At 40.5% G+C, this 288,358-nt stretch overlaps 1 protein-coding gene and 1 long non-coding RNA gene across 18 annotated transcripts; both read right to left on the bottom strand.

Moving 5' to 3' along the window:
• Positions 1 to 22,847: 22,847 nt before the first annotated feature.
• NPVF (neuropeptide VF precursor) lies at positions 22,848 to 157,392 on the bottom strand. 2 transcript variants are annotated; one of them, XM_021538222.3, is made up of 4 exons: positions 156,979 to 157,392; positions 26,356 to 26,453; positions 24,194 to 24,566; positions 22,848 to 23,327 (listed from the first exon to the last, which is right to left on the bottom strand). In XM_021538222.3, the coding sequence occupies exons 2-4, from the start codon at positions 26,422 to 26,424 to the stop codon at positions 23,320 to 23,322; spliced, it is 450 nt and encodes a 149-aa protein (XP_021393897.1). In that variant the 5' UTR covers positions 26,425 to 26,453; positions 156,979 to 157,392; the 3' UTR covers positions 22,848 to 23,319. The 2 variants fall into 2 exon arrangements, with proteins under 2 accessions (XP_021393897.1, XP_021393896.1); XM_021538221.4 differs by lacking the exon at positions 156,979 to 157,392 and having other exon boundaries at positions 26,356 to 26,708.
• Positions 157,393 to 234,052: 76,660 nt separating this feature from the next.
• Positions 234,053 to 277,587, bottom strand: LOC146768178 (uncharacterized). Of its 16 annotated transcripts, none has more exons than XR_014951698.1 (6): positions 269,191 to 274,963; positions 266,882 to 267,023; positions 264,970 to 264,998; positions 250,280 to 250,470; positions 235,299 to 240,941; positions 234,053 to 234,631 (listed from the first exon to the last, which is right to left on the bottom strand). It is a non-coding gene; the product is annotated as an uncharacterized LOC146768178 (long non-coding RNA). The 16 variants fall into 16 exon arrangements; XR_014951696.1 differs by having other exon boundaries at positions 264,970 to 265,001; XR_014951700.1 differs by having other exon boundaries at positions 235,299 to 235,389; positions 237,765 to 240,941; positions 250,280 to 267,023; positions 269,191 to 277,587.
• Between the last annotated feature and the right edge of the window lie 10,771 nt (positions 277,588 to 288,358).

A 288,358-nucleotide genomic window follows, 5' to 3' on the forward strand; every position in this document is an offset into this window, starting at 1 on the left:
AGCACCACTGCATACAGCAAGTTGCTGAGAGCAAACACCTTCCCCCAGTTGCTGTGTAAAGCAAAGTCACGGTCTTGTACAGGAGCCAGATTAATTTAGTTCTTGGAGCTGTGTGTCAGGACATAACGAGTTCCTACCAAGCTGGACTTTTCTGAGGCTTCTCTCTCATAAATCTGTTTTATAAGAGGGAAGTTGTGCTTTATAGTTGCTCTCAAACACTTTAATTCACAGTAGGTAAGGAGGCCATGAACAACACAGCCAAGAAAACCCAATTAGCCCATAGGCAAGTCAGCAAGATCAGTATTTGTTAGGAGAGTGTGTGTGTTAAGTAAACACTGCTAATCCTCTAAACCTAATCATTGCTTGCTTTGTTCAATAGAGAGATTTTTGTGCCTCGTAGTGTTGCTGCTGCTTATTGCCAAGGAACCTGCACTATGCTATTATAACTGTGAGAGGAGCAACTTGCCCTTTTATTTCATTAAGGAAAGATACAGGTGAAATGTACCTAGGCAAAGTGTCTGGTGGTTTGGGAAGCCTATATTAGGGAAGAAATGCAATAGTTTAGCTGAAGTGACCCACTCTCATTTGCACCTCCTACACTTTATTCTGAATCAGTGCAGTCGGTATACATTAGGGACAAATCAATATGTAAGCAGTGCAGGCAGTGTTCTTACTGATACCACTCATTATATGAGGAATGTTTTGTGTTGCCAGGTGCCAAAGACTGAAAAGACATCAGGAACATGTGATGTGTGGAATGTCTTTTTAAAACAGAGTGAAGGAAAAAAAAATCTATCTCCTTAGACTTTTGTGAAATAAGCTCTATATTAGCTAACAATGGTATGTACTAATAGTATAAAAAATAAACTTTAAAAAATTCCTTTTATCAGTAATGCAAAACAAAAAACGTACCCTGTTTATAATTGCAGAGAAATTACTTCTTCATACCATGCTAATTCATTATTTATATTTTACCTTGGAGACTTATTTATTTCAAGGCAAGCAAAATAAAATACTAACTTTAGAGGGCAAGAATTTAATCATTAGCCTAGCTAAGAGTCTCTTGGCAATTTTACCAAGTCAGAAAAATATCTAAGGTTGAAAAAGCAATGATTTGCTTAATGGTTCTTTTTGGTATAATAAAAAATAAAACAAATGCCTGAATGTCAAACCACGACACTGAAGTATTACTGGGCTAGAGCTCCAAAATTACGTGTATTTCATAAGAAAGGCTTATCTACCGGGCCTTGCTTCAAAGGGTCTTTATTGTAAATGGGTATGAGATGTTTTCAGATGAGAGCCCTTTTTTAAGCTTTATTATTTGTACAATGTCACACAATGTTTCTTGTTTCTTCAAAAGCTGTATACTAAAACCTGCATATTACTAAAAGCTCTTGTTTTCCTCAGTGAGAAGAGGGATGTCCCAGATTCATGTCCAAGCAGGACATAATGGTAACTTCAGAGTTTGAGGACATAGAAGTATTGGGATGTTATAGGCCCTGCAGGGATTACATCATTTCAGGCTTTGCAGTTCTGTGGGAGCTCTCTTCTCCCATGGCTGGGGTTTGTTCTGTAGCCTGGTTAATGACATAGCTGTGACATGGGAGCTGCACCAAAGCTCTCTCCAAGTAATCTGTGACTCAAGGTGCAACTGGGCTCCTCCATCATTGAACTGATCTCTATAAGGATTGGTATTGCAGAGTTATAAAGAGGAAATAAGTCCCTTCACAAAAAAGAGTTTAAATACAGTAATGTGCTTATTTCTTTCCATACTAACATGGGTGTTTTAAAGATAAGCTTCAACTGTCAGGTCAATTTTATTCACACATTCTGATACGAGATACAGAAATCATGCACTTCATTATGAAATCTGTGCTGTGATGCTATGGGACTCACTGCAATCAATATGAGGTGTGATATCTCACAAATTGCTGTGCCAGCATAACTCATGCCTCAGCTGAGCTGAACAAAAGATACTTTTAATGTGTGATGCTTCAAAGATAACAAGACTTAAAGTGTTGAATTCTGGCAACTATTTGTATATTGTTGCATTTTTAACAAACTGGGGCTCTGATTCAAAGTTCACATTTGTCTTAATAATGGGAATCCTTTATAGAAATACCACACTTGCAGACCAGCATCTTTGAATGTTTATTCCATAGATAATTCTAGTTGATTTTCTGTTTATTTCTACTGTTAGAACTGGTGTGTATCTACCAGTGCTGTAGATATGTAGAATACTTCTTAGTGTTTCTATTCAATTCACATTCTGTTACAGATTTATTATTGTAACAGAATGAGAATTGAAAATGAATACTAAGTAGTATTTTCAATTTCTGTTTTGTTGTGTTACAGTGTGACTTACTACATTTTTCACTGCAATAATTGGACATATTGCTGATACACATACACATAAATAAGGACAGTCAATCTGCATTGAGCTCTGGCATGGCAGAACTACTTAACTACCATTGTATATCACTTTTCTTTTTAACATCTAAACTTAAGACAGCAATAAAATAAGGATGAACATGCATTTTCGTGACTGCCATGATTTAGAGAAGGTTTCTGAGCTCAGGTTGTAACAGCAAGCAAAGTTTTGCATTTTTGAGGGTAGATGGCTGTTAAGAACATTTGTTATATTTTTAAAACTCATACTGTTTAATCAAGCCTGAAGCCACCCAGAATGGAAGGCAGAAGAGAAAGAAGAAATTTAGAGCTTTCTCTGGAAAGGAAGTATGATATTAGCAGTTTTTAAAATTTGGCAATGTTTTGGAGTTCTATTAGACTTTTGCTGGAGTCTGTCATTTTCACACAAGAAACAGTTGCTTGGTATTATATCATCTGCCCCTTTATGATCCAACCATACAGCATATGGAGGTTGTCTACTGAAAAGAAGTCAAGGCTCATGGTGGAGGGATTTATGCTCCCAGTTTGGAAAGGCTCAGGACAAATCCAGGGAGTTGTGCAGATGAGCACCATCCCATTTCCCTAGCAAAGAGTGCACTATGGGCACTCTTCAAGCACTTTCTGATAAAATAGGCAGAAATTAAGTTTCATATGAGAGAGTATCCTTATGGACACTGGCTTCTGTGCAGTAGTTCTGCAGCTTCCCTCATGATGGCAGAGCATTTAGTGGAGAGATGCACTTGTTCAGTAATAGTAGTAAGAGGCACATTGGAACCTGTGTGACCTTCATGAGGGTCTCCTACTTAGTACTACTTTTCTACCCTCTGACACATGCTAGGGGCCTCTAAAGATCTGTTTCTTCTCTCAAGTCTGGTTTTGGCCTGAAAGTGATGCAGTGTGGGGAGCCTCATGACCTTCACCTTATTTTCTAGATCAGGCCAGAGAACATTTTGCTTCTCTTTCCTGTTACTTTCCCGTGTATTCTGTAAATTATTAAGAGAATCAGATGTATCACTCTTGCCAGTTTTAACAGAAAGGAAATTACAACTGGAGAATAAATAGTTTCAAATGTGTAAATTTACTTTCTCTGCAGCCTTTTATTCTTGCAAAAGGAGGCAATCACTTATCTTGCCTAACCTTAAATCCTGCTTGGTCAGGAATCTGCAGGTCTGGGAATCACCATGGGTCAAGGAGCTGGGAGACAGCCAGAGGAATGTAAATACTTTGTGGCATGATAAACACCAAAACCATATTAAAACCCACAAGGCAAAAAACCACCAAAAAAACCCAAACAACAACAACAACAAAAAAAAAACTTAACAAAACTATTTTCATTCATTTTATGCTGTCACTTAACCTACTGGAAACCTTATTGGTGTGGTTCGTCCGTGGAAGGACAGCTGCCAGTGCTCTAGCCTGGTGTGTGTGTGTACAACTAAAGCTCTTGGCAGTGGCTGAAAGGTGTTTTTGAACACCTTTCCCAGTTTTTGTGGTCTTGTTTGATGCGAACCTGAGGGCCCTTTACACCTACAGAAGTGAGGAGGCCACTACTTTTCTCCAGTACATTTGACTGGGAGGGCATATGTATGTGACCCAGTGCACTCAGCAAAGCACATCTGCAGCAGTCAGTGATTGATTCCAGTGTGCAAAACTACCCAAGGATACACAGTGCTCATCCTTAAGGCATTGTTGGTCCATGAAAGTGGAAAGAGTTATTGCAAATACCTTGTAATTCATTTCCCACAAAAGACATTAATGGCTCAAAGGAGCCCTCACAGGCTATAAGGTAAATAAACTTAGTGTTAATAGCTCCCAGGTAGGTCTGCTTAGCACCACTCAGAGTGTATTTTTCAGGAAAGGTTCCATGTGGCTGTCACCATTTAATAGTTTCTGATGGCAGGGAGAATATTTGCTCTGAAAGACCTTGGACTACGAACGTGGAAGACTTTGTTTAAAAGGATATATTCTTCAATTTAAAGGTCTTTTAAAGACCAAGAAAATAGAATATTATAGGGAAAGAAAATGCTTAACTAGGAAAAATTAAACTTTTTTTAGAGAGAGACCCAGCATATTTCAGGTTAACATGTGAGTGCATAATAATGCATAAAGCATTTTAATGATTTGTAAATCAAACATTCAGAGTCCAAGGTTATGTACATTTCAGTGTGTACGGGGGACAGAATTTGACCTATTCCTGTAAAATCTCCTTCCTCCTTATATAGTTGATACAAGGGCACAGAGTCACAGCAGTCCCTGGTTGCTTCTTGTTAAAGAAGAAAATTCCTAGGCAGGGGCTGTGATCTCTTCCTCAGCCTGTGTACCTGGATGAGCCATTCTGGTGAGCAACTCTCATGAGGAATGCACCTCACAGCCCTGTAAAGTTAACTGTGAAATCATCACAGAATTATTCTCAGGTTTCTAATATACTTATCAATGATTATATAAGAGGTTGTTTATTTTCTCTTTTGAAGAATTTACATCTATACTTCAAACTACCTTAATCTAAAATCCCGGTGGTTTGATCAAATGTTTTGCTGGTGCCATCAAGTGGCAAAATGTTGGATTGCAAAACTCCCACAGCACCCATATTGACTCAAATACCGCTTGAACAGCACCAATGAGGAAAAGAATCCCTGACAAGCCTCCTCCAATAATACATATATATAAATATGCATGAGAAAAAATTGATGGCATGATCACTACAGTTACTTCAGTTTGATCTGGATTCTAGCAAGTAGAAAGGCTAATATTTTTTTGTATTACTAGCTGATAAATATAGGCAACCTATAAAGCAAACTCAGAGATCCTTGTTGAAGAGCTGCTTGAACTGAAGTGGCACAATACTGTACTCTGAATTTCTGTGATTGCTCTCCTTTGTTACTAGCTAATCCCTTTTTACAGAACATGGCCCTTTGATTTCATATCATAGCTGCACTTTGTATCATCAAAGTAGAATGAATATTCAGTTTGCTGTTGTATTCTCTAACTTCAAATCTGGTTAACTGAAAATTTAAACTTAAAGCTCATCATTCATACACACATCACTTTTTTTGGTCAGCTGAATGACATCAATAGGAAGGCCTCTCTGTAAAGGAAACACATAAATTTATAAAGCTTATGCTCTATTTCCTTATAAAAATCCAAATAAATTGGTATGGTTTTGTCTTGAATTCTCAGGGGACTACTAATATCAAAATTCATAGATGCTGCCAGTGTGGAAATTATCCTGTGTTTCAAAATCTACATCATGCAGGGCTGGATTTTGAGAAGTGCTGAGCACCCATGCCTGACTTTAAAGTTCCTGATAATACTGAGCATTTCCCCCTGTGAAAGCCTGGCTCTTACAGTTCCTTTCCACACACACCTAACACTCAACAGGAGCTGTGGGAATGCCTCAAATAGGTACAGGCTCCAACTTTTTACCCTAAAATGAGTTATTTCTACACTCTGGGGATCACTTTCAGCTCCTTCTGCCAAGGGGCTCCCAGAATCCAGCCAAACTGCTTGGTGCTTTTCACTGACAAGAATCTGAAAACAGCTCCACACCAAAAAAAAAAAACAACAACAGAGAGCACATGGTAGTGTGAAAATGATGGAAATGCAGGTGGCAACATCAGCCACAGTCAGTAAGATTTTCCTGGCATTAGAAGAAGCATTACATTTTAATTAATTCTCACTGTGGCTACTTCCTGGAGTTTTATTTACAAATTCTATTATAAACATAAGTATATTTAAGCTTCTTATACTTTCCCCACTGAAATTTGTGCCAGTACTATCAGAGGCACAAACACTAAAATACTTCATTTGAATCTTGCCCACTTCAGCTTTTTACTCTAATTATTTGCACTAGACTAAGCTTTTAATTAATATCTAACCTGGTACATTTGGAGATCAGTGAAACTGATGCTATTTGGGTTACTGTGGCTCTGTTGCTTGCCAGTTTTCTGTGTTTTACAGAAAATTGGTATGGAGGAAAGGCTACTGTCCTTTGCCCCAGAGTAGCACCTTCAGGATTGTGGGTACCTGCGTATGCTTTGAACAACTCTCCTGAAGTTACATTTTACTGTGGGAGTTGTCCAGAACAAACAGCAAATGGATGTCATTAACATGGGTTTATGAAGTAGCTTGCTAACCTCTTTTCTCTTTCTGACTACTACATTGGTGTTCTGAGATGGGACATGTAGTTGCTGTGGCTCATCTACTTTCTCATGAGGTACTGTGCCTGAGTTGGCTAAAATCTCTCCTGGCTTGCAATGTAAGTATAGGAATGTAGAGACATAAGAGTACATGCAACTTAGGCAATTTCCACCTTGTGGAATAGGAAATGTTTGTTTCTGGACCTCTTCTTTTCTCCAGAATGGGATTCACTTGGATTGGTTAGGGGCTCTACACTAGTGTTCCTGCACAACAAATAATCCAAGGGATGGTGTATTCAGAAAAGAAAACACAAGAGCAATGAAAATACTTGTTTCAAGCTCATCAGTCATTCTTTCACCTGTCCTATCACTGTGGCATCACAGCATCTTGCCGTAGTTCTGGGATGGAAGTCCCATCAGCATCATTTAACAAATGCAAGTGCCAGACTCTCTCCTGGGATCAGGTAACCCTGGTTATATAAACAGATTGGGTGATGAGAGACTGGAGAGCAGCCCTGGGGAAAGAGATCTGGTGTTTGGGCTGATGGGAAGCTGAAGATGAGTCAACAGTGTGCCCTGGCAGCCGAAAGGGCCATCTGTACCCTGGGGTGCATCCAGCAGAGTGCAGTGACCCAAGTGAGGGAAGTGACTGGGATGGGACTGTCCTGCTCTGCACTGCTGCAGCCTCACCTCGAGCACTCTGTGCTGGTTTGGGTGCCTTAGTGCAAGAAGCACAAACTGTTAGAGTGTGTCCAGAGGAGGGGACCAAGATGATGCAAGGTCTCAAGGGCAAGATGTACAAGGAGCAGCTGAAGTCACTTGGTTTGTTCAGCTGGGAGAAGAGAAAGCTGAGGGGTGACCTTTACACCTTCCTCAAGGGAGGCAGAAATGCTGATCTCCTCTCTCTGTCAAAAATGATAGGATGTGAGAGAATGGCATGAAGGTCCATCAGGGAAAGTTCAGGATAGATATTTGGAAAAGGTTCTCCACTGTGTGGTTGACCAGTCAGTGGAACATACACCCTAGGGTAGTGATCATGACAGCAAGTTTGTCAGATTTCAAGGAGCATCTAGACAGTGCTCTTGGTCATGGTTTAGTGTTAATAGTCAGGAAGTTGGACTTGGTGTCCATATGGTCCCTTCCCAATTGAGATATTAATTTAATGTAAAGATTAGTTCATGATAACAAAGAGGAGAACAAGGACAGGAAGGTGTACATCCATTAACAAATGTATATGGAGATCCTTTTCCCTTGCTCACTTGTCTTCTGGCAGTACATGTAGAGCAAATCCTCTGTGCTTCTGTTCTGCTCCTCAGGGAAGCTTGCAGCAGTGAAGGAATTTCCTGAACTCTATATCTGAAAGGAAAAAAAAACCCAAAACCCAAGATGTCTTTTGATAGCAGCCCCAGTGATGGTTACCTGAAGTCTTTTAAACAATGACAAGTTGACTCTATTTTCATGACTGTGACTTACTCAGCTTATTCTGGCTAATGCTATTAGGATGAGCTGTCACTAGGAGAAGTTAGTGCAACAGCAATTGGCAATTGTTTAATGAAGGTTGGGTCAAGTCGAGGATGTTTTGATCAGTGAGAGGAAGAAAGAAGGTGATAGATGTGTGCAGCATGTGCATCTTGCAGTATTATTGAGTATCAGCTGCCAGCACATACATACCTGCACTCTCAGTAGCATATGGACAGCAAATATATGCAGTAGCACAGATGGAAGCTTTAGCATTTAATTCCCACTGATTTCAGAATTTGTTATTTATGCCTTTGAAAACTTCCCCTCTCCATCTCTAGAGAGGGATGAGGAATGTTATAGCTGCAGTTCATACTGAAGGAATGCTGTGTTGGGCACTCACATAGATGTGCTAGAGGCTGAGGATACTCTACATTTCCATTCATTGGTGTCATTTGAAATCAAGCAGTTTGATGTGTATGATGAACCAAAATAAGAATCTGATGTGCCATAGAGTATCAGAAAACTTTTCTGTTTCTCAGTTTCTGAAGGAGCTCAAGCATTCACTTACAAGTTCTATCTAAAATTTTGCCCCCAGTCTGAAAGTAGTCAGGCACATGCCAAGTCTCCTGTGTGGCTGTGATGTTTGTTTTCATTAAGCCAGCTCTCACTGGAATAATTAATAAACCATTCCTGTTGGCTCCTATCTATAGGCTACCAAGCTGCAGAATAACCACTTTACCTTAGACATAAAAGAGAAGCATTACATACGAAGGTCTGACCATCTAGTCAGTTCAAACAGGACTGTGTTAAACTTAAAATATTTACAAGTCTCCTTCTTCCAAAGAAACATTTATAGCTGATGTTGATCTAGTGACATTTGAGATCTCAATGACACATTAAAAAATGCCTCAGCCCAGAAATTATCAAAAAAGGGCTAAGGTGAACATATTTTTAAAGTGTCTATCATGAACAATGCTTAAGAGTCTCAGCACTATAGACAGTGATTTCATAGACACTATTAGGATTTCTAACTTCCACAATAGTAGATTTATTCTGAATTTTAACAGACAACTTCCAGCTTTCTGGCTCTTTTCTTCTGAGAAATAAACCTACACTACCAAAACTAAAAAACATCAGTTTGCGAGTGCCTTCTTTATTACTAAAAAGTCACATTTTTCCCTTCAGGTTTGTTTTGTATGCCATGTGGATCTCAAAACAGAGTGTAAGAATACAGTGTCTTAAATTATGAGCTTGTGAAGGCCTACAGTAACTGTTTTGATCAGTGCATGGAAGCCAACACATCTGAGGGTATGTGCTGCCAACAACTTCCAGCAGGTTTTGGAGGGAGAGCTCTTACTCATATTGGCATGTTAATCCAGGACTCCACTTTTGATATGAATCTCCCAGTGGTCTCTGTTTTGCAGTACCTTGCTCTTGGAGTACATGAACTGGGTTCCTTATGGATGTAATTATCTGAAAGCTGGGTTCCAGAAACATACCAGGAGGATACCACAGCCACAAATGGACCCTTAATTCAAAATAAAGAGCATCTGAAATGTACTTTTTGTGTACCTCAGATCCTCAGCACCCACTGTTTCACTCTACACATCTTCTCCTGTAGTCCACCATACATGCCAAGAGACATAGTCACTGAGCAACACGCATATTTGGAATTAATTGAATTTTTTTAGAGTGGGATTGTCTGAATTTATTTTTATTAGCTGTTTCCCAATAAACCTATAAATAACTATACACATAATCTTATGATATTAACACTGAATCTAGCTATCTGATGATAGGGTAAAATACATAAGATACCTTCTTTGTATATATGTACAACCTAGCATTATTCAAATATATGTACATGCTTCTGGTTATTCAGGGGCACAGTCTACCTATGCAAATGTTGATAACAAATGCTCCAGTCCAAGAAAATAATGTAATAAAATTAATGGCTGAATTATTTTTAAAAGCTGAGAACAACTGCCCTATTTATTTATTTATTTGCGTTTATGTGATTAGGAAAAATGTAACATTTTAAAAATGTATCATATTGTCAAATGTGCAGCCCTCTTCAGGTGCACTGGTGAGTTCCTGTGCTGTGTTTACAGAGGACAGAAAAATTTAGCTTAAAACCTGTGTTACACAGATTTTCATGGTATTTACACCTGTGTCAACACAGATTTTCATGGTCACAGAGAAAAGGATGTTACAATCTTGCTATGTGTATTTAATGTTTGTGTTTCAGAATTGGGTCTAACATAGTTGTCATCTGAAAGGTGCCTTGCTGTTGCATTGCTTAATTTTTCCTTTTTCTGGGTATCCTGTGTAGCTAACATGATTCTTTCCTGGATATTCATTAAAATTTAAATCAGGCCTATAATTCAGTAAACTTCAAAGCCTATTAATAGTTAAAAGAGTGCAGATGGAAATTCATCAAATTCCTGCAATGCAAGGAATAGCACAAAAACTTGCCTCAGGGCAGATATGTAAGTGGGAGGCATCAAGACACAGTTTGACAGGCGTGATAATTCAATAATATCAAAGTATTCTGACTGAAATTCAGATGTTGGATAGGAAACATTACTAATAATGAAAGAATTTATCAATTGTGGTAAACCAGAAGGCTGCCAGAAAGATGGAAACTAGGACCTGATTTTGCTAACAACAGAGATAAAATCTCATATGAAAGAACATTGGAGGACTTGAGGCTCACGCTGGAATCCATTATGTATGAAAAAATACAGATTTAGATTAAAAAAAAAAGTTGTGAGTGCCAAGCAGCATGGAAGTTCAGCTTTCCATACCTTTAAAAATTGCAGGAGTTCTGCCATATCCTGCCCCCCAGCTATTAGTATAATTGAGCCTGTAAAATTCAGTGAAAACACATTGATTCCTGAAACTTCCTGAGTACATACTGATGATTACAAAAGCTAAATGCAAGCTTCCTTTAATTTTAAATTTTAATTTAAAAGTTTATTTCAGTAATTCTAGGTCAAACTGTAATCTAGGGAAAAAAGGGTTTAAAACAGGAGTAGATACCATGATAAATGTTGGTGATTACTTGCGAAATATGCCCATCTTTTCCAAATTAGAAATAAATGCAATAGTTGTGTTAATTTTATTCTTTATGAAAATTATTTCAGGAGATTTTGAACACTAAAGTCACAGTATAATTTATTTTAGCAGTCCTCTTTTCAGCTGTAATGAGCATATTTCCTGGGGGACTGACAGACTATTGCACAAAGTAGAAGATTCTCTGTTTCATTAAAGCAAAAAGAAAAAAAATTGTGTCTTGCCAGAAAAACATAACCACGAGAAAATGCTTTCACTAACAGTAAATTGATATAAAATACTTCTAATAGAATAATTTTCATTTACAAGTTCTGTTCTTACCTGTCTTTTGAGACAGTTAGACAAGCAAGGAATTTGAAATGGAGTTAGTACTACATACAAATTGAATTTTCTTGATAGGACTTCAGGTCCTTCATTTTCTTGGCAGTGTTGGGGCAGGCAGGTTATCATGTATAATATTTGAACTTTTAGGGGAAGATTCAGGATAAAATACCAAATACCAGAGAATTTATTACTATGTCTGGATACTAAGGAAAAAACATATGAGTTCTGCCTAATTCTGGCAAGTGTCTATAGGAAACAGTGGTTGCTTTTACTACTTCTACTGGTTATTTATACCAGGTTACAAAATAAAACAAACAAACAAAATGAAAAGAAGCAGATTAAAGAGATGTGATAATATTGCTTTGTGTTACTGATGAACAGAAGCTGGAAATAAGCTTTCAAGTAAGAGCAGAAAGTTTGAATTTGCATAGGAAAGGACTAATGCACAGAAAGTCTCACTTGGTGAATTTAGTTTCACTGTAAACTTCCAGTTCCACTCTGAAAAGGACATTAAGCCCATGACACTTTTAATAGAAAATATTTTTTTCTTTAATTGCCAAAGTTTTTGTCTCTACATTTGGGCTTAGGGGAAATGCTTCAGTCCTCCTTTCACTTGAAAAAAATTGTACTTCAGTGTTGGTTGATCAGCTGTTTGTGAGGAGAGGAGCTGTACTAGGTCAGTATAAACCCCTGTGCTCTCCAGAACTTCATGCAGGCATTTATACCTAAACAAGTTGCCCCTGCATTGTTCTACTCTCTTGTGCAAGACAAAAGCACCAGGACTTTTACTTTCTATCAGATGAAGCTTTGACTCACAGTGGCAGGGTCTTCTCAAAAAGCCACCATCAGCTTCTTAGATGAAGTAGACAAAGAGGCACCACAGCTTCCTTTCCCATCCACCAAGAGCCAGCAGAGCACTCTCTTTTATCTGTGCCTGCTTCTTCTGGGACAGTCCTGGGGAAGCTCTCAGGAACCTGCTTGCTCCACGACAAGCACATATTCAAGTGAAAAAACCTAGACTTATTCTATCATGCTGGCAGTTTATAGAATATTGGGTAGGTCTGCTATGGTATCTATATGAACACTATGGGAATCTTACACTGATAACTCAGATTCAAGTACAACTGGCTTGCAATGAGAAAAATGTTCTGAGTTGTTGATCCATAATCTGCAAGTAGGCATGAAACAGAAATCAGATTTTCTTTCTAGCAGTACTGCTGTGGTTCTGCTAGAACTTGCAATGCAATGCTCTTCTGAGTTCACATCATTCTGACCCCAGTAGAATTTCCTTTCTATCCAGTTTTATTAGCCTGTCTCAGAAATTTATTTCTGGCTGCCAGAATTACCCTTGGACTAGTAGAGCTTCTGCCCCTGCCTGTTGCACATATAGGGAGGTCCCATATTTCATGGATTCTCTTTGCAACTCCATGACAGCAGCTGCCCACTGAGGCAGGGATCTATGCCATCAATTTTACTTCATCAGCCTCCTAGCATTAATCTATCATCCATAGCACCAGATCATGATTGACTGCACTCAGCTTCATTATACATATAGACTTAAACCCATCTGCAGTCTTACCCAGCACACCAGCACCAGGACCACTGATTCATAATAATCCACCTTCCCTCATCAGATGGTTCAGAACATATATGTCCTATGCCCCTGTGGCTGCACTAGTTCAAAACCACCATTCAAATCCTAAAACTTGCCTTCAGCTCCAGAAAATTAATTTTTTGCACAGCATTTCCAGGTGGCTGGCTTGGGGACCTCACGCTTGTAGCAGGACCCAGACCAAGGGTCAAGACATCCCTAAGAACAGTGCTCTCTGAACACAGTCCAATGCATGCAGAGGAGCCCACACTGTCTGTCCAGCTCTGTTCCCTGGAAAACTGGCCCAATTCCTCGGCAGAAGAATCCAAGGGGATTTTAGCTCAGTGACCAAAGTCACAAGTCCTTATTGATCCAGGGGAAATCACCCACAAAGGAAACCCGTAGTTTCCAGGATGATATCTCTCCAAAACAGGAGCCACCATCATACACATTTCAGCACCAGAGCTTTCAGAAATCCATGATCAAGAGAATGAATTATCTCACTGGGAGGCTTTGCTGAGGAAAAATTCCCAGTGAGAGGAAGTAGGAAGGTATAGGAAAATTATACATGATTATTTTGAGAAATTATATCTTAGTAAAAATTGATTTCTAAATGTAACAAATATTGTGCTTATAGAACCCTAAAGAAATATTATTCCAACACAGGAAATAGTATTTGGAGATCAGCCCCTCTCTTCCCAACCATGATTGTCTGTCTCTTTGGAAGAAAAGTGTTAATAGGAAACTGTGTAGGGCTGACCTCTGAAATAAGCTTGCCTTCTTGTTCAGTGCACTCACTGTGCTTTGGTCTGTGTTCTGGTACTATTTGACATCACAACAAGAGGGTGTTGGGGAGCAGCACATAGGATGAGGCAGCTGGAGATGTCAGCAGGTGTTTAGCTGTTGAATGGGGTGGAAGGGTATTTGAGCACACCTGGGATCTGGGATCCAAGACACACATAGGTCATGTGCAGTTTTACCTCTCCTGGATAAAGCAATAAATACAGCCACAAACCAAGACAGTTTGTTACAGAAAATTTGATTGAGAAGAATTGAGTGAAGTCATGTGGTTGCTGGTTCAATTCTTGACAAATTGGCTTAGCCTAGTGGAATTCAAGTAATGCAGGCAGCACAGCAGCAAGACTTCCATGAAGTGCCAATTTTTATACCTGTTCTTGGAGATACCAATAGTCTTTGCTAAGATCTTGTTGGGATGTTCACACCATCCTTCAAAACAGTTGGAGGTGGCCACCACTGATGTAGTTTGGATTCTGTTTGAGTTGGCTTGTGGGATGTTTTTGCCTTCCTGTGTTTGACAGACATGGTGATAGATTTTGATCTGTTTTACTTTCTTCTGCTGATCTTTTCTTTTTTCTCAATATGCTTTTTGTTTGGCTTGAATTGGCATCAAAATAAATGGATGCATTTGAAAATAGTGGGTTTTCTGTTGGTTTTTTTCCACCAGTGACAGCAAAACTAGCTGGAGGTCCTACTTTTCTTGGAAAAGCAGTGTGAAAAAAGCTGGGAGCATGTCTTTTGGCAGGTGATAATTCAAAAATACATTTTCTAATAACTTATTAAATGCACTATTGTGTTATTAATAACCAGTTGAGCCAGGAATTTGTTTATTACGATTTTGAACCACTGATTTGGTTTTAATCTGGATGACTTGGCCATCATATTAAAGTGAACTCAGCATTAATGCTTGTGCCATGTGCAAGTGATACAGCTGTATCAGTGATTTCTAGAGTTCACAAGTTTAACATATTCTAAAAAAAAATTATTTCAGTATGTCTTTTTCATGCTCCACCTCACTCTAAAGCTGAATGTTTGGAAAGGCTCAGCAGAATATTTTCCTTCATTTCATTAATTACTCAACTGTTGAAAAATGTCTGTTATTTCCTTCCAAAAATATACGTGGAAGAATTAGAGTTGTGGTTTTAGGATACAATGGGAATGAGCTACCTCAGCTGTTACTATAGAGGGTGTGCTGACTGGAAGAAAAAGTCTTAGGACATCAGTTCTACACTCTGAATCTTCACAAAAAAAGGTCATCCCCCACAAGTAAATACCTTAGTTGTGTGTTTTGCTGCCACCTGTATCTATACATTACTGAATTTCTTTGGAAAAAACTTTGGGAGGATGAAGGTCCTTGATACATCTCTGTATAGCTCCCTTACCAGGCTACAGTGGATGTCCTGTGCTGATACAGCAACGGTGTCAGGGAAAGATGGATATCAAAAAATCACAGAATGCTTGAGGTGGGAGGGGACTTCTCATAGTCACCTGGTGCAACCCCTGCCCTGGCAAGGCCACCTAAAGCAGGCTGCCTATGGCCATGTTTCCAAGGAGGTATCACACCTCCCTGGGCTCAGTCACCCTCACAGGCTAAGTGCTTCCTTATGTTCAGATGGACCATCCCGTGTTTCAGTTGGTGCCCATCACCTCTGGTCTTCTCACTGGGCACAGATGAAAAGCACCTGGATCCATCTTCTTTTGCAACCTCCCTTCAGGGTGTTTGTACACATTGCTGAGATCTTCCCTGAGCCTTTTCTTCTCCAGGCTGCACAGTTCTTGCTCAGCCTTCCATCATATGAGAAATGTTCTAGACCCTTCATTAGCTTAGTGGCCTTTCACAGGATTTGCTCCAGTAGCTCCATCTCCTTTGTTCTGAGAAGTTCTGAACTGGACACAGTACTCCAGATGTGTTCCCATCAATGCTGAGAAGAGAGGAATGACCACTTGGTGGTATTAAGAAGTATGATCATTCAAGAATTCTTCCTAGGCTACTCAGGAAACCTAAGAAAAGGTGACTTCAACCCAGTCCTAAAAATGACAACTTACAAGCCTGACAACTTTATTACTCCAGCTATCTTCCTAAGTATATTAAAAATGTCCTGCAGTGAGTTCTCCTTGTAGTGCTTCTGTTTCTACCTCCCTATGTTTTTTCATGAGAGCTTGCCCACTGCTTTCCTCTCTTACTCCACTGCCCTGCTGATTGCTTGCACCTATAATCCAACACTCAAGGTCTGTCTAAGGTTGTTCCCATGCTCATGCAGTTAAGTGGAGAGTGGGATAAAGAAAACTATCCCACTTCCTGGGGCAAAGAGAGGAAAGAGCTTTACAACAAGGAATTGAAAGCATAATCCACTTTCTTAAGCAAAATATTCTGCTCCCAGGGACTAAAAATCACTTGATGGCTCTCACAGACAGGTAAAACACTAATTTGTGTTTGGCTGTGGTACATATATGATCTCAGGGCAGGGATCTCACAACCTTCCACTTGACTAATACAGAAAAGGTGAAGACTTGCTGACGTAAGCCAATAGCCCCTCTATGCTGAAACTCAATATGCTTCAGATGGTCAACTGAGAGGCAGTGAAAACCAAAAATTTAAACATAATTTCTAAGTGATGAAAGCTATATTACCTACATAGTAGTGGATCAAGAAAAGGTGAGGCCAGTTCAGCTAAATAGATAGAAAAGTAATTTATCAAATTATTTTTGTTTTCCCCCATAATTTTGGTGGGGAAAAAAAATAGAGGGATGTGAGCATTTCTGTGAATAAGATAGACATGATTCTCTGGATCTGTCACTGATTTTGATAGCCACAATACTGTGAGGGCTAGAGATGTATTTGGATCAAAAGAGAGCCAAAGCAAGCTGTTTATTGAAGTGAGAAACTATACATATTCTTATCCTTAAGCTGTTATTAAAAGGCAAAAGTTAAAAATCATTGATAGGCAGATTAATACACACTGCAACAAATCCTCTCTTCAGGCTTTATGTCAAATGCCACTGTAATTTCTTTTTTTAAAAAAATTATTTGTTCTAGGAATGGTTATTAAAAGTCATAAAGTTGAGATGACCAGACTTGTTAAGGTTTAAAGTTCATGAGACAGATTTTGTAAAGCTAATGCTGTAATTTCCATTTTCCTAACTCCTCCGGGAGTTTGCCGTGCTGATTTCCCGGGGTCTATAAGGGAATACACGATTCTCCCCAAAACCGGGCTTTACCAGGAATGTTATTTCTGCCCTCCTGTGGCCACGGACCATTTTGCAGTTTTACATCGATGAGAATTCCAGACTTCATCCGCATTTAGGTAATTGCAAATTGCTTTTACTTTAGAGAACATACATAAGTTTTGTATATCCGAGTCAATTTTCCTGTATAAAATGTATTTCTATATATATTTCATTTGAATATAATACTTGATTATTTAGATTATCAAATGAATTGCAAAAATTTATTGTAGTTTATGTCATAACCCAGAATATGAAGCCGTGACTTGCATGTTACAAGAAACAGTTAAACAGCATTTATTTTCTAGTGACTGAAATTATTTTAGTTTTAGGGCCTGTGCCTCACTTTTGGTCTGTTCACATGAAAAATGTTGTATAGTTGCATGCATCAGCTTCTTCACAACTTCAGTGAATCTTTAACTTATTTATAAATTAAATTGCACTCAGTTTTCACATCATGTCAGTCAATCAATCAATCAGTCAATCAATCCACTGATTACACCGGAGTTACTTTAAATTTATCCCTGACTGTTGGCAGGATCAGATCACAAGACCAATTTGTATTTTAGAAATATCCTATACAGTGTCAAGGTGACCATGTGTCCCATATATGAATAATGCTGTCCACTACAGGCTTATAGAGGGTTTAATTGTTTCAGTTAAGGCTGCTGCTTATCATATTTTCTGATAGTCAAATATCCAGAGACAGAATAGGTACACCTGCATGCACAGTGATTTCTCTTGTGCTTATTAGCTGGTGAGGGTCTGGACAAGAAATTTTGTAGCATGCATGTAAGAGCATATAATGCAATAGTGATTTAAGGGAAAAGTATTGTAAAAAACAAGAATAGATTATTCACTGTCAAATAAAACTAACAAATGAGAATATTTTTCTGCTACATGTTGGAAAATGGGAAAAAAACCCTGAATTTATACATTACCTGCAAACTTTTTCCTATGTGCTCCTTTTCAGTCAGCCCAAGTTACTGTATCCTCATCTTGGTGGTTTCTGGGTTAACTAAGAAAATCACTATTGCATGTGTTGTCCCAGTGCCAAACTGTGCACCATCTGCACTTAGCAGCAGAGGGAAATAAGACCCAGAAAGAATTTATCACTAGTTACACATTTGAGATGGGTATGGGTTCTGAAATCTTCCAGCCCCCCCCCCCTTCCCCCAACCCTGGGTTCATAAAATCATATGCAGTATAAATATCTGCAGAACATATTTGGTAGGAAATGTCTTGAAATACAGAACTTCCAGAAACATGCAGTGGTGGCTGAGCAGACACATGAAGAACCTTCTGAAAACTGTCTGCTCTTTTCCCCAGCCCTGCTCTTACAACAGACGGACCCACCAAGAGCCATTCAGAATCACCTGGGTTCACACTTCTTTCAAGAGTCCATAGGCCATATGGATCCCAGTATAACTACACGATAGGCTGCTCTGCACTACCTCCACTGGTATTGAATTGCTTCACAGGAATCTAAATTAAACTTCTGACTTTTCTTTCATAGCTGCCAAAAGAAGTCAGCTGCTGAATTGGGCTGTACATTTTAGTTTGAAATGTGTCTTGAGGGACAGGCAAACCTGCACCTCTCAGAATTGATGACGGTCTCTAAAGGCAAGCAGGTACTTAGTCAAAATGGTAACTACACTCAAAGACAAGCTCAGCACCAAACATGTACTTTTATATTTTTCTTGATCCGCTCTCTTCAACAGCAGAGTTCAAAGAAAGTTTGCCTCCATTCTTTTACAAATAAATTTCTCCATATTTGCCATAGAATAAAATCCAAACACTTTTATTGCCTCAAGATGTGGATGTATTTTAAGTACCTGCAGAGTAAAGCAGCTAAGAGAAGCGGATGATTTTTAGAAGTTCCCCTCTGTTCTCCTTCACTAATTCAGCCAAACAGGAAATGCTCCAGGCTTTGGAGCAGAGATGTCCCTGCATCCTGCAGGCCCAGGTGAGGCAGGCTGTCCCCCTACACCCCATGGAGGACCCCATGCCAGAGCGAGTGGATGCCACAAAGAGAGGCTGTGACCCACGTGGGAAGCCTGCACGAGAGTGGCTTTGCTGGCACTTGTGACCCTGAAGGGCACCCACACTGGACAGTCTGTTCCTGAAGGACAGCGCCGCATGGGAGGGACTCACTGTGGCAGTTTGTGAAGATGTGCAGCCTGTCAAAGGACTCATATGGAGAAGCCCATGGAGGAGTGTCTCCAGGAAGAGGGACTCCGCATAGGAGCAGAGGAATAGTGTGAGGAGTCCTCCCCCTGAGGGGGAAGGAATGGCAGGAACTTGGTTAACTGACCCCAATCCCCATTTCTTGCACTGCAGGGTTGGAGGAGGTGGAGGTAGAAAATTTGGGAGTGATCTTCCTTGTCTTCATCCATGAGACTTTTGTTATGTTTTTTTCTTAACTGTCCAGCTGAAGATGGAAGTGATATGGTGATTTTGGTAGGCTCCTTTTGTCCACCCTGCATCAGCCCACCACAAGCATCTCCACAAACTGTAAATCTGTTTTCAACTGATAACTTTAATATAAAGCTCCTCAGAGATTTATGATGCACTTTGAACCTCAGTGATACAAACTAATTTAAGGTTTTCTTTCATGTGAGGTGGGGTGGCTTTAGGAACTAAGGGTCAAAACCCAAGCAAAGTTTTGGTTTACAGCATTCCTAATAGTTGCTTCTGGTTTTGAACCACTTTTCATCTATTATTTTTTACCTGTATATTCACGAATGTGGTATTTGCAAAGACAATTACATGGCTCTGTGTGCCCTACAGCACTCACATTGCTGCACGTCTGTGCAATTGTGCTACAGTATGCAGGTTTAGCTCCAGTTTCCATTATTTAAACATTTCTTTCGGTGTGGCTGAGGTACCAAATAGATATGAGGAGAAAAGAGATCATGTGGTCCAACATTCTGTTGAAAGCATGGCCATAAATAATTATCTGCTGAGGTATTGCTGTGCAAGACAAAGCAGTATTTGGGTGCTTCTGAAAATCTGGGATGTAGCAACATGAATTTTCCTGTGCAAGGTTTTTCTATGTCTGTCTTAATCACGTGACTCCTTTTTTAAGACTTGCAAACAATGGAAGTACCCTTCTGTTTTTCATTTCACTTTATGCACTATCAGCATGTTGGAGGATGGTAATAAAAGGATGGAAGGAACTTGAACAGCATTTAATAAGTTTTGGGTTTAGAAATCTGTCATAACTATATACTTTTTTTCAGTATTTCAAGAACAATTGTAGCCTACAGAGGTATCTGAGCTTTCTGAAAACCAATCTAGAATATTTATTCGACAGTTAGCTCTAGGGATCTAAGTGGATAATTTTTATGATAACTGTAAGAGAAACCCATTTTTGTTGGTTTTCACTAAAATTTTAATTGGATACAGTTCTGAGTAAAGCCATAGGACTGACCTTCTGTCTAATCACTGCCTAGGATACATTATGAACAGATATGAAGAGCTGAAAATTGTATTTTTGCCCTATCCATTTTTCATGAGATAAGATATACATAAAGATACTGTAAGCTTTTCTTTTCTCTCCCAGTGGCACAAAATTTTTCATCCAAACTCTGTGCTACAAAAGATCTGAGTAGCACTAGATGAGGCCCTTCTACATTATGTCATCAGGAGAGCAGCATGAGTGCAAATCAGTATCTGTGCCAGACGTACTTTTGTGGGTGGCAGTAAAGAAAGCATTTCCAATTCATGCTAACAGGTCCTCTTTAACTTGGGGAAATTTTTTAAATGTCTTCCTTAAAATTTGGAAATTTCTAGTGGTCTGTTGTTGCTAAGGATAACCCAGGGTTCATATTTTAAAGCAAATGCAAAAGGCAGTTGCAAAAGCAATTAAAAGGAATCTAAGACTGACAGGTTTCAAACACAATTCCCAAGTCTGGCTCCTTCTGAGGGTAAATCAAAAGTGTCACTTTACACTCCAGTAAATCTATCTAAATGATATATTGAAATCAACCCCATGATGAGCCTTTGGACTTATAAATTAATCAGTACATTGTCAGCTGTCTTCTCTATAAGCTTAAGTCAGGACCTAAAATAAGCCTGGTGTTTTTTTGCATGGAGACTTTAATAATAGGCATAAATATTGCTTGTATGGCAGGAAAGGCTGGGAGCTCCTGAACCCTACAAGAATTCATGCCAGGAAGTCTCAATAGTCTGTCAATTGATTTACTTGTGTCCTTTCTTTGCTTTTTCCCAATTCATGAATAATCTCTGTATGTGGATAATAAATAATCCAGTGAGTGATAGCTAGAGCAATGTATGCTGCCTGTTGTGCCCCTTCTCCTCCTGTTGCACTATCCAGTGATTGTTTTCTTGGCTCATGTGCTCTCAAGCCAAACAGAAATTTTGCACAGCATAGCATAATTCCTACTTTATGTACTTTTCAGCTAGCAGTTCCTCTGCTAAGGGAAAATAAATCAATAGCCACCTCCTGTATCCATGCCATGAAGCCTGCCATCAGAGGACAACTTAATTGTACCTGCTGCTGGGCCAGTGTTTGGGCTTCTGCTTTCCTCCCACAGCAGCTATCATTAATGCCAATAGATGTGTACCCTTTCCCTGTTACTAGGTGATATGTGCCTTAAAAAGGCAGCTTCTATTGCTGCTCAGGGATTCTTGTTTCCTTTTGGTTCATATGATGTGCAATGAAGTTTGCAGGACCAGAAACACAGCTCAAAGTTCAGGGCACTTCCTTCTGTTATCTATTTGACTGTAAATCACTTAAAGGTCCTGGTTTTCCTGACTGAGGAATAAATGACACCTGTTCTGGTGGCAGGCAATTGCAAGACTTCTACTTCATAGCCTGGATCTTTGACTTTCCCCACACACAGTTTATTGACCAGTGTCCTTCAGCATGGACTTGGCTGTTGTACCCAAGTATTGTACTGCAAAACAGGTTTTTCAACAGCACTTGTCAGGTAAAGTGTTTTCTGAGGCTCGGGGGAAAACCCAAAGATTGGTTTAGGACTCTTATATTCAGAAAGTGTAACCCCACTGGTTTTTATCTGTTTAGAATTTCCTTCCCCTTTGTTATTTCAGGTATAAATGAGTAGAGAGAATAGATATTCTCAGGACTATAATCTAATTCCTTTGGATTGAATTAGATTCACCAGGCACAACTTGAAAAGTGTTGTATTTCCTGTAGCCTCATTAACTTTGTGGAAGAATGGCAACTTCAGCCTCTGTCCCATCTTTGAATTGATCTTATCAATTTGATAGAGTTTTTTTCCAGGTTCTTGTAAAGATATGTGGAATGTAAGGACATCTGTTATTGGTTTTCAGCATAAAGACAAGAGACAGGAGAAGTAGTAAACTCTCAGATACCCAAATCTTGAGGGAGGGGAGGCAACAGGACAGTAGCAAAGAGCAGAACTCCCAGACCACTTCTTGATGGAACTGGAACAGAACGACTCAATGCCTTGAGGAGGTTCAGCCAGACACTGAATGGACCTGTGCATGGGCACTGTGTGGGTGTGTATGGTCTGAGAGCAGCCCTCGAGCCAGGCCAGCTGGACAGCAGAGTGAGTGCTCTGATTGCCAGCAACTGAGGAGTCAAAGGGACCTGGAGGTCGGAGGGCTTGGAACTGGAGAGAGACTGATTGTCTGGTTCCAAGCTATTGAACAGACTGAGCATCAAAGGGCTGCTGATGAAGGCACCCATTTGTGTGTGTGATTCTAAATGTCAATTTAAAGCTGGACTAGCTGTGAGCAGAAGGTGTAGGAGCCAGCTGCCAGAGAGACAAGCTGCCTTTGAGATTTATATCTAAGATGACCCATAAAAACAGGAAAAGTGTTTTCTCAACACTTGATTTTATTTAGCTGCTCATGACATAAAGGTTATCAGCAGTTTTGATCCCGCTTCTCATTATTATTCACATCATAGGCTTCTTTTTATTTGAATCATGCATCTTTATTAATTTTATGCTTCTTTTAATTCTGCTTAAAATGCTGTAAATTATACAGCCATTGTTCTGAAATTTGGTTTTACAGCCAAAAAGACATAAGTAGCACAGAAATAAATAGAATTTATACTACACTGCCACTGAAGTAAACTACTACAACAATCACTACAAGTATCATTGCCTTATTTGTCAAGGGTTTGTACAGAAAAAATACATTATGCATACATGAAGGCAGGTTTGCATTTCAATTCACATGTTTCCTTTTCATGACCTTTAGTCTTGAAAACACATTGCAGCTTTTCCAAGTCTTTCAAATTCTGTCTTCATAATTTCATTCCAGTATTAGTGTAACTGTTAGAATTCATATTCCTAAAAATACCAGACAAATAAAACAAAAGCTGTTATAATTAGGTGAGACAGTGAGAAAGGAATGAAAGGAATCAAATTAAATGAGAGAGAACCTTGGCTTCTAATATATCTGTTATCTTTTCTGGCCTGAACTTCTACTTTATGCATGTGTCAGAGTCAGGAGTAGCCAACTGAAACGTGGTTAAAAGACAAATGGGCAGTTTCAGTAAGGCAGCAGCTATGATAAGAAGGACTGTTGTTGAAGGGCTGGTTTAAATTATTCTTAGTAATAGCAGGAAATAGTTTTTATCCTGAAAAAAATTCTGAGATGTCATAAAATTTTTTTGTGATAAGATGGAATGAAAAATCAAAATCTCAAATATTTTCTCAGTAAGAAAATATGAAAAAAATAGGATTGGATGAGAAAAAATACTTTCCAGAATGCTGCTGTTCAGCTTATAATTTTGCCTTTTTTTGAACTCTAATATGCATAAATTTAGAAAATGGAGGAGTAATTTTTAGGTAAGTTTGTAATTTTATAGTGCTGAAATTGGATATTTTAATGATTCTGAACCTTCTTCACCAAAGCTATGGCTTTTCAAAGTGAAACCTGATCTAAAAAAGCATTAAATCTAATCCTGTCATATGAACATTTCAGATTTGGCTATTTGGCACCTTCTCATTAAAAAAAGTTTTATAAAAAGATTCTCTACTACTTTTGATGAGGCTTTTTGATTTGATGAACTGCAGTCTTTCTTTTGGCAAATTGAACTCACATTGAAATGCTTAAGAATATTCCTAGAGGAATTCTAGCTGTATTTAATCATTGCTAACCTATGATTTAACATGCATTTTCATATGTGGCTTGAACACTTTTGTAGCATTACCTGGTTCAAATTCCTCAACGTCCTGAGGCAGATTGACAGCCAGTGACTTTCCAAACCTCTGTGGCAAATTTAGAAGTGATTGACTGGAACCTTTGACGAGTGGAGATCTCTCAAGCCTGTGTGATACCTTTGGAGCATGATTACGTATGTTCTCTCCAAAAGCTCTTCCAAATCTCAGGGGCAAATTAGAAAATGGTTTAATGCTTCTTTCCTCTGGATAATTTCTTCCAAATCTAAGAGGTAAATTAGCAACTGAGTTTGGCATCTTGCTTGCTGCAAAAGGATTCATTTTAATGATATCTTTTGATCTCCAGTCTTCCATTTCTTCAAAATTGAGACTTCTCTGCTTTTCTTCCAAAATATTATCTTTAATCTAATGAAAAATAATTTTAAAAAGGATATGATCATTTTATAGGGAATTACTCCAGCTACCAATGACACAAAGTATTCTATTTCATACCTCCTTAGAAAGATGCTGGGTAATGCTCTTATTTTTTTGAATATGTAATATTTTTTAGATCTATTTGCTAAACTCCACTGTAAAGTGAGCTCCTTCATATGGATTATTTCATATGCTGACATTGTCCTGCTTACCTTTTCAGGGCTCTGACCACAAGGGCATATTTCCATATCAGTATCAGTGAATGGTTCAGCTCAAATAGTGTCAGCTGGAAATATTTCTGGGCACAGGTGTCAGTACCTGTGCAGTCAGCTAAGATGGGACAGCAGCTGCTGTCAGGTCCACATTTGCTAGTATCACCACCTGAAGTTCTCTGGAGTGGAAGATGCTGAACATATTTTGTGACTTCACACAGACCCAGACTCTTACTCATCTGCTCTGGATGAACAGGAGGATGGACCAAGATACCTGAAGGTATAGCTCTATTCTTCCTCAGCATTGGGTGGGTGCTTTGGACCCAATATCCATCCAGGCTATCAGGCAGGGAAGTGAATGGAAAGCTTTTGGGTCAAGTTCACATCATACCTGTTATGGCCTTGCAGCATAGAAGTTGCCCTGAGTTTTAAATGTCTTTGGTCCTCCACTAGCCCACAAGATGCATTTGGAGCTCCTGGGCTCCTAATCTTTGTGCAACCAGCACAAAACACACTTTTCTCTGCTGTCATACAGTGAAGAACTCAACCTAGTATATTATCTGTCTCATGAGGTAAAGGGCAGCTGTTGCCTGAAAAATAGCTTCATCAGTATGACCCTTCTTATAGAGCAGTGTTCTTCCCTGGGCATATTGAAAGCAACTTACTTTTGTGACAAAACTAAGTTTCCAGAACTTAACAGCAAATATGTATAAATATGGATTTAAATTTCAGTTGAAGACACAAATGCTACTAATCATAATTTCACTTCCTTATCCCTATTTGTCTTCCCTATGAGCTTCTCGAGTTACTTACAGAAAACCAGAATGAGCCATTCTAGTTCATATATCATGATTTAAACTTTAAATAAACTATCCCTCTGATTGCACCTGCACACTGCTTCTGGAAGTATATAAAAGATAGTGAGCTAAAGTCCAGAGGATCTGATTAGCATAATTCAAATTGTATTTTGTTTTGAAGGATAGTACCGATGATGGTAAGTCAAAAAGAGAGGATGGCTCCCATTTCCGAGGGAGTATTTGCAGGGAAGACATGAAAAATAATAGAGATGAAGTGTGCAAATTTCATTTGGCACCTATTGAGACATAATAAATGTGCAACCCTGCAAAGAAATTTTTATAGGCAATTTCCAGAGTAAAATTTTAAGACCATTAAGTATATTAGATTTAAAATGTTCTCTGTTTATCATTATCCTTTGAGTATTACAAGCATGCCTTTATTAATTTTGGATTAATAATCTATCAGTTATATTATGTGCATAAAACACCTGACAGGAATGTTAATTGAGGACTCACTGTGTAAGTAAGAAACATTTCAGAAAAAGTCACAACCTAATCACAAAACTGTACTGCAAGAAAATTGAAACATGAGTTGATTTACACAGTAGGTGTGTTTGAGCTAAGGAATTTCTTGAAAATTCTTTTGACAAGCTTTTTTCATACTGCTAGTGCTGCAATGCTGAATGCTGTGGAATGAGTTTGGGACATCCAGTGTGCTCAGGATCTGACCCACAGTTCCCCCAGACAATGTCACAGTAATACATGTCTTACCTCATAATATTTATCATCATTGTCTTCTCTGCTCTGCAGCCTGGACTTCACTGGTTCATTTAGGCACATGCTGTTTGATGTGAGAAAGACCACTGGAGCTAAAGCAAACAGAATAAAGTTCTTGGTTGAAATGACTTTCATTTTTCTCAAGTCAATGTTACTTAGAGAGCTCAGAATCTATACAGAAAAGAAAACTGCCATCTTTTTATATAATCAGAAAACAAAACAATTTTTTTTTCACCATGACATCATTCTCTAAAGCTCCAATTCCCAATATTAATTAAGGAAGTAATTTGAATACATTAGAAGAATGTTGGGAATTTCTTTTGTGAAGCTTCTTAGATAACATAACTCCTTGTTAGGGACACACTGACTTTACAAATATTTTCTTCTGGTGAAGTATGTGTTAATTAGCTAATTTTGAGAGCCACAACAGCAGGGATATACAATAGCCACAATGCTCCACCACTAGTAGACAAAATCACCTTGTTTCTTTCTGTTGTATCAGTGTCCTCAGAGGACTATAAAAAGAAGCTTTCCCCATGTAAGCATTCTTCTTCTAAAACAACCCTTTTGGACCACAGAATGCTTGTTTATACTTATGTACACCTAGGAACATTTGTCCCATTAAAATCAAGTGCTGTGCATTGGAGTTGTTGATTGGATCCTTAGAGATGCTATGCATCAATGTAATCTATTGATGTACATAATGTCTGTGCTCTAAATTTGACATATTCATTTGCATTTATAATGGGTTAGGTATGTTCTTTTAAAACCCTGCCCGTAACGTAAATTTTTAGAAATTCCAAAGGCTATGTTACATTTATATTTTTCAGGCCAAATTTCCAACAGAGGTTTTTAAAAAGACATCTGCCACTTAGCTGAACACAGTGAAAGCACTGGACTGCCATGCATGTTCTGTCCCAGAAAGAGATTCAGGATGCAGACTAAACCTACCCTTTAAGCACACACTGAATTAGTTGCTATATGGGCTGGTGAGTCAGACTAATATGAGAAAAAAAGCATATTGTGCTGTTCTTCCATTTGTTATTCCTAAATTCTTGAACTGATTTAAATTAGTACTTAAAATCAGCCCCATATGGAGGAAATTTGATTGCTTGCATTAAGTGCTCACACTGAAAATTGGACTCCAGGCATGTTATTTTGCAATTTAACACCAGAGTTGTAAAAGGTCCATTCCATCATGGCACTAGCAATATTATCCCAAGAGAACATGTTTTATGCTGTGGGCAGCATGGATAGTATGGACTGTTCATCTGTTGTCAGGATGTTACTGTCTTTGCTGCATAGTGAAGCTGAAGGATTTGCAACTAACCTCATTTTTCAATTAAGTTGGCTGTTTTGATGGGTGGATGCCTGCAGTCATTTCTACCTTAGATTCCCTGAAACTGAGTCCTGAAAGCCATAAGCAGCCTTCAGAAGGAAATTCCATTAACAGAGCTGGAAGTGAAAAGGGCCAGTTTCTCTTAGATGAACTTCCCCAGGTGGAGAAGGTGTCAAAGATTCTGCTCATTTTTTATGTGACAGAGACCATCAAATTGCTAAAAGATATGAGAATGGGTATCAGTAAGATAATTAGGAGTTGCTGTGGGGAAATAGTGTATTTTAATAATTTACTGGCTTTGTATGTCCCTTTGCTGTTGTACAGTTGTATTTACATTTACATTTTTGAACACTGTTTTTTTTTGTGGTGTGCAATCCTTCTGGCTCTGGCTGACAGCAGAAAAGGTTGGGTTCAAAGACCATAGAATCATAGATGGTTTTGAGTTGGAAGGGACCTTAAAGATCCTCTAGTTCCAACCCCCCATGCCATAGTTTGGGGTGCTTTCCCCTAGATCAGGTTGCTTTGAGCCCCATCCAAGCTGGCCATCCACTTCCAGGGATGGGACATCCACAATTTTTCTTGGCAATCTGTTCCAGTGTCTCACCACCCTCACAGTGAAGAATTTCTTCCCCATATCTAATCCAAATCCACATTTTTAAGTTTAAAGCTATTCCCCCTTGTCCTTTCACTACAGGCCCTTGTAAAATGTCTCTCTCCAGCTTTCTTGTAGGCTTCCTTTAGGTACCAAAGTACTGAAATGTGGTTAAGGTCTCCCTGGAGCCTTCCCTTCTCCAGGCTGAACAACCCCAACTCTCTCAGCCTGTCTTCATAGGAAAGGCTCTCCAGGTCTCTGATCACCCTCATTGCTCTCCTCTGCACCCACTCCAACAGGCTCATGTCCTTATTATGTTAGGGGGTCCAGAGCTGGATGCTGTACTTCAGGTGGAATCTCATGAGAGTGGAGTAGAGGGGCAGAGTCACCTCCCTCACCTTCTGGCCCCACTTCTTTTGATGCAGCCCAGGTTATGGTTGGCTTTCTGGGCTGCAAAATCACTTTTCTGGCTCATGTGATGGGAGCAAGCACAGTTCTGTATAGTCTCAAGGGCCAGTGGTTCCCCTTGCATTCTCTGAGTCTGTTCTACAAAGTGCTTTAGCGTGGGATGTGGTAGGTAGGGTGGTAAAAGATACTGTACCAGCAGTGATTGATGAGGAGGGCTTGTACGAGCACACATAAACCATGTACGCTGGAAGTAAGGGTGCATGATGATGCATTTGTCCTGAGTGCCTTGGTATGAGCCCTCTTCTCAGAATAGGTGATTTGTCTTCTGTTTTTAAATAATATTCCTGGCAGGGAAATGGGATTCTGGGGATACCAAAATTTTGGTATTTGCAAATCTGAGCCAAATTCTTTGGAAAGCAGAGGGAATAAAATGTCGATGGAGAAGACCTCTAGAAGGATCCCATGTCATCTTAGTGCTCTGGCAGGTCAGGGGCAGCAATTGTCTCTTTTCACTAGGGACTGAATTTTCTCTTTTCACCAGGGATTCCTGACTCTCTGGAGCCTCATGTCAGGGGGCTTCAGTCTATGGGAGTAGACAGATTTTCCAAGTTCCTTTACTTTATGGTAACAATAAAGACATACAATAATAATAAAGAATGCAATTCATATTTTAATATCTATCTAATGTGGTCATTTACCACTGGGCCTTCCTTTTATCTAGCCGCTGCTTTATGAACCTCTCTTGATCAATGATCTTGTAATTAACTCTGTGAAAATATTTGTCTTCTAAATTAAATAGTATTTGCAAGAGCCAAAGATTCTCTCTTACAGTGTTAGGCATAAATAAAAATTGTGCTTTCCCTGGACAGAAAAAGAAAATGTATTGCTGTTGTCCATGCCAAATCAGACTTTTTTGACATTCAGCTTACCTCCTATGTATGTTGATTTTTTAATCAACATAAAGTGAAGGTGTTTTGTAGGCCAGGCAGTCAGGGAGCTGTGTATTCTTTTACTTTCTAATGTTAATTTATCTTTGATATCTATAGCAGGAACTTCTTGGAAATTTCAAGAAATTACAGTGATGGTTCATTACCTTCCTGAGGAAGGATTTGTCAGACTCTACTGCTCAAGTACCAGAATTGATAACATAAATGCTCTTCATCTATGTGATCATGACTTCAGCAGCAGCATTAGCTGGCCCAGCTGACTGCAGCAGAGGCAGCTGAGGCATCCTGTCATGATCAATTAAAATTATTTATTTTCAGAGGGAAGACACATTTGTTGGTGACACATTGTGTCATAGAAGTGGGCTGTTTATTCTTTAATTGCTTCTGCTTGATCCACAAAGGGATCAAGGCACATGGAGGGGAAACAGCTCTGGGTACTGTTGAAAATAATTTTTGATTTCTTACCCTCTGGTCCTATGCTTGTTTTTTCTTGACATCTTACCTCATTTGTCAGCCAACTACTCAAAGGACTATAACATAACTGGACTTCTGTTTTTAAAATTCTCCAGTTCAGTAGGAATGAGCTGTGCCATCTACATGTGAAAGAAGCCTCACAGGCAGTGATGATTTAAGAGTTTTCCCATGGGTGCATAATAGAGTCCAGGGCAAGGCAGTGTTTGCTTCTGGTTTTCCCTTCAATGTAGGTAGGCACATTCTGGCACATAGGTAGGAGCATTTTGGCATAGTGATATAAGAGTAAGGTGGATCTGATTTGTGACAAGTTTATGAATATCTACTTTAAAAATTTGACATTAATATATAATTAGTGGTGATGGCAAAAGTAGCTCAACTTCATAAGCAACTCCATGCACAGTTATTTGATTCCAGTGAAAGAACAAGTTTTAATATTGGTCTTTTTTCATATGAGACTATACTGATAAATTCTTATCCATTATTAACAACATATTGTGTGAAAATTGTATGTTATATGACTCATGACACCAATAAGCATCTGTGCATTTCCATAATGATAAAACATTCATAATATATTCATTTTGCCATTATGTATTATATGACCTATCTGATGGCTCATTTTGAAGTAAGAAGATTTAAAAATTTGTAACTCTTTTCATTGGCAAGCAATTCTATTAATTTTTCACCCGTTCCTATGGCATGCAGGGGGTTGTGTTTGCTTTGCTGTGTTGTGCTTCAGTTCTGGTGCACAATGCAAGGAGTATTTGACTGGAATATATATGACCCAAGCAGATATACCTCCACTTCACTCAGTATCCTGACTCTGTATGTAGATGTAGGCCTGGTGTCCCTCTCATACTGATAATAAATATTTCAGTGATCGGGGGAACCCGTGAAGCTTGCTTTCCCATAACTTATTGATTGAATATTAAATGACAGTGGGTAATCTCTGAGGTCCAGTAAGGATTAACCTCAGAATGTCTCTGTGAGCAGTGTCTCTATCATCTCTTTCTATGCCTGTTATTTCAGAGAGATTTTTTCCTTGCCAAATTTAACTGAACTTATTTCTAGACTTGAAAGTTATCAAGGGTGACTGACAGCCACACACTTATGCACAGAGAAGCAGACTTGCCACATTTCATTAGAAAACCAATACCAAATCAGGAATGGTTCTGCTGAAATACCACAGGTATAAAGCCTCAACATCTGTAAATATACTGTGGACACAGCAATAATTTTGCTCTTTATTAATGAGGCATTAGCTTACCTTTTGGGGTTTTGCAGAATAGGAGAACCTACTCTACTGTTAAAGAATAAGAGAACTTACTCCACTGTGAAAGCCCCATTCTTTGTGTACTGTAGCTTGTTATGGATGAATAACATCTGTGCAACACCCCTCTCTGATTTGCAGAATCAGACCTTTAGTTTTAAACCACATTTTCCCCTACATGTATCTCTGAGCTTTCCTCTTAGCTGGGTGCTAGGAAACAAAGGACAAATGCATACAAATATCAAGGTACAAGTAATCTCATTTTTAGGTTAACTCCTATGAATTAATTGCCACTATTATAAGATATTTCCCCCCTTGATTCCCTGAATATAGACCATAGATGTGTAATTTTACATATTATTTTTTTTTCCTTGAGCTTTTGGAGCATCAGGGTAGCATGAGAGACAATGAGAGGCTTGAGCTGTTATGGTAACAAGCTGAAAATTACTTTGTCTTCTTGGTAAATAAGGTGTAAACAATAATTCCGGATTAGACAGGTTCTTCAATTATACATTTGTGTTAGTAATAAAATAAACATGTTTTCACTAACATTTGAGATATAAATATGATCCTTTTTACTAACTACTCTGCAGAGTGTAAAACCAGACTTACTAGTCTACTATAGCTTGTAGCACTCTTGCCCATTCTTGTCTATTAAAAATTTAACCCTTTTACCATACATTATTAAAAACGCTTTGGTTGGCTGCAAATCAAGAAAGACTTCATAAAGTCTTACAAGAATAAGAAATCTGATTAAATACAGAGTCCACAGGCGGCAATGGAAAGTGCATGAGAAAAAATACATTAAATTATGCCTTAAAAACTCCTTTAGGACTTTAAAAAATCATTAGTAGATTTTATTCAAGTTAACAATTAACCAAGGGACTCTTAATAGATTAATTATTCCATGTTTTTCCTTCACTTTTTCAATTTGAAACTTGTGCTAGTTGTAGATACAAATACCTTCATTCCTTGTTCTCCCCTTTTTCAGAATGTCTTTTTTTCTTATAAATATTATGTTTTTTTAATAGTTCCCCTGTGCCTTGTATATAAACATAGAAGTTTGAAGATTAAATTATATATTAGCTGAATTGGGGGTTGCGGGGACTGATTTTCACTTTAGGAAAAAACATAAGCAATTTATGAGAGGAAAAAAATTAAGGGAGAACACCTATGTTTTGTGGAGTAAGAAAAAGACCACAAGCACTTAATTGACAAAGCTGGAGAAGCAGGTCCAGCTTATTTGAGCAAGCCTCCTGCCAGGGCCACCTCCCAGGAATAGTGTCTGGGGCTTCTCAGCTGGTTGAAATAAGGCTCGGGAAGGGAGGTACCAACTTGATGGAAAAGAGACAGGATTAACAGTGCAGACTGTGGCCCAATTATTGCCAATTTTGTGCAGCTTCCTTTGACAATTGTACTGGATAATTCTGGACAGTTTGGCTGCTTTAGCACTGAAATTCTCTTAATTATTTTTTTTAATTGTGTTTCTCTCTTCATCTGAAATACAGAGAACAGATTCTTGTGAAGATCTGATCCTTATGGTGTGGCCTATGGGATCAGAAAGTTTCTAATAGGAAGAGTGGGAATGGTCAATACTGGAACTTGGCTGTTCTACATCTCATCTGTGATATCTCAGGCCAGGTAAATGAGGAAAGCCCATAAAGAAATTAAACAAAAAAAAAAAAAGCACTGGGAAGACAAGTCTAGAACCTGAATACAGGATGGGACATATGGGACATGCCATTTTCAAATAAAAGTATCTAGAGGAAAACACCAGGGTTACTCAGGTTTAATTGCTAGTTTTTGGGGCCCATGTGTACTGAAACAGTGTTCAATCTCACTCTGTTTTGAAGGAGATCACTTTAAAACACAGAGGTCCCTAATTTATTATAATGTGATGAGCTGGAAGGGACCCATCAGGATCACTGAGTCCAACTCCTGACCTGTGGAGGACACACTAAGAGTCACACTATGTGCCTGAGAGCATGGTATAAACCTTCATGAGTGAAAAACACTTACTGGTCCTTCTAGGAGTTATCAGTGGTGTCCAGCATTTCTGGGATGGGCTGGAATTGTCACTCTTCAATTTTGACATTCACCTTGGGCATCGAGAACTTTTGATAGACTACTGTTCCTCAAAATTCTTATCAAATGCCAAGTCAGTTCATTTGCTACTCAGTTCCCTGAACCTTGCACTGACTTTCTTAAAAGACAAAACCAAGGAGTTTCAGTCCCAAAAGCAAAGGAGTTCTGCTGGTCTATGGAGCTGCTTGCTCCATTGTAAGGGAAGTGCCAGGAGCAATGTGAGCTGTGGGTGGTGCCAGGGCAGCAAAAAAATCAGAGGCAGAAACACAGGAGGAGAAGAGCAAATCTGAACAGTCTGTGCAGGATGTTGATCCAAAGCTTAATTCCTTCCTCTTGAGTATAAGAACTAAGTAAATTTTGAGTTATAGTGCTATAATTCCATTGCTGACTGTATAAGGCCACTTGAGCTCTGCTCTTATAGTTTATGATTTTGCCACAATTCCCCAGTGGAATTACAACTCTAATTTTTTACAGTAGTGAGCTGCTTATTTTCCTGTTTATGACAGTACATCACTGGAGAAGTTGGTAACAGTCACCTAGTCCTATCATATAGTCCCTTATACTCTTGCATTTGTTTTTGAAGAAAAAATTAAAATTGCTACTTAGAAGCAGGCTGGCAGGCTGGGCACAGAGGAAGGAGGCTTCTTTTCTGCTTCTCTATCTCTTTATAGATTGTTTCATTTAACAACTATTTGTCTAGATGCAGGAGAGCATAATGACTATGCATTTCACATCTCTGTGTGACAAACAGCTGTAAGACGCCTATTTTCACATACTTTCCTTTCTCTTTCTTGCCCTCCTGCTGTATAATAATTTTGCAATTAAAGCTCATCCCACCAGCCTTTTGCACAGGATGCCACCATAATGGAAAGCTGAGGGGAGGTCAGTGTGGATCACCACAGGTGGATGCCAAGATTGAGGAAGAAACAGTTCTTGGGCTTGATCCCACCCTAGCACCATGCCATGGATTTTGGTCCAGAACAGATGGACGTAACTGTTAATTTGATTAGCTGTGAGTGTGGAAGGGAGGTAGTCACAGCAAAAGGGGGTGGGCACAGTAGGCAGGTAATTGAAGTGTCATATGCTTGTCTGCTGCAGCATCACAGCCGTATTCTGCTCCACAGGTAATGGTGCCAATTACTTAGTGCACATAAATGAATAGAAGCATTTAACAATCAGCACAGTTGGCCAATCTACCCATTGTACCCTGAGTACTGGGAGAGGAGGCATCACAACTTGGCAACAGTTCTGGGGAGCTGCTTAAGAGAGTTAAGTGTTTGGATAGAGAGGTAGGGGATACCCAGAAGCTTTTGGTTTTGATGGAAGTACTGACCTTGGCATTTAGAAAAATTAAATGTCTCTATTAACATCTTTCAGTACAATTTCCAGTGATTCTCTGGTAGGTCAAAAAGCATGTCCGTGGCCTAACGGAACCAACGTGCAGACTAATGGGTGTATAATAGACATGTCTGCAGAACTGCAATTTCAGATGAATACAAATTATTGAAAAGGTGTTTCATTACAACTACTGAATTACCACTTATTCTAATCTAGAAAATTACCACTGTAGTGTCATAGGACCAGTTACATGTGGAGACTCCTTTGTTCCTTTTTGTTGTAAACAACAAAGTGCTGGATGTGACACATGATAATCATTCTTTTTCTTGAGTCTGGGATGTGAAGAAGCATGCTAAAAGATCTATTTTGATATCTGCTTTGCCAATATTCCTAAGATTGGACATTTACTTTAAGAAAAAGCTCACACATCCAACTCCTTGACAGTGAATCTACTGATTGAGAAAATAAACTGGTATTTTCAAGGCATATTTCAATTAAACTATATATAAAAAAGCTAAGATACCTAGACATTAAGAAGTGGGTTGTAGCTGGTGCCCTCCAAGCACTGATCAATGCAATACATGCTGCAATTTCAGGTGAGGTACTTTTAGTAAGATTTTAATAGAGGTTAGTCCATGGTAGCTCCTAAAACAGCTCAGAATTTTCTAGATTTTGTTTCTTTGTAGATGTTAATTATCAGTATAATATTAAAATTTGTCTCTTTCACAGTTTGGCCACCTTCCTCCATTGGGTACACATTGCAGTGTGCAAATAGAGGGAAAGAGAAAAGCCACGCCGAAGGATTTATTCAGTAGTATTTCCATTTAACCACATGGGGGCGTGAGATATTTATTTAAGAGAGCTTTTTAGGCATATGACAGAAATAAGAGGAAAGGAAGTCTTCCTGGTAAACTGGAATCAAAATTGTCATTTGCTTTTTCAGGTCTTCGTTTGCAATCAAAATAGTTAGCAAACTGTTATTGCAAATGACATTAACCTAAAATATAGTAGCAAACAAAAATATATCATGGACAGGAAAAAATATCAAGACAGATTTTTAAATATCCCATTAGTCAAGCTGGCCTCTGAATATATTTTTATGATGCTATTCAGGGGCCTCTGTGAGCAAAATCTGAAATCTTCCATGTAACACTGCATATCTGACTTAAATAGCCTCAATATATGTATTAAATGAGAAGGAAGCTGCTCTGAAATATACAACCTACATCTGGAGTAAATTAATTTCATTAATTGCCTAGATTACATTATTTTTTGTCATTCACTTGCAAGATTAGTACTATGCTCTATACATTGTGGCCCAGATCCAGCAAAGCTATGAAATCATAGCTAATGATGTAAGTGCTTGAATAGTTCTCCTTGAACACATGCCTTAAGCTGAGTATGCATTGAAGTGCTTTCCAACACAGAAAAAGTAGCACCATCAAACATTTAATTAGTTTTAAAATGGAATTCAAAATGCAATGTAATTCTTTGCACTTTACATTGAAAAAAAATGCATGCTTTGAGACTCTCTTGGGACAGACATGACTAAACCTATTTATCCACTTTGGTTTCTGAAGGCAATGAATGCTTATTGTTTTCTGCTGCTTTTCTCCCCTAAATGTATAAATTTATTTTGCTCAGTCAACTGGTTTGTTTACAGCAGAATATTTATATGACTATTTTCAAGACTTTTTAAATGGATTTTTTTATTTATAAGATAATTCACACATTTTATTGGTATTTAAAAGGCTGGAATATTTTTGCTTCTGCTCTTGTAGTTTTAAATCAAAGCAAAAATGAGCAGCAGTAACACTGTATAAGTGCTCACTGTACCTGAAAGCTTGTTTCTTTTCAAAATAAGTAGAAAAATCAGGATTTTGTTCTGCACATTTCTGATCCAGATATTTAATTCTCACATAGGTCAAAGGAGCCATAAATCTAGGTCTTGTATTTTTGAGCCATTTTGTGCTTTCCATTCTGCAGTATTCAGCATGTGCCTTTGACATATTGATGTCTGCCTAAACAAGATTTCTGCACACAGGTGAATTCCAAGTCTGAGAGGGAATGTTGTCCTCCTGTTCCTCTCAGAGAGAAGAAATTGAGAAAATAACCCCGAATTCAATCCATACGTCAGGAAAACTTGGAGTACTTATTTTCCTTAGCTTTGTATAAACCCATCTTTGTGGTAAATATATTTCTACAGAAAGTCGAAATATTGTACAGAGTCAGAAGACAGAGGCAAAACTATTTCTGACAAAAATGTAGGTTGTACAGCACAGCAGAATTTATTCTATCAGACTACAGCTGTTGGGTACCTTTTCCTAAGCTATAAAACCTTCTTATGTCAATATCTGGGCTTGAATCCATTCAGTTTGCTCCAGCAGTTTAATCTTGACATCTTGCATTTTTAAGTGCTCTATAGAAGCTTGCCTAAAAATCCTCCCCAAAAACTGCTGAAATAACTTGAGCCTGCTGATCCACTTGTATATCAAAGTAGCTCACACAGGAGTCTCTTGGCTGTGTTCTCAGAGTTCAAACACAAGCATATGAGAGGAATTGTGACAAGCAGAAGATGAGTCCACATTGCACCCCTACCCTGGCAAAATGTGACACTAACTTACACTAACTGTGCACTTTCTGTCCCCAAACCAGTCCGTAGTAGGTTTGACTGCATTTCTTTTATGCTCACTAAAATGTCTGTTCCTTTCTAGCAATGAAGCACTTGTGTGTGTTCATCTCTAAAGCTATCAGCTCATCTCCACGCTCTCTAAAATGAATGAGGCAATGAACACGGTGTCAGATGCTGTTTTCCAGTAAGCTTTTCTGCTCCACTAATGCATCAAATATATTTGAATTTACTATTCACATAATTTTTTATGGAACACTATTAAGCCAATTGGTTGATAACCACTGTAACCTTTTTAGTAAGTTACAGCACAGTGAGGTCACTATTCCTGGATGTGGTTTGCTGTATCATGCACTATGTGCTGATGCCATGACATCCTTGCATGAAGCAGGAGAGGACAGTTAGTCGGTTTTGTTTGTGTTTTTTTTTTTTTTAAAGATTACTTGTTTTTAAATCGAGGAATGATTAGAAAGAATGATTTAATACTGCTTTTCCTCAAAAGCAAGATAATCTTGGGAAAGGATCAAACAGTCCTTCTAAGCTGGTTACCACCTTCCTGACATCATGTTGTTTTTAAATGAAACATCTGACACATTTTCCAGCTGGGATGTTATTTTGTTCTTCTTGACAAAGCAATTCAAAATTCACTGAAAAACAAGCTGAATGGAAGAGGGATTTCTTTTTTTTTTTCCCATAGACATCTGTGGCTTTCTTTCAAAGGCGACGTGATCTTTCATCTGGACAAGAAAGGCTTTGATCCAAACTCTAAGATCCCCATATTTCCTAGTTAATTGGTGTTAGTGAGGTAGGTTTGACAGTCCTTAACGCAGTCTGTGGAATTCTTTACTGTGGTAAGACCTGTCTATTGTGGCTCAGTCAGCTCAAAGACATCAGCTTTCTCTTGTTTGACTTCTGCCCCACTGGGGATGGTTACAGGTTTTATGTGCTTTCATTATTTTCTCTTGTAAAACCACTGAATGCCAACAAAGCAAAACACTTGTGAAACTGAACAAAAACAATGTCTTACAGGCATTCCTGTAACCTTTGGTTTTCACACAAACACACAGAGAGGAGGAGAGGACGATCACATTAAAAATTGAGCTCTTCATTTTTTAATAACTTGCTTGCTTTTGGGGGTGATCGTGTCTGTAATATATTTGTTATTTGATTGTCCTGTAATATATTTATTAACTGAAATACTAGAAGCAAGCATCATAGCTCCTACCAGGTGCATTTGAATTGAGAACTGTGCATAATAAAGTTATATTCTCTAAAGAAAAATTCTCATTTTAAAATCCACATTTTAGTGTGATTCATTTAAACAAAATCTGTGCCCTTCCTTTGTGTTAAGACACAACAGAATAAAGAAAATCTTATCTTCTCTACTGTGCAGCATTTGGCATTGAGGGTAATAACTTGGCAAAGAGGTCTTACTGTATGGAGCTTTTTCACAAGCTCCTGTTTTAATGTGGACTGTACACAGTGAATTGACACAGCCTCACAGCCACACTGTTATTGGAATTAGAGAGGAGACAGGAAACAAAAGCATAAAATTAATTTCCTTTTCTGGTTCAGGGGCACTACAAAAACCCCCTGTCATTTCTGCCTCAGGGTGCACTGCAACTCCATGTTCCTATACCTAGACTTGAAGAAATATTACAACTAAAAAGGAAAGGAACGCTAATAATTACAATAACAGAGCATTAATATTATACCTAAAGAGCACTTAGATTCCTGGGTAGATAGTCCAGCCTTCTACAGATGAAAAACTTGATGCTTTGTAATCCATCCTTTTTACAATGGAGCATTTCCTCTCAGACAGTCTAACAAATACAATTATCCAATTAAACTTCATATTTAAAAAAATATGTACCCAAAATTGTGTCATTTTTTTCCCTACCACAACTATTAATCTCATAAATTTTATTATGTTTTTGCTTAGATTCTACTCACTTCTTTACCTTTGCAACTATAACAAAGCTACAAGAAAATGTATTTTCACCAGAAAATGAAACTTCTTCACTTGTCTGTGAGATGGTGGGAGTGAACATCCCCACATGAAAAATCATTGGTGAAAAGAATTCTTAAGTAGGTGACTCAATCAAATACTATCAGAACATGCAGCTCTCATATTCCTCTGGGCAGTGACAATTTGCCAGCTATTCTCTAAGGTACAGAAGCAATGCAATAGAGAACAATTCCCATTCAAGTGTCATGCTGAGCTGTTGCAGCATTATTTTGGGTGCTGGCACACAAACCAAAAGCTGTTGACCATAGCAATACTGAAAAGTCTCTGACTCCAAATTACTTCAACATTCCAGAACTACATTTTGGAAAAAGTGGAGGATCTTTGTGGAATGTTATTTTCTGTTAAGCTAGAGGGTAAGCTTATTCAGGTCCTGATACCTGATCATGAGACCATAGTATGAATTTCAATATTAAAAATATTAAAGATGAAAGTAGAGATTCCTCATCCACCAGTCATAAAGAGCACAAAGCAAAAATCATTATTAGCTGATATGTTTGAGAAACTATGTGACAGCTATGACCTTGCAGCTGTTATTGATCTTGGCAGTTAGAGGTTTAGTATTGATTAGAAACTGATATACCACTGACATGCACATATCCATTTCTTTCTGAATATATGTCTCATCTTTTTTCTTCAGGTTCATCTCTAGAGCAAAGATCTCAGAGTTCAATGAACTACTTAATAGTAGCTTCTGCATCCTACAGTTATTTTTTTTAGTGCAGACTATTTCTAAAAGTTGATAGGAAGGCAGTGCCTTTGGACTACAGTGAACATGGATACCTGCAGAGGATAAGGCTTGATCTTAAGTAGGAAGCTCAGGTTTGCAGGAAAAAAAGGAAGGACAATTAAATAAGGCTGTAAAAATTGATTTTTACATTGACGGAAAAAATCCAGCTCACCATTGTAAATGGGAAGAGAAGGCAGCATATAAATGGAGACGCAGACTTATGATTGGTTTTTCTGATCAGGGCCAAGACAGAAAACTGTTAAAAGATCTAGTGCTGTGCTTGGTGAAAAAGAGATATTTCAGGATAAAAACTCTTTTCATGAGTAGTGCTGACATGCTCACACTGTAACTATCTTTGACAAATGCATCAGTGGACAATGAGATTGTTCAGATGTGGGTGACTTGCAAGTTTTGAGAAGAAGGGGAGAGACAAATAGATCCAGTGGGTGGCTCCTTACGTGAGAATGTCCCTTAGTCCATGCTGGGATCCACAACCAAGTGTGTGCTGTACCTCCAAGGGCTTGCTCTGCCATTGCCTGATCTGCTGTCCACACCTGCAGCTTCTGCCTCCTGTGGGATGGAGCACCTGGTCTCTGTATGTGAGACCTGCAGCCTTCAAACAGCCATGCCCATGCTGCTCCAAGGGCTTCCTGATTTTTTGAAACAGCCACAGGCTGCCGTTTTTAGAAGGCTGCAAATGAAGGACATGAGAATCATTACTCCAATCTTGCAGCTGTGAGAGGCTGCTCTAGAGTCTGAAGAAGAAAACATACATAACCAAGAGCATTCAGCAGCCACTGTAGGGGCTGTTGCTCATTTTGGACTGGGGATTTTTGTTTGTTTGATTGTGTTTAAGGGGTGCAATACTTTCTTTTTAGCACAGTAGTGTGCAATTTTTCCATTGGATGACTTCTTTAGGAAAGTGTAACAAATATAGCAATTATTCTCTCGTGTCCTTATACAAGTGCCTGGCTGTTTCCATATCACTCCTGAAATCTGAAACCAATGAGAGATTTGGGCCAGTTGTTAAGTTACATACATAAAATCTCCTGCATGAGCTTAGGGTTTTTCACATGTTTAAGCACCTAGGGTTGATTCAAAGCGACTGATGGAATAACCAGGCTTTATGCATTAGACATGAAAGGCATTTGAATAAATTCCAGTTCGGCATTTATGTCTGGCATTTTCAAGATTTACTCTTATCTCACTTCCTTTCAAGAAAATTGGGATTGTGCTTTACCCAGCTTTTCAAGCATTTCCAGATAAATACCTTCAGAGAAAAGAAATCTGGCTGAAGAATGTACTTGCTTCCTTTACTTATTCACAATTTCAGCAACAAACCCAGACAGCTTTTTGTTTTTAACCTCTTCAGGGCTGAATGCGTCAGAAAGTTTGGTCACAGCCCAAGGAGTTTCATTTATTTCTTGTTAACATTTTGGATTGGCATAGATGTAATCTCATTAGGGTATCCTTGGAGAATGACACGCGGAGGGAAGTAGCTTCTATTGTTTACTTGTAGTATATGTTGGGATAATCTGTGAAGCCCTAGTGGAGTTGTAACTCTGAACATGCTGATCAGAAGCATTAAGTAAATTAACATAAAGCTCTATTAATGGCTTAAGGGAATCTGACTAAACAAACAAGGCCACACTGAGCAATAAATGTGAGTCTCAGACTGCATGACTTTCCTCATAACTGCTCTAATTAATTGCTACAAAAGATTAATTTTATAATACAGCATGCATATCAAAGGGAATAGCTTTGTGATTTAAGTGCTACGTGTCTCCCTGGGAGATTCAGGTTCAGTTCTTCATGCAGCTGTTGTAAGCCTTCCAAAATATAATAGCTAAAATTAATTTCTTGGATTTTACTGCTTGAGTTTCTATGGAAAGAAGACCTCAGACCTTCTTCGGCTGGTCAGTGGCAGGTTGCTAATCATTTTAGTGGAAGCAGAAGCAGGTACACAAATATTAAAATCAAAGTGTGTTTGCACTTTTTCATAAATTTAAAACAATGTTATCACACACAAAATATGTTCCAGTAGTGGTTCAGTTTTACATGGTGACATGAGCTCTGTACACCTCCTTTACAAGTTGGATGCATAATTAGCTGAAACTGATTGCATTGGTTTCTGAATCACGATGTGGCAGGATTGTGATTTAGTGTGTTTGGAAATGCAGCAGAGCTAGGCTATAAAATTTCTTGTGAAATATGTCAGAGGAGATGATTGTAATAGACTGCCTTTGCATGACCTCTTCTTTGGTCAGGAGTTAAATTCTGCCTTGTCCAGAAAAAAGTGAGGTAGAGTGCCTTGGAAGAGTTTGAACCTGGTATGTGCTCTCTTTTTGGACTGGAGCAAAGGACATCCATGACACTTTTTAATATGCTGCTTTACTGCTGTATCTTAACCTGTATATAGAAGTCCATACTGGAAATTTCAGGTTAGAAGACAGAGCAGTTGTCTAAGAGCTCAGGCACACAGGACAGGACTCATACCATATAAAAATATATCCTTGCAATCTAGTTATCTTTCTGAGGGGGTTGCCTTCATGATCCAGAGAGAAAAATATATTTCAAGTGCAATTCCTGACTTCAAGACTTGCATTTTAGAAGGTGGATGGCACCCAGACTGTCTAACTAACTCTAATTTTGGTTCTGCAAATCCCAGCTGCAACCAATCTGTTGCCTAAAACAGCTGCCAGTGTTGTCTTTCAGTGCCACAACTGAGCCTGTGGTATCTATATGAATGGTTTAAGTGACAGCAAATGTAAGACAACATGGCTTTGATTAGCCCCAGTGAAGAGGGCGAAGCCAAGTCACAGAATTTTATATTTGCATGGCCATGCACACAGGAAGTGTGCTGATAGCTCAGCTGATGTGTGATACCCCAACCGTCCATCTGAGCCCAAAGGGTCATCAGCCAGGCTTGTTAATCACCTCAGCGAAGAACTGTCAAGCAGAACAATGGCCCTCTACTTATAGATCTTGGCTGAAGCTGTTATTTGATGTTTGGCCTGATCTTTCCTCTCCAAAAACTTGTGAATGGAATCCAATAATTATTCTTGGTTTATTTTGACAAGTGTTTCCATTGCTTCCCCCTCACTTAATATTTACCTACATGAGCCAAATTGGACGCTTATGTTTTAAAGAAAATGAATGGTGAAATAAGACTGGGCATTCAGAATAGGCAGGCAAACTAGGTGACCTTATTTTCAAAAATGCCAATTGCCCAGAAAAGACTTCCAGCCCTAGAGACCATTAAAAAAAAAAATCTTAGCTTTGTAACTGTTATTACAATTATTATTTATGGTATGTATTGCAGCAGTACTCTGGCAGCGCACAAAGACCCATTGTGTGAGGCACTGTACGACCACAGAGACGAAAGTTGCACAGATTAAAATTCCAGCGGCCTGTTCCGTGGTGGAAACAAACTCAGAATTTGCACACCTCGCTCAGCCACCCCCTCCTTGGAAAATGTCTCTCAGCAATTCAAATGCTCTATTTTTTTAAATGAATCGGTCAGCCAGTAGGCCTTGCAGGGTGGAAGAGGAGCCAGGAAGTTTTTTCCTGTGCAGCCCATCATTTCAGAGACCCCTCTTGACACTGGTTTAGGGCCCTCTCTGCTGCTCTCCATCCCTGGGCGAGTCACAGTCGCTCAGTATGAGCCCAGGCAGTTTTCTCCATGCAGCACTAATGGCTTTGGCGAAAAGTGACAGGTCCCCTTATTTGTGGCAGTTTCTGTGCCTTTCACGCCCGATCAAAAATGTTTACAAAGGTGCAGTCAGGGAATGAAGGAGAGGGGAGCAGAAGAAAAGAAATCCAATTTTGTTTGGAAACACTTTCAGAGCTTAATTAGTAAAGAGGGGGGTGGGAAGGGGGGCTGAACAGGTGGTGTATTATTCTGCCAGGGATCTTCAAAAGCGAGGGAGTGCACATTGTTAGTTTTCTGCAGAATGAAAAATGAGAAGGCCGACAGTACCTGGATACCTAAGAGCAGGTGAGCTGCTGAAGTAAGGTCAGAGTTATGCGCACACACGCACACTCAAAAAATCTGCATAGAAAAAAAAATTCCTTTTTACCCACAAGGGGACAGATCCCAGCTCTGCATCGGAGATTTACATGGATTCATATTCATTACATTAGCAGTAGCCACATTTAGCAGCGATTCCCAAAGGAGCAGGAAAATGATGGCCTCGAAGAAAGCTGCCACATTTCAAACTCTCCAGCTGTGCCTTGCCACCATTGCTGCATTCCACTGCCAAATGCAGTAATTTATGAATTTGTCTTTTTTATCTGAAAAAAATGTTAATTTACAGAATGAAGAGAAGAATAGGAAAGCACTAACATGCCTGGAAAAGAAATGTCTGTATTTTCCTTTAACTGCTTTATAACTATTTCTCTGATGCTGTAAATGTTATTTTTGTTCATAAGGTCATTATTATTTTGCATTAGATGCTTGAAAGAAAGCAGGGGTGCCAGCAGATAGAGCATTCCAGCTTACAAAAGAGTCATTCTAAAGATGTGGTAGCCCAGCAAGACTACCACAGAGTTTGAAGACATAGAGAATGAATTATGAACAGTAATTATTTTTTGCTTTATTTATTTAAGTACTGAGCATGGGTCATAAAGGAATAATAGATATTGCAGTTGTTTCAGAAAAGCTGTTTTATGTTGTATTGGATGGAACTATGTACATCTGTTCTGGTAGAGCAGACTAGGACTTATACTTTTTTATTATTAAATTATTAGTAGAGTAAAGCAAAGTCATTGTAATATGTCTGACACCAAAAGGAAAAAAAAGATTAATTAAATATCTGCTCCCCCCCATAGCATTGTTGCTGAAAGCATCAAGCAGAGCTGTCTACAGGACCACTGAAAGAGTTTGCAGGCTGAAAAATATGTGCATAATAGTCTTGGTTGTGGGTTAATTCTGTTTTACAGTGTTTCAGTTTTCAGTCTAAGGGAATTAAATTGCGCTGTATAAATTTTTGGATTTTGTGGAGTATCTTGAGGCAGGAGGTCCAAAGTATGGCTTTCTGTAAAAGTTTCTGTACCCTGTGAGGCACCTTGGTAGAGGTGGAGCTGGGTAGAGTCCAAGAACAGCTCAGCTAAGGCTTTCTTATATTGCAGTTTAGTAAGTTCAGCACTGTCACTGAGACCCAGGATAGAACCTTTCTAATTCAAAGAGTTTTGCTACTGTGGTGTTGAAAGGAATGAAGATCCTGTTCAAGTGAAGAGTAGTTCACATCCAGGGATATCTGCCAGCAGATCAGCAGGTAGAGCTGTATTAAAACCTTTATGTGCTCCTTTGTGAAACCAGGCATTTATAATGTTGACTAATTATGGTGTCTTCCCCCTGGTGCTCAATTATTCCTAGTTTTATGGGCTACTTAATGAAGCAAAATTCTCCATTAGTTTTTAAAATGTCTTTATCATCTAATGCTAGGGGCTGTCTTCTCAAAATTATGTCTGCCTGGACCAAAGTGTCTTGCTCTGTTGACAAAATGGAGGCAAGGCACTGACTGAAGGAAATAATCAGCTTAAGACTCCAGGAAGGAAAGGAACTTTTTTTTTTTTACCTGGCTGCTGAATAATAAACTGCATGGGGTGAAAAAATACCTCTTAATGGTGACTCAGCCCATCTTGCTCTGCACCAAGGTAATGCAAGATTAACAGCCCAAGAGAAGACACGACCCCTCCAGTGGTCCCTATCCTGACACCCTGCAGGTGAGAAGAGCCAGCATGCTGTTCCTGCCTGTGGCACTGCATCCAGGTGGCAGCTAGGAGCAAGGTCCTCAAGTGCCCTTGGGAGCAGGCAGGCAGGGTTTTGCTGTGAGCCAGGAGGAAGGCTGGCACTGTGGCCCATCTCACGGGGCTTAGTCAACCTGAATTCTCTAAATATCTCTAGGTATCTCCTAGGTTCCCTGGCCAGTGAAGAAAGGAACAAAACAGAAGTGGTTTTGTCTCCTACCTCAAAAGGTCATTCTAATACATCATTGATACTTTTCATTGAACATAGTTCCCTTTATTTCACTTTTTGCTATTCCTTTCCCTTGCTCCCATACTGAAAATAACAATCTCCTGGGCTTTCAAGTTTGTTTGCTGCTAGTGTTTAGGAGCTGTGAATCAAAGTCCTTGTTCACTTATAAGCCTTTCATAATGCTCCTGATTTTGGTCATGGTATGTAGGATTTACACCCGTGTAAACTAAATCAGTACATGACCCATGACAGGGGCTCCTTAGCAGTCTTTTTTTTTTTAGGCTGTGTAAATTAATTTTTCTTGAGTTTCCTCTCAGGATAGCATAAATTATGAGACAAAAACCTATAATTCACTGCTAGGCGAGCAGCAGTTACTCCCCCTCGACTACTTTCCTGCCAAAATTGTGGGAGAAGGCTGGTGATCTCAGCTCATATTTGCCTGGTGTGAACAAGAACAAGACAGAAAAATGCTTGCTCAGGTGTCATGAAGACATGCACCTATTGTTGCCATTGTCTTGCTTCCAATGTGGGAAATGCACTGGAGAATAGAGGCAACTGTCTGTGCCCTTTTTCTTGGTTCCTCCTAATATGCAAAGGAGAGGCTATTATTGTCATATAGAAATTGTGTGCTGATGAATGCACAAAATACTATACTGGATATTCCTGGTTGCTGAAATTGCATCATCAAGCTTTTTTTTCTTTCCTCTTCTTCAGTTCAAGAGCTCACTGTGTAAATATTAACTATAGCTATCAAGAGGCAGAGGAGAATTTCAAGATAATATTTCTTCTTGCACTGTTCTAAAGGTTATGCCTGACACTTGGCCCATGTAAAAACTGCAGCCTGATGGAAGCCCTAAGAAATGGAAGGCTCATCCTTCTGCTCTGAGGTCTGAGGGCTCCATCTGCAGCTATCAAGGCTGGCTGTGACTGCCTCTGACTGCTCACCAGCCTGCATCAGCCACCCCCCAGAAGGGCTGGAGTGGCTCAGGTGTCAAAGAGCAGAGCTTGAGAGACAAGAAGCTCTGCAAATCCCCCATTTCACAGAAGCAATGTCTCAGCATACGCTGCTGAATCAGGTGGTAAAGATGAAGCAGATGACTGTGTTGGCTTGTCAGTACAACACTGCCTGTTGTACTGAGGTCAGACCAACCCAGCTTGCTGGAGATGCTCCTGGCTTCTAGCACAAACCCAGCAATTCCTTGCATTATGCAGATGGGCATTACAGCAGCTTGGATTTTTCAGCTGTTTTGGTGACTGCTCAGCTTCATTTGTACTTGCTAATGTATCATCATGCTTCTGAAATAAGCTTAACCTTCTTCATTGACTTCCCAATGTAAAAGTATAAAGCCCACTCATATTTAGAAACAACTGAAGTTTTTCATCTTGAGATTCATCCCTTACTCTCTGCTGAACTGTGAGAGTGAGTTACTACCTTGTAAGTGACTCACAGGTATTTATTATTCTGTGTATAAAGGTCAGGTTTTTATGTTCTGAGTGATATATGGACATGGCTCAAGATCAGGCAGTCTTGAATGATAGGTCTTAAATTACGATCCTGTGGGAGAGGAAAGAAATAAGAAATCACAACTTCTGTTAAATAAGCCTGAAAAAACACTTGCACATATTCCACCACACTTGCTGGTGGTGGAAACCTGCCAATTTCAGAGGATGGTTTGCTAAACCATAGTATGTGGGTCATGGAGCCCAGCTCAGAGAACTGAGAGGAAATTTTTAAAGGCCAGATTCATGTCTATTTATGCTTGCTTTCTGCTACTCTCTCAAAGTAGAAATATTCAGTATTAATAGATAGCAGAGCTTATAGCAGACTGCAAAAACATAATCCCCAAATATCCTTCTGAGTGTGTCTTGACACTCTCACATCTGCCAGGGACCTCTAGGTGACCTTGCTTGACCAATGCAGCAGAATTATCCTCAGGCATCTTGCTTCCTTATACATGTGAATAGTCTTTAGGCATTCTTCTGTCGAGTGGCTCAAAAACTAAGATCCCTTTGTGGGTCCTCCTGCAAATGCACATACCCTGTGATACAACTTTCAAGAATTCAGATCTTGGGCTGCAGTTCACAAGGACATGTAGGTCACAGAAGGGCAGCATTGCCACTTCTCTGCTTTCTGCCTTCCTGCAGGGAGGAAGAATGGTGGTTACAGGAGGTGCACTAGAAGTTGCAAACTGGTTCAAAGATGCCTTCTTATCTCTCTTCTGAGCTCTTCTAAGACAGGGTTTCTTGTAGTGGAAGATTTAGCCACAAGTTTTGTAATTTTAAAATGTTTTACGCAGGCAGCATACTCACCCTCAAATGACTCTAGAAATATAAGTAAAAAAATGTATGTGGTTTTATATCTGGTACAGCTGAAATTTTGCTATTCTATTAACCTGCTTTTAATGTTGCTGACAAGAGTTCAAACCTTGCTCATGAAGTGGCAGTTCTGGCTGTCAGCACCAACAGACCCTGACTTTATTTAGAAATGTAACATCTAGGAGATATTCCTTACATATAGCTGTTGTGGGTTTGGCTATCTGAAAGAAAATATAGAATTAGAGGAGAATGTAATCCATGAACTCTTTTAACCTGCAGCTCTCTGTATCTTCATGTCTTTTACTACCTGAGAACAGGAGTTTTATGTGGTTATTTGCACTAAGGCTGTGATAAACGAAGTGCAGAAATGTATAATGAAATTAAGATTGGTCAAAATCTTATTGAATTTGGAAGCTAGGACTTAAATGGGAAACTGAGTGACAATGATTTTAGTGACTTCAAACTCTTTATGTAGATTTCTGCTACTGCACTTTTCCTGTCCTGTCAGTAGCAATGGGGTTATTTTCCGTTCATACAGCCATGAGGGAGAATAGAATTTCATGCAACTCTGTCTACTTTTGGGAAAGTATGCTCCTTAGAAAAATAATAATAATATTAGATGTGGGATCAGAGTTTGACTGAAATAGTCCAGGACCTGTTATTCTTATTAATATAAAAAAAAATCCTACTTACTCTGTCATGAATATGGAAATATGACTTCCTTTCAAACTGGGTAAGGAAATTACAGTAATGAGTTTGGTTATTTAGACAGGGAAATGTTAGCTGCTTGTAGCAAATGGGAGCTTCCTGCCCCTTTCATTTTGGATGCGTTTTACAGATGTGGCCCTTGTTGTTTTTAGTCTCAAGTATAATTATTTAGATTTGATTTATAGTTGTGATACTTCTGAGATGGTAAAGAAATCAGAAGTGAAAATTCTTAAAAAGTAATTTCTTATTAGTTCTTAAGCAAAAAAAAAAAAAATTCTGTGAAAAACCTGATAATTAGGTGCACCATAGGAATGATTTTTTTCAGTTTTGACTAAGTTATCTTTCTATATCTATAACTGCTGTATACATGAGTTCCAAATCAAAGTTTTCTTCTAAATCATAATTTCTTATATTTCATCACTATCTTGCTGACTTAGGTTATATTCTTCATTTCAATTAAGTGAATAATTTATTTTGTTGTGGACCCAGTTTACAAAAAATACTACTATTTCTCCCAAATCAGTCTGAGAATTCAAAATAAGAAAGTGTTTAAAATAGCTCCCAAGTCTCAATATCACACTATATTTGATGAAAACAAAACAGTGAGCACTCCTGTGTCCCGACATTTTGATTTTGCCTTTAAATCAGATTGAATTTGATTTTTTTTTTCGTGTTTCCATTGCATGGTGTCTTGCAAATCTTACTCAGCATTTCATGAGGGCTGTAGTGTAGAATTCTATGAGTGAGAGCAGACCTGTCATTATATACTGGGAGCATCTGAATCCTTTGATGCCCATCAATAGGTGGAGGAGTTACCCAGGAAAGATAGTTTCCAAAAGTATCCAGCCTTCACAAAGAAGAAAGAACATGGAAAATTCAAATAAGAACTCTGATCTAGAAACATAGAATGGTCTGGGCTGGAAGAGACCTCAAAGATCATCTCATTCCAGCCTCCCTGCTATACACTAGACCAGGTTGTTCAGGGCTCCATCCAAATTGTCCTCGAACACTTCCAGGCATGGGGTATTCACAGTTTCTCTGGGCAACCTGTGTCACTGCCTCACCACCCTCACATTAAGGATTTTTTTCCAAATACTTAATCTAAAGTATTTTTAATATTAATCTAAATTCAGCTTGAATCCATTCCTCCTTGTCTTGTCACTATGTGCTCTTGTAAATAGTGTCTGTCCATTTTTCTTGTAGGTACCCTTCAGATACTGGAAGGGCAAAATTAGGGCACCCTGAAGACTTCCCTTTTAAATTGTTCCAAAATATTTTCTTTTGATTTGAAAACCCAAACCCAACATCATTCCATGCAAACTGCCTTTGCCAAACTATGCACTTTGCTTGCATTTTTTTCCTATGAAAATGTTGCTGAAATATTAAAATAAATTTAGACATAATTGTTATGTTTCTTCCCCCAGATTCCTCATGAACAGCCTAATTCACTTCTAATAACAATGTTATGGCTCTGATCTGAAGATTCTGGTTAAAAAAAAAACCATAATGGTTTATCTACACTGGCAGCTGTATTTAATGCACAAAACTTAGGGAGCACATGCACTCTGCCTGGATTTGTTGGAGGTAGCTGAGATTTCTGTTCTGTGAGTGCTGTCATGCAGCAGGGCCATGTGCAGCAGGGCTTTGCCATGGCCAGCCTGGCTGGTGGCTCCATGGTCTTGGGCCAGCTTTGCACTTTATCCAACCTGAGCAGATCTCACACCACAGAAGGTCTTCACAGGCACAGGGCACCGAGGGCTGGGAAATGTCCTTCTGCCTCCCCTTCCAGCCCTAGCCCCGTTGCAGAACCTAACTCGTTGTTTATTCACTGGCATCAAAAATGTCTCTGCAGTGTGACATGCATAATGGAGACAGCCTTGAAAGTAAATAGCTTTCTGCACTTGCTAGTATACCTAGGCAACATCATTAGCTCATGTTAATAGAATTTATTCATTGTAATCTATTATGTAAAACAAAGAAATGTTTGCTTCAAATGGATATAAAGGGGTTTGGAATGATTATAATCATATTCTCTCGTCAATACTATTTACAGAAACAGATAATTAGTTAAAAATCCCAAGATCTTGCTTTAAAAATTAATTGCAGTTTTTTTTCTATGTTACCAAGCTTATAGAAGCATATTTTAGTTCCATGCATCTCAGGTTTTAAGGACTGTTGCATTAACTTGAAAGTGAAATCTCAAACCTCAGCTGTGCTTTCATTTTATTAGAGTGATATAGTGATAATCTCACAAGGATCCTAATAAGTACATGAGGAAAAAAGAATCAGCTAAATGGGAGATGTGAAAATGTTCTAGCCCAGTGCTATTACATAGGTCTTATACTTTTTTTCTGCCTGTTCCATAATAGGATATTTGCAAATTCTTCTCTCAGCAGGTTTTGAACATGAACTTGCATTATTGTTCTTACAAAATAATAAACAGCTCTGGGCTATAAAATCTCTCAAATTGTTTTCCACAGAAGGGATTTGCATGCTGACTCATTCCTACTATATTTATCACCTATCGCCAAACCACTGCAACTGCAGGATTTCTAATAAAGCTATGGAAATTACATGCATTGCAATGAGACCTGAATACATTTACATTTGTAGTATTTTACCATTTCAAAATTTATGGCAGATTACCTTGTTTGTGCATGTCTGGACTTTAATGGTTATTTTTTATAGCAGAAAATAGTAGTTTATGGTGGTATTCCCAGCAGAAGGTTTTTATGAATCTACCATATGGAGTATTACATAAAACTAAACTTGTATCAGCAGTGATTTTATGTAGAGTAAGACAGTGAACATTATCAAGAATTAGTGATTACAGAAGATGTCTGAAAACTGGAAATGGGGGGCTGTTTGGTTTTTGTTGTTTAGGTTTTTTGGGGTTTTTGTTTGTTTGTTTGTTTGGTTTGGTTTTTTGTTTTGTTGTTGTTTTTTTTTTTTTTTTAATATATTTTAACTTCTAGTTACAGCAGTCCAAATCTCTGCTTCTTCATGCAGAGGAAATCTTAATTGTCTGCAGCAAATCCTGGGCAACTCAAAGCAAACAATATCTACTGTTGTTGACCATCTCTCCCTGCTGCCTCCCCTTAAGGTGCCCTTCATGGAGTTTGGCACAAGTGGGATGTGGTGTTTATGCAGAGGTCGACTGTGGAAATCTGTAAAGTCTTCCCATTTTCCAATCACCCCTGTCCATTCATATATTTCAACCACAGCTACTTTCTTCAGCGGTGATGGTAGGAAACAGGGTTTTTTTCCCCTATTCCTTGCTACTAAAGGAGGAAAAACTTCAGCAAAAGCTGCATTCAAGAAAAATATCAGAATTCCATAGGAGAACATAGAGATTAGCAAGACTATTCTCATGGAAATATGTGTTTGCATAAGTATTGACATCAGGAGATGGTACACAGCTTTGTCAAAGAGGGCCTCATGGATTTGGAAGCCATTTGGCCAGGAAAAAGAAATGTACCATGAAAAGTAGGCAACCAGTCACACCGAGAGAGCAGCAGATGGTGCATGCGTGAAGCAATTGTCACTGCCAAGAGCCTGGCATGTTCTGCAGGCTGGAATGTATCTGCCTCATTAATGGATCAAGCACTTGGGCAGGGAATGGCTATAGAAATCCATATATGGTTGGAAGTACAAGCTGTGAGGTTTGTATCTGAGATGTAAAGAAAGAGAATGGGAAGGAGAGACAGCTGTAGGTATCCAGTCATGCTTCTTTTACTGGTCCCAGTCCTGGCAGAAGCTCCTGGGCAGCACAAAGCAGGTTTTGATTCCAAGGCACTGTGCATTATGGATGGTGACCCAGGTATCCACTGCTTTGCTACACTTTTCCAATCCCTGTATGGCAACTTCCTCACTATGTCAAATTTGTTTAGGAATGAGAGCATAAGGCCATCTCTGCTCATTGTGGGGAATTGACACATAAAGGCAACTGTGCATTTTCTAGCAGTAAAAAAGAACTAAACCTGAAAGATGGTCCAGCCCTTAGGACTTGATAACCATATCTGTAGAATTGCACCAAAACCATATGGGTCTGCCATATATCTTTAGGGTAATCTGTGTGATCTGTGCAAAATTTTCTATTCTTCATTGTTTTCCTGTAGAAATCGTTTTTGCTTGAGATGATCTTAAATTCAGAGAGGCTGATACATATCTATCAACATATCCTGGGCAGCTGTCAGGGCTACATCTGAAACATTTCAAGGTCACACAGGGCAATTTTATAATCTTGTCTGACTTTTTAAAAAGCCTGGTGCCTTTGTGGCTCAGAAATCTTGCTGTTTATGCCCATGGAAAGGATGTTGCATGAAAGAATTCACTCAGCCCTTTGCTCTGGGAGAAATCCTCTACTGGGTTATGGGCTCAGGAGAGTGTGCTACTATCCCTGCTCCCATCTGCTAAGAAGCTGCCTCTTGGCCTCTACTGATTTGAATCATACCCTCTCTGCTTTTTCATTAGCTGATGTATCATAGTCTTACAGCTGTCTTCTCTCGATCTAAATTGCACACTAATACTGTACATTATTGATTAAATGAGTCTACAAATGTCTTTTTAATACTGTATGGGTTGATCAGTCTTCTCAGCTAATGTGCAGCACCTCCAGTGGGCTTTAAAACCTGGTGAAGCAGCTTTTAACCAGATCTTACTGAGAAAGAAAAAACTGCCTGGGACGCTGTGCTCACACACAGGCTGAAGTATGTGTTTTGGCAGTGGGGAATTAGTAATGATCTCACTTACTATGCTAAAAAGCTCCCTGTTTTCACAGAGTCTTATTTTGATAATCACAACTGCTGATCTTACTCTTTGCAACTAAAACAATTCACAGGAGATTGTTCTTTTATACACCACTGGCACGGCTGCACTGTAACAGTTGAGCTAGTTTAGCAACTAATTGGGCTTTTTGTGTGACATTTTTGGAGGAAAGGTTTCAAAGGTTTTCTAGACTTTTAAAAATTTTATATACACAGGACTGTAATAACTACATTGCCCATGTTTGACATTTGATAGTAAAAATAGTAGTATTCTGTCTGTTACATAAGCAGCATTCAGGAACTATTCTAGTTTCTACCTCCATTAGTTAATTATTGTAATTTTCCTTTTGCTTTCATTTCTTGAATTTAAATTCCTCTTTAGGACCCTTCACAATCCAATCTATAGGCAAGTATTGCCCCTTTCATTACACAGTAGGAGAAGCATGTTTGTGTTTTTGGGTAGGTGGCATGTATATCTGGTTTTATAGTATTATAGAAAATTAGGCTGAAAGAGCCTGGAGATACCAGTCTATTTTAAACAGGGAGACAAAAATGAGGTTTTTCTATGCACATATTTGCTGAAATACTAACTTTATCTCAGGTCTGTGTGCTTAAGGCATTGCACAAATAACAACAGAGCTCTTGTCAAATGGAGGAGGCATTGTGGGGGTATTTGAGCTTTCTGTGTACACTTCTCATGAGGGGCTTTGCCATATAGGTGTAGTCAAAATCAAGCCAAAATATTTACCCTCCTTTGTCATTATTCAGATGGACATCTGCATTTCTACCAAAAAAACCCCAAACCTCTATGCAAATTGGTCAGTATGGGTACATTTAATCTGTATGAAGTTTTGAAAGAGAGATAAGTGGTTTCAATTCTTAAATGGTAGCTGTGCTGGGAAGTGGCAGCTGCTCAGTGACTGGTGGCTGAGCCTCTTGGTGTCCTTCTTTGGGACGCTGGACACAGCTTTGTGGTGTTTAGAAAAACAATGGAGAAATAAACAGTGAGAAGAAGAATGCTCAAGAACAGAGCAGCAGATCCAGATTAAATGCAAAGGTAGCACCTAGACTGAAGAGATTGAGGAATGCATAGCAGCAGGAATAGTACCGAGAAGGTGGTTGGTTCATGCCCCTACTCCTGGGTGAGGGGCATCTCCAGAATCCATGGAAGTCTTAAGTGAAATTTTACTTACACCTCAGTAAAGTAGCTTCTCCCAGGGAATCAAACATTTAGGTCCTTGTCAGATCCTTTGAGCCATACATTAACAATGAAAGAGTGATATTGCCACTATCATCCTGATGATTCAGCAAGGAGCAAAACATGATGGCCTTTCTAACAAGGCTGTTATTCAGATATATCACTCAGTGTGCCCACTCCAACTGCTTAGTGGTTCAGAGTGTTAATGCTCTGCATATTGTGCTTAATAGAATTTTAAATTATTTTGATTAAAGTGTCAAGGGATGAGGATTTAAGATTGATCAAAACTACTTGCTTGTGCTGTGGCAGTTGTTAACCAGCCACTTTCAGAACATTATTGCACAGGCTTAAGTGATGTAACATTCAGACATGAGAAATATGAGGAAGTACTTCTAAGTTCATCCTGGGGAACAGGAGGGCAAGGAGTATATATATTTCAGAAACACTGACTGACTTGGGGTCTCAGTCCTTCATTAATGGAAGTTGATAGGACCATTACCACTGCCTTCAATTTAATGTAATTCAACCATGGATTCATGATAGCAAAAATCCAGTATGGAAAGACTTCACTTCTTTGAGCAGACATTGTAAGCTTTAAAATAGTTTCAATAATGAAGAAAATAAATAATGGAAGCTTGTCTTGCTCTGAGGTCAGGTTTCTGGAAGTAGAGTCAACCAGAACAAAGTTCTTGCTTTGAAGCTCACCTATTTGGGGGCAGAGGTCTTAAGTGATGGTTGGTTAACTATGACGATAAAGAATGTACTTCAGCATGTGTCTAACCACTAGTATGCAAATAAATCCACTGAAGCTAATGTAAGGAGAACATCTTGCAATTCTTAAATGTGTACATGTGCCTTGGACATCCTCTGAGTGGAACGTTAGAGTACATGGTTCCTAAATCATTGTCTCAGCTCATGTGTTTGTTAATATTTTGACCTGAATCAGAGTGCTGTGGCCTAGCTATGCCATAAAACCACCATCTATTCCCATCCTCTTCAAGGTGATGCAGTGTTCTTCTCTGCTTATAAAATAAAAAATAACACCCTATCCAGCTCTTGCTTAGTATTTAGCTAAAAATAATTGCTTAAAATCTCAGTAGACTTTGCATCCACATCTGCCAATGACCATATGGTGCTTTAAGGCAGACTATCCTGAGCCAGAGGGGTTGGTAGGCTCTAGCTGCCCCTGTTCCTTTAATAATGCAAAGCAGCCATAAACTCACCTTAAGTGGCTGCTTAAGCCAGGTTTACAGGCACTAAGTGACTGCTGCTGAAGCCAGCTCTTGCACTACATGTAGGTTGTTTAGACAAACACTTTATTGAAATGACAAGCTTGATGTGAAATAGTGTTTTCTTCTCCCTGGTGAAAGCTAAAGAATAATAATACATGAAGCTGCTACTGATTAGAATTATTCTGATAGAAGCAAATGATTGCTGTGCTGTTCAGCAATTAAGTGTGAACTGTAATAACAGTTAAATACCATTTAGCTAAAATGGTTTAGTGGTGGAGTCAGCAGTGCTAGGGTAAGATGGGACTTGATCTTAAAGGTTTCTTCATAATTCTATGATTCTACAATTCTGTGAAAATTGGATTAATTTAGCTTAAAGATAAACAGACTATTTGTTGTTTGCAAAATCTCAGAGTAAATGTAAAATAAGAGAGATAGCCGATGCTATGAAAATAGTTTAATAGTTTAAGCTAAAAAAAAATACAAGATCCAGAAGCTGAAAATAAAAATGTATGGTAAAAGTCCATCTTGACAGCTCTTGATTTGTGTGAGTGGGCACATCTGTGCTCTGTTGCACAACACAGAGAGAGCAGGAAAAGAGCATTCAAAGTACAGTTGTGTTTTCCTATAGTCCCTTTTATAGTAGTTGCTCAAAGCATTCTTTCAGAGAAACAACAGATGCAAATATTTTGTATCAATCCACAAAAAAATACCTACCTATTGTTGCATAATACAAAATCTCTGCTTATGTACCCCGCCCCCCCCAAGCCATTAAACAGAGTCTGGTGGGCTGAAGGCACCTGATGTATGAGTTTCATCCTGTTTCCAGTGGGGATGTCCAGAACTGCAGCCATTTAACAGACAAATGAATATACAGAGCCATTAAAACATATTAAATACTCCTGCATGCATTTAACTGCAAGTATATGACTAATCTTTTTGACTCCAGAGGCAGCAAGGCATACATCTTAAGCAGGTGCTTAAGAATTTTGTTGAATGGAGCTAACAGAACATTAGTTCCTATGCTGGAGTGTTTGCTGGTGTAATTGCCAAGGATTATGCTACAGGGAGCAGCAGAGAAGGGCTGCAGTCACAAGGTCCCTCCCTGTGCACTCTCACTGCATTCACCACCTAGCAGTGTGTCCTCCAAAGACTGTTTGGACCACATACACCTGTAGGATGTAGGACACATACACACCTGTAGGACAGACCCTAGAGACAATATATGATGATTCCTGTCACTTTCCAAAATTGACCTTACACTGGCAATAAGAAAAGCCTGATGAAATGGAAATCAGGGAGAAAAAAAAAATAATTCAGATTTGGGGGACTCTGGAGGTAGAAGCAACACTGAAGTTATTATGCTGTACTTCACAGTAAGGAGCAACTTCTTCCCCTGTACAAAAGTCAGGGTGCAGTGAGCACCAGGTCAGGGCTGTGCTGGCACTGCCAGGTCAATACACACCTCATGGCTGCTTCTATTGAATGGACTCAAACACTTTGCACAACAGGGCAGATCTGCAAGAATTGGGTTGAGTCAATGAAGGCATTCATGGTCCTTGCATTCTGGCCTAACCAGGGAGCTAATGATGCAAAGGCCGAGCAAAGTTAGTTTTCTGGAGAAAAGTTACACCATAATTGACAGAGTAACCTTTACATAATGAGAAAAAGGATTTTTCATAGAGACAAAAAGCAAGGACTTGGATTACACTGGGAAACTTTCCATTCCTTTTACCTCTGTCTCCATTTAAATGAAATAGGGAGACCCATTTGCAGCCAACCAAATTAGCTGAAAGCTGCTCACATAAAGACAGAGATTTCATTGAAATCAAATCCATATTTTATCTCACAGGAACAGTTGTTCAGACTTAATTTCCAGGTTAATAGGCTACTATTGCCATTTTCAAATAAAGCAATTAAAAGTAATATTCTTATATTACTGATAAGAAGGATCACACAGCATTGGATTGTCAGCTTACTCTGCTCAGTGTTCTTCATCAAAAAGTATCTAGTACAAATTACTCTAGGCCAAAGTGGAACAATACTGCCTAGAGGAAAAAAAATACCTCTCTGAAGTCAGAGTTTTTAAATTAAAATTTGAAGCAATGAACTCTATTCCTTAACTTGTAAGATGTGTAGAAAGTATTTTCTGTCTAAATTCTCTTTTATGAGTTTTTCTGAACTGAAAAGCAGAGGCAAAACAAGATGATAATTTTATATCAGACATGTTTTCCTGTAAATGTTGAATGCTTTCCATAGAGCATGTGTAATATGTTAAAAAAAAAAAATCTCTCCCACAAAAGTATTTTGTGGAAACTCCCAGAACATTCCCAGTTCTTTTCTGCAAGAAGATCTATACCATATAGGCAAAAATCTGATCAAGGAGAATAAATATAATTTCTTATGGGGAATTATCATATATGTGAATGAGAAAACATGACCTTTCCCTTCCCTAAAATGTCATGAGTGTAACATATGTCTTGGTCCAATTAGAAGCTGTCTTTTTTAGATTATCGTCATGGCAGCCTGCACTTGTGAAAGCAATTTTGATGGATCTGGGGCAAATTTAGAATCAAAGGAGAGAGCTAACCTTAGAATTTAACAGGAGACATTCATTTTTCACAGAGGACATTTTTTGTCTATTTGAAGAAGACAAAGTGCTAAGCAAAACCCCCATATTCATGCTGCTTTGGTGGATAAATGCCTGGGTATTTTGTAACAGCAAAACAACCATATTCAGCTACTTTGAGGGTTTTACTGGACTAGAGCAGTGCAAAGTTTCTAACTTGGCATTGTTTCTGTCTGATAAAGCCTCCATGTTTGCTATTTTTCTAGGATGACTGGTATAGCATAAGAGCTTATAGTTGTCACTGTCCTGGAAAAGTTTTGCTGAACAGGGTGAGTTGATTTTGACTGCAGTTGGTCATCAGTCACAGGCCACGCAGGGAATCCTGACCTGGGAATGTGCCTCATGGTGATGAGAACCTGATGTTCTGTATCTTCATGGATCTATAGCACGGATTTGGAGTACAGCAAGAGGGAGTCAGTTCCTGACATTCCTCTTCACAGGCCTCCAGACAGTCTTTGGATTTATGGGACATATTGCTTCAACATCCCCCATGTCAGTAAACCTTTTCATCCCTGAGAAAACACCTGTGGTTTATGTTTAATCCTTAAGACCTGTGAAAGTTTTGACACGTGCCTAAATAATTCTTCACTTTGAAAGTATAAAAAATGACCTTGCAATGCATCCTTCCAGTCACTGGCATGTATTCACCAAGTGGGGCAACATAAATAAGAAAGTGGCAAAGGTCTTTGTTGATTTCAGTCATTCTAGGATATGAAATTCTTGATAAAATGAATCCTCTGGGATCTGATTCAGATGTGAAATACACCTGTCTTTGGAGAATTCTTTTGAGTCCAGCCCACACCAAACAAAATTAATTGGAAAGCCAGACTAAGCACTGCTGATTTAAAGCACATGCTGTGTTGCTCGGTGGTTTGGGGGAGAGACATAAGAGAGAGAACTCCCTAGTCCCATGGTTGCTGTGTTTGAAGGCACAGGATACTTTGGGTTTGTGCTGTCCACAAGTAGTGACATTCCTTCATCCCCAAAGGCCAGCTCAAAACCTGTGCTCTCCTCAGCTCCCACATCAAACTTTCTTTCACAGTGTAAATTGTAGGTTTGCCTCCAGACAGGGTTTTGCCAGAGGGACAGGATTGTGCTGAGAAGGATGTGAGCTGTCTTCTGCTCCACACAGAGCTTCAAGAGCATGTGAGAAACACAAAGTAATACTTCTCACGGTCAGCAAGTGACACTTTGCCTTTCAGATTGAAGCTTTTAATTAAAATGGGAACTTCTGGACTGAATATTGGCAGCCACAGAACTGCTGAAATGTGACATCATTTATGACTCCAGCAGTAAGGAGTTCACTGTCCATGATCATAAAGCAGATTCCAGTCTTGATTTGATATCGATTTAACAGTCAGCATAAGTTTGCCCTTCAATATTAAACAAAATATGTCATATCAAAGCATTAACAATATTCTTCCTTGGGGTTTTTCCATGGATTTTACCTCCAATTCTTCCAAACAGAGATGTCTGGCAGAGAGCAAGCTTCAGACTTCTGTTCTGTAACACCACTTTTCTGGAGCAGTGGTTCTTCTATCCTGCACTGCCCCTTTACAGTGTCGTTCCCTCACCACTCTCTTTCTCCCTAACACAGACTAAGGCTATTTCTTCTACAAACCTTCTGTAATTGCCAAAGACTGGTAAATCCAGTCTTAATTTCCTTCTGCAGACCCTCTGCAGCGCTGTGCTCAACCCTTCCTTCCCAGCCATCCTTGTTCTAATGGCTTCAGTCTATTCTTGCAAGTCTCATTTATTTTCTTGCTTCTTTTTGACATGAGTGATACAATATGTGACCTCTGTCATGTGTCCTGATTTGTCTGTCTCCTGCCCCCATGTTTCTGATATTCATTAAGGCTAGATTCACTTTTCCAGCTCTGCTTTGCCCCTTAGTGAGGTATACTCAGAGACTCACATCAATGTCTTCTTAAATTGAGTTTTCTTACTGCCATATCTGAATTTAATCTCCAGTATACTCCTTCTTTGCTTTAGCTGTAATTATTCTACCATCTTTTGTCCCTTTGTTAAAAAAAGTCACCAAAATAATGTAGCAGTTTTTGAGTTCTGCGATATGAGGAGGAACCTGGTCTATTTGGAAAAACAGTCAATCCCACAAGAACTCCAGAATTACACTTTAGACAACTGTCCTGACATCAAGTGACACCAGTTATGACAGCATACTGCCATTGTAAGCGAAAATATCCTGATAGCAATATATAAGTTTTTTTTTCAACACTGCCTCCAAGCCAAAATCCTTACTTAGCAAGAGAGGCAACAGTGATCTGACACAGAGCTTGGGTAGCCCCTTCCTGTACTGTTCTCTGAGAGACTGGTTTGGGGGAGCTGAGGAGGAAAAGGTCATTTCTTTTAACTGTAAGGAGGTGGCAGTTGGAAAAATTTGTATTCATACTATATTGTGCAGCTGTTGGGATGGGAAGACTCATGGGGTATGTGATACACTTTGAATATTTTTTATTTTAGTTTTTCATTAAATATCAGGATCAGGGCTGCTGAAACTACAAGATATTATGGTAGGTCTATAATATAAATGGAACTAAACAGATGCATTAGCAACCTGCTTGTTGCTTAAACATATCTTGCTCTTGCATAAGTCTGTCCTTGCTACCATTTCCTTTATTTACCACAGTGAACTGGGATTAATTTGATCTGACATTTTAAATCAGGTCTTGGTCAGTAATGCTGGCTTTCTGAACACAAAAAGTAGTTTTCTCTGTATCAGCATGCAGAAGCTTATGGATGATAGATGTGTAAACTCCATTTTGGTCCTCTGCTTATTCTCCTTAAGAAGTCATAGGTGGAAGCAGCTGTTTTGTGATATTTTCCTGCCACTTATATAACAGATCTTAGAAGAGAAGCTGAGATTAAATAAAATTTGTGAAAATTTGATTGACTTTTACTGCTCATGGAAGAAATCATGGAAGTGGAAAAGACACGATATGATCAGAGACAGACAGGCACTACTAATTTGTAAAATTATTTCCACTAAAATTATTAACTCTGCTGCTCTTAAGACTACAGAAAAAAAATCTTTGGTGATTGTAGTATGGGGGTTTCAACCCTAGAAGTCAGTCTGTTTGCTGCCTGTGGCTTATGACCTTTGCCTCCTCACTTAAGACCTTTGCCTCCTCCACTTTGGTGGCATTTCCTCATGCACTTGTTCATGTCACTGTCACTCATGTCCAGTACACAGTCACTGCTGTAGAGCCTGGATGACAAGAAAAGCAAATTTCACTCACACATTTCCACACAGACAAAATTTAAATCCAATTAGATGAACCAGGCTTCTCATTTTAGAACCTGATGCTCTGAAGTGATACCTAACCCACACTCACTGCAAGAAAATCAGACATCATTTGATTGTTCCATATCAACTGTGTATTCCCCAGCTGGTGAATAAGTTTAATTTTACCCTCTGATTACCCAGAAGTAATCTGCCCAAAAGCACTGATATTTCCATTGCCTTGGACTGATGACAGCCCATGATTTACATGCAGCAATGTGTTTCTGAGGAGTCTCAGAACCATCTGAATATAAAGGTTTAATGATTGGATTATATATTCTCTCTCCATGATAGAAAATAAGACAACTGACTTGGCTTTCAGGCAGATTACATAAGCCCAAGTTAAGTGGTAGAATAAAAATGACTGATATTCCTTCTTGACTTAAATACAGCACTAAGTAGTATGCCCTTGAATTCTGCATAAAGCAATTTCCTCTTCTGTGGTAACAGCTAGGGGGCATTCCAAATGCAAATAGAGTCAGCTTTGCATTTTTAATATTTCTTATATACATAATTCACTGCCTCAGTTTAGAAACGTTATTGCTACCTCTTCTGTGCATTTCAATTATTTTGCACCTCTGAACTTTCATATTAACTTTAATGTCAGCTCTTAAAGCGTATTTTGTACAGGCAAGCTTGTGCTCATGTCTCTTGAAATTCACAGATTGCACAAATGCTCATCCAGGCACAAATACACTGTACAGGTTAATCTGTGTCATTTCACTGGAGTGTGTGTGGCTTCACTAACTGCACACTTGGTTGTACGAAAGCCCTGAAAATCAGTAGGTAGAAATGGGATCAAAGCAAGAGCACTCAGTATTAGAATATCACATTTGTGTGCAGTCCACTCTGCATGCATAACCCACAGGCATAATGAGGATTCCAGCTGATCAATAGGAAACAATGCTTTTCTAAAACTAGCTCTTAAAATAATAGAAATTATGGATGGAAGAATATGACCACAATGGAAGGAAATCCATTCCCTTGCTAATGTGAAATTAATTAATGCATTCCATAAAGCCAGAGACTATGAGATTCTGAGCAAGATTTACTTAATTGCATTTTTCAGAAGAGAGAGGCAGTTGTGGCCATCTCCTCTGACCATGAATGTTCCTGAGAACTTTTTTCACTCAGAGGAACAGAGGTGAAAATTTATAGCATCTTGTTTGATTCTTCAAACTTTTTCAGTTACTGGCTGACATTGTCAACCACTTGCAACCACAGATTTCAGGGAGGTGATTGGTTGATGGATTTGTTCATGTCTGCTGATACTATCTTTGGGGGCACAGATCTTTCTCTTACTCACTCCATGCAGGAAATGGTGCCAGAAACATCCTCTCTATTGGTCACACTCTTGCAGCCCAACAGAGCAGGAAGGTGTGTATCCAGCTGTGCTCCTTCTTTAGAAGAAATACCTTTCCTGCGTGACAGTCTGAGATGGAGAGTGAATGGGGTCACCTCATCTCCACCCCATCCCTACCAGACCAATGTGGTTGCACAGCAGAATACATGGCAACAAGTACCAAGTGTTTCCCTGGAAACCTCTCTTAAGGGAGGCAAAACTGAAGCTGGGCTGAATCAATTACAGTGTTTTGAGTGCTGACACATGTACAGTCAGCCTGACTGGTACTTGGATTATAAACTGTGCTTTCTATGTAAAAGAGACTATAAACAAAAGATATGGCCAAATATCTCTTTTGTTTTGACTCTACTGACTGTTTCTCAAAATAGCTGAAAATCAAGCCTGCTGCCTCCTGCATTGCAATAGAAAGAGATTCCCTGCCTCTAATTTCCCATCAATTTACATCAAGGTAAGCCAAATGGTATGGTGGAAAATCCACCCCCAGTGTGCACAGATTTTTGTACTTTACAAGGCTGCTGTAGCACTGCAAAGCTAATGCAGGGGCTGTGCCAGGGTTGACAGTCACAGGATGCTGGCAAAAGGCTGAAAGTGTTTCCTAGATGCTGATGAGCACCATGTTCCAAAGTGATGACTGCTCTTACTGAAAAGGAGATTGCATCTCCTGGGCTGAATGTGCCCTGGCAGTCATCAGCTTAGACCCCACTCCTGGATTTTTTCCATTAAATAGGTTGTGGGATCCATTTGATTTCTCTCCTCTCATCTGAAATAGTAACTGATAAAGTTATAGTGGGAAACAAAATGAGTTCAGGGTTTATGTTAATGTTACTGTGGCACTGTGAGTGAGGAAAAAGTGACTTGCAGACTGGACAGCCATGAGGAGTCACTAAGATGATGAAATCAATGCTCTGCAAAGCTGGTCTGGTTGAGACCAGAAGTTGGGACATAAATGAAAATGCACTGTGTGTCCTCAGTGCACATGGCTCCCAGCAGTGCTCACTGCAGCTAATGGGGAACTGCAGCTGGAGAGTGCAAGCAGCTCAGGGTGCTGTGGGGGCCCCACCTGAGAAGCAGCCAAGGTTGTCCATGTTCCCATCCTTCCGCAGTGAATTACTGCCCTTGAAGTGGGCTGTTGTCACTGGCCCTGAAACACTCTGGGTCCATCTCCAGGGAAGTGAAACATGTTCATTTTGATCACTCCAAGGACCCCTGCCATCTGAGTGTGCCTGCAGCTATCCGCCCTGTTTGATGCAATAGGCAGGGCTGCTAACTTTGTAATTGCAGCAGCTGCTTCTAACAAATACCTGACTTGAGCCTAATGTTTTGGTTTGCTGGACAAACCAAATGAAGAATTCAATTTGGATTGAATCAGCGGTTACTGTTATTACTTTAAATGGCAAAATAAATATCCTACTTCAACCTCTGCCCTAATATAATAGATTAATTTAATACAAAATGGCCAACCTTAGATGCAAAAATAATAACTTAACAAAATTGAAGTAGCTTGTTTTGTGGCCCTTGTAAGAGGAAGACTTGGGCTCTATTCATGCTGACTACCCGGTTGTCTAGTGGTTAGAACACGTCTAAAATGGGGAATTTGGATCCAGATCTGCTTCTCTCCCTGAAGGCATTCACAGTTCTGTGCTCAAAGAAAGCTTCACTGCCTGCAGTGCTAAGGCATGGAGATAAAAGTCTGTCTGGAACTGGGCATAAAGGGGTTTGTGATGGGTGTCTTTAGTTGATGCTGTCTCTTTGAATAAATTGTTGAAAACAGGATCCTTGTCTTTCACCTTAAGATGAATATGTTACCTGTAAACCCAGGGAGTTTTTTGCTTATATATTTGGAGGGGCATCTTTCAATATATGCACTGTATAAGAACAAAATTTCTCAGCCAAAGATTCATATAAAGATTCATTATGGACAAATTGCTCATCTTCCTTTTTGGAATTGGTTAAAATACTTGTCATTGCAAGAGTTTTGAGGATAAATACTCAATGCAAACTTTGGAGTGAGTACCAGTGCATTTTTATTATTTAGTGAGTTCTTTTGTAAAGTGGTTTGTAACACAGCATGTGTCTTTTTGTCCTAGTGGCCACTGCATTGAGCTGTAGAAAAGACTGTATTTGGGCAGCTGTTAAGACCCCTCTTCCAATATTTCCTCATTTTCCTTTGTTCTAGGAAAAGTTGGAATTCTTAAAAATGTGACCTCCTCAGGCACCATCTCTCCTCTTATTTATTTCTTGATTCAGCTGTCATTCATTACATTAAAGGTTATTTTTTTAATGAAGCACTGTGGGTAGGAAGAAATAACTTTTACCTTCTGTTCTAACTGATGAATGATGTGTTAACTAATCAGAAAGCTTTTCTATAGGCACCATTAAAGCAACAGATGTATGTGGCTCAGGAGAGATTTGTTGAACAGCTTCAACCTTTAAGTGCAGAGGATAAATGGGTGGTGACATCATTAAACCTTGACAAATAGAAATTATATCATTCTCTTTTTTTCATTACTGATGGTTGATTTATTTCCATGGTTTTCATTTTGATGAAATCCATTCATTGTCTTTATTGTTAAAACCTTTGAAAATTGCAATATGCAACTAAATTGGTTATAATAATTTGCACGTGATCTTTGGCATGTTATCTTTTGAGGTTTTTTTCTGAAAGTTATTTCTAATGGAAAAATAGTGTGATATGGAGTATGATAAGAGATAAAAGAAACATTTGAAATTGATTCTTTGGTTCATTATTAAGCTAGCCACAAAAAGAGCACATAGGGACTCAGAGGACATTTGATGTGGTTATAAAGCACCTACATTGGCTGCTGGAAGATTTTATTTTTGCAGTGAACTCAAAGCCTTAGAAGATAGGCAGTTGTTCTGCACAGCAGTTCTGTACCATAATAAACAAGCAAATGTTCCCCTCTCACTCCTCTCTCCCTAGTATATTTTGAGCTCTTACCTTCTTTGATTGCATTTCTCATACAGTCACTGAGGTGGATCAGAATTTCCCTGAAAATTTTGGTTTTTACTGAAGATTGCATTTTTTCCACTTTTACTGCAGCTTACAAATCAGAAACTAAAAATAAAGTGTGCATCTGTTTGGATAATCTATTTCTCCAGAACAGATTAAAATGACAGAATAAATCTTGGATGTACTTGGAAGAGCTTTGAATGAATTACAACAAGAGATTTAAACAAGGTGAGTTTTGCTTGGCTAGGACCTCAATGAGGGAATTAAGCTGATGCCATGTCAAGGCAAAGTTTGCAAGATAAAATGGGGTCCTTAGCATCTACTACAGAAGTATAAACAGCAGGTTAAAACTGACATTTCTGCCAGAAGACCTTTATGTAAACTGGGGGAAAAAGAGATCAAGGTTAGTTTGAAAAGAAAGTCAGGAAGGCAAAATCCATACAGAAGATCTCATGGGTGTGAACAGGGTTTCCCTGTCCAGGGCCACAGCTTCAAAAGCACGTGGAATAAGTGCCTATTCTTGTACCCTGGAGTAGGGGTAGGCAGCAGAAGGATAAGATGTGCTGGCTAGTTCTCTGCTTCTTCAGATTCCAGGCAGGAGTTCTTAGGCTGAAACTTTCCTGTATGAGAAAACTTAAAAAAAAAAAAAAATTTAAAAAATAAATAAAAAGGAGACCCTGAACATGTTGGCTGATCCTCAGAACAGCTGATGAGCTAATCCCAAGCGTGCAATCTGCAATCCATTTTGAAGGGATTCCTGGTCCAGAGCATGGAAAGAGCTCGTGGCTGCCCCTGCTAATGGTGCTACAGGCATCACTGCTGTTCTGGCAGGAGTGGTAGCAGATTAGAAGTGCAGCACTCCTGTTCTGGGGTTGCTTTATGAAATTTAATGTAAACAAGTGTCTATTTATGGGTTTAGGAGTTAAATCTTAGTGTTCTGCTTGCTGTCAGCCAGCTGCCTTTAAAATGGTAAATTATCCTAAGTGTGAGAAAGGAATGAAGATGCAATTTAATGTAAATATAGAAAGTTTAAGTTCTGTCACTAAACTACAACTAAATACATTTTGGAAAAAGATGTGCTTCGCTTCACAGGAAGGAATGCATTTACTTCAGTAACAGCAATGAAAAAATAGTGGCGTTTTTACAAGAGAACTGGGAACAGATGATCTTTCAAGTCCCTTCTGGCCTTAAATCTGTGAATCTAGGAAATGATGCCTCATTTCACACCCTAAGTCATTAAAAACACACTTTAATTATTGAAGTAATCACATTTCTTGGCATTGTGGCTACTACCTGCTAAGATGATATACCAGATGATCAGTGTTTTACTGAAATTAATGAAAAGAACAGTTTTCTTTACCGGAAGTCTTCTTTTTTATTATTTCCACAAGCTCACTGGAACTCTAAAATATAGAAAACCACTCAGTGTTATATATTATTAAATTATAAACTTAGCAAAGTAGGTCTTTGTGTGACTCCCCTTCCCTGTAAGAACAAGGAATATATTACATTCACAAACAGGGAGAGATAACTCATAAAAATATGAGAATAACTCATGCACAAAGAATGTTGGGGTTTGGAAGAGGGGCAAGAGAGGTGTTAAGCATTAACTAGTACTTTTAAATAATCTTTGACACATTTCAAAACTCTTCTCAATTGTTTTTTCAGTACTGGAATCATTCCCATCATACAACTTTCTAATTGGAGTTCACATCCTTACCCTCCACCCAATGGGGAGACCCTGGGGCACAGCTGAATTTCAGACAAGGTTGTTTACTAACCTTAAGGCACTCTACTGGGTCAGACTGCTCTTTTCTATTACATTATTTTATGGTTTGCTGGGGAAGACAGAATGATGCCCTAAAAACCTCAGTAACATCTTAGAAAGTTACTGCTCAATCCCTATGTGCTATAAATGTGTCTTTGCAACAGAAAACATAGGCAGACACTGTCTTCAGGTTTGTCTCTTTCAGTACCAATCCAAGGGAGAGGGACCAATTTAACTTGAATTTCTTGATGGTGCTGTAAAACATGTCCAATTAAACACATCCAGTGAGCCTTCCTGTGAGCTCAAGTGTTTGTACTGCAAACTAGCATTTACCTTCCTATGCATGGGGCTGTACTGGCACAAAACTCCATTTCACATGGGCATTTCTGGGTAAATAATAAGCTCAACTAGAGAGGATGAATAAAGGAAGAAAGTAATTTTTCATACTGAATGAGTACAAGGTAGGACTGAAGTAAATGAAACAATTTGCTTGAGAAAGCAGTAAAAACTTCTGGTTTTGATGAGCTGTCTTTCCAAAGAACTGGATATACTTTAACAGTATCATTTCTGATTTATCTGCTGTTGCCAGATAAATTTTCTTCTGGGGGAAGAGCAGAATTCTCTTTATTTAATGTACCATGTCTGGAATGTGGACTAGATTCAGCTACATGTCGCTTATAATTATTTATGTAACTTATTAATCACTGAGCTGTCACTCAGCTGTTTATAAAACACAAAAGAACACTTGGAGCCTGAAAAATTACATTTTTCCTCCCCTGCACCTCCCCAAAGGCCTCTTTGCACTTCTGAGGAGATCTCCATTTAAATAAAAATCTCTTGCCCAGTCTAAGAAGGGACACTCTAATTATAATTTAAAGAACACACTTGTACTTTATTCTTGGGAACTGAAAGATTTGCTTTAAGGTGTTGTAAAACTTCCTTTTCAACTTTTCCAACCAATGTCTTTGGGTCTTTGTTTAGTTTATTTTCTCAAATAGGTCATGGAAAGGGTTCCCTTCTTGCTTGCTCAACCTATTTTCTCTATACTCAGTACTTGGAAAATGGCAGCATCTCTCAGATTGCTGCCTCTGTGTCATGACTGCTTGAAACTAGTAAATGAATAGAAAAGTTAAGGTGCTCAAACACAGACATGCTCACACCTACTCACTCTCTTGTTTCACACATCTCATTTCACTCTGTGAAGAGTTAGTCTGTGTGGCTTTGTGCAGCTCCCTTCTGAGCTCCTGTGCAGGATAACTCACAGCTTGTCTTTCAGGGGAAGGTTCCGTGCCAGTTCAGAGACCAGCATCTGAGCTTGTAAATGATGCACACAGGAGCAATGATTCCATTCAGCTGAATTACATTTAAAATTTGATTATGAATGGCATCTTTGAGGCAGGCTATTCATCATTCCATGTCCTGTGTGGGTCTCAATGTCTTGAAGCTTCATAAAGGCAATTCATTAAACAGCTTTCGCCAGACCAAGAGGTGACTCAGCGGGCTGGTGAAAAACAGTGGCTGACACCCCACTGCTGGCCATGGCGTCCCTGCATTATTGTTTAGGGCTGCAGTATATTGACAGGGTGCTTGTCCTTTTGGTGCCTCAGTTCAGCCAGTGGTGTAATGGCCATACCAGAATTTACCTGCCTTTTCACCCATTTGCTGGGCTGACTAGCAACATGTTTTCAATTTTTGCATGAAAGGCTCCACATTAATCCATGCCACAATTTGCTTTGTTTGCTTTCACCACTAAAATTACTTGTTTCCCCCAAAGATCTGCCATCTGTCACTATTCACCTTTTACATTTTTACGCTCCACAGTTGAGCAAACACCAACGCCTGAATAACTCTATTTCCCATTATCAGTCCTTCGAAGTGCCCTGAGGTCAAAGCAGTTGTGACGTCTTGCCCCTGGCTGGAGTCCTTGAGACCTCAGGGCTCACCCTATAGCCTTGCCCTCTCTGCAGCCACTAAAAGTATCCTGTGTCTTTTTCTTCACAGGGGTTTCCCAGTCTTTAAAAAAAAAATAAATAAAATAAAATAGTCCTCTCTGCCCCATACTGCCATAATCAGATGTAACACAGAATTGTAGGAGGGAGAGGCAGAGAGATGAGGCATTGTCTGGGTGGATGTGGGCAGCTGATGAGGACTGCTCTCTGCTCTCTATATGGATAATGATATCGTGATATCATTGGGTATCTTTGTCTGCACTTGACAAAGGAAAGGGGCAGACCCTGGGTGACAGCTGGGAAGTGCAGCTGTGAGCCACAAGCCAGTGTCTGAGTAGCCAGTTGCAAAAGATTTTTGTGTTTTCATAATCCTTGTGAGTAATATCCTGTCAAAGTCTTCATCAAAAGTTATTAGTCCCTCCATAAACTGGTACTTCAATATGTAAACTTGCCTTGTAATTAATTTTATGAGCTATGCCCCTGGCACCATAGAGCTCTTATTTCATTTTAGGAGCATAATTGATTAGGCTTCCTGTTGCTGTGATGTAGACCAAGGATGTTGCCACCAAATGAGGAGTAATTTGTGACAGCTCATTTATGAGGAGATATCTACTGTTTGCCAGCACTGAGCATACACACAAGGCAAAGCAAAATATTTTGTATTGCTACTGCTGTGCACCACTTGAAGTTAAAACAGCAAAAGAAAAACAAAGAGACTATAATTATACAGCCAAATTAGTATGGCTAATTATTATATATTAATACAGCATCTTTTATTCTTCACTGTAACGGTTTTTGTTCTCTGCTGTATGCCTTTGAAGATATGTGTCTCAGTAGAGCATCAGATAATATTCCTGTCTGGGCAACTAGATTTTGCATTGCTAAAATTTCCTTTTGTTTCCATTGTATCAGATACTTTTCTCTGCTTCCAACAACTGTTACAGCAAAATAAAGTCTCTCATTCTGATACAACTTTGAACAATTGCAGAGTCCATCTTGATGCCAATGGTTTACATTTCCCTTTCTTTTCTCTCCCTGTTTAATATTTGAGTGAATGTTATCTGAGAGAAATATGTTGGACACTCAGGCTGTATTAGCTTAATTTATGGCTAGCATGAAGGTAACAATATTTCCCGCAGGTAAGGTCAAAAGGGCTTTGTTTTCTATTAATTAAAAATAGGCTCATATGAGACAATGCATGTAAGTAATAAAGACATAATGCTTATTTGTGTGGCCATAAAGGAGTAGGTTACTCATGACCACCAATCATAGCTGCAGTCTCTCCATGACCCTGAAAACTGACCAAAAAAAGGAAAATGTATAATTTTATCCTTTCCACACCTTGCTTATATGAGCTAGAGAAGTGAGCTGAATGTCTGAGAAGCAAGTCCTGTGTGGTTGCAGCCCCTTAAAGCCTGTAAGCACAAGGCTGAAACTAAAAGTGTCTGGTGCTTGCTGCATCTCCCAGGGAAACCATGTATGGCTAAATTCAACCAGAGCTGTCTAAAATAAAAAACCCCACAAAATCTCAGAAACTGGATGTTTAAAAAATGAAACTACGAGAATTTCAGAGGGAGAGTCAGAAGAAATGAGAAATGCTACCCTCCAAAACTGAAACAGAATGATAAATTACTTTTGCCTTTCTGAAGCCAAGCTAGAAAACCTCTGCTCACCTCTATTATCTACTTCTGGTCTCTGAAGATGCATTACCATATTAATTCATTGCATTATACAATTTGAGCAACTAAATGAGTTTACCTCATGCCCTCTTAATAGAATTTTCTTCTAATGCTAAATTTAAGTGATACATTTTAGGGGATACTTGAATTAGAATGCATCACAGAAATTTATTTAGACTCTGTTTTGTTTACAAATTATGACTTAACCCTTCTTGATAAACCAAGTGTAGAAAACCCCCAGCCTCTGGACAAAATATCTCTCAGCATTGGAAATCCTACCATCTCCTAAGTAATGTGAGGTTTTACTGGGCCTCAGGAGAGGTAGAAGGACTGTTTGTGTGAGAAGACAATCAGCACATCACAAAGAAAATGACATGCATGGTGAATTGGGACGTGTACATATGCAGCCCATCAGAATGGGTGGAGAGGTGCTGTGATGTACGTGTGGTCAATTGGCTGCATCATGAGGTGGCTCGCCAGCCTTCAGTGCAAAACATCAGGATATGTTTTCCAAGTATTGGGAGTGTGGAAAAGAGGATCAGAAATGGGTCAACTCAGTTTTGACAACATGGTTCCTATCAGGACAGGAATTTTATGTCCTGTGGCTGTGGTACCAACAGGGATCCTCCATCCAGGCACAGGCTACATTTTTTTCTATATGTATGTGCATTTCTATGTACGCGTAAATGCACACAAAAATGTGTACAAGCAACTTAGAAGTGGAAATGTGATCTGTGGCCTCATTTTTTTTCTTTGCTCCTTTCCATTACTCAAGAGACTGAGGAACTCATGTAATGGAATTGCCCCAGGATTTATGAACTGACAAGCCTACCAACTGCAAACATGTCCTTACATCACACACACAAAGGTTTCAAGGAGTAGGAAGCCTCATTGGAAGCTCTTCATACAGCTGGTCCCCAGTTCTGTTTGTTCTCATTCCTGGGTTTCCTGTTGGTCGGTACCTTCAGCTGCTCCGGAACATTTCTGTGCATATTGAAAAATTCTTATATATTCCAGTTTTAGCAGAGGGAAATGTTTTTCAAAATGACTATTGTGCAGCTCCCTTCTATTCACCGGGGCCTCATTCAGCAAAGCCTTGAGTAGCTGAAGTATATACACTTCTATATTTTCCTGAAACACAGGGAATGGATATAATTCCATGGAATAAGTTCCCATTTCAATCATCCATGGGAGGAACACAGACAGTACTGTGCAATTTAGATATCTAAATTCCAAACAGAAATATTTTGCAAATAACCTCAAAATCACTCATTCAGTGTAATGGTTATGAAGAAATTCTGACTATTAGAAATAAAAACCAGTTTCACTTTGTGGGTACAAGAGAACTACGGGTTTATATTTAGTAGAACTACGCTCAAGAGTGAAGTTAAGCACCCACATAAAGATTTTAGGCCTAACAAATACATCTGGAGTTATGCTTTTGTCCATGAACAATGGAAACTCCAATATTATAGACAGAATTGTCGCCTTATTTCAAAAACCCAGTAATAGATGATACTAATGAAATTGTTCTGCTTTAGGTTCTTAAAATATAACAGCAAGATCAACCTAGCATCTTTGGTTGGCTTTCACAGTTGTTTACCTCTCTTGGAGCTTTGGTCTCCTTAATTTTAAAAATCAAGGATTAGCTATTTGCAATGACTGATAGAAATAACATTAACTTACTGCCGGCTGGAAATCAATACCTATTTGACCTTCTGATATGTATTAACCACCTTTACACTTTAAAGAGAATTTCATCCCACCTTTGTGATATTGATATAAATTAGTAAATAGAAAATGTCTTCATTTGATATTTTCCACTTTAAGTACAAGATGAACAGAGTCTTACGTTCAGTGATTTTAATTTAATGGGTTTATCCCTGTGCTAGATATGGTTTTCATTTAAACTGACCTTGCTTTATTTGAATTATTGCTCAGATTTGCACAAGTACAAATGACCTAATCTTCCAAAATATGTTTTCTGATCGACATAAGCAAACAGTCTGAAGAAGCAATTATGTAAAAGAAATACTTTTAGGCAAAAATGGGTCTATAAATAAACAAGTACTTCCTAATCACAAGCTAAATTTGTGTCATTTTTCCATTTTTAATAAAAAAAATGTTAAACTCAATGAATTCTAATGTTCCTGGAAGTGAGAGACCAAGATTTTTTTGCAAAAGTGAATACTGTGAAATTAAAAGCTGCACCACCTTTTTGCTAAAGTTCAGCCAGCATAGCTGCATTTGACCAGTACCACCTTTGACTTTCCAGGTCAAATCAGCAAGAAATCATATGGAAAAAAATTCCATTTTTATATTTCCAATTTGTAGGAGGAAATGGGATGTTTTTACAAGTCAGGCTTATTTTTTTCCCCCTAAGTGAAAGGCAGTGCAAAAATACACCACCCTACATAAACTTCGTGTCTTTTCTATGTTTTTCCATTGCCAGTGCCCTGGGATATCTCATTACTTATCTGAATTTATGCACCCTAAATAAAGAAAGCATATTGGGAAATATTTATTGAAAAAAGTTTCTGAAGGGGAACTTTCATCTACTCTTGGTATTTGGGGAAAAAAGTGATTGTTAACAGTTGGAAAAGTATTATTAGGACATGTACTATAATTGTGTCAGTGGGCATGAGAAGAAAAGCGATAGCTGAAGCTTAGTACTGGAGGGACCAGTGTAGACAAATGATTTTCTCACAGTGAATAAATCAAGAGTACTCAACTAAAGATGATGGATAGTTACACAGTTATACATTGGTATGAGCAGAGTCTCAAGTCTAGGAAAAATAAGGTGGTTGAAAAGACATGAGGAGAAATGATACTGCTAAAGAAAGAGAGGAAGAGCAGCACAATAGATATGAAAGCTGGTTAGAGATATCTATCTCTGGGAAGAAGACAAGGAGAGGAATTAATGGAGAATGTATGATGTCAGAGAGATTTCCTCATTTCCTTTGTCTCAGGAGGTAGTATGGATTATAAGGATACATCTTCCCATATTTGTAGCTGTTTTGAGTCCTAGAAACAAGAATGTCTTTTCACATGCACCTTAATGTTCTTCCAATGTCTGCAGGTTGCCATAACTCTTACGATAAAAGACCCCAGGAGGATTATTTTCGTCTTAATTTTGCAGCAGTTGCTATAGGGGAATTATGAAAGGAAGTATCCAGTCCTACCTAAGTCATATATTGTGCAAATCAAAGGCCCGTCTCTATGGCACTTAGGGAGCCAGCATGGGGCCACCTCAGTGGGCATCTGTCCCCGAGCAGGCAGGGTGGTCAGACTCTGGTCTGTGGCGCCAGAGTTCCCCAGGACTCTGGAGGAAGGAGTCCCCCAGGAAGGAGGAGGCATGCTTGTCCCATCTCCAGCTGACTGCCTACACACTGTGGGCAGAAGACAAGCTTTGTTGATGTAAATACACCATTTATGTTGCTCGTGGCAGTGTCTTGCTAACTTTAATGCATAATATGAGAAGAATAAATGCAGTGTCCCTGGATAAACAAGTGCTTTTTAGATTTACAAATAAGAAGTTATCCCTCTCTGGTAGGGAAGAGGCAGAAACATGGCACAGTAGGGACAGCATGTTTAGCAAATTTTTAAGCTTCATATCCAAGATACATACTGATTTCTTCTAAAATATGTGTGCTTGTACCCTACAGAGAAAAACACAAAATTAGCAAAGTGAAAAGAGAAACTACAGGAAGTTTTAGGTTAGATACTTACTTGTTTCCTCAGACTTCTGAGTTTCTCAAATACCTCTCCTTTGCATAGTTTGGACCATGGAAGTTGTTTCCATGGTGACAAATGGATGTTGTGTTTATTTACTGGGCAGCAGGGAATGACAATGTCAGCAAAAGACATTTCTATTCCTTATTTTTTTTTTTCCAAGGGAGATGTGTTTTAGCTAATGAAACTAGCAGCAGCAGTAGCAACAGTTTTTCAGATATCCTTCTCAGCCCCAGTGTGAATCTGTGTGTGTGCATGAGACAAAAGTAGGCAGCAGTTACTGTGGCTGTGTCACTCTCTGATCAACCTTTTGAAGCCTTTTGCTCTGTTTGGTATGCACATAGTTTCTTCTGAACAGCACTGCCTGAGAAATATCAAGGAGGCTTTACTCAGGGGGAAGAAACAAAATATTTCTTGCATTAGTTGCCTGGCCTTTTCTTCACTCCTCCCACACACACTCCTGTTCTTGTTGAGAGCTCTAGTACATTGTCTATAAAAAATAATCTGCTAATTAAACCTCAGCCTTGTAGTTGATAGTGCTCTGGTAAAAAGAAGTTAATAAATAAATAATCTTAATATTTGCAGCAGGCTATGTAAATTAGGAAAGATATTTTCAGAAGAGCTCTTCTGAGATAAGAGACCAGGGTCTGAAAAATAAACAGTTTTTGCAAGTTGACTAGTTCAGAGATTTTATACCCATTTAAATATTTTTCAGCCTGAAACCCTCTGTATCCCCTCAGGATTTCCTATCAACTCTGCTGGGGGATGTGTAGCTCAGTGGGAAAGTGGAAGATGGTAGGTTCATTAATTGTATCTTCTTGTATCTGTCTCTGTAGAAAAATACAGTAGTGTGCCTCTTTCCTCTCCTAGCCCTGGAAGGAGACAGTGCTGGTACCTGGCTTCACCTTGACAATCCTCTTCCTTTGGTGGGCAGTGAAGCACAGATTCTGTTTCCCACTGGGATTCAGGAAGGGTGTAAAATTGGTGCTAGGAATGTAAGGCTTTTGTATTTGGTCCTTTCCTCCCTCCTACCTTGTGTGCTTGAATCAGAGCTGGCTGGTGTCTGTCAAACAGCAAGACAAGCAGTTCCATGCAATATTAATAAGTTGGAGGTAGAAGCTGATGATAATAGTGCCAGACTGGAAAAAAATTTCAACAGTTGACTTAAACTTTTAAGAGCAGTGGTTAGGTAAATTCCCACTGTTTTGTTTTTCTCACACATAACATTTCCTCAGTTTTCTATCACTGGATGACTACAGAAACATGAGGATCAAGAAGAGTTTCACAAAAGCTAAATGACTGTATGGCTGGAGGAAAAAAGCTCAGTAAAAAACAGTTATACCTACCCCTCCAAAAAAAAACCCCAACCTAAACAATCAAACAAACTCTATTCACTCAGGAGCCATGGTGTGCTGGTTTTGGATGGGATACAGTTAATTTTACTCACAGTAGCTTGTATGGCACTGTGATTTGCATTTATAGTTTTTAAAAAAAGTGTTAACAACACAGGAACGTTTTACAGTATCACACAATCACAGAATAAGGTGAGTTGGAAGGGACCCACAAGGATCATCAAATCCAACTCCTGACCCCACACAGCACCATCCCCAAGAGTCACACCACGTGCCTGAGTGTTGTTCAAACATTTCTTGAAGTTTGTCAGGCTTAGTGATGTGACCACTTCTGTGTGGGAGTCCATTCCAGTGCCCAACCACCTAATCACCCTCTCTGGGTGAAGAAGTCACCACAGAGAAGAGATCAACATCTGTCCCTCTCTTCCCCTCAGGAGGAAGTTGTAACTGCGGTGAGGTCTCCCCTCAGTCTCATCTTGTCCAGGCTGAACAGACCAAGTGACTTTAGCTGCTCCTCATATGGCTTCCCCTCAAGGCCCTTCACCAACTTCAGAGCTGTCCTTTGGATGCTCTCTAATAGTTTTCTTATATTGTGGTGTCACAAACTGGACACAGTATTCAAGATGAGACCAACCCAGTGCAGAGCAGAGCGGGACAAGCCCCACCCTTGCCTGGCTGCTGTTCCTCAAGCTCCCCAGGACACACTTGGCCCTCCTGACTGCCACGGCGCTGCTGAGTCATGTACAGCTTGCCATCAGCCAGGACCCTCAGGTCCCTTTCCACAGCACTGCTCTCCATCTTCCCCTTTCCAGCATCCAGGGTTGCCCCATCCCAGGTGCAGGATCCGGTGCTTCCCTTGTTGCACTCCATGCTGTTGGTGATTGCACAGGCCTCTCATTTGTTGGGGTGGCTCTTCCTTGGAGGGAGTGAACAGCTCCTCGCCGTTTTGAATCCTCTGTGAACTTGCTGAGTGTCCCTTTTGGTCCTGTGTCCAAGTAATTTAGCTGCTGCTGAGCAATGCCTGCACAGCATCAAGGCCCTTGATGCTTCTCACAGCACCCCACCAGAGAGTGAGTGGGGGGCACAAGGAGCTGGAAGGGGACACAGCTGGGACAACAGACCCCAACTGGCCAAAGGGATATTCCACACCATGTGATGTTGTTCTTGGCAAAAAAGCAGAGAGAAAGGGAGCTAGCAAAGACACACTAAAATGGTACCTATGCGTTTCACAGAAGTGGAATCCAGTCTCTAGTTGAAAGATACATAGTCTGCACTAGGTGAAACTGAATCAGTATTTTTCTATGGCTTTTTATGGTCTGGCATCTATATATGTGTGTGCATATATACATATATAAACACAATTGCACAGAGAGGCAGAAATTGGTCTTTCTATAGCTGATTACAAAATCAGTTCTTCTGAACTTGAAGGTGGTTTGTTCTTGTGACTTCTTTTTTTATTTCCTCCCCCTACCCCCTAATAATCTGTGTTATGGACCTCTCTTCACATTTTTTCATCCATCCATCCATCCATCCATCCATCCATCCATCCATCCATCCATCCATCCATCTTCCTGCTGGATCTTGAATCCTGGACTTTCTGTTTCCTCTCAAATTTGAGGGAACCTAACTCAGAAAATGTTAAATATAAACAAAGTTTGTTCATAGGCCATAGCAGGCACCCAAGAGAATACATTCTCTCCTTTAAGATGCAGCAGCACTGGTTATGCCCTGTTCCCAGTCATCAGTTAATTTAATTATGGATACTTGATCCTTACCTCTTGAAAATAAATTATTTGCACTTCTTTTCCTCTTTTTGACTGTTAGGTCAGGCCCACCTAAAGTTGGCACATTTCTACAGTCCCAGGAATGTAAAACAAAACTCTCACTAATGCATGAGACTAAAATATGTGAGGTTCTATTCACATCAGCTCCTCTAAAACCATGTTTGTGTACTTTAGCAAGTAAGTCCTCTGACTAATGTCAGACAGATCCCTGGGATGGCTATTACATTCCTTCTGTCAGGGATCAGAAGAGTCTGTGTTGTTGCCTTTGGCCTTGAGACAAAGAACTTTGTGGCGTGGTGTCAAGGAAAGGAGGAGACAATAACAAGGAGAACGAAGAAATTACTCGGCCAAACCAGAAAATGTGAAGTTGGAGCTAAGCCAAGGCCAGCCTTGAGACACAGTATGAACTGTGAAAATCCCTGGGGCACCTAGCCTGTTTTTTGTTGTGGGTGAGCAGGTGTGCAGCAGTGCTGGACCAGGGAAGCTTGCACCCTCCTCTGGATCAGGGCAGGGTGCCAGACATCAGTCCCAAACCAAACTAGAAACCAAAATGGGAAAAGAACAACATGCAGAATTTATGGAGTTTTTGGATTGAACTTGAATGATTTTGACAAGTGCCAGGGCCCTTGGTGCATTTGAAGTAAAGGGTAGGAATTTGATTTTGAGAAGTGGGGAACTTCTCTGCTCTTGAAAAAGTCTCTGAGGAGACTGTGCTTGGTGCATGACCTGGCAAGGGGAAGCTCTGGTGCAACCCTGCTGTCTGTGAAAGGTGATTCAGATGATATCTAAAGATTCTACACAGGCTCTTTAGTATACAGGCTCTCTGCCTGGGTTCCTGCAGGCAAATCTTAAGTCTTCCATGTGACTCTGATATTTCCCTTTCGTTGTTTATTCCCAGATTCACATTTGTCCAAACTGAACCTTAGGGAGAGAAAACCTATAGCAGTGCTTTGTCTAGCACAAACTGCAAAATAATCCAAGTGGAGGTTACCATTCAATCTGGAAAATAAAAAGTCTTTCCCAAAACAGGTGGTTCTGTCATAATTTAAAAGAAAAAAAAGCTTTTTCTTAACCTAAGTTACTAGATGAGGTAAAGTTCTTGTCAAGATGATGACTGAAGTTGGTAGGTGACAGCAACCGGTAGGATTGGGCAAAATCCTAATCTGTCATAGCTTTTAGTTCAATCTGCCATTTTGGACAGGAAACTACAAATGTCTGATTCCATTTAAAGATGATTTTTATTCTGTGCAGACATCTAAAAGATGACCATCTGTCCCTTTTCTCACATCCTCACTCCCTGACCCTCAAATTCTTACACCGCTTGTTTTTCACTGGGAAAAAATAGGAATTTCAAGGTTCAAGACCCAAATGCAGCTGCAGTTTCTATGCTGACAGGATTTATAGTTTCCACTGGGTTGATGAGAATGATCCTTTAAATACTGTCTTTGTGAACAGAAAAATCTATGTGATTTTATTTGCTTTCCTTTTATCAGAAAGGCTAGTGCTGAGAGACCTGGAGGATTTCATGGTTTGCTTGCCTAACAGATTTTTAGTACGGGTGCACTTTTGGTAGGTGTAGGCTGCAAGTCAATGTGATTTGCTTGATGCACAACTATCACTCATTATTGGAAAGGGTGTTGATATGTCAGTAGTCCTGTGACCCTTTTGAAACCATTCACAGGAGCTACTGGCATACACAGACAACAGGAAGGGTTGAAATGAACAGCATTTGAGTTACACATGATTTTGGCATTTAAAACAGAAAGTGTGATGGTAAATCATGTAAAGATAATGTGTTTACCTGAGTAAGATTCTTAAAGGAATGTGAAACACCAAGAGATGTGCCAGGTGACTTTAAAATCATAAGCTTTTTCCAAATGCATTTCCAAGAACAGTGTCCAGTCCCCAGTGAGGAGCATGCTGCTGCACCAATCATTTAAAATTCTGCTAAATCATTCTGCGACTCTCTAACCAGCACTAATAGCTCTTAGGCTGACTGGCAATCTCACTCCAATAGGAAGTCTTGCACAGGCTTCCAGACCATTTATGTGTGTGGTAGAGAGAGGGAGAGCACTGCAGATTTAATTTAGTGCCCTTGGTGCCTTTTAGTAAAAATATATATATATTAATCACTTATGACTTCTGGTTTGGGGGTGAGAGTTCATCTGGAGTACAGGAAAATCAAATGAAACTCATAAAGATGAAAGTTGTCTTGATTTCATGTGCTGATTTTAAACAGCAAATTGTTTCTTACTCATCCTTGCATGATAATTGGTAAATGTACTGAAATGGGTTATTTGAGTTTCAATGGACTCTCTGGGCAATCACACCATAACTGGAATTCAGAATGAGCCCTGTAGGTACAATTGCTAATGGCATTGCTCAGATAATTTCTGTCTGGGAGAAACACATATTTTGAAGCTGGCATCTTGCAACAAGGAGGCAGGGCCATATTTAGCTGTGTCTGGTATGGGGTCCCCAAGCAGACAAAAGGCTGTAGCACAGCCCTGAATATGTGAGCCATTGACTCAGCTGCAGGGAGCAAGAAATGGGAGTAAACTGTGTGAGATGAATGAGACTCAGTAGGTCTGTAGGCAACATTACTTTGCAGATGAGAGTCACTTCATCAGACATTAGGCTGTGAATATTGCACTTTAATTTGGTTGAGTAGTGTCTCTCTGTTGCCCTCAGAGGGCAATTTATCCTATCTGATGCTAAGGGCTTGCATTTCCAGAATATGAGTCATCCCCTTCTCTGTGGATAATTCACCTTCTGCAGGTGTCTTTGAGAATGGATGGAGCTTGGGTTAGACTTGCACACTGAACTCCTTAGGTGATCACAGCTAGGATCAGAGGTGTCATGCCAGGGGCAGAGTTTGATCTAGAAATCTCCAGGGCAGAATGGTTTGGTTGTAAGGAACTAAATCTGGAGTAGGGATGAAGCTACAGAAGGGTTCTATGCTGGTGCAGATGAGAGCATACTGTGCCTGTAGTCTGCAGATTACAGCTGTGGGCACTTTAGTGATCCTTTTTATCTCACATCTACATAAAGCAAGGAGAGATTTTGTTAAATGAGTGAAAATAGTGCAGGGAAGCTCAGGGTCTAATAGGGATTGGGAGTGCCCTGTGCTCAGAGTGGTATACAGGTACCTGCAGTCTGTGGGAAGAGCTGCTGGGGTGTCACTGCTGGCAGAGGGGCATCTGCCCTTTTGTCCTTCAAACCTAGCCACACAGTACTGAGCAGTTCTGCTGAAAATAAGGGAAAAAACAATCACCCAGCCACAGCTGGTGCCTGTCTCCTCCTCTGCCACATAGCTGCTGTTGCCATGGCAGCAGTCATTGCCGTTGGAGGATGCTCAGGGGGGCCTCCTCCTCCTCACCTGCTGTTCTCACTGCCCTAGGAGCATCAGGCTGCTCCCATGGATGAATCAGTGACAGATTCCTTCACTGCCTCCCCTGTAGAGTGCTTGTCCTCCCCTCTCCTGAGAGTGTCTGCAGCAGCACGGCCATTTTACTGATCATTGGCAGCATCACACAACTGAGACAATTACCTGCTCTTACTGCACCAGGAGCAGAGGTACTTCCCAGCCTCTTGGTCCAGTCCTGTGTGTGTCATTGCCAAACCTGTTCTTGTTCTTAGCATGTTTAAGAGCATGTCAGGGTCATGACATTTCTTTGAGCCTTTGAGATGCACAGAGCAAGTTTTCTATTCCTCTCAGAGTGAAAATGTGAAAACCCACCTGCCATTGCCCGTTTTTGTGCCTTCATCAGGCAATGGGAGTCAGTAAGGGTTGTACACTTAATTCTGCCAGCTCTCCCTCAAGACTGCCTTGTTTCCTGTTTAAATTGCTAAGCTGTACCTGATAACTCTCAAACACCAACAGGCATATAAAGGAAAAGTTTTGAGAGGTGTTGTTTGCAGATTTTGAAGTACATGGATAGATGGATCTTGTGAACCAGCCAACAAAGTATGTTCAGGTTATTTCTGCAATTCCAAATTTTCTCACTTATTTTCACTTCTTTTCTAACTAGCTGAAGGTCTGGATCAGATCTAAGTAAAAATTTAAAGCAGGGTTATGGTTGCAGTTACCTAGGACTTCAAGGGGTTGTTGTGGCAGGCAGACATTCTGATTTTGTCTTGCTTATCCTAAGGGTGGTTCTCATACATAGAGGATCAAGAAAAGGATGACTTAAAGTCCAGATGGCAGCAACCAAAGATTTCTCCAAAAAGGAGAAATCATCATAGTTCTTGTCTTCATATTCAATTGTATTTGTTCTCTCCTTGACCCTATTGAAAATTTAAGCTGTGTTTGAAAGAGAATTATTACAGGGTTGACATTATAAACTTTAACTAAGTTTAAAATAAAAATACTTTGAAAAATATTTTCCTGTTTGAATCTAAACTAAAGCTAGACTGTCCATTCTCTGGGAAATTCAGACTGAAAAAACCCTCAAAAAACATATTAAATTCCCTCAGCAGGGATTTCCTTAAAGGAAGCAATTATAAAGCTATCAAAAACATCTCACTTCAAGGCTTTCAGAAGGCAGCATCACTGGGGGAGTTCAAGCTCTGATATCCACAAGGTACCTCTTCCTCTGCTTCCCTCTGTGGGACCCAGATCTGCACTCCATGAATCCTGGTTGATGACCTGCAGCCAGAAGGGTTTTTGAGCTCATGGTCCCCATCTGGGAAACTGATTTTTTTTTCAACCTGCAGGATTTTGATGACTGCTAAGTTTAGCAGAGAGAGGAGGGGAGGGGGTGAGCTGACAGGTAAGCAGACGGTGCTCCACTGGAGCCCCTGCAGGGTGAGTGAAAATCACCATTCCTTTTCCTGACCAAGCAAATTTCAATGGCAAATGGGTTTTGTCAGAATTTTTCCACCCAGTTCTTCCCTGTGGCTTTTAATGCCAGTTCTCCATGCCCTTACCCTTCTCTGCAGGCCTGGCAACTTAACCAGCCAGAGTCCATGGACAGCAAGGTCTCCTGTCTGGTGGACACACTGCATTGCAGAAGAGCAGGAAGTTGAAACCAACTGAGAGCTTTTTAATGGGAAATGGAAGCCTGGGATTTCAGGATATTTATCCTACAGCACTCAAGGTTCACTGCACCAGCATTTCCAGATAAAATAATTTGGGGTATTGGACAGAGGTATTGCTCATGGGTTCCATTTTTGCAAAAGACAAAAACTTATCAGTCCAGAAGTAATTGTTGAGTGGGTTTTTTTTTTTTTTGTGTGTGTGTGTGTTTTTTTGTTGTTGTTGTTTTGGTTTTTTTTTGGTTTTTTTTTTAATTCATCATTTTCTTAAGGCAAGGAAGGTATTTTTCATTACTATTTTCATGAAGCTGGGAAGTAAACTGTCAAAAAGAAAAACTAAACTTTTTGTACTAAAATTGGCTTAAAGGATCATGTGAAGCTTTTACAAAACAGAGAGTGAATCCTTAAAGGAAACCCCTGTGTTTGCCACAGCCAAGGTTGTATGTCAATAATATTGTCTCACATTGAGGCTTAATAGGATTTATGTGTTATCTGTACCAGGATTTCTGCTGTCAGCTTCAAACTGAAATGAACTCTGTTGGTGCAAGCCATACCTAGCATAAACACTCTTTTTTTTTTGTGTTGGGCACTCCAGTTATTGCTGCTGCATCAATTTATCAAAAGGCATACTGCAAGCAAGCCGTCATTGATTTAATAGGAAACCCAGAAATATGCAGAGATGGCTTAAGACAGATATGTTTATTGCTGCTGCTGACAGTGTCATATTTAAAGGGGAAGAGAGATCGCATAATTAAATGTCTGTGATCTCTCAGTGTTGTGCCTCAGTTCTCATGGAAGGGTTTGAATCCTTCTGTTTTCCAGAAAATCTGGCAGTTCCAGTCTATGTTGTTCTGTCTGTCATTATGCATGTCATGTTGTTCTGGGGTTTTACTCCAGAAATTAACAGGATGAAGGTGTTCTAAATGGTGCTGGTATATCCCATGCCTCTGTCACACAGGAGCAATTTGTTGATTCTTGAAGGAATTACTCTGAATATTTTTAATGTACTCCATGTTCTGTGCAGGAACAGAGTTGGAAAACTAATAAGTCCTAAAGCACATGTTCTCTCCTATCAACACGACACCAATATTATTGTGGTGCACTTGAGAAAAATCAACAAATTAAAAATATGCTGATCCTGGGAACTGCTAATGTATATGGCACATTAGATATAAATTAAAATCATTAATCGTACAAATTAGCCATTTTATGCATAATATTAAAATGAGCATGATACTACCCAAGATTAAGAATAGCCCAATTCAAGTGATGTTTATCATTTTGAAGTAGAAGAGCTGGTGATATTATAATTATTATTAGAATGCTTCCTGCATTACTTCTGTTCTGGAGGAGAAAAAGGAGGGGAAGCAGTCCAGCATTTTAAAGATAGCTGAGGAGTTTCCTGATTATTTATTAGCCATTTTGAACAGCAAATTTAGGTCTGCTGGGGAAAAAGACTGGAATAGGTCTGATCAGCTGGGAATCGATAAAGGCAAATACTTTTCAGATCATCACTTCAAAGAAAAGAAACTTGGAAAGTCACAGCCAAAGCAGGAGTGCCCATGGAAAAGTGTGGAAGCAGAGAATATCACAGAAAACTTACCCAAGGATGAAAGAAAGAAGCATATGAAGAATTTATGTTTATTCTCTTCGTTATTGCTCTTTCAAGCAGTTACATTTAAAAATAATAATTGAAAAAACACAGCTCATAAAAATTAGCCCTCCTGCTTGTGAACAAAGTGATTTGCTTTGTTTGCCAAAATTTATTGTTATTATTAAATAGTTACTAATAATCTGCTAAGGAAAATAAGAAGCTACTTGATGGGAATAAAATATATTTTCAGACCTGGAAATTGTTAGACAGCATTTAGTCACCAAGATCACGTCAACCTTGGCAGATCATGCTGGAGCACTGAATACTGAGGTGTTTGAGACCAAAGCCTGGGCTGCAGTAATAGCATTATTTTTCATAGTAAGCAAGCCTTTTGAACAAATCCAGTCAGATATCTTGGAAGGAGCAATGGCAATAGAGTGGGAGATCAGGAGGGAAGGGAAAAATGGGAGTTAGTACAAATGTTTGGTTTCTCACCTGTAATGTCTCACTCTGATGATGCTGAACGACACTGGACATTGCAAAAGTTCTGTTCCATGCCCCTGGACTGTGATTTAGATTTTAGACATTACCATTAATTATTGAAACTCAGAAGGCTGCAAAAACATCTTGATTCATTGGCAAACTGACAAACATATGGTGTGTTTTGCAAACCTCTAGGTTTTTGTTCAGAGGAGGAGAACATTAATTGCAGGCAAATTCTACTGGGATTTCTGAAACCAGCCGTCGTTAACATTGTTAGACATCATATCTAGGAAGCTCAGTGCATTTTAAAATCTAAGTTAAAATTCAGAGCTTTTGCAAAACTTCTGAGAAGGAAAGTGCTGCAGTGTAATAAACTCAAAGAAGTACATTATCGTATCTGATGCTCTTTGGTATTTGATGTTGGTGTACCAGCAGCTTTGCTTGTTGATTGATACTCTGGATGGTAGGTTAATATTTGTCTTGGTAGGTTAATATTTGCCTTGTTAATATATCTTGGAAACTGGCATCAGCTGTAGCATCAATTGTGCTGCCTGTGGCCTTCTAGCATTTCTGGTTTGGCTATTTGTTTACCAGTTTGATATCTGAAATCCTATGAACATCAGAACTTCAGACCTAGATTCACTGAACTCAGAGTTTAATCAGCATTGGCAACAGATCTCAGATGAAGGAGATTGTGTTGTGATTATTGGCACAGCCCTGAAAACCTCACCAGGGAATGCCACAACAACATATCATGTAGAAAATTAATTGCTACTTTTTTCTAGGCTGTTTTTGTGACAGTTGTTCTTTGGCTGAAAAAGAAGAGTTCTGTGCAGCCACCTCTCTGGCTGAGCAAGGGTACATATATATGGCATTACAGATAGACATGGAGGGACAAGACCATATCAGCTGTTTTGACCAAGGGCTGTAGGATCACCCTACCACGTAACCCAACGGGTTTGCTCCACTTGCATGTAAGTTGGTAGACCACCTACCACAGGCTGCGACTTGCAGGACAGTAATTCTGTCGCAGCATGGCTTCAAAGTATGGAGTGATGGGAGTTGGGATGCCCCTGACTTCCAGTTAGGTCCAGCTGAGCAGCCCATGGGCTTGTCCTGTAGTCCCAGCTTGCACAGCAGAGACCAGCTCTGTGTAGGACCTCTCCGGGACATAACACAGAGAAATCCTAGATTCTGCTGTGGCATAAAGTGAAAAGATGAGAGGACATGGCTTCAAGTTGCCTCATAGGAGGTTTAGATTAGATATTAGGATAACTTTCTTCACAGAAAGAAGCATTGAAACAGGCTGTCCAGTGAAGCATTTGAATCAGCATCCCCAAAAAGTTAAAAAAATGTTTGGCTATGGCTCTTAAGGACATGGTTTAGTGGTGAACATGGTAGTGGTGCTAGGTACACAGTTGGATCTTGCTGGCCCAAACTTAATGATTCTGTTTGTATGACTCTAAAGGTCCTGTCCCATTCACCAGGCCATTCCCCCACATCAGTTCCTCTTCTTACTTTTCCACTTCTGCATGCCTTCCATGACTCCTTTCTTTCAGAAGTGTTAAACTCCTCCTTGTTCAGCAATTTGTACATAGCCCTAATGATTTCCCTATTAAGGGCTGTCTCATCTTAAGCCTCATATTTCAGTGCCAGTGGTCAAACTCCAGAAGCAAAACATAATTGTACTTCTGTGCCCAGCCTTAAGAACACCCTTCTGCAGCGGTCTCTGAAGCTGTGACTGCTGGGTGGATTTTCTTGCTTTCCTCTTCCACGTGTGTGAAATAGTTTAAAACTGAGCCCCAGTGTGCTTATAAAATGCCAGGTCATTGACAATAGTGGTACTCATTTGCTGTGGTTAATCTAGTATTAATAAGCTGAAACTGTTCTGTAGGGATTCTTCTACATGGAACATAAACTCTTTTTCCCTCAGTTAAGAACACTTTCCTATGAAATTATTGCAGCCTAATAGTTTTCCTCCTCATTTTAGTAACCAGCCTCATTCTATTTTAGTGTTATTTTCCACAGCAGCTTTCTCTTTAATCTCTATTTCAAGGCACCAAATCAATGATTACATGGTATGCACTCCACTGAACTGACCATCCTGGTAACCCAGTAAGTAACACAGTCCCTAATATTCTAGTGCTACAATGAAAGTAGAATTTACTGCAATAGGCTAAATTCAATGCTCAGATTATTTTGATTTTTAGTTTTCGTCCTTTATATCCAGAGATCTTAGAGCAGGTGGGACATCTTCTGTGGTGTTTCTCAGAAATGCTGAGTCTGCATGTGGGTTTCCTGACCCATTGTTATTGCAAATGCAATAACAGCACTGAAAAGGAGGTTACACACACTCCTAAAGTCATTATTCACTCAGCTCTGAAGACTGCAATTGCACATGTTAATCACCCTGGTCACTGCATCTCTTTTCCTTTTAAACTTGTCCTTCCCTATGCCCAGCTGATTTCCCAAATTCATTCTCCTTTTACTCTTCTCTCCTTTTGCTTTTCCTGTGGTTCTGATGCTTTATTTGTAGTAATCATTTTTCCATCCACATTTCTGTGAACATCTTTCAAAAATGCCCTTTATGCTTAATTCCTATTCTTATTTGCTGAAATTTTTACTAAAATAATCTAAAGAGAATTGCAAACTAGCCCAAACACTAATAAATGAATTTAATTCATACCCTGCCTTCTCCTGGTATCCTGTTTGCTCAAGCCATTTCTTACTTTCTGTACCACATATTTGCTGCAACTTCATATATAGTATTAATATATGTTTTCACCAACTGTTGATCAGATCTCCCTGAATATATATTGTGTATATGTGAAACCACAGCTCAATGGGATTAGAATTTCTGGTTTAGTTGAATTATTGTTAATAATCTAGTGTAAAGATTTCCAGCAATGTAGTTACCTTGTCTGATCTCTCTTTTACAGCATAAGTGTGGTCTCTTGTCTACTTATAGTCCAGGAGGAGAACTATATAATTCCATGATAAAATGACTCTTGTAATTTTATTCCCAATAAATTGACTGTATGACATCATTAACTTCCAGCACTTTCTGTGTGGCCATAAATAACTACCACTTCCACATGGAAAATGTAGAAAGCTATCTTTCTGGCAGGCTATGCATTGCTATGAAGACTTATTAAAAAGAGTTATTAATTTTATATTAATTAAACCAGTATTTTAACAATAACATCTTTGTCCTTATGTTTTCCTCAGCAATAATTAGATTCCTTCATTGTGATAAAGTGCCCGACCTTCAGCCTCATGGCTTATTCACTTGAGAATTGAATTATTGCTTCATAAAACAGAGGGTTGATTATATAATCACTTAATTAAATGTTGTACTCAGTCATTGCCAAGCTATTCCTGAAATGCATTTGGCATCTGTATTCACTAGTCCAATTTAAACATTGGAAGAGTTATTTTTTTCAGATGTGCTTCTTTAAAGGTTATTATTTCCAGTGTTCCTTTGTCTGTGTGGTCTGGTTGCTTTCCATGTGTCAGGCTCGCTCTTAATCACAAAGGAGATGAAATGCTCTTTGTGTTCCTATCTGACTTGCAGATTGCAGTCAGATCCTGGCTGTTATGATTTTGGAAACATATTTCTTGCTTCTGTTTGCAAAAGCGCTCAGAGGTAAAGAAGCTGCAGTCACTTATTGGAAACTCAGTTCTGAGCTAATATTCAGGATCTCACCAGCAACCACCAGAATTGTGCTAATGAGCTGTGCCTGAGCCCTTGGAAACAGCCCCAATCCCGGGTTAATCCCCTGCAGACAAGAGCAGAGCAGTGCCAGGGGCTGAACACGGGACAAACCCTTCTGCTCTGCTGCTCTCAGCCAACACCCAGGCTCAGGATCTTTTCAGTTCCGAGGGAGATACATCAGTGCCAGCGTGCTTTCACAGGGCACAGTGCAGCTCTAGGTCCCAGGGCCATAGGGGACATCACAGATCCCCTCACCAGATCCTGCAGTCTGGCCCAGAGCTTCACCCTCACAAGGCTGTCTGGCTTCACCCTTCAGGGACTTCATGACAGGGGAGGATAAGTAAAACACCGGCCATGAGACTACACTGCTAAATGACATAAACATGCATAGACTAAGAAGGGAAAGGCAGATTTATGGGAATAAAAAGTCTGTAAAAATATTTGTATATTAAACTTGGTTTCCATGCTTTACCTCGATATTTCTTCAAGCCTTGGATCATAGGTGCAGTGCAGAATTCACCAACAAACTGTCTCTGTTTCAATATTTGCATCTTTGTGTCCGTTCCTGCCTCCACCACTACTGAGAGTTGTCCCTTAGATTAAACATAGTTTCATCATGCCCTGGACATATGGCACAGATGCATAACTCTTCCAGAGCAGGAAAAGGGATGAGCCATTAGCAACCAATACTTCTTGCAAGAAGTCCCACAGTCTTCCCAGAATCAGTTCAATTGATCATTTTCCAGAGGGTCTATCACTAAACACAGTCATCAATTATTTCTTTCCTACCAGGAGAAAGAAATGCTAAACTTGAGAAAGTTCATAAGATTTCTGCTCTGTTCCTTTCCAGCTTGGGTTTTGCCCTCTGTTGGCTATAGAGGGAAGAACAAATAAGGCAATTGTAACTTTTCTTCATCACTGTTCCACTTCTCTGTATACAACTCCAGGGTATGTTTCAGTCTCCTGCCAATTTTAATAGTACTGTTTCTACTGGAGCAAAGAAATAGGGCAGCAAGCACAGGCTGACTTCAACTTCATGGGTATTTTACTGGTATAAAAAAGTGAATGCAAGTACTTTCCCTCCCTCTGTTTCCATTTCTCTCAGAAACAGGGATGTCTAGGACAGGAAGGAAGTAGTATTTATTCTGAAACAAAATCAGAATTTCCTTGTCCATGCTCCCTTTACTCAACAATAGGCAGTGGCCAGTGGAATAGCATGATCTCATTGCTGATTTAGACTCAGCATCCCTCGCTTTCTTTCCTAATTTAAAGACTTTTTCTAGATTGCAGGATTCTGTGACCAAGAGGAAAAACTCCCTTTTCATTAAGCTGAATCAGCCATGTTTTGGCTAAGCTCTGCATATTCTGAAATGTATCTTCCCCTTGATCTTGTTTAATTATTTCCGCAGGATTAACTACTTTCTATTGTGTGTCACTTTACTCTGCAGGAAGCTCTGTGCTGGGTAGTGTGTCTTCTCTTATTATGCATTTGCTTGGAATATAAATTGCTTTTCAATCAGATCTTTGCATTTCTAACAACATCTTCTGTATTGCAGCAGGTGCTTTCCCTAGTGGTTACTTATATGGACTCTAATGGCATGTCATCTGTCTATGCAGGCACTTTGCTGCCAAATATGTAATAGAGGAATTTTCTAGTAGCAGAAGCTTCTGGTAATTTTGGTTCTTTAAAGGCTGAGACTTTTTAATTTATTTTTACATAGCTCATTTCACTGGGCTTAGATAAACTAAATTGGGAAGGTTTAAAGAGTCCTTCTGGAAGTCTAATCTCATCTCAAATCAAGCTGCTTGCTTGCTTTTCTTCAACTTGATTTCATAGGAGCTGTAAGAAGTGATTGGTTGGGGTTTTTTCCTGTCCTGTTTTTAAAGCACCAGTAGTTTGAAAGACTAAAACAAAATATAATAACTACTTTTTCATACAACAAATAGTTAAACCATGAAACAACTCTGGGCTGTTGTGGAGGCTAGGACTACAGACAGGTTCAAAACAGAACTAAATGTGTGTCTGAAGAATATATCTGATGGTGGCTTTTTTATGGGTGATGTAGATAGAGCCTCTGATGGGGTAAGCTCACAGTGTCCTGGTGGCTGATAGCCAGAGGTCAGGGAAGGATGGGCTGGGATTGTTGGCTTTGGGAATTGGGTTCTGTGAGCTTCAGCATCCTATGCTCTGGGACAGGGTCCAGGGCTGGATGCTGGCTGAGTATGACCCAGGAACCTTGAGGATGCTGACTCAATATAAACCAGAGACAGGAACGATTATGACTAGAAACATGCTTAGGGAAGAATCCAGTAGTAGACAAAGTAGGTGCTTCCTAGGCTTCATGCTTCTGTTCTGCCAAAAAAAAGGGCTTCTCACTTGGAGCAAATGTGGCTTTTGCATGAAGGCAGAGATCTGCTCTCCTGCATCCAAACCAGGTGCAGTACAGGGGGCATTGCCACCCGAGAGGAATGAATCGTGTGTCTGCTATTGGACTGCTTTTCTCTCACTGACTTGAGTTTCATTGATTTCGGGACATCAACTTACTGGTCCTTCAGTTAATCACAGCACTGAGATGATCACTGCAGCAATGCTGAGGTCATGCACTCTGCGACAGTTTATTCCTATGACTGCAGGCAATGAGACAGTTGCTCACAGTCTGCAGTAAAAAATCTATTTCCTCACCAGCAAACAAAGGTCTACAAGTCCTCAAAACTCCAAAGTGGTCTTATTGAGAATATTGTTGCTTTCTGTACAATTTCTATAAATGTAGATATTTTTTATTTAATTTCCTATCGGGATTGCTTTCTTTTCATCTTGAAGACTGCCAAAACCACAAAAACAAAAGAAGAAAGCAGCCATGTGCAAAGAGCTGGGGGAGGAACAGACACAACAAAATAACAGAACTGTCAGGGCCTCTATGCCTCTACAACATCTCCTGTATAAGGAAGGACTGAAAGAGTTTGTGACATGATATCAGCAAGGACTATTGCCTTCTTTCATCACTGCTCTGATGCCAGATCTCCTGCTAAGCCTGGTAAAATACTACTAAAACAAATTTGGGCACTACATAGGATTTTAGCTACTGCTGGTAGGTTTACAAAAAAGAAAAGCAAACACCAGCTCACTGTAGTACCAGCTAAACTCTTTTAAAGACACACGTGATAGAGAAAGAAATATTTTCTGTGTCCAGTGGAACTTAAAACTGGAACTGCTGTGAAAAAAAAATAAATTTAAACAGTCCATTCAGGACACCAACATCTCTCTCCCTGTCTCCCTGTATAGGCCCCCAGAGGTCTGAGGCTGCTCATACACATTTCATCCTTCTGTCAGTGGCTGCTTGTGACCTTTTGTACTCCAGGCCCTGTAAAGAAGTGCCCATGTTGACTGAAGGGCAGGATGGACTGAGAAAAGCTGCTCAACCCCAAACTGTGCAAGGACTGATAGCAGGACTGTGGGGAGATGGCAGAGGGGATGCCACTGTCCCTTGGACCTGCCTTGCTCAGTTCTCTGTCATAGCCCTGGGCAGTGCAGCACCAGCAAAGAGGCCTGGGAAAACAGCTCCAGCAGGAGCCTTTGGAATGCTCAAACAGCTCTGAGAAGCTCATGTTTTCACTCAGTTTTCTCTGATTGGAAAATGTGAAAAAAAAAAAAAAAAAAAAGAGTTTGGGAGCATAATATGAGCCCCAACTACACTAATGTGGGAGAGACTGGAAAAAGTCACACAGTGAGTAAGGTTTGGGTTTGATTATACTTTTTTGCTGTCAGGCTGATTTCAGCTGGGATGAATTTCCTTCTGCTTGAAATTTACACATACATACTAGATTTTTACCTGAAACCAGAATGTTAGGAGCTCAGACCGAGGTCCTTAACAATAAAAACAACTGTTAGCTACAAAGGCAGTGACTTTATTAATTCTATCACCAAGGACTTTGAATTTTCTTCTTGGATCTGCCTGGTATTTCAGGAATAAATACACTTGGTCTTAAAGGAAGTAAACAATAATATATGTCTCAGAAATATATTTTTAGAATAAATCCTTTCTTCCACTTTACTATTATCTCTTGAGACACTCACTTCTAAAGATTTTAGTAGTTGTAAAAACATGGTGGGACACTTTTTATACAAAGATTTTTAAAACCATTTTCTAAATCAATTCAGAGACAGAAGTTTATGCTCGATGGACCACAAGGACCTGGATGTTGTCACTTACCCACATTTACACTTTCATCGTATAATTACTTTTATTTCCAATATGTGGCCTTACCTGTTAAAAAGAAACTAACAAAAATAGAGAAACCAAACAAAAAACCCATATGCAATCCAGTGAAATAGGGGAAGAAAGGCAATGCTAAAAAACCCCAGATGGTGGAGCTACTTCATTGCCAGTGACATTATAGTACTGTGCAGGTTTTGCTTCAAAGCTCTGCAGAAAAGAATCAGCCACAGCACAGAAAAAGTCACCAAATGCGTCTGCCATCACATCCTAGATCTCGTATTTCTTGACTGCAAAGTATAAGTCAATGTGCACAACTTTCTGCAAACCTCTTCCAGGCAAAATCTCAACTCTTAAATGTGTGTCCTCTCTTCCTTCCAGAAAAAAAATACTATTTGTCTCTTCTTTGGCCAGCAGATCTTTAATTAATTACATCCAGGACACAGTGGTAAGCAATTTCTTAGACCTTTTGTAATGACATTTATACTGAACCAGAACTTTCCCCAGCAGCACTCTTAAAATTTTGGTGCAAGAAGGATGATATAATTTGGTTTTCTTTTTTTTTTCTACAAAAGTGTTAAGACCCGTGGAAATATATAATGCATTATGCTTTAAAATGCACCACATCAGGAAGATTTTTAAGGGAAATCTTTCCTCAAAATAATTTTATTTCCGACTAATTCTAGGAAACAAAAGTAAGAAAATGGCAAGCTGGCTACTCTCACTGTGAATTCCCTCAGCTTTAGTCTTAAAAAACTCAGCTATTGGTTTGTGCTTGGAACCATGCAGCAGATGCACCATCATGTTGAGTTAATGCAGACATTGCTAGTGAACCAAAAAGAGATGAAATCTTTAAGAAACCTGTGTCAAGGTTCAAATGTCCTGCTTAGCTGGGTGCAGGGTGCTGTGTTTTAAACACTTATGAAACAAACAGAGGAGCAAGAGCGACTTTTATTAGAGCTAAGCAGTGAGGAGCTGGGTGTGAATGAGCAAACACCTGGAAGCATACAGCTCTCCTGGGGCATCAGGAGACCTGAAACACTGATGTCCTGCCATCAAGGGCCATACCAGCCACTCACTGGGGCTGGCAGCCACTTTCCTGGGGTGCCTGGGAAAATGGAGCCATTTTCCTTCCCTCAGTGACTTGTCAGAAAGGTCCTCTCCTGCTCATCAGGAGCAGAGGGTGCGGAGCCAGCCATCCAGCCACCCTTCTTCTGCCATGCTCCTATTGGCGTGTCCTCTGCAGCTGGATTGAGTGGAGGCAAACATTGTATCATGGGATTTTCCAGAGGACCAGCTGAGGTATTGCATTACTGTGGCTGCTCCCTGGGATCAGCAGAAAAGCTTGTGGGACCTGCCAACATTGTCCATAGCTGTTATTAGAATGTATTTAGTCATTTGGGGAACAGGCTCATCTGGCTCTGGGGATTGGATATGGCATGTGAGCTTTCCATCTCCAGGTCACCCCACAGCTGTTGGGTGTGCCTGTAGTGTGTGTGACATGAGTGATGGTCTGGGGAGGACACAGGGGTCTGCATTACATGCATACATACCCATAAATGCTGTGCAATTAATGCCATTTGGCTCTCCCCTTGGAAACCACTGCCGAGCAGCCGGAGACTGAGCAGCCACACAGGCAAACCCAAACTGGTGTACATCTCCCATAATAAAACTTGGGTATTTGGCTTGAAAAATCCATTTTGGAGCTCTTGGACTGAAAAGGTTAAGCCTGCCCTGGAGCTAATTTCATGTCTTCCTTTAGTATCAACATTTGGAGAATAATTGGGCAAAGGAGGACCGAGTAATTTCCAGTGAGTTTATAGGACAGATGATCTGAAAGACGTCTGCCTACCCCTCAGGCTCCCTGCCATGTGTATAAAAATGAACAGATATTAGTGCCAACTAAAAAAACCCAACCTCCTCCTCTCCTAAAAATATCCAAAACCTCAAAGAAACTAGGAAAAAAAATCCAAGGAAGCTATCATTGTCTTGTGGCAGATATCTGGGGACACAGAGTATGAATTGTACATTAACTTTAAAAATGCCATCCCTTAAAAAGGCTGCTCTATGATTATTTCTAGACTTTATTTTTCCACAGCATGATGAAACAGTCGAAGCCACCAGGTTTTCTTCTTTCCATCACAAACCCCATTGTGTCTGAGTTCCATAACTCCTCTCTGCTCAAGTTCCCACAGCTTCCCTGATCCCTTCATTTCAGAAAGGCACCCTTCATTTCAAAGTCACCATGGCAAATTTAAAAATATTTTGCCATCACTGATGGCCAGAAGTCCAGGTCTTGCAATCTTCTGCTAGACACAAGCACTGTATCTGCCCTGCTCTCTCTACATTGCAGCAAGTGTGATTTCTTGGGTGTTACTTTCTTGACCAAATGTACCTGGTGCTCACCTGGAGCTGAAGCAAATACACCCTGCTGTACCCATGACTCCCCCCTGGCTCCAGTGAGGCTTGACCCTGACTTCCCTTGGAGAGAGCCCAATGGGTCTCACACACGGAGCTGTAGTGGGGCGGCTGTAGTGGTGCTGGGGCTCAAACCCTCCCAGCTCTGTGTGGGTGTACTGTGTCCCTGGAGAAGAAGGACTGCATGGAACGCAGCTGAAGCAGCATCATTCGTGGTTAAATTACCCATGGGGATGCCCAAGTCCTGGGTTTTACCTGTTGCTCCTCTCTCTGGCACCGAACAGCATGCCTGGGTCAGGTAATTTCATTTCATGTCACCATTAATCCCTCTCTTGTTTTCTACCAACATCATGTAGCAGCACATAGCCTTTTGCTGGGTGTAGGGTGATCCTCAAGTGTCTGACACAACTGCTACCAATATCAGGGAACTTTCTGACTACTACATTTACATATACATATTTTTTCATCTTTATTATTATTGCATTTGATATAATTTCAGTTTCCATTATGTTGCTTCTCAAAGAAAATTGAAATCTATTTGAAATTAATACCATTAGTACCAGCAGCTAACAGTCCTATACAATGTTGCATACGGATGAAGTTAGGAAATTTCTTTAGTTCATGTAAGGTGAAGGTTAATTTTAGAATGGAGTAAGAGTATCAGAGCTATTAAAATAGTATGGAAAAATGTTACCAGATGAGAAATTGTTCAAAATAAATTAAACCCATGATTTCAATCATGTCTTTCTGGACCACTTTGATACTAGACTGTATTTTTTCCTGCCTGTATCCTGCCAGAGATTTTCATAGCAATCGTGTTCATTTTCCAAGGAAATCATTCTTTCTTAGGTTAACAATAAAGACTCTCTCTCAAGGTATGTAGAGGTACTTTGCAAAAGCAAAATATGTCTGATTCTGTGAAAAAAACTCAACCCTTCAGTTTTACTTTTCTTTTGTGTTGGCATAACTACTGATAATCCACTATATAATAACGTTAGTGCAAACACAGTATGCTACATTATTTTGACACTCCTGGATGTGTTTCTTCATTCCCTTCTGAGCTTTATTATGCCACTGTCAAAACAGCTACCGGTAAGAAATTTTATGACTTGTGTGGCAAAGGATGTGGTGCCAGAGAGATGAACAAAGAATGGGTCAGCTACAAGATCATCCATCTTTCCCCCTCTGGACTGCACTCCCCCTTCCTCTTCTCCTCGGACGACTTCAAGGCTTTGCCGCAGAGCAGAGCATTGCTGTGAGACTCAGGGTCGCATTAATGTTGTGCTGGATATCTTCCCATTCCTTCATCCTTGTGAGGATAGTCCTGATGCAACTCCTATTTGCCAGCTCTGATTTAGCACAGTAGTGTGTAAGAGATTGGGAAAAATAAAGCTAGCTTTATGTTCCGCCTTTGTTTTTTCAAGAATGCTCCCACTGATTAAAAAAGGGTGGTAGATGCTTTTTGAAACCAGGGTCCAGACTCATCTGCCTGCATGTCCGTGTTTCTGAGATGAAGAAAAGGCTATTTTTTTATCATCTCCATAGAAAATATTATAATTCCATATTTTCCTACAACATTAGAGTGTCTGCTAAACAGTACTTACCGGAAAACCTTGTCTCAGAAAACAGTTTCATTCTCATACAGAGCCCAAGGACTTTGCTTGAGCAAGGCAGATTTTCACCTACCAAAGGCTTCTTTTGGCTTCTTTTGCCTGCCCTGATTTTTCCTTTCCTTAAACCCCATCCCAAGCATAGTTTGGTAGAACAGCCAGCTCTCCCAGCTGTTTTAGCCTCTCACAGAGGGTAGGGCATGTTTTGAAAGGTAAGACAAAAAAGCCCATAAACTGATGGCATAATTGAGAGGTAAGACACAGGATAATGTCATGAGACATAAGGTGGGATACTCAACATGATGATTTTTAATGTGTTTATCTTCTTGTGTGAAAAGTAATTTAAATACAGAGATATAGAAAAGCCTCATCACACATTGGCCAAGGGCATTCATGCAAAATTTCAGCTTCTAAGAAATGCTTCTAGTCAGAATAAAGTACCTGTCTCCTGGAATAGTTTCCTCCATCCCCACAATTAATGTATCTCAACAAGCAGCCCATGTGGGAAACCAAGCAAGTATATCCATGCAATAACTACAGTCCCATTAACCATTACCTGTGAACATGCACAAATGTGAGCAGCTGAGACCTGACCTTCAATGTTTGCTGAGCGCTGCCAGCAAGGCAGTGTTTGACATCCTACGCAGGACAGTTCAGCAAAGCAGAAAGGATTTCCCTCTCCTCCACTTTCCAAATGCAGACAGATTTTGACCATGGAATTAACTAGTTCATTTTCTCTATTTTCTCCTCACTGTGCTGTGCTGAAATGCAATTAGACAAAGACACAGCACACAGAGTCTGTTCCCTGCCAGAGGGCACGTCTGAGGAGACGGGCAGCGTATGTTGAAGTTGCTCCAGGAGTTAAGACCCAAATGGTGATTTAAAAGGGAAGCATGTTGCATTAAGAAATGTTATGTGCTGCTTTAAATCCATCATTTTGCATTTGCTCAGTTATTCCCTGTGTGGCTTGAGCTTTGGCTGTTACGGCATACATTATTTTATCATATTAAATTTGATCAGAGGAAGGAAGGTGAAGACAGGAGTATAACAAGATTACACGTCCTTGTTCTCCCCTTTTACTCTCCCACAGCTTTTTGGCGGTGATGCTGTCATTCCCCAGTCAAGCAAAACTCATCTTGCTGCCTTTTGCCTGAGGCCCTGGTGCTGCAGCAGCTCAAGGGAGGGTGGATGGCAGCAGTACAGGCAGGACAGGTGCAGGACAGGTGAGGATAGGATGGCTGCAGGATACTTGGTGGGAATCTGGTCACTCCCATCCTCAGGCACTGCGGGTAACCCTCCTGGTGATGGATGATGGAAAACCAAGATCTGCCAGGAGGTGAACAGGATGTGGTTTATTCTAAACAGCATTATGAAGTTCCTGTGGTTTGCAGTAACAGCAACTTCAATAGGCTACTGAGTCCTGAATAAAATGTCAGGAAGATTGAAAACTAAATTTTATCTCAAAAGATGCAGAGAATTTGCTGAACGCATAAAACTCACATTTATTTCTGCAGAGTGACAAAGAAGACCTCATAGCCTCAAGTTTTAAACTGGCCATAGTAACAATATACTTTTCTCTATAAAGGCTATAAATTCACGATAAAGAAAGATATCTTAATTTTCAGTATACAAATATATTGGTGGTTTCCTGTATTCAGGCAGAAATATATTATTGCCCATAGTTCAGTGAAAAACTTAAAAGAATTGTAAAGATTTTGAAAAGAACAAAACTCAGTGCTCTAATGCAGTTTATCTTATCTTGAGTCACCTGCTTGTAAAACAGGGAATAATCTCTATAACTTTACTGGATCCACAACTGCATGGTCATATTGTAATTCACAATTAAATTTCATTCACTTGCTCAAAGGCCTTTTGATTAAGTTTCGATTTTATTAAATTACGTTAGATTTTATTACCTTCCACAGGATTTAGCTGTACGAGAAAATGGAATTGGATAGCACACAGTCTAGTATTCCAGTCCAGTAGCCCTGTATATATTGGAATCACTTTTTCATTGCTGGTGGCATCTTCAGTCTCCCGACTCCTGAACATATTTAGCACTTTGTTTTCTTCCATTCCAAACTCTGTTTCTAACAACAAGTTGAACAGTATCTGTGCCTATGGGTTAGATAGACTGAATTTCTCTGCATTAACACCCAATCCAACATCTCTTAGAGAAAGCAGAGGGATGCCCACTGATTTTATGGGGACCTAAATCAGTTGCAAATCAGAATAAAAGCGGTGCAAGTGAGAAATAGTTTTGCAGCCTCAGAGTATAAAAGTACTTGGAGCTGCAGGAATTGTGTGAGATCTTTTCTAAATAGGCATTTTTTGACTTGGGTCCTCAGTAATTGTTTAAGCCCACAAAGCATTTTGAGTATCTGGGACCTTTCTGAAAGTGGATAAATTGTCCACAGGATAAAGTGGCACTTACTATCACACATGCAGTTCTCTCCCTGCCTATGGATTATCCTATAGTCATCAGCACGGCACCAGGTCCTTCCCAAATGAAGATTTAACTTATATCTAGAAAATGTAAATCCTGTTTGTTCTTTCCTCTCTTCAGGATGGCCCTGCTCAAGTTGACTTCTTGAGGAAAGTGAGTATAAGTACACCATGACACAATCTCTTAAGTCATCTGCACAATGACCAGATGCCAACATTTTCACATCTTTCTAAAATAAGCTGGAGGCTGTTTCTTCTGTATTTTAACAGTCCTTTAAAAACACATGCCTGAAAAATCAGTGTGGATAAGTTTTGCTTCTGTCCTAACACTGGGACAGTCTAATGGTTACAAATAATTTCACCAGAATAGGGGAATAAGAATTGCATAAAACAAAAACCAAAGCAGATGGAAAATATGACTCAGCTCCTCTCTGTTCCACTCCCACCACATCTCTGAATTACAGTTTTCCTCAAGAAGCGCATTTAATCTGAAGTGCATTTGCAAGACAAGACAAAAGTTTTGAATTAATATTCCTTCAGTGTCCTGTGAGCAGAGGTCTCCAAGAAAACCTTTCATGAGTGATGCCATGAGCAGAATCAATAGTGGATCAGAGCATGGGATATTCTTTTACAGATGTGGTTGCACATGGCTTCCTCATGATTCTGTGTATCTGTGTATCTTCAAATTATCTGTATTTTGCTCTCAGTCCCTTCAGTAGCGTTCTGCAGATCTGATTTGGGAACCACAGCAATATCTAAGATTTATTTCTCTAAATCAGAACAGGTTAAGGTCCACGTACACTCCATTAGCAACCTCTCTTTGCACTGCACAAAAAGATGGATCATATTCTGACCCCAATGTTGGTGGTTCAACAGTTTCTGTCTCCAAAGACAGTGGTATCAGTGAGGACAAAAGCAGGGTTTATATTTAGTTACAGGCTTTGAGTTTGGCCACAGCCTTGGCATTTCTTCAGAGCTGCACAAGGACTGGAGCCATCTCTGCAGCTGGCAGCAAAGCATTACTGCTAGCAAGATGAGTGCCTCACTGTCCTGAAACTGGAAAGGGGCTCCTGCTTGAGCTGCTGTTGCTTCTGGTGCCAGAGAAATATCAGTATGTGAGACTGGCCCTTAACTTAGTGGTGTCATTCATCACAACACCCCTACACCCCTATCTGTTCTATGCAAGTTTAGGACTGTTCAGAAAAAAAATCAGGGAACCAGATCTGATGCTCCTGTCCCTCGGTGCAAAGCAAAATGGAAGATCCCATGAAAGCCAAGTGATAAGTCTGTTTTTTCCCAGTCCACTTTCCTAAAGACAGCAATATTTCCCTGGTCACACTGTCTCAGCCCAGGACAGAAGGGCTGTTTCCATCACATAACAGATCCATACCTTGTTTTTCATTCTGCTCTGTGCCCATCCTGTTTATCTCTTCTGAACTGTGTATTGTTTCCACTTTAACAGCTCCTGCCAGCTGTTTTCTTTTGGTACCTTTTATTGCAGATAGAATTTCAAGGGCTTCCAGGGGGAAGCTGCTGAAAGCACTGCAGCTCTCAGACTCACTTCAAAGCAACTTTCATCATTTTTCACGCGCTCTTTTTAGGACTCTTCTTCTGTTCTTTCCCCAAAACAGATTCTCTCAAAGATCACACTGGGAGATAGCACTATTTATGGCACTTCACTAGGAGACATCGTGTTTTTTGTCTGATTTGGACACATTCACTATCCTGTAAAGGTTAAAACCAGTGAGGTCTCCTCCCCATCTCACTTGTAGTTTGTTGTTGGTAGGATTTTTTTTCCAGAGGAAAGGGTGGGAGGAAAGGTTATTGTTGGAATTTAGCTGCCAGAAGCCTGAGGGTCAACTTTAATTTAGTTGAACCTCCCATCATTAAAGAGATTTTAGCTTCTGCACTGGACCAGGCAGACTCATCTGTGGGAGGCCCTGGCTTCACACCAACACTAATTGTGGCTGAATTGTTCTTACAAGCTGTGAGGCTTTGTTGCTGAACTTAGATGCAAGATAGCCCATCAGTTTCACAACTATCTCAGGGTGGAGAACAGGAGGGGAAAGAAAATTCCTGCCTAAACCATGCCCTTGATGAGCAGCCTGCCATCCTCCCCAGGCACAGGGCAGGGCTGCTGTCCTAAAGAACTGAAGGCTGTGACCTGAAAAGTGGAGGGGAAAAAAGGGAGTAAGTCTTGAAAGGAGGGGATTGAATGCCTGAAGGAGAGGGATGGGAATGCCCAAATCCAGTGATGATATAAAGGGCTGCGATCTTGTGAATTAGTGCAGATACACTCCTCCAACTCAGACACTTTCAGTAGTCCAAATATGAGTGAGAAAGTGGTTGGAAGAGCAGCTTGTGGCACCATATACTGTTGTATGAATCTTGAGTTTGAGCCACTTGAGAAATAAAGAACAAGGCACTATCTAGAGATATGTGTATTTTAATTCTGGTTCTTCCACCTGACTAATTTCAAAACTTGCCCAGACAAGGCCTCAACTATCCTGTGCTGTCAATCTAACCCTGCTTTGAAGAAAAGGTTGAACTAAGTGATCTTCAACAGCCCCTTTCACTCCAAACTTATCTGGGATCCCATGAGGAAATCCATTTCCAAGAAACTGTATTTAAACCAATAAAATTCTTGGTGAAGAATAGAGAATGTTAAAAAGGATGAAGACTCGTTTCCCATTATATCTCTAGACAGAAATATATTGTAAATCTCCCTTCCCTCCGCTCTCAGAAGCACCTGTAACACTACTAAAGAGAGAGGGAGACTGAGGCCACCTTGTCCTGCTTGTGAGGGCTCACACTCCATAACCACTGGCACAGGAAGTACCAACCACAGTGAAGAGTCAAAATGCTTAAACCTCCTCTCCCGTTGTGCATCCAGAATTTAACAAGGCATCAATAGCTGAGAGCACAATCCCACATGCTTCTCTTCAGCAAGCAATGCTCAAAGTGTCACTGGAAACGCACCCCTCCTCTGCCTGCAAAACCAAGGATAGATTTCTGTATTTTGTGATGCAAAACTCTGCAAAGGACACCTCATCCAGTCAGGACCTGGAGCCAGGACCAAGGCACAATGTCCTGGTGGCTGTTACTGCTCACTGGTGGGCAGAAGATGGTTCATGGCTGCTGCTTCTCTGCTCTGAGTTAGTGGTTGCAGAACTGGATAACTGGATGGTGGCATCTGGAGGTGCAAATTGGTCTTGAATTTGCTTTGCCCCAGACCTTTGTGCCTGAAACCATGATTACCAAATGGCCCATCTTTCAGTCCTTGTGTCCTAATTCATAAATAAATAAATAAGTGAAAGGCAACCTCTGTTTGTCCCTTCTTACCCATTATTCAAACAAATTATTTTAACAATTACAGAACATCTTGTATCTATAGCTACCAAATGTTCCTGAGTGATATTACCCACACACTCAAGTGGAAGACTGCCAAACATATCATGGATATTTTTTCTCTTAAGCATCGAAGGCTGAAGGGCATACTGAAGTTAGTTGCTGGATTTGTGCCTTTGAAGCACTCTCTTTGGGTCATTTGAAAATCAAAGACAAATATTTTCCTGAATTATAGCTGCAAAGTGTTGGGTAGAAAACCGAAATAAACTTGAAATACTTGGGATGGTCTCCTGGCTGTCTGCTGGTCTGAGAAGGTGGTGTGATGTGATAGAGGAGATGAATTTTAGAAGTGCAGCTCACATCATGGGGATGGAGTTCCTGGGCTCTATTTGAAGACTTCTGCTGAGTTCCTTGTGACGTCAGTTAGTCTCTCTCTGAAACAGATACTCCACTAAGAATACTGCTTTCCAATCTGTTTGGTAAAGCATTGAAAACTTTCCACCTTTAAATCTCAGATATCAAAGAATTTTTATCATTAATAACATTCTGAGAACAGCATCATTTTGAGATTATTTTTGTTGTTGTTGTTAATGTAAAAATTTTCATATGAACAGAAAAAACTGTGGGTCCACAGTGAATCCAAATTTTACCAGCCTGAAACACTCTTCTTCAGGAACTATGACCTTTTGGAGGAAAATTATTTTCTTGCTGTATAATCCCTGCCTACATAGGATGTCGATTACTGCGACTGTTTTCTTGCATAAATGAACTGCTGAGGGCAAAATGTTGCACAAAAATTGATGAAACTCACAGAAGCTATAAGCACACATTACAGCTAATGGAGGCTTTTCCCAAGGAAAGGCAGCAGAAGTATCATACTGGCATATCTATCACATCATTGGACTATGGAAATTGTAAGAAATATTCTAGGATATACTAGTATATTAAAAGAGTAAGCCTGTGGCAATTCTAGAGACTACAAGAGCTCATAGCCTAAGGCTTACTCTGATTGTAGGGAAAAATGATCTTGTCTTCAATTTCTCAAGATACACACCAAATGCCTTGCAAATTGGTCACATTCCATTTAACTCATATTAATCTACATCATGTTGCCTGGGGGTCAAACCCATATTTTTGTTGAATTTTTCTTTTTTCCCTCTAGACTATATCTCTTTTTTGCTGTAAAATGTGCTGAAAGCTGCACAGGAGACATTCACAAATATGCTTCTCATTACCAGCATGGTCTGTACAGTGATGCCCACACAATCATGCTAATGTGCTTTGCTTCAAGTTCATGTAAATCAAGCTGGTGTGTCAGCCCATTTTAGCTGTGTTAGCACTCTAAGAGATTTTGGTGAAGGAAAGGAATTCTATTAGACATAATTTGCTTTTTCTGATTCCGAAGATACAGAGATCCTTCAAATGCAACAACAAGCTCATTAACTGCTGTGTATAGAGTCAGTTTATCAGGTATTTCCAAGACTCTTAAAGCAAGCCATGCACAGTGCCCTAATTCAGCCTCCAAGAAACAGCCTTTAGAACTGGAAGATAACTTCTTTTCCTCTAACTAGCTTCCCTGTTAAGGAAGCGAAGCTGAAAGCTGAATTAAATGTTTCAAACTATTAAGACAAGCATTAAGCCATTTTAAAATTAAACTGGGCGTATTTTCTATGCTCAGAGAAAAAATCTTGCTCTCTTTCATGCCAGTGAAAATAGAGAATCTCTTCAACTTGTCTTTTGGCCTATAAATATCAGATACAAGGAGGTCAGCTATGCCCTTACTGAGGAAAATGTTGCTTCTTGCTATACCAGCTGATTTCTCTCCAGAGAAATCTGACCAAAGCAGCGTGACAAGAACTTGCCTTTACAATGAAAATTTGAGCATGGAGAAGAGAAACATGGAGATACCGTCAGCTCACTAGTACAGGCTTTTCCCAGAAATGCACAGCTTAACCCTTTGTGGAATGGTGCATCTCAGACTTGGTGTCCAGATGTTTTCAGGTTCCCCACCTGTGATGTCCAGCCCCCAGAAGATCCAGACATGTTTTAAAAATGTATATTTTACCTTTTTACCTTTTATTTCATAATTTACCATTATATGTTTTTAATGCCCTAGCTTACTGTTGCTGCCCGAGATCCTCCTCCCCATGCCAAAGCTCAGCCCTTGTGTTCTCCTTCCTTGGCTACCCTTTCCAAGCCTCTGCAACCTGGTGATATTAGGTCACTGTTCCCTATTGAAGGAAGAAGGATTTCCATGGAAGTGGAGTGGAGTTGTTCTCCATAAGAACAACTCAGCTGATGTGCAAACATCACTTTTGGGGGCTCCAGGGGACAAAAGAATGGCTTCTCTGGAGGTCTGTGGAACCCATTCACCTGGGTAACTTCCCCTGCCCACAAAGTGGATAGCTCATGGACAGCCTCTGGCGTGGCCTTTGAGAGAGGCAAGCTGAGATGCTTCCAGGCTTTGCATGTCACAACAAACCAATAAGTAAGCCTCCCGTGACACAGAGCCTGGGCTCACCCACGGCTCTGTGTGGAGGTGTGTATCCATGAGGTTGGCTGGAGAAAGCGCTGCGTGTTCAGGTGAAGCCTAGTGGTCTGTAAAGGACACAGTACTCCTGGGATAGCCTGCTGGATGTAAGTGCACCTTCAAAACTTTTACAGGCATTGGTATGATTTTTTACAGTACATCACAAGACAAAAAATATTGACCCAAGGACCTCTCAAAAGGAATCTGAAATCACATATGGATTCAGCTTACCTTCATTCTCTCTTAAAAAACACCAGCTGGACAAGGTCCCCAGCCTGTCTGAGCCCCCAGCTGTCCCCCTGCACACTGGTCTAGTGGGGGAAAGAACCACACTTGTCATCTGCACTCTGAAGTCTCCTGGTGTGACAAGCCCTATTGCCTTTAACCCAGGCACAGAGTTCACCTTCTCCCACACTGCTTCTTCTTGATAAAAGAATCAGTGCATGAAACCACCGCCATGGATATGAACAGATGCAGAGAGGAGAATGGGAACAGCACAAACATTATGTTCCTCCCAGAGCAGCGCTCCTGTCGCTGCCCGTGCCACATCTGTGTTTTTGAAGGGAAATGTCATAACATCGCTAATCAATAAGAAGAGTGACAGGACCATTTGTCACGAACGAGCCGGCACTGCAGCTGTTGCAGTCATCCTCTCCCTGGGCTTTGCGACAAGCAGCCGAGGAAGGACCCGGTTATTGCCGGCGGCAGCCCCCGCACGCCTGCGGGCGAGGGCGGCGAGGGCAGCTCCGGTGCCGCGCCAGCCTTGCAGCACTCGGGCTGAGCGAGCGGGCAGCAAGCCTGGCAGGAAGTCTGCAGCTCCCAACAAAGGACACCAGACACCCTGCAAGGGAGAGACGGGCCCGGGTGTCGGAGGAGTCTGTTGACCTTTCATCTGGGGACCGCTGTTGCATATGCATCACGTTTGAACTGCAGATGTTCCTCGCTGCTCCGCCGGCCAGGGCGACAAGCGGCTGATCTTAGAGGAGGAGGCGGGGCTCAGGGAGAACTTAATGAAGACTTTAAGCCGCGGGTTGCAATTAAAATGACCCGGCGGTGTAAGCGTGGGAGGGAGTCACTAAGCTCCTGCAGCTGCTCTGCCGGCAGTAATGTCCCTGCTGATGGGCACAGCTCTCCTCCACAATGAGAGCGGTCGTGCATGTCGGGGGGTGCCGGCGGAGGTGACAAAACTGAGCTGCCCTTTCCCACCCCATTAAAATAATTCTCAAATTAGGAAATTTATCTTGATCGGATGGCCTATCTGTGTGTGGCACTTTCATGTATAACGCTCCATCTCTTTTCCCTAGTCAGATCAGGCCAGTAAAATGAAAAGGATTAGATATCAATATATTGAAAATAATATAGGGAAATATAGGGGAACAGCCCTTCTTTTTCAGATAATGACCTGCTTTTTCATAGGCAGATTTTGACCCTCAACATGGTCTCCACAAGGAAAGAAAGCTGACTCCTGCAAAAGAGATATGCTTCTCTGCTACTGAAGATGGCCAATTAAAACAAAATCCACATATCACTTATGTGTCTGTACTCAAATGACAGGATGTCTACAGGCTGAAAAGGATACAGGCTCCAGCTTGGATTGCACTTCTGAGCAATATCCACCAAGGTGCAAGTATAATTTTGATCCCACATGAGATTTATGAGTTCAACAGTAAATGCTGTTTAACTAACAGTAATGACCAGGATCTTCCCCCAGTGTCACCTTAGCAGCAGCTAATGCCACCTGAGGGGTGTTTCCTGGCACTCAGGTTCAGACTACGATGCTGGAGCTCAGCAAAGCACAGCCAAACTATTTATTTTGTAACCAAAGTTTCTTATAACAGAAAAGTGCCATTTTTTCTCTTACTCACTGCTTTGAAAAAAAATGTCAGTTTTGGCAGTATTTTGTTTCCAGAACTTCTTGTCCCAAAACAGAGCATTCCCTTAAGGTTGAAGTGGCCCATGTGAACATTTCTGGAATGGAATTTTTCAGTTTTAATTTGGAAATTATTTTTTCCCACATGCAATTCACTGCTATTATTTTCACACAGAAATACATCAAAAAGCTTTCAAAGGGAAAACTTGGACCAAAGTCCTTTGCTTTCATAACAGTGGAAAGTTTCGATTGACCTGAAGTAACATTTTATCAGACCTCTATTTCACACAGAATTTCACTTGCATATATATATATATATATATATATATATATATATATATATATTTTTTTTTTTTTAACCAGGAAAAATATTTCCATACATGAAAAGGTCTGGTTAACCTTGATCTTATGAGTCATCCCAGGAGCTGGTTCTTCCTCCTTGCTAGTCCTCGTCCTCCTGCTCAGGCTAAAAGCAGGCAAGGTTTGGGTACTGCCTGCTGTAACAGCTATCACTGGATTCACTCCATTGCAAAACCACTTTTATTGCCCTCACAGCCTCCTCCAAGGGCGAATTCATTACAGCTGGGAGGTCTGATCAGAATGCATGAAGTGCTATAGCAATGGCCAGGCTTGAGAAATAATTCGTCAAAGTATTTGTCATTTCTCATCTTTTTAAACATGCTGCAAAATCTTCAGGCACCTGTACCAGCAGTCCAAGAAGTGGTCACATAGAGAGATGAAATTTTGAAGAAAAGGGGTAGGTCAAGAAGGTTGAATTCATTTTAAGGAATGATATAGCTTTCACAGCAATATATCTACTGCCAGTAATTTATAGCCCAGGCTGCCATAATGATCCTGTATCCCTTTTTCTTTCTGCGGTTCCAGTTCAGTGAAGAATTTCAGCATACACTTTGATTGACGGGGCAGATGGTAACATTGTTTGCTGTTAATGTTAACCTATTATTTAATATATGTGTTAGTTTTATTATTTTTTAACAGGATACTAGTGACTATAAAGTTTAATTGACCTTTTTTGCCAATAAATAAATCATCGCTGGTTTCAGCAAGGATTGTACTTTTATCTGCCAATAAAAAGCTGAAGGAAACCTCTTAACTACACTCCTTCCTCTTTCCTTTTTCTTTCCTCTCCTTAAGACTCTTCTTATGAACAGCACCCTGGAAAAAAATTAGTGATGGAATGAGCAGCTCTATATATGGATAAGTTAGGGAAAGAAATGGGGTTTAAATTGGCTGCAGAGCAAATTCTGTCTCTTGAAGTCCTGACATCATTGGAACTGAAATTTTATCCCAGGAGAACACAGGTTTGGTTTCCATCTTGGTTTCACTGGACTTTGCAACTTGAGGGCCTTTGATGTCACACTTGTATTTTGAGCAAGCGGAAAGGGCAGCAGAATCAGGATGAATGTATTAAAAATTGGGAAACTTAAGTAAGAAAAACTGATCACAAATAAGTTTAGAATAAGCTTGCCCTACTTTATTTACTGTTGGGTGGTACAAAAAGAATAAGCAGTTTTAAGCTTTATACCAGGAGTACATGATTAATGCAGACACTAGAGCCCAGGAGATGCTCAGTGGGTTCTGAGGGGACAGCCAGCTGCACTTTACCAGAAGCTGCTGTGGATCCTTGCATACTTTTTAATGGCTCATTCCTCTTGGTTTTCTCCTCTTCCTGATTTAAGTCTATCACCTGACAGATTTTTATTTTCCCTGTAAGCACTTCAGGCCAAAGTCATTAGAAAGCAGAAAAAGAAAACTCAGTTTGGTTGTCTGAAGCTTTTTGCTTAGCTGACTCTGGAGGAAAGTCCATTCAACCACAGAGAAAGAAAGTCTCATTTTTCAAAACTGTGAATTCATTAAGAGAACTCATATACATAAAAAGCAGTGAAGCTGAACAAAATGTAAATTTTTCTGGCTGAGAGAGATTTCCTTATGTTGTTATAAGCATCTACAGCTAAGACACTGGATTTACATTAGGTTGGGGTTTTTAGCATCTGTCTTCTTAACTATGTGCTCCAGCTTTTCTAAGGTCTATGGTTTCAGAAAGGAAACTTGCAGTTGGGTAGGTAGGACAAGTAATGAAAACCCTGTGAACAGGCATACACAGCATGTGCTGCTCCATCATAAAATTAGTATGTTCCTCTGCGTAAAACTCCTTAGTTTTTTTCTCTGCCACTCATCTGGACACAGTTCTGATTGCTTGAGAAGGAACAAACTAGCATATATATATGTATGTATATTACACATACAGACTAAAGACACACAGAGCACAAGAAAAGCTAAACTGAGAGGTAGGATTTCCCTTTTTCTTAATGTAATGATCACCACTCCAGCCAAACGCAGAACAGAACCATATTTTCCCTTTTCTTGTCCTATTCAGTTGAAGCAATTAAAACTGAGAGGGGCTACAGAAAAGATTAAGCTGCTGGCAGGATAACTTCAGTGAATGGAGCCTAGTCCAGCTCTGAATAAATTTCTGTGTACAGTAATAAGAACAACACATCTTTTATGCACTGCAGAATTGCTACATCAGGTGAGATCAGTGGGGCTGCTTCTAATCCAGTATTGGAGAGCTGGGATGGAGTTGCTATTATACCTAGCTCTGGTCATACCAGGGACTGGTCCCTTAGAACCCCCCTAGCTTTCCACCAGTCAGCTGGAGGATACTCCTGGACAGTCTGATCCCAAAGAGAGCAAGGCTCTGACGTGCTAATATGCAAGCCCCTTTTAGAGGTGAGAACAGAATTACTACTTTTCACACTGCAGTTACAATGCCTTTCCTGGTGACAGCATCGGGCAAACAGGCAGGTGCTGCAGCTCTGCTGGTGCTATGGAAACCCATCTGTGATGGGCAGCAGGGACACAAAGGATGGACAAGTAAGCCACTTAGACCTGCATACAGTGACTCCAGTCCCAGGGCAGACTTCATGCTGTATTTTGACATCCATTTGCCATCCAGTGGAAAGCAAACATGGGCAGTCTTTACTGACAGCCTTTGGATGGGTTAGACTTTCTTTTCTGTGCTTTTTCTTCAAAATTCTTTTTGGTGTTATTGGAATAATTTTTCTCCATCTTTCCTGTGGATTGTGAACAATTAATCCTAAAAATTGCTATAACATAAGGAAGCAGTTTTGAGTAAATATGGGAACCCATTTCCTATGTGCAGCATTACAGACTAAATCCCTTATCTTAGTCTATTTGTGGAAAATCTTATTTGCCTTTTTGCCTCGCCTACAAACTTAAGTGACACGAGTCTTGTTTCTTTTCTGTCCAGGCCCTATGGACCTGGAGGGCCTCTTGCCCTTGTAGATCAAAAATAAGAAATTTAATTCTCTGCCAGGAGTGACTCATTGCCTAATGCACCCTAACACGCAGACACTATCTTCTTTTGCCACTAGAGTCTGGGTGGAGGAAGTTGTGTCTCTCCTCAGATCAGGGCTGTCTCATCTCATCATATTAGCTTTATTGCATCGAGGTATTCCTAGGACAACTCATCTCTTCTTTAGCATCACATTATCCATGAAAGAAGCCTCTGCTAAGCAGAGATGACAACTTATGAAAGCTTTTTCTTATGCCAAGGGAGCTGAATTACAGGAGAAAACTGCTTCAAGATTGTTTAGGAAAGCGTGGAGTTCACTGGTGTCCATCCACTAAGGCAGGAAAGCATTATTTTAACTTCAAACACACAAATATTTGACTTCAGTGGGACTGTGAGAGCCTGTAACATATATGTGTGTGGAGACTCTCTGGTTCTCAGAAATTCCAACAGCAACAAAACTTCCTCTTTCAGGTTACCTACCAATACCTCAGATTATTCACCGTTCTGGCAAGCTACAAACAGCTTCAGTTCCAGAGTCTTGAATCTGAATTGAAAGAATTTGCATTTCTGTACTCAGTTCCACGTTACCTCCAGAGATCCATTCTTTTTGTTTGCTCCTTTTTATTCTGTGCTCTGAGGCTTCCAGAAACAATGCAGAAAAACAACTTACTAAAACAATGGGCTTCCTGTAAGATTCAAGTTTTCTACTTTGCTACAGCATGGGATTTTCCAATTTAGACTACAAGAATGTATATGAAATATTTTGATATTCATTTACACAGATGAGGAGAAGAAAGGAAGACAGGGAAAGACCAAGCAGCTCCAAGGAGCAGCTTTTTCTGACAAGTCAGCTGATTTGAATGTAGCAGGACTGGCAATCCATGCCATTTACTTGAATGTGCCTGAATCTACAACTGTGACTCACTACTGCTGCACTGAAATGCATGAAACATTTTACCATCGTCATTTCACAGATGAGAAGAACTCTTTTACATGGCTAAGGAGCAGTTCAGAATCTTGCTGTCATGAGATGGCAAATGTCACTCTGGACAGATATAAATTATCAGAGGACAGTTGTGATAATTTTAATTTGTCCCTTTGATGAATCTGGGCAGTCTTTAGGATAACACTGAATTTAGTTCTGTATTCAGAACGTTATTTTATGAAATTTCTTGTATCAGCCAGAATGATTTGAAGATGGCATATGAGCTTTACCATTTTGCTCTGAATAGCAGCAGCAGCACTTCTCCATAGAGCAGTTGCAGCTTTGGGTCTGTCTCATGACTGCTTCTACACCAGGCCAAAATCAAGTGAGCTACAGGTATGCTTATGAGAGGTTTGTGTCAGTGAGAACTTCCATAGGATGATAATGTGATGGATAACTTATTCTGAGAAGGTGACTGAAATAACTACATTTAAAATTGAGCACATATGAAAATGTGGGCCACTGTATTTTCAGTCATGTTACTGAGAGAATAAAGACTTATATTTGAGAACTGTAGGGATTTGCAAGTGCCAGCGGGGATGGATGAGAACTCTGGTTTTGAAGGTCATTGCTGCTCACCTTCTGCTTAATCTGTGCCAGCTGAAAGAGGGAGAGCTCTAGGGTGAGAAATGATGAACACATTAGCACCTGGCACCTGTGATTCTTCCTCTACTATCCTGCATGGCAGGGAAGCACTTTCCCATTGTGCAGTGAGCTCATTTCTACCTCTTACAGAGAGTCTTGGAAAGATCCTGACTCTATGTCTACAAGAGGCACAAGGAAAAGAGTCTAGACTGAAGGACACAGCAAGTAAATATTCACCAATAATAAAAATACCAAGGTATTTCTTTGACATCACAGAAACTGTTTTCCCTATCACGACATAGTGTAACAGGCTCAGAACTGACCAACTTAATCAGTTCTTTGACAAGCAATTTTCTTATTTTCCCTGTCTATAAGATCTTTCAGACAAATCAGCGTAATGCTCTCAGTTAACATGTGAGCAGCTTAGTCAACCAATCTCTAACCTCCCAAGAGCACTATACTACTGCTACAAAACTCAGAAAAATATTCCCTAAGGTTTCTGAGATGGGTTTCAGGATAAATAATTTGTTCAAACTGTCTTCCCCTTTTTCTGGCAGACTCAGCTCAAACCTGAGTCCAAACAGAGATATTAGACTAATCACCAGCTCCTGGGAACCAAAACCTTGTCCCTCTTCCAAATACACCAATCCCTATTTGCTTACCAGCCTGCCTTTTCTCTGACACAGGAATCTCAGCTGGAAATAATTGGCAGCCTGCACAATTTCTACTTGCTGTAGCTTTTAACCCTGAACTTTCCTGATCTGATCTTAGAAGCATTCATCTCATCACCAATCCATGTACTATTTAAAATCAGCAAATGCATATTTAAATTCAAGAGAAAGACAAGGGTTTGTGTTCTAAATAATGATTTTTCTGTTGAAGAACCTCTTACATGTTCAGAGTAATGTGATTCCAGCATGACTTGTGTATGGAATTCTTGAGGAGAGGTATTAGATACTCAGGGCTCCAAAAGGGCTTGATCAATTTGTGTCAAAAAGTACTAATCCATTTAGGCACCACAGTCTAGAGAAGACAGGCATATGTACTGTCAGTAAACAGGACACAGATAACATAAAATCCAATCTGAAATATTGCCAATGGTGCTGATAGACAAGAAAATACAGACTAACACTGAGCACTATATTACTCATGCTTTAGGCAGTAACTGAGTCACTGAGTCATCTCTTCCCTATCAGAAGTAGATGTTAAAAGGGGTGAGGAGGGGAGCATGGAAAGGAGTCAAATGTAGCGTGCCTGTCCTCTGCATGTGAGGTCTTCAGCTCTGCTCTCCTCAGACTTGGCCAATGCTCCCATATGCCTCACATTAACAGCTGGATGCAGGCACCTTGTTGATTATCCTGCTCTCCACACAAGCTTGTCTAGCCTGGGGAAGCAGATTCAATTATTCCTCCCCACCTTACTGTCTCAGACTAAGCTTTCATCTACTGAAGTGTTTCTTCTTTGAATGTGAATTCCTTGTGATGGTGCTTTATTTGGCTTGTGGGTGATCACAAAAAGTACAAATTCATAAAGTAATCACAGTAAGTGTTTTGTTTTCTACCTTGGTGCTTCTGCTTTTACTGGTACATCAACATGTATGTTATCCAATGGGTCACATTGGATTTATGAGGTGAGAGTCATGCTAGGATACACTTGACTTTTCAGTTTGATTGGCTAGGTGCCTCTTAAAGCTGGACCAAGTGGGAGTGACTGTCAAGACCAGTCTGAGGAAAAGTTCAGAAGGATATGTTTGCAACTATAGCAAACCATATACTCCCTGCCACTATCATCTCCAGGGAGTAAAGCAGAAGAATTTGCTCTTTGGAGAATCATGCATAAATCACCCATCCCAAGTGCAGTGACTCCTCTACCTCTGGGAATGCCTAGATCTCTGCTGCAACCATTAGGTTTCAGAGTTCCCTGTGCAGCAGTTTTGCATTGGATGGTTCTGGGACTAAGTTCTCTACAGATATTCAGCAAACCAATACAAAATAAGAGAGCATACACTGGCTTACACTTGCACAGCAGGGCAGGGAGGTGGTTCCTGCCCTTGCACCAGGAGATGGAGCTCAAGGTGTCCACGGCTTCAGGGAGGTACACTGGAGAGACGGGCTCCTCCAAGAGCTCTGCAAACACGACTGCCTGTTGGAGAGCCAGGAACCCTGCCTCCCAGTGCAGCCCTGCCTCCACTCTGCCCGGGAGCCATGGGCTGCTGCTGTGCACATGTGGATGGGAGCATCCCCTCCTGCCATTCAGGCTTCCTCTGAACCCAGCCATGAAACCTGTGACAATACACGGACCTTGTCAGGCAGCCCCTTGAGATCAGGTTTGATTTCAGCACTAGATGGAGCAGGAGCCAGAAGACAGTAATTTCCTACTGCATTCTGGAAATTAAATTAGTCACATTTTGTACTGTCCTGCTAATTAAAAAATGGCTTTTTGCCTTTTATTTGTATTTTCAGAGGTTTTCATCTGGGAGACCTGTTATATTTAGTTTACCTCATCTTATCTTTATCATCACTCTTATAATTCTTTTATCTGGTAGTTGCTAAGGGAAACAGCCCTTTGCCCTGTAGTCTCACACCTGAGTTGTCAAAGGAAGGAAAGCCTTATGTTTGAAAATAGGCTGTGCCCTTCTGGCATATAGTGATATAAATGATCCAAGAATGGGAAAAAAAATGCAGTGGTAAAAATGATAGTCAGTCAGAAAGTCTTTTCTTAGGAAAGAATTCCTTGGGTTCAAAAAAGAAAAATTAAAAAAAAAAAAAAGCTTCACGCTTTTACAGATGTATCTTACAAAGTGTGATTTTATTCCTGAAGTTTCTGGATTGTGTTTGAGTTCATAACTCTGATGAATTGTCCTTTTGTTCCCAAAGGCAGAATTTCTTTTCCCTTGGGGGAAATGAAAAGTCAAGTGAAGACACTATTGAACCATTTGATCAGTACCCAGATCTGGCTAGACTTTGAAAAAGAAAAGTATGCAGCAACACTAACCTTTAAAGACCCCTGGTTAAAAAATTTCAAATATAATAGGATAAAGATAAAGGTAATAGCCTGAAAAGATTTCAATACAGAGAAAAGAATCAAATGTCTGAAAGCAAAATGCTAGTTAAAAATAATCATGGGAAGATGATTAAGTAACTGCAAAAAAATTTATACACAACAATTTGAAAAGGAAAAGCAATTCTTATCCTATTAAGTTGGGCTTTTATAACATTTCACTGCTTCTAGATTTGCAGAAATATTTCTGTACACTTCAAATCCTCTGCTATTCATTGTCTTCCCTGTTTTATGAAAATTGAAAAGACCATATAAATCTGTGGCTAGGGATGTTTGTATGTATTTCCTATTTCCCATTTCACTCTATATCAGTGAATTGTATAATCAGGATATTTCATCTGATTATTTTTTTCCACAGTCAGTACAACAAGTACATTTCAAATCAAGTTTGGTATGCACTTCCTGATTTGGAGGTCATTCAAAGACAATATCAACACTGTCATCTCATTTCATTCTTTGAGGAGAATCTATTTTGTTTGAGCCAACAGAGATCTCCCACTAAGGTACAATAGAGAACCTTGTCCTACTGTGATTAAAGCTGTGTTCAGGGCAGCAGGTCCATTTGGCAAAGGATTTTGAGACTTTGACCTTTATCTTCTGCTCAAATTGCAATTGCCTCCTCCTTCGCCCCCAAACACTTGTCCTAGAAATAAGAGAAAAGCAAAACAAAACAATACTTGCAGGTATGTTAATAATCTTAATTACTTTTTTTCTTCCCTTGAGACGTGTTAGCACTAGGTGAGAGTTTTTTTTAGTGCAACACAGGCTCGTTAAAACAAGCTGTGTCCCAAAGAGGTGTCACTGTGAGAATACACTCCACTATGGGCTCTGTTTGCCTGGTTTGTGTGTGGCTCGTTGGCATGGCTGATGGGACACTGATTCTTCCCATTTCCTTAGCTTGGTGTTACTTTTCAAGCTGACTCCAGTCAGCAAATTGCAGAGTTCCTGTGCTCTGTAGCTTCTTTCAACCCAGGACAGGAACCCTTGGGGTGCTCATCCCTTTTTAGAAACACCAGGAACCCTCCTTCAGGTCTGCACTGAGCATCTGGACACTGTTAAATTCCTAGTTAATACTAGAGCTGTCAGGACTCTCAGGGTCTGTGTCTGAAAGGATTTGCTGCAGACAAACTCTCAATGCTGGGTGAGAGCCGGCTGCATGAAGGACATATTCTCCCAGGCTCTCTGAATACATGCAACAACAAGATGAAGCTACACCTAGATGAAACACTGCTTAATTTTCTATAGGTAAATTGTATGACTGGATCTGTCATGCTGAAAGAGATTCTCTTCTTACCCCAGAGTAGATGTATTTATCATGGAATCAACATCCTGTCTTTTGAAGGGTGATACTTATACCTTAGAGGCCACATCTTTTAAATCTGTTTTTTAATTGAGATGTCAAAAAAAAAATTAAAATATTGAAAACATAGGGAACAAATATTTAACACTTCTCCTCCAAAACCTTATTTTGGCCAGATCAGGTTTGCAAAACATTTTTTATTTGATGAAACTGCACGTTCTGAGGGAATGACAGCCTGCCAGAGTTTTGGGGTCTGGCTTTAACCACAGTTCTGACAGCCACAGAAGGCCTGAGCTGGGCAAAACGCCATTAGTGGAAAATCCCTTAGATTTCTATTTCTTCTATGGGATACATCTGGATGGTGCGAGGAAAATGGAGCTCACTTTTGTATCCAAGTTTAGGGGTTTGATTTACCTCTGCAGAACTCATGCAAATGTCTTTGGAGCCATGTGGGCTCGAGGCAGTCCAGCAGGACATGGATAGTTCTGGCCCCTGCCCAGGAAAGCATTTGAGCACATGCTTAACTGAAACCATGCCATTAGTCCCCTCTAGGGCTGCACAGCCACAGCCCAGGCTGAGCAGGGCTTTTGTACAGCCTCTGCTCCTGGGGAGCACATCTGGGGAACACATTGGGCTGCCTGAACTGCTACGCTGGGCGCAGGTAGGGCTGCAGTGCGCTCTTAGTCTCTGATGATGTACACAGACACCATCCAGATAACGGGGCCACAGCCTGCCCTAGTAACTGCACATGCTCATACACGGCCTGTGTAAGAAGGATGTTGTTTGTGTTGTGCTGTGACACACACAAGAGTAATTTGAGCCATAATCTGGCTGAAACTACTTAATCCACTGCCAGAGGGCAGAGGAGGTGTAATGTAATGGGGCAATTTATGCTTAGCCGGGGCAAATGAGGCTCTAATGCTGGGAGTCAGTCATGCCTCTAGGAAGCTGAGAAAGGCTTTTCTTTGCTCTTTTTCATAAGCAACTAAGAACATTAAGGCACAGAATTATGCCACAGTTTATCTAGAAGAATGTCAGATAAGGAACTTCATAGTGCAATGTACTCTGTTTGCTGTACCACTTGCAGGCAGTACCACTCATACTCACAGGCTTTTTCAAACTCAGATTACTTGGCAGGCATAGATTGCAGCTGGCAATGTTCATTTCTCTCTGAGATTGTGGTCTTCTAATAAAAAATTATGTTGTTTCTTTGCTCCCCAGCTGCAGCAACACAGATAAAATCAAAGGTCAAGTCACAGTGATCTGTTCCGATCTAAAAGTAATGACCACCAAATTCACAGCTTCTTCTTAAGCCAAAGACTTTCTGAAGTTAAAAGTGCTGTTTACTGTCATAATGACATCCCCTGTGTCCTTGGAGTACCAAGAACCAGCCCTCCTGCTTCCTAATTGTCACATGGACCAATGAATGGCACATGCTTTTGGATGAGAGAGTTTGTTTGGAAAAGGAGTCATTGGCTGGTTGGAGCTGATGCCAGGATCTGATTGGAAGCAAGTGGTAACTTGTAGATACCACTCCAAGGTATGGTTGTGACCTGCTTAGGTAGAAGAGTCATCTTTAAATCATTATGAAGCCTTTATCATTCTGGTTATTATTCAGAGATGTTCCTGCTGTTCATAAACATATGCAGTCCAACCCTACAATGTTCTCTGTTATATATATCCTCCTGTTTAGTGAAAAGAGACAATTTGAAATGTCAATAAACCAGAATGAGGTGCTGTGCCTTTTGCCTTGTTACAAGGGCTCTGCAATGCAATAAATAAGGGCTACCAAAATAATTTTTCAGAGGCTTTGGAAACCTGCTGTGGTAGGTCCTAAAATCTCACCGTGGCATAGATGGACTCAGCAACTGAGATTGTCAAGCCAGGACTCTGAAGCCCCATGCCAGTAAAGCTGGCATCTAGACAATGAGATGAAAGTATTAAAGATTCAGTATTTTTTTTATAGGTTGGCTTCAAGAGGAGAGACAGTGCCCCCTTGCTTTCCAGGGATCCATCCCATTTTGTTTTAATATTCAGTAGATGGCACGTGGGGTTCGGGTTGTCATCTTGGCTGTTACAATGAAATGTCAGCAGATTCTGTGAGGAATGTCCCATTAGCTCACTGAGTCCCAGACCCAGCTGCTTGGAACTGGCTGGAGACACTTTAAACTTTTGAAATAAATAATTTGAAAATGATGCTGTCCCTGCTCTGTCTTCAAAAGTGAAAGAAACTGTTCAAAACAGCAGTTGCTACACCAAAGAAGGTCTCATTAAGTGATATTGTAATGCACAAGCACAGGTACTGGTGTCACAGATGCTATTTTACAACTACTTAACTGCAGAAGTAATGGCACAGCAGAAGGTGGGAGTGAACATTAGCAGTGATCTTTATTCTGCTTCATGTTCTCAGGTTATATCAAATTTTCTCTTTGTTGTACAACTGCTACAATGTACTACATTAAAACTCAGGAACAAAAATTAAGAGCAGATACTGTCACATGCATGAAATGCAAAATAGATTTATTTTTGACAAGGACATGTTTCTAAAAAGAATATCATGTCATGCCTACAAAAAGGTAGTAAGCTCTCAAATCAGATTCAAGCCAATCTCTTCAGTAAAGCCCTGGTTAAGAGGAAGGCTTGAGGTTGCCAGATTTTATTCTTAATTGCCTTAAATAAGGAGGTAGTGTTGAAAAGAGCATTTCACATGTAATTCCTTCTTTGTGCAGATACAGTAACTCCTTGCCAGTGTAGTGCATTACAGACATCATTTTATAATGAGATGTGAAGCAAGGGGAAAGCCATTCACAGAGGTTGTGGGAAGAAGACCTGGATGGTTCACATGGAATTTCAGATCCACATCAAACACGGCGAGCAATAGAAAGTTCTCTATGCATATTTCACAAACAGCCAGTAGCTCCAGCTTTCCAGTGCCCTGGGTTACGTTTTAATCCAAAGGCATAACACTCTCACTGTTTCAATAGATGATCAATCAGAAAGGCCATTCTTGGGTTCACTTACACTCCACATAGCCATGGTCAACCATTCAGTACCTTTGACCTGACCTTTGAACGGAAAAATGCAAAGAGAGCAACAGCCGTCTTTAGAAAGAAAAGCACATAACAAAAAGGCAGAGAAACATTTTCATAACAATAGGAACTGTTTCATAAAATGCTGACTACAAGCTCAACATAGAAATTTGCCTGTTACAGAATGAAACTATTCAAAGGCTTAGTCAAATCGAGGAAGGTTTTAATATGCAGCAGCTGCTGAAAGCAAAAGCTTGCAGGGGTTAACTTAAAGCCATGAAAAAATTATTAGGTTAATGACTCTGGCATGTAACAGAGACTGTCTTTCTGCTGTGACTATGCTAGGATATTGCCTTTGCCATTTTTAAAGGCGACGTTCTTGATCTAAAATTGAAAATACTACACACATGAAGTACAGAAATATGGAGGGAATTCAGTCAGTCACATAGTGGCCAGATTTTCTTAAATCAGCACTTTGAAATGAATGTGTCTTTCAGATCTGGCATGTGTTTGTTATTTGTGTGGTTTTCTAGAGGTATTTTGATTAAAATACCTGTTTGCCAATTGCCTCATTTGTCTTGGTTTATCAGATTACAAGATTAAATTACAGTCTTCCAACCTTTAAGGGAGTTTGGATGTAATTTACTTGTCCCTTCCTCTCTCTCACTAAGATTGCAATTATTTATAATTCTATGAATAAGCTTTCCATTTAGTTAATGGAAAAACTGCAGTCTGCAGTTCACAAATTAAATACCCAGGAAATGATAAAGTAGGTATTTTAAGTCTTATGTGTCCTCATATGGACTTGGAAACTAGTACATCTCTTTGTACATGTTATCATTTTGAAGTAACTAATTTTACAAACATTTAAAGTATCAGCTTTTGGAGAAGTGGGGTGCAAAATTACATCTATTCTGTAAGAAGGAAATTCAGCAAAAAGTTAAGTGGGGCACATTTCTTGCAATGCTGAGCAATTAATTTGTGCCTCAGCTCAGTTTCTGGGAAGCATATGATGATACACCCTTGATTAGATGTATGATTTTTACAGCTGGAATCTCAAAAATTAAAAAAAAAAACAAGGAAATTGAGTAAAAACCCAACAATTTTGCAATGCACATAGTAATTTAAGATTTAATACTATAGCTCTCAAAGAATCTGATAAGGGAAAAAAAGCAGCTTAGGATAAATCTTCTAAAAGTCATCTTCAATGAGCACTCAACTTCATGTTTTACATCATTCATGTTGTTGAATTTTGGAAAGGATTATTTACATCTTGCAACATATGGACTCTTATCTCTAACAGAGTTGTTATAGACATGAATATCTATGCTTTACGAGACATATTTCACGAAGTAATCTACGAAATCTTCACTTTTCACCCATAATGAGACGTCAGGGTTGCTTCACCACCAGCATCCCTGGGGCGAGTCCATTCATAAATACTGGTTGGTGCAAAGGTGTACGTGCATTGTGACAGGGCCAACACCTTTACCAGCCACTTCTGAATATTCATTCCTTTTCCTTGAACAAACAAATAAATCAGCATTATAGGCACAACACATTTTTATTCCTCTCCATCTGCTCGGTTTTGCCGCTGCCCACGTCTGGGGCTGGGGTTTGGGTGGCACAGGGGTAGGGGGGAGGAGAAGTGCCTTGGTCCCAGCCGTGCCCTGCAGCATTGCCAGCATCTCTCACATCAGGCCTCTTCCTGGGCTATCCCCATGAGGACAGAGTGGAGGGGATAGCAACACACAGCCTACAGCCCTTCCTCCCTGTGCCACGGCCCTGTTGAGGCTGATCACAGGGCCTCCCTGGGGGTTGGCCCTCTGCAATGCCATCAGGAGCTGCCCTTGGAACACCAGTGCTTGAGCCACATGGGGATAACAAATCACCTGGACACTTCTGCATCCCCACATGACATCCAGTGCATGTATGTGCGCCAGAGCAGGAGCAAAACCGTGGCAGCCCCAGAGAGCAGCAGGGCAACATGTCTTTGTTTTGTGTTCTCTGTGCTCGGAAAGTCTCTGACAACCCTGTCCAAACAATCCCATTCGACAAAAATGCAAACAACTTCACGCGCAGGAGGTCTTCTTAAAAATGCCTTTCATTTCTAGAAGGGGAGAGATTTGGGATCTGGGCTGTGGTGAATTAACATGCTGACCTTTTATCTTGAGAGGTCACTGATGTTTGAAGACAGCCCAGTTCTTGAATGAAATTGTTTTGGGTGGTCCTGGTCTGCTAACGAAAGAAATTTTTTGCTGTGTTGAAAATAAGGGCATGAGAGTACACAGACATAAACACTGAATCCAATCTCTCTGCAAAGTGAGAGAGGGAGCCGTGGGCCAAAACAAAGGTGCACTAATGAGCTTGCATAAACCAAAAGAAATTAATAAGTACCTGTGAGTTATATTGGAATTAACTGAGATTGTCATGTATGACTTTACTGAGTTAATAGAATAGAAAATGCACAGGGTGATAAAATAAGGTATTAACACCCTTTTATCTGTCAGAAGTAATTTTCAAGCATGAATATATTGTGAGTGTGTGAAATTGAAACTCACCAATAAATTCTGAGAAAATTACTCTTATTATTGGCAATTTCAGATAAAAACAGGAATAATGTTGGATGTGTTTTATGTCTGCGTTTGCAAAGCTACCCCAACAGAAACTTCAGTACCAGGCTTATAACAGGTAGGAAATAAGAAATGCTGTAGTAAATCCCCACCCTTCCTTTTCTCATATTTAGAAATCCAGAAAGAGAGCATTTAAGAAATAGAAGATTTTGAGGCATGTTGCAGATCTCTGCACAACCCAGACTACATTCTCCTCTTGTCTGATGTTGGGGAGTCTTGTTGTGTTCCCTTGCCCCCTCTTGCCATGATGGATCTGCAAAGCGGTATCACCTGATCACATTACTTTCTGTTACCATATGTCACTTAAAAAACAAATTTTAGAAAGCCTGAGCTGTTCAGCAAGCCTGCTGGCTTCTCAACCTGCTTTGACATATGCCGGAGAAGATTTAAAGCTGTCAGGTTGTTGGATGGTTGCCATGGGATTGCAGAGACGGGGAGAGAGAAATCCCCAGGCAGGATGCAGATGGATGGCTGGCTGCGGTGGCTGGGCTGACCTGGCTCTCGGTGTACCCAGCTGGGAAAGGACCCTTGAAGATCTTGTTTAATATTATTGCCCTTAAGCCTTATTTACCTTGACATTTTGGGCAACTTAGATTAGGAAATCAGCATAGGATATTAGTCTAAATCAACATGCAGACAAGCACCTGAAGCAGCTGAACTGCTGTATGAGCTTTCTGCCTGACCAGAGCAAGCCTCACGCGTTACCCTGGGGCAAATATACAATGCAATACACGTGGGAACTGTACCATGCATGCCCTTGCCATGTCTGCTTTCTATTTGGCTAAACACACATGAAGCTGTCACCGGTGCTCCTGCTTTGGTTGACCTCTGTGCTATTTGAACTATTTGTCTTGCCGGTTGGAAATTTTCTGAGCAAAACAGACTAATTGGCCTTGATTAACAAGCATCTGGTGTGAGTACAAATGGTTATTTGAGCAATAATGAGAAAGAACATGGGGAAGCGAGTTGGCAGCCTAATTTCTGGCAATTGATCCATTCTCCATCCCCAGGCTGCTGAATTTCTTTCTCTGGCAAGGTGGGGGAGGTGTTTTTTTCCACAAGCAGCCTGTAATCTGCCTTTTTAAAACCAAAGTGCTTGGCATGCTTTTCCATTGCTCTGCCATGCAAACTGAGGGCTGCAGCCAGACCCTTAATGGTATGCCCAGCATGAGGACATATGAAACTGGACCCTGTCATTTGCAGCCACGCTTTTCAGAGAAAGTGATAAATATTGCAAAAGCAGGAATAGTTTCCCCTTTATCTTTGTACCTGATTTAAAGTCTGCAAAATGGCTGTTCTTAAATAATGCCTAAAACACATGTGCCTTGGGTGCTGAAAGCTCGGGATTTTGGATTTTATAAAAATATAAGCTTTCTGAAATTTCCATCTACTTTAACACATCATTGATTAAAAAACACATTTATTTCCTTTAGAGGGGTGGGTTATTTCCCATTCCTTCAAAGGAAAAGCATTTCTTTTCCCAAATATACAGAAATACATACAAGATGCTTTTTTAAAAAAATTGCCAGTGGTGCAATTATATATATTTTCTGAGGGAAGACAAGAATTTGTACTGCCTTAAGCTTATATCAAATTGTCAGCAGATAAGATATGGGTGTATTTGCATTAAGCTTGGTAATGTATCCAGCTAGTATATGTTTATGTTGGTCACAGTGTGGTCAGAGGATGAGGATTCTTACTGAGATTAAATTTCCTTATGAACTATCATTATAGTATGGGCTACCCATATAGGTATGAGCTGACTGCATTACCCCTCCTCTCAAAAATAGAGGCGAGGAAAGATACACTCAAGGAATTTCTAGTATTTTGCCCACTGGAGTACACAAAATCATGAGGTCTTTTCCAGAAAAGTTGGCCTTTTGTGAAAAAATGGATGATGATTTTATTTCTTGATAAAAGCCAAAATTGGAAACTTTAAAGCTTGGCACTGATGAGGAAAAATGAAGTCTTTCTGAACTGTCAGCATTTTAGAGCTGAAGCACATCTCCCTGAGCAGCACTGTTTTCAATGTTCTCCCCCACTTAAACTCATACCTTTTATTATGGGCCAGCAGGGCCAGCAGACCCATTATGGGTGTGAATTATATTTTTGTAGTTCCACAGTTTTGCTTTCTTATATTATTTTTCATCTAGTATAGGAGGTTGCAATGTGCATTTATAACACTTTTCATAAACACATTTTTGTTTCATAACCATTTTTGTTTCTGTTTGGTTTACTTAAAAATAGAGATAAAGAGTCATTTTGAGGTGCTACCTGAGACACACTGCTATGGGGGAGAAATGGTGAAGTCCCAGCTTCAGCAAGTACTTTATATCACTCTCAAAATACTAAAAAATATTGATTTTATCATAATCACTTAGAAAATTAAAAAAAAAAATAGACCAAGAAACACCTCAAAAACAATCTGTTCTTCAAGTATATAGTGAATCTTGAGTTAAAATGTTCAGGCCTAGCATGTCTTCAATAAGGTCACACTGGGAATCACAACAGAATGCATGCTAGCCTTCATCTTTCATCATGTACAAGTTTTTAGAGCATATACAGAAATAATTCTCTATAAAACTAGTAACTAGAACCGAAGGCAGATTTTCATACCACTCTCCTAATTTCTGCAAAATGAAAGCAAATTCAGCCACATGGAATAGGCAGAGATATGTGTTACTCCTCTGGACGCTAAGTGTGGTACATATCTTTTTGAAGCATTTCTTTAATTACTGCTTTGCGTGAATCAAGAATGGCAACTATTTTCTCTCAGGAAGCAGGTAAATGTGGAGGTTACCAGCCCCTTAGTGAGCACTGAAAAGTTCCTGATGTGGTGTGTGCACTTGCACAGAGTGCCCATCTGGAACATCTGGCTTGGCACCCGGCAGCCATTGCTTTATGTTAGTGAGCCAGCCTGGGGTGAGCTGTTTAATGTGTGCTAATTTGATCCTGACTATCCAAGCATCTTGGTATCAAGTATCTTGGGCTTTGTGCTGCAGCATTACAAATCTCTCTGTTCTACTGCCATCCCTGTGCTCTGTGGAGGAAGATGACAAGTGGCACTTGCGGTGCCGCACAACGATAACCTCGAGTAAAAAATTGCCACGATAACATTTAGTCATGGTAAGCCTGCAGGAGACAAAAACGTGCTTCTGTGTTTGGGAGATTGCCAGCTGTGGCAGGCAGAACTGTCAAGATAAAATATCTAAGGAATGAGGTGTTTAAAAGAGAGTATGGGATATCCATCTTTCACTAAGATACATTAGGAAGCCATTAAGGAAGAGGTAAAGAAGTTTATAGTAGAATTTGCTGGAGACAAAAATGTGTAAACCCAACCATTTAAGGCTGATAATTGACAGAGCGCACATCTGCAGCAGCTGAAAGATGCCTTTCTAAACAACAATTCACTATAGGGATAGAGAGGCTGGGTATTGAGCGAAATGGATCACTTCAGGAGCAAGAATTTTGGGCCCTTTCACTCACTCTGCCTCTTACCAATCAAAAAAGGAACATTAAGGCTTTTCAAAAAGTAAAACCTGTCTCTTGAAATTCTATCTCAAAAGGCCTGAGGGGAAATTTTGGGGTCTTTTGCAGTTGGTTCGAAAAATTACAGAGATCATCAGCTTCCAGCTGGTAACTGCACAGAAACAAAATATGGACTTTCATTAAGTCAAAGCTTTCCCTCAGCTTCCCTCACCAGCCAAACATGATATATGAATGAATTTACTTATGTGTGACTAATTTACTTATGTATATATACATGCATATGCATCATACAAAGTGGCATAGTGCAATGTCTCCTTTGGTGGCAAAAAACCCACGCAGAAACAGAGCTTTTTCTCTCCAGTCCCAATATGCCCATGTTCTTTACACTCACATGGCTTTTAGCTCTCTAAGTGCAAATTCCCTTCTACCACATTACCCTTCTTTTAGCTTCTTTTAGCTTTTAGGATTTGGATGCATCATGTTTGATTTTTATTGTTTCCTTTAGCCTTAAATCCCAAGTGTAGCACAGCTTCAGCTGTTCTGAATAATTTGGAAATATATAGAATAAAGTTTTAAAAAATGCAAGTGGTGATAAAAATATTCTGCCTTTCAGTAGGGACCATCTTTATTTGTGTTGTGGTTCCACAGTACTGACATCATTAGGGAAGACAAAGGAAAGAGAGGTTTTCTGTCTTCTCCGACTCCAAAATTCACTCCCGTCTTTGATCAAAACCAAGCAAATGAACTTTAAGACCATGCTTTTGCCTGGACTGATGGATAGGGTTGAAGAAGATACTTTGATTATTTAGCCACCTGAAGGCTGAAATGGACCCTGAAGTTTTATTTAGTAAAAGAAATAAAATAACATCTTATGTGTTCAAACGTCATTGTCATGATCACAATGATATTTTTCTATATAATTGAAAAAACTCATATCACTTAGTAATCTGAGCTGTCCATTGTCTCCTATTACTAAAACAAATATTTCACAAGTCCAAAATGCAGGGAATTATTTTGAAGATTATTTGAGAACAAGAAACCAGAATCAGGACTTAGGGTATGGGCCTTGTTTATCCATGCCTGAAATAAAATGAAATTTAAATGATAGTAGGCTGAAATATATGTTTACATTTATGTATTCTTGAAGGTAATTTTTTTTCCAGCATTAACTTCCTATCACATTTCTTGGTCAGGTTTTTTTTTGGCATCAGCTGGAGCCATGATTAGGAAAATATTCTTATTTATAAATATGCTTTCTGATTACAAAGAAATGACATAGAATTTTAAATTTTGACCTTGTGATTTTTTATTTAATTCTAGATTTTTAGGAGGCACAACAATATGATAAATATTTTTCAACCAGCAATCTGTTCATCACCCCAATTTTCAATTAAGATACCACCTTGCTGGTAAGTTACTCTCCTTTTAATTGAATGTATTTTTCATACTTGAGATATTTGCTGGGAAAAAGCCTCAGTTAAGCCAGCCTGAGCCCTGCCAGTTCAGAGCAGCTAAAGGCTCCCCTGAATACGCAGCATAGCACTTTCCATGTTAGTGTTACCCCAGTGTGAAGGATCATCCAAATCCCATGGCACCAGAAGATATGTTTGGCACAGAGGCACCTTGGAGGAATAGGACTTGTTTTCTAGTTTTCAAGGCAAGGAAAGCTCTCTTTGGCTTTTGCATGTCACCACTTCTTCTAAAACTACTCAAATGCCCCAGGGCTTGCTGGAAGACTCTAAAGATGAAACAAAAGGCAGAGGCTAAGGAATGCAGTAACCAAAAACTTGCCAGTTAAAACAGGAGCCAACACGGGCAGCTACAGCGGTTTGTGGGGCCATGGCTGAGGAGCGACGTTAATGACAAACGCAGCAAGAGGGAGACTCTCAACGGGCACAGCTGCGACAGAAGCCATCAGCAAGTTCAGTGAAAGGGGAAAACACCATTTGTGATGGACAATGTGAAGCAGAGGTTGGAACCTCCCTTTCCAGCAGCAGAACATTACCTGTCTCCATTTTGGAGAGTCCTAGACACCCTCTTCTGTGGAACAGCATCCTTCCCACTGGCGGGAATGATCTGTGGGCAAGTGGTGGGGAAGGGGGTTGGGACTCCCTTTAGCCACAAGCCTCCCAGAGCAGGGAAACTTCACCCTGATTAAGGTTTCCAAGGTCTACTCACCTGGGTGTGTTCAGGCTTCCTAAACTGATGTTATTGACCCCTCCATTCCCCACCTGCCAATAAAGATCTGACCATTAAACCCATTTGCTTAACTGATTGCTTGGCACCAGAGCACCAAATCCTGCCTCCAAGAGTGCTGTGCAGGGGCCTGAGACAGGGTTGTTGATGTATATTTATTTTGAGGAAGGATCTGTTGAAATTTGAATCCCAGCTTGCTGTTGTGCATCAAAAGAACCACAGAGGGTGTATGGCCTGCGAAATAACCACAAGGGAGTAAAAGAGATTTTAAAATGAAGAGCTTTGGCCAGCACTCTTTAGAAAACTAAATTTGCAGTTGCAAGACCAAGGCCAGGTGTAGACAGAGCCAGAGTAAGCAGTGGCTCATCTGTGGGGGGAAACGAGCCCACATCCTGCTGCCTTCTTCACCTCTGCCAGAGGGCAGGGGAGTTGGGCTGGCAGCTCTGCTGTGACTGCCATCACCAAGAGAGCATTTGGGATGTGTGAAGGAGCAGCTGCTGCTCATACACAGTGGAGAGAGAAACCAAGCATCTCCTGGTACCCCATGCCTGCCTGTCCCATCCCAGCTGGAGGCAGATGCAGCAGGAAGCCTCAGCCCTCCCAGCTTGCTCTGAGGGTTCATCCAGCCCAGGTGTGCTTGTACTGTCCCCTTTTGTTCCCTTTGGATGGAGGTGGCCTGTGTTCACACTTGCAACAGCTAAAACATCTTGAACCTGCTTTTCAGTGACTGGGGCTAAAATCTGGCCTAATCCAGTGTGTTCCAGATGGGTCCATTCCTGCAGAAAGAGGAGGAGCATCCTGAGCAGAACAACAAAGTCACAGACAACATCTCTGGGATACAACACAGGCATCCTCAGCTGGGATAAGCTGTTTTGTAGACTCAAAAGAAGCTACATCAACCAACTGTCCTGCAGCAACACATTGAGGCAAAACCATTTTTGGGAGCAAGGGCTTGCTTTTCCTCATGCCATTTTGCACTTGAATAGCTGCAGTGGATTTCATCTGAAGCACTCTTGATTTACACCACTCAAAACTAAAGCAGAAGCAAAAGAAAAGTGCTAGCCCATCAGCTGGTAGCTAAAGAAATAGCTTGATTGAAGTCAGTCTGCTGCAATTGTGTGGTGAATTCACAGTGTTGTCAGGCCTTGGGACAGGCTTCCCAGAGAAGTGATGGAGTCACCATCCATGGAGGTATTTAGAAGACATTTAGATGAGGCACTTAGGCACTGGTGGGCTCGGCAGTGCTGGGCTAACAGTTGAACTCAACAATCTTACTGATCTTTTCCAACCTAAATAATTATATGATTCACACTGAACAGCCATATCACCTTTCTTGAAAATTACTCTGATTTTCACCCTCAACTGGATGTATGTGGGTAGCGGCTATACAGTAAAAGCCAGGAGCTTAGTGCCAACCTGGGACAGTCCTCAGGAGCCATGTGCCCAGGTTATTTTATTGGAGATCCTTTGTAGTCTTTAAGCAAAAAAAGTCATCAATTAGAGATCTTAAAGTGAACCACTACATACATGGAGGGGGCATAGGAGGAGCATTGGTTTTGGGGCCTCAGTTTGGTAGGAAAAGACCTACCAAAGTGTGATTTGGGTGGTTTCCCCTCTCAGCAGCAGAAGCAATCTGTCCCAGGTGGTATCTGCTTATCCTGGGCAGGCGAGGATTAAATTAAGAACAAAAGGGAGAAGAAAAAGAAGGGGAAAATGAAGATTCATTTAGCATAAAATTAAGTATGTCAAGAACAAAATTAATCAAGACACCCAGGAACATTAAGAGAATAAATTATTTAATTGCTTGTACACGACTGCCAGGGGTTAGACAATACCAGAAGGAACTGGAAATTATCTTTTATGAACATAGATTCAACTTCAAGATGGCCTTAATGAAACAAGGGGGAAATTTTCCTTGATCAGGATGTTAACCATCGGTTACAATCTGTTTAGAAAGCGTCAGGTTGTGAAATGTGGCATTACACGTTCTGAATCACTGACAACTCAGCAGCAAAGGTTTGTCAATGTCTGAGGATCAGTGACTTGAGACACAAAATGAGAGATTAAATATAAATTGCAATCTATTACTGGCCATGAAATAACACTAGGAAAAAAGGGAGACTGACTCTTTTATTAATACCCTGCACTGAGAAAAAGTATCAGCACAGAAGAAATGTCTCTGAGAGACACAGACTGAAAGTTTCTTGCTGTAAATACTGTGGCAGTCTTAGCATTTATAAAAACCTCTCAAGTCAATAAGTCTTTGCTTTAGCATGGGATAATTCTATTTTAGACAAAATATAGGAAGAAGAAGAGGAGGTATAGATCACAGAACTGGTATGGAATTCATTTTATTTGGCTTTATATTTAAAATAACATCTAATCTACTTGTATTTTTTTTTAAACTGGATACCTTAGCTCCTTTTACAATCAATAGGTAAAGCCAGGTATCTCCTGGAGATAATTTATCCCATCCTAAAAGTGGCATGCAAGCCACAAGGGATAAATTCCCTCAGGAATTACCAGCTCCTTTAGACTAACTTTAAGACCAATGGCAGGGCTGTCCAACCTGTTGAGCACACCCAGTTTTCAGAACGCAAAATCTGGAGGAGGAAAATCCTATTCAAACAGACTTCAGTGCCTGAGTGTACCTATAGCTAGGAGGACTTTGTCAAGATTTGGTTTATGACAAAAACCAAAGAGAAATAAGACTGTCTTTAGTGACCATTTTGTCTCTTTCTTTTGGTTGGTGTGGAACTTTGGTCCCCTTCTTCACATAAGTGAGAGTGACAGATGATCTTATAGAAGCTAAAGTATAAACAGTGTTGTCAACAGCTCAAAAGATGTGGAGAATCACACTACTTTATTTTTTTTTCAAAACTTATTTTCTAACTATAGATTATTTTTGTGTTAAGAACACAAGAATAACAGATTTCTTGTAACCCTCTGGAAATATGCTGGGGACCATTCTTATCAATACAGACTTTTTGTGTTTTCTTACTTTTTATGAAGTCCCAAAACTCTTTCCACAAGTCTGCTTTATTTTTGTTTGCTTTAAGAGAAACTGAAAACAAACATGAAAGTGCACACACAGTTGTTACAAAAGGGAAAAAAAAATATTTATTTCTCATAAACTTTTGTTTGTTATGAGCACTGAAATAACTTTTTATAGATGGGGTGATGAATCCGCACATCCGCAGATCCTCAACTCGCCTCCCAAAAAGTGAAGAAAATTTATTTTTGTGACAAGGAAAATTCAAACATGCACCTGGTTCCCTACTTATCTGATGAGCCAAAGCAAGGCACACTTGTCTTTCCATCTGGACTTTCATCTCGCCTTTCATCTGGACATTTCAATTTCCCTTTGAAGTTGAGTCTGTGTCTTTTGATTTTTAGCGTTTGAAAAAGAACGCCACTGTTGTATCAAATAATTTCAGGGAGGGAACAGCACAGGGCTTGGGTTTACCATCAGTTCCATAATAGCAACATCACTCACACATAACTTTGTTTTGCTGGCTGATATTAAGAAAAATGGTTGCTTGCAGAATGATGCACAGGTCTGTCAAATACACACATACATGCCCTTTAGACTGAAAATGATTTTGTTTTATAGCACCAATTCGATGTTACAAAGTTCATAAATTTGTATTAGGAATGTGATTGCATCATTCCAACCCTGTGCTGCAAAATCACAAGAGGGAAAAACCGAATTACTGCAAAAAACACTAGAAGTTTTGCGTAAAAATCAATGGCAGGATATGACCCATAGTTTGAAAACTTTAAGCATGTACAAAGGACTTCAATCTTTATGATGAAGATTATGGTTCTGGCCTCTAAAATAATAGCAAGTATTAACTGCACCATCTCAACAGTTTTACGAGACAATAATCTGGTACTGAAGTGGATAAACGATGAGGTCAAAACCTGGGCAGTTTATCTCAATGTGAGGCACAGAATATTGCTCACTAAAACAAAAAAAATCAGTAGAGTTATCAGCTGACTGTAATAAGTAATATATATATATATATATATATATATATATATATATGTTAACCTAAAATTTTATGTAAATCAGCAGGAGAATCCATAGGAAAAATACCTATAATTGTCACAGTAGCCAGAAGGGCAGGTTCCTATTTTTTGACTCAAAGCTGAAAGAACATTAAATTTACAAATACCTAGTAGGCAAGAAAACACACCAGAGATCTGATTTACTTGAGTCTGTTATAAAGCCCCAAGTTTGTCTCAGCCTGCTGAAGATAATGGGGGGTGGGGTGTTTGATGGATATGCCCCATGTAAATAGAGAATTAGAGGCCATAAGAGAAACAAGTAATGATACCTATGTGACTAATTTTCTTTTGTCATGCCGTAGACATCACACGGTTCTTTTTTCCCCTCCGGGTAACACTTTCCCTCGTGTCCTAAAACAAGCAGGATTCAATCACTGAAATAATTTCAACAGAAATTCCTAAGGAAAGGGGAACCTTAAAAATGAGTTTGAGATACCAAGTGGTTATGGCCTGCATGATAAGTTTCTTAGAACAATTCTCTTTTGTGGCTTGAAAATATAGAAAGTGTTAAAAAAAAAAATGGTAGAAGCGTTGGAACTAAACTCCTTGAATGTGAACTTCATAAGCCCTACTTGCTGCTACACGCTGCCTTTTGTGTTTATTTGCCTGCAGACACTTTCTTTACATAAGAATGTAGTAAAAATAAGTTTAAAGAAAAGGGGAAGTAAAATTCCTGAAAATGCTGCATGTGCAGCAATAATTAAATATGACAAAATCACAAAACCTCCTGAAGCTGTGAGAAGGGCCATGAGTTTTTTCCAGTATGTTGAAATTAACCAGCTCTATTTTATTGCAGAATCAGAATAACATCTAAAATTGATTAATGTTGCTCTTCAGCTTAATGAAAATGATAAGGTACTGAAACAATAGAGGGCAGGACCTGATTCTATCCATGTAGACTGTGCTGAAGAGTCGGGTTTGGTTTCTGTGAATGGTAGAAAAAATATTTTCACCCTGTCTCTTGCTGAAGTCAGTAAACTTGCATTGAAGTAATCAATGGCAAAGGATCAGGATCCCATTTTCTATCTTCAGCATACTTTGGAAATACTACTGTGCCATCAGGGGTCCTGTGCACAATCCTGTGGAAGTCATATCTCTTTCCCCTGCAAAGATCCACAATTAAATGTGCTCTTTTATTGCTTTTACACGAAGTTACACACTGAGAAGTGTTTTTGGCAAGCTTCCTTTTATGTCTGAGCAGGAAAGAGCTGCCATGTTCCAGGGTTCTCTGCTCAGCTGTGGGGAAGGCAGGTACACACAGCAGAGCTTCTTCCAGCTGCGCTGAGGAACCCCTGGGCAAACTGGGATGCTGGTTTCCAGTATTAATAGCATCATTTGTGTGCAAGATGAAAAAATTGGGCATGGAGCAGTACAGGTCTCTTTTGCCATGCCTACTAATTAGCTCAAATTACTATTAAATGCTTATCAATAATAAAAATAAAAAAGAAACATTTTTTAAAAAAGAAAAAAAAAGCCTTGCTGCTTTTTTGTGACACTTCATTCCAGGTAATTTATTGCCAGGAGCACCTGCTGGCATAGACATTCTTTGGCATTAACGTGAATAATTAAGCCTGATACCAGACTACCTCGTTATGAGTTTGTTATGGTATTTATTACTTTCTACATTAATGTCACTGGGAGTCCCATCAGCACATGGGAAGGAGAACAGACCCTGGCTTACCTCTACAACTTGGCAAGCCTCCAGTGAAGTTAAACTTCAGAATTTGTCTTCAGACTGATACGCGACAACATGTTTGATAATGACCAGTTTCAGCTTCAGAGTGAAGCTGAAGTTGTACAGCTGCATTCCCAGCATCCAAAGAGCAGCCCACATGTGCAAAATATTTTAGCTGCAATAATAGGAGCTACTTACATTAAAGCATCCTGAAAGCCTTAGCAAACCCTCTCTCTAATGTTAGCAAGATGATTTATATATGTATCTGCAATGTGTCCCCAAGTTCTCTTTTCAGGAACCAAAGTGTACTAATGTTTCACATTCCCAAGCTCCTTTTATTTCAACATGAAAGTGATTAAAGATGTTTATCTGAGCTAAAGAACCTTAAGACGGTACCGCTTTCATTGTAAGAACAATTAAATCGATCCCAGGGGGATCTCAGCCACACAAAAGAAGTATTTGAGAATTCTCCATTAACCCACTTGCCATTTGCTTAACAGGAAACCCTAATGCATAAACAAATAGCATAAGTGTGACAGGAAATACAACTGAAGGAACAAGGAGATTTGCTAGAAGAACTGCTTTCCTGATTTTAATGACTGCACAGGACTTTATGAGAAAGGTTTTCTTCCCCTTTTTGTGATAAAAAGCAGATATTCTACTTCTTTGCTTTAATATAAAACATTGCTTGGGGAAAATTAGACACTGGATTTGCACTCAGGAAAAAAAAGTATTTACAGCTAATTTATTTGTTGTGTATATTGTATTTCAAGAGCAAAATTAGTTAATTTTGGCCATGAGAGTCAAAAGACCAAACCTTATCCTGTGACCAAGTTTTTTAGAGGAAAGCCATAGCTCAGCTTCACAGATGGAATCAAAGATTTCTGTGCTGGATTTACAAACAAAAGTCATATTAAGGAAAAAATGTTTGGATTCCAAGTGCTAAGCCACATTGTAAAAAAATGCGTGCCCAAGACTCCTCTCCATGGCACCACAGCTCTCTCATGGCATGCCACTATGGGCTCTGACAGCCAGATGTACGACTGCCTGCTGCTGTTTTCTTCTCTTGTTTCCAGGGTTTATGGAGGGACACAGGGGAGAGGCCACGCACAAAGCTGAAGCCCATGCACTGCTCTAACATGGGCAGTAAAAAGAGCCTTGCAATGAGCTGGCAAGCAGGGAGCCAGCAGAGGATCTATTGCTGAGACAAAGCAGCAGCCCTGGGACTGCTGCAGCCCAAGGGCTCGATTTGTAATCGTCCCACTGCCTGAGTGTCAAAATCATTTGACCCTCCAGGGTTTATAGAGTGATAAACAGCTCTATTTTGGCATTCCATGCCAAGCTTATCGTATTTCTACAGTGGAGGCTATAACTAATATGTACTTAAAGAAGCTGGAGACGCTCTTGTCCCTTGAGTTGGTGGCAGGAGGGATTTGGAGACCAGCTCACTCAGCTGGGTGGGAGAGTGTGCAGAGACCTCCCCAGCTGCAAAGGGACAGGGCTAATGCATTCTCTGGGAAGCCTCTGTAAGTCAGAACTTCAAGGAGGGTCAAACTCAGGTGGATCTAGACAAAGGAATATCAAGGCTCTCTCTCCATTGTACAGCCATTGGTAGAAGCCTGAAAAAATAAATTGAAGGTAAAAAAATACTTGGACCATATGGACTTACCTGAAGGATAGCTCAAGAGCTGCAGTAAAGTGAAAGTCACTGCACCAGGTTGAAAGCCAAGGCCCTAATTGCAAAGGCTACAGGAACTGGAGGTGAGACAAGCAGCAGGCTTCATCACCACAGGATAACCCAGCTGATGACAGGATTCCAGGGCTCAGCTTCTTGAAAGAGCATCAGTCTACTGGTCTAACAAACCCCTGAGGCTGATGTTCAATAATTCCTGAGTTCAAACTATATAGACTGGACTCAATGATCACAGAGGTCTTTTCCAACCTTATTGCCTCTTTGATTCTGTGATATGCACTTCCAGAGTGGTTAGGACAGGAATATACATAGGACAGGAGTATCTATCCTATGCTGGTACTTATGTAAATCCCACCAGTGACCCCTTTGCATAGTAGAAAAGAAATGTTACTGGTCCATCCTCCCATAATAGATCCCCAACACTGTGACTGCTTTTGCCCTCTGGGACTCTGGCCCCATGCTACCATCTCCCTTCAGGGACATCACTGAATAACCATAATAAGGGGAAGTGCTTCTGACCTCTAGATCCCAGTCAGTGCTAACCATTGCTTTCCAGTAAGTTCTTTCCAGGCTTGTAAGTTTTGTAAGTTTCTTTTTTGCCTTGTAGGAACAAATTTTCTTCACCAGGTTTCTCCAAAGCAGCTCTTACAGCTGCAGTTTGTTTCCTAATTTTGATCTTACTCTAATGTCTGTAAAGTTATGTTTAAAAAATAACAACACAGGATTAATCTGTTATTGTATTGGTGTTTTTTTCTGCATGGAAGAAGTTGAATACTTCTCACAGCAGAATAAAAATTTTGTTGCTGTACAGTGCAGCATGTACTGAGATAGGGGCAAAAAGTAATCCTATATTCATTGGATGTTCATTTAGATTCTTACAAAGCATAACAAGAAATTGTCAGTAGGCTAAATTCCAGAAAGGCCACAGGTTTTGAACAAGTATAATTCACTTGCATTTCAGTGGCCCTAAGATTTGCCCTAGTGTGACTGGCAGCAAATGAAATCAGCTCCCCATCCAACCCACTCACTATGTCGGTAATAAAGACAAACACATTTGATCAGATTCCCAGCTAGATCAATACCAATTTATGTAGCTAGGAGATCTCACCCACCTTGTTACTGTGAGCCAAATTTTCCATAGGGATTGTAGTCTGGCTTCCCTCAAGCATTGTGCACCCAAAAATCTCTTTCTTTTTTGTTTGGGTGTTAAAATTGCATGCTTGAAAACTAATCTCTAAAACATTATTTGGACTATTTAAACCAGATTTTCACAAGGACCAAGGAGATGCAATTCCCTGCAAAGCAGTATTGTTGCAACCATTTGAGACAGTTAGTGAAATTTCTACTAATCTATGATAAAGGCTATATCTGTATGTTAGTTTGGCATGCCAGTTGAGGTGGTGCCCGACTCCACACTGCCCACAGGCTGGCACTTACCCTTCCTCTAGCCACAAGTGGATTAATTGGCTTCCCAGGCCAGAAAAGACCATCACTGAGAAGAATAGTTTCACCTTTGAGCTCTGTCTTTACATGCAGAAGGACTACAATTGCCTCGATTGCAAATCTGAGCACAAGTTCCCCACCCTCAAAATATACTTGTGAACTCGGGGTCCAAAATTCTGCTCCCCAACAGCTCAATGCTCCTGGTCTCCTGTGCACACCAGATACCCTTTCAATCAGCTTTAGTGTCAGCTGTCGGTAAAATAAAAGAGAAGCAAACAAAACTGATCCAAGCCCCTGTCAGACAGATGATAGTGATCACAGGAAGAATAGGGGGCTTGGTTTCTTTCTTTAGATTCTTTAGATTTCCCTGGCTGGTGTGATAGTTTGGATGAGAGGAAGAGAAAAAGAAGGACTGTATCTCAAGTATCTTCAAAAACATTATAATTGCATTACCATTGGTTTTGCTGACAAAAAAAGGAGAATATCATGAAAATATATAAAGCAAGCTGAAATCTGAAATAGATCAACAAATTCCCCAAACCAGAATTGCAGAAAAGTTCTTTCAGGGACTTCACATTTTTGGATGATGCAAGGTATAGGTGTGTGGAGTCACAGTCTTAGAAAGAAAACTTATCTTGCTATTCTAACACTGATGGCTCCACTCCCAGAAAGCATATGACTGAGCATGTGATCTGTGAGGAATCCTGGAAAAGATGTAAGATATTGTTCACATCTACCTGCCTCTGCCCAAGGGCTTACACGGTTCTTGGCTTTGGTGTGAGACAGCTCTTGCCTTCACAAGGAATAAGTAAAAGAAATTTATTTTCTCTGTCATAGGATCAGATCATCAAAAAGCAAAGGGGTGGCAGATGGTCAGCAATGCAGCCTTTGCCACCTGCACACCAGTGCTTCAGGCAGTTCTGTCAGTGGGTGGTCAGTTGGCACCTAGAAATTTCTAATACTACAAAAATAATGTCATATATAATCATACTATTTTAAGTCTATGAATATAATATTTATTGTTTTTTTTCTAAAATAACAACAAACCATCAGCATTATATTAAGTTTTCAGGAAATACTGTTACTTAATTTTCAATCAGCTTTCTGGAGAGGGAGACCAAGGGATTTCTGCTGTCATCTACAGGTCACAATACAAATAGAAAACATTTGTCTTTTCTCCAGATGTTTTTGGTACCTTTGCATTCCCAAAGTAATTGCTTTGTTTTCCACCTGGGTATTTTGAAGACTGTCATCATGCGTTAATCTAAAATGCTGGAATAACCTGCCCCTGTCACCACCACTGTCACTGGCATTTTGATGTGTCAATATTGTGTGCTGCAAATGATTGTCCTTAAGAGACAGTTTCAATTTTACTCTATGCTGGATGCAAGCTGCTCCAAGGACATCTTTACGAAATGGCTCTTAACTGAAATTGTTCCCAAGTGATGCTCCATCTAGAACAAAACACTTTAAACACTTGTTTCAAAACTTTTTCAGAGCCTAGGTTTTCCCAAGCTTCCTATTAAATTCTTTACCTGAAAGGGATGAATTTCTTAGCCCATGTTCTGGCTGCTAAAGTATACAAATCAGTATCTGTACTTGCACTGAGTCTAATTTATAATTTAACACTGTTGAGACCATCCTGACAATGTAAACATGGTATATTGATGACCTGCAAAAAAGAGAAGCTGTCTCATATGCCAAGTGCCTGTGGCTCTGTTTATGTTGGAAATGCATTATTAAAGAATGTGTGTGGTCAAGCTATAACATTTCTAGTACTGAGGTATCCATTTTACTCTGGGTCATTTCTTTGTTTCTCCTCACATAGCCTCCTAATCCAACAACTGATCAAGTTTCAGCCTTTCACTCCAACTCCTCCAATTAAGATAGCATGATACACAGTGTGACAGCCTTTTTGGGCTCTATGAACCATGTGTGGTATCTCTTATACTCAACATCTGAATCAGACTAATTCTGGGAGCAAATACACAATTCAGGCAATGCTGAGCAATTTGTTGTTGCAGCAGCAATTTACTGTCATTCCATCCTCCATTAGAAAAAAACTGAAAGTCTGAGTCATTTATTCTGCATTAAAATCAACATAACTGCTTCAGAACAAAGTGTCAGTGACACTTGAACTTCTAAGTTGAAAGAGTTAGGGGGGGGGAATGTAGAGGCTATCTCATTACTAGCATGATCATTCACTTCTCTATTCTTGGTCCTGGGTTGCTTGTTTTTCTGAGCAGCTGAGACAATCAGTGGGCTCAGTAAGTTAGGGAGTCTTGTATGTGTGCACTCACTCCCATAGCCTTGGTGAAAAGTATCAGTCTTTGGCCACTAAACATACATTGGGGATCTCCTAACAAACCTGTTTCCTTTTCTCTTCCTCAGAAGACCATCTATCCTAGATGCTCAGGGAAAAGGAGATACTAAGATATTTAGCACTAAAAACTGGGCACTGAGTATCAGCAACCTGAAAGACTTTGGCAGCATTATGCCATAACTAGGCAGTTGAAGGAGAGCTCTTCATCTTGTCTTGTCATCTCATGTGTCCTGCAAAACAAGCAGGACACACTTTCCTTTCTGGATATGCACAAAGCATCTCATTTGACCTTTCTCTCCACAATGAGGTTTCTGCAATGCCAGCGTGCTGGTGAAAACATGAGGAAGGTTTATCTTGCAAATGTTTCTAAGTGAGCCTTCCAGATGTTTCATCGTCAGCTGAAACAACCACTCCTTGTTTTTCTGAAGAGAGACTCACTAGCTGACTGAGAGGAAAAAGTAATGTGCAGAGGGAATGGGTGTCCTCCCCTGTGGCTGCTGGAGTTGTGTTTCCCATTAGAAGCAGCAACATGTCCCTGTGCTTCAAGAGGTTTACAGCTGTCCACAGTTCCACTGGTGCATCATGGTCACTACTGTCATTCATGCAACATTGTACAATTCAGTGTTTCAATGCACATATTTTATAGCATAAGGGGATTGTTTTTTTAAAGGCAGCACAACATATACCAAGAGATGTGGCATCAGGAGTGCCCAGCTATGTGCAAGCAGAGCTGTCTGGTTTTTTTGCCCAGCTCCACTGTTGCAGGTGGTCCATTTTGATCAGTCATGCACCAGACAGGCCCCAGTTATCAGCTCTGAAGCACAGACATTAAACATAATTCAACACTTCTTTATTTTTTTAAGAGAAGCATGCACCTCAGCAAATGTGCTGTTTGATATAAAAAAGATTACAAAGAGATGAATGTTCATTGTCAGTTTTCCCAGCAATAATAGAAATGTAGGCATTTAATGCAAGCAGTAAACATATTTAACTCTTATGAGAGAAAGACGACAAACCAACAGTGAACCAAACTTACTAGCATATACCCAAATTCTACGTGCCTAAATCAGTAACAACCCATTCAGCTTCGGGGGTATCTTTTTGGCAAGGTTGCAATATAACCACATCCTGGTTTTGTTGTTGTTTACTCTGTGTGACATCTATTGACTCAAATGAGCCATTTTTTATTCCTTTGTAGACATGAGAGTGAATTTAGCACAGTGTGTTATCACAGAGCTCCTCACAGACAGTGCTGACAAATAGCTGTGTGGACAACCCATTCAGGCTGTAGGATTATCCATCAGCAATGACAGTAGCTGGCAAACCAGTGCTGTTTATATCAATTTGTTATTTTCTAGGAAGTTACCCAGCTTCATTATTATTGGGGGAGATAAAACTAAGATGAGAGGCCAAGACCCTCATTTGGTTCTTAATGCACTCCCATTGCTTTGATGTATTACAGAGAACAAAATTGACCGATGTGGTAGCTCATTACACAGGGAAAAACACACACTAAAATAGCATATTTTCTTTACCACAGTTCTGTGACAACCAGTGGTGTCTACAAAGGATCCAGGGATAGTTATTTAAAATACATGTTGTTCCTGGAAAAAAAAAAAAACAAACACAAAACAAACAAACAAAAAAAAACCAAAAAACAAACCAACAAACAAAAAAAAACCCAAGGGGGGGGCTGTGATGTGCCTGAGACTTTAGGTGCAGAAAATTCTGTAATATAGTGCATCTTAAATAACAAGTATATAATTTTGACACACCTTGCAAACAAAAGCATTTCACTGATTTTTGCACAGTGCTGTGCAGTACCACTATCACAGCATTTCTCCAGGACATTCTTTCTGGCTCTCTGTGATACTTGAGAAACAAATCCTTCCCATCTCTAGCACAGTAGGTGGAAACCATAATTGCTTCACCAGAGATGGGGAACATGAGTCACTGAGAGGCTAACTGATTTTCCTGGGGACCCATGAGACCAAAAGCAGTATCTGGAAAACCCAGGACTAAAAGATTGAATGCAGATTCTGACCTGAGTTACACTCTGGCTTGAGGGGGGTTGTAATTTAGGGCATAATTTATTTGTTATTAGTATGTCTTATCACTCACATGGTAGTTGCTAGGCAAAAAAGACTACCATTGTGTGACAGGAGTTGGAGCCCAAGCAGTCAGGGATATGCAGGTAGGTAGGGAGGCAGGGGAGGTGGGGTGTCTGGGGGATGTTTAGAGGACTGCAGTTACTCACAATGCCTATGGCAGTACTGCACATAGCTGCATTCTTGGGCTTTTTGCACTCTACATAAAATGGTAATTATATTGCATTAAAAAAGGCCCCAAGAAATTAAAACTAAAATTGAAAGCAACTAAAGCTAAATCTATATTAGCTCATCTTGGATTTATCCCTTAAAACCCATGTTGTGTCCCTCAAATGCACCTCCTGTTGGACTACTGGTATTACTTTTTTCAACCATGATGGGTGACAGATAAATAAATAAACATGGAATTTGATTCTCTGCAAGTTTCCTAGTATATCTGTGGGCTCATCTTTGGCCTGTATTACCTCAGAAGTAAGGGCTCTTCCTTTCTTTTCTGTGTTGGAATATAGAACTTGGAGTCCTTGCAGACGGGATTCATCTTATCCACCTTGAGACTTGGGGAGAGAACTAGGACAACATTTAGACCTGTAGTCTATGATTCTCCTGTCCTGTTTCAAACATCTGCAGTAGGTTGCATTTATGCTGATTAATTCAAGCCCATCTGATTTTATCTGTACTCATACTCAGACTGTTACTTGTCTCACCACTTGGGGATAAGACCCAGAATTCAATTTCACTAGTGTCATAAATAATGCTGTATCATCACTAATGACCAGAAATTCAGAGAGCCTTGAGTTTGTCTCGGATCCTAAAGTCACTCTCCTTGACAAAGTCCTAAAATTTTTGATTCACTACTGTCTCAAACAGAGAGAGCTACCCATTAAATCACACATATTACTCCCTCATGGCATGGAGGTTTCTCAAACCCTTATGCTCATGCTGGGACTTTCTCAGTACCTCCTTAATTTGTAAGAGATGAGGGGCTCAGAGTACAAGGTAAGACATCAGCAAACATGCACAGGTGCTGCTTTTTCTCTCAGCTGTAATTAGGCAGATCTCCTAATGTGAGGACAGAATCATCCTTCGAGTTGTAAAATATTTTTCTTTCATTACCTGTCACCCTCTGACTTTTAGTTAAAGAGATGCTCCTTTTCCTGGAACATGCACATAGTTAGGATCAATATCATAATCCTGTCTGACAGCTACTCGAACATTGCTTTGAGTTGATTAAGTTTTGGCAGCTGAACAGAGCTGTTACTGTGTCTTCTTTTAATACTGACTAAGCGATAGGCTTGACAAGAAGTAAAAAAAAAGATAAGAAAATTCTTTTTAAAACAAAACCCAATAAGCCCTTTTGTTACTGCAGTGAAGTGGAACAGATACTTCAGCTGCTGGTGGTGGTACAAGCAAAAACCTGCTCCCAGTCCCCTGCCACGCTCCAAGGACAGATGGATGAATGGTAACGTCTGGCTTAAAGATGTCTTCATCTGTTCTGTTCAGAAGGAAAGCAGGGATTTGGCACCAGCTTTTAAAGAAAATAGAAGATGAAAAATTCACTAAACTTTATTGGTTCGAATGTATAATAATGATAGTTTAATGGCAGGAAAGAGGCAGATAATTAGAAGTGAGTAGCTCTGATTGCCCTTGTACACCGTTCCAGATAGCTTCTCAGCACTCCTGAATCCTTGTTTGCTTTGTCTGAAGCTGAAATCCCACAAGGTCTGGATGTTACCAGCTGTCTAGCTAACTAACTGCCAGCACTTTCCCTGAATACAGGCTATCAGCTTCCACAACATCAGCCTCCTCCCCTGAGCTCTTCCTCACTGTCTCTCTCCCTGTGTGATTGCTTTTATCTATTGCATGCAGGAGCTTCTTCTAATCATATTGCTTCTTGCCTCGGAGGGTCAAACACGAGACCATTGCTACCTACACAAATGGGGAAAACTGTCACCCTCGCTACACTGATAAGCGTTTGGCAGGCAGGACACTGTGAAGTAGAAGAGCAAACAGCCAGCAATCTGCAAACACCATAAATATGTTACGATCTCAGCAGGAAGATGGGCACTATGTGTACCAAGAGGCCTTTGTTTAATGAGCTGTCAGAATGCAGGCATGAAATTATGTTTGAAAACATGTGCAAGCTGCAGAAACAGAGCTGGGGCACTAAAAAACCTCTTTGACTTTTCCGTGGATGTTTGGAATGTCTTATCAGTTTGAGAACTGTCATGCGATGAGAGCTGTCATTAGCAAGGTAATAGCATTTGAAAGCTACCGATTTTTCTCTGTAAGCTCGATTTTGTGACCTAAATGAGTGCGAGAAAAACTTAATGCTTCCTTTCTGCTGATTTTTAACTCTGAAAACACAGCCAGAAACCCCAAAGTAAGCATACCGGTAGGAGATAAATCCAAAGCATTGTCAAGCGTAAAGGACTGACTGTGGAAGTCATGAATATGTTGCTAATCCTTTAGAGATGGAGTTCATATTACTCGAATGCACCTCCCACCACTCATTTCTTTCAATGACACACACGAAAAGCATCTCAGGGCAGGTGACTGCTATGTGTGACAGCTGTATGGGGGCTGCCAGGGGTCAGGGCAATAGTCTTCAATTCACAGGTAGTCAACAGTGGTAAAACTCTGAAAAATATGATTGCTGAAGTATACTAGCAGTGTTAGGGCTGCTTTGCATAGCTGTAATAGGGTGTGCACAAAATAGAGCTTCCATTGCTGTTAAATCATGCAGAACAAGTTGTAGAGGATTTGTTTTAATATCCTTTATATTATCCTTGGGTCACAGAGTTCTTTATTTCTAAGATAAATTGAATGGTTTTCTTCATGCTCAAGCATATGTGTTTTCTTTGCTTCTAAGAAAACATTTTGCTGATTCTTTGGCTATTTGGGCATTTGTGGTTCACCCCAGAGCTGAAAGGAGGCTGTGAATGCTGAACTGAATCCATGTCAGTCAGGGAGGTATTAATTTGCAAAAATGGCTGCTCCTTCTTTCTTTTTTTTCTTATTGAAGATGGGAATCAAAATCCAAAGTTTCTAGGTTGAACAAATGGAACCCAGATCCAAACTGTTCCTGTTCTTTGGAAACTCAGAACAAACTAGGTTTTGGAGGGGAAAAACAACAAAAGAACCAAACAAAACAATGAGAGAGGATGACATTTATGGGTCCTATCAGTTTTTGTCACAACATGAACCAGTCAGATCACCAGCAGTATTGTTTTACTGAATGGAGAAAAATGTATGAATACAAAGAAAAGAAATGATTTCAAAATGATAATTTTGGAAGTTTTGCAAAGGAAAATATGATGTGCAAATAAAAAGAATATTTTGCAGAAGTGATTTACTCTTTTTGGATTTTGCCAGTCAATTAAGTGAAATTGGAAAAAACAATCAGATGTTTGTCAAAAGGCAAACAAAGAAGTGTTTCTGTCATGAAGTTCCTCTCTGAGTGTCATAACATTTGTATTTTGGTGATCTCATTGTATGTTGGCTGAGTCTATCTATCTATCTATCTATCTATCTATCTATCTATCTATCTATCTATCATCTTCTATCCCATGGTCCGCCTCAACCTCCCCATTGCTCCATAGAAGATGCAGGCTAGCAGGGAACCATATTCTTAAAGAATAGTACCACTGTACCCACCCTGCACTTCACCTATCACAGCCCTGAGTGTTTCCAGACAGTGGAATTCAAGCCATAAATTACCAGGTTTGAATGTTTCCCTTAACAGTCAGATATTTCCATGGGGAAATGTTTAATCTTTTCCAAGCAGCGTTTTCAATGTTAATGCTTTGCCAGTGTAAAGCAGATGAGAACAATAAAAACAACAGATAAACCTTACTTCTTCTGCTTTCTATTAGGTCAAGTTTTTCAAACTTGTTTCATTTCACCCCTGCTAGTATGCTTCAGTATGTAAGTCTACTAAAGAAATGTTTAATTCTACCAAGAGCATAAAAGCTCCTGGATACTAGCGAAACCAAAAAACATCCTGGTAATTCATACAAGCAACTATGTTGTCTGACTTAGAATAGATCATGTATGACACACAGGAAATCCTTTGGTACCCTGACCTTCTCAGTATTGCAAGATTCCATAAGAGACCCACACTATTTCTTTCCTTCTCCTGAGAGAGCGTCTGGCTTCCAAAGAGATTACGTGCTGTTAGGTGCTGAACTGCAAGGAGATAGGATAACAACTCTTAGGATCAAAGGAAAACTGAAGACCTTTCCATTGTGCAATTTTTGAAATTGAAACATTTCATACGGTGTTCTTTTTTCACTTTATTTTCTCTCCTCTAAACCATCTTTGCTATTGTATTCAATGTAATCATTAACATATGGTATTTTGCTGATTTTTCATCTTTTTCTCTGCCTTTTAAAACACATTTTACAGGGTATTAAAAGGAAAAAATAAAATTGTCATCTGATATTGGTACAGAGGAGGCTCTTTATATACTCTTAATTTCTGAAAATGCCTAACACCATAAAAATTGACTAATTGACACCTCTGCAAAATACTGAATTAAGAATCCTTGCACAAGCCTACCAGCACTTCCAATGTAACTACTTTTCCATAAAGAACAGAAGGGGAAATGCTAGAGATTGACAGGGAAGAAAGAGGGACAAGCAGCAAAAGAAAAGAGGATTGTCATTCACAAAGCAGTGTTTGTTCTTCCTGTGATGCTGTTGCAGACAGGAACAAGATTTAAGCCAGGAAAAAAGAGGTAGGTACTGAACTTACGTGTGCAATCCTTAAACAAGAGAAAAAGTGCCTGTCTTTAACTTAAATTGCTGTTTGTGGGATATTGCTTGAGAACTGGATTTAGGGAAAGGATGTTGCCATACTTGAATATTAATGAGAAATAGCCTAAAAGACCTAATGCAAACTGTGAAGACCAATACTTCAGTGAAAGGCTTGTGTAGCTCAGCCTGTGGTATCTCTTCAAAACAAGACCGAGAAATTATTTCCTTTTCTCCAATAGAGAGTAAACAACTGGTTTACAAACAAACAAAAAAGGGGGTTGATATCAGGAAAGAAAGTGTAACAGGAAACTAGCTGGAAACAGAACAGAAGACAAAGAGATTCAGAGGAGAAACTCTAGGATTTGCTGAGCTCCTTGCTGCTGAGGCAGCCCTTCTGCAGGATATCCATGCCATCCCTTTGTCTCCTCGGTGGTGATCGTGGCCTCTGAGCAACAGAGAGTAACTACCAAAGGCCTCTTCAGCAATCTTGTGCAGAGAGTGTTTTAACAAGCTGAACATCATCCAATGGACTATACACCCTGAATACTTGGAGATATGCCATTGTTGGGCAAGTCAAAGAAGCAGTTGAGGGATATAATCATATTTGAAATCACATGCACTTAGAGTGGTTCCATTTCCTTACTGTATAGCAGACCAGTGACACCATGTTTCTTTCATCATGGTCTCTACTCAGCTTGCACGATCCAGGGACAACAAGAGAAGACAAACTGGGACCCTTGTGTTTCTATTTGAGTAAAAAGGTAGGCAACCCAAGCATCATCCCATATGGCTGCTTGAGCTTCTTCATTTAGGAAAAAGGCTACTTGGAATGATCCCACCTCCCTCACAGGCTGGCCAAGGGGTTGCCACAGCCTGAAGACAGCCCAAGTTTGCTGAGGTCATAGCACTACAACTGGTTCACTTCCACCCCACACCAGGGGACCATTCCAAGTGTCTGCCATGCTTCAGCCAGGCAGACTAGGAGCAAGAAGTTTAGCCACATGCAAAAGAGGAAAAAGAGCAAATTATCAGGAATTTTAGGGATCCTACATCATGCAGCATGGCAAATACTAACAGTTGCATTTAGAGCTATGTTAGGTGCCACAAACTGATCTGTGACTTCACATGAATGGTGAAATAGGACGTTTTTAGTCACTTACTTATTCCACCAGAGAAGAGAACACACAGCAAAGGGCTTCAGTCTGTGGACAACCACATGTTCCCATGAAGGCACAGAGCTATACTCTAAGGCTTGAAATCCCACTTAAGCCTATTTGCTTAGTCAGTGGAAAGGTAGGCAGCTTTGAAGGCCTCTGAAGAGCAGTTCAAGTGCCTGGAAAATATGCTGAGCAGGGAGCCAAGGGCACAGGGACCTCAGCTGAGGAAGCTTGGTGTGAGGTATTAACCACCTCAGCTGGAGCAGGGCCAGGCTTCCCCTGCAGCCACTCTCAGCAAGGCAGAGCACGGCTCTGCAGAGTTGGCAGTGCAGTAGGAACAGCCGCCGGGAGCCTCAGACAGCAGGAACCACACATTTTCCTCATCCTGCTTTGACAGAATTGGCCGGGGTTGGAGGCATCTTTCATTTCCCAGTTCTGTTTTTGCTGTAGAAGACACAGCTTCTTTCTATTTTTCAAGACTGGCTGATCCCAGCATGCTCCAAATCCATAAAGGAAAATAGGAAATGATTTTCTTAGTCCCTGAATTGACCCGTGGGTCTGACAATCCTGCTAGGCTCGGCAGTTTCTCTGCTGGCTTGAGGAGCACATGTTTATGCACCTGGGATCATGCAGCTTGAATTATTCTTTTAAACATTTTCATAGAGAGTGGCAGTGTAACAGAAATCACTAAACAAAATGTACATTGTGTGTGACAGTTAGCAATGGGCCGGTTCACAGATTGTTAAGGGCTATTGAAAGTCACGCTTATGTTTTTCTTCTTTAACATTTTTCAAGGACAATTTGATTGCATTTCCCAGAAAGGTTAATATAAACAATCTGCTCCCCTCATTTTTATGAGAAGCATTTAAAAGTAAAACGTCCTGCTGTTATTTCACTATTGCCTGTGTTATTGATGGCTGAGGATTCCCAAATAGGTTCTGAATTTTTGCAGCTTTGCACATTTCTGGGAGAATTGCTCAGAAATCCACTATCTCATTCTCCATCCAGCAGCACTGAGAAAGGCACACATTTCTTCAACATTTTTTTGAACACAGTAGGGCACAATTCATAGCCTGAACTTTAGCCATGTGAAGGATAGTGTCACCTCTGAACTCCTTATTTAAATGGCTTCTAGAGCCACCAGAGGGGCAGAGAAACAACTCATCTCTCATAGGTGCCCATTTTTGACATATGATATTTGCCCTTTGGAAGTGCCTCTCTTTCCCCACTGAAAATAAAGCCAGTCAAAGCAACTCAGACTGAGCCATCCCTGTCCTGTTCAGGTTTGCTCCCTGGCAAATCATGTGGGTAGGACACTCTCTGGTGTCACCATCTCTCATGGGATCAGCTGGCTCCAACTCTTACTGGTGTAATCCACACTTTGTTAATAAAAAAGAAACAAAGTTAGAAATATTCCCATAAAAGAGTAATTTCTGAATGCTAGTCAAGATTATTCTTGGGCCAAATATACAAGTCTGAAGTAAGTATGGATCCACAATTTTTTCACATCATTGGTATGATATTCAGTTAATTTGGATGCTTTGAGCAGGAGCCTGGAATAGGTTACTGCTGGAGGTCTGTAAAATTTTAAGATAATCAAATGACATTGCAACATATTGTGCACCCAGCAGCCATTCAACACAATTCTTCTGAATGCTCAGTTGGATGTTCTATTGGATTGACTATATTTCATTGCACATGCTTTTTTCGCGTACAACTTTGAAAATAGAGCTCAAAGAGATAAAAACATTCTCCCTCCCCAGCCATGTGTAAAGCCTCCCCATTGCTTTCTCACCTGTACAAATAGCATGGACATGTTGGGTTGGACTGTACTGACTGTATTGTGAGGACATGTTCAATCTGTGTCCTGGCTGCTGACAAAACCAGAGCACTGCCTTGACAGCTAAAACATCTGATACTGAGGACAGTAGCAAAACTACTACTGACCTGGTTTGGGCTGCCCTCTGGGGAATTACTTGTTATAGTGTGTGCAGGAACACATGTGGATACATATGTGGAAGGATGCTTGATCATGTATTTAGAAGTGACTTTTGTTTAGGAAAGAATAATGCTTGTGAAGTTAATAAATCCTAGGACAAAAACTCACATAGTTCAAGCAGCATTTATTACACAAGACAAGAGAAAAATGTAATAAAAATTCAACTTCAAAACTCCAACTAGGTAGGCAAGTGGGAACCATAAACACTCCCTGTTCACACCACGGCTGATGGTGCCATGGCCCACAAGCCTGTTGTGACAGGTCCCACTGAGGTCTGACAGAGTGGGTGGCAGCAGGAAGCACCTCATGGGAATGTGTGGGAGCATATGAAGGAAACAGTGGGCTTTGCAGCAAATCTTTATTGTGTGGTAGAGCTGCTTTGGATCTTTCCTAAACAGGTCTGATTCTAAAACATATTCTCTCCAGTGTAGTAGACAAATCTCTGTGCATATAAGGTGTAAAACACAGTTGCTGAGCCAGCAGGAGCCATCTCCCACATGCCACAGCCCACCTGGCAGCTCAGTCTCCCAGCAGCATTTCTGCTCACTGCTGGGGAGAGAGCTTCTGAGCATAGTCCCTGCCTCCAGTCTTCCTGCTGTCCCCTGCCCCAGATTTCCCATGTCACCCTCTCTGTAGCTGCCCCCCGGGTGGTAGGAGGAGAAGGAGGGGGAGGAGAAGTGCATGGTTTGGGCAGCAGTGTGATACCCCACCTCACAGGCATCCCTCCCCCAGCGCTTCCCAGCTGACTCCTTACCCTCACCCATGGGGTACCACAGATCTGGTAGCTGCTCGTCCTCCATGTGTCCCTATATGCAAAAAAGTCCGTACAGAAATCTATTTAATACATGAACACTCTAGATCTATAGGTATGCTCATGATCTGACTATTTGATTTTAGGAGTTCTGAAAATATTTTAGGCATTTTGAGCATATTTGGTTGCTGTTTTTTTATACAAGACCCAGATTAAGCAAATTTCCCATTAAAACCTTTCTAAAAAGGTGGAGGATATGCCAGGCCAGTCACTCAAGCCCTAAAATTTTCAGAAGTGACTAATGGTTTCTGATGCGTCCAACATTTTGCTGTGTGGCTTGAGACACTTCATAAAAATCTAGTTTTCTGAAGAGTGGTGTTGTTGCTCTCTGATAATTAAAATCCTAGAAAAGGGAAACGCAAAACTAACATTAATTTTTCAAAGTATAACTCTCCATTTATGCAGCCTTCAAGTGGAGAAATGGAAGTTCTAACTTTATGCTGAGAAGAGTATAGCTTACATACTGGTGAGAAACTCAAACACATCTTAATAAACATTCCCTATAAAAGCAACATTTTCCAGAGTCTTTCATTCACTGTGTAAAAGCCCACTACAAGACAGCTAACATATCTAAAATACACTCCCAACTCTCCAAGACTTACTCACAAATCATCTGCTTTAAAAGAGCACTCTCCAAGTACACTTCACAAAGTTTTCCATTTTGCCCTCCCAGACAGCCTAGCAACATGGCTGGCAATAAATAATGCCAAAGGAAATTCTGTGTCAACTACGAGGGTCAAAAAAAAAAAAAAAAAAAAAAACCAAAAAAACTGAAAAAAAACTACAGAAGAAAATGTACAAAAAAATTTGTAATTTATTGCCCCTTAGCATCTGCTTTTATCTGTATCCTTTTGAGAACAAATTAACAAGTCCTGCCTATCTCCATATGTTTCTTTCTGTGGAACATCATGGTTCTGGAGGCACACGTTCATTCAGTCGGCAGGAACAAGCATGTATGTTTGTTATGCACTGGAGAATGTGACCATTACACGTTGATGATACTTTTATAATATTATAAATCACTGCAAGAAAAAATTATTTTATAAGGCAGAAGGAGCAGGGTTTTTTTTTTTTCCTTTTTCTTTTTTTTTTTTTCTACAGAAAGCAGCTCAAATCCCAGTGTTTCATTTATGCTCTTCAGGTCATAAAAACAACTGCTTTCAAAATGTAGATGATCCCCATATGCTTAGAAATCACCCTTAAAAGGTCAGTAATTAATTTATTTTGTTTTTTAACAATTATAAAATTAAATTTTAGTGCAAAAAACAGGATGAATAAAGCTGCTTTATTTTTTTTCTGGGATACAGCCTGCGTATTTATGTACATATTTGTATAAAGAATTTTGGCAGTTCAACTGTAAATCCACTCCTATCTTTGAACTAAAAATTCTCAATAAATTTACAGAATGCTAAAATTTGATCTGTATTAAAAAAAAAAAAAGCATTGAAAAAAGTATTTCACCCTAAATTAATAACTGTGAACACATATAAACCAAACAAAATTTCCCATGTGATTTTTTTTCTAAACATAGCTTTCCATTAAGTTTAAAATCTTATACGGATATAATTTCTATACTAATAAGAGAGCAAAATATTAACAATATGTTAATCAGGATTTTAGATTCAATTCAGTTGTCTTAAGTCAAGATCAAAGTATTGTGGAAACATGGCTACTAATTACTCTTATGGCAGAAGAAAATACATATTTATATTTTAAAATGTGGATTATATATGCCAGAATCACAGTTCAGAATAGCTGAAAAGGTGAATGGGATTGTGCTGACTTATTCCAGTTTGGGATCTGCATGTGAACAGAAAGTGTTGGGACTGGAGGGAGACCTTTTACACTAGAGACAATTGCAGAGATGAAATTTTCCTGCTTGCAAATGGGGGCTTTAATCATCTCAGACCTATTTATGTTGTTTTATTAGCAATCTTCTCTGGTATTTTTAGACACTTAGCACATTTCTGTAAAACTATTAACATATGAAATTAATATACAGAGGGAGTGCCAATCCAAATCAAGCAGAATGCACTATTATGAAAATTAAACTTATGAGATGAATTTTAAAATCATAAAAACTGCCCTATAAATAATTATCCATTTCTTTCATTTGCTTTCTGATTTCTGGAGCTTAAAAGGACATTTGAATTTTCTGTTTTTTTTTGTTTTGTTTGTTTCCTTTGTTTTGTTTTGGTTTGAAATTTTTTTGAAAAAGTAAAGTTTAGAAATGAAGAAGAAAATCAGCCAGCCTCACAAAAGTCATTGTAAGTGCTGAGTAAAGCTCACTCACTAAAAACCACAATGGTGTCTCCTGTCATTAATGATTCAGCATCAAAAAATACTGCAGCAGATCTAGGAACCATATTCTTCAAGATTAAAAATACATGTGAGGCTTTTATTAAATCAGATTAATTAGAGATACCATAAGAAAATTAGCATAGATACTTGGATACTTTAACATCCTAAAACATGGAACTTCAAACTTCTACTTGTCTGATAGAAAGGTATCAGACCCCCAGCAGAGGTTGGGAAGAATTATGCTAACTTGATAATTTTAATCCATAACATAGTGTGAGAGAAAAGAATGGTTTTCCTACCTTTGCCTATACAGTCTATATTTTATATAACTGAGACTACAAAATGGTATATAACATGCTGTGCATTTGAAATATATTTATATGAGGCTCCCACAGAACAGAGAAGCATCATGTAGTGAGGAACAAGGTATTTTTACATACATTTCAGAGTCAATGTCTGCCTTTGGGGGAACTGTCTGACAACTTCTGGGTATAAAAGTGGACGATTTTCATCTAGGTGTTCTGCAAACAGAGCAAGCTGTCCCACACAAAATCAGACAAGGGAGTTTCCAGCTATAGAATCCTTTTTTTTCCCCTGCTCTACTTTTCCTTGTGGTATTGAGAGACCCAGGGCAGCAGTAGACTCTTTACACCCAGCCGACTTCAAAACAGTTTCTATCTCAGATTACCAGAGTCTGCAGAATTCAGCTGTTTTCGGAGCAGTCAGAGGTCATTGCAAATCAGCAGCCTTTGAAAAGTAACCTGTCAAGGCACCCACTTCTCATGGCTTACCACATCTATCTAAACATATCTATACACAAAATGGATGACGTCTCCTGCTGCCCTTTCGGATGGCTTAGTGTAAGACCTCTCTGTTTTCCCAGCCTTTGTACTGCTCTGACACACAGGGCTAGCCAGCAGTCCCAATTAAAAGAGCAGGGGGAAAAAAGAGTGGGTAGATCTTCTTCCAGATGGCTTTGAAGAGGCATCAATCTGCTACAGAGATTCACAAGACCCCAGACAAGTAGTTAGATAAGCCAAGACTATGCATTAAGGCTAAATTCACAGCGCTACATCAAACCCAAATGTTTTTTCCAGTACATTAATTACCACAGAAATTTGGCTGACTAGGAAAGGTGAAAGTGTAAACTGTAACTGAAGAAAGTTAAGGACAATATTAGCAAGTTTTAATACTTTCCTGTTATTCCTGTTATATGCTAGTTCATCTTCTCTTCATATCCCCTAATTTATCCAGCAAATGTACACCTGTATAAACACATACACAGACAAATGTGCTCTATCCAAAAGAAAGCAGCATATAGAGCATGAGCAAGCATGCTCCATCATCACGTGTAGCAGTTAAATTGCTGCACAGCATCCCCTCCTGTAGTGGTTGCATCCTCTCCTGCCTGATTAGTTGATGCCAAGGCAGGGATATCTCTTCTGGCACTGGATTTTGAAGGTTCAGCCTCTAGCAGACTGAGAAATCAACACTACCCTGCATCACCATCTTTTGAGACGGCTGCTCTTGCCACGGCCATGGATAGGCTAGAATGAAATTTAGCGAAATTCCCCTGCGTAGGACAAGTGAGAGGATACCAAATTTCTCCTGGGAAGACATTAAAAAAATATATATTCCTACAAGAACGACATGATCCCTAATCCCTAAAAATGGGTTGGCGGCTTTCGGAGAGCATAGCACGGATAGCTCCATCCAAGCATCACATTTCCTGCATGCAGCTACACGGAGAGAAAATAAATCCCCGTCAGAAACAGCGCGGGCACTTGGTGCCCGTCAGCAGCGGTCAGTGAAACACGAGCAGGGACTGTCCGGGCAGGAAGGGGAGCTCGCAGACCCCGGCGCCTCCCGAGCCGTGTCCGCAGCCGCCCGGGCCGGGGCAGCCCGGGGGGCCGCGCTGACCCCCGGCTGCCCCGGGGAGCCGGGCAGGGGACGCTGCGCCCCATCCCCCGTGGGGAGGCATTTCCCCACTCCACGCAGGCTGCTGCCTCCGCCGGGGAGTTCCTGCTCCAGCAGCGAGGGCAAGGGGTGAAGGGGGCTGCTTGCTTTTGCAAACACGGTTAACCAAATGTTGATATTATGCTTAGCCGTTGTCTCCTTGTCACTAGTCACTTGCAGTTACGGGTCCAGATGTTCGAAACGCCATCGTGAGCTGGAGCTGATGAACTCTGCTGCTATGATCTTCGTTTCCAAGGCGTTCTGTAGCCTTGTGGGACTGCGGCCGAGTGTCCAGAGAGGGGACAGGGATGGCTGTAGGTTTTATGCAAGCTTCAGTACATTGCATCAATGGGGGAACTTTTTTCATTTAAGACACCTTGGGGTATCAAACCTATCCTCAAGAAGGTCACAGCTCTCCCTCAGGTCCTGTGTGTACCTGCCAGCTCTGTGGGCACATCCCACTTTGCTCAGGGCATTTCAAATGGCCCCGGGTGTCTGTGTTTCAACAAATTAGCCGAGCTCACAAAGTCCTCTGGTCAGCTGGTTGTATCACACACCAAGGCACAACAAAACCTACGGGGAAAAACTTACTGATTTTATAGCAGGATACTAATAGAAAGAATGTGATTCCCCTGGAAAGTATGTAATTCCACCACCTTGGATTTATAGCTTGTGCCTGAACTACAGGTGAGAAGTGTTGTCTTTTATAAAGGCATCTACCATCAGGACAGTCTGACTCAGATACTCTAAGACATTTCTTTCTTCTTACTGATATATTTGAAAAGAAAAAGGAAAAAAAGAGAGAGAGAGAGAGAAAAAAAAAGATAATTTAGATTATAAGAATGAGAATAGAAAGCCTCCTTTTAGGTGAGAATTTATATTATGCACTGTCTATTGCAGAGTAATTTAAGCCACTGAAGAAATTCAATAATTTAAAATCACATTAGGAAAAAAAATATTTTTCCAGAAAGAAGGAAAATGCTTATTTCTGGCACATTAAGAAGTGCCCTGTAGCTCTCATTAAAGCTAGTTTTAGATTTTTATCTAGGAAATATTAGTTGAGAAAATATATAAACTGATAAATACAAATGTGTTAAGGAAAGAAATGGTTATGTTTAAAATTTAATTTAGTTGGATTTTGTGTCTTTATCTAAGGGGTGAGTGACTCCAGATGAAATCTCATCAAAGACAATCATTTACTGGAAAGAGAAAGAGAGTCAAAATTTCCCAGAATAGATCATCATGAGATGAAAAAGAAAATGCCCAATCTCATCAAGCTCATCTAGTGGACATAAGGTTGGATCCAAAAGTCCTGCAGCTCCTCTTTGATCTGTGTAGACTCAAAATGTCCCCAGAAAGCTATGAGGCTCCCTCCTTGTCTGCCTCATCTTTTGGCTGAACAGCAGACTTTGGATTAGCCCCTAAGAACCCAACATGTAGCTGAGGGTTGGTTTCCCAGCTCCACCCCTGAGACATTGCTTTGCCTACCCCTCAGATACCCACACGGGTTCAAGAGACCAAGACATGTTCTGTGCAAGACATCTGTGGCAATTACTGCTTGTCTTAAATACTACACAATATAAGGATCTATAAAAACATTATTCTCAAGAAATAATGTTTTCTTATAGAAATAGCAGTAAGAATCTGTTCAAGTACATACACAGTTGCATTAAGTTAGCAGAGGCTACAGAGAGAACTTTCTCTGAGGTCCTGTCCCCAGGCTAGGGCAAATTTTACACCCAGAGGATGCTGCCTCCAAAATGCCAACTCTGACAGAGATATCAACACTTCCACACTGACAAGGTTTCAATACTATTCAGAGGGGATATTTTCACCTCAAACTGACAGTGTTGTTTGAGAATTAAAGAGACCTAGACAGACTTACCATCTGGGCTGCTCCACCAGGCTGTGAGGTTGATAGAAGGGCATCAGCAAATGTCATTGTTCTCCTGTGTCAGGGTACCAACGCTGTAGCTGTTTTGTATCTTTGGAGACAGATCTGCTTCCCTTTGTTTTCCCATTATCTTGCCTAATCATCCATCTGTGAGAAGGGAGATATTATGAAGATACAAGTAACAGAGTAAAAGTAATGGCTGTGTTATTCAAGAAGTCAGACTCTGTGATCTAGTGGCCCCTCCTGGCTCTGAAATCTGGAATTTCTTCTGACTGACACCATCAATTCACTTGTTTGTGGAGCCCCCAGGCCCAGGCAATTGGCTCATCTTTCATACTATTCTGCACTAATTGGCAATAATGAAGGTATTTGTCAGTCTCCACTGGATCATGTGTTTAAAGACAACTTCAGAGTAATCCTAGCAATATGGATGTCATCAGCCTACAGACTCACTGTCAAAAATGAAATGAGACACCAACGTTATGCCATTTTGCCTCATGTTCGGTTCCTAATTTTCTGGATGAAAATTTCCTTCTGTAAATATGTCATCTTCCATAACAAGTTGAAGGTACAAATGCTCATATGTATCTGTGCAAGATTCAGACTGACAGAAAAGCCATTAGCTTCTCTGATAGCTTATTATTAACTCAACACTTCAGATATCATATTTTGTGTACATAAAGGGATGCTAAATTGAATGCAGAAAGTAAGAAATAGAGTTTCTTCTAGTCTGTCCCCATCCAGTTCTCCATTGCCATATTTGCTCAACTCCACCAGAAGTAACTTTTCTCGGGGAAATATTTGTACCATAGGAAATTTTCTTAGCAGGATGAGAGTGGCTGCAGAGGCCAACCTTGCACCCTCATAATATTCTTTTCAATGTCCCTGTTACCAAATATCAGTGGGACACAGTATCTTAGCTATTCTTTATTTCACACAGGGGTTATGGAGAATGTGAAATTAAACTGAAGCTGCCTCTGACTTGCAGGGATGGTTAGTTTTCTAGGCAGAACTTGAGAAACAGAAAACAGGAGTGTGATACAAAGAAATTATGATAATCAACCAACTAATTTTGTTACTAAGTCTGTACAACACTTCTTCCCTCTTCACTGTATGCTTTCACTGCTCTGAAGGAAAGGCCAAAAGGGGAGTAATAAAAACACCCTTGGGTACAAAGAAATTGGCTCATAAAATAACTACAGTAACAATGTCGATTATTAGCTTTACAGTACAGGATAAATATAAATGGACTATATCCTCAAACTAGCAAAATATGGGGAATCAATCTCAATAAAAAGAACTGATAGGGTAAGCTATTTGGGAAGCAGATACAAGCCCTGCCTGGCTTAGAAACATTAGCCTGTGCTTCTGAGTAGTGATTGATGTCTTCTGCTGCCAGATGACAATGAACTTCACTGAGAGTGAGGCTTGGAGGGAGGTATTTGTAATGCTTGTCTGTAAGCTCCAGAAGCATTATGATTTCTATGAAGGATAAATGCACAAATCTCTGTATTTCTGCTAGAAGACAGTCCCTGCTAAAACAGAAACTAAACATATTTACAAGGCAGTGAGTTATGATAGAAACTTGACCAGGCATTTCTCAAAGCAGCTGACATCATCTGCTGCTGACAGAGTCACACTATCTCTAAACACATTGTAGGAGGTACAGATGTTATCACAGCAGAAAAGTGTGAGAATTCAGATTTTTTTCTGTATCTTCTTCCTCTGGAGAAATCAAAATGGCTTTTGATTTTCTTTTACTTTGGGACAAAGTTAATGGGCATATTTTACTGCAGGTTGCAAAGTTGATTTTACTGCAGGTCAGCTCATCACTGATCTTTGCTCACTGATTTTGTCACTCAAACATGTTATCCCTTTGCTTGCTTCCCCAGCCAGACTGACCCTCACACACTGGCTGGGGTCTCCTTTCCACTTGATCTGATGTGGAGTGACTTGAAAGATGATTAGCCCGAGTGGAGCATGGGACACAAATACCCACTGGGAGACCTGTTGAAAAACCACAGGAGCCACCTCATTTCTTGTTCCTTGTGACACAGTGAAAAGTCCATAAGCTTCTGCTTGAGTTCACATCCTGGATATAATTTCCTAATCACTTCAGGGTGATGTCATGGGTAAAAAATGCATGAGTGACAAACTAAATTGAAGGCTAGGCTGTTTCTTGCAGCATTACTATATTACTAGAGAGAGAGAGGGAACACAGAGGGGGGTTTCTTTTATCACTTATGGCATCCTTATTTCTCAAGACAGGAAGGTTAGCTTTTCCACAGCATCCTGCTATGCTGCTCGCCTTCAAGACATTAAAATACACCTAGGAGTGTACCCTCTGGGCCTGTCTAGTGAACACTTCCCCAGCTCCCAAGGTCCTTGGAACAGAGAGATTCATTATCCAACATCCCAATGCTGCAGGAAAATGGTCACCACAGGCTCAACTCAAATTGCCCAATGCAGCTATTAAAAAACAATTTGTTAAATAATATGACTAGAAAAATTCTTAAGTAGGTCAGTTGTTCTAATTTTTCAGGGGAGTTAAGGAATACTATGTTTTAAAGACAGTACATAAAGCATGTAAAAAGACCTGATTTCAACCAGATGGTTTTTCAGTCTCAGGTAATTATTATGATCAAGACACTACCTTTCTGAGGCACCTCAAGGACAATTTCTCTTCTAAACACAACCAAATTATGTAGAAACAGAAGGCTCTATCCATGGCGGGTGAAATTCACAGCCCTTTTGCTTCATTACTAAGACTACTAAATGTAATGCTATGCTGACTTAAGGGAAGTATAACAATGACAATTATGATCTAAGAACATAACCCTAATTACATTAAAATAAAATAATAATAGTATCATTAAGAAAGAGCTACTTCTGAAAAGCAATTTTCATTCAGAACCAATTTTCCTGTTCTGGGCAAAAGTCCATCCTAATCACATTGAGAGTCAATACATTACTCTTTGACTTGAGGCAAAAGTATATCAATTCTTGACAGCTTCTGCAGATGCTCTGTCCTTTGGTAAAAAAAAAAAAAAAAAAAAAAAAAAGCCCTTCAGTGTTTGGACAGGGTGGTTTGCAAAAGGGTTTCATTTCACAGCTATTAGATACAGTATAAATTCCATCCATGGAAAATGTAGGCATCCTCTATAGCAATCTAGTTCTCCCTTTTATGCATGAAATGTATCTCTAACTCAATCCAAAGCAGTCAATGGCTTAAGAGAATGCTCTCTATGTGGCAGAAGCTTTCCATTTTCTGTGTTGCATTTTTAAAGCTCTGCAGTCATGTTACCACAGGGCTCTGGCACATGAAGTGGGTTTGTGGCTTCGCTGGGTTTGTTATTTCAACCACTTACAGCAAAGCTAAACAAAGTCACCAGTGTCTCCGCTTAAGAAGAGAACTCTGATCAGACACAGTGTGGTATATGCCATTTCCACAAACTAACAGTCTAGAAAAAGCAGCTACAAGGGAAAACAAAAGTTTTATCTTGTCTGCAGACAGGGGTCTATGCAGACTGGCAGAGCTCTCCAAAGGACCATGCTGTGTCTGCCCTGTCCTCACACGTGGCTCTTGGCCATGCTCAGAGGCAGACCACCAGACAAGGCAGGCTTCAGTGGGACCTTGCAATCATTCCTGTGTCCCAATGGGAACTAAGTTTATTCAGAGCACATCACTGTGCTGGTACATGCCTGCCACAGTGTGTCTGTATGTCTTGGCTCCCCAGGTGACACAAATCAACAAGGTTCTGAAGTTTCTGAATGAGTTTCTATTCTCTCCTCTTTCATCAGCTTTGCCCCTTCATCTTCCTTTTCTTTCATTAATATCAAGAGTGTTTCATTAACATCTTGCATTAACATCAACAATATTCTCTTTCACATTGTAGCTTGGCCCCAGCTGTGGCAACATACTGAACAACTTTGGCAAAGTGGATGTCATTGGCACTGGAAGCCCCATCGCTCCCAACCTCAGCCAGACCTGAAGAATCACTAAAATGCTCCATCCTGAAAACATGTTTGCTAATTCATAAGCTGCTTTCCAAATCAGGCAAGCCAGGTCCAGTACCTGTTGCACAGAGACAATAGAGTCTGGAGTCTCAGGGTACAAAATTTCTATAAGAAAAACAGGGGAATAACCCTGGGAGTTCACATCTGTGATTTTTTTCTCAACTATCTTGGTAACAAACTTTGCACAGAATATAATAAATACAAACTCCAGCTCATCTTCATAGTACTCATCCTATAAAACATGTTTTCATAAGACACCCTAAAGTTAGAATTCTCTTTTTTAAGAACCCTCTTGGAAGGTAACAGAGCTAATGCTGAGACATGGCTGAGCACGGCTTAATTTTTTGTGTTGTATGGGTAATAAATTATTCTTTCTACTTTAGAACACAGATATATTTGCTGAATATATTCATACCCATTCACATCAGACACCACCTCAAGGCTCTTAAAAATAATAATATTTATGGTTTAAGTCACATCTCCCAAGCTAGATTAGCTCAAGCCTAGGCATGAACTGAAAGAGAACAAAATTTCTTACAAAAGTAAAGTTACAGGGATGCAGAAAAGATTCTGAAGTTTTCTAAGTTTACAAAAAATGAGAAAATAGACTCAAAGTGGAAAAAAAGTCTTGTCAATATAGTAGCCAAGTAAAACCAGATGCTGCAAGGGTAACTTACCATTAGAAATCCCAGAGGTGGTTCTATTTACCAGGGAAGGTAGGGAAGGGGTAAGGGAAATTAATATTAATTTGGTTTATTTAGCTTGGCCATTGGCCACAAAGTTCAGATAAAGTGCATTTCCCAGCCAACTCTTGTACATGCAAAGTTTCACCAAGTCAGATGTAACTTATTATGTGTTTTGTCACTTCAACACGAAAAAAGAAAAAAGTACAAAGCTGTACAAAGGAGTGGCTTCCCTGCTTCTTTTGGCTGAATTAGATGTTTCATTGTGCAAATATATGTGTTAGAAATATTTTTTTAACAATCCTGCCATTGGCCATCCAAAATTAAAACTGCAAACATGGCACTTATTCTCTGTAACTAAAGGATCTGAGGAAAAGCAAATTCACCAGAGACCTTAATACATCAGATCCAAGCTTCTTTCCAGTATAACGTTTTTAAAACCTTCTATGAGTGCTGAGGGATAAAGGCTTAAAGATGAAGTGAAATTCCATGAGTAGGGCACTCACTGGGCCTTCCTTTGGATTCATGAATTGTTGCTGGGCTTGTGCACATTTCTTGTGGTCAAACAGACAAAGATGGGCTAGCTCCCATGAGGTGTTCTAGGTCGTGGGAAAGCTGGGCTAAAACTCAGACTGGCATGGCAGAGGAGACAGCAAATTTCAATAGAGTACAAGGATGGGATGGGATGGGACGGGACAGGATGGGACAGGATGGTATGGGATGGATGGGATGGGATGGGATGGGATGGGATGGGACGGGACGGGACGGGACGGGACGGGACGGGACGGGACAGGATGGCATGGCATGGCATGGCATGGCTTGGCATGGCATGGGTGTTCATGATTCCACTGGCTCTGTAGCTGGCATCCATATCCTATCTGCTGCATTAGTGCTTGCTCTAAACCAAAGATGGGTAACTTGTCTCCCAGCTTGTGCTGTAGGCTGCTTACTAAGCTGTGTGCTGCCAAGAGGATAGAGCTGCTTTTTTTTTTTCCTGTAGTTTACAGAACTTAGACAGCAGCGACTCATGCCGTAACTGTCTTTACTTCTCTTTAAATTGGTTTCTTATCACTTTTGTGGGACAGAATTTATTCGACCTTTTTTTTAAAAAAGCAAAAATGTCTCCACACTGGTGCCCTCATTATACTACACTGTGTGTTATCTCCTGACTTCATTTTTCTGTGTCCTTTCTTGAAGTCTGGAGCCAGTGGGAAGCTGCATTTGTGACATAAAAGGCTTTTTAGGGGTGAGAAAGACCCTGTGTAAGAGAAAAAACTGATTTGTTGTCTGAGAGCACTCTTGAGGAAATCTTGGCAAGAAACTTGCTCAGAGAGCAAGAAAAGAGGAGGTCAAGCTGGAGAAGCACCCTAGCAGTAGTGGAATGCATGGGGTGAAGGAAAATCTCTGGCAAGCTGGACTTCAGCACAGCAGAGCTGCATTTACCCATGACAGCTTCTCTGCCTGTTGCCTACTGTAGGAATCTTCTTCCTGTGCCATTTCCTGAAAAGTAACAACCCAGCTGCCCCATTTGCCCAGTGAATACATTTGGCATCCAAAGAGGTTGGATGACAAAGTTCCACTGGCTGCATTTGCTCACGCAAGGGCACTTGGCTGCCAGCCCACCCCTGCTCCACATGGCCTTCTGCTCGCCTGTTTGTTGATCCAGCCATCGGTGCTGTTATGCTACAGATTGTTGGGACCATGACTCACAATTTCCTTTTTAGAAGGACGAGGGAAGGAAAACAAACCTCAGTAAGCTTGCTGATCTTGTGCTTGATGTACAAGCACTAAGCTGCCCTTTCCCAGGGAAGAGATGTATCTTTCATGCACAGCTCTTTGTGCAGTTTACAGTCAACACGCATCCAGATTACAGAACTCCGTGGTGGTTGGCAATGCCTGGCAGCTTTGCTGGCAACATCAGCCACCCTCTGGCTTCCAGAGGCACCTTTGGCTCAAACCGGTTTATGGGTGTGATTTGCAAAACATTTTACACCCACAGCTCACCTAAAACTTTCTCAACATGAGCCACTGTTTTCAAAGCAGGAAGAGAGAAAGAGAGGCCTCAGTTTAAGTTCTTATGCCCTTGTTTGGATATCTGAGTAGACATATGGATTTCTGACTGAACAGAACATGCTTTCAGAACATTCCAGATCCAGTGAGACGTGTTCAGTCCCAAGAAGCCCACCAGCTAATCTAAGAATCTGAAAGTGGTTAGAGTTGAGAAGGAAATATCTTGCTGGCAATCTCCTGGAAATGAAATAAGGTATGTGAGTTAGGAAATGTGTCTAGTCAAGGCCAAAATCAGGAAGTGGATTATGACTAAGAAGATACCTGCTGAGGTACGAAGCAGAGGACCTGCTGCCTGCCTGCATTTACCGTGGCAGCTATCAGCTGTCCCAAGGCCTTCCCTGAAAGGCTTACAACAGTGCAACACCACCAAAACCTCATTCCTCTTCCTACTCTATCCTCAGTCCACCACCTGAACTGTGACTCTGCCCATGCCTCAGCAGAGGCACAAAGAGGAAAAACATCACTCTTCATGAAGGGAGGGACAGCAAAGCTCAGTGGTTTTGGTTATCTCAGTCTAATTGTGGATATCCAGATGCATGATGCACAGATCACATCAGCACACTCATTTCACAGGTGGAACTTGGAAATTCCAGTAGGAAATGGCTGTGCCCAGGTCATGTGGATTGAGGGGACAAGGTGAACCCACCTCCATCCTGTGCTGCAGCCACCAAGGATGACATGGGAAATAAGCAGTCTTGTTGCCTAGTCTTCCCTGTTGCCAGAACATTGCAATCTATAGCAGCATCAGCCCAATACCTATTCAGATTCAGCAACAAATTTAAGTACATGCTAATTACTAAACCACTAAAGTGGGCCATCCATGCACTTCCAGTTAGGCATTATTTCCTCCAAGGCTCTGGTAGAAATGTACTTCACACTAGGAAAGAAAATGTCTGGACCAATATACAGCAAGGAGACAAACTGCTGCACACTAATCCTAGCCAGCACAGTTTCTCCTGCCTACTAAAAAAGACTTATTTAAAGCACTGTGTTCAATAAGTTGTCTGTGACCCATACATAGCTAGTATTTTACCCTGAGATCATATCCTCAAAACAAGCAGAAAAAAGAAAAAAAAAAAAAAAAAAAAGAAAATCTGCCACCCAGTGCATTCATACAAATCTTTGTAGCATCTCCAAAGAGTTTATTAAATGGAGATTTAAGTTACTAGTAAATTGGCTTGGAGAAAAATAGAGGTTCTTCTGTTCCATCTTCAGACAATGTTCTGTAGGGTCCTGTGGCACAGTAGAGGTTTCAGAGGCACTACCTGAGGAGATGCAGAAAAGAAAAGCAACAATCTCTTCACTGAGCCTCCAAGAGTGACAGTAGAAGTATTTATTACTCTGCTGTTACACTGCTTGTAAGTAGTTTGTCTTTCTCCCTCTCTATTTGTCTCTTTTACTGTCCCTAATGAAGAATCCCAATGCTATCAAGTCTGAATTATGGACATTTTATTTTTCTAACATTTATTCTGCTGATTTCTCTTCTTTTCTTGTACTTTTGGCTGCTGAGATGCATTTGATCTGCTGTTGGGAGGAGATACAGCTGCTAACTGCATTCTTCACTCCATCTGTTTCCACCAGTTGGTAAAACTTCATTAAAATTAGTGAGACAACACTCATATCAAGCTGGTATTGAATAGTTTAGAACCAGGAATAAAAACTCTGGACAAACTGGATTTGTGTAAAAGAATTGACAATCCACCACCCAAGTTTTTTCTGTGGCACTTTGAAACTGCTGGAAAGTAATAAGCATTGTGTAGACATAATGCCATGAATAAAGGAAAGCTGTCTATAAAAATGGTTGGTGCAAGTTTGCAGGCAAGCAGTGCACTTCGGGATACAGCCAACTTTTAAAATCCAGGACCTGCATAATCTTTGCACTGAAAGAGAAGCGGGGGGGGGGGGGGGGGGGGGTGTCTTAAAAACACGTTTCTGGAACTTCTCTGGATGCTAAAACCTGATGAGAGAGTTCCCATGACAGGACACTCTTCATGAAGCCAGCAGTGAACAACCCACAAGCTTCTTCAAAGTCAGCAGGACCTCACAGGACAGTGTCTGTCCCTGTCTGGATGGCAGCTGTCTTGCTTCCCTCAGTTTTATGGGTTCTAATCTATTTCTATCCTTTACCCTATTTTATGGTTGTGGTTGATAAGATAAATTAGTCTCCTTTTTGAAAGTGTCACAGTTTAGAGAGTATACAACTGTCGACCGAAGCCCAGTGTTCTCTAGGCTTGTCCACTCCATGACCTCATGTAGCATAAAATAGAAATTAGAATTATTTTAGGACTTGAAAACACACATCCAGACATTCCTTCAGAGACTTGTGTAAGATCAGAGCGATTGTGTTTTTGCTCAGCATCCCACCCCCCACAGTGCTGGCTGCTGGGGCCTGCATGCATATCGCCAGCACATGTGCACGCATGGGGAAATGGGGCAGGGGCAGGTAATTAGCCTTTCTGGAGGGGACATGCCTTTCTCCTGAGAGCAAAACAAGAGAGCTCTGAGGGCAGGAGGGGAGCAGATGTAAGCTATCAAGGAGGGAAGCTCGCAGGCAGGACATGAAGGGTAACCTCTGAGCAGCCTGGTGCTGGAGAGACTGGTACTCACTTCAGCTTAGAACACCATACAAGTGATGGGTCAACTAAGATTTCATCAAAGGAAAATTTTCAGATCACATCGTCTATCTGAATGTCCTGCTGAGACGGGATTCCTGTCATAGGTGTGGTTCTGTTCTGCCCATGCCCTGTAACATCCCCAAATTAGCCCTCTCTGTGGTGTTTTGGTGGGGTTCAGAGATGCAGCACCTAGAAGGGGATGAAAGCTCATCGTGTGCTTGTAGAGCAAACCAAGAGCACAGCTCACAGCATTTCCTAACACACTCACCCCAAGCTGCAGCCCTGTCACACAGAGATGGTCCTGATCGATGGCCTGCAGCTTTTTTCCAAGTCTCTTCTATTCCTAATGAAAATGGTAAGCTGAGGACAGTAGTTTTCTGTATAACACAACCATTCCTTTCCCTTTGCCCCCACAGATTTAGCGCTTGTGCTGACTGTTGAAAAATCAGTCATTAACAGCCAGGAAATGACTTTGCCATCAATCAGAATATTGCTCAGCCATGTTTCAGCTTTTTCCCCCTTTCTCTGCATAATTATTCTCATCCTCTGCTGATTACAGTTTATAATAGCTATAATTCTCTTAAAATCAATCATTGCTTGACTTAACCACAGGGTTACCAGCAAAAACATGAAGGAACACAGATATTCTGAGCTGCTTTTTAATTATTATTCTTATTTAACAACACACAGGCTTATAGGTAGATCAAACTTAACCTTCCTCTTAGCAGTACTAAGCATCAGTTATTTAATTTTTTTTAAAATCATGAAGTGTTTGATAATATGACCATTCTAACTTCACCAGGTGTTTTGGTGACATGTTACTAGCATGATGTTTTGACATGTAGTCATAGTGGTTGTCCCAAATTAAAGCACCGTAAAAGGACAAATATATGTTTTTGCCAGCACAGATCCTGCAGTCAAAGTAAACCCAAATACCTGATCTTTTTTATTAGGGTTCTACATAAACACAGTTAAATCAAAGGTGTACAATAAGGCAGTTTTTTAGTACACTAAATTAAAAACAACACTAGATTAAAAATCGCATTTTTTCCTAAACAGAGTGGAAATCTGTAGCCCAACAACAACAATGGTATTCCTAATATACCTGAACCATAGGTTTCTGTTATTCCACTTGTATCACCACTTTGGCTCCAATCATTTTCTCTTGTCCATATATGCAGTTTATTTCCCTTACTGATTATGTGCTTTTGTCATGCAAAAAAAATGAAATATTTTTAAAATTTAGGAAATCATTATATGGAATAACCAAACTGAAAGCAGGACTGAAGATAAGGTGTAGCATCTGAACTGACTTTTAAGGTAAAATAAAGCCTTAATTTAAAATAGACTCCCCACACACACCCTTTAAAAAATTTTGGGTAAGGAAAATATTGTATGAAGCTGTACCTTTAGATAGGGAATAGAAACAAAGTGGCTAAAGCTTCCTCTCTATCAGGGTATGACATTGAAACACACAAAGCAAAGGAAGCCATTTTCCACACAGAACATTTTGATCTTGAAATTTCACATACATTCCTGCATAAAACTTATTCCGACATTTCTTGTTGTCTTAGGAACAAGACATACAAGTCCCCATGTGCAATATCCACGTCACATGTTTGGCTTCTCTTTATTTACCAACTTGCAACCAGCAGTATATGATTGTTAATTTTGACCTGATGAACAGGACATCTGCATGTTTTGTGTACAAGGGCAAATATGGGGGAAAACTCACAGCAGTTAAGCTAAAAATGTAGTCTACCCATGAACTGTGCCCTTTATAGCTATCTGCCCTATGTAAATAAACTGCTCTGGTTTGTCAAGATCAAGCACAAGCATTACTGGAGATACTTTGCTATTCTGATATTAAATAATTAACTATACTGGGCCTAGCAAGCCCCTGCATCCCCTCAGATGTGTTCCTAAGATTGCTAGGAAATTATGGAAAAAGAACTAAATGGAAGAGATCCAGTTTCATCCACTCTTTTTTTATCATCATCTGATCTTGCATTTCACTAAACCCTCGTCTCTTTTTAGCTGCACTGATCATGGATGCAGCAGGGAAGTGTCTGTTGAAGACATTTTGCCAAAAAATAACAAAGGGCCACATTTCTTTGGCACATAGCATGACCACAGGCCTCGCCATGAGTAAAAAGCCACTTGCACTGCATAGCCCATCTACTAAAGTGCTTTTCTCAGCCCGGTCTGGATTCTAGTCAGGTCACTGAGGCTTCCTCCTGGCCGCACCAAGGAGGAGGACGGCACCCGACAAGCCCTGCCTCGCACGAGGAGCCCTGACACAGACCAGGGGTCTCTCGGTCGCATGAGAAATGGTTTGTAGGCTCAGGGCCCCAGGGGCCATTATTTCAAAGTTGCACAGCCATCATGTAGCTGCACGAAGCACCTCCTGCCGTGTCTGTGCCTTTCAAGAAACAAAGCTGTGTTGTGAACTATTGGCGATGTTAATAGCTTTCTTCCCTCTAGAGATTTGCTCCCGCTTTGGCCCCAAATATTTCAAAATAGATGAAGCTGGCAGCAAGAGCCATGGGAAGAAAAATGTTAATGCATGTTAATTTCTGGTTTAGACATGATGAGAATTTCATTTTCTTTATTAAAATACCCCAGTGCTGATGGGATTCTCCTCTGATTCATGGACTATACCTTGTAGCGCTCCTCACTGAGCGATCATATATACAGCCTGATGTTTTAAATAATTTTGTTTCCCTCTCCTTCCAGCTATTCCACTTATCATTCTTCACTAATGCACAATATGCTCTCCTTCCAGTTCAATGGCTGAGTTTTTGTGCAGGAATTTCAGGCCATTTTTAAAAATTTCCTGTAAAAAGTCTGACATTATCAGAAATTGCAGCATCATGGTTACTCACAGTGAAAGGGAGAGACACAGTGACAGGTTTGCAGAGGAATCTGCTACTAGTAAACAGAAAAATAAAATGCAAAAGCAAAATGAGATTCAGGCTGACTGGGGGAGTAGGAGGGGGCATGGGAGAGCAGTTTTGTACTCCAGAGAACAAACAAATAATCCCATATAGACATTTGGAAGGAATGATTGAGTAGGACAGAGGCTCTGTTGCTGGATAGCCATATCAGTTGTTAAATGTCAATTAAAAGAATCCCATCTATGGAAAGCTGTGGAGAATACAACTATATATGCTTATGCTGTTTTTGCTTAGTTGAAGAGTGAAAAACTTGCATTTCACATGATCAAATATAGAATCCACATAACACAGCACCACGTGGTCTCTCCTTAAATGGCCTAATCAGTGTAGATCATAGCAACTGCTTTCTAAACATACAAAGAGAACACCTAGAAATCTAGAGACAGAGAAGAGAAAGGCATCAAGGATTCTGAGTAACAGATTGCAGAGAATAATGTTGCCTCCCACTCTGCAAAGAGCATTTTTATTCCACTGTGATCTTCAAGATAAACATGTAAGAGAAACCTGCTCCATTGTATCAACCCTGCTGCTGTGAGTGCGCTGCAGTGTCAGGCCTCACCACCAGCCTTTCCCAAGGAGTGGAGCCAACTGCAGATATCACATTAGTCCTGAAAAGTCACCTAAAGGCTTCCAAAGAGCAACATGGAATCTATTTCTGGGCTGTACATTTGCTAGGGAAGAAGCGTACAATGGGATGGTCTGTGCACAGGAAAATCAATTCATTTGGTACCAGACAGAACTGGTACACATGAAATTCATTGCTTGGTATAAGGAAGACAAAACCTCAGCAAACTAGAAGGTCAGTGTTGTTCAAATCGCCATGCAAGAAGAGTAATAATCACAGCCCATAGTAACCTCATTGATTCACACTGCATAGCATCATCATGAGCAGATCCCATGGGGAGCCCTTTTTCCCTGTTTTCTGCCTTGCCAGGAGACACTGTTCACACTAGATGAGCATGACCTATGTGACTTAGTACAAAGAATAACCAAATACACCTCTCAGTCTACCACTCCCTTTCACCACCTCCACTGTCACTGTATACTCTGCGTTTTAAGAAAAATACACACCACGCTGAGGTTTAAAATGCCATGTTGTATCTTGCTGTGATGAACTCCATCAGTGCTGGGGGAAAGCTGACTCTTTCAGACTGAGAAGCTATGCTGAAAGCCCAAGAGGCCAAGCCCAGGAGCTCACTTATCAGTGTACAAAGCTGTCATCATGCAGAGCAGGACCACTGAATGATAGGACAAGGCTGTGAAAACAGATAAAGTTTCCTTAAAAACCCTACCTAAAAAAAAATGCAAATCAGTGGTTGTAGTCACACTGCATTATTCTTTAAGACACCTATTTAAAGCTACTTCTTTTTTTCTAACTACCCTAGTGTGCCACAAATGTTTTCTAGTCTAGCTATAGAGTGACGGCATTTTCATGCCAAGTACTACAGACCACACAGAAGAAGCTGCAATTAATGGAATTTCAGCGTTCTGCATTGCTGATCTACTTAGCAATGCATTTTTGAGGACATTTTAAAAGTTGTTTAGCTGACTGCCAAAAATGAGGATCATTAAAAATAGATTCACAGCTGTTTGGGAAAGCTGAGATATAATTTTGTCTTCATTATGCCTTATTGCAGATGTTATTGATTTAGTCTCACTTCATTTTAGTGGGCAATATCAATTCGTGCCATCTTTGACTTTGGAAACTGGGAAGTCCATTTATTCTCATTCTTACAGCTCACAGTATAGAAGAAGGGAAAATAACTATGAAGTATATTTGGAAGACAGCCTCTTTGTGTGGCAGCACCACTGTGCAGGTGATCAGAGCAGATAAGCTTCTCAAAACATCCCTATACAGTGAGCCTCAGATTGCAGAAGGATTTTTACAAAATATGCCCTGAAAATAGTACTTGAATTTTCTGCTCCAAGTGACTTTGCTTTAGTGAGAGTTTTCTCACTAAAGAAGAAACTGAGTCCATTTATATATGGCTATATATATGTTTTTGAATATATATATGCAGGATCAAATGCTGCTCTTTGTGGCATGCATGAAGAGTCAACTCACTTTGCCATAATCAACTTAATCAGGGGGAGAAGTCTGAATTTCCTGCTATCTGATCACTGGTGCAGGAAGCCTTCAAGAATTCCTCTGACAGATATTGTATACATAATTTCTGGAAGTTTTATAAAATGCATATGTAAAAGCACAAAGGACAAGGCCTTCATTAAAAAAATTGTAATAATAACATAAGCACTGAATCATGCATTAAATAAACCTCTCATCACTCATTCTCAACAAGAACTGCACATACACTGTTGTGATTGTGCAACACTTAATGTTGCCCTTTTGGGTAGAGAACAATATGCAAATACCTTTCCTCTGCCCAACTGGTTCCTTTAAACAGCTGTGCTCCTTAACACCCTCACACTGACTTTGCTCAGCCCAGCTTTAATGCTTTGTAGCCACTGTCAATGGAGTGAAAGGCAACTAGTACTGCAGCCCTCTTCTTTATTGTGCTGAAGAGGACCTGCACATGACCAGCGTGTGGGTTGGGAAAGCAGCTGTGGCATTGTTAGCCAGCACTCACTTCCCACATAGGCTTCTAACCCAGGATGAATGAACCCACCACAGGCAATTGTCACCCACAGCATTTCTAAGGAGCTTTTTGTCCACTTCCATCGCTTCAGTCAGCAGACCTCCTTGGCTAAAGCACTGTACACACTGCTATTTTTCACCTTAGGAGTATTCATCCTGGAAGCTGTGGTTGGGACAGTCTTGCCACTTCCCTCAAGTACAGATCAATCCTCAGCAAAGGAAAGGGACAGGCATTTTGCAGTGAAGAACACCTGGTTTTGGTAATCCTGTAAAATACAAGTTTTTCATATGATCAAATATAAAATCCACGTAACAGAGCACCATGTGGTCTCTCCTTAAATGGCCTAATCAGTGTAGATCATAGCAACTGCTTTCTAAACATACAAAGAGGACACTTAGAAATCTAGAGCATTAAGCATTCCCAGAATTGGTGAGAATTATTAACATTTTGCAGCCTCCATAAAGCCTCCATAAAAGGGCTCAGCACTGCAAATCCCACACTAATATTGGCACACTTTAAACCATAGTGGGTCCATGCACGTGACTAACTGCACACAAATGAAAGTAAAGGAATTCACTGATTGTCTCACAGTGTCTTAAAAGGAACTCAAAACTCTTTACAGACCACAATATATCTCACACCCACAGAAGACTCTCTCTACAAAAGGACTTCACACATTGAAGCCTTAATTGGGATCAGTTCAGAAGAATAGAGAGCTGAATCATCCTTTGTGGCCCTGAGACCTCTGCTGCTATTGAGACTAGTAATCCAAAATCCATGCTTTACTAATTTAATTATAATCTAATTATAATTTAATTATAATTTAATTTTATCCTTTATCCAACAGAGTGCTGAACTTCAAGCATAGAAGCTCTGAGGGGAAGAAGAAGGATTCCTGTGCTTAGGTTTATGTGCTTTGCTGCTCAGTATTTGGCAGCCAGTCAACATTAGGGCTATGTGTGGCCTCAGGACATGCTATGAGCTGGCAGAACTGACTTTGGCCAAAAGAGACTTGCACTTTTCTTTCTCACAGGTCCCAGTCCTGGCCATGCAATCCCATTACTTGCCATGCACTGATGATGATGTTCATCAGATGAAAGGCGTGAAAGGGTGGTGGAATGGCATGGTCAGAGGAGGAGCACAGGCAGGTAGAAAAGGATAGAAAAAGACAAAGGCCTCTTGTCTTCCATAAGTGTGAATCTTCCTCTGGACTTGGCTGTCTTTTGAACTGATGCTGGCATATTACTGTCACCAAAGGGACAAGTAGAGAACTGAACTTCAGAATCAGTGTTTTCAGTATTTTTTCAACTAAAGATGAGAATTCTGACCAAACCACCATATCTTTACAGAAGAAACACTTGTGTTTCAGCCAAGATATATAAATGTGTATTGGAAAAGGGATATAGAGAGCTGTGTGTGAGATACTGTGTTTGCAGGAACATAAATCCTTTTGGGCAGTAAAGCCTGCTTCTCTGTGCTTTGGCCAGGAACCCCAGCTGTCTCAAATAAAATGGACACAGCCCTTGCTGGTTGGCTGACACATAAAGGATCAAACCAACGCTTAAAAACATGAGCTGCTCTTGCCTTAACTTGTAGCCCGAGGCTGTAACAGTACGTCTCTGCTGCAGGTGGGTGGGCTGCTGAGCTGTGTCACGTTGTCCCCTGCTATGTGACATCTTTCTAAGCCTCAACAAACAGCAGTAAAGGGCTGTACCCATCACTTCTCACTCTGGCTTTGGCACAGAAACTCCACTGTGCCAAAGCACATTGATGGCCATCTAGTCCTATCACTTACTGCTTTCTTGGTTTGCCTTTCACATTACTATAAGCCTGTGAAAGCACCAATGATATTTCTGCATAGATTTGGTAACTCTTTTGTATCCTTTGATGGATCTTTCCTTAGTCACATACATGTAAGCCTAAATGTGTGGCTCTTAGTAGCTCTGTGCAAGCATTTCCTAAGCCTTTCTGTGCACTTTCTGGCATTATACAGCTGGACCATTCTGACATTTTCTTCAGGGAAACATCTGAAGTTCTCAGACCCATCTATCTTTATGCTCAGTTGCTATCTGATCTCCAGGGGCTCCACTGCAGTGTTCCCACACTCAGGCAGAGCTGCCTTCCTGCTTCTTTTGCACTGATTAACAACCTCTTGCCTCTTCTGACTCCCAGCTTCCCATTGCTTTGTGGGTACTCTGTGCTCAAATTCTCATTTGATGTTGAACTGGTTTCAAGCTCTGCTGGGGAAATCTGTGATCTGTTGTCTGAGCACAGAATCATGACAGCAAGACCTTGCCAAGGGCACTTCAATGTCTTGTTCTCAGTCCTTGCCTGTGTGTCCTTCAGGCAGCATCATTCCTGCTTGGAGATGGAGTAAAGAATTATTGTGGCTAATAGCATGATGATTATTCAGAATTATGTTCATGTCTTGTGATGCAGACAAGTATCTCCATTTCTGTTCTGATCATTCTGTACATACTGCACTGTCCAAATCTGCCCTTCTTTGGGCAGTCATGCCATCCAACTGAATCTTTTTTAATCTGTGTGGTTTTGCCCTGTGTGAGAGGTATGGACATAGTACACTGGAGAAGACCCTTCTCTCAGAAAACTGCAGTGCAGGTGTGAACAGATGAGCCAGTCCCTTGCAGATCCTTGCAGAGCCAATGGAAAGAAATAACTTTCAAACAGATCAAGGTGGTTTAGAAAAGTTAAAATATGACAAATAATGACCTACAGTATTGACTGTATTGACTGCATCTTCGATGACTAAAATGGGAGCCCAGCAGCTCTATGTAGAGCTCAGTAACATGACTGAGGTTGCTCTGAAGTTGCTTAGCACTTTTAAAAACCCCTCATCTTGCATTCTCATCCCTCAGCAGATGTGACCAACTCTTCTGCTGCTGCATTTGCAGCTGTTTATTGTCCCAGTCCAAATGTACTGAACATATTACTGCCTTCAGTACCCTGTTGTGTTTGATGCCTGATTTGATTGCCTAGTGCTACCTTTGAGAAGGAGTTTTAGGTAGGATGGCAAGTGGTATCTTTTATTGCATAGAAGATTTGTGAAGCCTCAGTAGAGAAAATGAGCAGTGTCATTTTCTCTCATTCCAATCTAATGCTGAATGCTGTTCACAATGGCTTATTCACCACACTGCCTGTTGTCAGAAGACATAATTCACTATAGCCAAAGGCAAACTGGCAAAAATATTCCCATCAAAGAAGCACAGGGAATGGGTCATTCTCAGCCCAGAAATTTCTCATTTCTGTATTCACATGATGTCTACTTATAAATGTTACAGGGTGGTGGCTTCAGCACAGTGATACTGCTAGATTTCCTTTCCCAATATCACCCTTTACCTCATGTTGCTGCACAGAGTAGCCATATTTTATGGTATATGCCTGTTTTAAGCTATCTTTATGCTTTCCAGGTCCCACCTTCTGGGCTGGGGATTCTGACTAAACCCCGCCATGTGGCAGCTGCCTTATTGCTTTACAGAATTCTGCTGCATGTGCACAGCACCTGGACATTTCCACTGATGGAGGCATTTCCTGAGTCTGAGTGTGTCTCAGAAGGAGGATGGAGCTCAGCAGAGGGTGCCAGATGCCCAAATGAGCTGGCTTCAGACTCCCCTGCTGCCTGTAGTCTGTGGTCAGTCTCCTACCCCTTAGCAGCTGCCATAGCCTGGTACCACAAACTTGCCTTTTACTCAAGGTTCCCCTTTCTCTGGTGGTATGATTTCCATCCATCAAAGGTAGCTGATGCTGTACCTTCTAGAGATCTGCTTGTGCCTGCTACCTGCCATGGGTAGAATAAGCTCAGTGCATTTCCTATGACCAGACAGGACTGGGCAGTGCATTTATTTCACTGCTGTGCTCTGTGCATCAGGATGAGCACGCCCAACATCTCATGGATGTAATAGTTCTTCCTCTGCAGGGGAGCTGATGTGAGATTGCAGCTGATCCCCATCCAGCTGGCACCCAAGTGGCCTCTGAGCCTGCAGGACCTGGATAGTGGGCAACCCTTCACCCTGTCTGTGGTCCCATGAAAGTCACAGTGCAGAGCTCCTTCTCTGTAGTGAATGTTTGTTTGTCTGTCTGTATCGTTGCTGCTTGAGTCATGGCTTTTTTTCTTTTTTCCTGGAAGAGCTGCCCGGGGGTACAAAATCCTCACACAGGTACCTCATGTAGGGCAGTCCTTAGTCGGTCTGGTCAGTCTCCACCCTGCCAGTGGTGAGGCTGTACATCCATCTGGTGTCCAAACGGTGAACTGAGGCTCTGCTCTCACTCCCCACACCTCGGGTGGTCTCTCTCTTTTTCCTGAAGGCAGCCCTTATGTTTGCTGGCCAGGGAAGGTACTTCAGGAAAGGTTATCTTCTTTTCCCGTGGGGATCAGCTGCCCCCTCCCTAATTGTAGGAAATCCTTCTCAAAGGTCAGATATTTTTTATTGCATAAATAACATGTAGCAAGACAGGTCCCCTACACAATGTTGTCTCTAAACAGGGCCTTTCTGATGTAAATGTGGCAAGGCAGAGTTTGGGCCCTGCACACATTCACTCTCCTCAGCCCTCCTGCTTTCTTGTGAAACCAAGACTGTCCAGCCACTCTGTCTGTGGTCAGAGGAGACATCAGCCCTTCCTCACCCATGGCTGCTTCTGGCTTCTTGTTCTTGCCTTTGCCTTACATGTTTTGATTGCTCATTACACTTTTCAGCACAATGACTGAAAGAGAGTAGATTTAGATTAAATATTGGGAAGAAATTCTTCACCATGAGAGCAATGAGATACTGGGACAGGTTGCCCCATCCCTGGAATTGTTCAAGGACAGTTTGGGTGGGGCTTTGAGTACCCTGGTCTAGTCGGAGGTGTCCCTTCCCCTGACAAGAAGGTTGGAATAAGATGGTCTTTAATGTCCCTCCAACCCAAACTATTCTATGATGATTCTGTGTCTGGGCCACACCCATGATCTATCCAGGCTCTTTTAGCTTTAACTACAGGGATTTTATATTTTTCCCATTTGCAAATGCAGTTATCTCTCTCATTCTCCACAATTAAAGTGATGGCAATCCTGTTCAATTCCCACCATACAAATCCATGCTCCGCTGCTACAATGACAGCACTTTTTAACTTCAGCTCAAATTAAAGCTGAAGTCTCATTGCTGCCACTTTCAGAAACTGGGGCCCACAAAGATTTAGAAAATAAATAAAATCAAAAGCCAGCTGGCTCGAGAGGTGGCACAGGGACCCTGTGGCAGTGGTCCTCCAGGGGCTGAGAGTGCCAGGGGCTGGTCACCCTGCAGCAGGGTGAGCCCAGGGCAGAGGGACCACCACGGTAGGGTCACGCCAAGGCAGAGGGAGCCTGCGCCACAGTGGTCCCGGAGCACAGGGACCCTGGTGGCACAGGCACCCTGGTGGCACAGGGATCCTGGTGGCACAGGTACTCCAGGGCAGCGCTGTCTCAAGGCACAGGACCCTGGTGGCAGTGTTATCCCGTGGCACAGGACCCTGGTGGCAGTGCTATCCCGTGGCATAGGGACTCTGGTGGCAGTGCTGTCCTATGGCATAGGGACCCTGGTGGCAGTGCTATCCCATGGCATAGGGAATGCAGTGGCACAAGAACCTTGCTGGCAGTGCTGTCCCAAGGCACGGGGACTTGGTGGCACAGACACCCTGGAGGCACAGGGACCCTGGTGGGACAGGGACCCTGGTGGCACAGACACCCTGGAGGCACAGGGACCCTGGTGGGACAGACACCCTGGAGGCACAGAGACCCTGGTGGCACAGACACCCTGGTGGCACAGACACCCTGGTGGCACAGTCACTCTGGTGGCATAGGGACCCTGGTAGCACAGACACCCTGGTGGCACACGGACCCTGGTGGCACAGGGACCCTGGTAGCACAGACACCCTGGTGGCACACGGACCCTGGTGGCACAGACACCCTGGTGGCACAGTCACTCTGGTGGCACAGGGACCCTGGTAGCACAGACACCCTGGTGGCACACGGACCCTGGTGGCACAGGGATCATGGTGGCACACGGACCCTGGTGGCACACGGACCCTGGTGGCACAGGGATCCTGGTGGCACAGACACCCTGGTGGCACAGGGACCCTGGTGGCACAGGGATCCTGGTGGCACACGGACCCTGGTGGCACAGACACCCTGGTGGCACAGGGATCCTGGTGGCACACGGACCCTGGTGGCACAGACACCCTGGTGGCACACGGACCCTGGTGGCGGTGCTATCCCGAGGCACAGGGACGCGGTGGCGGCCCGGTGCTGCCACCTGGCGGTCTCGCGAGTGGCAACAGCGGCGGCGCAGGGCCAGCGCCCCCCGGTGGCAGCGCGGCGGTGGCGGCGGTGGTGGTGATGGCCCGGCGGTGGCGGTGATGTCCCGGTGGTGGCGGTGGTGGCAGCGGTGGCCCGGCGGTGGCAGTGGTGGCCCGGTGGTGGCAGTGGTGGCCCGGCAGTGGTCCGGCGGTGGCAGTGGTGGCCCGGCGGTGGCGGTGATGTCCCGGCGGTGGCGGTGATGTCCCGGCGGTGGCAGTGGTGGCCCGGCGGTGGCCCGGAGGTGGCAGTGGTGGCCCGGCGGTGGCGGTCGCGGGGCGGCGCGCGGGGGCATAGCCCGCTGCCTGCACGGTCAGTGCCGCACGAACCGGTAATGAACGAACCGGCCCCGCAGGGATGTTTCGTTTGATTTCCCTCTGGTTTGTGTTGTCTTTTCACAGAATCATAGAAGCATTTAAGTTGGAAAATACCTCTGATATTTGCCATGTCCAACCTATCACCCCCTTGTTTGCTTGACCATGGCACTAAGTGCCACATTCTTTCTCGGATACCTCCAGGGATGGTGGGTACACCACCACTAGCTCGTTCCAATTTTAAACAGCGCTTTCCGTACAGAAATTCCTCCAGATGTCCAGCTTGAAACTCCCCTGCCCAGCCTGAGGATATGTCCTCTCATCCTGTGGCCTTGCCATGGGTCTCTTAAAATCTGTGGTGGAATCATCACAACAGCTCCATCTCAGCAAGCCTGGCCTGGGTGCAAGGCTGGAGCCAAGCCCCTCTCTACCCTTCGTTTGCAGTCTCTTTCCCACTCTCCTGTTCATGGTGGTACTGAAGCACAAAAACATCCATCAGCAGCAGCCTGATTCCTTTAAGACAGGTGAGGTGTGCTCACTGTGGGTCTGGCACAGGGAAATCCTGACACTATTCATGAGTAACACCATCTCCTGGGAGCTTAAGGGACGCCCAGCAACAAGCCAAAATGCTACATTTCACCCAAGCCTCTTTCTGTGACTCTTCCAGTCTACTGCCAGGCAAATCCTGACTTTACACCACTGGTGCAAACACTGTATGGACTCTAGCTCCAGCCCAGCCTTTTCATTAATTACATTCAGGTAAAGGATCTGCTTAGAAAAGCAGGCATTATCTGTAGCCTAAGTTCTGTTGGGAAACAGCTTACCTGAAATACTGACAAGCAGTGACAACCACTATTATATATGTATTACAATACTGGTAATAAAACTGACCAGTAAATCAGAGCAGGCAAGACAACTGAAGTACAGAGTAACTCATTAGGAGTTAAGCTGGGAAAAAAAAACCCAAACGCAAGCCTGGGTTCAAGGCTTGGGCCAATTTCTGTTTCAAATATTATATTATTTTTGCAAATATAAACATAATAATTACATCAGCATGGGTAAGAAGCTCCATTTGGCTCCCCTCCCCACCAGAAATCTTCTTGCTTGGGCTGGAATTAATAAATAGATCATAAACCCTGTCTTCCTCTTTCCCCCTTTGCTCCCCAAATCCCTTGACTTTTTGAGACAGACCAATCAAGTGTAATTCTCAAAATGTGTTGCAAAGGTGGGCAGGTGAATTATTGCCTCCCTTGCCTGCAGACAAAGATACAGGTCTAGCATCAATATTTTTTGAAGGTCTGGAGAAAGCAAGCCTCAGAGGAGGTGAAAAATTTCAAGACTGTGAAGGCCCTTGGGGCTCAGAGCTCACTGATGAGTGGGAGAAGGAAGCAACAGGATGAGAGAGGGAGGATGGAGGTGATTGAGTAGGGCAGGATCCAGTATTTATGGTTCTCCCATGCTGCAGGAACTGGCTGCCTCCTATACATTTGTGGCCCTCAGCTTCCTGAAGCTACCATGGGGGAGCAGCATCTCTGTTTTGATGACAAGGAAACAGGGCTTAGTGAGTGACTGACCAGGATAACAACAAATATCTGGACTGGAAATAGAATTCTGGTCATAGGAGCAAGGTAGATAAGAAACGCAGAAAGGCAGGGGGAGGGAAACACAAACAGCTGTGGTTTTTAAAGGTGGAAAAGCAGTGAGAGCCTTGGGGCCCTCTTCGCACACTGTGAGACTCTCTCTCTCGCCAAAAATACTATTTGAAAATCCTGACACTTCTGTTTCTTTGCAAAGAGACTTGTGGACAGGACTCAGCCTCTAAATCACAGCAAAAACCATGCAAGAAAAACAAAAGCAACCTGAAGTTTGCCTGGCAAGAAAATCACAGCCACATGGCACATGGGATGTCATATGTACAATGGTGTCATCATGATTTCATAAGTGATTTCATAAGCCTCACCCTAAAAAAGTGAGGCTGACTCCACCGGGGCAGGCTGAGCAAGAGAAAGAGCCATAGGGTAATGGGGAGCAATGCTGGGTGCAGCCCCTTCCTCCTTATTACTGAGCCCCAAACTCACATAATGGGCTGAAGGCACAAAAGCCCCTCCCCAGGCCACTGTTGCAGAAACAACTAGCACTTCTGCAGATGTCTTATGTTGCTCAAGTATTTTGTTGAAAGGTTATTGCTGCCTGGACACAGCAGCACTGGGTGCAGCACTGGCAGCTCACGGAACGCTCCTTCAGGGAGCAGCCTCCATTAGCCTTGGGACAATGGGTTTGGTTTAGGGCATAAAGCTGGATAAATGGGTGAGAAAGGCACGGTGTGTGCCAACAGTGCCCACAGCATAAGATGAGGGGCTGTTCGTGGTAGTGACAGAGTCCATTTCCCATTTTCTCAGCATACCAGGTTTTTTCTGACCTTCAGAGTCTTTTTAAATTGTTTGAGTGCTGTTAACGTGTCTCTCAGCAGAGCTGCTTGCTGTAGCTGAAGACAGCTTGTCAGAGAGACATTTGCAGCCACAGCAGAGCTAGACAACTGTTGCTTGTCAGGACAAGAGGTCAAGTGTGAGCCACTCCAGAGGGAGGCAGGGAGCCAGGACAGCCACCAGAGATTACATGTTACTGGGGACACTGAAAGGCAGTGAAGAGTCTCTTTTTCTCAAGCTATGGTTTATTTTTCAAAGCAGGTCCAGCTGCTGCAGCTGGGAGTGTCCTTGCTTTTGATCAGACTTGTGACATGCCATCCTCCAATAATTTGGTGATGCCTCACAGACCCTCATTCAACTCACCCCTGCCTCCAGCCTGCTGATTTGGAAAGGCTTTATCAAGCTTACTTAATTTACTTTTTTTTTTGGTAGAAAATAAAATGCATCTGCCCATTCAGTGTAGATTGGATCTTCTTGTAAGTCAGAGACCCTGCAAGCTGCTCATACAAATATTTGCAGTGACACTAGGATGAAAGGAGCCACATCTGGCCTGCTCCACACCCTCTTGTTTAAACAGCAGCACACAATTCATATGCTTTAGTTATAAAATAGTAATATCCTTTAAATTTGCATGAAGTGAACCCAGGAAACTATAATTAGAAAGAGATTTTCTGGAAATGCAACAAGAAAATATTAATACAGTGCTAAAAGTGATCCAAGCCTATTGCCCCACAGAGATATGTTGTCTAAAACATTGTATTAGCTACTTTTTCTCTCTTAATCCAATAGGACTGCATCTCTGGAGCAATCCTTTGTGAACATTTAGCCTCCTTGACCATAAATCTCAGCTGTTTGACACCCAAGTTATTAAATTATGTTTGTGTTGTTATATCATAACATGATGCTTAGCCATATATCATGCCCCCAAGGACAGCATAGGACTGGCAAATGGTAAAACAAAGCTCCTCCTTCCAGACCTCTTAAAAGCTTAGAGAATCTCTGTAGCTTGCTGGCAGGACTAGCCCGTACTTGGAATTGTGTATGATTTCACTTAGTAGTATACCATGTTACATTTACTTATTGTATAGGTCATTACAATAAGGCTACTTTTACAAGAAAAAATAAATCAGCAATGCTAGCACACAGTAGTTTCTTATTACTGTTCTTAATTGGCATTTCAGAGGGGCCATAAATGTTGTGTCGTCCATAATAAAATGCTGGGGACTAAACAGGAGGGGGGAAAGAATGGTATCATGGCATTTAATTATTTAAGGTTTAAACTCCAATGCATAATTCTGTGAGGGTCTTCAGAAGCATTCTCTCCTCCAGTGCAGATGGAGGGATGCCTCATTCAAACACCATATGGATGCTGTCTATCAGTGGACTGTATGCTGAGGACCAGCTGTGGTTGCCTAGCAGCTGCTGCCTGCTGACTGACCCCTGGGGTGTAGCACTTGACAGTCAGAAATCAGGAAGTTCACCCCAAGTAAGGCAGTGCTCTTCATGGTGAATGATGAAGTCAGTGTTCTTTCTCTTGACATCAGAGATGAATAAAACCATCACACCTTGCCTCGGATCCTGTTATGACTACTTCTTGTGGTAGGTCACCATTACTCTCACACCTTGGCTAAAGATATTTTGGACCTCCAGGGGCTAAAAGTCTTCATGGTTATCACTGACACTTCCAGACTCACTTTTGGCTGCAGTGCCAGTATGTGTGTGGCCACAGATGTTTTACAATTGCTGCAGGCGCCTCCAGAGGAGCCTTCACAGGAAAAGTTCCTGCCAGGTGTACTTCTGCCCATGTGAAAGAAGGAATATGGACAATTCCTGACATCCAGCAGGGGAGTTCCACACCCAACAGTTCTTACATCACTTTCTCATTGCTCCAGCTCTTGCATGCAAAATTCTCACAAAGCAGTTTTTCTAACAACCTCCAAATCTGAACTAACACTGTAACAGTGCCTTTCTCATTACTATAATGTCTTTCTAGTTATCAGTTATTGGGGCTTATTATGTGAAAATTAGAAATACATTATTACCAGCAAATCCATTTTCTCAACTGTACAGACTTTTACAACCTGACATAATCTCTTAAAATCTGAATTGCTTGCCATGAAACAGACCCTTTTTTCTTCATGAAGATGTCAGAGAATTTCAATTTCAGCTAATTCTTGCAATCCTAATGAGCTTCCTTCTCTAAGGAACTGTCAATGCTCTTCATGCTGTAATAGTTCCAGGAACAATTGGAAACCACTTGGGATAAAAACATCAGGTTTTTTAGATCAATATCACTTTTGTAATATGAAACTTTTGCCATATCTGACTATCTAAGCCATACTATTTTTTTTTCTTTGCTTTTTTTGGGTGAGGGTTGTGCCAGAAAGATCCTAGGTACTGAAAAATCTTGATACAATTATGCCCTCTAAGAGGTGACAGTCAAGAAGTTGATGGATAGAGTCCATTATATAAAACTGGAAAATTCTAGTGTTGCAGCACTGTACAGATGATTTTTAAGAAAAAGGCTGCTTCTTTTATGCATTTGACATGTTTTACTTTTTATTCTGTAAGGATTGCACACTCTATGAATCTGACTGGAGGTAAACATGTCTTATGAGCCCATTAGACACATCTCTTCTGCTTTTGTTGATCAGTAAATATAAGAGTTATTTTATTTGTGTAGATTGAAGCTTGCATTGACAAAATGGGCTTTTTTTTTTGCTAACAAGTTAGCCTGAATGAACTGTACTACATTCCAGAGGAATAAATATCAACTCAGGTGGCAAGGGCATGCCTAATCCAAAAGTTGCAACATTGACTGGGAAAAGTTCCTAGGCTTCAAGAGGCTTCCTATTTGGCACAAGGAAGGTGGATACACAACTGCTGTCATGAAGTTTACATTACCTGTCTCCAGACAACTATTTCTGAATTGATTTCTTGTTCACATAATCTCTTAGGCTTTTTTCTTTCTTCTGTAGAAATGCCAACCTCCTGTTCATTTCAGGATTTCCAGGGCTCTGGAGTTAGTTTCCCCGGGTGATACTGCAGTATGCTTCCTGGCATTTCAACCATATGCTGTACCTTTCCAGAGTAAATCTGTTCAAGGTCTACATGCCTTTGAAAGGTTTAAGATTTCCTTTGATCTGCTGTAAAATCAGAAGATACCCTGTGTGGTTTTCAGATATCTCTATTCTTATGTGAAGGAAAAGCATGGGTACCTCCCATAGGCTTCCTTCTGAATGGAAGAAAAGAAGGTCTCAGGGAAATGTCTGTACTCTGCCCCAAACCTGTTTCAGATTTATCAGTCTTGCACTGGGGAAGATCCTGCCCTTCCTCTTTATGTCTTTTGAGGATTTTTTGGTAATGTCTTTGGGCAAGGACCTGTTTCAATAAGTCCCTCAAGAGTAAATTTTGAGCACAATAAAGTAGCTGCTGCTGAGTATGATTACTTGACCCACCACTAAGAAGTGTGCCCAGATTAAGAGGCTCACACTGTTCCTGCAGTCTGGGCTCTGAAGCTGCCTTGGGCATGTTGTCCCTGGCAGGGCTGTTGTTTTAATGCTGCTTCTTTCTGTGCTATTTTAACAGCATTCTTTTGTTGTTCTCCTTTTTCAGCTGATCTGCTTTTAAAGCTGATGTAAGGTTGCTGTTTCCTAACACCAGTTTTAAACAGGACAGTGAAAAAATTGCAGTTTCCAGTTTAGCCTCTGCTCAAAACTTTTAGGCCCTTTCTCCTATCTAATCACACTTTAAGTCAAAAAGCACTAGACAAAAGATGCAAGCATGCTCTGAACTGGGTAAGGTTTCCAGATCAGGGCTCATTCCAGTACAATGGGTGTCAGAAAGGCTCATGTCTCCCTCTGTAGAAGGAGCCTTGGGTCTGTTGTGTTTGTCTCCGTGCCACGAGTCACAAAAAGTGAAGGACAGTGGCTCCTGCTCTGCTTCCAGTACAACAAGCTCCTTTGCTGTGAGGCTGAGGGGGTGGAGAGGTCTGTCCAGTTTACTGCACCATCTGCTCTGTTCAGCCAAATCGCTTAATCTTAACCAATTTCAAAGGGAATGAGGTCAAAACTTCAGAGGTGACCTTAGCTGTTCATAAAATATTTGCTGTCTCAGATGTTATGAAGAAAAGGTTGTTTCAGAGGAGCAGGGATCACTTGCCAGGATTCCTCCTGACACCAAAATGCACTTCCTTCTCCTTCTCCAAATACCAGAAAGTTCATCACTCTTCAGTCCCTGGCAGCAGCAGGAATCCACCCTTTTAATCTCCCCCAGTTTTCTCATCCCTTCAGATTTCATGGCACCCCGCGTCTCTGGATTATCTCTGTGCTCATCTCCTTACGCATGTCTTGAGTGCCCAGGATGCACCTCTGAACACTTAGAGAGCTTTACCTCCCTGGGTGTTTTTTACTGCCTTACATCCTGTAATCAGCTGGGACCCCCTTTATCTAGCCCACCTAGACCCCACTGGGGTGAGAGCCATTTGGGACCTATTCCAGGCTCTCCCTCAGCCACTCCTTCCCTGCCCAGGCTTTCTCCAGATGTACATTGGAAGTGCCATTAACTGCCTCCCAAGCACTTCTTAGCACAGGGTTTTCTCAAGGCAGGATTCTTCCTTTTCTATAGGTCAGATGTGCACTTTGAAGAAGATTACTTTGTAATTCACAGCTACAGAAATACTGCTTTTTTTATCCACAATACCCACAGAAAAGCCTTTTCCCTAACATTTGCCCAGAACTCTTCAGGACCTTTCTCTTTCTTGTGTCTGGTAATGAGGAGAAGCACAGACACGTTTGGAATATGGGGACAGTAGCCTTCCAGAACAGAGTACATTTCTTTCTCAGCTGGATCCTGCTTTTCAGCAGGGGCTTCTCCCAGGTTTGGATTTCCCCCAGATGGGAGCCAGGAAGGAGTGGTGCCTCATCTTCTGCATGGCCCATGACAAGCAGGACTGAGCCAACTGGGGTTTCATCTCAGTCCTGACACAGAAGGAAGCCCAGTGTGGACTCTGAAGGGGAAGGATCATTTGATCGTACAGACCTCTGACCTCCCCTCAGAAAGGGAAAACGTGTGATATTTTTATGTTCGGAATTTTTTGGAGGGAGGACAGTGCCTAAGACCTGGGCACATGAGACACAACCAGCAGCACAAGGGCCTTTCTGCTCCCTTTGCATGGCAACAAGAGAACAACTTGTGCTATTTTAGCACCACACCCTGGCTTGAAACATAGCCAAGGACAACAAAGAATATCAGCAGAAAACTTGGGGATGAAAAGGCTGCTTTTTATCAGCCTCTTCTATCCCACATAACAGACACTGATTCAAGCCTGGATGTTGTTCTGCCAGGACTCCCTGCCTGTAAAACATCAGATGCCTAAAAGTTTGTCAACATTTCATCATCATTTAATGAAGGACATTGCCTTTTCCTATGAACCTCACTTCACTCTGAATAAGAAGATATGATACTTTTTTAATTAATCTATTTTTAATGTCCTTTAATCACCCTTTCATGGCAATAAGAGGGCTTTAAAAACTCTATAAAGAAATTATCTTCTTTGATGAAGCTCTACATATGCAAGCAGGGGTCTCTTCATGAGTTGTTAGTCCTTGGTGGCCTTTCTTGAGCTTGCTTAAGGCTCTTCCCATAGAATATGAGTGCCATGAAAGGAGAATTGAGGGTGCCTTGGCATTTCCGTTTAGACATGTGTGTAGGTTCAGATATTTGGAGACAGATCTGCTGCCACCAGAGGGGGGATATTTGGTTTGGAAAGAGTGCTGTCTTACAAAAGGAACAAAGCTTTCTGCGAGTGTACAGACATGGTGGAGTCTAACAAAAAGGTCAAAATTTGCTATGTACAATGCTTTGGCTGCTTTTTGGCCAAAAGCTTCTGCTGAACAAGACTTTTCCAGTTCATATGATTTTTGCTTCCTACTGGGACATCTCAGCTCCCACAGGAGTGGAGGAGTACAAAAGTGATTTGAATTGCATCAAACCCTACAATTCTAAGTCAAATGAAAATCCAGAGTGCTGCTGCCATCAAGATCCTCTGAAATTCAGTGGAAAAAAACCCTAAAAAACAACAGAGTACCATTCCCACAAGAAGACGAGGCTTTTGCTGGTGACACTTCCCATCTTTCCCAGTCAAGCTCTCATTAATGCCATACAGCATCAGCACTAACACAAAGCCCATTGACTCCATCCCCTCTGGCACAGAGCCTTCTGCCAGGCCCCCCACAGCTGCTCTGATTGCACAGGATGCAGAGGAGTGAGATCACTGTGTTGAATTTTGAGGAATGGCCAGCAGATGGGAACAATCAGATAAAGCCAGTAACTATCACTGGGGAGGAAAAAAATATAATTAAATTCTCCTGAGAAACATGACCTAAAAAAGACCTTTCTTTCTGGTGCTGTCCAGCCACTGCTTCAAACCTTCATCCAGAGGAATGAAGCCACTGCACAGCCCACCTGCCTGAGGGAAGGATCACAGGGTAGTGTGAAGGCAGGCTGGGAGAGGAACATCCTCTGCCACAGTAAATACAGGAGTGGAGCTGTTTGCCTGGAGGAGATGGCAAACAGGTACTTTGGATCCCTCCTGGAATGCCAGCATGTCTCAAGGATCAGTGAAGTACAGAAAGCCTGCAGAGCAAGGCTGCTGCTTTTGGTCAGGCTGGCAAAGGAGAAGCAAGAAGAGGTGAAGGAGAGCCAAGTTTTGTCATGGTGTTATGAGGACAAGAGCTAGACCAACACTGTGAAAGGGACCCTCAGCCCTGCCTCTGTCTTTGGGAAAGCATGGTGTGGGAGCACAGCATTGCCCAGGGGACAGCAAGGCAGAGATACTGACAAGACTTTTCCATAGACACTTAGAATTCCACATCCACTTAAACAGACTCTGGCATAAATGAAGAAGTTGGTGCCAGTGCTGTAAGCTCTTTGAGACAGGGACCATCTTTTTATCTGGCATTTATACAGTCTGCATCACTGCAACAACCTGGACAATAACTGAATCTTTTCTATACAGTTGCACTATTAAATGGTCTGGTTATTATTAGCCAGGTAGCAATAAACCTTGATAGCAAAAATTTTAATAACTTTCAAGATGAAACAAACCAGTGGAGACAGTGGTTCCTATTTCTTACTATGAAGTTAAGTTCATTTCTAGACATTATTTCTTTTTTTCTTCTCAAACGTAACTTAATTCAAAAGAGGATGACATTGATTACTCCCCAAGTACCTTTATTTTGTCTGAGCCTGATGTCTGCAGGAGTCTCCCATGGTGCTGTAATGGTGCATAGAGGACTATTTAGGTGAGTTAGTGCTTTTCCAGGTTGCAGCTCCAGTCCCAGATTTCTTGCAGTGTTCTGTCTCCATGGGGAGCTGCACAGAGGGGAGCAGCAAACTGAGCATCACAAGGGGAAATCACACTCTTTTTCACAGTGAGAGCAGATCAGAAGGACTTTAAAAACATGCCTTGTCTCAGGACAAACCCGGAAAAAGTAATTCTGAGGACATCTGAGGCATGTGCATCTCCTGCAAACAAAAGTGCCTGAATAGCAACAAGTGTTTTTAGTCCCAAACCCCAAAGAATTTACATCACTACTAGATATGTATAGGTCTTTAAAGGAAGCCATGCAAAGGTTGGATGTTGGTTCACAGGCTGATGCAGAACTTCATCCTCAGTAAATGACAGCAGGCCCTTTGGGAGAAGTTAGTACTGTCATCATCATCACCATCACATTTTAGTTGTGACAAAATGAGACAAATTACTTCAGTGACCTAGCCCAACGGAGTCATGGTGTTCATAAGGGAACATAGCAACACACAACACCTGGAGACATAAAGAAGTGACTTTCAAAAAAGTGCTGGAATTTGAAATGGTTCTTGTGCAAAAAAACGCATTGCATCAGTGACACTTTGTTCTGGTACTTAATTTCCTGGCAACATTTTCCACACAATTTCTGTTCCCCGGCAATAACTAACAACACTACCTGTGCTGTTGCAGATGGTTCAGTGGTTTCTACATCTTTGTACAAGCAAGTAATTTGTTTTCTCAATGGGATGTATTTGCCAGAGATTTTCAACTGTCCAAACAACCCCCTCCCTTGCTCATGATCTCACCACCGTGTACCCATTAGGCTGCTTTCCAGCCCAGAAAGACCATGGTGACATTCATTGCTGAGTGCTGGCCTGTGCCCTTGTGATGAAGAGCTAAGTTGAAGTTGGCTTGAGAGAGAAGCAGTCAGCTTGGAGGAGTTTAGCATCAGAAATGTTGATATCAACTATTTCTGTGAACTAATGCAAAAGAAGGGCTGTCTGGGTCAGTGTTTGGCAGATGGGATGAAGAGGAGGGTAAGGAACATGGGGCACTTTGTTTGTCCTTTTGCATCCATCTATGAAATAAATGAGATTGTTACTCTGGCCAGAATCTTCGCCTGGGGACAGGGAGACAGGACAAAGGAATAAGAAAGCTGTAGCTCTTAATCTGCTATATTTGTGTTACAACATATGCTCTCTGCCTGCAGCTCACACAGTGAGCAAAGCCTCTCAGGGCAGCATTCCAGCGTGTGGAGAGGACACGGGACAGTCCTCACTGGGCCACGTGCCTGGCACCCAGCAAGTGCCATCCCCAGGGCTGCATGTGCCCACGGGGTGGAGAGCACTGGAAGTATAACCCATTTTTGAGAGGGTCTTGTACAAAATCCTTCCAAAACAGACTGTGTCTTTTCAGTCCCACCATTGGCTTTATCCCCACCATAGTTTTTTGATAAAAGGGTTGATCTGGAGAAAACACATCTCTGTTAAAGCTGAAACAATTTTCCATTTGGATAAATCTCCTCATTGAATGCCTTTTTTGGGAAGTGGGAAGGAAAAGAAAATGTTTTGAAATGGTCAAAGTATCCCACGCCTCTGATTTCTGAACAATAAATACATTTTCTACTTCAAAAGAATATTTACTGTTTTGAAAATGTATGGTATTCAAAAAGAGCGTTACTCTAGAGAATATTAACATTAAAGTTATTATTTGCAAGAAACCAAACATGGTGGGGTTTTATGCTTCTTAATTAAAGAAATATCTTTCTATCTATAACCATGTTACTGTTTTTGACATTTACTGGTCTTGGCTTTTGGTCCTGGTTTAGGAAGGGGAAAGAAAATGTCAGCATCCCTGTGAAAGTATTCACAGGGAGAACTCACTCTTTCACTGAAGAGAACATTTTCCCACACAGTTCTATGATCAAAACCTTCAGATGCCAACAAATTACTGATTAGTCTTTCCTGTTCTTGAGCAGGGATCACCATGTTGCAGAGCATTTCAGGATAGAGCAGAAAGCACCTCTCATCATATTGTTAAAGATGTGTTTCCACACACAGAGCAAGTAAGTTCCCAAGACATCTCAAGTGAAAGACTCCAAAATAAAGAGCTCAAGTAATCTTAGTAACCTCTGATTCTCTGTGCCTCTGTGACTTGAGTCTTCAGATATCATGAAACTGGCTTTAAAACTGCATCAAAAATACATTAAGATATTTAACTTGTCTTCTTGATTATTTTGTAAATTCCTTGACTGTTTTCAAGCTTTTCAGTATCTGTGCCAGCACCAGAAATTTATCTCGTTGTGCGTGAGAGCGGAGAGCCCGAGCAGGGAGAGCTGCACAGGGACACTTGAGGGGGAGGTGGGGCAGAGGGGCTTTCTGCACAGCTCTGTAGCAGTTGCCATCATTTAGGCACTGAAGGCTCTCTCTGAAAACACCATCAGGCAGCCTTCTGAAAGTTCATGCCTCGGGGTATCTCCCAGAGGTACCAACACCTGGAGATGGAAGAATGATGAGACCTGCAGCAGAGAATGGGCCTTGCAAGGGCAGCGCTCCCAGCGCTTTCCTGCATCTCGTCTCACTAGTGTTTTCAGAGTATAACAAAGAAGCCTTTGGCCAGAGTAAGTTTGGCATCAGTGAAAAATGGGTCACAACAGAGAATATCAAGCCAGGTGTTTGCTCTGGGTTTTATCATGAGAGACTGGAAGTAAGATTAGTTCTGCTCCAATCAAGCTATGAGAAAAAAGAGAGAACAAGGCAAGCCTGGAACCTCTGAAATTCTGCCTTCTCTCAGTGATTTCATCTTCAGTCAGAAGAGACCAGAGTTGCAGGGATCCTTATTGGATCTCTGGTGATTTTAGTGGTATTCCTTATACAAACACTAGATCAGAGTGGGATTCTCTTCTGCAGGAAAGCTGGCTTACAGCATTTATATGTAAAAAAAAAAAAATCTCATAAGCATTTAACCAGCACTCAAATCTCATTTATGTTGCCAAAACAGTCTGCTGGCTTGTAACCTTTTTCAAGGCCATCTCAGGGCCTGACAGTCTAAAGATCAGATCTTCCTTCCCTTTCTGCTACAGCCCAAGAAAAAAGATGCTGACAGCCTTTCAGGTACTAGCATAAAGGACAGCTGACAGAGTAAGTATGGAACCACAGGAAAAAGTGAAGCCACTGCTTTTGTAAAGGGACCTTATTTGGAACTTTGCTGAGGCTTGCTGTTACTGGTTTTGAGTCAGGGTCCTTTGTCTCTTCAGCCCTGGAGAGAAAAAGAAAAGAGCAAAAATGTAGCAGTTGCTGTTTAAAAAAACCTACAATTTACTGAAATGTAGCATGGTTACTCAGCTTCATTTTTAATTAAGTTCCAGATCCAGGAAATCCATTCATCACAATTGTGGAATGCTGGAAAACTCACTGAGGAACTACAAAGGGCAGGTAAAGCAAAGCATTTAAAATAGTTACAGATGAGCTGATAAGAGGCTCAAAGAAACAGTTAAATTTGTGTGCAGATAACTCAACCACAGTATCTGGAATGTATAAACATAGCAGGTTTTTTCTTCTGGCCTTAAAATTTGATCCAAGCCTGGGAGTTAAAAAGTCCCATTTTGTGTAATCAGGTTCTGGTTGAACATGATTGCTGAATTATTTTAAATTGAAGACACATGTCTGGATGTTGAGTTCTGTATATTATTCCAGGATGGTGTCCATTAGGTCTTATCCACAGGGGCTATCTTCATTCCTTATGCATCAGGATTAGCAAAAGGTGAATCATGAATATGGAGACAGTGAAAAGAATGTGGTACTAGTTAAAGGGTGATTTTGGAAATTATCGTGCATGCATTATTCAAAACTTTTCGGTCTCTATTGCACAGAGTCCCTATGGCTGTTTAAAAGTGTTATTTTAAAAAATGATCATACGAGGCATTTGCATTCTTTCAGTTTGAATCTTGAATTTAGTAATGAACCAACATTTGCCTTAACCCCTTGTCAGTCCTAAAGCTTTCTCAAGAGTATGAGATGCTCATCTAATGGTTCTGTTGCCATATGCTGTCCTTCCATAATAGATCTGCCCCTGACCTCTGTGTTTTTATATTGCTTCTTCTATTGGCAGACAGACCATTACGTAAATTGAAACATATTTTCATGGATATTCCCAGTGGTAAGAGAGTATTGTCTCATTAGCTCCATGGGGAAAACAGTGTAAATCCAAAGCTGAGTAGCTCACCTATCCATATGGTAGGTGAAAAGAAGCATCCTTATAGCATTTGCTGTTGGCAGTGATGCCTCCTGGATTACTGAATATATAAATTTTGAGGCTGCTTTTTTTATTTCTGGGTTGTCCAAATGCTTGAGTGGCTTTCTGACAGCTTCAGAAGTGGACTGGGTGTTTTTAGGCCCTTTGCAGTCATGTACCACAGATCAATCACTACAGGATGCTTCTGCCAACATCTTTTTCCTATTGCCTTTCCCTACACAGAACTCCTGCAGGAAAAATCTCTCACAGCCTTCTGTCCACCAGAATTTTTAAATTAAAATAATGTTTTTTCTTTTTTTTATTGTCAAAAAATTGTCAAAAAATAACAAACTAACTACTATTCACATATTCCAGTTTTCCCATGTTTTTAATGGGAATCTTATATATTCCTTAATCAAAAATATTTGAAAAATCACATCACCCAACTTCTTCACAAGGGAAAATACTTCTGTCCGTATGGGGAAGCCTTGATGAGAAAGTCAACAGTGACTATGATATAATATTTCACAAAAATTGAAAGACATCCCAAATATCTGCAGAGAAAAGGCCACAAGACTGAAAAGCTGTACTTCTTGCAAATCATCTTGCTCAGTTTTCAGTCCAGGAAAGAGGAGAGTTTGCAGTGCAGATGGGCTCTCTGATTCAGTCGCGATGGTATCTCCATACACTGCCTCCTTCCCTCCCTCCTTCCCTCCCTGCTTAGGGAGGGCGAATCTGCTGGGGCTTTAAGTCTTTCTCAGCCTGGAGAAATTCTGAGAGGAGGAAAACAGCTGGGAAACACATCCATGCCTCCTGCAAAGGTATGCACCTTAAATATTACTGTGAGGCGCAGCATCATTTTCCAAAAATCTCTCACTCTCTTAAATAACACACAACCTATTGTTCTGAGCTGAGCAAAGGTGGATCTGGCAGCCAGCATGTCTGAGGTCATTGAATAAATGGGTGTAATGAAGTAGTCATGGCTAATATGTGTTATAAGCTTAATATGAACCTGAAAATCCCACAGAGGAGGCATAATATTTCTTAAAAAGGATACTGCAGTAATGATTCTACATATTACAGCTTACAATAGTGCTTAACTGTTTTGAGCTGTTATCTTGATGTTATTTTAGGGATTTTCATTACAGTAGATAGTCACATTAAAATTGCATTAAAGTAGGTAGTTGCCAGACTTTGCTGGTGCCTTACTAAGAAACACACGGAAGACACGTGTGAAAGCACTTCCCCTGCCACATACAAGTGGGTAATTTACAATATGGCTCGAGGTGACAGCTATAATTAGATTTCTTTCTACGAGCTCATTCTGATGACTGCTCATTCTTGGGCTGCAAAGGGTGTGACAACGAGTTGCCTACTGCTTAGAAAAAGGGTCCAAGAACAGCCTTTTTTCTGGTGTAGTTACAAAAGCAGGTAAATATTATCTTATCTGTGCAAGTTAGGAAAATGGGACCCACAAGCATAATTTGCCTTGGAGAACATTATCAGTCTTATAGAGGTAGAAATAGGTCAAAATCAGAGTCCCAGGACATGACCCAGTCTGTCTGACTCTGCTGACTCTTTGGCTATTTCCTTCTCCAGCTGTAACCTTTTGCCACATCACCGAGCACCTCGCTGGCACCACTCTATGTACTTTTGGGGAAGACATGGGAAAGAGGCACTGGGTAGCTTTCCCAAGGCCTGTCTACCAAAGATCTTTGATGTATAAATTCCCTTCATCGTGTGATCCTGCTTGAACCATGCTCTGAGTCACTCTGGCTCTCTCTCCAAAGGCTGGCTCTGCCCATCCCTGAGGTGGATGGACTCCCAAGTCTTTCTCGTTGCCCGCCTGTTTTATTTCCAGGACAACTCCCAAAAGACCCGCATTTTTTACTCCACCAACTTGAATCCTTGAAGTTTCAGAGACACACTATGCTAAAAAATCCCAAACAAACCAAGAAAAAATTCTTGCAAAATAATACCAGACATTGTTTAAACAAGAAAGAGTTTATGCCAGTAGCTAAACATGAAGGGAACAAAATACAGTTTAATATGTTAGGTTACAGGTTTAGTAGTTTTTTCTATTGATATAGATGAGTATTTACACAGGGTCCAAATGTACTGACTGACTGAAGATGGATGAGTTTAAGGGAACAGATCAGACAAGTTCACTGTTTAAAATTGAAATATGAGACAAGCAAGTGGACAGGAACATGAACAAACAGGGCACATATCCCAGTTTCATCAAGAGGACCAAGTTTCTTCATTCAGGCTGGGAACAAAGGAATCTGTCTCTCAGTAGGATAAGGCTGTTGGAAGGGAAAATGCTGGCATTCCCATGGTCCAGCCGGGGTGCTACCCTTCCTGCCCAAACACAGCTCATTCCCTGTGCTTCCTGTATATGGATAAAAAAGAGAAGGAGTATCATATATTCATGCTCTCATGAATGTGTGCATGCATATGGATGTATTTATACACATCTAGAGAGTACAGCTATATGATTCAACTGAGATAGATTCTGCAGCTTCTTTGTTTGGAAAAGCAGATTCAACAACACTGATCCAACTGCCCTGGAATTAGAATTAAATTTTATTCTGCACCTTAAAAACATTGAATATTGCCTCTTTGAAACAAATTTGTCCTTTTTTGTTCTAGATGGCATTGTAAAAGGGAACTATATCTCTTTCATCAAAAAAAACTCAAACCCCAGCAGCCCTTATCAATGGATTGTAACTGTTTATTAACTTGATTTTTGCAGGGGAAGTTGAAAATCCACTCTATGCAAAGCAAACAACTTTGAAATCTTAATGTTTTCTATCTTGTATGTATGTTTCCTATATATACTCTATGAAAGTTTTCCTTTTTTGCCATTTTTATTCTCAGCTAAATCCTGCCTTGCTAACAAGCAGCATCATTTTATGTTACTAGCAACACATACATATTTTCACCTGGGAGTGAGGTCAAACTACAATAAAAAGGAGCAGGAACTGGATGACACTGGCTGCATTCAAACTGCCTGCAATTGCTGTCTAAGATGCAGCTCCTTCTCTCTGTTGATTTTTTTGCTCTCACATCTCTGACCAGGTCAGTGACCTTACATGCCACAGCATCTGGGGTTGAACAACAGGACAGTCTCAGTGCAGTTCTATAGTGGTCCTCTCCCCCTGAAAAAATCCTTAGCCAAGATTGTCCCAATTCACTTCTAATGGCTTCTCTGGGCACCAAAAACACCAGAAAGCTCTGATAGCCATCATTTCTTCTGGGAAATTATAATATATCCCCTCACCAAGAGTCAGAAAATGTGGAAAAACAATTTCAAGATACATCATCAACTTAGTGACAGCCTTTTAAAGTCCTGTAACTGATGGTTTTCAGACAGTTTATACATATCCTTGTATGGTTTGAGCTGTTTGTATCTGTGACCTAGATATGAGCTTGCTGTGGTGACACACAGCATAGGTGACAACATTCATGTCTGTGTGGAAGGTAGGAAAAAGTACTGCTTATGGAAAACAGGATTTATAGGATTCACAGACACACACACACACACACACACACACACACACATATATGCTGCTCAGAAACGCAATGAATTTGCTAATGATTTAAATAAAATTCTTAGCTTCTGAAACATCATCTCCTGTGGAGATGATGTCTCTTTTTACAGACTAGCCTGTGGCTGCTCCTGTTCTTTGCTGTTCCTGCTCTTTAACTGAGAAAAAAAAAACAAAGGCAGGGTTCTATACCCTCACAAGTCAGGCAGAATGACAAGGGAATAGGAAACACAGGGAGAGTAAATAGTGGAAAACAATAAGCAAAACAGGATATATGGTACTGCAGAAAGTTTTAAGAATTTCTGCATTATGTATCAGTTATGTCACAGTCTTTCTAAATTAAAAAGGTTTGTATCTAGGAGCAGCTCATTACCATCCCTGTAAGTAACTCTTATACAACAGATAGTGGAACAGTGTGAAATGTTACATCCTGAGGTTATTTTCCTCAGAAAAATCCTTCTCATCATTTGGCTGTGTTACACTGAGTTCTACAAAATAAGGGTAGCAAAAATAAAATGTAGACAAGCTTTGCAGCAGTTCCTGTCCTGTGAAGTCTCTGGAGAATTTGCACAGCAGGACGCTGTGGAGTGATGTGAAGCTTTTCTCTTGCATGCAGTGAAGGCCATTGCTGAAGTCTATTAAAATCAAATTACTTTTGTATCACTATGGCTTAAACCCCTTCACAACCTCCTCCCTGTGCTCCTGCAGCTTACTGCAGGTAGCACATCTGCCAGTGGGTCTCCTGCCTTAAGTATAGGACACCCTTGTCCTTCATTTTGAGAACTCCATATGCTGCTAACAAAAAGAACTAGCTCTGGAAGATGAATGTATGTGTTTTGTCTAAAGGCTAAATTTGTTTAATTAGAGTTGGGGAATCCAGCAGTAATCCAGACAGGATCTGACTCTGGGCATACTGAAGACGCTGTAGAAAATCTTCTCTCAAATACCAGAAACACAAGTCCTAATTTGTATGGTTAGGCCTGTAGAAAAATATTTAGACTGCAGATACAAGAGAACTCTTTAGTCCTAAACGATTTAGCTTTGTTGGCAAAAAAAAGTGGGGGAAAACCCATCTAACAAACATGTGGTAAACAATGAAGCCAACAAAACGTTGCCTTTTGCCAGTATAAATTAAGTCATCCCAAGAGGTGGTCTAAATATGCAAGCAGAAAAACCCCTTTTGCCAGTATAAGCTGTGTCTCCACAGGGGACCTTTGTTGCTTTTGCTGGCAAAGCTTTTAATGTGTAAACCAGAGTTGCTGATACTGCCTTGTAAGCACAACTGATTTTAAAAAATGTACATTTATAATTCCTTTTGTCTGTCTGAAGTGGTCATTTCCACCCTGCAGCTGGACACTGGTGAGCTGCGTACACATGGATGAGGATTTGGGTTGCAACATGGTAAAGTGACCATGGGGAGAGCACTATAACAGAGCAGGAAAATCCCAAACTGAGCATGAAATGATAAACCACTGGTCATACTAACCAATTATTCAGGTGTTGTTTAACAGGATTTGTGTAGTTAAGCTCAGTCATAAAATTATGGCTGCTGTAAATGTATCAGGGCGCTGTCCCACTGGTGATATGGTTGTGTCTTTATGGAAACACTGCAAGTGTTGTCATCTGAGACGCAAAATTTCTTTGTCTGACTGGATAAATTGATGTTAAAACTCTGCTTGATTAACACAAAATTCTAATCTTCCATTGCTTTTCCCTTGTGTACCCGTGTACTTATCTCTACCTGGATAAGTATGAACAGGAGCTGTTCTTGTTTCAACATAACGGGACGGCAGAGGTGATGACACACATAAAAGCCAGGTCTGATTTTGTAAAGCAGGATCTTCAATGTCTGCTTAATCTAAACTACCTAAAAAAGCTTTGAAAGAAAAGAAAATATTGCTCCTTCGTGAAAACTTGCCTTTTTTTCCTATTACAAGGTGGGAGCTGTCCTACAGACCTGATCCTCAGACTCCTGGGGACAATTGTGCTTAGAGACTTGCTTAGCCTGTGCAAAAAGAGTCAGATGAATGTAAGAACAAAAAGTAGGTTTGGGCCCAGATGTAGACCAACATATTACAGTAATTTCACTAATACATAATAAATAATATAATATTTAAATATCTAATATATACATTTTTGTATCTTCTCTAATTGTGTTGCAAGGAGTTGTTGTGAAAATTGTGACATTAACATAGTCTAGATAGCTTAAAATTTCAAAGATCTTTCCTCTAACCCCTGGACAGGAGACAGGACAGTACATTCTGGTTATGAGGGAGCAATGATCAAATGGCAATGCTCATGAGCTAATACTTAGCAGCCTGACTACCTCTTGGTAAAATATCAACAGAAGCTAAGTACTTTCTCTTGAATATCAAAAAAAAAAAAAAAAAAAGAAAAAGAGGAAACAAACTAAATAACATTTCCACTCCCACAAAACTAAGCTAGGTTGAATTGGGTGAGTTGAGCCAGAATAGAATCCAGCCCAGAGTGATTCTGAGAAAAAGAGAATATCATGGGAACACAGAAACAAAGATGCAGGCTCCTCATATACCTGTTGAGGAAAAGGAGGTGGCAGTATCATCCATGTGTCTTTGTTGGTATAACAGGCACAGAGAGGGGAGCTGTGTCTGCATCGGGTGATAATATTCAGTTGTAACCGATTTATTTACCATACATCAGTTTCCATGCAGGAAATTATTAATTTTGATGATGCCCAGAAATGATATAGCATTTTGCCTCTTCAGAGTCCCACACATGTGATAAGCAGGTGTGAGCAATTTGCCATTGTAGTGGGTGTATGTAGCTAGAGCCATTCTTCTTTCTGTTACAGCTCAAATGAGTTGCCTGCATACATTAAACACTGCAGTAATAATCACATCTCCTTTTTCAACTCAGGTTTGGTTGATAACCTGTAAGAACCATCTGTCCGTTTGAGATTCAGTGTGTGGATGCCAGGAATTGTGGATGATGGGTTAGCGGTCTTGGATGTCCTCTGTATTTTGTGTAACCAAGAGGGTCCCCGTAGCTACTCTGTAAAGGCCTATGTCACTCTTCTGCATCTTGTGCTCTTGGGCAGCCCTGGAAAGCCCACAGAGCACACATGTGAGTGTCCTTGGACCTCCTGTTTGGAGAAACCAAGGACAGCACAAACCATCTCAAACTAAAACAGTGAGCAGCACAGTTTCAGCTCTTGTTCTGCCTCTGTCTCTGCTCCCAGATGCTCCTGTGTCCAAGCAAGGGAGCATCTCTCCTTGCCACACACCTCATTCCCAGGAGCATCACAGTGATGGAGCAGGTGGCCACCATCAGGAGCCTCAGGCAAAGCAGCACCCAAGAGCTGCAGGAGCACACCAAGGAGGGAGCCTTGTGCCACTGCCTTGCCAAAGCAAGGAAGCATCTTCCCACTTCTGGAAGCATCTGCCCACAACTGAGAAGACTCTGAAGGGCTTGATATTAGACTGCTTTTATTTTATAAAATGTGCAGTAAGTTCTTATGAAAACTGATGTTTGGAAAAGTGAATCTCAGGTGCAGATGAGATTTTTGCCTCACTTCTGCTTGACTGTACCTCTGCTCACTGTGACACAGAAGAGATTACTTCGGAGCTAAAGCTACAAATTTCATCTTCGTGGGATCAAGATTTGGCCCTGGAGATTGAAAAATTAGTCCACAGGTGCATAAAAAAAAGACCTCTAAAAAGGCTCATGGCACAAAAGAGAAATTAAAAATGAAACCCAAACTGAAAAGAAAGATCAAGTAGGTCCCTATTCCTTCTACATTTAAAATATAGAAAATAGTGTCTTGTACATGGGGTAGATATGTTAGAGCTAGGGGCAGGTATTTCAGATTTATTCTAGCTCACTCTCCATTAGCTGCATAAAATAAATATGAAATATTTCAGTACAAAGTATTTAAAAGCCCTATAACCTTGTAATTTCACTTCCAAGGAAATGTAAAGCATCTCCAGAGGCCACATAGGGGTGTCAAAGCAGTCTAATGCAATGAGGCTGCTCAGGGTTTTGAAGCACCCCCAGGTCGCTCCCCAGCACTGAGTGCTGTTTCTTCGTGGCTTCACTTGCTCGATTGCCTGATACCAGGAAAAAACCTCCATGAGAGAATTGCCACTCTCTGATACATGCTGCTGTATAGAAAATGCCTTTCCAGGGCATGGTATAAACAACTGATGGTAAATGCATGTCTATACCAGGGCCCAAGCCCTTGGTATACACCTGCATTTACCATCAGTTGCTCTCTTAATAATAAATTATTGAAGACATATTTCCTTTAATGTTTACCTAAAGAGGGAGCAGCTAAGAAAAGCTGCATGCACTGAATTCAAGAAGGGAATATTTCTTTCCTACTATAAACAGAACTGATTATAAAACCAGAATGCAAACTGAGCTCCTTACCCTTCAGTTTTGTATGAGGTTACATTTCTTTGCAAGACTCCAGTTTCTTCGCTTTTTTACTACATTCCAACTCAGGGAGATATAAACCAAAGCAAACAAAGTACCCCCCAAAGGAGTCTCTCCCCCTTAAGCAGGACTTCTATTTTTAATTCTCTACAGCTTTTAAAACATTTGAATGGGAAGCCTCCATCAGTCTTTGGTGGAAAAGAATTCCTGCTGGTCTCTCAGGACATCCACTCCAGATAATCTCAACTGGCAGCTGGATATAAAACCGATATCTCTTCTCAGAGGGGTTCCTTGCAGTTGCATTTCAGCACTTTCCACCTCTGCAAAGAAATCTTTAAACAGTCGTATTTTCCTCCCTCAAAGATAAATTAGGAAAAAATTTTAAAAAAGAAAGACAACTTAAAAAAAAGAAAAGTACCATCTTGCTTGTTGGCAGTGAATCTTCCACATTTTGCTGATGTCTTTTCCCAAAGCATAATCTCAGCAAAACCCTGCAGTGACGTTGCTCTGGACAGCAGCAGGAATGCAAGCAGGCACCCATGATAGGAGGTCTGACACTGTCTTTACCCATCACATCTCCAAAAAATTTTGTTTGCCACATTTCTAAGGGCCTGGACCCTCCTCTGTGCTGACAGCAATGGGACTGAGCAGGAAGCAAGAGAGCTCTTACACCCACCTCACAAGGCAGAAGAAAATTGCAAGAAACTGAAATAATATTCTGTATTTCCAGCAACAGAGGAAAAACAGAGTGGGAAAAAATTTTAAACATGCCTGAAGTGTTTACAGGACAGCTCCTTTAAAAAGCTTAAACTCAAGCAATTTATCTGTCCTTCCAAGAATTTCAAGACAGGAACTACCTCCTCAAGATCCCAAAGGAAGGAACCAATTGCTTATCAAGAGTGAAAATGTGAGTGAAATGTGATAGCAAAAAACAAAGAGGTCTCTAATAAATTAGAAATTCTTTCTTGAGCCTACGGAGTGCAGTCTGCTTGGAGTCTGGTTTAATCTGCTGCCATAAATAAATCCATTGAGGGTATTTTCCATAAGCTTTATCAGACAGCAAAATTCTGCAAGTCACATCCCTGCACACTGCATGATGCCTCTGGCAGATTCCACCTGGTTAATATTTATGCTGCAATCACCAGTGACTTCTTGAAACCTTTAGGGCAATATCGCCACAAAAAAAAAAAAAAAAAATGGCCCAAGAGCTCCTGCAGATGGGCTATCATCATAAATTCACCCAAAAGTGGAAACTCAAATAACAGATGTGTGTTTATAAACACAGAAATAAAGCAAATTACTCAGTATGCTTTCAAAATGCTTAGAGCTGCAAGATACCCTCTCACACAAAAGTCCATATTCACACTTGACCACACCAAGATAGCTTTCCAGCTTACCTGGGGATTTGGATTGCAATTGCTATTACTGAGAAGCAAATTCTTGACTGGATGTTACTCTATGGAATGATCTTTGGATGATTAACAGCACCATTTACCTCCCTGAAGCAACAATTGTTTCTTATTCCCAAACTATGAACACATGGAGGCATGTGGAGAGATTGTGTCAGATGTGGCAGCAGCTGTTGACAAAAACTTTATTTTTTAGACACCTCTCTGTCTTGAAATATGTTCAATGCCAAAAGGCAGAGGAGGGGTTAAAAGCTCTCCCCCACCCCTCCTTATCTCTTCCACACTCTTATCTGTCCAACAGTCCCTAATAAATCAGAGAAACTCTTCTTCCATCTGGCTCACTCTAAATTCCTCACTTCCACATGATTTGGGAACATTTTCCTGACCTTTTGTGACTATTCTGATATTGCACAGAGCAAGAGGTTGAAACCAGGGATGTTTCAACCGGGTGGAGTTGTCAGAGATCCATCTCTCCTGACACCTCTCCTGGTCTTTGCTGTCTGCTGCTCTTTTTACCTTTGAAAGGGTGTGCCCAGGGAAGCAGCCTATGGGGAATATCCAGTATGGACCCACTGCAGAGGGATGCTATAGGAAAATACAAGGCTAAACACCTCTGAGACCAGACACTGCTCTGTGTGGTCCCTTGTGACATTTGTATATGATTAGCAAAAAGCGTGGAGGAGCTGTGGAAGAGACAGTTTTTGCCATATTGGTCAGTTTCCATGGCAAACATCCCAGATATTTGTTCTTTGTCTTACAACTGGCCTTTGATGCTGAGGTGAGAGGCTTTACAAAAAAAAAAAAAAAAAAAAAAAAAGGGAAAAATTGTTGCTCCCATTCCCCAGTATTTTTGTTATAGTTAAGCACCTTCCATCTTTCTGCTCTGTGTTTCTCTCCCATTCTTCTCAGCAAGTTCATCACCTGAGGATGAGCCACCATCCCCATTAAGGCCACTACTTAACATCCAGATTTTCTTTTTTTTCTTTTTCTTTTTCTTTTTCTTTTTCTTTTTCTTTTTCTTTTTCTTTTTCTTTTTCTTTTTCTTTTTCTTTTTCTTTTTCTTTTTCTTTTTCTTTTTCTTTTTCTTTTTCTTTTCTTTTTCTTTTTCTTTTTCTTTTTCTTTTTCTTCCTTTTTCTTCTTAATCTTCTTCTTCTTGTTATTATTATTCCCTTAGAAATCTTTCAAAGGCTATGTGATCTCTGCCAGAAGTAGCAACTAGAGACACAAAATTCCCTCCAGATCTTTTATTTTTATAAAGTTTCAACTTCTTCTTGGCACATCCAGGAAAGGCTCAGGGTTAGTTGCCTCCTTTAGGTCCCATCTCCAGCCACCAACTTGTTCTGCACTTCTCTGTATATTTCAATGCACCTCGTACCAGCTGCTGCTCAAGACTGTCCGTGACAGAGGAGCAGTTGATCCCTGAATGGAAATACAACACTGGATCATTTTGTTTTGTCCCAGTGATTGCCCAGCACAGCAAGGTAGAGAGTAAAGAGAGACCCAGTGGGACCCAGATCTTCAGTGTGCAATGTAAATCCTTTCTACAGAACTGGGGCCATGTTATCCAAGAGTGCAAACTCAATCTGGGAAATGGGATTCTCTGACAATGGTTATTTAATGCAGCCTTACTGCTGCTTCTTGCTCATATCCTTGATTGTACAAGACTCTTTTATTTAATACACATAACTTGAAAATGTAAATATTTTTTCTGGTCTTCTGCCCTAAACATTCATTTTCAAGGAAAAGGTACAGTATGTTCATACATTAACTGCCACACTTATTCAAATGGTGGTACAATCCCAGGGATTTTAGTTAGTGAGTTTACACTGTGCATGCATAATTCTGTGTGGTTGCCTTTGTGGTGTAATAATGGCTCAGTGCAATACAGGCATATGCATGAATAACAATAGTCAGAAAAGTTATTTGGTGGTGCAACTGCACTGGCTTCACTCAAGTTACTCCTGCTCTGATTCTAGTCCCTCATATCTGTTTCATATAACTAAAAAACAAACAAAAAATTAATGGTTTTCAAGTCAGATACCTTTCATGTCAATAAATATGACATGAGAGATTATAACCTAGAAGGAAGAGCTATCTGCTACTAGCAAAATTATGTCTAAAAAAAAAAAGCAAAAAGGACAAGAAAACCAACCCTACACCAACATATGGTATTTATACCTCTAATGGAATGAGCTTCATAATTTATTCTGGGGTTTACCTTTTCATGAACTCTGTCTTGTTCCTGCTCATGAAAGATTTTCTGGTGCTTCAGATATATTAAAAGCACATCATTTCTGTCTCCCTCCTCTCCTTTCTGTGTCTTCACACATTGATATATTTTTCTTGTGCACATGGTACAGTAATAGCAGTAATACTGTTTGTTTCTGCTCTGCTTTTTGTCTTAGGATCTTGTGCCAAGACTTATAAAGCAAAGAGCCTGAAGTTGGGATTTTATATCCATGCTGCGGCCCTTAAGCTACAGCCCAAATTTTGGAGGCGCTGGCTTCAAAAGGGATTGGTGGTGTGCAATACCCCTGCTCAGGACACTCATTGCCAGTGTGAAGGTTCAGCTCCCTCAAGCCTAAAGTTGCCCATGAAGGTCTTGTACCAGTGGCTGCCTCTGCATCACTGCTCCAGTTCTTTGGATGCACAGGTTTTGGCTGGATGACAGGCAGCCACTCATGGCAGCCACAGCAGGGAACGAGGCCAGGCAGCAAGGCCTCACACCCTGTTTGGTTTGACAACCTTCACCAAGTGCTCTGGAAAATTCACACATCACAGATTTTCAGGGGCTTCCAAATATTTGTCTCATGTTCACATTTTTACCTTCTGAAGCATTTGTGCACAGCACCTGATACCAACGAAAGACTTTTGCTGGCCTATTTGAAATGAGTTGCTGTTACCCTGGCTTTGAAATACGACCTTTTGGTCACATAAATCCTGCAACTCTCCATCCCATCCCATCAAGAAAGACAGGATGAGCAACAACCTCCCACAGCAGCGGCGATGGCGCAGCCCAAGCAGGGATGCCCTGCAGAGGGCCAGCGTGGGAAGCAGGAGGAACATGCTGCTCATGCCAGGAAAGGATGGGTGTCTGTAACCTGCCAGGGTTTATTTTTGTTTTCTTAACTGAAACAGCTCTGTTGGTATAAAACATGTGTTAAGCCAGGCCCCAGTCTTCTAAGAAAATCCCGGCTCACATAGCCCCTATTTTATTCCGCCATCCATCTCATGTTACAGTTAATGGGAATAACATGTGATTTTCCAAAGACAAACTTTTGCCCAACTTTTCCTGTGTATATATTTCCCTCAAACCTCTAGATTTTCGTTGCACTCTCTTTTTTTTAATATTATTGTTAAATGATTTCTAACATTTAATGTCAGTTTGTCCTGTTTACTCAATGTTCTTACCAAAGGAAAATAGAAAAATACATATACGAAAAGAGAACCTTGGGTGCTTATCTCATTGCAAAAATATTGGTTTTTTAGGAAAGTGAGGTTCTGATAGAGTCACTTTTTCTGCCAACATTCTCTTCCAATTTTTCTGTTTCCCTTTTCATCTCTGTTTTTCCCTGCTCTATGCTTTGCATATTTTATTGAGAAAACAAACATACTTCGCAGTCCAAAGACCGGATAGGATGCGTTCATATGAGAAAACTTCAGAGCATGTGTAGTTTATTTTTTGTGTAATTGAATTTGTAGTAGATAGAAGTTGTGGTAAACTAACAGGATAATGGTTTTGATCAGTTTCCAATGCTTAATTACAAGTCTGCTATAACTAATTTCCTTCATGTGCTCACAGCTGCTATGCTTTTGTCATTGGCTTGTTTTTCTTTGAAAATCTGAAAAGCATCAAGTTTTTCTGTGAAAGTCGTCTGCCCCGATTGACTCTTGCAAACGCCTCATTACCACAGTCATTCTGCAAAGCTGCAGAACTGTTTCAAACCTTGCATTCAAATAATTTTTCTTCTTTTTTTCTTTTTAAGGAGGGAAAAGCTGTTTTGAAACACTGTGGAATATCTGCCATGAGACCAGTTTGCTTTACAATAGAAGCAGACTTGTGGGAAGCGCAGCAGAATTTACTGGCTTGGCTGCACCACTCATTTGTAAACAATATGTATTTTGAAAGGAAGCACTGGATGATGTTGGGGTGTTTGTCTGTTTGTTTATTTTTACAGAGATACATTATATGGCCTCTTAAGCTCTATATTTTAATAGGGAAATCTACTCAGTGAAATCTCCACCTTTCTGGGTTTTTTTGTTTTGTTTTGTTTTGGTTTGTTTCTTTGTGTTTTGTAACTTTGTAACTCATTGGCAGCTAAGCTAACATATTACAAAGCATAAAGGGTGGTAGTATCACACCAATATCATGGGGAGCACCTGCAGAAGCTGGGGGCAGAACTGATAACTTATCCCCAAATCTAATGGATGGCTCTGTGTGGGAGATGAGGATTAAATCAGTGTTTAGTTGGTATCTTTGGGCCTCTCCCATGGCAGATCAATGCAAAACTCACCCTTCTCACTCAGTGTGGGTTATGGTTGAAGGGCCAGGCTGGGTAAACTCCACACCAGAGCAGGATTGGGCAGAATAGGACCCATAGATGTTCCCCCTCCAGTTTTTTCTCAGTACCATCCTGCCTTTTTTGTCTCAGCCTAAGGTGATCCCTCCCTTATTGATTCCAATGAAACTTAAATTTGGCTTATTCTCATCTGGATGTTCAGCCCTCGGTATTGTCAGATGCTCCTTAGTAAATCTTAAGGCACTTGAAATAATACAGCCAAATGAGAACTAAGATTGCTTGATGGGTTTAAGAGCCATCAGTCCTTATTTTAGAAGAGGCAGCTAAATTAGGGATGGAGAGGTAACATATATCTCTATCTTCTAATGTTAATGAAGACAACATTTTATATCAATGATTGCAAGCAAATGCAAATGTATGTAGATTGTTTACTTAGACAAGAGATTTCATACATTCATCTCTGCATTCCTCCTTCTTCCCCTATCTTTCCACCCAGGAAGAGATACTATTGTTATTCTAGTCATCTTTCTCTTGATTTTATTACCTAACAGAGCCATAAAAATGACAAGAAAATGGATTTTTCAGACAAGAGTCTCCTGTTCCTAGTGTAATTTCACATTGAGCTACTGATAGTGACAGCATCAGATAGTTTATACATTTCTCCTTTAATTGTATACCACAGACCCATTTTTAGTGAAGTACTCACCACTACATAATTAAGAAAGTGTTTAAAGTGTCTTAGATGCTTGATGTGCAAAGAATTGCAAGCATTGCTGGAGATGCTGTGCTGGGTTGAGCCTGAGCCTTTGCAGAGCCAGGGATGCAACCTGGTGCTGAGAGGGGCACCAAAAATGACAAGAGATGTGAAGGGATAGCAGGGACCAGCCCTCATCACAAAGCCACCGGGCAGCTCATGTCTGTGGGAAGTTGTGTACTGGAGAGACACAGCAGAGGGTTTTTGTGAGGGTCTAGCAGATTTGGGCTGAGGATGGGGTCTCATCAGGAGTCTTGTTCAGAGCCTCACACAGCCTCTTACAATAAGCCTGATTCAGCTGAAATGTAGGTAAAAGCTGAGAGCCAAGCATTTTACCTCATAAGCACAGGAGTGGTAGAAGGCTCAGAAGGAAACTGATAAAATGTGCTCATTGTCTCAATGCTCAGGCTATTTAGATTTTTTTAACAGGACAAAAATTCATCTCATTTTACTAAGCAAAACCAAACACGTTTACGATTTGGCCTTTTCTCTGGAAGATTTTGACTAATATTTCTGTGCTCTGCAAGGGGATTTGAATACCTCACACCCCATGGTTTTCTCTCCCTGGGGCAGCTCTGCAAATCCCAGCATAAATCAAAATAGCTAGCAGTAAAACATCAATGAGCAGATTTGCCTGGTGGTCTGCTGAAGGCTCCTGCCACAAGAAGGATCAGAGCTGGGCTGGGGAAGGAGGCAGTCAGAGATTTTTTGTTGTGGCTGGGTGCTGATGGATGTGGCGTTTGTCAGGACAAGGGCACAGCAGAAGGGGGAAAAAGGAGGAGAAGAGAGGTCTATCTTGAAGAATAACTGAGAAGCACCACTCCCCTGGGAAAAATATTTCTTACATAATAAATATTGTGATTGATTTGGAGTAATGCTTAACAGATGTGGACAGAATATTCTTCCCTAAAATAAGATACTCCTAATAGAAACAATATTCCTTGTATCACTATCTGCAAATTTAAAGAGCTTATTTTAGCTTAGGTATAAAGTAAGCTTAAGCAATGGGAAGGATAGCCATCTTCCCAAAATTTTTTCAACAGCTACCTCTCATCTCTCAGAACATTTTTTTTTCGTTAAGAAATTCTGCAGTCCAAAGCTGGTTTACAGGGAGCTCAAAGCTGTGGGTTGTAGTTATTTTCATGAAGGCTATTTTTGTTAAGATCTGACAATAAAAAAAGGGCTGATTCATTTAATATGCAAAGCAAAGGATTAACTGGGAGAGGAACATTAATATATTTCTTTCCTTGAGGAAAGGGCCAGCAGAGCTGTGGCTTCAATTTGATTTAGCCAAACACCATTGCCCCTTCCTTCAAAATTCCCTGCACCCCCACCAGCTGGTATCACAAGCAGCATTGTTTGCAGGGAAAATCACATGCAGAATCGTATCTACAACTGGCTTGCATAATTACTCCATGTTTTCTCCAGAAGGGATCATCCTGTGGCAATAATTATGTCAAAAACGTGCCCCGAAGAATAATATTTCAGGCAACTGCAGCCATCAAGCAAATACACTGTATAATAATGTTATTTTTCCCCTCTGAAAGCCCTCACTCATATTTGTATCTTGCCTGCCTAAGATCTCCTCCAAGGGAAGCAGCAGATTGTTTGTAAGGAGAGCACATCTATCAAAGCAGGGGTGGTGAAGCCGTCCTGGCCAGGCTCTCGCAGCAGCCCCTGGCAGGTTTGGCTCAGATGCAGAGCTATGCTCGGACTTTGCCCCAAGCAAAAGATGCCACCTCTAATATACAGAACTGTCATGAATTTGTTTTTTGTCATAAATGAAGCATGGGTCTGTGCTTTAATTTTCCTCACTGCCCTCTGTCAGGTAATAACCATAAATATTGTCCTGAATCATTAAGTCACAACCTGAAATGTGATCCTGCCCAGTTCCCAATCAGACAGCCATCTGGAAGATGAAAGAAGTCTATTTTCATTTTAGAATGATCCAGACTCTAATTTGTAGTAACAGTCTTAACAGGCTGTTTCAGAGACATTAACCAGAGGCTGGTGGTGGTTGCTCAAGGAGGGGGCATTGTGTGTGCTGCCTAAGGCATGTGTCGCAGGCAAAGTACCCCGCCACTGCTCTGAGCTTGCAGCCTCTGTGGCTCTTTATTCCAGCCCCCTGCTCCTAAATGGGCACAGGTTATGCATGCAGGGTGACTGGAAATATACAGTGTCGTAAAAAATGCCAACACGTTTGTAGGAGACAGAAAATAGTGTTTCCACAAAGCTAACAGTGGTACCACAGGTCGTATAAATGCCTCCTATCTTAGGGTTAATTCCATGCTGAAAGCAAATATTTTTTCTATGTATAAAAATGAATTTATATATACATATATCTTATGATTTTCTGGCTACTGAAAAAAAAGTGTTTTCACCAGCAAAGAGCTCTTTTACTGCAAAAACAAAATAGTTTTTCTCTGTTAGAATCAAAGACAAAAAGTAATCGAGTGATTATGTGGCTGAGCAAAAGCACTGTCAATCACAATCTTCTCGTTACCTATCTGAAACCACTATCCCCTCCTGACCCATGATACCTTTCCTTAGTTAAGGACATCAAAGAGCAGCTGGCCTGTGATTGCCCAGGATGAAATGGGAAGCATGTGCATTGTCTCTCCCTGACGAGACGTTGGAATGCTGCATTTCTCTGCTCCCCTGACAGCTGCAGTCTCAGGGGTTTCTGAGTAAGCCCCACTAGGGCTCACTCAATTTTCCCACTTGAGGATGATGCAGTTGTTTGGGAACATGGTGGATCCACTGATATATGTGTGCCATTCTGTGACTAGCGTTTTAAAATTAATATTAGATTATTTCAGTACAAAATATTAAAAGGCTTCAACCTTAACTCTGAAAGTTAGATAATTTTGTCATCGGTCTTTTTCTCCTTTCTCCCTATCTCTCCACAGCTCTTTCTCCCTCATCCCTAAACAGGGCTGAAAGCACCATGCTCAGTGCATCTTCATCCTCACTCCGTGCTCTTGCAAATATGCCAATTAAAGATGGATGCTTAGGCAGGGAGATGTGAGTGCATTCAGCAGCAGCCATCTCTCTCTCAAGCAGAAATTCAGAGCAGTGACCATTTAGCTGTCTCCTGTTTTCCTTGGTGTTTTATCATCCTAGGTTATGTTTCCTTTAAGGCTTACAGAAAGCATTTGCTATAACAGATGTGTGTATCTAAATGAGCGTAGCCCAGAGATTTGGAAATGACCGCACAGGGGTCTCTTACAGATAGAGATAACTGAATTAGCATCCTTCTGAATAAGCCCTTCTATTTTTCTAAACTGCTGTGTGTTAGAAATGGTGCAGAGAGAAGATAAGGAGCAAAATAAATGCTGTTTGCTTGCATTTCTGCACTGCAGATATATGCTAAAGCTATTTTCTAGCAGGTAGGTTTGAAATGTGTCTTGCACAGGGAAGAGAACAGGTTGGATAAAATAAGGATGTCATCTTCTGAATGTTGTTGCTGAGGAAGATCTATACCGTGCTCTATACCTGCATCCCCCAAAACAGCTTTAGCCACCCTGAGTGCCCTGTTCCTCAACACAGGTGACTCTTTGAAGCCTTTGTGCCCTCTGGGGTGACATTTCCCTTGTGCACACCACCATATGCATGGGTCTTCTACACATTTCCTATCAGACTGCTGAGATATTGTTGTTTCCATCTAAATTTCACAATGGCAGGAAGTAAAAGACACTCTGGGTGCATTTTCCCATGCATGACTGCATGAGGCTTGCTGCAGTTATTATTTCTGTCCCAGCAAGGCATTAGCTGGGGTCAGTCTTTGGTGCTCAGAGCTGCATGAGGCAAATGGAAATCTCCACTCTGAACCTGATACATTAACAGACAAAACAGTCTCATAGCAAGGGAAAGGAAATTCCTGACCAAGTTCCCAGTCTCCTGATCAGAAAATGATCACTGGAAGAATGAAATCCTGGATATACTGGCACGGAAAAGTTGTTCATCCTGACCTCCACAGGGCTTACATTCAACCATGGAGGTAAAGATGTCAGTGGAAAATCCAGATTTGGCCCCCTATTTCTATAACAAAAACACTATTTTACTTCCCTATTGAAAAGTAAACATGTCTAAATAGCAGCCACCAAAAATCCAGCAGGAGTACAATGCACTGAAAGTTTCACTAGTATTGTCTTTCCAGAAATATATAAAGGAAGCTCTTTTTCATTATTTTTAAATGTGAAAGCATCTACACTATGCTATTATAGTGCAATGGACTGAAAATAAAATCACAAGGGTGATTTGGCATATCATACCACATCTATTGAAAAATATCCACTGCAACCCTTTGAAATAATTTGGTAAGCTTTTATTTTGCTTTTTTAAAAGTCACATAATTTGGACAAAGCATAGTTGTGATAATAGGGAGCATGCTGGGTCTTTCTACATTCCACGGCTGTAATAATGAAGCCATTAAATTACTAGGTCAGAGGCCCCAATTCGCAAAGAAATAATACCAGTTTATTATTTCTAATCTTATTAAGTTAGAAAATTGTCTCGAGATGTAACATCAACCTGTAATGGCTGAAGTATTGATTATATTAACCCAATGCTCATGGATAATTCAAAGAGCCTGATTTCATCTAATTTCTGTAATTTTTAAGAGAGTCCAGCCCAATTCTTTATGGCAAACTAATCCAGAATTATTTCTATAAATAATGAAAATGTATTATAGGATTTGCCAGGAGTAAGCCAATAAAACATTCTGTGTGATGGCTAGTGGAGTGGAGTTTTAATCCCTTTCTTCTTATTCTTTCTTGAATCATGAATCTTCTGAATCTTCTTTTTTTTCCTTGTTTTTTTCTTTTCTCCTTTTTTAAGTCTTCCATTTTTGTCCCTTTTGGCAATATAAGCCTGCATATTTCAGAAATATCTATGGATTTGCTTTGTTCACTTTCTAACTGAAATTGATAGGTCCTTTGAAGATTTTACCTAGATAAATATAACAAACAATATCACTTCAGCTCTGACAAGCTTGACTCTTCCCCAGTTTTGTACCACACCTATACTAGCAAGGGAAATGGTGTAAAACTCCATGTCACTTGGTTCCTAAAAAAAAAAAAATTGAACTGTTTTAATTTGCTCTAAAGTTTTTAAGAAATATACAGTAGTGTTTGCATGTGCACAAGTGATGCATATACCCTTATTCTCACAGGCACACCTGGATGTGGTTCAAGGTCCATTAAGCTCAATGGGAATCTTTCCATTACTTCATTGAGCTTTGGATCGAGCCTTGGGGGTTGGTTGGTTTTAAATATACATTTTCTAAGGTTGTTTCTGATCTTTCCCACTGACCTTGCTCTGCACCACTTCCCCAGTTTCCATCCAGAAACCCCAGCTTGAGAAAAGCTGTGTTTGGGGATTTTTCCGTGCCTCCTTTTCTGCCTCCATCCCTGTGGCTTTCCTATCAAAGCACTACATGCATTAAGAAAATTAATGTGACTTAAGTTACTGAACCAACCTGAAGGCTAGTTCACTCAAAAATATTTCCTATAAGGATATTTATTAGCTCAGAAGACATGTGTGGGCAGACCATGTTATTTAGTGACCTGTAATGCCCAAATAATGATCACAATAAATCAGTACTCATTACTATGTAAGGGAGGTCTGGATCGAGTGACTCAGTGGGTAATGAGGTCTAATTTAGTGCCATGGTATTATTTTACAGAGTATTTGGGGCAGGGGGCAGGGAAGCAGGGGCTGAAAGGGGTCTAATTACCTCAGATTTCTCATGTGATGATGAGCCTCTAACTTTGGCCAGCTGCTTCAGCAGGGTGTTAGGGGTCAGGCCTTTAATTGCTATTGGCTGCATTTGGCTACATTAAGTAAATAAATATTTAAGGTCTGGACCTCTAACACTGGGTTAAATGGAGCAAGACTGGGGCTAAAATCAATATAATAGGCTATAGGGAGGGGAGGGAAGGGGGAATAGCACTGAGGTAGAAGATAAAGAATTGAAGTCCTCCTTGATGAATGGGCAAGGGGTGATTCCTGTTCTGGGAGTGCACAAAAGCAAAGCTGAGTTCTTGCAAGTTGTGAGTCCTTGAATTACAGGGATATATGGCGCTTTCAGTAGCACATGGGGATCCAGACCTCAGGAGCCAGGCACTGGGCTCAGCCTGTCTCCTTGGAATAAGAGTCCAGGAATAGAATGGTATAGTCTTCAGCATGCATGAAGCCAAACCATCATCCCCAGAAATGCATACTCCTTCTGGTGGAGACTTGTGCCAGCTCATCTCCAAGGCTCTGCTTACACCTGTTATGTCTGGATGTTAGGAACAGACAAGGCTCATGGGAGACATCAGTATAAATCCTGACTGGAAGATTCAAGTGGAAACTAAAACTTTTTCTCACTCTAATACTCAAAGGAGAAAAGAAATATTTTAAAAAACGATTCTACATACCAACTTTCTCTCCTTTTTCCTGTCTTTCTCTCACCAGCCAGACAGAGTGAGAAGTGGGGAATTGCTCAGTAATTTCAGTCCCACTTTGCTTCAAGACTGAGCCTTGTCAGATGACTTTGAACAGATGCAACAGAAAATCCCTATTTCAAAGAAAAGAAAAGAAAAGAAAAGAAAAGAAAAGAAAAGAAAAGAAAAGAAAAGAAAAGAAAAGAAAAGAAAAGAAAAGAAAAGAAAAGAAAAGAAAAGAAAAGAAAAGAAAAGAAAAGAAAAGAAAGAGACACGGTGTGTGAAGAACTTAAGGAGAAAAAGCAGAAAGAACTACTCAGCAGCAACCAGTGTGTGCATAACAGCATCAGACTTCTGCATTTCAGAGTAGAAATGAGCCATTTCTCTGCAGTGGGCATCATTAAAGATGGGAAGGAGAGCAGACAGAGACTAGGCTGTCCATGAGCTTTCCTGCCACTAGTTGTGGTTAACACTCTGTGCTGGACAAGGCAGGCTCTGACCAACATGCTCTTCAAGCCTTGTCCAAGAAACATCACTACAGCTATTTTTAAATCACTCAGGAAGACCTTCCTACTTAGAACTGTCTCTGATTTCCTGAGAGAATGACTTATGTGCAGTGATGCACATTACCAGAGTGTCCATGTATCAGCACCTTCTATCTCCTCTCCCTTCATGAACGTAGTGACTGATTTAATCAAATTCTACCGAGCTGTAGGGATCTCAAAGATGTGAAATTCTGCAAATTTAATTAAATACTCAGCCACAGAGAGGACACAAGTCCCATTGGTTGCCAAGCTGGCAGAAAGGCTGCACACTGATCACTCAAACTCACAGGTACAAAACATTAACAAATCCACACGGAGAACACTACTATGAATTGCCCAACCATAGCTAGAGAAAAACTTACTGACTTCTTGGACACTAAAGACTCCAAAAACAAAGACACTGAAAAACAGATTTCATGGATTTTACTTTTTAGAATTCTAGCACTTTATTCTCATATGTGTAGTCCAAGGACTCTACAAAAGAAATGAAGAAATCTAGGAGAGGTAGAAGCCCTCAGCAGACTCCAGGATGCAGATAACATATAGATTTTTATTGGAGCTTCCTTTCCCTTCCTTGGCCTTTAAATCCTCCCTCTGCTCTTTTGCAGGTTATCTGAATGCTGATAGGTCTCAAAGGTTGCAGGTTATAGGAAGGCCATGTGTGTGATAATGCAGTATTATTTTTGGCTTGCTCTCCCTCATGTTTTTGTTTCTGAATAAAAGGGGTTCCTTTGTGCTAGGTGTGGGCATAAGCTGAAGTGAAATACCCAAAGGTCTGGATGTATTTTTGACGTGTCCAGTCAGCACTGATTTCTTACTGTCTGGAGGCCTTTGACACAGCAATCCATTATTTCTTGGTTTAATTCTTTATGCACGGTTTTTCATATTGATTATCTAACATCATTAGTTTTGGTCATTCCATACAAGAGACAATGGAAAGATCAATTTTAACCATATGAGCTAAAGGAACTTACTCTTAAAGCATCTAGGGACTGGAATCATTTATCTTCTGCTCCCTGAATCATAAATCTTTTACAAGTGCAGCATTAGATTCATTGTTTGCTACAGCCACATGTGATGTAGTTGGGGATCATTGTAAAAGTGTCCTACATTAGTGTGAGGCTGTACCCATAAAGCATATTAATGTACAGTATTGTCATGGAAATTGTCACAAGCTGCTGTGGAGGGCATGGTTTTCACAAGAGCTGTGCAAATCATCAATTGTTTTTAATTTGGTGGCTGAACGGTAAGGAGAGAATTTTTTTTTCCTTTAGATTCAGAATGAAAGATATTTCTTTCCTCAACTAATCAGAAAATTGCATCCAAGGAAATAATTTTTACAGGCTTTTTTTAGTAAAGGAAAAGGGAATTTAGAAATTAAGAACTAGTATGACAAAAGGATATTGGTGACTTTTGCAGAATTGGACAGAAAATGGAAAGTAGTCTATTTACATGCAGTAATTTTGGGTAAGGATCTCATGAAAAATACAGGAACATATCATTCAGGCTGGCAGCTGCTTGTTTAGGACCCAGGAAAGAAGGGTGATTGCTGAGTTATAGAAACTCTCTTAATCACATGCATAAGCACTTTTCAAGATAACTTAAACAAATATAAGAGGAAGATTTTAAGCCATGGCCACTCATACCCCAAGCTATTACAGGGACAGATGGAGGGCATGGAAAGACAAGATACCTCCAAGCTCCTGCTCAGAGCCTGTACTGAAGTTTCCCAAGCAAACAGTAAAATAAGTGAATGATCAGTCTTTTTTTAAAAACTGGCAGTGTTTAAACCCTCACAGAGACTTCATCAAGAGGGGGATGAGATGAGTCATTATCAGAAGGTTCAAGCTTTGATGACCTGAGTTAATGGAGCTCTCCCACGGCACTGGTACTGTGGTTAGGGCTTGTCACTGGGAGGGAATATGATCAAAAACAGTGGGCCAATCTAAGTATATCAGCACTGGCTACTTCAGACCAAGATCAACAGAGCTGTACAAATAACAAGAGGAAAGGTATTTTTACTGGCTTTGACCTAAGTAGTCATATGGACATCCAGAGGCTGTACATTTGCATTTGTTGTGCATAAGGGTTCTGACCTCCCCAAGATATCTGATCCAGTTTTCCAATCTCAAGAGAAGAGAGTTGGGTTGCTTCAGATTAGGATATAAATTTGAAATTTTGGATAGTCAATCAAATGGATGAGCTCAAACTTTAGTAATATTTCCCATTCAGGTTTTGTTACCAAGCAAACTGGGAGAGAAATCTAAAAAGTACTAATATTTTTTTTTCAATCTTATTAGAAAGAACTATTCATTGAAAAAAAAAAAAAAATGTGCATCTGCTAACAAGAGTTTGATGCCCTGCCCAGGAGTTTCAAACAAGACATTTAATTCTTCCCAAAAATTCAACTGTTCTGCCTGGAGAATTCCTCTGGGGAATTTGAGAATTTGCTGCTACTTATCTCCTGACTGTAAAGTGTTGAGGAAAATAACTGAGAAGTAATAGGACTGATCTCCTTCCAAGGCATTCAAAGTCATAGTCTCTCTCCTTCATTGCAGAGAAGTAATGTCCTGTTGATAAGGCCACCACTCTCACCAAAGACCTGTGAGTAATTTAGAGGGTTTAGAAATTCTGGCCAATGTTCAGCTGGTGATGTCCAGTGGAGCTTCAAAATCCCTTTAGGAGATCTCTGCTGAGTCACAAAAATTGAAGACCTAGGAGGCGACAAGAACACAGCGTGAATAAAAGGGTGATAAAAAACCAGGACAGCTTCAAAGACTTTCCTTTATCTTGGACTGCAATACTTAAGAATGCAGCTTCAAACTTGCCCCCAGCTGAACTTATTTTTATTTCTTTCTTCCAGCTCTCCCAAAACAATGGCAGATAAATAGATAAGTGTAATGCTGAGGGGAAAAAAAAAAAAAAAGATAACAAAAATTAAGGGATAAGATCATCCAAGCAATCCTCCTGCTCAAGAGAGTGGGTAGTATGGAAAAGTCACACATGCAGCAGTTGCATGGGGTGATCTCAGGGAGGAGTTTGAAGAGGGTGTGCAGTGTGGCATTACATGATCAGGAGTATCAGTGTGTCTGTGAGCAGCCAGAAGCTCCACAGCCCTGACTTACAGCAAAGAGGTTTATCTGGAAAATGCTGCTTTTTGCTCTCAGGAAGTTCAGCCATTTTTGTAGACCTGATGGCAGTGGTAAAAAATACTTTACTGATACCCAGTAGCAATGTGATTACGGAATGTAGGTTTGGTGTAAAGAAGCAAGTACATGAAGAGCAGACCCTGTGCTCTTCAACCTACATCTGGAGTAGAGAATAAACTGGCTCTGAGGGAGAACATTTTATTCCAGCATGGCTCAAGATGATGCATTAAACCACCAAAGCTTACAGTCAGTGATGTCTTGGGAGTCATTTGATGTTTATGGTTAACCCTAACATTGCTTTTGTTTATAGACACTATTTCTAGAGTAGTTTTATCTTGTATGGCTTTTATGGAAACAAAAATCATCAGGCTACAGCTGTTATTGTACAGAGGGTGACATGGGTTTGATTTACACTTCATTATATACCAGTCCTGCAAATATTACTCAGGTGCATAGTACTTGTTTTCCTGGTGAAATCCACAAAGAAAGTGAGACTTTTTTGTGCTTGTGTGTATGGCCAGGTAGTCCATGTTGGACTCACCTTGCACTTCTAGTGTTTGTGCATCCTTAGGCATCAGAACCTTTTCCTTAGAAAACTGTGTGTCCAGGAATAGGTTTGTTCCTCTGTGTTTTGACCCCTTAACTCTTACACATCAGGATGTTGACCTTACAGCCTCTCTTTAGAAAGGGAAACAGAGATACATTTTTTCCACCCTTGAGTTTCTCATACGCTTTGAAATTGCAATGAGTGAGGCAGATTAACCACAGCTATACCACCAAAGTGAAATGACAGGCAGCATAAAACTGAGAATGTTCTGCACAGTGCCATGGGGTTGGATCCCCACCCTGCCCCTCAGGTCCTAGGTTTTTTTCCGGGTACAAACCAATATATCCCACCCCAGTGAAGTTCTGAGAAGCCCAATATAACTGGAGTAATTAGGTTTAAATCCTGCAGTGTTGGTGGGAAGCTTCTGAGGTGAGCTTTGAGCCTCACAGAGTCCAAAGGATTTCCAGTACAGTCCATTCCTAAATTTTCCCATCCAACTATCAACGCTCCTGAGGAAGCATTCAAAAAAACTATGTGAATCATAATGCTGAGCTTCAGTCAGGCCTACAGCAACAGTGAAGTCCATAAGGAAAAAAGATAATACTTCTACTTTTCAAGGATAGTCATTAATTTCCACACAACTGTTTAAAGCAAGGGAAAAAAAAAAAAAAAGAAGAAGAAGAAAACTTGTATTTTAAAATTTTGCCAACTTCTTAACAAAAACAGCTTTCCAGAATGAAATGGCAGTTTCCTTGCTGGAAATAAATTCCCTTTGGTTTTCTGCAAGCATTCTAAAGAGAAAAGATGAAATTATTGTTTTGGTCTTTTTTGTTTTGTTTTGTTTTTTAATATAAACTGTAAAAATTGTATTTTTCATCTGATCTACTGGAGGTGAGAATTTTTTGCCACACACATCTCTTTGGTAACTGTTTGGGGAGTCAGATGGAGACCACTTGGATGTCTTGCTTTACTACTGATGCTGCCCCCATCCCTAAAGTGGTAGTGGGATTCCACTGGCCCTGTGGAGAAAACACAACCCTTTTGTGTGTGAGGGTCGCTGAAAATTTCTATTCCTGTCTGGACCTGAAGCATCACTGTCAAACAAAAGTGAAGCACCAGAGCTGAAGTTCTGTACTGCACTGCACAGCTGTTAAACGCCTTTACTGAGGCCTGGAGACTCAGGAATGGTTACTAATCCTCTTTGCTGTTTCTCCTATTTAGAAAGGTCTGCCTTCATGGTACCTGGCATTGCTGTGGCTGCTAGGGTTTGTTATCTCTGGAGTCACCTTGGGGCTGAGGAAGTGCAGGGTCTCATGCTTGACTCCAATAAGCTGATGGGAAGCAACCTTCCCTAGGAGCAGCCACCCTGTAAAATGCCAGCACAGCATTTCTGAAAGGCAGGATGCTCTCTGAAGGGACCCACTTGACTTCTTCCAAAGGCAAGGCTTCCTCCAGTGAGGTTTCATTGCTGACGTGTGGCACATGGTCTCACCTCTGCAAGTGGACAAGGTGAGCTTATTTTTAGGCTCAGCTAAAGTTTCTGTTTGGGTGTTGGCAGATTGATAGGGGAGAGGAAAACAGTGGAGTTTCACTTTCAGAGTTGCTTGAGTATTTGTAAAGTTGGAATCAGGGAGGAAAATCCTCTAGCAAGGAATCCTGTAATTAACTGAAAAAATTTTCCTGATTATGAAAAATGCAGGAGGTGATCGTTTCTGGTTGCTGTTAGCATGCAGCAAATTGAGGTATTGTAGTTTTATCTGTTACCAGAAAAGCCCTCTACTTAAAAAGAAAAAAAAAAAAAAAGAGAGAAAAAAGTAGCAGCCCCACCGTCTCATTTTTAACAAGGACCAGCTGAAAAATGAAGGCAAGCAGCACACAGACCATCTTATGTCTGCCAATTCATTTCCTGGCCCTAAAAGGGAAAAAAAAAAAAAAAAGAAAAAGAAAAGGAGAAAAAAATCCTCTTGTTTCCTCTCATGCAGGCCAAACATGGCAAAGCACCAGGGAAATTCTGAATGGAATCAATTGCACTTGTTACTAACTGAGTTTTCTTTTATTCTTATATTACCAAGGCCTGGATATTCAGCTGCAAGCAATTATAATGAAGAGTTACTGAGTAATGGTTTCCAGATTGCTCCATGATGGGGCATTAATTGAAAGGGACAATTTAAGAGCTTAGGCCATGTAAATGCATTTCTTATTCTGTCAGATCGAGAAATTTCTGCATACAAGAGGCTGAAATGCTCAGAACTGATAAAGACTTAATAGTAGCCACTTAAATGAACATTTGGAAAAGAGATTTTACATTTAAGGGATCAAGAATAATTAAAATAAAGTAGAGAGTCAGGGTTTTATTAGGAATCAGAATATGAATGTTATCAGCAGCCTGGTAATTCTTTGTGGGGTTACATGAAATTTCCACAGGGGATGGTGACAAGAAGGTTTGGTTTCTTATCCCTATGTCTGATCTCACATCAGTCCTTGACTCTCCTGAGTGAAAGGCCCTATTCAGTCCAAAGAATCAAAGGGAAAATTTCCTATAAAGTTAGCAGTGTGTTCAGAAAGATAACAAAAATCCAGAATTTTTTGTTGCAGTGGAGGGATGAAGTCCTGGAATTTGCCAGCTGTCCAAGCAATACTATTCTCATGATATAGCTGATGTATCACAGGTTTTATATAAATATTTTTCTGCACTTAACTATGAAAACAAGCCTTTCTGGTTTTTTTTCCTTCCATGGATATTCTATTGCCTTAGTTATTGGTACAGATAATAAATACAAAATACATTTAACTCAGATTAGTGAGTCTTTCTCAGTATATCATAAATTCATACTAAACAACAAAATATTACAAATTAAGAGAAATGTTTCCTTTCCTAAAACATCAGTCACTTATGGGAATAATTCTGGTAAGGAGGTGGGAGAAGGAAGTTTATGTCTCAGGCACTTGCCACTATGAAGCTTGAACAGATGGAAGCCCAGCCACTTGTGATTAAATCATTGGAATGAAGATGGACATCACTGAAATGGTGGTTCATCCTTTGCCCAACTCTACTTGAAGAGCAGCCCCCCTGAAACAAGCCAGAGAGCTATTAGTGAGATGCCTGGGGATGAAAATATAAACACCTTGGAAGTGGGTGGTCAGTTCAGGTCAGGCTAGGGGTTGATTCACAGGCATTAAATTAACCTGTAAAAAGGGATGTTGCTTAACTTCAGTCTGGGAAGCAGGGAAGTGCATTGTGTGCCAATTATTTGGCTCTTAAAAATGAGCAGGCCAGGCAAGAGTCTGTGTTTCACCATCTGATACAAAAGCAAACTGAAAATTTTTGGCAGAAGTGAAATAGTTGTCCTGCTCAACCCAATAGCAAAGTCCCCTGGGTCTCCCTGAAGCACCTTCTCATGGAGCCCTCTTCCCCTCCACTGCCCCGTGTCACCATTCACCTCTTCCAGCTTCAGGGAGAGACTCAGCTCGGGGTGACAGGGGAATCCTTCTGAAATATGGGGCACCTGCAGAGGCTGTGTCCAGCCACCTGGGACTTGGCAGGGCTGGAGCCATTCCTCCCCACTGCAGTCCTGGAACATCAGTTGTGCAGGGGGTGGTTACCAGCTGGTTGTTCTTCTCAGAGTGGCTGCAAGATGTACTTCAAAATTGCACAGAGACCCATCCAATGCATCCTTGTACCTGGCATGGTAAGGAGCTAAGATGGTGCTCCAGAGGAACAGCCTTGCAAGTGAAGCAAAGTGAGGTATTTACATGCTGGAAATTATACAGAAGCCTGGCAGGGGCCAGGAGTGGCTATAGCTACAGCTGAAACAGAAGCTACCTGATAAAATGGCTCATGTTTCCCTACGGAATTCACATATGGCAGGTGCAAGAAGAGCAGGAGGGGTTCAGGAACATTGCATAAGTGGTTACCTGCAGGCCCATAGGAGAAGGGGACCACTCACTTTCCAGGAGAAGGAATTATCCCCTCACATCTCTCTTGACCTCTTAGCCTGGCTGTCCCACCTCGGGGACTCCATCCCAGCTCCTCTGCTTCCCTGCCTCCTCCCAGCTCCTGCCCCACAACATGGCAAAACCCCCAGTTCCCTGCACTGTAGGGGATGCACACAAAGGCCCTGCCAAAAGGCAGTGAGGTGGACAAAAATAAATGCCAATACACCCCACGCACCAATGCATCCAAACCTCTGCACCAGGGTGTGCACTGGAGTGGCTCTCTGGGAGCTGCATGTTTGGCTTTTTTGGTCTCTCTGCCTCTCCCTTTGGCACTGGATGTTCCTGACTTGGTGAAGATCCTCAATCAGCACACGAGAAGATATGGGGGAGAAGTCTCAGAAATACAGGACAGAGGCAGGTTGGGGTTTCTTGGGGTTAGAGGAAAAGGCAGTATGATTAATCAAATATATCTGTACTCAGCTAACACCTGGAGATGAAAGGGTGTATAGTGCTGCTTCACAGAAGCCACAGTAAAGGGTTACTGAAGTTTAGAAAAGCTTTCCCTGTACCCCTCATGTATTTGTGTTCAGGAGGAAGACTTCTCCTTAAACTGATGCCATGGCTTTATTTGTTGACTAATAAACTTAGACCTTGAATTCTTCCAGTCTACAACTAATTAGAAATTCATCCAGCAAACCCACAGAAATAGAAAATGAATTTTTTTTTTCTGCTTTACTATTAAAAGCATAGAAAAACATTGTTTTGGAATAAATAGTAGCATCATTAAAAATAGCTTGTGACAGACTAGAAGTGGGGGCAGGGGGGGCAGTTCTTGTTTATCAGTGTAGGCTTCACCCCCAAGTCCAACTCCACTTTGAAATGTAACACGTCATGTAAGGAATTTGTAATTACAAAGTACAGACACTTGCCCGTGACAGTAAGCATGTCCACTTCTGTTCACAGAGCAAAACCACAACCACTCCTTCCACCTTGCCCCTACTCCAAAACAACAAAAATCCTGATTAACAGCCAGGATCAATATGGCAGCCAACCAAAACACTGTCCAACGTAAAGTTTGGTCAAGCTATAAAACTGCCAGCAAAAAGCCCAAAAGCAAAACTTGACGCTGAATTTTTAAGTTTAGAATAATATTCTAACTGAGAGAAATATGAATCTGATAACCACTAAGGAAGGAGTCTGGGATTTTCATTAGTCACTTGCATGGAGGGCTTGGTGTTGCTGGTGGGAGGTGGGATGCATAACAGCATGGTGGTGAAATGTTAAAAAGGGGCAGAATGGTTCAAATCCTGAGAAGGAAAAGGGAGGGGGAAAGTGTATTTTTTTAAAAGGCAATTTTACATTAAGTCACACAGGCAGCTGAAAGACCCGCTCTTGTTGCAAGCTCCAGGCTAGGCCAGTCTGATATGGCAGAAAAGTTCTTCTGTTTGTATAAGGAGAATGGGTGTGTGCTCAGTGCCCACAGAATTCAATGAAGTGTACACAAAGTAATTTTTTCCCTTAACTACTCACAATTTAATTTTTTTTTAAAGGAAAAGCCTGTGATCCTATCATATAAGGAGAAGTCAAATGCCTCAAGGTAAACCAAATAATTTGATGGATATTTCCTTTGCTCTAGAAATTTCACTAAGGACAAAAACCAAACCAAAAAAAAAAAAAAAAAAAACCAAAAAAAAAAAACAACCCCAAAAAAACAGAAAAACCCTCCAGCCTCCAATAAACTCAGGGGTGTTTTTTTCTGGTTGAAAGCATCATTGCGTAATTGGCCCTTTTGCATCTTAACTTTGTGACACTCAGGTTTTAGTCATGCTTAGCCTTCCTGAAAAATAACAGTAGTAATAGCAGCAGTGGCAGATTTAACCACAAGTAGACAAGACATTGCCTCATGGCACCTTCTCTGTAATGAGCATAGGTTATTTTGGTTGCTATTTTCTGCTCTGCAAAGGACTTGAAAGCATATATACATAACTCCTGGCTCCAATCCACACCTTAAATAGTATTCCCAGTGTAGCCAGATATTAATTGCTTGCCTAGGCTGGATCAAACCATTCATTGTCTCTACCTGCTACATCATGTGTACAGTGGTGTAGATAGAAGTACAGTTTTCCATGTATCTGCATATCTTTCATACAGTCATAACACATTAGTGATAGGGAAAGTGATTGTTATCTGTGATTTTTGCAGTGAGCCATAGAAGTCCTTTCTTCTTCATGTTACAGAGCATCATGCCAGCCTGTTTATGCACCATTTCCTAAAGCTCTAAAACTTGGCTCTGGTATTTAAAGGCCAAAGCACAAGCTGCTTTTAGTGTAACAAAGCTGATGAAATCTTTTTATTGAGGCTCTTTAGCTACACTTTGAGGGTTTCTTTAAAAATAAAATCCATTCACACCTAATTATTGAGATTTTTTTCTTGAGGAAAAAAGGGAGAAAGAAATACACTATATTGAGGGGGAATCAAATAAAATGTGTGTGTGTGTGTGTGTGTGTGTGTGTGTGTGTGTGTGAATTATATTTTATGTTGTTTTCTTTATAAATCTTGACCTCACTGGATGCTCAGGAAGAGCAAGCTAGGAAATAACATATTATGTATTTTAGATAATATACTGTGTGCAGTTCAGATGTGCTGATACAACAGCTCAAAGGAACCATCTGCTCCCTTCACCTCAGAGATCTTCCAAGGCAGTGACAAACAGATCCCCAGATTTCTGAAGATGCTATTATTTGGTGACTGGATGCAAGATAATAATACCTATACAGCCTCCATTTCCCTCACCATATCTCTTCTGTAAGGGTAAGGGTAACTTGCACAAGAGTCAATTGATTCTGAGCAACTAAAACTGCACAGACTACTTTATCTGGATTTGTTTGATACAACCTGAAGTTTCAGATGTCTCTGTGTACCCTCTCATGCTATTCATCCATGATAAATTGTTCAAATTTTATAGAAAATCTATGAAAACCTTTTCTACAACATCTTCAAAGCCATCCTGTAGGGTTTAATGAAGTCACACTATGGGCTGTTCCACATTAGTTTACAGATCCTACTCCTTCTCTACTCAATGCCAGAGTAGTTTTCAATAAAGTGGTACACAGTGGTTTCTGTGTCAATACATTATCCCGTGGTTTTACAGATTCTACAATAATTTACGATGTAAAAGATGAAACTGCAGGGCTGATGACAAAACCCTAACTGTAATAACTGCAGTCACATCAGGCAGCATTCTAGGAAAACTGAGAAATGGAGAAAAAAGTGGAATATGTCCCAGGAAGATGACTTGTCTCCAGGATTTCATCTGGCTCTGTACATCTCACCTAGGCTGACACAGAATGCAGGAGGGACAAACACAATCCTGGAGCCACATCGTGATGTTACACTATGTTGTTTTCCTATCAAATTCTGCTCTCAAGCCCATAGACACTTTGCCAGAACAATGTTCTTTCTTAGAACATCTGTATCCCACTGAAGGCTTTCGAAGCAGAGGTGGGACATTGACACTGGCAGCTACAGAGGTGTGAGCATCTTTCTGTCAAAGGGCTGCTGGAGATGATCAGTGTAATAAATTGTCGCATTGGTGAATATTTTGGTTTTTTCTTATCAGTGGGGAAAATGCACCAGAATGAAAGGACTACCAATATCTCAGCCCAATAGAAGTAGACTAACAATTATATTAAAAATGCATTTGTCTGTCTAGTGATGCTGTACAGTGAGGCTCCTAAGGCATCTGAGACAGTGGTCAAGGCTGGAGCATCATGCAGCAGATGGTGACCAAGCTGGCCTGTGGCCAAGCTACATATCTTCCTTAGTAGCTTGGAGCGCCTTCAGGATGCATGTGTTCATCATCAGCCTGTGAGAGTTAGGCACAAGGAAATCCAAAGATTTGCAGAAATCTTAGGGTAGGTCTCTGACCACACAAGAAGTTCTGGGTGACTTTACCTGTTAATTTACCATGAAAAAACCCTAAGAATGGTATTTTTATTATAAAAGCAGTTTGGAGAGTATCTACAACTGCAGGCAGCAGGGTCACAAAGCACGCTAGTAGTGAACAAACAACTGTCTTGGAAAACACCTGTGCACGACAGTCATTCCACCCCACCTCCCAGAAAACCTGACACTTGGATGGCCACTTATCAAATATAACCCAAAGCAGCTGCAAGCCAGAAGGACTGAGCTGAGCACAAGCTCCTGCTAAACCTACTGGAAACTGTGACTTGGTAATCACCTGACTGAAGGCAACTTTGTAAGGGAATCTCCAGCCGTGTATACTCACATACAGGATACCCTGGGGCCAATCCCTGCGAAAGGCACAGCAGAAGCTGCGTGTGTCACTGGCAGCTGATGGCAGAGCCTCCCTCTCACCTCCCCAGCCTCCATGGGGAGATGAATATCTTGGATGTGGGTCATTCCAAAACCCCTGACTTGTGCTTGGCCTTGGAGCTTTTGTGTTTTATGGAATGGCACAAGAAAAGCCTACCGAATGATGTATTGCCCCTTAAATTATATAATATGCCACCTTAAACCAGATAATGCACTAAAAGCCTTAAAAGGATCATTCAGAGACAGGTAAAAAGATCAGAAATTGTTTGTGGCTATTGGGTTCTGATTCTGGTCCTGTGGGACAGTCCCTGCTCTGCTCACAGTGCTCAGAGACCCACTATGGGCTGTATTAAATGGCACTGTGACAGCAAGGTCCACTCCCACATTTCTGAGTGGATGCAGTAAAAAAGACTGCATCTATACAGTGCTACCCGTGTGTTTCAGAGGCTCTGGCAAGTGCAGCAGTGGAGTTAAACATTTTCCCTGCAAAATCCCAGCTTCATGAAGTTTTGTATTGCAAATCTTCCACCAGAATATCCAAATTCAAACATGTATTTTAGTAGGTGATAACACATCTTGTGTAATATACCTCTCCAATATGAAACCAATGCAGTAAAATAAAATACTTACAGAAAAGTTTGATATTGGACTTTATTCCTCCCATGGAGAAAAGTACATTAGAATTTTCCTTGACCTGTTCTTTTGCAAGACTATCGATTGGTATTATATGGATAGAGATTTGTCAATCTCCTCCTGTCAAATATTTTCTCTGGTTTTAAAGAAAAAACATTTCAGCAGCTAAGCTTGTGCAGACCTAGTGTAAGTTCATGAGACAAAAATAGTGCATGTGAGGATGTTAGCAAACTAACTGCATAAAAAAATCTCAGATGTCTTCCATTAGACTTGGATAGTTACACATTCAAAAATGGGCACCCAGCCCCCAGTGAGGCACCCAAGGCTGAAAAGCACCCATAGACCAAAATCAACTAGGATTCACAGCTGTTGGATCACACAATCACTTTCTGCTAGGGGAAAATTATTATTTTTAATAATAATAATAATAATAAATTATCATCCTGGCTTCTTCTAGTTATATAACATCTATAACATCCAGTGTACAATTTAATCATGTTCATAATTCATCTTCCCTTGGAAGATGTCTGTACAGAAAAGCTTTAGAGGTACTTTATGAGAAAATCATAACTGGCATTGGAAACTTCTTCCAGGAGCAGGCATTCTTATGCTATACCCTTCTCTTAAGATCAGTGATAACCCTTTCAAACTGAGACCCTTTCAAACTGAGATGTTCCTCACAGAAATTCAATTTCAGGAATGATTAAGACCATACAAAAATTCAGGTTTTCCCATTGCTCCACAGGAGAATTGCAACCCACAAGTCAGCCATCCAGCTGTTCAAAGGAATTATATCATACAACTATAGAAGGAAAAAGACACCATGTAACCAAAATTCACCTATTCTACTGCAAACAGAAATAGCCAGGTGCCTACTCACAGGGATCAGCTTGTGCACAAACCATAAGCCTTGCTTGCACAACGCGTTTGCAATGAATCTGCAAACAGTGGATCACAAAGTGCAAACTGAAACCTATTTTTTCAGCATTTGTGAAGACCTAGACACAGTGCACAAAATGCTCTTCATGAAAAACTCATCATGCTGTCATTACAGTTCACCTCCCTCCAAGCATTAAGCCAAGAGAGCACCAAGTGAAACTGTTTTGTTCATGCTTTCTCCAATCAGCTTAACTGACAAAGAATTTGCAAAATACACTTTGCAGCCTTGACATGCCAACAAAGAAATTTTAATTTTTGCTAGTTGAAGCCTAGTGCTAGTTATCTGATACTTTGCATGGAGTCATCATATTTTCTTCCTCACACACAATTTACATTCCTGCTTAAGCTTCATTAAGCTAGGAGTTTGGAGAGCTTTCTCTTTTAAACCCTGAAGTCTGCAGGTTGTTTGACAAGTGCTATACACTAGAGAGCACTTTTTAAAGTTTGACAGCTTCAGTTTACAAAGATACAACGCTAAACCACTGAATTCATTATATGTTCCATTCAATTCAAAATCAGTTGATCAAGCTTGGCAAAAAACATCTGAAAAATAAATTTACCCGGAGACATATATAAGGAAAGCAACTCACATTCTGCAGTTTATTTACTAGTTACCTCTAAACAGTAGCCAGCTAACTTCTACCTAATGCCTAATAAGGTAGCTTTTCCTCCCTCTCATCAAAAATCTAACACTCTGACCTTAATGTGAAGTGATGGATTAATGTTACACATGCTGCTCCTAAACCTCAGTCACTCTCTGCTATGACAGCAGGATTAGAAGAGAAAGTGTGGACTAAAGGCACCCAGCAGATTCAGTGATTTAATTGTCTGAGCTTCTGGTGGGCAGGCTTAACTTTGGCTTAAATAATGTCTTTTTCTCATCAAAAGATGCTTGTTTGAAATTAATTCCTTTTACTGAACCCCCTAGCTTTTAAGATACTTTGTGCATGACAGAGGTGTTTGTTTGCTTAATGTTCCCCAATCATTAATCTGAAGCTCTTTGCTGTGCTTTCTGCATCTTGTTTTGGAGATGTCTTGATCAATTAGTGCAATGTCACAGTTACATGTAGTTATTGTACCTCCAGCTGCAAGCTGTTAATAATAAACTTACCCACAGGACAAACCTGCCATATGGTTGATGGTCAAGCATGGCTAAAATATGCATTAGGAAAAAAATGCAACTGTCAACATGAAGCTGGATGTGGCTTATTGGATTTGATGCGGGCGTCTGACAGCAATGTTTCTTTTAGCAACATTCTGTATTACAGGTCAGGAATCTGCCTACTGTGGAATATTTGTCATAGGAAGATGAGGAGAAAAAAAAAAAAGCAAGGAAGCATTTGTGAAATAGGAAAATCAGGGTAGCTTAGTGGTGGCTTATCTTTTTTTCCAAAGAGTGATTGTTGAGGAGGAGTGATTGTTGATCTGAGGCTTTTTTGTAAGAATAATTTGCTAAACAAAGTTTTGTTCAAGTTTTTTCTCAATCAAGGGGGATCAGCTGCATAGGACAAGAAAAAGTGTTCTTTCTGTTTTTTCTGCTTTTTCCTTGCAGATCAAAAGAAATTTTTTCATTGCAATTTTAAATTAATTGGACTGTCAAAAAAACATGGGCTATAGAGAAAACTATCCAAAGTCTATCTGATGATAGTTATATTCCTGAATTATAGTTTCATTGCACAAGGGAAAAACTCAACATTTGGATATTTTTTGTAACTCTTGACATGTATTCTAGCCACTCACTGAATGGTACTGGCACAATTTCTTGCCCTGTTGATAACACCAGTGCAGCAAATACTTCCTTTAGCTCTATAGAAGCAGAAGGCATCACATCTGGGTATGCCATTAAAAAAGACAAATCAAAGAATGACATGAAAGTAAAAGCCCATGTCTTCATTGGAGGCCTTCAAGCCCTTCCCCCTCACCTCGTCAAAGTCACCTCCCAGAAACTTTGTTTATGACCTGGTGGGTACACAAACAGTTTTGTTCCACGCTACTGCCACTTTTATCAATGGGAGCAGAAACCAAACTAATTGCTATTCTATGAGCAATCATGCAGTAAAGACCTTATTAAAAGTCCCAGACTCCTATTTATGTGCAGAAAGACTTGATTTGATTAGTTAGTAATTAGAAGCACACTGTTAATCATGCAATTTAAAAAGGATAGCTGGGAGTCACAGATCCCAGGGGAATTCTCTAATATATGGGAAAGGATTATTTTTTTATTAGTCTTTGTTATTAAGGCCTTGTTCTAGCAAACAATTCTGCGTGTGCTCAACTTTAACATGTGACTGGTCTCTCTAATTTTCCTGGGTCACTCCCAACATCATGAGCAGAACCCTCTGCATACATGTTTAAAGGACTTGGGAAACCAAAAAATCCCTATTTTCAGTTCCCTATTGTTTTTCCAATTGTATTATTTCCAAATTTATTTCTCTGTGTTGTGTTAAACATCAAAAGTAAGGGCAGGCTTTCCTGGTGGTTTGGAGATATTTGGCCCTTATTGTGCATTTCACTAGATAAGCAAAGGTGCTATGATTCAAACCTCAGAGCATCAGCAGCTGTTCTAAAACTTGTAGCATCAGAACAGTTTCCTTTTAAACATGGTTTTTCATTAGATGGATGGAGTTTTTTTCCCTCTTTCAATGCAATTTAATATTCAAGCCAGGCCAGGTATTCAGCTGACTGTCTTCTGGGGTAGGGGTGTGCTGTGTGTTCAAAAATGGTTTATTTTTTAGCCACAAGCTTACTTCGAGGAGCCTGGTGTTCAAAAAAAAAAAAAAAAAAAGTATTTTTTGGATTTAGAAATACTTTTTGTGAGAATAAAATGTCTAGATTAATCCAGGCCTTTTCTTTTCATGGTGTTACAGACATAGAGGAATAATCAAGACTGTGGATTTAAACTGATTTTGAGTCCATAGGCCACCAGATATTTCTATGAATTATTCCTGAAGGATCTGTATGTCTAGAATTATTTTTTCTTCAGCTAGCTAAATTTGTATGGAGGCATAGACATAGCAAAGAAAGCTCCCAATTAATAGGACAAGCAAAGCAATCAACAAAAAAAAGTATCAAAGTATCAGAGATCAAAGAAAAGAAATGAAATATTCTGTAGATGGAGAGATACATTTCTTTTAATGTAGTGCAAGGGGCAAAGCCAAGAGCAGGGAAGAAGAAAAGTTAGGAGGACAGTGAGGACTGAGAAGAGAGTAGAATATCATGAGAAAAAGTATTGTGTGAGCTGAATATATCTGAAAATAGTGGAGGCCTAAAAGAAGGAATTTGTCCAGATTTATATTATAAAATTATTTTTTGCTATTTCCAGCAAAATCAACATGCTCACCCTGATCACAGAAAGTTAATCAAACCCACCAATTCTTGGCAGCATATTTATGAACCATCACATTAACAACAGTATGTACACAGTAACACACTTGTAAATCACCTTTTGCTTATTGTTGATTCGTGACGTTTCAGTATTTCATCCTACCTGTTTTGTGTGAAGGAAGAGTGTCTGTAACACATCTGAATCTTCATGATAACCCTAATTTAGGTTTACATATATACATTTTCTGTGTCTTTCTGGGCCACCCATCTATTAAATGTCCTGCCACTTGGCTGTTTTACGTGATGTCAGCTCGTGATCTGGCTTTTTTTAGTCTGTTACCAAATCCTGACTTCTTAAAACATTAAATAAAATGTTTCTTTCAGGGTTAATTATTTTGGAGTGTGACAGAAACCAGCACCCATAAAGTTTGTTGACATAAAAAGAGTAGATGTGAAAATAAAAATGTATGCATGCCTACACTGAGCTCCTGAGCTAATGCATTGAGTTTCAGATCTTGACAGAAACTTGGCCTCCATCAGTCTTGACTCTGTTTAAGTGACAGGATGGCTGGCAGCACTCACCAGTGCTTGCAGGATGTACTAATATTTACAAGCAAAAGAAGGTCTCTGGCTTTGTTGAAATAACACCACTTTCTTAATTTGACTGCTGCGCCATAGCAGACCTTAACAAACAGCTACCAAGGGAGGAGGTAAAGGACTGAGCTTTCATCAAATGCTAATGTTTACCTTAAACTGAAAAAGTCACAATTATATTAAACAGATTTCTGAGGGCAAAGTATAAATAATGATATCATTCTTCTGGAATATCATGTTCAGGATGACAATGTAAACACTAAGGAGTTCCAAAAGCAAAATGCATGAAGGAGAAAAAACATTTTGAACAAGATTTCCTCACATAAACAATTAAAAAATGCTTGCAAGTTTCCTGCCTAGTATTGAGGTGTACAATTGTATGGGGGGAGAGGTGAAAGCGGATCTGGCATTTCCCTTTGACTGGTTGTTAAGGCAGGGGCAGATGCAAAGTTTAAATCAGTTTTCAACCTTGGATACTAAGTCACCTGAAGTTCCAGAGCAATTTAGCCTCACTCTACCACTTCTGCTTAATATTTGAAATAAGCAGGTAAAATATATAGAATTAATGTAATTGTTTGACACTGATAACATTTCCATTAATCTGAAAGCACGACTGTGTTCCATTGTGGAATGCTGTGGGATTTAGTTGTGTTTCTGTATGGAAGAGGTTAGTAATACATACCATTAGTGTAAATTATACATTGCTGTTATAAAAGTCATAACATATTTAAAGAATTTGTGTGACCTCCCTCAATGGAATTATTCACAATTTGTAAAACAATTTCTCTCTGCATCACCCTGCACAGTAAAGAAATAAAAAGAACAAAACAAAGCTTGGGGAATCAGTGTGGATTTGCCCAAGATTATACGGCAAAACCACAGCAACATGTACAATTACATCTAGACCATAAGCAAATATATCAACCATCACAAAAAATATCTGGGTGAAAAGCACCTCTGTAGAAATTAAAATTATATTGCTCCTGATGTTAATGGGCCAGATTTATTTTGAGCTCCCACATATGCACACAGGATCACTGAAGTCACTGGAATTGCCTCCCCTGTAACCAGCATGAATTTGTATTTTGGTTCCAGAGGGAAATTTTACACTGAGAGCATTTAATTTCAGTACATATTAAGACAGATAAAGTCTCTGAAAGGGTGATTCTGCAATGATAGCAACAGAAAATAAAAGGATAACAAACCAACAAAACCCTTACTCACGGTGTCTGCAAAGCTCTGGCATGTTGTGTATAATTAGAAATGTGTACTGCTAAATAAAATAAATAAGTTTTCAACTGCCATTTATAACAAAATTGCTAGAGAAACCTTTTGCTTTTTTGTGAGGGGCAATCAGACAGAGGAAACAATCCAGGAAAGGGAAGTGTGTGATGCTGTACTGTGAGGTACTGTCCCAAACACCCCAATGAGGGTCCCAGGAGCAGAACAACCTCAATGGGTACCTTGTGTCCCACATTTCCACTCACAGCCAGGAGCAAGACTCTTCCCAGGGTTCAGGTTTTAATGCTTTCTCTGCTAGGGAAAAAGTCTGCAAATGGAAAGGATGTGATCTGGGCTGTTGAGGTGTTCAGGCAAACACAGTGAAATGCACAGCCTGAGGAATGAAATAATGAAGCTGTCTCTGCTACTGGCCGTGAGATCCACAAGTAGTTAATCTCACTGGGTGTTTCCAAATACAAATTACAGAAGTTTCATCCTTCAGGTGGAGGTGATTTAGGATTCCAAATCTTTGATGCCATATGATAGACAACTTTGGCATGTATACTTAACATATAAAATAACTGTTGATTTCTTTGTTCACTCTATCAGTTTTTAGACACTGTAAGTGTAATGTTCATCCCAGTTTTCTTCTGTTTTCTACAGATAAGCAGTAGTGTCTTCAGTGCAAAATGCCATGAAATCTGTTAAGCCTTTGGAAAACCACCTCAAGGAAGTCTTAGACAATCCATTGTGTCAATGTTTTAAAAGATTATCTGTGGATAGGTAGAGGAGAAATTTCTATCACTGACACCACCTCAGCAAGCAAATATGACACAGATGCCACACACAGAGAAAAATACTTTACCAGAGCAAACTATTACCTTGTAGTATTGGCTAAATTGGGTCACCAGGACCTCTGGAAAGCAGATCATTGTCAAGCAGGCATGTCTGAATTTAGATGTTTATGTTTCTGAACTTTGAAGATGTGAATCAGGATAATGAGCAGAATTTGACCTTCACAGAGGTCTGTGGCACATTCACTTTCAAGGTCTTAACCTACACTTTGGATAACTTTTTGAATGCATCACTTGCACCTCTCCCTCACATAGAACAGTATTTTTATTTATGAAATTGCTCTGATTTCCTCACTTTCCCCTGAATGGAAATGAGAGTCCTGAATGCCAAAGCAACTTCCTGTGAATATTAAAGACCTTGTGACATTTCTATAAAAGAAACAACATATTTGAGTTTTATTTATGTTTTTCTGATGGTATTATCAAATAAATTTTTTCATCTTGCATCCTATTTGCAGTCATAGGGAACTTCTGCTGCTTTCCAGGAGAGTCTTGGCAGAAGCTATTGTGGAATGAATTTAAAAGGGGCTTCAACATGTGGTCTTTCAGCAATCTTCTTCTGTATGTCTAGATCTTTCCACAATAATATTACAGCAGCTGTAGTTTTGAAAAAACTCACTTTTTCCCTTCTGCTTTTTGTAATGTAATTTCAATCCAAGTCCTGTGACACTGTGAATCATCTACACTTCCTGTGGATTTTTGACATAGAAATACATTCCCTGTATTTCTCAATATTGCACAGCTAATTTTGCCAACCTGGAAGCTTTCAGATAGTTAAGTAATATTCCATTTTGTAGTAGCTAAACCCAAACTTGTAACCAAAAAGCCTCTAAATGTTAGTATGGCTTTTTTCCCCCCTAAGTTTTGATGAATAAAATTATTGGAAAATTAAAAAACTGATTCAAATGGTCCCACATAATCCATGAGTTTGAAGCTTGGTTGCTCCTGTGAATAAAGAAAAAGGAACTGTATTAATATAAAACATAACCAGTAAATTGTGTGACTGGCACCAACACTCCAGCACCACTGCCTTTCAGATGCAAAATATTTCAGAAAGAGAATAATGCCTCAGTTAAAGTCCAGAACTTCATATGATGCTGCTGTGTGTAAAATTCCACACTTCCTTATGAAATGTCTTTCCCCTAGCTACAGTTATGTAAAAAAGGGAAAAAAAAAAAAAAAGAAAAAATAATAGAAGGCCCATTGTTATTAATTACTAGAAAACTGGCATGGTTCCTTGAGGACTTCCCAGAGGGCACAGCTGTTTCCATACTCTGGGTTGTTTTGCTGTACATTACAGGATACTCCAAGCACCTTTCAGCCCAAGGCACCTCATATGTGTCATGAGCACTGTTGTGATTTACACAGAAATGACACCGTGGGGGCTGCAGGGCAGTGCAAGAAGTTGTCAATGCTTCTTCTCAGATCAAGGCTTAACATGGCCTGATGCAACTTGGGATGTCTGTGATGGAGACCACAAGTGCTAGTCTTAAAAAATGGTTTTAAGTAACCTTTTAAAACTTTCTGAAATCTATATTGCAAAAAAAACAGGTGCTTTTATTGCTCCTTCTAAATAGACTGTTCCTTCAAAAGAAAAACTAGGACTGCTCACCTGCTTTTTGTCCTTGGCATTGACCAAATGTTACCTTTTCATCCTCAAACACTTGACTTGCAGTCAGGAAGGAAAAACAACTTTAAAATCCCTTGAGGTAAAAAGAAAAAGAGCATAGATTTCAGTTTTATTGCTTTAAAATATTTTATGCCCCAAACTGAAATATTTGAGTGTCTATAGAGCTCCATGTTTGATGATCTTTATTGGATACATATATCTCTGTTTATAGAAACATTGTTTAATGATTCAAACATTGAATTGCAAAAATTATTCATTTTAGAGTGATAAAATATACCATATTCCATTCTAATAAAATATTGAATACCAGCTATAATATAGATTACAGTTGTAATGCTTCTGGTAGGATTTGACAATCCAAAATTGTTTTCATGAATGTCCTAGAGTTAAGGTTAATGCATCGAAGAGCTGTTACTCATCAGTGTGTAATACCAGCTGATGCAGGTATAATAATCCTGCTGCAGCAGCACAGGGCAGCAGAGAAATTGCTCTTCGAAGCTATAAATATGGGCTGTAGTTCACAGGATTCTTCTCTCCACACAAATCTAACCTCCAACCAATGTGCTATTGAAAATAAACAAAAAAATTTAGATACAATTAAAACAAAAAATAACCCTGTCTTTCCCCAAAACAATTGACAGTAAAACCAAAGTTGTAACACCTCATATTAATCTTTATCTTTATAAATACTGAAAATTTTAAACTGGAGTCTTTTTCTTGCCCACTTGTAATATCCCCCTTCCTGCAATTCCCATCCCAAGCTTGACATTGTAGGACAGCTGTATTAATTAGTGTCAGCAGTATGCTTGCAACAGGTTTAGGAGCACCCTTCATTATTAAAAGTAGGATTTATTCTCATTTACTGGCATACCCTGACAAAGGTCCTGGATTTAATTAAATTTAATTAATTAAAAAGGGGTATTTATCTTTAAGCCTGTGCAGATGTAAAGAGAATTGTTTTTCTCCAAAGAGGTCAGCTACAAAAATGGCAACTCTAATAATACACTTTGCTAAATTAGTCTTCTATTTTCAGCCCAGTGTTATGTCCTTGGTTTTATTTATCTGATGCTCATCTCTATTGTGTCAGAGCTATCCACAGAATGAAACATTCAGCATCCCAGTAAAAAAGGGAAAAAACTACTTTTTTGCTGCCCCTCAGCTAGAATATAAAATCAGTCAGTTGTAAAAGTTTATATAAAGGAGAGATATTTTGCAACACCCTTCTTAAAAGTGGCCGTGCTTGTGCTTTCTTGCAGTTTTGCAAGGCATCAACTGAGAGAATTTGGATCCACCACCAAGAAAATTCTTTCCCTGTCAACTAGACTCTTTAGATTTGGAGATGTCAAATTCAATGAACACATGCTAAAGAGGGGGCTCTCCTTTGCTTGATTGTAAGGAGTCCCATCTGCCTTGTCTTAAAGTTGACAGGAGGGTTTCTGTGCCTTATCAGATGCCAGATTCATTACAGGGTTGAGGATTTCAGGAGAGCATAGCCTTCAGCAGAGAGAGCAGTCTTTCCAGTACAACAGGGAAAGTAATAAGGCTCCAGAATAAACTTTGTGGGTTTAAGACCAAATAAGAAATAAAATATTTTGTTCAGGTGAGTTCTCTTTAAGGAGTAAATACATTAGACAGGATAAAATTTAGCATTGTTAAATCAGGAGAAAATCTGTTCCCTTCTAAGAGTCAGGATGCCTGTCCTATAAGTCTGGTTTCTTCTAGATGTCCAATGTTGCTTTGAGAAGAGTCAGAGTGGCTGCAAAAAGAGACCATTCTTCAAATCATAAGTCTTCTTCTATTTTAAAGCTGAAAGGGATATTTTAGAAAAGTTAATTAAAAAAATAGAACTTGCCAAGTCATCTTTTTTAACAGTATCTTTTTCAGAGAGGTATGATGAAGCAATTTTCTAGATTTCCTTAACAGAACAGTTTGCTTTTCATTTGTCACTGGACTTATCTGCAAAATTGCAATTAAAACAAAATTTTGACAACAATTTGGAGAGGTTTTTTTTTTTTTCTTTATTCCACCTTATTCTTGCAGGCAGCAAGAGTTTATGAATAGATAGGTCAATATTTGCAAATATCACTTCTAAGTTCACTGCAGAATAACAAAAATTTAGGAGCATTTTTTATATAGAATGAGAAATAATATTTCGCCTGATTTGATTAGTGCTATCTCCTCAAAACCAGAAGTGGAGGGGAATGTCAGTAGAAGGTGGGAGGAATGTTCATATAGGAGTCCTGACCAGCCCTTCCTCTCCCTCTCTGCAGATCCACCTTTAGAGCACACTTTGCAGAGCAGCCTTTGCTGTCTGCATCAAATACCTCTACAGGTTACATTTTAGAGTGGAAAAAACTAGTGTGGAAAAAATTAGTGTGGAAAGCTGCCAACTATCTTCAAAAAACTTCCTTACCACTGAGTTTTTGGGTAAGCATTCACAGTCCTTACCTATTTACACGTTAATCACTAACAAATACTAACAGAACAGGAATGGAAATGCCTGCAGGCATACTTCTTGCTGTAAAGCAAGGAAGGAGAGCTTCCACAGTGTCCCAGTCCAAGAGAAGATGACCACTGCAGTGGTTCCAACAAGCTTTTCCAGATAGGAGACTCATTAATTTAACAGCAGGCATCTGGAGGAAACCTAAGGTACAGAGATATTAATTATTGCTGAACACAATGCCAGAAAACAAAGTGCAAACAATTGGAGTTATTAAAATTCAGCAGTAATCTATTTAGCCCAGGAACAGAAAGTATGAAAGAGTCTCTTTCAATGGCATGAAAATGTTGTTAATATAGATGTGGTTGTAGCAATGAGAGAAATGCAAAACACCAGCCAGCAGCACTGCTGTGGAAGGTTGTCAAGGATCCTTGACTGATCACACAGATCTTCTTCTAGGATTGCAGACTATCCATGCCCCTGCTCATATGTTTCCTAAACCATAATATTCTGTTAATAAATGCAAGGTAAGATGATAAACTGGATACAAGTCAAACTCTGCTTCTTAAAATATTCTTGACTGTGATACTTTCAGCTTTGTTCTTTGTGTGTGACTGTGAGATGCCAGAAAAGTATTTGACATAAAATGTGAGGAGGACAAGCTTCTTCTTGCCTTCTTGAATGCTTTCTTCACCTCCTCTTGCTTCAGTTTACAGTGCCTGAAACTTATTTTGCCAGCGGTTGGGTTCAGCAAATGCAAGGATGTATGTGAGTGTTGCTTCTCTCAGCTACCTGTTCACCACTCAGGTATTTCTCCAGTTTCCAGCTTCCATTCCAGTTTCTCTTCAGCTTGCTTTAGATTCATGAGAAGGCAGCTGTGTCTTCATTTGTAAGCATGTTGGGGAGCACATGGAGGCCTTACGGACCTTTTGTACAGCACTCTGATTGGATACACTGGTTCTTATACCTCTGCAAACAAAATAAAAAGAAATATCTTTACAAATGTCACTACATAAACATCCTACAGACAAGCAGTTCGACCTTCATCCTTTCCATCTTTCTCTAAGCTCATTTTGTATCTTCATTTCCAGTTCAAGAGACCATCCAAGAAAAACAAGTCTGCCCCAGGTCTTATTGGCAGACTTTGTGGGAGGCTTGGGTCCTCAACTTCATGTACAGATTTTCCCAGTAAAAATGCAATATTCCATTTGCTCACCAGGGAATATAATGGGCATGTAGAGATGGAAATTCCAACATCAGGAAACCTGCTAGGGCAAAACTTGCCCATCAGCTGTCAGCAGGCTAGCAGGAGTCAGAGCACTTGAGAGACTGAGAGCTTCTTTAATTTCTGTCCTTGCACAGCCTCTAGACTGGATTTTGCTTTGTCTTTACAACCAGAATATTTATCTCAAGGAATAGGATAAGGATTGAGGCTGCACACTGAAATTTAGTTTTGCCAAGAAGCAGAAAATTGTTGCAGTCCTTTTGGTGACTCAAAGCATATGGGACAAGCTGTTAAATCACAGTGCAACAAATCAAAAAGCAAAGTCTTCCCTGACATCTTTGGAAAGCTGAAATTCACACTACCCCACTGCAGCCCCCCTGTTCTCATCATCCACAGGCTGAACAGAAGCCAGTTTCCTGCTGCCCACATTTCCACCAGGGCAATCTGTAGAGAGAACCTTTGCTTACCAGAGGAGCATCTGCTGAGACAGACGTGCTTGGAGTTTGTAGGGCACACGGAAAGGGATACCAACTTTTCACAGCATTTGCTTCTCACAAAGGGTAAGAAGAGGCCAGCCTGAATTTGGTGAGTAATAACTTTTGAAGCTAAAGAAAACCTGAAGAGCTCCACTGCCTGAAAGCTATGAGAACTGCAGCACTATGAATCACCTAGTAAGCACATGAGATATCAGAGTCAGTGAATGGTAAGAGATGAAGGAAGTCTCTGCAGGCTGACGAACAAAACTTTTTATTGCATGCCTGTACACATTTTGTATTTGAAATGTCACAAAATCAGAAAGAGCAGGCATAGCTACGTAAGCTATACCTACATGTCTCTGATCACACAGACATTCTGGAATGACCAGAACTTCAAATAAAATTACGTTATTTCTTTCCCATACACAGATGCAATACTTTTAAACGGCATCATGGCACAATTATAGGAGCCCTTCTTGTATCCCAGGTCATCAATTTCCCAGTGATACAGATGTCAGCAGAGAACTTTTATAGCCTAGCAGCTCCAAGGACTAACTGGTGAATATAAAAGATTCCTGACTCTGCAGCCTAAGCCTCGCTATTTCCATGGCCTGAAGGATGTGTGGGATTAATTTTAAAATAAAGGCAGTGGATCCATAGGTCCAGTCATTCATAGAAAGAAAAGAAATGCCCTGTCTTTAAAAATCAAACATATAGCCAGACCCACCAAACTCCAGAGAAATTGGCAGGTACTTTCTTAATTCAAAAGTTGCAGTCTTCCCAGCTAGTTTGCAAAGGACTATTTAAAAGGACACAAAATTAGATTTTGCTCAAAAATCTGTTAACAAAACAAGAAGATTAACAGAGGAACTTCAATTCATTTTGAACTTAAATTGAACATCATATGTTATTTGAATTTAAGATCATTCACTGCCATTTATGAACCCCAACAGCAGAACACACAATTAATAGAAAGTGAAGATAGCAATCAAGTATCTGTAATACAACTAATATGGAGAAACAACAGCATGCTTGGCATTAAGGTGCAGATAAAGATACTACTAAAAGAAAATGTTTATGTACAAATCTTAATGGCATCAGAATCCTTTTAATCACTAACACTAAAATAATTATAATGCCCAACTCTTAATAGATGCCAGGTAACTCTAGATCCAAGGACATTTTCTATCCTGCATAAACCTGAAGGGTGCTTTCTTCTAGGCCCCAAAGGAAATAGTAATTTTTGTGCATGTGGATGGCCTGAGCCACTGGAATCATCAGGCTGCCCACTGGAATCATCAGACAAAACCCTGGAGGCACAAGAAGTGGGACCGACTACCTGGACATCTGTGGTGGCCACTGTGACAATGGATGCTGATGAACATCTTGGTGTTGGGAAGGGGCTGAGAAAAGATTGCTCAGGCATCTCATCCCCACTCCACAGGAATCCCAGCAAGTACCTGGAGCTGGGTAAGCTGCAGCACCTAAAGATAAATAATGCCTCTGATAAATTTAACCTGAATTTCTGATGTAGGCTGCTCAGGCTTTTAATCCAATATCACAGTTAATAGACCTCTCTTCATTTTTCAATTTCAGTTCAAGTATTGTTTCTGACCACTAGCGAAATATTTGCTAAATTATTTCTGAAATGTGAGCTGTATTGATTAATCAGTCCTAGTTTTAATAAAACACTTATTTTCCCTGATCAGATAGATGAGTTTAATTCACATTACAAGGAGGTATAATTGTGAGCCTATTTCAGAGAAAGCAACCCACTAAAACAAAGTTATAATAAATGTTGGATTATAGCATTTTAGAGCCTTTAAAATCTTTCTTTTTTGGTCTCATAACACTTCCCTTCAGCAACATACCTAAAAATATTAAAGCTGCTATAAAATTTATTAGCTGGAAGCAGAGTATAAACGTATTCCTTCTCTTACCATGTATGACCCTGCTACTCCCCTGCTTGTTAATAAACAGTTTCCAATCCCATATAAAATGTGCTTGATGCATTATTGCATTGCTGATTGTAACTTTTGTCAGCACCTTAGTGACTGACATCACATAATCACATGTGCATCTGGTTCCTGGCTAGGAATGTGGTCAGATTGGTATATGTTTTACTTAATTGCCTCTGTACCTGGGCCCCGTTTAATGGCTTGAGGAAACCTGACCTATTGATGTCTCGTCCCCTATAAAATCCATCACTTCCGATGCAAATAGTTGAGCATGTGAACTTATTTCACTTGCCATCAGTTATGCTGGGAGCAAAATGTGGTTGGTAGAAAATAAACACCAAATAATATAAATGCAGCTGGAGCAAATTCTGTTAGAAGTTTGAATGCATCTTCAGGAGAAATTTTTATAATCTTCACACAGGAGCAATTAATAATTTCACTAGAAAACATTATTTTTAGAAATGTCAAAACCCTGTGTTAAAAGCTGAAAATAGATGGCAGTCCTTCAATACACTTTATTTGACTCAATCAGTTGCTGAATCGCTGTTTTAAAATGCCTAAGTCAGGAAATAGCAAACTAGTCACAGCTCATTATTGCCCAACAGGGTCACAGTCCACCTCTGATCTAGAAGTAGGCATAGAGGGAAAACTTCAAGTGCTCGAGAGGATGTAGTGGAAAATACTTTAAGTCTTACAGAATAGTCTAAAATAATATTAAATAATTCCTGTCAGCTTCTAAAACCAATCCTGAGTAAAAGTAGAAAATTTTGCAGAATTGCAAGAATGTCTTTAAAAATGACCTATAGCTTTGTAAGTGCTGTCTTATATTTCAGCATTGAAAAAATAAGTGTCTAAGGCTTAATTAAAAAATCTCACTGAGTGAGAAGGAAGAAAGCAATTGCCTGAGAGAAATGATACCATGCTGGTTATTGCCTACTAAACTATAGCAATATTATAAGAGAGAGAGAGATTTTTTTACCTGCCCATAAACTTTTTTATCCCTAAACTTGCACACCACTGTTTTCTTCACTGTAGTAGATCATTACTTGAATTAGCCCCTTAGAAATATCTATCCACCATTCTGAATCTACCTAGATTTCATTTAAAAAAAAATCTTTTAGATTCTTGTTAGTCATTCTAGCAGCTCCTAAAACAGGGAAAATTATTTTTAAAAAGCACATAAGAGCAAAAATTAAACAAAAATAACGTATATAATTTTCATCAATATGTAATGGCAATGCTCCCATAACCTTTCCAAACCAGCTAGATCCATACAGCCTTTAAAAGCTTCTGTCTCAAATTCTGCTTCCTTCTCCAAAAGTGAGCCTTGAACATTTTTCAACTACTTTTAAAGAAAAATATGCCATCTATTTTTTAAAGACATAGATGGCTCCTGTTAGGGATTTCCAAATCAAGTGGTCAGTTGTGTCTTTATCTGCAAGTAGTGCAGACAGTCAAGCCAAATCTTCTGTTTTCCACCATCAGGTCACAGGCTCTGAGAAGACACTCCCCAATAAATAAAACCCCAAATTGAAAAAGCAACACCAAATTCTCTAGGAAGAATTTGAATCTGTCATTGAATCCTGGCAGATTTTCTTGCAACCATGATGAATAGAGGTATTTTTAACATCTGTAGTTATTGAAATTATTTCTATCAAAATGTCTCTGTTCACTAGAATTACACAAGAAATCAATTGCTTTTTGGTGGTCAGAGAGATTATAGTATTCCTTCACACAATTCAGCTCAAATTGCAGATTCCTTTTAAGAAAAGAAAGTTAACTTAGGTCCAGCTGTGGTATATCCATATGAATAATTTATTGTGTACAATAATTTGTGCCATCTGCTTTGGCTATTGAAAAATTGGTTAGCAATTGTCAAACTGGTCTTTTTGTGAAATGCCTCAGCTTTGCCAATGTAAAACCATAAAATATGGCTTTCTGTTGTACTACTGCAGATGAAAACATTGAAATATTTGGCAATGGCATTTCCAGAATTGCAAAATTGTCGTATAAAAGGTTAGCTTTAAAAACCCACAAAAAGACTTATGTCTGCTGGTATATAGATCCGGTTCTAGCTGCAAAGTGACTTTTCATATTCTGCAGAGTGAAGAAAGTTTGCCAGAAACTTAGCATTATGAATGAGTTTGTCATGAAACTTAAACCAAGTGTTGCAAATTATCACCTTGGTTATATAAACAATTTTTCTGGTTCTTACTGTCCTGCATCCTTTTCCCTCTTCTTTGCATCATGTACATCACAGTCATTTTTCTCTTCACTGCTCTGTCTGTTCCTGATAACCACTCTGCTTTGTAGAACTAGGTGTCTTGAGCAAATACTGAAAATTAATATTTCATGGCTGAAATTAAAAACAGGGATGTATTAAGTATCCGGGAAGGGAAGGGAAGGGAAGGGAAGGGAAGGGAAGGGAAGGGAAGGGAAGGGAAGGGAAGGGATTTTAAACATCTTGGAAATTATGTGCCACAGTTTAAACATGTATGTATTGCACACTTATGGAACAGGGTAGCTTGCAGGAAGAACAATGACACAAAGACATGCCACAATTCCTGAATTAATGTAAGGAACACTTGGTTATATGATATTAATCAGTGAAAGGTAAAACAAAAAAACGCAAGGTATCTAGAAGATCCAGCTTTGAAGAACCATTTTCTGACCCTACACCAAGCAGCTCTCCCTTATCTATTATCTGTTCTTTCATCTTAATTCATCCAATGAAAACTCCAGCTTTCCATATCAAGTCTTACTTCCCTTTTAGTTCCTGTCTGCCTGTGATGTTTCCTGATGCTTTTATCCACATGAAGTATCACTTAAATCTGTCTTAATAAGAATTCTTTTATTGGGAGTTTGCAAGAGCAGCAGTAGATGTTTATACCTAGGGGCCTCCTACATATGAGTAACAAACTCAATTATCTGCATGCAGTTACTGTATGAAGGGGAAAAGGCTCTTCCAACAACTTCTTCATATTGCAAATAGGGCAAAGAATGATTCTCCCAGTCTGTTGCAGATATTGCTATGTTTTCCTAAGAGATGCTCCATTTATCTTAGATGAAGCAGCAACAGGAAGAGCTGCTAAGTCCTAATATTTTTTTCAGAATTTTACAATATTTCAGGTAGGTCTAAGGTCCTCAGCTGCTGGAGGCCATCAGTCAAGACAGAATGGACTTGTCCTAAGGCAGCACTTGCAGGAAAGCAAGTGTGCACACACAGGCAGGACCTACAAAAGTAAAGCAAGAACAACAAGGCTCCTTTTCTGCTGTGGGAGGTACAGTAAGCAAGAATAACAAGCCCTCAGAAACCAGCTCACTCACCCAGCATAGCTGCCTGTACAGGATCATCATAGTTCATCATTTGAAAGCCCCCACCACATGACAAACAGCTTCACTTCCATCTTCTTATACCCTCCCTTCAGGTGTTTATATACATGATTTTGACTTAGCAGGGTTTCTCATACCAGTGCTGATATGCTAAATGTGAGAGAAGATCCAGGCTGAGTTGGGCCCTAAGTGCACAACCCTGACTGTGATTAGCAATGGTCAGCCTCTGCATTGCCATGTGTCCAGGTGGATCTTCCCTGAGGCAGCAGCTATGGTTTTAGACTCCAGAAAGACCACCCATAATTTGTTGTGCCCTTGATGTTGAAGACAGTGGGGTCATCCTAATTGTGTGCTTATCATCAGAAAGATTCAGAGGAAGGGTGTCTGTAATTCCTTCTTACAGCTATGGCAATTGCACATTTTCTGTCAATCCCCTGTATTTATAGTATTGAATTGTTCCTTCAGGTAGCCATTTAAAACCTCCACTTCACTGCATGATTCAGAATCTCTGTAACATCTTTTTGCTTATTTAGGAGCTGTGTTTGTGATGATCACAGCCTTACCAGTCTCAGACATCACACCCTGTCCCCTGCTCTCACAGATCTGCTGTTTCCGTGGTATTCTGGGGGTGTTTAACTTTCATCTAGCAGATGTGGCTCAGTCCAGACTTGTCAAGAGCCTCTGTTTTTTTCCAAAATGCAAGTGTCATCTAGGTAGACTCTAGCAAAATCCAGACCGTCCCAAATATGTTGATTTTCCCAGTGAGTTGTCATAGGTGTCAAGGAAAACCCAGCCAGAAGGCAAGGGAAATAGTTTCTTCTGCACATATAAGGTGTTAGATCTGAAAAAATGTGTTCTGTATTTCTCCTAAGAAGAGTTTCAGAACCCCGCTGATGCCTCACATGTAAAAAAAATATTTGGTTTCAGCAAGGCCTCCATTCAGAAGCAATGGAATACGATCCTTGTACACATTTAATTTCTTCCATTTGGCTTACACTTAGGCAAGGTAATGTGTCCTTTTTACACCTTGAGTGTCTGGGGGTTTTACTTATGTTTGTGTGATCAAAAGTCAACCCACGTCTTCTGCAATTCAAAAGGAACTTGGCTTTAGACTTGAGCTGGGGAAAGTTTGTCTTCTTCCATCTACTTTTTCAATTTTTCTGCCACATTTAGAAAGGCTTCCTAAGAAAATATGGTCTCTGCCTTTTTGCTGAGATCAAAAATTAGGTACGCTTTAACCCATTGATGGATGCATCTCACTGAGTTCTAATTACACACACTGTATGTGTATTTTCTTCCTTTTTGTAACCTATCAACACATTCAGACAGCATGCTGCCACTCCACATAGAAAAGGTAACTGACCTAACTCCCGCATTCTACTTTCTCCTTCAGCTGGTTTCACTGCCAAAGGAATGGTTGTATCACTCTGTGTAGCACCAAGCCAGATTGTGTTCCTGTGGCCATCTCCAACTAAACAAGAACTTCTGTTTGCACTTGAGCGTACATTCATTTTCTATTGTGATACTGTACTCAAGACAGTAACCCTACTGTCACTTGGTTTCATATGCACACTCCTTAAAACCTGTGGCAAAGTGAGGGGATTCCCCCCCCATGTTTTGCTTTTTGACACAGCTCATGATGGTCAGCATGCACTCTCTATAACTCTGCCTGATTTACTTATGCTTTACTACCTCAAAACTCCTATCACCCAATTCTTGATCTTCAGAGTGTGCACACTTTCTGCTCCTCATAAGACTCATTTTAGACCCAGAAGAGCTTTTTTGTCTTTCATATGTATAACATCTCCAAAGCTTGCAAGGAAGCTTGCATGGAAGGCAGAGTGCAGGCACTCAGGTATCTTCATTGATGATGCAGCCCAGCCAGACGCCTCTTCACAGTGGCTCAGTGTTCCTTCAGCTTTACCTCTTCACTGCCCTGGCCTGAGGGAAGCACAAAAGGGGACAGGCAAGTCTTCAGTGGGATTTGACAGAGAAAATAAGAATCCCTCCTGGCTCACTTAGTGTGTCTGTAGTGCACTTCACCCTGTGCATGAGCAGACACAGGAGACATAAGCAAGGAGCTCCGATGGTGGCTGTCAGTTTCAGCAAAACTCCCTTCTCTGACGTTCGGTTTCCAAAAGATGAGCTGCAGTTCTACTCTGAACTTGAAGAGATGTTTGTTATTTAGGTGATAGTGAGTGTGTCTGACTGGACTTCTTCTCAGTTACAAGTTTAATATAGACCAATACATTGGTGTCACTGGCTACTGCGGCTCACCCCAGGGAAGGACACAAGAACTCACAATCATGCCAAAACTGTATTGAAATATAGATCTGAAAAGGCATAACAAGCAAATTCTGCAAGGTAAACCCACCCCTTAAAATTAATGAGAAAAAATTGATATTTAACTCAACAAAAAGAGATTGGCAGCTTACCAGCCCTCTGTGAGCAGCCATCATCCCACATAGGTCAGTAAGCCTTTCATCCCGAGAGCTTCAAATACAACATGTGACTTTAATCCCTGTGACATGGCAAAACAATGTGTACCAAGGAATTTGGCCACTGGCAAAGAGCTTTGCTTTTCCTTAGAGGCCAGTCATTCAAGCAGCATGTGTGGTCTGCAAGTGGCTCTATTCATTATCCCCCGAACTCCCACTGGCTGTCCCTGCACGGGGCTGTTTGCTGGGCTCACTCCTGACTGCAAACTGAGCATTAATCCCTGTCCCCCTGTGCTGAACCACCCTGTCTGGGAGGCTGCAACCTCTTGCCTTGCAGGCTGTGGAAGGACAGCTTGGGAGCCCAGCCAGGCAGACAGTGTTTGTCATGTGGCACCCAGCAATGTCATCTGGCCTTCAGCTTCCCAAGAGTGAAATCCACTGCCAAGCCACAGCAGCTAGCCCAGCATGGAGAGGGCCCTCTGTTAGACCTGGAAATCCTTCATAACCCTACAAAAGTAAGGAAGCAGGTGCTGTCTGAGGCAGTGTAAAGCTTCTGCCAGGGAAAGAGTTAGAGGAGAGAGTAAAAAGTCTCTTGGGGCATCCCTCCAGTGCTTGTATTCCCTTTAGACAGTCAAGTCTCTCTTAGAGGAAAGTCTCATACCTGAGGAGATTCCTGTCCATTGCAGCTCTGCTCTTGGAAGCTGCTGCATCTCTATTTTCCCACCTCTAAAAGAAAGTGCCTGCTGACTTCTCTGTCTCTGTAGAGCACTTGCTCATGAAAAGTACTTAATCCGGCCTCATTTCTATGGAACTGTTTCTGTCTGTCACAACACAAAACAAGATGTGCACACAGGTAGTTTTTTCCATGGGTCAGTTTACCAGTTTTTCAACATATATAATGCAAGATGCAAGAAATGTACTACTTTGAAATGTTCAAAAGTTCAAAGTTCTATTCCATTTGTTGCCTAACAATTCATCAAATCAAGCTTGGTTCATCCACTCTCTGTGATGATTCACTCAATGTATTTTTAGAAAAAAGCATAGTTTGTGATTTGCATACTTTTCTGTCTAAAGTAAGAAAAAAAGAAAAGGTAGTTAAAACTCCATGTCAATATGCTTGATACTACATTTGGAATTCTGTTATGCCGTTATCTATTTTTAACATACTTTGTTTTAATTTTCTTCTTAGATATTGAATTTTATTTTTTAAGGGAATTAGAAAGCATGTAGTGATTCTTGGAGACTGCCTTTCCTCCTCTCTTTAACTGGAATTTGGTTCTTTTCTATTCAGGTTTCACACCTCTGGCTGACATATAATCTGTTTGCTAAGAAAATTGGCTTTTATCAGGTTGCGAAAAGTTCCTTACAAAAAGAAAATCCAGGGTATTTTGAGAGTTTTCAAAACATCTGGAACTTTTTCTTCTCTACATGCATTAAGGCTTTTCTTTCTTAAAGGACAGAAGTCCTCAGCAGGCTCTGAAGTCAATGGGTGGGAGAGGCAATGTGTGCTGTAACTAAAGAGTTTAGAAACCACAGCAATGTTGCTGAAATAATAGAGATAAAAGGGAAAGTAGAGCTAAGTCACTAGTGCATCCAAAACCAGCTGGCTCCCAACAGGAATTTCCACTTTGGTTTGGAAGGGGTTTGGTGATTTCACACAGGCTAGAGCTGGTCTCCACTGCTCTTTGTGCCTGGCAGAATTTGCCCAAGGGACATGGCCAGTTTGGGGGCATAAAGTGGAGAACAGAGGTCAGGAGCCTGGCAAAGGCTCAAGTGTGCCATGGGGACATGGCAGAGAGGGGAAAAACTCCAGCACAATTTCAAAGGGAATGGGTTTCAGATTCAAAACTAATCATGTTTCATCATTTTTGGTGAAAGAAAAACAAATTCATTCTGTTCTGGGCCAAAAAATGGACTATCTCCAAGCTTTTTCAATTCAATTGTTTCTTGATGAAACAATTATTATGAAATTATTAAATCAGAAGTATTCTTTTTGAAAATGTCAAAGTAAAATATTTGGAGTTTTAGAAGCTTGGCAGAATTTTTTTTCCTGAGGAGAAATAGTCTTTGAGACAAGTATGCATTGGGATATAGATTGTTATTTTGCTTTTCTCACATTTTCTCCCTTTCTATCTTTCAGGGTTGCTTAGTGCTTCTTAAATCCACTTAGCACTCCATAAACATTCTCAAAACCAGCCACAGATCTCTCAAAAATGGAAGGAGCTTCTTTTCATAACTTACTCACTATTTTTTAATGTCTAGGACAATGTACTCTTGATAAACTTCATTTCTGCTCACACAGAACACTGGCTAATGAGTAAATATTGCAATTTTTAAATCAATTTCAAAAATTCATTTAACATTTATGGCTCAAAATGAAATATCAGTAGCTAAATTTTATATGACAACACTGATCATAGTGTGGAGATTCAGGTAAACATGCTACATATTTACAAAGCTTGCTATTGGTAAAAAAACTTGTCAGGCAGACAATCCAGTTACATAGGTTTGACATGCTCCTTGATGTCTGAAAGGAGGGTTAAATTAACTGGTTTAGATAAATGTATCTGACTGCATTTGCCATGAGCTGAGAGGGCTTGCAAGGAGAGGTATGGTGTGTGTGAGAACCCACCGTGCCTACTTCATGCCTCAGCTCCTGCTGCAGCCCACCAGCCTCTTCAAGAACCAGATAATTTTCCTTACCTCATTGGCCACAGGGCTGAGTGTGGCTTAGGTCACTGCAGCCACATGATATTGCCATCAGGGAGCTCCAAGTGCACTGTGACACATGTTGGAGAGACCTGAGGAAGTTTTGTGTGGAACTGATGTGCAGCAGCTCTGGTACCAGGTACCAAAACCTCTCATGTTGTTTCATGACCCCATCTGGCTGCACTGTTTTACAACTGCAAATTATCAGGCATGCTAACAGTATGAAACCCAGTGCAGGGTTTGGCAGTTTTTTGCAAAACCAGTTTTGTGTCCAAAGCAGCTTTTTTTTGGTGTTTTTTTTTTTTTTTTTTTCAGAATTCATTCTTGCCAGTGAACTTCAGCCACTGAAAAAGGGCTGAAGTTCACTGAAAAGAGAGACCATACCTTGGAATGATACTTGGTTCTCCAGGAGTGATGCTGTACTCCTTAAGCAGAGCTGTGGCGCAGCCCACAGCAAATCTCCATCCTGGACTGGTGAGGAAATGTTACATAAGGTGTCCTCAGTGGTAGGATGAGCTGCACCTCCCATCAGTCACAGCAGACACTCTGGAACACTCCATGGACTTGCAACCACCCTGGTGACAATAGCTCCAAATCAGAGTGGAAACACTTCTGTGCAATGGTGCTAAGGTACTTGTGCTGTCTGCACTGCCTGATCAGTTAGGATGACAACAAATTTCAATTCTCAGTCATCACTTCCATGGCTTTTGAGAGCTGAACATCTACTTCCAAAGAGAAGGAACAGAAGATTTTAGGAGCTAATTCAATGGCAACCCATTCTGTCATGTCGCTACCAGAGGAAGCTGAAACATATTTATATTCCTTTTCCTGGCTCTAATCACCTCGGAGGAAGATAGGATACATAATTATTACTGAAAAGAACATAAGTGCTTCTCTGTTTTTGTTGCTTAATGAATAACTTTTGTATAGCACTACCCAAATCAGATGAAATTGCATTATAATTTTATAGTTATTAATATCTTACCTCCTCTTGATTTGAATCAGAAAATGGGGTTTATTAGTAAGAAATATGAAAAAAATGCTGAAAGCATTTGCTGAAAGCAAAAATGGTCCCAAATCTGAAAGAGGTGTTCATTTCCGTAATGGTTACAAGATTCAGAAGTCTGTGAGACTTTGCTGCATGTGTCTTGGCAAGGAATTAATAATCTTCACATGCTTTGTCCTGATGATTGAAATAAATTACTTGCTTAAATTGCTAAGCAAGATGACCCATCTGTTGGCCCATGCTTGTTCAGATTCTCAGTAGGTTTATTATTCAAAATAATGACTGCCATATGCAACAGTAAACAGTTCTTTTAGAATTGACTGAAAGATCCTGTGCTGCTTTTGAAGGCAATTTGCAGAAATTGTTCATGTTCCCCTCCAGAACCTGCCATTCAACGAAACTCACCCTGACAGAGCTATTGCACTGCTTTTCTGAGAAGGCAGGGACAAAACCAAAGCAGAAGCATGGACAAGATCAGATTATTCTTCATGAATGGAGAAATCTGAAAATTATGGATTATACAGCTCTGCAGCCCCAGACAGCACCAGGTATGTCCCAGTTTTTTGTTTATTTGCATCACCAAAGCAACTATCATATAAACCAGTCGCAGAGCGATGAGTATGTTTAAACATGCATTACAGGATCTATGCGGGCAGCAGCCACTCTAACACTCCCCAGGCCAAACAAAGAAAAAGATTGTTCCAATACATTTTCACCCTCTTTTTTAGAAAATGCCTGAATGATTAGCCGAATTCTATAATGCTCCTTCATGGTCAACAAATTCTGTACATCAGACCCAGGAAGGCAGAGTATCCCAGGGATGAGGGCTTTCCCTGAGCACATTGCCCCTCACAGGCCCAGAAGCACAAACTAGGCGATCTCCAGCACGAGCATCTCTGTGGTGGCATGGGGCAAGGGTAATGGCAGGACTTGAGTCAGCACAGGGACATGCCACTTGCTGCCAGCATGCCCAGAATGAAAGGATCATGGCACAGGGAAATTTGTCTAGACGAGGGAGTGGTTTCCCTCCTGAAGAATTAATGAATGCAGTTAGAGATGAGCATCACCTATGCAGGAGACGAGCACCTTCAGGTTATTCCCTCGGCAGCCTCTTCTGGCCTCAGCCATTTGTAAGCTCACTGCTCAAGTTATAGCTGCATCATCACAGCACTGAGCAAGCATGGTGCAAAAAGGCCATCTGTCCTCAGCAAGGGGGACAGAGCAGAGGGGAAACCTCACCCTGCCCCCCACACTGGTGTGCAGGCGCCCACAGCTCATGGTGCTGGGTGCAATTAAACAAAACCAGACTTGCCACCAAACTCTCTGCATGCCTTTACAGGTTCAAGGATGTGCCTGTGTGTTGGATTTGATCACCTCCCTCTGTTTTATTATTTTTTATCAGTGAATTTCTGTTAAATTCCACCGGCTCCCATCCTCTAACCTTTCCCTGTTAGGGAACAGCTGAGAGCCAGATTTTTACAAACAGTCCTCATATACATATACTTAATAAATAAATAAATGGCAAGGTTCCTTTTCATAACATCCTTTGCCTCTAATTTAGACCATCCACATTTCATCCCCAGGCTGAACACACATTCAATTCATACAAGACCCATAAACTCTGCTAAGACCACAGAGCATCCATGATTTGTTCATGATGTTAATAGTGACTCACCATGGCCAGATTACAGATGTTAAATTGCTGATGGATGGCCCAAATCCAGCACATGGTATTCAGCTGAAGTATTAATCACGTGTGGAAAGATCTTTCTTTTCTCTGTTGGTCCCCGTGAATAATGAAACCTCTAATACAGTGTATTGTACTTTACAAGCCTACTGAAATGAACTCCCTTCTAAAAAGAGAGAAGGATAACACTATTAAAGCAGCTGAATCCTGTACATGACATGATGACATATTAGGACTTACTGGATAGCTAAATGAACAAACTCACTTTTTGTTGATTTATGCCAGCAGCACCTGCCTTTCTTTCCCAGGAAAGGAAGTTTTCTTGTTTCCCTCTTTCTTTGCTGGAAACAGATTACTTATTGAGTGTGATACTGGCTTAGTAGACAATTGTTCATGAAAAAACACAGTGTGTAAGGAACAGGAAAGAAAGACTAAGTGCAGATTTGGGTAAGAAATAACTCATCTGCAGTTGGAAATACTGTTTCCCTTGGCATGCTGGCAGAGCATATTCTTCCAAAGTACTGAGTGAGAATCAAATATGGGAATCTCCCACACTATTTCTTGTGTTTCCTTTTTCTTTTCTTCTGGCATGGGAATTTTCATTGGTGCAAGGGTAACAATTTCTACAGGGCAGTACACTTTACCACTTGTGATAACAATGCCTATCATCATTGTCCTTCTAAATTTTCTTCTGGTTTAATGAAGATAGCAATAACTCAGACACCTTGATGCAGAAAAACACTATATACTGGGCCTTCAAAAATGTCCAGATGTTTCAAAAGAAAATGCAAAACTCCAAAATCAAAGTGGCTCGTTCCTCTTAAGGCTCTTCTTAGGAGGTGGACAAAAATAATAATATCTAATAAATAAACAAATATATCAGACTAAAGAAATAGACAAGAAAAAGGTACCAGCAGTCAGTTTCTTCCTGAAAGGGTGAATAAATACAAGAAAGTTCTTCTTATACTGCACTGCAACCATGTATGAAGCAAGAATAACAGTGATTCAAAAAAATCAGAGGCTTGGAAATATTTTCCTATGCTGCTGAAAATCTCACCATTAATACAAGCCATATAATACAGCATGCTCTGGTCCTCAACACAAGAAAAGCAGATGGTTTTGACATGGCCCTGACTGTCCCTTCAGAAGATAAATTCAGAACTGGAACAATGGGTCGCTGGATCATTCAGCTTCAAGGCTGATTTCTGGTAATGGTATTATGGCTAAGTAGGGACAGTCCCTGGGCAGTCAGAAGTAACAGAAATGACATCCTGATGTCTGTAAACGCCGAGGGAACAAAACACCTGGGAGAATATCCAGCCTGAAGGCTGATGCTGCTGTTTTGGAAGATGCAAGTTTACTTTTTCAGGGAAAGGAAGTAATTACTCTAGGCATGTGTGGAAGCACTGAAGAGACTACTGCAAATCTCTCTCGATAGCCATGGCCAGCTATAAATACTTCTATGCTCGCTGTGCTGTAGCATGAGATGATAACTGATATGTTCAGACCGGGATGCCAAGAGGGGGATGGGGATTGGAAACTCCATTTCAGGCGCCAAGACAAATTTCTTTAGAAAGGAAATCTGAAACCAGCAGAGGATGGAATGGACTTCATGCACAGGCACTGCTGTAGACTTTGGCCTGCACACCTCACACCCACTTCAGTCCTCTAGACACCATTTAAAGGGGGCTTGAACAGGGAACAAACTAGCTTGGGGTCAATATCACCCTAGTTTAATTAATCACTACTGCATTAGGAGAAGTAACTGGGGAAATATAATGATAGTTAGTCCATATGAAGCAGCTGCAAAGCTTCTTAGCAATTTTAAGAACGACCCTTCAACCTTTTCTCATTACTCGTATGATTAATGCTTATCCATGTGAATAGTCTCATTGATTTAACTCACCGTACTTCTGCAGGTAAGGACTTCAGAATCAGACAAAAACATACAGAATTATACTCTTCCCCTGTTATTTCAAATCCAGCTTTAGTTAAGTGCAGTGATTAACTCAATTGATCTTGCCCCACAGAGAAGGGCAGTAGAGAACTTACTCTGTAACTAAGGGTTCCACTTTAACTAAAAAAAAAATATCAACATCCATAGTGTAATCTGTCTTTTTAGTCCCAACTGTATCAATGATTTTGTTTAAACTTACGTTTGAGTTAAATGCTTATAAGTAATCCTTAAAAGCAGTCTCTACTTTAATTCAACACATAAAAATTCAACAAGAAAGAAAACTGCACAAATTATCAAAAAATAAAAAGAAAGATAATTTCTTGATAAAGCTTCAATTGAAAAGTTATTTTACCCGAATACATTCGGTTTTGCAATACTGCTTTCATTTTATGCTTTTTTCAAGCATTTTTACTAGTCCAGTAAGTACTTATGGATGGCAATGTGCTTATTTTTCCCTGAAACACCAATATAATACTACTCCACTCAGTGTGGTCTGTATTTTTGACATATGCAACAAGCCTAGACAACTTTCCCAGTATCATTATTCACTGGGAATCTTTAGCTCATCTCTTGTTCTGTCCCTAAGCAGCCTTCATGCCTTCATCCATCTTTTTCAGCAATTTTTCTTCAACTCCTTATGAATCACTTCACTGCTGCCTTAGAGAAAATCCCGTCTATTATGAGGATCTGCTTCTCTGAATGGGAGAGGGAAGCTAAGAGAACACTGCTCTTGTGGTAAGGACTTCATGACAGGTTTTCATCATGGGATCATCACAAGTATCATAATCCATATTCCAATTAAAGCTGAAAGGTATTTTTTAAGTGACATATACCGGGGGACTTCCACTGAATGCTCCAGTATCTGCCTGCTATTAACACCTCTCCATCAGGTTTGCATTGGATACACAAATCACACCTCTAAAGTTAAAACTTGTCTCTGTTCTAGCAAGTGTGCTGGACAGACCCAGTTTGGCAATGGTAGCAAGAGATTTATGGTCCATTTCATGTAACATTTCAGCTTCCATAAATAACAACATGGACCTCTTTACACCACCAAGCAAAGCCTTATTCTCTGTCTGTACATTAGCACTCAATTTTAGGTGGCATGTGGCATTTTTTTCTTTGCTTCTGTGTCAGAAAAGTTGCTCATCTCCAGTTTTACAACACATGCAGAAGAAAACCAAGCAAGCAGACAAAGTAGGAACAGTTATAGATAAATCATTTTCATATTTACCAGTACTTTACCCTTAAATCTGGATCTTTTCATTACCTCCTCCATTTCTCAAATTCAGCTGATGTCAGTTTACTGTGATCTTCAGACATCTTTGCACATCAGTGCTCACACATGAACAACCTTGATATGAAGGCCCCATTATTTGGAACCTTCAGATCAATCTCTTTCTGCACCAAAGCAGCACAAATAGTTGTGACAACATCAGTCCTACCATGATCACACACTTTGCTGGGTCAATTTCTCTTCTTGTTATGTTTGTCCTGTGATGGAATTATTAATATTTACTACTTAAATTACCCTAGCATTTCTGGTCTTCTGGTTCAATCCAGACCAAAACACCATCTGTATAGAACACACTTGATCCATGTAATTAAAATGCATTTTATTCACAGCAGAGCACCCTGGGCACCCCAAAAGCTTTTCATGGAAACTGTGTTTCCCAAAGCATGTGTTAAATTTGCATATACAAATGCTCTCAGTTTTAATGAGATGTTTGATCACAGAATTGTGTCTTGCAGACAGAAGTGATATAATTAAAGAGTGAAACGCCAGGTCAGTGCAGTATATTGCATTCCTATGGAGAGGTTTCACACTGAGCTCAGAAGTCTTATCACACCTGCCTCATTGTAACAAAACACCTTTTGTGCAGTTGTCTCTTCTCCACTTCTTTCCAGCATTCATAACGTTCAACTGCTTAAAGGCAGATGAATGCTCCAGTGATGCACACTTCCCAGTACCACACTTCCAGCTCTTCCAGCACATCCAAGATTGCTCCTACAGAGCTGTCCCTGCAGTCTCTCCTAGCACCCCAGACACTCCCTCTACTGCAATTCAGAGGTTCATTTACTCAAAGCAAGACAATAATAGTGACTTGTTCTGACAGAAGAGCTTTCTACTTCCTCCTTTCTACAAAACTAGCAATAAACAAAGCCAAAATTTGACATTTTCAATTTGCATGTTAAACTTTTCTCCCAGCTCCTACTGACTCGGAACAGCTTGGAACAGAGCCAGACAGATGTGAGGATGTAGTTTATCTGGAAGGGAAACTAGAATATAATTTGGCAATTCTTCTGGGAGGAAAAGACATGCCAAAGGGAACCAAGCCTCTAAAGTAAAACATCCATCACTCACCTCTTCTCCCACTCCTCCAGCAGTAAAGTGACATACCTTTATTAATATTTATTGCCACTGAGCAACACACAATAGTTTAGAGAAATTACTGGCACTAGAGGAAGAGAGGTGAGCAAGAAGGGGATGTGCAAGAGGGCTGAGTGAAGTTGAATAAGTTGTCCCAACCAGCAATGATAGTGGGTTTGGCTAGACACTCTGAAAAGCTGCTATGACCAAAGAAGCAGAAATTTCTCTGAGAGTGGACTACCAGATGAAGGTTTCCAGTGTAAGAAAGTCCTAATTACAAATTAACCAGGCTAACTTACTATAAGGAGAATGCTGTCAAGTTTGCTTTCTACCAGGTGCACAAGGCAACTTCCAGAAGAAAAAGCAAACTCACCTGACCAACAACTGGCCCTGCTTCCCAGCTATCAGGGTGAAGGAAACAGCTGTCTGCACATGGTGCAGCTGGGTCCCCAGCACAGGATCAGAACAGCTGTGGAAGGACTTAAGGGGGGTGCTGAAACCTGTCCCAAGGCAGTGCAAGGCCCTGTCAAGAGTTTTCAGTCTTCGCAGGCAGTGATGGAGTTTAAAAGCCAGCAGAAACACTTGCCTATGACTTACATATTTCACTCTCCAGTGAAGACAGTGGCAGGTCCCCTCCCACTATCTGAACACCAAATTTATCAAGAGCAGACATCTGTGGCCACCTTCCAGTAGGACCACCCCTTAGCCACAGAAAATGCCTCCATGCACTCAATGAATATTAGAAGGTGAGAGGTCACTTGCTCCTACCAGTTGACTAAAAGTACCTCCATCCAGCCTGAATGGAAGGTCATTTTAAGATACTGTGCAATTTACTGTCAGGGCACACGACAGGACAAAGGCAGCAGAAGGAGCTAACCTCATTCCAGCCCTTCTCCAACTTCAGAAGTCATCTCAGTCCCTACAGTAACGACATAAACCATAAGCTTCTTATCAGCCACACATTGTATTACAGGCAGAAATGCAAGCAAAGACATTTTCCCCTTTCCAAAAATAGCTTTTTCCTTTTCTTCATTTAGAAAATGACAACATGAGGAAAAAAGACCATTTTGTCTTTCTGTAAGTTTTACATCTTTCTGGTGTAAGCTTTACATCTTTCTGGCTCCAGAGAAACTGGTAGCAGCTGGTTTAATTTCCTCAGTTTCCCGTGTCAAAGGTTCAAACACAGTTGTAGATACTCTTTATGAGTGAAATGTTTTCCTGTTCTTTGGATCAAAAAACTTTAAACAAAATCAGATGACTCCATTTCAGTGGAAAGGCCCAGGCAAACTCTTTATAGATATATTTCTCCTTGCATTTACAAGAACTGCTCTGCAATGAGATCTCTACAGTGAAATACCTGTCTTTTCAGTGGCCATCCAATTTTCCTCCTTGGGTTAACTTTACCCAGTCCAAAGAAAATTCAGCCTTTGTCAGAACTCTAGAAAAGCCTGATGCAAAATCTAGATTCAGTTTACATTTCATTTGCCACAAAATCTTTTCAACATCAAATAAATACCAAGTAAAAGTAGGAAAAAAAAAAAAAACAGAAGGGAGGGGCAGAGTTGGATAGGGAAAAAATTGAGAAAGACAAAAAAAAAAACAAACTAATCACAGGGAAAAACAGATGTCAAATGTAGACCTCTTGGTGAGGGCAATGAAGACTTACAAAAGAATCTGTGCATAAAGAGGCTCTGACAGCCCAGAAATGTCTCCCAGCAGCAGCTGTCAGGAGTGGGAGGACAAGCCCTATTCCTCTCCTCTAGAAGAGATTATAGTTTCCTATTGCGAGAGTACGTGCTAATTATTATTTCCTTTCTAGGATCAGATGAGGATTTTAAATCTATCCAATGCATCAGTAAAATAATCTGTGACAAAATAGATAGATAGATAGATAGATAGATAGATAGATAGATAGATAGATAGATAGATAATTTGATAATTTGGCTGGATGGAATGGTAAGGGGCTGTCCCTCTCAAGGCTGAGAGGCAAAATTGAAAACAAGAGTTCGTGGGAAAGTCTAGGTCTGATGGTATGGGGTGCATCTGGTTATCCACGTGGGGGGTTTCAGGCAGGGGGGACCACAGGCTGTGTGACCACAAGGTATGTGATGAGCTGCATTTCCAGCAGCTTACAGATAACGAATGGGAAGGCTCTTGGGTTTTCCCTGTGTGCATCAAGTGCAAAGGTTCACATTTTTGTTCAGCCATACACCAACTGTGGAAACCAACACCAGTCACTGGGGGAGCTTTTTCACTTCAGCAGGTGAAGGTGCTGACTCCACTTCCTGCAGGCAAGCCAGACCTCATTTTGCTGACTGAAGAAGATGCCACTTAAATTAAAACTTGTGTAACCATATGTTTCAAAACTGTGAGTCATATTTTATACAGGAATGACTGTGACAGGCTATATATTTGTGCTGACTTGGTGTATTTCCACAGTGCCCTGTTGAATAAAGCTATCATAGTTTTATCCTGGTTTTAAGCTAAAAAAAAATTAGCAATCCTATGTGCCAGAAGCATTCCTTGTGTGAACTAGGTATTACGGCTAAAAAAAATACATAACTTGCATATTATAATTACATTTTCTTGTAATGTTGAGGGATCAATTTATAATGTGTGATTGTATGTACTTAAACCCCCCATTTAACCTCACAGCACAGCATTTGAATGCTGCATTTCACTTATGCTGGAAACCTTGGGCTTTATTCTATGTGTAACACAATACAGAAGAACAAACCAAACAAGAGTGGCCCAAATCACAGTCCATCACACTATCATATACAATAAGGGGACCTCCAGCATAGCAGATGGGGTTGAGCACATGGGTGTGTGTAAATGAAATACAGAGAAAACTAAACTTTTGTCAGTTTTGACAGCTGACACCAGTTACAACACAGAGCTGAGAGTTGTTGCTAGGGAACACATGAGACTCTGCCACCAAGACTCACTTCTCCAGACCAGTAAGTGCAGCCATCTGGTAAGTCTCAGTAGAAAATGCTGAAGACAATGCTGCTTGAATAAACAGACTACCTGGAACCTAGGATATGCATCTTGTTTGCAAGGAGGCATGAGAATCATGTGGAGTAGGAAAGGAGTAAGGAAGGCTAAACAAAGACACCAGTAGGAATCTGTCTGGACTAAGAGAAGTGTTGGGGCAAAAAAAGTCTGAAGTTACTTTGAGCAGTTTATCTAGAAAAAAGTATTGTCTCCAAACCTGAGAAATACTGCACAAGAAGACCAGTGTACCCAGAGAAAGACTGATGTGGTGCACCGCCTTCAGAAAGTTTCCTGTTCTGTTTCTCTCAAATACCCTGGGAAAGACCCATGACGTAGTAGAGTAGTGAACAAAATCTGATTGTATGTGTTTTCCTTATCTCGTGTCGCCTGTCCCCTGAAGGAGATAACTGTACTCTAGGCAGTATGACCACAAGGGCTGGGAATGATTACATTTAAGATATTGTGTAAACCAGAAGGGAATGCTCACAGCTGTTTCAGCTGCTTGGGTGGAAATAAGGGCCAAAGCGCCGGTAGCCCAGCAATGCAGGCAGTGGCACAAAAATGGAGCAAGTACGGCCTCAGGGTGAGGTGTAAAGCAGTTTGAGGATTCACCAGATGGACAGTTGCACAATTTGTCCATGATCCATCTATGGGAGGCACAGGAGAACATCTTTACTGAGTGACAAGAGCAACATCCAGGTCTCAGCCCCCAGTTGTCCCAAAGACAGTATAGGAAGGCACGATTCCATTGGCAATGCAGCTGGGATGTCCATGACTCCCCATGGTCACACAAATGATCAAGACAGCTCCCAGCTAAACTCTAAGATGAAATAACATTTTGATCACGCTAGGGAGTGAAGGCAAAAGTATGTTGTTAACACAATTCTCAGATTACTGATATTTCACTTTAGATGTAGCCTAAATGGCAGTCACTGAAGTTACCAAACCACTGGATTCTACTAGATTTCTAGGGATCCACAACCTGCAATTAAGTAGCCCACAAAGGTACTTGGGAAATCCAATTCCTATTCAGTTTGTGAATGAATTGATTGTATAAGGATCCACACCTCTTTGTGCAGTTCTGCTCAGCCCACCTTCCTTCAGCATCCCTGGGCTTGGAGGCTCTCCTCATAATTTTGCATTTTTCAGTGAAGGGACAATCTTGTCCCCCACCCTCATACCCTAAACATCTCAACACTCTGATTTATGGCCACAAGGAAAAGTAGTCATGCAGACACACATCAGAATAAGGGAATTTTTAGAATAAAAAGAGCATCCAATGTTATAGAATCTGTTAGGGAACAAAAGAGGGAGAATAAGAATCTTTTAATTCAAATCATATGCTAACTGTTAAGTAACAGAGAGAGCTCAGCCAAAGTAACTCTTATCAGCTCAATTGTGATATTTCTTCCACCCTTCTCTGTAGCACACGCACAAGTCACACCAGCACACGCATGGCCACAGTCACATCAACCCTGAACTAGACTAGTTTTATCCAATATAGTAAGTCCTTAGTGACAAAGTGGAATCAATGCCAGAAGCAGGATTCCCATTTAAGAATTATTGAACTATCTTTTTGTGAGGTGGATCAGTAAATGTCCAGCTCCTGCTCCACCAGAAACAAGGCACAGACCTCAGGAGTCCAATGCTGAGACTGTACCTGCTGCAGCTGGCTGTGATTTGGTCTCCTCTTGCCCACTACCAGACAGCAGGAAGAAAAGCTCTCTTAGAAAGATGGTTTTGCCTGAAGAAAAGAAGAGTGTGTAATTCTATGTCAGGTGAAGTTTCTTCGGCAACATCTGGCAACGTTGCAGAATTTCTACACTCCGCTGAGGTTTGGAAGAGCATATGGTTTCCACTACAGCAAAACAAATCACTCCTTGAACAAAAAGCTCTGAAAAGGAGTGGGAAAAGGAAGATGAAAGTTTCAAGTCTGTTTGTAAATTATGCATTATCCGTGCCTGTAATGCCCCAAGGAGCCATAAATTTAGAGGTTTCAACAGAAAAGTCTATAGCTGACACCTTACATTCGTAAAACTCATTACTATCCCTGGAGTGAAAATGAAGGGGGAAAAACAGTGAATAAATAATTGAGAACATAAGAACTTTTCATCATTTCCTTTTGCTCTTTTTCAGCTTTTCACTACAGTTTCAAGACCAATATTGGATTCACATCAGCTGTGGTCTTAAACATGAAAAGTGACAGTATTTTTCTAATGCCTCTGATTGTGAAATTGAAACAGCTCAATTAAACTTATAAGTACAGATCACAAAAATAAGAACTTGAAATCTAAGACATTGTCACATTCATATTCAGTTCTTCATCTATCATAGATACCCATTCTGTAAACTGCCTCCAAAACCAACCCAGATGGTAATTTTATTTTTGGTCTAGCTGGAATCTCACAAGAAAGAGTGGTTGAGAAAGCAGACACCGGCCTTCAGAAAATTTTTAGAATATTTTTCATGATCCAGACGTTCTGCCATATTTTAAAACATTTTTTGTAGTCCGTGCATTTTTATAAAATACTTTTATTCTTTTTTCATGTCTTTGCCCTTTCTATATATTGCTCAAAATCTATAGAATGTTTATTCTCAGGAGCCTGTGTGACATTGAACTCAGTACGACAAGGAAAACAGAGGAATGAGTGAGTCATGCAGAGCAATTTTGTCCAAGGATTAGATGTGAATAACTCTGGAAAAAATGTGCTTTTTTCACTCTTTCGACAGCAACATTAATGCCTGGCATGTCACAGTGTTGTACTTTTCTGCCATTTGCTCTTTTCACTTTAAACTACACATGAAATTTCAAGAACTAGATGCACTGTCACCCTTATGGCTAAATGCAAATTTCCCCTTTCCCTTCCTTTTTCCTCCAGAATAAAAATCCATGGAGATTCAGAGAAAATAAAGGAAATAAACATTTTTCTTCACTGTCAAAAGTCACAAATTACTCACTAAGGATGATCAGCCCAGGGGCTCTCTGCTGATGGCAGCTGCCAAGATGGGGTTCTGGACTGGAGCATTCCATGTTCAGGTCCTCTCTGACTTGGCTCACCCTTGCACCCCATCTTTGAGGGGTTTCTGCCCCACAGGCAGGCTGTATTCTTTCACTAGGGTCAGCTCTGGATTTGACTGCTAAAGCCAGGTTTGCCACTTCCCTTCCTCTGCAGCACCTCACTGCCAGGAAACACTGAGTGCATCTCACCTAGAGCCAAGGGCAGCCTTTTCCTCAAAGCACAGCTAGGACCTTCAGCTGTGTCAAGTTGCAGGAAATAAGTGCTAAATATTTGAGCGGGTGCACAGAAATCAGCAGAATGGCTTCCAAAAGTGTTGCCTTCCTAGATGATCTCTCTCTGTGGAAGTCAACACACAAGTCTTGAAAATAAATCTGTGCAAAGTGATGTGTGTCTGCAGACACAGGCAAGGCTCACCTCCCAGTCAACCCCAGTAAATGGAAGGACCAGATATCCAGATGCAACAGACAGTATCCATTTTTACTTTGGTTTACTCTGGGAGAGAAGTTACCTACCTTTTTCTTGGGAAGTAAGCCACTTCTCTAAACAACTCTTAGAGTAAGACAGAACTAGGGATCCACACCAGCTCACAGTTCCCTTCCACTTTATTTGTCCTGGAGGAACTTATGGGCCAAAGCCTTTGACACCTTCCCTGGGGTCATACCCATGCAGACAGGGCAGCTGGCCACAGCACCCACACTGCCTTTGGACCACAGCTGCCAGCTGGGCACCTCATGTCACAGAGCCCAGCCCTCCTTCCCTCTCCCTGCTTGCCTGAGACCTCTACCTGACACACGCCAAAGAGCTGAGAGGCTCAGCAGGAAAATGACTCACAGATGCTATTGAATAGCTGTAAAAACACTGTGCACAAATGAACAACATGACACTTAGGGCTGCTAGTATTCCTGCCAGTCAAAAGGAGTCCACAGGAAAGCATTCTGAGTGCTTTTACAGACAGGAATGCCCTATGGAAAATTATATATAAACACACAAAAGATTGGCAATACAGTGCAGAGCAGTGTTCCCACATAACTTCATTTAGATTGCACTGAGCTGGTATATTTTTGTATGTCTTAAAGAAAAACATCTTTCTCATTTGAAGAAGATAAATTTAAAACATCAGTGGTATGCTAGTGCCCAGGGCCCTTTATGCATCAGCTTTTACTATTCTAGCCCATGAGTCATAAGCTAGAGCATTTATCCCATAGGAACTTGTATTCCCTGGGCTACTCATTCAGATTGGCAGGTTTAGCAAACCAGCATGTAGTCCATAATAGGCCAAAATTAAAAAAAGGGAAAGGTGACACAAAGAGCTCCCCCCAGTAAAATAAACAGTGGCAGTGGAAAACTCTATTTATTGAGGCAGGAATGAGTCTTTGCAAAGGAAGAGTGACTTCATGGACTGAGCAGCAAGAAACAGAGGAGGCCACCAAATCTTGCCCTGCGTGTTGGGAAACAAATTTAAACCATGCTGATGGTGCAGGCTGCCCTGCCATGCCTCCCAGCCCACAATCCCTCCCAATCTGTCCTTTTTCTGAGAAGCTGAGGCATTCACCAAGTCCTGGTGGACATCAAGACCTGCCTGGGCATCACATCTGGCTAACCAGGAACCTGCAAGCCTGTGCCAAGGGCCCACATGCCTTGAACACTTTGTGTGTGCAGTACCAAAAGCAGGGACCTACTGTAGGCTTTAGCCTGCTGATGGAGCTGATTTCCCAGCTGACATCTGGGTGCCCTCAGGGCTGATGGAAGTAACAGGAAGCACAACCTATGGTCATGTCGTGTTGCAAAACAATTACTGAAGTTTTGTTTATTAATGAAGCTGAGCACAGAAAGTCTAAAACAGAGCCACGTCCTGCCTGGTCCTTTCCTAACACTGCTGACCTGTTAGGAAAGGACTCTGCACAAAGAACACAGAGCAAATGCTGCCCCTACTCTTGTGGCTAACCAGCATCCAGTGAAAGACTGGGGTGTAGCCTGATGCTCCCTTCAAAAGGAGCATTAAAAGCTTCACACTATCATTTCCCCACATATCCTACCTTCTGGTTTTCAGCCAGTGATCTGAAGACTTCTGGGAGATTCCAGGTCAAGGAAAGACAATGAAAGAAAGTAAGTACATAAATATTAGATAGTGATCTACAGATGCAGCTTTTTTAAAGAGTTCATAGTTCTCATAGAGAATGGTTGACAAAGGATACATTAATCATAAAAGGGTGGAAAATTACTGTGTTAGCTTTCAAAATACAAAATCACTGGTGCAGAAAAACGCATTTCTTTCTTTATAGAGGCATAGGTGCATATGACATCATATAAACATCATGTTTAACAATAGCTAGCCGTATCCAGATGGCTACATCTATTCATGAGAACAGCAGTTCCCAGGAAGCATTGTTGTGGATTATTGCTGAGTTCAAAGGTTCACAATGAGTTTTGGATTTTGCCAGAAGAAGAAATTGTTTGTTTCAAAAGCACAGCTGAAGGACCTTTTTTGATCCCACAGAATCCAGTACTGCTGTCTTCCTTAGCAGGCAGCTGAACAACTCAGGTATTTTTTTTTGTTTTTTCACTCTCTGGAAAAATTACTTTTCTAAGAGTCTGATGTACAGGAGTAGGAGAGACCTCTGCATATTCATGCAGCTCAGGCAAGGTTACACTCTGCTGTAACTGCTCACTCTGTTCCCTGTTATTTACTTAAATTACCCTGCAAACATTACCAGGACCTTTTGAGCAAGAGCTGCTCATCCACATCTCCAGGTGGTTCACTGAGCTGCACCACTGGAGTTGATAGTACACACAACAAGGTAGGGTGGATGCACTGGATCACCAAAGTGATCTCACAACACAAAGCTCAGGGGAAAGGAACATTTCTTCCAACATTTCTTCTTTACTGCTTTTGATGGAACAAATAAAATTACAGGGAGATACTAATTCTTCTAGAAGGGCATTTTGTTGCACAGTGAACAGCCCCCAGAGGACATGTACTCCTAGTCAGCAAAGCTGACATTTAGGGGTTTGATTACAAGGCAGGGTCTATAAGGTTTCAACGAGTTTGGGAGTTTAAATGTACAGTATAGCTAATTTTCAGGTAAAAGGTCAAAGTTAATCTGGCCCCTATTGCTGTTCTAAACATTAACTGAAAGGTCCACTTTAGGCTATTTATACATCTAGGTATTTAATTGTGCCTTCAAATCAAGTAGTGAGACATGGAGGTCACTTAAATTTCACCTATAATTATTTGCACACAAAAGCATGCAGAAACAAAGAGTTCTCAGTGGGCCAGGCCAGCTCCCAGGCCCCAGCAGAGGCAGCCCAAAAGCACTGGGATACCCTGTAGGATACAGTGGGATACCACTGCCCTCACGAGGATGATGGCCCAGAGGTACAGCTGCCCCTCATAAACCCAGCAGCCCGTGGGAAGGGAAGGGGACTGTCCCTGTAGGGGCTGAGGGCTCCATCCGACTTCACCTGGCTGGGAGGAGGGGATCTGGTGTTCAAAGGATGCCCTCACTGACAGACTGCAGAAAGTGTGTCCACCAAGCTCTCTGGTTTCATAGCTGTTTTCTTAACATGTAACAGAGGGTGCCAGTTTAATATCCTGCTATAACACTTGACAGCAAGGGTCAAGAGCAGCATCAGAACAACTGGAGCAAACTTAATGAAAAGAGGCTTAAACATCTTGAAGGAATATGGCTGTGTAGGTCCAGGCACAGCTTGAGGCCCTGGCAGGCACCTCAGGCGGGGGTAGTTAAATCACCTGGGAGAAGAATATGCCACCTCGTGGTCTGCAGACCTCCAAGTGGGAACTGTCAGCAAAAGAAAAGATGAGTATTCCAGCTCCCATGCAGAAGTGAGAATGGTCTATCTACAGCAGCAGGCTTGCAGCTCACGTGTTACCCAACACTGAAACCCAACACTTGGCCCCTGCTCCCCCAGCCCCCTACCCCTTCTCACCCCTAAGCCAAGCTCCAGCCTCTTCCTTCCAAGGGATCTGAAGCTGCCACCTTCAAGCATCAGGAAAAGTTGCACAAGCTTTTTCCTGGAGCAAGCAGGATCTCAAATCCTCCCAGGTTCCAAACAGGACAGACAGCAGCACCTGTTTGAAATTAAATTCCTGGATTAAAAGCAGGGCTTCCAAGCTCACTGCTTGAAATCGCCATACTGCAGATGAGGGTCTTTCCTCCCACCATCCCCCATTCTTTTTAGGGGTAATATAAGCTTCTTTACTAGAGAGATTTTGTGAAACTCTCCATTCCCCTTTAACAATAACCAGAAGAAGTTTGTAGCACATTAGGGCTTAACTTGAGGAAATGAATGAGGGAAGGATCTCCTGTTCACTGGGCTCTTGACCTGGTCTCTGATTTTGTAGGCACTATTTTGCAAACAGGAACACCTGCACTTTTTCCCCTGTGTGGTTACCAGGGGCACACACACATACAAACCCTTCTGGGCATAAAAGTGCAAGTTTTGAATAACTTCTCCCACCCACCAACATATCACTAATTGGTTGTGCAGCTGCAGATTGTGCTCAGGGACAACTGTGTTTAAAAGTGTGTGTTTGTGTGTGTGTGTCTGTGTGTGTGTGTGAGATTATGACTATTTGATTATCTGGGTTCACAGATTTTTGTCAAGAAAGTTCAGTGTGTAAAGATTTAAAAACAAGTAGTAACACCTTCTTAAAAATACTTTGTTGTGTCCCTTGGAGGGAAATTCACAGGGGAGTTTTAGGGCTTGCATTCAGCATCGGTACAGGAGTGGGGAATATTGTATGTATACAGACATGGCACCATTGGGCAGCCATTACTGCTGGCATACGTGTCACTGAGACACAGCCCTTCAGTAAAATGACAGCTATTCCAGTAGGAGACCCAGGAATGCACTTTATTTGAATGAACAGCTTCACTTTCTAGTTAAAGTCACAGTTAATAAATGGCAAGAAGTACTTCTCAGCATGGGAACGTTCAGGCACAGCCTGAACAAATGGGGTGCAGATATTTTTAAGGGTTTATTTTCATTCCCATTATAATATATGTCTCAGCTTGTAAATGCTTTTATGCCAGCAGTTAAAATTTCCATTTATATGGGTTGAATTGAACCTTTGCAATTCAGTGGCAGTCCAGCCACTTATAAGCAGATGTTGAGATGGCTCGAAACTTATTTAGCTGAGTGAGTGACAAGCTGCTAGAGCCCAAAGATTTTCCATGGCTGAGCATGCAGACAGGATAGACAGACATCCAAACTGATATATCATGCATTCCCATCAATGTAATTATATTTTGCTTGCCTGCATGCACATGGGATCTTACCACATGTACTTGAAAACATAGAATAATAACCAGACCTACACACAAAGGAAATTTGTTTCATTCATTGTAAGTTATGGATCTGAGAAAAACAAAATAAAACAAAACAAAACAAAACAATAAAAAAAGCAAGGACATTAACCAGCCTGGGAAGACCTCAGTGCTTTCTGAGAGTTCAGAAATTCTGTTTCCCACATTTTGCAGACCACGCTGAAGGCTAGCCCAGGCAGTGTGGCTGGGTTTTTGTTTCAGCTATCAGCTACAGCACTGTTAAAGGAATCTTTCTTTACAGAGAGGTTTTCAATACACATAAAGGGCCATGCCTTCCCTCAGATCAGCTGAACCCCAACGGGGCTGTCTGATCCTTCTCCGGGAAACAAGGACAGCTTATGTTCAGCAATTACATTCCTGTCCGTATGCAGACAAGAGGCCACCGCCTTTGTCAGCCAGTGCTCCTCAGGCTTCTCTTGCTTTTCAGTGGGGATGATGACCTTTCTGACCACATCAAGATGCACCATCACCCTGTGCTCCACACGGGGCCCAGTGTGCGGCACAGTTTTCTTTCCGAGCATCGCTGGAAGAGGAGCCAGTCCGTCTCCACTGATCCAGCCTGAGGACAGTGATGGACTGCCCTCTGGGCCTAATTACTCCTCCACACTGAGGATAAATAATCTACATGACAACAGACTCCATTCATTCATGCCCTCCCACACCTCCTCCACCCTAAGCCTAGTCTTGAGTGACAGATGGAATGAGAGCCCATGTGAGCTCCCCTCTTACAGAATTGTGTTGGCCACCCCAGCCACACTGCAGCACTTTCCTTTGGGGCACAGCAGATGCAGAGCAGGTACCCTAGTAACTCAGTTACCTGGTGAACCAGCTTGGTTCCTGGAGAACGCAAGTCCATCTAAACAGATGCAGAGAGCTTTCTGCAGCCAACTGCAAATTACTTCAACTTACCATCCTCTTCGGGACTCATATGTGGCTTAACAGGATGACTTCAGCTTATTCTCCACTTCAAGTAATTCTCAACAAAATTATACAGTGGCACCTAGGCAGTTTCCAAAAAATATATCTTTGTCATATATTTTCTTTTGACTGTGAAAGGAAAGAAGTCAAGACCAGGGAGAGGTGACTCCTTACACACCTTTACATTCCTGCAAGGGCTCTGCACCCCACTGGCTGTTAGCTCCGGTTGTTGATCTAGTTCTGTGAAAGGAAAGCACTCTGTTTATCCTAGGACATATCCACCTACTTGAAAATTTACAGTAAGAGCTGTCAACACTGTAAACCTCTTCTGTTACTGCATTAGTCAGGTGCTGTTCTTAGGACTCTGTCCAAGCAAGCCCTGTATTTCGGAGCTTAACCTCTTAGATAACCAGAATAGGCAGTTTTCATAGCAGTGACACTTTCTATAGCCATAGCTATCTGCAGTGATGAAAGACAGATTTCTAAAGCAGCTGAAACTCCAAGAGTCCTTGCCCAGGATGGGTTGCAGTCCCAGAGACAGACAGGTCTTCATCATTGTGGGCAAATACATGGGAAATTTTGGGGGGCGTGGTGGGAGAAGGCAGAGAGAATGCATTTTGCTGAAGGTTTTAAGCAAATACTAGCATGATAGACTGTCTAAAGTAGCAAATGAGGAGCTGTTGAAGAAGTTGGGAAAGAAAATGCTATCCCATACAGCATCCTTCCCAAGCAGGGAATCACTTCTGCCAGCTCTTCTGGGCCTGGCATCAGAGCACAGGTATGCAAAACTGGAGGGAAAATGCAACAGCCCTGCAGGGAACACAAACCCACTTCATAAACCCACTTTAGTGCAGATGGAAAACCAGTATATTTGAGTGCATCAGGAGTCCAGCTGCCACAGTAACACAGAACTACATTGTATGCTGAACCACGGTTTGCCATCTCTGTAAAAACAGGCAAAAGACATTTCCTATGAGATCTGATAAGAACAGGAGCTGTTTGTTTAAATCTACTCCCTCACTGGAAAAAAAAAAAAAAAAAAAAAAGATTAAATAGCAAACCCTTGAAATGAAAGTAAAGGATCATTATTCTTATTAGAGCAACAGTGGGTACTTCTCATAATGTGTAGTGAAACACCAGCGCTTGAGTGAATAGGACCAACTGTTCAGCTCCAGAACAAATTGCACATCAGTCTTAACTTAATAGGTAAGATTAATGGAATGCCATATAATGGGGGAAACTCAAAAAATTAAGGTAATTCAGCAGAAATGGCTTGGAATCACAGTCTATCTAAATGCATTTCATCTGGAGGATTACTGTCTCCAGTGTTTTAGTTAGGAGTCATATTAATTCAAAAGCCATGCCTTACACAGACTCATCCTGTGCTTAAAGGCTGGCTTTCTGCTAGAAATGCTCACAGTGAAACCTTTGCTGAAAGTTTGCCCAAACATTTCACAGGCGACTGCAAAGCCGAGCTCTGGGGGCTGGGGCTCCATACCTCGCCGTGTTTATGACCAGTTGACTTTTTGGCTCCAGCACCTGGATTTGTCAGGGCCTCTTAGCTGCTGCTGGGAACGTGCCCCTGCCGAGCCCGGCTGCTCTCCCTATCACCCCTCTGACAGATTAAAACACAACAGGGTCTGTTGGATGACTGACACATTCTTCCTCTGTCTGACTCTGAAAGGACTTCATTTAACAGCTCTGGAGTTGAGTTTTTGACTGACAGATTGTGAAGGGGAAAAGTCATTCAGTTCCATTAAGCTCAGTAACTGCTGTAGAACAAAACACCTTTAAAAAAAGGGGATGAAAAAAGAGCTGCAGAGAGCGGGGGCAGGAGCTTTAGGAAGAAAAAAGAGGATTCTTTTCAGGTTCAAAGACAATCTTTCCCTTTGCTTTCTGTCCATCAATGAGGGCAGCATTCCCAGAGGGAATACAGTCCAGTGCTCATTGGTGCCATTCAGCTGCCAATCTCCCTGACAGGGAGACCAAAGGGCCTCATGTTGCGCTGCGGAAACTGTCTGTCAGACAATCAGCAGCTGCCATGACATCATCTGCCCTGTTTTTCCAGGGCTATTATAGGAGACTGGGTCCAGGAGTGCTGCTCCAGAGTGGTATTCATATTTTCCTTTTGCCCCCCAAAACGACGTTTCTTTACAAAAGGAAATGTGCAGCTGTATTTGCAAGGGAACTTACTCTGTGCCAAAGAGTGAGGGCGGCATGACTTCAAACTGGTCATTTTCCACTTATCACGCCAAAGTTGCATAACCTCTCATCTATTTTTTATTGTAAACTGGGTTTTATTTTAATAAACGCTTCATGTTAAATATCAGTCATTAACTTTTTTCTCTTTTTTCATCTGAAAGCTTGTCTTACTTAAGTCTCTCTGCTTTTGCTATAAATATTGAAATTTTCATAGGATTGTTGTTCTTACACTCACATACATGTGCATGGACACACACAAATACATTCATACATTCTGGCTGTATTTAGACTGTCTGTGCAGTAGCTGGGGCTGCATTCACTAGACAAAGTGCAGCAGAAAGAAATAGTTAATCCTGATGAGAGCAGAAGAGAAGGTAATTGTGAAACACAAACAAGCTACCAGCTGCAAGTGTGAAGTCAGGCAATGAGCAGGACTGGGACACACTGCTTGGGCTGTCACCTTCATCCTGTCAAAGACTAAAAAGGACAAGTAGGCTTTGGTGGGGCAGGACAAACAATGAGAAACTTCAGTCTTCTTGGTCCTTCAAATCCTTATCTGTAAGAGCAAAAATAAATTACATGGGTGCAGTTGACTTGAAGCTAAATTAATTAGCGACTTTACAGCATAATGTGTTTGATCAGGAGAAAATCCCAGGCAGCTAAAATAATTTTGCCAGACTAATCCCTGCCTACAAACCAAGATGTAGACTGGTCCTGCCTGACAGCACTGGTCCCCTCTGTGATGCTCACAGCCCCTGCCTTCACAACCTGCAGGGTTCAGCTCAGCAGGCTGACTCCTGCTCCAGCGATAGGAGACCAGCAGGCTGAAGAGAGAGCACTGATGTCAGGAAAGTGTGAAATGAGAAAGGGAGGGGGGGGCTGATAGCAGTGCCTCTGAGTCTCACACCACACCTGGAGCAGTGGTCAGGCATCACAGTCAAAATCCAGTCTTGAGGGCTCGCTATGGGACTGTCCAGCTCAGTTGAATGGTCGCAGCTCTTTTCTATTCCTTCCCTTGGCGGCTGATCAGTTGTTTGGTCTGCTGATCTTGGAGGGCATTATTTCAGGCATTAGTATAAAGCCAAGCTACATGAAAGGATGATAGCTCAGGTCCATATGGAACTGTGCTCGAGCTTGTTCTCTTGCCAGGGTCCTGCTGCATGAGCCATTTTTGGCAGTCAAGTCTGCTGTCTTGTTTCAGTAAAGGATTACTGCAAATCTTCACACGTTCCACATGGACCTTACGAGACAGTCAGATCCTGGATGAACTTGCACACAAAGACATCCTGCTGCTGCTGGGGTCAGAATGTCTCCCTTCCTTTATCATTATTTGTATTTTTACAGCCCTGCCAAAGGTCTGCAAGTCTTGAGCAGCTACCATTTCAATCCATTCCAGCAAGCTGTAGTCTGATACCCCAGCTATGTTTGCTCTGTACATTCAGGCATTACTCTTTCTCACCTGGCAGTGAACCATGCAAATTAAGACAGCTTCCAAGCACACACACACACATACACAAATCCATGGAAACCAAAGCTGCCAGATTTCAACATCAGAAGCATGCATGGGGAGAGGGGCAGTGAGCACTCAGGCTTCCCCCTTTTCTGTTCTCTTTTCTTCACAGTGAGGACAAATGTTATTATTTACTCTTCTGGCACTCATACCAAGAATATGGTGCTGGTGCAGCAGGAAGCAATAGTAAATCCTTTGTGAGAAGACCTCCAGATCAGGCCTGAAAGGTTCACCTCCAATGTATTTCAACTTCTACATTTTTAACTAATGACACAAAGACTGCCAAAGAATCACCTGTTAGAGCTGAAGAGCAGCATGTACTATTTATTTGTGGACACCAGGAGGTACCACAGAAGTCTGGAAATACCAAAGAGCCCTGTCTCCTTGAGACACTCTGCACTTACATTTAGAGAAGAACAAACCAAAGCAGTGTGGGCCAACAGGGACAGTGCTGCATGAAATAATTGGGAAAAGCCCTACAAGGGGCAGCTCATCAGAAGTGGGGCACACCTTTACTACATTTGCATATCTGTATTTCAGATCTCAGAGGAAGAGGTTGCTCACTGCCCCGAGACCCAAGAATCTACCTCAGAAAATGTGGAGATATTCCCTTGTATCAAACCTCCTCCTGTTCTGAAATTTGATGTGAATAGAGACACCACAAAATAGAAAGACACCACATATCCGTTACCCCATTCAGCTGTCTTATGTAGTATAAAAATACAGGTTTAGATTGAAAAAGGTGCATCATTTGAACAGATACCTAACTGGCATTCAAGAAATAGAAAAATGGTATTTAAATGTCTTTGCAGGCCAGAATCTTAGTAGTCAAATCTTGATTCTAAACAAGGGTATGCTAGAATCCTTTTGAAAGTCTGCTATAACAGGCTACTTCAAAAAAATTATCTTATATGTTCTTTCAATACTAAATTCATCATGAGACCGACCTTCCTCCTTTGTCAGTGTCCCTGTGGAAAAAAAGCAATTGCTGTTTCAATGCTTTTCTTGTTTTAAGTGCAGTTTAAATGTAGCCGCTTCTAGTTTAAAAATTTGTTTTGTGCAGTGCATTTCATTTTCAGACCATTGTGGAATGCTTTTAGCAGATCCTCTGCCAAAACCACTCATCTTTCTTTTTTCTATGGATAATAGGAGATCATAGCTTCTATTGTACTATTTTTTGTTCAAATTTTATATGAGTTGTGAGACCTAAGGTGGGGTCCTCCACATAGTCTCAGTCCAAAATAATCCTTAAAGAAAAAGAGTTTCTCTCTTATTCTAATGCCAGACCCGAAAATCCTGAAGAGAATTTAGGAAGAGTGTGGCTTCACATTCCTCCCCAACCAGTTTTTCTGGACAGGGAATGTCAGCCTAAAAGCTCATACAGCTCCCAGCAGTTCTGTAGCACTGTCTCAAGAGCCTGATCTGCCATAGGACTCCAATGCCAACAACCCAGATATTCACAAACCACCCATGGAGAGCACATGGAGATGCAAAGAGAAGGAAGAAGGAAACAGAGGACTTTTAGTGGGCCCCATAGGTGGCTGTGGCAAAATTGAGACCACAGGAGAGGTAAGAGCTGAATAATTTGTCTGTTTGTCTTTCATCCAAGGACAAATTCCCTAATACAATGATACTGTAGCACCACCAATATGGACTGTCTGCTGATAATGTTTTGGAGAATGAAAGCAGATTTCTATTGAAACAATAGATTACACTGTTTCTCAGAAATGTTCTCCACTTTATAACCTCTCACAGTAAAACTCAATATTTTAATCACTTCCCCTACAAAATTAAGAGCTAGGGGTAATTTCCAATCATGAACTTGGTCATTTTTGAATTATTTTTGCAAAGATCAGATGCCCATGGCTTCAGATGGGAGTCTCTACTTTTCATCATGTCTGAAAATCAGATTTCAAAACAAATTCAAGTATCTAAAATTATTAATTTATATCCACATTTATCTAGACACCTAAAGAGAACTGACCTGAATACTATTATAAGTTGCTGAGTGCTTCAGATATTCAGAACTAGGGAAATCAGGCTATAACAACTGAAGCAAATATAGATTTAGATAATTAGCTATAGGTCAAAAAACTAGACTTTACCTGTTTCCTGGTTTTAGCCTAGGTTTCCTCATCTCACCTATGTTTATCTGAGCTTCATACACAGGTCCAATTTTAGAATTAGCATGGGCTACAACAGAATATCAGTGCTTGCTCAGGACTGCAATTTTGTTTGAAAATTCATGGATTCCAGTTCTTCCTACTATGCAAAATCTTTCTTAATCAGAAATATAGGAATATATTCTATATATTCTATCTTATACTGGATAAGCTTCCTGCACTGTTCAGAATCACTCTGCCTCCATCCCACCTCCCTTCTGACACACTTGCTTAGGAAAAGGCAGTGACATAGGTAGCCTGTGCTTGGTGGCCAGCAGGCTGCTGTCAGGCTTAATGAATCTGTTTGCTTTTCCAACTGCAAGGCATTCATTTGGCCTTATCTCCTCTATCCAGATGCTTATTTTCCCCAGCTTTGTAGGAAGGTAATAATCCTAAAGCCTTTTACCTTCTGTCAAATAGAGTCAAAACTGGCCTGCAGACCCAAAAGTTATTAGGAGGAAAACCAACATAAAGTGCAATCACATTTGCTTCATTTTTTTGCTAATTCATTTCTGTAGGAAACACAGCCAGCCAGGGAATGGCCTCTGAGTGTTGCCGTCTGTATTTATTTTCACAGTGAAAATACCAACATCAGTCAGGAGACATGCTCATGAAGGTGGGAGTTCCAGGGAACAACAGCAGGGTATGTGATGATTCTTGCATTCAGTTGGCCTCCACTCCTAAGCTTGACGGTACTAAATTACAAATACATCAGAGAATGGGATTACTTTTAATTTGGTGAGCAGGAGGCAAGGAAGAAGCAAAAGACTTGCAGTCTGAGAGTAAATGATACCCAGCCTTCTCATAACTGCCTGGTTTTCAGTTTCTTGCATACTTCATCTGCCTTTAGGGCACAGTTGTTCAACTCTCCCTCCTGTATCATGCAAAAAAACCTCCCTAAAGCTGAGCTGATTACTGTTGGGAGCAGAGAATACTCCTTTAATGCCAAAATTTCAGGATGGTTCTAAGTGCAGAACAAGGCCAAGGTGAGGGCAAGAGGGAGTGTGATTTGTCACCCCTGTTAATCTAGATCCAATTCTTGAAATGGAAAGCCAGCAGCCATGGTAAGAATCTAAAGGAGTAGAGAAGATATAACAGCACAGGAGAACAGCTTCCATGAAAATCTGCTTCTTTCCTTCCATCAGCACTAAAATTGGGATGTGAAAGCAGCAAACAAAATTACCTTCTTCTCCCAAATACATTGGGGAATAGGCATTCCTTTTTCAAGGCAGGGAAGAAAACTTCAAGTAAATAATGTCAGTTTTCATTTATTCCACATTTGAATCTTTGTCAATTATTTAATATTTGCAAAGCAACCTTATGTATAATCTATCACAGAAGACTGTTTATCTTTTACCAGTAACATTAAACTCTCAGTAACATATACTCAAGCCCTTGGAAAACCAGTCATCTAAAGGCTTTGTATATATTTGTTTATTTTTACAAGCTGCAAACAAAGCTAATTAATTAGAAAAATATGTCTGAAATTTTAGTCACTGTTATACTGGTTTTTGCCAGAACAGAGTTAATTTTTTTCCCAGTAGCTTTGTGGGGGAAGAGCCTGGTGCTGTGTGGATCTTTCTAGGTTGTCATTCTACACCACCTTAGCTCATCCTGAAGGGACTTTCTGCCTCTGGAAAGGGTGTGGTTTGCAGTGGAAAAAAACTCTGGGGGTGAGGAACCCATCCATCGTTGGTTTTCATTGTCCCAGACTTGGTGAGAATTGTGAATATAAATCACCCTCTCTTTGTACACCTTTGTTATTAATATTGTTGCTGTTACCATTCATGTTCTTATCTCATTGGTGTTTCCAGTAAATTGTTCTTGCTTAATCAGTGATCTTTACCTTTGGTTCTAGCAACTACAGGGAAAAGAAAACTGTTGGTGCAGGTTTGGTGGGAGCACTAAATTGGGAAATACAATTCCTAAACCTTGATAACTATGAAATCAACTTTTTTAGGGTGTTTTTTTTTAATTTGTTTTTTTTTTAATTTGTTTTTTTTTTTGTTGTTGTTTTTTTAATAGATGGTTCAAAAAGTACTGGGGAAAATATCTAGCACATTGAGTGAAATTAAGGCAAACCACACTATTCGTATTGCCACAACACCAGTAGCTGTTAGTGGTGTGTGACAGGAACCCCATGTGCCAGCTGGTTTTTGACTAAAAGGCAAATGTGTGATTAAAAAGACATCCCATGAGCCAAGACACTTAAAACAGCAAAGCAGAAGCCTCCAGCTGTCTATGAACAGGGCAGGACAGTGAATTGTTAGAGGACAAAAGCAAGTACCATGCTGCACTGTGAGCCAGCAGGACATACCAGATCACTGCAATGAAACCCCAAATTCCCATACTCAAGACACCTCCCTGTGCTTGCAGCTTGTCCACATATTTTTGGGCTAAGCACTGCAGGTACACAAGTAATAAAATTTTTATTTTCCTACATTAAAAGCCCAGATTTCAAGTGTTTTCATTGTCTCATGGTCTATGTAATTTCTCTAGAGCAACTAGTGATACCGATATTCAGGTTTTTGGGGATGTGAGACCTCAGAGTGGATCTTCAGTTGTAAATGAATATTCCCCCTCTATAATATGCTCCAAGTTAGACATAGTGATATCCCCTAATCAGTTGCCCATAATATGCACTTAAAAGTTTTCTATTTCTTTCTAGCTTATCCACATATTTAATAAAGTTATGGAGAACACAACTGTTCAATTTGAATTTCCTTAGCATTTGCAGGTACTACAGTTTGCAAAATATAGTTTTTCATCTAAGATCAGGTGCATATTGCAAAGCCCTGTGTGTCATATGCTATTTAATACCTTAACAGTTGCAAATAAGATCAACCCTGTCAGAAAGGCAACCACCTACAGGTTTGCGTAATCTGAATTTTCTAAATGAAAGTAGTATTTTTATGCCTTTATTAATAATAAATGTATAAATCTTGCTTATGTGGGCACTTCTGTTGACTTGAGGGAGGAATGCAAAGAAGTTAGGAACAGATCCAAGAACTTAATGAATTGAGATTTGTAAGGATTTTTCTTAACATCATTTTATTAACTCTGAAAAGAGTTATCAGACCAGAATATAAAGGTTTTAAGGTTTCCAAAATCTAGAAAATAGTCTGCTTCTGACAATAGGCACAGAAGTTCTTTTCATGTTTAAAAGTACAAATCTCACAGACAGAGAATCCTGGGTCCAGTGAAAGCCTTAAATGTGTGCTTAACTTTTACACATGTCAGTAATTCCATTCACTTCATTAGGCTTGGATACACTAAATCACAGTCTTAAAGATAAACATGTATTTATATGATTTCTGGATTTGGATTTAAATGGTATTTCTATTTATCCATTACTTACATATACACTTTCCTTTTTCCTATGTCCCATTATAACAGGCATATGGGATAGAGTTACGGCTAAGTCTGCATTTCATGACATCCATGAATTTTTAGATCACAGAATTTAATTAATATAAGCAGACATTTTTTCTGCTGAGTATACAACAGGTGGTTATTATATAACACCATTTATTTACTCACTGAAGAAAACTTATGTATGTTTCTTGAGTTTTTATTTCTTGCAAGAGGTCAGATCATTTTGCTAATAGTGGAAATACCCTGGCATGCATGATGACCCAGCATCACCTATATGAAAATTGGGTGCCTCCAGAATCCCAAACCCTCCAAATCTCCAAATGGCAGTGGAAGGCACCAGAGTGAGTTACTAAGGTTGTTTTTCCCCAGTTAAAAGAGTTGTTTCATTCTGCTTTCAAGCATGGTATGAAATTATTGGCATTCAAATAACAGACAGGAATTCAAAGCAAATTAGAGCAGGATGATGTAAGGCTGCCAATTTGCAATTACCACAACACCTGTGACATTTATAAATATTACTTCACAACATTCCTGTGTCCTTAGGTAAATCCTTAGATTTCACTTTGTGAAATGGATCACATGTGTTCCCTGCTTATTTGACTTGACAAACATCTTTATATAAAGCAAAGCCACTTTAAAATAGTTTGGAATTTAAAACATTTGACAAGCAATACTGTTCCTAACTTTTTACTGCTGTAATTAAGAAAGGGGAAAAACTACCAAAGTTATGGTTAACTGAAGCATCTTCCTGAGCACCAGGAAATATGTGACAACCCAGCACAGGGAGATGAAATCCTACAATATAAGGCAATGGGGTTTAAGCAATGCATAAATGTGCCAGGACCATCTCTGCACTAAACCAGACCTGTTTCCCTTAACATTTGTTCAGATTAATAACAACTATGATATTAACAATGTTCTTGCTTTTTATAAATGGTAATAATAATGAGAAATAATTCCTGATGGTATCAATTGGCATCACCAAAATAGGCAGTTGCAACCTCTCTGTGCCTTCAACCCCACACCAGCTTTGGTTTCAAAATGTTTCCAGCATTGGTTCACTGTTAACTGAAATAATTTTTTCTACAAGTAGCATGTGAAATATCTTCACAGCAGCTCAAAATGGTGTTCAGACAGTTCTTTTAGCCCTGCATGGGTGGGGAATATTGAGTAAGCCATGGAAAATCTCAAGGAGCCAGCGTATTTTCTTGTACAACAACTATGGCAGCTTACAAAGGCACCTCAAATTTTGGTCCCCATAAATTAAGTAACACATAAACTGGTAACTTTAAGTAAGTAACAGGTAAATTGACCCCACTAAAGTAACAGGTAAAAGACCCACTAAGTGGACTATTTTCTTCTTAAATACCAGAGGTGAATTTAAATTTGAAGATAATGACAGATAATAGATGTGACACAAAATAACCCATAAAGTATTATGATTGTTTTGTGAACAGATATGTATGGTGGTAATGCTATTTTAAAATCTTTGTCACATTGTAAACCACTTCCCCACAACTGTTAGCAATATAACACTGGCACTATTTCTTCAGTTACAAGAGCAAGTGCACAGTTAGATGCAAGTGCAGGTCATGATGCTATCAAGCCTAGCTCTAGTTGTTAAGACTATCATAGGTATTCCTGATTTGTTTCATGTAAATTACTGAATGAGGAATCAATTATATGTAAATTGTATGATTGACTAAACTCAGAGATTAATTATTTATTCTTTGAAATTACTGGTTTTTAATATTAAAAACCAAGTGAGAGTCAAAATAATTATCAAACTCTGGTCAATTTGACTTTTTATTTCAGTGGGATGATGTTTATATGAAATAATGACCTTGCCTATGACTTTAGCTGCCCATCATAAACCCTGAAAGAGCATCATGTAAGCTCCAGGGAACTCTTCAAAATTCACACTAATACAAAGTGGAACTTGAATCTGTGCAATCATCTTCAAAGTAATTGCATCTCTCTCATTCTTTCCCCATCACTCTTATTCTGTCTCTCTTGTCTGCTATCTCTATCTGAAATATCTTTCTGTCTTGTCCTTCTCATGTATCTACTTCCACTTAGAATGAAAAAAAATAGGTATGATTAATCATATAACCTCATAATATGATATATTGATAGGTTATTTCTTCCTGCCATACTTGGGTAAAAATCATGCTTGTGTCACATGCTGGTCCCAGTTTATCCTTCTAGATTCAATTTCAGATGAAACACCTATGATTTTGATCTTTCCACAAATACTTATGTCAAAAATTGATTGCCTATAGACTCAATTAAACATGCACAGCCATGACACACAGTTTAGTCAGAAGACAGAAGCATTTTTCATAAATATCCTAAATTTGTAAAAGTCCTAAAGGTAACAAATTCCTATTTGTGGAATCAATTTCTATTTTTAGGTCTTTTAGGACCTCCTCCTTCAAAGTTGCTGTTTTTTCCTTCATCAGGGAAAGACTGCCTTCAGTTACCTCTTTGTGATCTAAAACTCTGATGTGGGAGGGCTTGGGAACAGGTCATTCTTGATAATGAAATATTTACAAGTGTTCTTTAAGTTGTAATATCATCCAGAATGCCTTGGTTCTTATCCTAAAATAGCATTATGGTGATGAAAGACCTCTTAGACATCAAAAAACCCCCAAAGAGTAAGTGACTTTCTGTTTTGTGATTAAATACTATGAAGTGGGAATGGCATTGTGATACCCTTGGAGGGAGGCAGAGTCAAGCTAAAAGGACAAAAAGTCAATAAATTACAGAAGCAAACTGAAAATACAGACACAAGGATTTCATCTGTATAAATCATGACAGCTCCATTCCCACTATGTTGATTTATTCTTTCTGTGAGCCTTGCCAGTTAAGCTGTCCTGGCTCACTCACAGAATATACAAAGAAAATGGAAATACAGGGAGGTTAATATCCTCTACTCTGTCCCACTTCATGGTGTGTCTGGTATCTGTTACTAAATCTGCAGCCTCATCCCAGGGTATGAGAAGGGAAGAATGGTGTCAGTCCTCAGGAGACGGGAGCTGCAGCTGTGACAGGAATGAAATAAGAGGTGCCAGGGTGACAAGGCTTGCCTTCTACCCAGCTCCTCTCATTCTCTGACATTCTCAGCCAGCGTCAGCATCAGATTTATGGGGGCCTCAGGCACAAATTAAAGTGTGAGCCCTTCTCCCTTCCCTCATATGAGATGACTCTCAGCACACCTCACTTTAGTGTGGTATGAGCCTCTGTCCATGTCCTGGGCCTTTGGGCAATTGTTTTGGAAATTCACCCCTAAAGATAGATAGTTCTCCCCACAAGTCTAAGGCAGAAATTCACCCATTCCATTGCACAAGTCTGCTGATATTTGGCTTTATTTCTCACATTAGCTCGAGTCTCCCTGTCTTTTTCAAGATCCCATTATTTTGCTCCTTCTCTCCTGTTTCACTGTGGGATATGCAGTAATGTTGCAGTACTACCAAGGTTTAAAATCGTAAATAACAGAGATCAAAAGAACCCCCAGATCATCTCACCACCCTCCTGAATGTTCCCCAGAGTCCCTTCCCCAAATTTGTTCAGTCCTGTTCCCTGTGACTTTACTAATAGGGCTTTCAGCAGCTTCCTTCAGTAGACAGCTCCACGGTGTTATATTTCTGAAACTTGACAATGGTTATTATTGTGCCTAAAGGGGGAAAATTAGGATTTTTGCTTTTCAGTAATTTTCTCCTCCATTACTAGAAACTCTACCCCTAAATTTCAGTTGACCTTCTAGGTCACTATTAATCAACCTTATGTATCATTTGAAACTCCAAGACATGCTCTTCATCTTTCTAGTCTAGTGTTTTAAAATCCAGAAGTGGGGTGGGAGGTTTAACATAAATGTAGTAAATACAGCGCAGGGGAACATGATATGAGGATATAATATTTTTTACTAATACCAATGGTCACTGTTAAACACTCAAAAATCTATCTGACCTTAGAAGCCATGGAATAGGGATCCAAGTGGCTTCTTGGGAATCAATAAAAAGTCACATAGAAATATTCCAACAAAAAGCAAATAGGTACACAGAAATGAAGTCAAATTCTGCACTCTCTTATTCCAGGTTCTTTGGGCAGGAAATGTGCTTCTCCATCTAGCACGAAGATCTCATCTCCCTTTAACTTTGCTGTGCAGTTGGGAACATGTACCTGCTATTAGGTTTGGGCATATTTCAGTTTTGTTTGAGTAGAATTTACATGAAACTAGCATCTCTTCCTTCTGATTTTGCCACAGTGCCATGCCTTCCAGTTGGAAATCCTCTTTGAGTTGTCCCTCAGATTCCCTTCCTCACAGGAAGAGCTGTTCCTCTGGAGAGCTTTGTTCACTCTAAGCCATCATCTAACTCACGTGCATTCTTGAAGCATGTTTCAGGTGTGTATCATATGGGCAATGATTAGGAGCTGAGGATTTCCCTCAGCCCTGTGACCCACCAGTTTAATCAGTAGCCTGTCACATGGCTCAAGTTCATAAGCAGTGCTTGAAATGGCCATTGTTGCAACAGGGACAGAGCATGAAGACTATGTACCCTGATCCCTCACCTCTCTCACAGCCAAATTCTTTAAAGTATTTCCCCAGGTCCCTACAGACAGGCATGCACATCTCCTGGCTGGGGTTGGATTACACATCGAAAGATAATGTCATTTCTTCTGCAGAAGAAATATTTGTCCTGTGGCTGTATCCATAAAACAAGGAGCCTTCAGGGCTAAGGTGGAGTAACTTCAAGGTGCATTAACAGCATTATTCATGGTTCTCACACCTTTTCCCTCAGCTTTGTAGTGACAGAACACCCTGCCCTCGTCTTGTTTACACTGCTACAGATTTGGTGACCAACTGTTTTGTGTGTTCTGAATATATTTTATCAATGATCAGCACTGTGGCAGGAGTGAAAAGAAATAATCTGTCGAAGCCCTATCAAATGTCTGAGTCTGAAATACACTCCAAAGGCATGCCTCAAAGCCTCCAGTCCAATACCTGAGCAAAGACATGGACACCTGAAAATAATATGGGATCGGATGAGGGGTGCACATCTGGCCAGAGATTCAGGGGGTGATAATTTTCACTGATGCATGAGTTTCAGTTCTTACCCTACACAACTGATCTCCTATCAGCTAACCATGAAAATTGGTCACATATGTCTTCTGAACTCTTCCACTTAGGCAATTTGACAGGGTCCTGCACACAAATATCTTCCCTGACCCTTTTTAGCTTGCCTTGCAAATTTTTTTATCCAAATAATAGAGGGTGACCAAACAATTTAGGGCAGTTTAGGATATGGTAGTGAAAAAAAAAAAAAAATTAATATAATCACAATAGGGAAGGGGGAATTTTAACAAGAAGATGAGAGAAGAGATTTCTTTGTGAGCTTTTAGAAAACTGTTGAACTTAAAACGCATGTTCTGTTCAAACTGTAGGAAACAAACCTACCTTGGGTATAGTTATCATTCCTGTATCCAATATGTAAAATTTTTCAGTACAGCACAAAAGAGAGCTTAGTCCTCCTGGGTTAGGGGTAAAGCCAAACCAAGGCCAGGCCTGAGGTCAAGAGGAATTGAAGGTCAGATTGGATGGAGCTTTGAGCAATGTTAGCAGTGAAAGATGGACTACATGATCTTTAAAGGTCCCTTCCAACCCAAACCATCCTATGATGATATGAAGATAGTACATATTTCTTAGATTCTTGACACTTGGCATTTTTCCGGAGCTACATTAGTCCAAACACAGCAAGCAAATTGTTAGCATCTGTGCTGTGTCACTTATTATTATTATTATTATTATTATTATTATTATTATTATTAACCACAATAGTTCTTTTAGCAAAGCCACCAAAAAGAAGTATGTTAACTCAAGACTGTTTCTGCATGCACAAAAAAAAGGCAGGAAGACCCAAAATTGATATTTATTGTCAACATAAGAAGAGTTATTAAAAAAAAAAAAAAAAGGACAACACTCGTCACCCCCTCACCATCCTCCTCTCCCACAACTCCCAAAAAAAGAAGTTCTGTTTACTGTGTTTTGTGCAGAAGTGAAGAAAGACTGAACTCCAAGAAGGAGCCTAGGAAGATTTCTTTCCTTGGTGGCTTCCAGGCTGGTAAAGGGCCACACATTACCCCCACCAGCCTCAAGCCACTGACAGTACCTACCACAGCCCATTTTTTCTTTTAGCAGAAAAGTGCACAAAAAGACCACTGCCCACTCTTAAGAATGGGACCTATGTGATTAGAGAGTCTCTCTCCTGGCATAATAAATCATGCTTTCCTATGCTGTTCACTAATGCTGAATACTTCCAGTGTTCAATATTTCAAGTACTTCTGTTGGTCAAAGCCCATACTGATTTTCTGGAAGTAGTTTCATTCACATTATACTTGTACAAAAACATGATTTATTTTAAATGTCAGGAGTAAATTACAGTTTTACAGATTTTGTAGAAGGTTTTTCTTCCCAAGAAAATAGATTATTCTTCCCTCAGAATTACCAGGTTTCCTCAGGTCTTGGTTTTCCTTCTCTTTATTTAGAAAACCACACATATGAGTACCCTAAATATTTATGAATATAATTTATGAGACCAGTTGTTTTTTTCTTGCCAAAAGTAAGAAGTTGGCCTGTGTGTGGTCAGAAAGTCTTAACTGTGACCAGACTGAAAGCATGGAGGTGACGGCAACTTCATATTCAATAAGAAAAATGGCTAAAATTTCCATACATGACATAGAAAATATATCCTAAATAATAAGAAAACATACATCATCTCTAGGCTAACCAAACTGTTAATTCAAAATAAAAGGCAATAAGGAAAGTTAAGTGCAAGACATTAATCAGCAACATTACAAAGTACTATTTTCTTGGCTGAATTAATTTATTTTGCTTTTGTTTTATTTGTTTATTTGTTTCCTCATTATCTTCAAGCAAGATGATTTGGGCTTCCACTCAAAAATTAAAGAGAGTCTCTGCACTGAGTGTATGATAATCTGTATCAGGCCTCAAGACAAGATGCAACACATCAACTTAACCTCCCAAAACTCTTCAAAACAACCTCCCATTGCACTCAGGGAGCAAACCCTGCCTCCTCTAATGCTTGGCATAGACTCTCAAATGTTGCCCAGATTTCTGAAAAATTAGAAGTGTTAAGATTTTCATAATTGCAGATCAAATAGTCCCAAATAGTAATTTTCATTGATTAACATATCATCCTTCACAAGTTAAACCACATTTTTCTGTAGGAAAATACAGCATAATCAGGAACAAATTGTTCGTATCTGTCCTTCACTATAGGAGATTACATCAGATTAATACTCCAAAAATTCCAAAAACAAAATTCTTAAATTTATCAAGTTAGAATTCCTCCAAGCCAAAATTTTGACATGAGTGCAAGAAATATAGATATTTTCTAAACTAAGTGAAAACCAAAATAAAATGTTTGCATTTGAATTTCAAAAAAACAGTTCCCTAGAGTTTACTGTGCTGACTGGAGCTGAAGAGGCAGTGATAGGGGTTGGGTTCCTTTGAAACAGCTGTTATCTCAGTCTCACTGGATGTGGAATGGGAGAAATGCATTCTGGCACCATGCAGTCCTCCACATTTACTAAGTTCTCTTGTCTCTTGAGTTGGGGAGTTCCTTCTTTCTTGCCTCCAGTGTACAATTTATGATACAGTTCAGGTATTTATATCTAAGTTGTTTTTCATGTTCCCCTTGGTGCCTGTTTTACGAGATTTTGGAAAAGAGAAGCTTATCCTATAAATTCAAAGTTTGAAATCCACTGGTGCTTATCAAGTATCAATTTGAGGATTCAGAAACTTTACTAGACAGCAGAATTCTCTGCCACCACCTATTATAGCACTAATAAAGTGAACTTTTCTGTTTGCATGGTGGTTAAAGAAAACTGCTGATCAGACATCTTCAGCTAATCGTGTGTTCTCTAGAAATGCAAAGAATTTTCTGAATGAGGAATGTGTTTGAAGCTCCCAAAGTAAAGAAAGATGTCTCTGGGCATTGAGTACTTGCCCATACAAACAAGGAGCACCTTCAGATCTGTCTGTGATACTGTATGGATCTGTGGCTACTGTAAACTGATAAACTTCACAGGCCATTAGTTTTGTTTTTGTTAATCCACAGAATTAAACCCATGGGCATGTTTAGAAGGTTGATTTCAGTTTGATATTCCACTGACTCCCCATTCTACCTACAGGAGTCCAAATATTTCCAGGGTAGACACGTAATCAATTATTTTCTATGCAGTTTACTCTTAATGGAAATTGAATCAAACAACACAATCTTCACGAGCACCATTCCTTACCAGTGTGTTTGCCTTCAGAATCACCTTGAGGCAGAGGATCCTTAATGAGTTTTATAAAGTGCTCATAATCCAGTGCCTGATACTATAAACCAAAAAAAGCACCCTAATTAGTTCCAAAAGAGACAAGCTAATGCAGCACCATCTCTACTGGTTTTCAGATAAGGTACTTCCCACCATTTTTTATGGGTTGAGAAATGCCAGCTTGGCATGTATTATCAACATCTGAATTTCTCAGTCATTTAAGAGTTTTCAGAGTTGATGGGACCTGTGTTTGGTTTTGTTTTTTTTTTTTTAACTAGATATTAATTTATTTTTAAGTCTACTCCAAGCCCAGTACAAGCTTTCACTCTTAAGAGACCTAGTATGTATATCAACCCTGAGTAGTTCAAACTCTGAAAAGCAGTTCTCTAGGAAAATACCTGAGAAAGAATTTGCAGTTTTATTTTAAAAGTCTCAGCCAAAAATCAGAGGAGCTCCAATATAACCAATTTTACATTTGTAACTATTTACATCTGATGTATTCCCTTCCTTGTGTCAGTGTCAATTAAAATTTTAACTTTGTTTGATTTTAATAGACTATATGTATTAGATCTAATTCTGTAAAATATCATGAAGTTCATAGACTACTGTCACCTTGCATATTTGAGATGATATTTCTGTCAGGTGTACTGTACTGTCATTCACATGCAGCAGTGATGGAGCAAATGGGTTCTGTAAAGATTCATTGCCCTCTGGAATAGTAAAGGCAAGGAACAGGGAAGCAAAATTTTCCTAGGTGCTCAGGACATGAGAACCTCTTGCTGTATCCTCCCATCCCTGCTGCTCCTTCAGAACCAGCTACACCAAGTACCTGGGGCAGGCAGGTCTTCTCAGCTGAGGCAGAGCAGTCTATTCTAGTCCTCCAGACCAACCTTTTGCTTCTTCAGAAGTCAAAAAACGCCAACAGAAACCCAGGTTGCAAAAGTGCTTAACACAGGTCTCTTTCACACAGGCAGACCAGAACCTGCAGGAGCAGTGCCTTCATCTCCTGACCTCAGTGTGCTAGCCTTGAGTCTGAAGGACAACCTCCAATATTAGCAGACAACACAGGTCATGAGTTTATGCCTGCTCAAACTCACCTGCACATCTCTTCTTTGCCCAGTTCCAGAGCTCAACCCAAAGCTTTAGGAAATCTCTCAGCTCTGAAACACCAGTAAGACCCACAGGCCACCCTCTGTACAGTTTAATATCATCTTTCACACAAAATTCTTAAACCAATTTGCTGGCATTAATTAAGCCTCACAAACTCCTGTGGGAGCTAAATAGAGGTTGTTATGCACACTTTATGCCAGATCTTACCTTAAGAGTTTTTTTAAGTGCTTGCTCCTGCTGACCTATGCAAGAGCTACAGTCGGTGTGAATATGCTGACATGCTGAAATGCTGCTTCGTGCAGGTAAGCCTCAGTTTAGTTTTCCACTAAAGCAACATATGGGAGAACATGCACTTAACTATGCCCAGTGTGATTTAAATATGTTGCATACTCAAGGGCATACATGAAATAAGACATGTCAACCAGACTGTTCCAGGCTTTGTAAGACAGCCAATACA

This window comes from Lonchura striata, chromosome 2, assembly GCF_050655825.1.
Source record: "Lonchura striata isolate lonStrDom1 chromosome 2, ASM5065582v1, whole genome shotgun sequence".
In the NCBI taxonomy this organism is placed as follows: Eukaryota; Metazoa; Chordata; class Aves; order Passeriformes; family Estrildidae; genus Lonchura; species Lonchura striata.

Coding starts and splice junctions, on each gene's coding strand:
- NPVF (XM_021538221.4), bottom strand. CDS start 26,496: ATGAAAGTCATTTCAACCAAGAACTTTATTCTGTTTGCTTTAGCTCCA. Junction 24,567..26,355: donor ATGATGATAAATATTATGAG/GTAAGACATGTA, acceptor ATTTTTCATTAG/ATTAAAGATAATATTTTGGA.